The 288,358-nt window shown below is 41.7% G+C and overlaps 4 protein-coding genes across 4 annotated transcripts; 2 read left to right on the top strand and 2 right to left on the bottom strand.

Moving 5' to 3' along the window:
- Window positions 1–78,027: 78,027 nt before the first annotated feature.
- Window positions 78,028–104,748, bottom strand: LOC142216789 (uromodulin-like). The gene is made up of 18 exons (XM_075284820.1): window positions 104,731–104,748; window positions 100,822–100,863; window positions 98,772–98,793; window positions 98,550–98,705; window positions 97,974–98,212; window positions 96,622–96,744; window positions 95,927–96,104; window positions 94,412–94,554; window positions 94,309–94,318; window positions 91,909–92,691; window positions 90,622–90,726; window positions 88,577–88,779; window positions 87,469–87,620; window positions 86,866–87,117; window positions 84,707–84,869; window positions 82,189–82,270; window positions 78,141–78,198; window positions 78,028–78,094 (listed from the first exon to the last, which is right to left on the bottom strand). The coding sequence occupies exons 1-18, from the start codon at window positions 104,746–104,748 to the stop codon at window positions 78,028–78,030; spliced, it is 2,796 nt and encodes a 931-aa protein (XP_075140921.1).
- A 1,663-nt stretch (window positions 104,749–106,411) lies between these two features.
- Window positions 106,412–193,625, bottom strand: TMC5 (transmembrane channel like 5). Its single transcript, XM_075285541.1, has 22 exons — window positions 193,593–193,625; window positions 165,787–165,919; window positions 164,896–165,110; window positions 162,412–162,504; window positions 161,173–161,286; window positions 151,954–152,056; window positions 151,390–151,477; window positions 148,724–148,972; window positions 146,183–146,334; window positions 135,832–135,976; window positions 133,397–133,561; window positions 132,361–132,518; window positions 130,555–130,633; window positions 115,227–115,324; window positions 115,056–115,151; window positions 113,155–113,230; window positions 112,637–112,770; window positions 111,023–111,187; window positions 110,291–110,369; window positions 109,849–109,947; window positions 107,792–107,831; window positions 106,412–107,062 (listed from the first exon to the last, which is right to left on the bottom strand). The coding sequence occupies exons 2-22, from the start codon at window positions 165,852–165,854 to the stop codon at window positions 106,638–106,640; spliced, it is 2,841 nt and encodes a 946-aa protein (XP_075141642.1). The 5' UTR covers window positions 165,855–165,919; window positions 193,593–193,625; the 3' UTR covers window positions 106,412–106,637.
- An 11,829-nt stretch (window positions 193,626–205,454) lies between these two features.
- TMC7 (transmembrane channel like 7) lies at window positions 205,455–233,005 on the top strand. The gene is made up of 16 exons (XM_075284807.1): window positions 205,455–205,567; window positions 212,431–212,662; window positions 215,055–215,197; window positions 216,314–216,475; window positions 218,259–218,341; window positions 219,133–219,278; window positions 220,995–221,142; window positions 222,562–222,735; window positions 223,802–223,959; window positions 224,625–224,739; window positions 227,059–227,156; window positions 228,386–228,569; window positions 229,887–230,017; window positions 230,099–230,254; window positions 231,105–231,183; window positions 232,759–233,005. Exons 1-16 carry the CDS (start codon window positions 205,546–205,548, stop codon window positions 232,819–232,821), a joined length of 2,094 nt encoding a protein of 697 aa, XP_075140908.1. The 5' UTR covers window positions 205,455–205,545; the 3' UTR covers window positions 232,822–233,005.
- Window positions 233,006–263,259: 30,254 nt separating this feature from the next.
- On the top strand, window positions 263,260–270,396 carry COQ7 (coenzyme Q7, hydroxylase). Its single transcript, XM_075284801.1, has 6 exons — window positions 263,260–263,386; window positions 264,565–264,740; window positions 266,487–266,601; window positions 267,615–267,754; window positions 267,932–268,000; window positions 269,009–270,396. The coding sequence occupies exons 1-6, from the start codon at window positions 263,323–263,325 to the stop codon at window positions 269,084–269,086; spliced, it is 642 nt and encodes a 213-aa protein (XP_075140902.1). The 5' UTR covers window positions 263,260–263,322; the 3' UTR covers window positions 269,087–270,396.
- Window positions 270,397–288,358: the final 17,962 nt, after the last annotated feature.

The following is a 288,358-nucleotide window of genomic DNA, read 5'->3' as shown; positions in this document are numbered from 1 at the left end:
GTGGACCTTTGTGCAAAGCGCGGAACTAAGGGCCCGCCTGATGTTGAGTGACACGTGCTGGTGCAAGGCGGGGACGGCACACCGGGAGAAGTAGTGACGGCTAGGGACGGCATAGCGAGGTGCCGCAGTTGCCATCAGGTCCAGGAAGGCGGGAGTTTCAACAAGCCGGAACGCCAACATCTCCTGGGCCAGCAGTTTAGCGATGTTGGCGTTCAAGGCTTGCGCGTGTGGGTGGTTAGCAGTGTATTTCTGCCGCCGCTCCAATGTCTGAGAGATGGTGGGTTGTTGTAAAGAAACGCCTGATGGTGCCTTTGATGGTGCAGGAGAAGGAGATAAGACAGGACCAGGGGAGGATGAGGTAGAAGTCAACAAAGTGGCGGAGGCAGATGAAGTGGTGTCCTGGCTCGTCCTCTGGAGTGCATCGCCAGCACAGTCAGCAGTGGCAGTGGCAGAGGCAGAGGCAGAGGCAGTGGCAGTGGCGTGAACGGCAGTCGGCCTTTGTCCTGCCGTTGCTGCCTGCCACTGATTCCAGTGCTTGGATTCCAAATGACGGCGCATTGAAGTGGTGGACAGGTTGCTCTTCTCAGAGCCCCTAATCAATTTCGAGAGGCAAATTGTGCAGACAACACTATATCTGTCCTCGGCGCATTCCTTGAAAAAACTCCACACCTTCGAGAAACGTGCCCTCGAGGTGGGAGTTTTTCGGGGCTGGGTACGAACTGGAACATCTTGGGAGATTCCGGGTGTGGCCTGGCTTCGCCTAAGCTGCTGACCTCTGCCTCTGCCTCTAGCTACCCTTTTTGGTGCTGCACCTGCCTCAACATCCACACTACTTTCCCCGCTTGACATCCCCCCTGTCCAGGTCGGGTCAGTGTCCTCATCATCCACCACTTCCTCTTCCAACTCCTGTCTCATCTCCTCCTCCCGCACAATGCGCCGGTCAACTGGATGCCCTGACGGCAACTGCGTCACATCATCGTCGATGAGGGTGGGTTGCTGGTCATCCACCACCAAATCGAACGGAGATGGAGGAGACTCTAGTGTTTGAGCATCTGGATACAGATGCTCCTCTGTCAGGTTCGTGGAATCGTGACGTGGAGAGGCAGGTTGAGGGACAATGAAAGGAGCGGAGAACAGCTCTGGGGAGCAGGGACAGTTTGGGTTATTGTTCTGTAAAGCTTCGGAATTTTGGGAGGAAGGAAGACAAGACTGTTGGGTAATAGGAGGAGAGGAGGCAGAGTCTGACTGGCTGCTGGACAATGTGCTGTAAGCGTTCTCTGACAGCCATTGCAAGACCTGTTCCTGGTTCTCGGGCCTACTAAGGTTTGTACCCTGCAGTTTAGTTAATGTGGCAAGCAACCCTGGCACTGTGGAGTGGCGCAATGCTTGCTGCCCCACAGGAGTAGGCACGGGACGCCCTGTGGCTTCACTGCTACCTTGCTCCCCAGAACCATTCCCCCGACCTCGCCCACGGCCTCGTCCACGTCCCTTTCCGGGAGCCTTGCGCATTTTGAATTCCTAGTTAGAAATTGGCACTGTATACCAGTAGTAAAAATTGTGGGTGCACGTAACCCCAATATATTCTTTGAATTCCCAGTCAGACACTGGCACTATATGGCAGTAGCAAGAAATGAGGGTATTTGTATTCCCAATATACTCTTTGAATTCCCAGTCAGACAATGGCACTGTATACCAGTAGTAAAAATTGTGGGTGCACGTAACCCCAATATATTCTTTGAATTCCCAGTCAGAAACTGGCACTATATGGCAGTAGCAAGAAATGAGGGTATTTGTATTCCCAATATACTCTTTGAATTCCCAGTCAGACAATGGCACTGTATACCAGTAGTAAAAATTGTGGGTGCACGTAACCCCAATATATTCTTTGAATTCCCAGTCAGACACTGGCACTATATGGCAGTAGCAAGAAATGAGGGTATTTGTATTCCCAATATACTCTTTGAATTCCCAGTCAGACAATGGCACTGTATACCAGTAGTAAAAATTGTGGGTGCACGTAACCCCAATATATTCTTTGAATTCCCAGTCAGAAACTGGCACTATATGGCAGTAGCAAGAAATGAGGGTATTTGTATTCCCAATATACTCTTTGAATTCCCAGTCAGACAATGGCACTGTATACCAGTAGTAAAAATTGTGGGTGCACGTAACCCCAATATATTCTTTGAATTCCCAGTCAGACACTGGCACTATATGGCAGTAGCAAGAAATGAGGGTATTTGTATTCCCAATATACTCTTTGAATTCCCAGTCAGACAATGGCACTGTATACCAGTAGTAAAAATTGTGGGTGCACGTAACCCCAATATATTCTTTGAATTCCCAGTCAGAAACTGGCACTATATGGCAGTAGCAAGAAATGAGGGTATTTGTATTCCCAATATACTCTTTGAATTCCCAGTCAGACAATGGCACTGTATACCAGTAGTAAAAATTGTGGGTGCACGTAACCCCAATATATTCTTTGAATTCCCAGTCAGACACTGGCACTATATGGCAGTAGCAAGAAATGAGGGTATTTGTATTCCCAATATACTCTTTGAATTCCCAGTCAGACAATGGCACTGTATACCAGTAGTAAAAATTGTGGGTGCACGTAACCCCAATATATTCTTTGAATTCCCAGTCAGAAACTGGCACTATATGGCAGTAGCAAGAAATGAGGGTATTTGTATTCCCAATATACTCTTTGAATTCCCAGTCAGACAATGGCACTGTATACCAGTAGTAAAAATTGTGGGTGCACGTAACCCCAATATATTCTTTGAATTCCCAGTCAGACACTGGCACTATATGGCAGTAGCAAGAAATGAGGGTATTTGTATTCCCAATATACTCTTTGAATTCCCAGTCAGACAATGGCACTGTATACCAGTAGTAAAAATTGTGGGTGCACGTAACCCCAATATATTCTTTGAATTACCAGTCAGAAACTGGCACTATATGGCAGTAGCAAGAAATGAGGGTATTTATAACCCCAATATATTCTTTGAATTCCCAGTCAGACAATGGCACTGTATACCAGTAGTAAAAATTGTGGGTGCACGTAACCCCAATATATTCTTTGAATTACCAGTCAGAAACTGGCACTATATGGCAGTAGCAAGAAATGAGGGTATTTATAACCCCAATATATTCTTTGAATTCCCAGTCAGACAATGGCACTGTATACCAGTAGTAAAAATTGTGGGTGCACGTAACCCCAATATATTCTTTGAATTCCCAGTCAGAAACTGGCACTATATGGCAGTAGCAAGAAATGAGGGTATTTATAACCCCAATATATTCTTTGAATTCCCAGTCAGACAATGGCACTGTATACCAGTAGTAAAAATTGTGGGTGCACGTAACCCCAATATATTCTTTGAATTCCCAGTCAGAAACTGGCACTATATGGCAGTAGCAAGAAATGAGGGTATTTGTATTCCCAATATACTCTTTGAATTCCCAGTCAGACAATGGCACTGTATACCAGTAGTAAAAATTGTGGGTGCACGTAACCCCAATATATTCTTTGAATTCCCAGTCAGACACTGGCACTATATGGCAGTAGCAAGAAATGAGGGTATTTGTATTCCCAATATACTCTTTGAATTCCCAGTCAGACAATGGCACTGTATACCAGTAGTAAAAATTGTGGGTGCACGTAACCCCAATATATTCTTTGAATTCCCAGTCAGAAACTGGCACTATATGGCAGTAGCAAGAAATGAGGGTATTTGTATTCCCAATATACTCTTTGAATTCCCAGTCAGACAATGGCACTGTATACCAGTAGTAAAAATTGTGGGTGCACGTAACCCCAATATATTCTTTGAATTCCCAGTCAGACACTGGCACTATATGGCAGTAGCAAGAAATGAGGGTATTTGTATTCCCAATATACTCTTTGAATTCCCAGTCAGACAATGGCACTGTATACCAGTAGTAAAAATTGTGGGTGCACGTAACCCCAATATATTCTTTGAATTACCAGTCAGAAACTGGCACTATATGGCAGTAGCAAGAAATGAGGGTATTTATAACCCCAATATATTCTTTGAATTCCCAGTCAGACAATGGCACTGTATACCAGTAGTAAAAATTGTGGGTGCACGTAACCCCAATATATTCTTTGAATTCCCAGTCAGAAACTGGCACTATATGGCAGTAGCAAGAAATGAGGGTATTTATAACCCCAATATATTCTTTGAATTCCCAGTCAGACAATGGCACTGTATACCAGTAGTAAAAATTGTGGGTGCACGTAACCCCAATATATTCTTTGAATTCCCAGTCAGAAACTGGCACTATATGGCAGTAGCAAGAAATGAGGGTATTTGTATTCCCAATATACTCTTTGAATTCCCAGTCAGACAATGGCACTGTATACCAGTAGTAAAAATTGTGGGTGCACGTAACCCCAATATATTCTTTGAATTCCCAGTCAGACACTGGCACTATATGGCAGTAGCAAGAAATGAGGGTATTTGTATTCCCAATATACTCTTTGAATTCCCAGTCAGACAATGGCACTGTATACCAGTAGTAAAAATTGTGGGTGCACGTAACCCCAATATATTCTTTGAATTCCCAGTCAGAAACTGGCACTATATGGCAGTAGCAAGAAATGAGGGTATTTGTATTCCCAATATACTCTTTGAATTCCCAGTCAGACAATGGCACTGTATACCAGTAGTAAAAATTGTGGGTGCACGTAACCCCAATATATTCTTTGAATTCCCAGTCAGACACTGGCACTATATGGCAGTAGCAAGAAATGAGGGTATTTGTATTCCCAATATATTCTTTGAATTCCCAGTCAGACAATGGCACTGTATACCAGTAGTAAAAATTGTGGGTGCACGTAACCCCAATATATTCTTTGAATTACCAGTCAGAAACTGGCACTATATGGCAGTAGCAAGAAATGAGGGTATTTGTATTCCCAATATATTCTTTGAATTCCCAGTCAGACAATGGCACTGTATACCAGTAGTAAAAATTGTGGGTGTATATAGCCCCAATTCTATTGCTAGGGGACTTGCAGGGTATTTCTGGGGTGAAGGTGGGGGGGCACACCGTTGGAACGGGTATCGGGGTATATATCGGGTATACGGGAATACACTGACAGTGTATTCCATTCAGGATCCTGGGAAAGCTGGGTTGCGGCGATTGAGCCCGTCAGTGCCACGTTACACTGACAAGCTTCTCCCTGGAATTTAGCTCTTACAAGAGCTGTTGGTTGTCTTCTCCTTCCTATCCTAGCCTGTCCCTGCCTACCCAGAATCTAAGCCCTAGCTAGCTGGACGGAAACCTCCGTCCTCGGTGAATTGCAAGCTCAGAATGACGCGAAGCTGGGCGTCGCTGTTCTTTTAAATTAGAGGTCACATGTTTTCGGCAGCCAATGGGTTTTGCCTACTTTTTTCAACGTCACCGGTGTCGTAGTTCCTGTCCCACCTACCCAGCGCTGTTATTGGAGCAAAAAAGGCGCCAGGGAAGGTGGGAGGGGAATCGAGTAATGGCGCACTTTACCACGCGGTGTTCGATTCGATTCGAACATGCCGAACAGCCTAATATCCGATCGAACATGAGTTCGATAGAACACTGTTCGCTCATCTCTAATATATATATATATATATATATATATATATATATATACCCTTCTTAATAACAGATTATCCTTATAAATTTAAATGTTTTATATATACAGCGCCTACAAGTAGTATTCAACCCCCTGCCGATTTAGCAGGTTTGATAAGATGCAATAAGTTAGAGTCTTCAAACTTCAAACAAGAGCAGGATTTATTAACAGATGCATAAATCTTACAAACCAAAAAGTTATGTTGCTCAGTTAAATTTTAATAAATTTTAAACATAAAAGTGTGGGTCAATTATTATTCAACCCCTAGGTTTAATATTTTGTGGAATAACCCTTGTTTGCAATTACAGCTAATAATCGTCTTTTATAAGACCTGATCAGGCCGGCACAGGTCTCTGGAGTTATCTTGGCCCACTCCTCCATGCAGATCTTCTCCAAGTTATCTAGGTTCTTTGGGTGTCTCATGTGGACTTTAATCTTGAGCTCCTTCCACAAGTTTTCAATTGGGTTAAGGTCAGGAGACTGACTAGGCCACTGCAACACCTTGATTTTTTCCCTCTTGAACCAGGCCTTGGTTTTCTTGGCTGTGTGCTTTGGGTCGTTGTCTTGTTGGAAGATGAAATGACGACCCATCTTAAGATCCTTGATGGAGGAGCGGAGGTTCTTGGCCAAAACTCCAGGTAGGCCGTGCTATCCATCTTCCCATGGATGCGGACCAGATGGCCAGGCCCCTTGGCTGAGAAGCAGCCCCACAGCATGATGCTGCCACCATCATACTTGACTGTAGGGATGGTATTCTTGGGGTCGTATGCAGTGCCATCCAGTCTCCAAATGTCACGTGTGTGGTTGGCACCAAAGATCTCGATCTTGGTCTCATCAGACCAGAGAACCTTGAAAGAGTCTGTCTCAGAGTCCTCCAAGTGATCATGAGCAAACTGTAGACGAGCCTTGACATGACGCTTTGAAAGTAAAGGTACCTTACGGGCTTGTCTGGAACGGAGACCATTGTGGTGGAGTACGTTACTTATGGTATTGACTGAAACCAATGTCCCCACTGCCATGAGATCTTCCCAGAGCTCCTTCCTTGTTGTCCTTGGGTTAGCTTTGACTCTTTGGACAAGCCTGGCCTCGGCACGGGAGGAAACTTTCAAAGGCTGTCCAGGCTGTGGAAGGCTAACAGTAGTTCCATAAGCCTTCCACTTCTGGATGATGCTCTCAACAGTGGAGACGAGTAGGCCCAACTCCTTGGAAAGGGTTTTGTACCCCTTGCCAGCCTTGTGACCCTCCACGATCTTGTCTCTGATGGCCTTGGAATGCTCCTTTGTCTTTCCCATGTTGACCATGTATGAGTGCTGTTCACAAGTTTGGGGAGGGTCTTAAATAGTCAGAAAAGGCTGGAAAAAGAGATAATTAATCCAAACATGTGAAGCTCATTGTTCTTTGTGCCTGATCTACTTCTTAATACTTTAGGGGAACCAAACAGAATTCTGGTGGTTTGAGGGGTTGAATAATAAATGACCCTCTGAATAAACTTTTCACAATTTAAAAAAAAATTAAACAAAGAAATAACATTCTTTTTTGCTGCAGTGCATTTCACACTTCCAGACTGATCTACAGTCCAAATGTCACAATGCCAAGTTAATTCCAAATGTGTAAACCTGCTAAATCTGCAGGGGGTTGAATACTACTTGTAGGCACTGTATATATATAATATATATATATATATAAAATCAGAGCTATTTATAGGGAGTAACTATTAATAAGGTTGGGGGAACTATTATTAATAAGGGGCGCTAATAGGTCCCCTTATTTATTAATAATAGATCCTCCATATAAATAGCTCCTTTATTAAGTATATACTGTATTAGGCCCCTTTATTAATAATAGTTCTCCTCTCTCTCTCTCTTGTTACACTTGTAACTAGGACTCCCCTGATCCAGATCATCAGAGTAAAGTCTTGGTGCTGTGGATCCCGGAGCTCATTTGGAGTCGGGGGTCCTGGACATTTGCCCAGTTTGCCCCCGCTGACGCTAGCCCTGCTTCTATGCACTATTACATATTTTGCCCCTGGCATTGTTTTACCTGTCCTTTCTTTTCCCTGTCTTTCCTAACTGAACCCTTTTTTTGTTATGCTAAAAAAAAATCATTAACTATTGAAATGGCAAAAAAAAATTAATTCAATAATACATTTTCGACAAGTTTGAACAGATCTGAAATGGGAATGGCAATGCAGTGGCAATGGTGAGTTTCAAATTCGTGGCAATTTTCAGACATTTACGCCATATACCCCTAAGGGTCTGAGGTTGGACCTACGCTATATTAGCTCTAGAGCAGAACAGAACAGAATTGGTGCAATTGTTGTTTCTAGGTCATAAAATTCTCACTTCAGGTTTATTACATGCTACGATTCCTCAAACAAGGTTCAACAGCTTTAAGTAAATAGTTTTCTGTATTCTAACAATGTAAGGTGTCAATTATTGCTTCTTTACCTAGAATTATATAACTCTTATATGGCAGTGCTAAACTATAACAATACCCTAAATGCCAGTTTTAGATTTTAATACACTGCAAAAATTCCTTATGTTTGATTGTAATTCACACGTTGTCGATTGTGAAGGCCACATGTTCTCAGAACACACTTATATCCATTTCTTCTTTACTTACATATTGAATGAAACAGTTACAACTCATTAAAGGGGTCGTTCATGTTTATTTAAGGCCTAGCTTTAGGATATGTAATAAATATCTCATTGGTAAGGGGTCCCCACAGAGAATAGCTGTTTGGGGGTGGATTCATTCTTTGTACTATACAGTACATGGCACCGATAGCTCCATGATCTGTATAGTTGCTGAGCTCCATTACTAAAGCTCAGCTCCTACTGACTTCTTGTTGATATTGTATTCTCTCCACTTAGCTATAGACTGAGGTTCCTGGGGCCCAACAAATGAAATGTTTTGAAGGACCTATTCTCCATTAATACACAACATGGGCAAATGCTTAGGAACATTGTTGTAATCCATATTATATATCCATTGTTGTATATCATTAGTAAGATCTAATGGGATAGGTATGGATCAACTCACAAGCTATAGATACTAAGGGCCAGTGACTGGTTCTGCTGTATGTTTAGCTCCGTCCTGTATGTGATTGTTTGATGCTGAACTTTTTGAGCCTCTGCCAATTGGAGGATTATTTTATATGCTGTTGTACCATTCAGACCTTTTCTCAAATACATCATTGTGTTGGCAGTCTCTTCAATGCTTTAATTCCACTGTACAAACACACTCTTCACTTCCTAGTAATGGTATAAGATATGGAAGTTTCATGGTCTTCACTTTAATGAACAAAGATGCAATCCCATGCACCGCTACTACTAAGTACATGATGAATGTCTAGATGGTAATCAATGAAGTAGACACAAACAGATTCCTTGAATGATATGGAGCAACAAATGGAAGAAGGGGTAACAAGGGACAGAAGAAACAGAAATGTAACCATGTCTCTTTTGTGTGACTGCAGGTATGCAGTCCTGTACATAGAGATTCAGGTTAATCTTTGCAAGTTTTTACATTTCATGAGCACCTATACTCTTACCTTACCTCTATTTTGGTGAAGGGCTTCAATTTCTCATTAAATCAATTTAATACAACTTGTATAACAGAACCTTCCGTAAGCTAAAATCCATAACACAACCACTGGGTGTCCTCACATTATATAATTTAATTATAATTGAGTGAACCAGTTCATAATTTCCCAGGCTTGTAACTAGGGATGAGAAAACTGATTCAGATAGAACCAGGTTTGACCCAATTTTTTAAAAGTTTCAGGTTTGACCCAACCCAAAACTTTTGGAGTTTGTCACCCATAAAACAATATTATACACAGTATAACAAGTGGAGACATAGGGAGGTCAGTAAAATAACATATTTTTATGTTCACCTTGCCTCACCTCTTCTGGCCATCCAGCAATCCCCCTGTGTCCTCCTCTGGCTTCTGGTTGATATCATACACCTTGAGATCACAGGCCTCAGCCGACACATGGGTTATGCTGATGTCATTGTACTGGATTATGGTGTTGCACGTCCCAAGTGACCACTGAGGCCCAATAATAGATATTAGCTGTGACCCTGGGCTTTGTGATGACAGCGGAGCCTTGAAGAGGAACCATTGAATGCCAAAAGGATACCCAGGAGAGATGAGGCAAAGTGAGTATAACAATTTGTTATTTTTACTCACTCCCTCTGGACCTTTGCTTATTATACTCTGAGGTCTGAGTAGATGCCAGCTAAAATGATAGCACTTCTGGTCATGCTGAGCAAGTTCAGCCCAAAACCAAAGAGTGGGCTGAACCTCACGAACATTCATCAAAACAAATCTTATGAGGTTCAACCACCTCCAATTTTTACAAACCCAAGATTTTTGTGGTTTACCCTCCATGAATCATTTTTAAGCTCTGTAGTTTCTTCAAACACGAGTGTATAACAAGCAGAAGCCCATAGGAGGCTTGGAAAAAAAACACTGATACTCTTTTTTCCTCAACTCTGCATGGCTCCATTGCAGCGTGCAGTCCTTTTTATGCTCAGGTTTTGGAATCTTTTGGCCTCCTGGATGGTGTCACTGGCACCATAGTCAATGTAGAGACTGCTGATTGGGCCTCACTAGTCAGATGGAGAACATCAACTTGACATTGATGCACCCCTTGTGATCTCTACACAGGCCTCAGCAGTGACCCAGCATTAGTGATGTCATCCAGGAGGCCATAAAAGGCCAGAAGACAAGTGCAAGAGTGGACCAAATACTGTGACGGAGGACCAAAGAGGTGATGAAAGGAGTATACCAGTGTGGAGGGGGGGGGGGGGAGAATTTGCACCTCCTCAGACCTTTGCTTATTATATTTTGTATTCTGAATACTAGAGATTGGTGAGGAGAGGTGCAACAGCAGACAAATAAATTATTGGTCCTCCAACAACTACTGGTTTCACCTTCAACAGTTTTTAGAAATAAAATATATTTTTTTGTAACAGTTCATTGAGCAAAGTAAGAAATGGTTAAAAAAAATGAGAAATTTAAAAAGAAGGACTTTCACTTTTTTCTTGGAGCCATTTCTGGCATTAATAAGATTGAAATCACTGCTGAATCTAAAGGACCAAGAGGAGCATACCGAGTCTGTTCTCTTGGTAAAACATTTCTACAACTATGACACCATTTATATTGTAATGTGGATTTTTGGAGTAACATTAATATTTAAGAATCAAAAAGTACTTTAAATCCATTTGTGCCATTTATTTTTTTAAATTTTTATTTTTGTTACATTAACATTTCAGAACTGCAAAGATAACATTAAATAGTATTTAATTTATGTGCAAAGCAACAAGAATAAAAAAAAAAAATCAGCCGACAGCTCATAGAGGGGGTACAAATTCCCTCAGTTTTTTCTATCACTTCCTGATGGATGGGCGTCCAACTACCGGGACTCTCGCCAATCTTAAAATGAAGGAGTCACAATGCTAGCTAAGTTCTCTTAAACATATCTGTGTCCTTTTACAAGAGGTAGAATTGAGCGCAGTTTGCAATGATATGCAGTCACTTCTAGAGAATACATATTAGTAATCTCTGTCATTGCTCCATGCATTACATTTTCTGAACAGTACATCTCCATCAATTACAACGCAACCGTAACAAGGAGAACTGCAATGAGCATCAAAAGGTCCAGATACATTCTTTTCCCTAAAAAAAACAATTAAAATCATTAAACTTTGAATAACAAAATTAGAAAACTAAATTTAAACTACAACATTTCTAGAGAATAACATAAATGGTCAGATTAAAATTCCTTAAAGGGAGTCTGTCACCATAACCCAGCATATCAACCTAACCCCACAGAGAGATAGGGTAGGGTCATATGAATCAAACAGTGATTTCCCCTTGTGAATCGCTGCCTCTGTTCTTGAGATATCACTGTTTTTGTCAATATGCAGATGAGCTCTTTGGAGCAACCATAGAGTTGCCATTGCTCCAAAGAGGCGAGGGGAAATGCCCTCATTGATTATTTGCATATTGAGAAAAATCACTTTGGGAAAAGACCGTTTTTTCCAGGTAACTCTAACCTATCTATCTGTGGGGCTAGGTTGATATGTGTAAGTATATGATATGTATAATTGGTTTACAGAGAAAGAAAAACATCTTTCTTCTGTAAGCAGCACTACTGTACATCTGTCCATAAGTTGTCTAGTAGTGCAGTACAGTTTCATTGAAGTAAATCTGGTCTCCAATACTTTGACACTTTTTGGTGTTTTTTTTTGGATTCAACGCATAAAACTATGGGGCAGTTTCATAGACTGTACCAAGAGCTCTTTATTGTGATGTTCCAAAACTAAAAATTTCACCTTTTTAATTATTTTACACTACCGGTCAAAAGTTTAGGGTCACTTAGAAATTTCCTTATTTTTGAAAGGAAAGCACAGTTTTTAACATTAAATGAATTAGAAATCCCCTCTATACATTGTTAATGTGGTAAATGAATATTCTAGCTGCAAGTGTCTGGTTTTTAATGCAATATCGACATAGGTGTATAGGGGCCCATTTCCAGCAACCATCACTCCAGTGTTCTAATGGTACATTGTGTTTGCTAATTGTGTAAGAAGGCTAATGGATGTTTAGAAAACCCTTGTGCAAGTATGTTAGCACAGCTGAAAACAGTTTTGATGGTTATAGAAGCTATAAAACTAACCTTCCTTTGAGCTAGTTGAGAATCTGGAGCATTACATTTGTTAGTTTGATTAAACTCTCAAAATGGCCAGAAAAAGAGAACTTTCATGTGAAACTTGACAGTCTATTCTTGTTCTTAGAAATGAGGGCTATTCCATGCGAGAAATTGCCAAGAAACTGAAGAGTTCCTACAACAGTGTGTATTACTCCCTTTAGAGTACAGCACAAACAGGCTCTAACCAGAGTAGAAAGAGAAGTGGGAGGCCCCGCTGCACAACTGAGCAACAAGACAAGTACATTAGAGTCTCTAGTTTGAGAAATCAATGCCTCACAGGTCCTCAACTGTCAGTTTCATTAAATAGTACCCGCAAAATGCCAGTGTCAATGTCTACAGTGAAGAGGCGACTCCGGGATGCTGGACTTCAGGGCAGAGTGGCAAAGAAAAAGCCATATCTGAGCAATATGGGATATATGGGCAAAAGAACACAGACATTGGTCAGAGGAAGATTGGAAAAAGTGTTATGGACAGACGAATAGAAGTTTGAGGTGTTTGGATCACACAGAAGAACATTTGTGAGACACAGAACAACTGAAAAGATACTGGAAGAGCCTGACGCAATCTGTCAAGCATGGTGGAGGTAATGTGATGGTCTGGGGTTTCTTTGGTGCTGATAAAGTGGGAGATTTGTACAAGGTAAAAGGAATTTTGAATAAGGAAGGCTAGCACTCCATTTTGCAATGCCATGCAATACTCTGAGGACAGCGCTTGATTGGAGCCAATTTCATCCTACAACAGGACAATGACCCAAAGCCACCACCAAATTATGCAAGAACTATTTAGGGAAGAAGCCGGCAGCTGGTATTCTATCTGTAATGGAGTGGCCAGCGCAGTCACCAGATCTCAACCCCATTGAGCTGTTGTGGGAGCAGCTTGACCGTATGATACGCAAAAAGTGCCCATCAAGACACTCCAACTTCTGGAAGCATGGGGTGAAATTTCTCCAGATTACCTCAGCAAATTAACATGCCAAAGGTTTTGAATGCTGTAATTGCTGAAATTGGTGCATTGTTTGAAGGAGAAAATTATTATTTCAAATGAAAATAATTATTTCTAACCTTGTCAATGTCTTGGCTATATTTTCTATTAATTTTGCAACTAATTTGATAAATAAAAGTGTGCGTTTTCATGGAAAACACAAAATTGTCTGGGTGACCCTAAACTTTTGAACGGTAGTGTAGAATAAAGTGCCCCCAGGAACTGCCCTACAGTACTATGGGGCAGATTTATGAATATTGGTATTATCACAACCCCATATATAACTCGCACCCTCCTCCGGGCAGTGTACCTGGAGGGGAATTGTATACCACCCCTAGAATAAATGTTGATAAGTCTGGCGGGGTCGATGTCCACTCTCAACACAGCTCTCTTTTACAGAAATGGCACCAAAAGGGTTAGAGAAAATTTGTTTATATTATAAATATATAAATATATTTATTTATAGTTATGAATTTGATTAAATTTTAATTGTATGCAAATGTAAATGAGGTTATGTTCAAAGGAAACTCCTTCAAGGAATGGGCATGTTGAAGTATGACAATTATTCTTTCTACCAGTGATGGCCTATGGGAAAAAGTCTGGCTGCCAACACACTCGGGACGGATGGTTATTCCTGGTAGCGTTACAGAAAAGCTTCAAAGTCAAAGTATTTCTATAATACAGCACCCGATGGACCATAAGCCTTTATAGGTGCTATATTATGACTCCATACAAATCAGAATTTGTACAAAACCATAGTACATGCATTTCCTTGATGGCTATTATAGGACACCTTCTGTAAAATATACTATATGTCAGCACCATATTCATTATTACTAAATACATTGCACTTACCAGCACTGTTTTTTGGTGTGGTCAGTGTAGGAGTATCTTTGGCGGCAGGAACTGCAGTAACAAAATCAATCAGATATTACAATCATATTAATAATATGGCGGTAAAATAATAGAAAATAATATAATAATAGTTGACTATCTTGATATTACTAATTTCTCATACCGGTAGCCTTCACTATAGAAATTGTAGTTGGAATAGTGTCAGGTTCACCATCTGTGGGAACAAAACAATAAAATATTAGTTGGCTATCTTGATAATTTGCCAGTATTAACCCTTAGGTGCACTAGGATGTACAGTTACATCCTGGTGCGCTAAAAAAAACATGGCGGCCCCTCTGAACCAAAGCGGCCGCACTAGCTGCCGGGTTGGTGCTGTTTCCAATATCATGGACCTGGCAGCCCTGCCTGTGATCAGAGATGACTCTGATCACGGGCATTTTAACAACTCAGATGACGTGGTCAAATGAGACCACGGCATCTGAGTGGTTACTTTCGCTTTTTCTTTTCTTCTCTGTTATGGGATGCCAACCCCGCATATTGCAGTCTATGGCACAGGTGATCTAAGGATCACATGTTCAAGCCCCTGGGGTAAGGAGCTTAAAAAAGTTAAAAAAAGAAAAAATGTTTTTCCAAATATAAAAATTTTTTAAAAACCTAAATGTTTAAATCACTTCCTTTCCCTAGATTACATCTAAATATAAATAAATAAACGTTAACATAAACACATTAGGCTTCCCAAGTCCAAAAACACCAAAACTATTAAAATATAAAAACATTTGTCCTATACGGTAATCGGCATAGAAGGAAAAAGAATCAAAATGGCTGATTTGGTGTTTTTTCACTAAATTACCTCTTTAAAAAAATGGAATAAAAAGTGACCAAAACAGCATACATTCCCCATAGTGGTATCAATAAAAACGACATATTGTCTCGCAAAAAAAGACACCTTACATGGCTTCGTACATGGAAATATATACAAGTTACAGGGGTCAGAATATCGTGATTCAAAGAATTTTTCTTCAAACTTTTGAATTTTTGTAAAGTTATTAAAACATGAAAAAACTATATCAATTTGGTATCATTGTGATCATAACGACCTGCAGAATTAACCCTTTCGCTGCCAGGCACGTATGCTATACGTGCTCCCAAGGTGGCACTTCAGTAGCAGAGGACGTAGTTACTACATCCTCCCTATTAATGCCCATATCTCTGGACTGCATCAACATATCGTGATGCGTTAAAATGCATTTTAATGAAGAGACTCTCATCTTTAAAATGATACCAGGGACTTGATGATTTAACTTACAGTCTTGGAACGATTCACTGTTGAAAACACTATTTGGCATTGAGATCCAACTGCAGATTTTAATTCCCGACAGAGTTTCAACAGTGAATTGCTCCAAAACTGTACATCCAATCATCCAATATCATTTTAAAGATGAGATTCTTATCTTTAAAATGCAATTGAAAGCATCAAGATATGTTGATGCAGTCCAAAGATATAGAGCTCCAAAGTGCCCCCCCCCCTCCTGTCTAAACAAGCAATTTGCGATCTATAACAGGAAAGGGAGAGGGACACGAGCAGTTCAGAAGAGAGAGAGACAGACTCTGTACATACCCTGTATGTGACAGCAGGAGGGGGGTGGCAGGGACTCTATTGTCCCTATTAACCCTTCTCCTGCCAATCAGAGCGTATACTATACATTTGTCTCTGATTGTCACACACAGTTATAATGTAATTCCCCCCTGAGCTTTACTAGTGGGGTATTCTTATGTTATGCCTCCTGAACAAAACCAGGAAGTTTATTGGCGCTGTGACCCAGACGTTTACCATTGTCCAGGTCGCAGCGCCAAAAAAAAAAAAAGTCGTACCAAACACTTACACAACATATACATAAAGTCGCAAATAAAGTTTACATTTCACCCAATCCCTGTCCTGTCTATACCTGAGCTTTCTACAGTAAAATACGTCTCTAGTGATGTCCGTTACACACTAAATTAATAGTAATAACGATTATCACTAGAGATGAACGTATAGATTGCTAAAATTTTTATAGGAGGATGGAAAATAACATTTTTATGTAAAGTCCTATTTAATTTGCATGCACAAAATGGGATGGTGCATTTCTGCGATTTTGGCGATTCTTTAACACCCGCCCCTGTAAATATATACATGTGTGGTATGTATGAACTCCTCACATATTGCAGTTTTATGGACAGTACATTATGTTTGCAGAAAGGGATTTCTTGAGCCGCACTTTAGTGGCAAATTTGAATTTTTGTGCAATTTTTGCTAGCAATCTCTGTTTGCGGCAAAGTTGAATGAAGGTGGTTGTATATATAAACTATTAATTTGTGTTTTTATATACGGTATGCTGTGTACTCTGAAAAAAGTTAGATTTTGGTATCAGTCACAGTTTGCTAGGTGCAGTATAGCTTTTTAACATATTAGTGAACAACAGCAAAATCCTGCTTGTCTTCTGTATTCGTGTTTTTGGGAGTCCGAGCTCTTGTTGTAGTTGATGTTTGCGGTAGATATAGTATATTTACACATTGTATACACCATAAGCTATTATTTTAAAAGTATTTTGCATATGAATTTGAGATTGAACATGAGTTTTAGGTGCAAATATGTGTTTTAGCGTATTTTTTCAAAAAATTATTTGTGTTGGTCGCAAAGTTGCATGAAGGTGGATGTTGCTATCGATGACCCATTAAGACATTTGTAATCTTCAGGTTGTCTACTTTCAAAAAATATATAGGGTTTAGGGGTTCACTTACTTTTCATGGTGTGTAATCCCTAACATTTCCAGCTTCAAAGCAGATTTTTGTTCCTTCCAGTTCTAGCGATTTTCTGAAGACACGTGCATGCAGGTTCAGGCCATAGTGATATGTATGAACTCTGCACATGTTGAACTCTTATTTTTAGGAGGTTTGATGCATTTAATTTTTTTGTGTGGTTTCCGCTTTTAACAACTAATATACATTTATTTGCATTTTTTCATAAATCATTCACTTTAAATCAAAATTGCATGAAGGTGCCTGTTCGTATACAGTACCAAGTGGCATTCTGACAATGCTGCAGGTGTCTACTTTAAGAAAATATATAGGTATGGGGGGGTTGGATGCTTTTTTAATGTTGCAATTTAGGTTTGATTTGTCCATCTCAAAACTGTGAAAATTGCTCTGGCTACTGGAGGTGCAAAATTTCCAGAGACCCTTGGCAGCGAAAAGGTTAACCTAATACAGCATTTTTACCGGAAGCTGTAGCAACAACACCCATAAGAAAACAGCAGTACTGCATTTTTTTCTCAATTCCACCTCATTCTGAATTTTTTTTTCCTACTTCCCGGTACATTGTACAAAATAATAAATGGTACCATTTTGAAGTACAACTTGTCATGCAAAAATCAAACCCTCATTGGATAGACAGAAAAAATGAGACAGTTATGGCTTTTGGAAGGTAGGGAGTAAGAACGGGAAAAAAAAAAGAAAAATGTCTGCATCTCCTAAGGGTTAAAAGGTTTGAACATGAACATAACCATACATACCGGTAGTGTTCTCTGCAGGAATTTTAGCAGTAGTTGGAATGTTGCCAGGATCACCTTCTGTGGGAACAAAACAATATAATATTAGTTGACTACCTTAATAATGTATCGCTATTAATCCAGATAATAGCAGAGGTAGTAGAGTAAAATGTAATAGAATTAGATCCAAACCATGTCATTTCAAGGGGATTAGCACAATATAGAAGCTTCATTGTATTCACAGGTATGCCCTATACTTGTGGATGTTATAGTAAATAATTGAGTTCCCAATGAAATAACAATTCGGGAGCTTCTTTTCCGAGAACTCTACTTTGTGCCGTTCCTCTGTCTCTCCAACTGGAAATCGTTTTATTATTCCCCTTTTCAAAGAAATGTACCCCTACATATCTTGGTACTGGCAGCACTGACTGTCAACTAAATCAAAATACTCCTTTAGGCCACGGCCCCATATGGTGTAAACACAGCAGTTTGCCCGTGGCGGAAACGCAGCGTTTTACATTCGCAGCAAAGTGGAAGAGATTCTAGCGAATTCCATCCCCGCTTTGCAATAAAATACATGCAGTGTACACGCTGCCATTGCCAAAACCGTTGTGATTTTGGAATTTGTAGCATATCAATTATACTTACAGAAATGCTGGTAGTTTTCCTATAGCTATCATTGAAGCAGAATGTCCGCCAAGGAAACTTCTGCAGAATTTCTATGCAAAGTGCTGAGGGAAGAACCGCGATGTGTTACCGCTGAGGTTTTTCCCATAGCACTTTTTTTCTGCAGGTTACTATGAGGGGCCTTAAGCCCTAAGGTGAACTATTGAAGTTATTTTTCTTGGACCCTGCAGTTATATATGCTGGTATTAATTTGTGTATTGGGAGCCGATCTTGTGAGGGCTTAGCACTGATTCTGTAAACCGACTTTTATCTATGATTCTAGACTTTTGTGATTTCTTTTTAGTTAAGAACCTTTATTTATGATTTTTTTATTACAACTGTTGATATATTTTTTCGGAGGGGACTGGCTATATATTTATATTGTTATGTATAGATATTTAATCTATATATACATCACTAAAAGACAGCAGCTTACATCTGTGAATTTGTTCCCTTGTCTGAGAGGTCGCATGTGTGAGAGGTCATAGTGAGCTTTTTAAAGTGGTTGGCCACTTTCAGACCAATATTGAGATACAAATGTTATGGTTTGTATAATAAAAAGTTGTACAATTTTGCAATATACTTTCTGTATCAATTCCTCACGGTTTTCTAGATCTCTGCTTGCTGTCATTCATTCTGTTACCTGTAGTGGCTAAAAGCCTGACCATGGTCATGTGATTTATAGTCCATGGTCATGTGATTTACGGTCCATGGTCATGTGATGTACACACAGGTGCACAGCTCGTTACAGTCACAGCACAATAATCAGACATCTGCCTGGTAATGAGCTGTGCACCTGTGTGCTCATCACATGACCATGGACCGTAAATCACATGACCATGGTCAGAGTTTTATCCTCTAGAAGTAACAGAATGAATCACAACAAGCCGAAATCTAGAAAACCGTGAGGAATTGATACAGAAAGTATATTGGAAAATTGTATATCTTTTTATTGTACAAACAATAACATTTGTTTCTCAATATTGGTCTGAAAGTGGCCAATCCCTTTAAGTTCACATTTAGAACCAGTCACAGTAGCTACCCTTACAAAAATGGGACAAATTTATTTTTGAATCTAGGCCAGTTTTCTGGAGTAGAAAAGTTGTAAAAGGACCTTTTTGAATGCAAAACTTTTTAAATTGTTTCTGACAAAGCAAATGGAGCTTTGTCAGAAGGGGACAGACCTTTATGCCCTAGGAAATTTACCATATTTCATGGCAGAAAACTGGCATGAATAACAGCTGACATCTAGGAGCTGTTGTAGAATTCAGATTCTGCTAAGCAAACTTTTTGCCTCTTAATAATTCTGGCATGTCTTAGGCTTAACATCGATGCATGCCCTGTCTTCATGAATTGACCTCTGTGACTGGTGAAAACTAGTCTTAGTAAATGCAGATCACTCATGTTGAAATACAGTATCTCCTTAGAAACTGATAGGATGTCACCCTAATATACGGAAGGTTAAATGTACAGTCCATTGTTAGTCTGTGAGGAGTAAGTTCAAGAAATCTGACTGTTCACAACAATGGCCAACACAATAAAACCTAAAAACCTCAATGTGTCTGTAAGTACATAAATTATAATAACTGAATTTTCGGAAGTTTTTCTAACTTCTGATTCACCAGTATATTTCTAATAATACATTTTTAGTGGAAATCCTCTGTAAAATGAACCAAGTTTCTATATATTAAAGTGTGTAAATTTATGTAACTACTGTAAAGCTGTTGATTTGAATATTGTATCTATGTCTGTCACTAGTAGGTGGTGTATTAAATTTTACCTCGAAGATTAAAGGGTCCAAGGGTAATAACGCCAGCCTGTGGTTCAGCACTGCGGCCATTTGAGAAGGGACAAACCTAGAACACAAAAATATTTAGTATGTGGCAACTGGCAAAAAGTCCAATTATGATAAGAGATGATAAATATGAGATAGATAGACAGACAGACAGATAGATACGATAGATAGATAGATAGATAGATAGATAGATAGATAGATAGATAGATAGGACAGACAGAGATAGATAGATAGATAGATAGATAGATAGATAGATACGACAGACAGAGATAGATAGATAGATAGATAGATAGATAGATACGACAGACAGAGATAGATAGATAGATAGATAGATAGATAGATAGATAGATAGATAGATACGACAGACAGACAGACAGACTGATAGATAGATAGATAGATAGATAGATAGATAGATAGATAGATAGATAGATAGATAGATAGATACGATAGACAGAGAGACAGAGAGACAGACAGACACAGATAGATAGATAGATAGATAGATAGATAGATAGATAGATAGATAGATAGATAGATATGATAGACAGACAGAAAGACAGAGAGACAGATAGATAGATAGATAGATAGATAGATAGATAGATAGATAGATAGATAGATAGATAGATAGAATAGACGGACGGATGACTTTCTTTTAATGTCACAGTATTTTTAGTGAAATATGCAAAGTACAGTATGCCTAACTTACCGGTTCACAAGGATCAGATTTACTGCAAAGATGAACTCGGCAATGCAAATAAACATATGTGTGACGGTTGAACTGAAACACTTCGAAAGAGAACCTCCCTTCTTTTGATATTCCGTTTCTATAAATTTCTACAGTTCCATCGTTTTCATTTGGGCAGCTGTTCAAAATGGAATAAATGAAGGACATAAAAAAAATGAATGCATCTATCCATCCAGCTAGACAATAAAACTTTAGAACAGCACAGTTTATCAACTCTCTAGATTTGGGTGAAAGTCTCAAGCATCAGGTAGTAAACAAAGAGATAGGCAGCCCTCCAAAAATATTAAATGAAAAAAAGGAAAATGACCCAACTTACACTTGCATTAATGCCGTAATACTGACCACATAATGCTAGCACATTGTGGTCTTACAAGCATTGTGTCAGTGTCAAAGAGCTTATTATACTTCCAAGGCTAAGGCCCCATCTTGTGGTAAATGCAGCTTTTTTGTTGTAGATTTTATTGTGTTTTTTTTGAGCCAAAGCCAAGAGTGGATTGAGTAAAAGGAAGAAACATATATAGGAGAACTTCCTATATATTTCATATTCCTTTTGTAGACATTTTTGGCTCAAAAAACTACAGCAAGTTCTGCAACAAAAAAGCTGTGTCTCCACAACGAGGGGCCTCAGCCTAAATGAACATCAATGACAGTTTCTTTAGTCTAACTTACCTGTTAACAATAAGTCCATAATTTGTTGGATCTTGAGTGTTATTTGTTGGAGTTGCAAAGCAACTTCGCAAGACTAGGTTAAACTGATTCGTATCTCCTCGAGAAATAAAAACTCCAACAAACAACCTTGTTCTGGTATATATCTTAAGTACACCATCATCATAAGGTTCTTGATAGTCTTGGTCTTTAAAAACAGCCATAGCTACCTCAAATGTCCCAACACCTGGAAGGTCAATTTGAATTGTTCTGTAAAAAAAAAAGAAAAATACAGAGGAATTACACAAAACATTGAACAGCCATCAATCTCTGAAACATCTCATTTACAATTTGTTCTGATTTCTCTATTTAATGTCTATCAGAATCGAGAAGTCATTGTAAAAGGTATTGTGAGAGGTATTGCTATTGGCCTAATGAGTGTTTGGCCGACAGATATCCAAGATATGTCACATTGTGACCGGTGAAAGTCCTGCCAATGAGTCACAGAAAAAAGAGGCTGCAACATTCTGTGTCGCTGGTCGGTCAGTCTCTGACTGTTTAGGTGCCGCAACGCTACAAGTATTAGCATAGTCTGACTGCTATAATGTCTCATGTTAACGTCAAAGGATCTTTATGAAGACACCATTTCTATAATATGTTTTTAAAGAGGATCTCCATCAAGACATCATCAGTAAATATCCTGAAGGCCTAAGTAGGACAACTGTTACCCTTACGTGTGCATTAGGATTAGAGATGAGCGAACACTAAAATGTCCGAGGTTCAAAATCCGATTCGAACAGCCGCACACTGTTCGACTGTTCGAATGGATTTCGTTCCCCATTATAGTCTATGGGGGGAAATGCTCGTTTCAGGGGTAGGCAACATTCGATAAAATCATACTTACCAAGTCCATGAGTGACGGTCGGGCTGGATTCTTCTTGAAGTCTTCTCCCGGTGCAGGGTCCCCGCGTCCTCTTCCGGGTGGAATTCACTCTGCCTAGGCATCCGGCCTAGGCAGAGCCGACTGCGCATGCGCAGTCGGCTCTGCCTAGGCCGGATGCCTAGGCAGAGTGAATTCCACCTGGAAGAAGACGCGGGGACGCAGCGCGGAGAAGACTTCGGAAAGGTAAGAGAAGAACCAGCGTTGAGTGGCAGAATGTATAGCATTCTGCCACTCAACGCTGGTTTTGCATCGAACCTTAAACTCCGAACAGCTAGTAGTGTTCGATCGAGTACAAGTATTTCGAATACCGTAGTATTTGATCGAACACCTACTCGATCGAACACTACTCGTTCATCTCTAACTAGGATGTGTCCTCCTTTAGCCTTCCTTTTGACTGGACATGACCACACGTGTCTCGTGAGATAGTTTGCATTTGAAGACCATAAAGTTTTGTGAAATTGTATCATAATAATAATATTTTATTGAAGTCACAAAGTTTATCTAGAGATTGATAAAGTTAAACTTCCGTACGTCTGTATGCTTATCTGTGAATGCAGCTTTTAGGGCTTTTTTTAGAAAGTCAAAATATTGTCTTGATTTGGTTTCACAAGAAATTGGAATCCAAAATTTCAAATTTGGCATCAACCAAATGGAGCGGAGAGATAGAACAAAGATTTCTCTCTCAATTACTTTACTAGTATTTACATTTTATAGACAGTCCATTATTTTAAACTTGAATCATGCAATGTGTGATGTTACCTTTTCCCTGTTGGTGGCGCTGTTGTAGAATGTAAACGGTCACTAACTTTTCAGACAGCATAGTCTTATTTAATAAAGCATGGGATTCTAAACGATAATGTTCTTTATTTTAGAATTTTCTGTCTAAAAAACCTATTTAGGGACGTAAACACCACGATTTACCCGCTGCAGAAACGCCATGGGTAAAATCGCAGTGTTTTACGGTCAGGGCAAAGTGCATGGGATTCTAGTGAATCCTATGTCCACTTTGCAGAAAAATATGGATGTGGACATGCCGCAATTTCCAAAACCAGTGCTGTTTTGGAAATCTTAGCATGTCAATTATACCTACGAAAACGCCATTGGTTTCAACATAGGTATAATTGTAACAGAAAGTTTGTAGAGGAAAACTCTGTGACCTGCGGAAAGAACCACAATTTGTTGCCGCCGCGGTTTTTCCTACAATGCTTTTTTGCTGTGGGATGTCCCGTGGGGCCTTAGTCTTAAGGTTCCAACCACTAGGTGTCTCATTCCTTCTTAATTTGTTGTTCCCTTTTTCCGTTACTAGGACAAGTCCATATTACCACACATTATATGTGAGAGAATTGCGTCTATAGAGTTTTTGGGACTAGATAGTGACTTAGCCTTTGGTATTAGTAGAAAGAGAAATTATTAAAATTTGTTAAAAAAAAATAAAAAATCTTACAAACCTAATGAGTGGTTTCAGGGTTTTCTGAAGAGAAACATTTAGGTCCAGGGGATAAGCGCAGGAGACATTAATATAATATTCTTTTCTGTAGATGATTAGAGAAGGGCTCCGAGCCAAATAAATAGAGTTTCTATAGATGGCGTGTGTGGTGTTCGTCTGAAAAAAATATGAAGGTTAATGAATATTATAATATAAGATATCATAGTGTAAACTAAACACATTGGCGGAAGTTCATTATTCAATCTATTTTCTGGCCCTTTCCTTCGAGGCATGCTGGGACGGGGATGTCTCAGCCCAACACTTACAGTCATTGTGGTTCCACATTGGCCAACTCCAAGAGGCCATCCTATTGCCACAGTGTTTCCATCATCGCCTAAATTACGGCAGTTCGCTTGGTTGAGTTGTATATTTGGAATATCAATCAAAGCATCTGTAAGGTCATTTTTATGGAACGTGACGTTAATATAGGATGCACCACACTGAAGACTTGGACAGATATTTTCAGGGTCTAAGATAAAATACACAAAACATACCCATCATTGTATGAGTGAATATTTGCACAATACCACATACAGTATGTCACTATCTTGAAGATCTTTGCTTGCTGTTACAGAATGAAAACCCTCCTGTTTACTTTCAGAAGCTAAGACCAGACCTGTACAGCTTATACAGGTGTGTGGCCATATATACTATATCAGATCTCCTATTTCTACTTATGCTCTGTCACCAGAAAAAGACAAGATTTCATGATATAAAGCACTGACAGCAAATTGTGGGAGGCTGAAACACAAAATAAGACAAAAGGAGAAAGAACATTCACTATCCAATGATTAAGACTAAAGGGATTTTTTTTTAATTTTTGGTCCATAACTATCTGATTGCCAACAGATGGTCGATGTACAGATCAGTTCTGAAATGGCAGGTGCTGTTACTTTAATGGAGAGGAGCTGCACTGCCAGTGCACGGTCCTGCTACATGTTGTGTATGGTATGGAGTCTGGACTTATCCCTGAACTACTGATCCAAACTGATCCATTGCGGTTTTGGAAATTGCAGCATGTCAATTATCAATTATAACTATGGAAACACCAGCGGTTTTCCTATAGGTATAATGGAAGCAAACTGCCTCTGCATTGAATAGTATTGCTTCCTCCGCTATTCCGTGCAGAGATTAAAAAAAAAAAGTATGTTGATATATTCTGGTCTGATATACGTAAAAAAAAAAAAAGGCCTATATTAGGTCAATGAATCCTGATGGATAAGCTCCAAATACATTATTCAGTGTGATTCCACATGACTATTGGAGCCAGAAATGTAACTATTCAGAGATAACGTGACGCAAATGTCAATAACAGCTATTTGATGGCTGTTTTTGTAACAACAGTTACACGGCTGCTTTTGGAATACATTCATTAAAATGGGGCTGTCTGGTCCATCAAAAAATAAGACATGTCCTATTTTTGTTTGCTTTTATACAGTAGATCCTAGAATAGACTCAAGTCTATGAAAATCGCTGCCCCACGGATCACAAAAAACAGACTGTTGCATCTGACTGTTGCACTTTTTCACTACATAAGTGTACATGGAGCCCAACAGCTATCTTTAACAGGTATTTACAGTGGCTATTATTACAGCTAGATGTTACCTTTAATGGCCACCGCTCCGAGGCCAATTGATATATCTTCCCCAGGAAAGTCAGTAGTAGGAGCTCCAGTACAGACCTATACAAGCAGAGTAGAGTTTGTAAGGCATGCAGTACAGCTTCAGAGACATTTATGTACAGTGTTACAGGAATTGTATGAGTTGATAAAAAGAAAAGGTTTGGGGGTCAACCTCAACCTTTGCAATCGACTAAAACATGCGCCATGCTGCTAAACGAACTGTCTAGGTTGTTATGTCTTTATTGTAGTTACCAAAAAACATATAGAATCTATAATTTAGGGCCCACGTACATGAATGACAAACAGACATTTTTTAATGTCTGTCATTTTTAGAACATTGGCTGTCAATGGGTACACACACATGTTCAGGGGTGAACCTTCCTTTTTCGCCGCCCGAGGCAGACGACAGAAAGCCGCCCCCCCCCCCTGGGAGGAGGGGGCGGAGAGGAGGGGGCGTGGCTTAGTGGCGTTCGCAGGCAGAGAGCAGGCAGGGAGAGGATCTGCTCTCTGCCTGAGTGTGAGGGGAGGCCGCTGGAGCAGCGCTGCATCCACAGGTTCTCCCCAATCCACCGCTCGGTGCTAAGCCAGTCCAGGACAGCTTGTCCTGGACTTACTTAGGTAAGCAAAAATGCCGCCCTCCCTGGGGCCCTGGCATAGCGCCGCCTGAAGCGGTCACTTCAGGTCACCCCATGGGAGGTGCGGCACTGCACATGTCCATTTTTGTAATAACATCTATTTTTGTCATTTTTCCAGCCTGACAAGTCTATGGGTCAGTTTTTAATGTCCGTTTTTTGGGTAATGTAAAACATATTAAAAACAGATGAGTGGGTTGGGTCAAAAAAAATTAGACCAATGAAGTTCATCTGTTTTTTAAGAGATGGCAAACTGATTTATAACGAATGATAAAATGAACACGGACAGATAACAGATGAAAAATATGTCGCACATGGATGGAAGATGGAGATTAAAAACTGACAGTTTCATCCATTTTGTAAAGTCTTTTTCACTACATGGAGCCTTACTGTAATTTCTTTTATATTGAAGTACAAAACCGTATTGAATTTTTTGCCATATAATTTGTTTAAAAATCCTAATATGTAACCCCAGACATCTGAAAGGTCAGCCTGCCTGTCTTTATCCTCTATATCTTTTCAGAAACCAATAATATGTTTTATTGCACCCTTCAGGCGACAGTTGCTAGATTTTTTTATGGTTTCTATCTCTTTATTGTATATCCAATAACAGTCTGTGGACAATAAACTGAAACTTACCGGGACACAGGGGCCTGATACATAGTCACAAAGGTGCACCTGACAGTGGAGATAGATGGAACTGTATCCCCCAATGAACCTGAAGGCTTGCACTGAGAATTGGCCATAGCTGGCAATACCATTGGCAGCAACATGAATGGTATTGTCATTCACATTCTTACATCTGTAATAAAAAATATTTCATCATGTTTTTTGGAAAGGGCTAAATGTGAAAAATACATAGCCTGTAACATCAATTGTACATCAACAGTCTAACAATATACAAAAAATAAAAGATAAAAAGCCAGCAAAACTAGGAGGCAGCTGGTGCCACACTCCCTTTAAGGCTAATTTCAGCAATTCCACAGCAGTTTTTTTTCTGCAATGTGTGGAAGGTGGTTAGCCAGAATCCAATCTATTTTGCAGGTAGTGTAAAATGTGGAGGGGGAGGGGGTTCTGCTGCATTTCAAGTGAGGCCGAAACACCGCGTTTTCAAAATGCAGTTTGTTGAAGTGAAAGGATCCAAATTAGCTAATTGCTGAGGGACCTGGATGTAAGACCACACCAATATGATATTAATTAACTATTCTTAGGATAGATCATCAGTATTTTTAGCCTCGAAGATCCCTTTAAGTTACTCGATTCATCAGTGATCTGGACCTAGTTACAGATTTTGCCCAGGAGCACATGTTGACAAGGCATGCTGGTGTAAGGTAATGGAAGCTACCACCTTCTACAAGGATGGCCTTAGGGGAAGACTATTGGGGCTTAGGGGGTTCTCACTCACTCACAATAGGCTATGGTTATGTTCACATCTGCACTAGAGTCTCTGTTGGAAATCTGCATAGAGGACTTTGAATTTAAAAATGATGGACACCCTACAGACCCTATTACAATCAATAGGGTCTGACAGGCTTCATATATGTAAGCACTTTTAGCGGTCCACCTTTCTATTGTTCGGGTCCCCAATAGGGTTGAGCGATCAGGATCGGAAAAGATCGGATTCCGATCGGCGATTGAGCAAATTTCACGATCGCGATCAGGATCGAGATCGGCTGGAAAATGATCGGAAATCGGATTTTAAAATCGATCTTGAAATCTCAAGATCGGCTCAACTCTAGTCCCCAATGAACCTAAACACTGGAGAGCCAGGGGCAGTGTGAATCTAGCGTAAGCCTAGATTAACAAAATTGTGGTAGAAAATGGCCATGAAAAGGGTACATTTTTAATGGTCATTTTGCAGTTAACCCCTTCCTGCTAGAGGAATTTTTTTATTTTTTTTGATTCAATTTTTGTTTTTGACTCCCTGCCTTCCAATCCCCCAAAATTTTATTGATTTCTTTGTTTTTCACACAGCCATATGAGGGCTTAATGTTTGTGGAACAAATTGTTCTTCATAATGCTACCACTTATTATTATGTACAATATACTGGGAAGCTGGAAAAAAAAATCTGAATCAGGAGGAATTGGAGAAAAAATATGACTTTCCTAAATGTTTTATTTCGGTGTTCATCTATATTCCATGTTTCGGTATGATTCCAGGAATACTAAATTGTATATAGTTTTATTTATATTTTGACCCCTTAACAAAAATCTAAAACTTTGCAAAAATAATTTTTTTCTAAAAGTCACCATATTCTGACACCTGTAACTTTTTATACTTCCGTGTACGGGAATGTATAAGGCATCTTGCTTTTGCGGGGCCAGGTCTACTTTTTAGTTCTACCATTTTGGGGAATGTCTATTGCTTCGAACACTTTTTATTCAAATTTTTATCAAGGACAGCGATAAAGCGTTGGTTTGACACTTTTGATTTTTTTTCCACAACGATGTTAACTGTATGGAAGAAAAAAATTTATTAAGTTTATAGGCCAGGCAATTTCAGACACAGGGATACCTAATGTGTATTTGTTTCACAGTAATGTTTTACTTTTATGTGTAATCTAGGGAAAGGTAAGTTATTTTAACGTTAAGGCCGGGGCCCCAATTGGCATAAATGCCACAGTTTGCCGGTGGTGGAAACGTTGCGGAATAAAATGCGGTGTTTTATAATCACAGCAAAGATTCTAGTGAATCCCATCCCCACTTTGCATTAAAATACGCATTTTTAGAATTTGCAGCATGTCAATGTAATGCTGGTGGTTTCCCTATAGGTATAATTGAAGCAGAAAGTCTGCAGAGGAAATCTCTGCAAACTTTCTGTCAAAAATGCTGTGGGGTTTATTATCGTGCCTGCCTTCCCAATTGCTGTGTATACAGCGCTCAATGAGCTCTGTATGCACAGCTATGGGCACCGCCATGATGCGGCTCCCCTCTGACCCTACGGTCATGTGTTCACCAGGATCAGAGTCTGTTGGAGCTGCTGAGTCCCAGGACCCAGATCAGCTCTACAGTTATGGGCAGGAGGCTGTAGTCCTCCTCTAACTGAAGCTAAATGTACCTGCCCCAGTTACAGTGGAAATCAGTCTCCCCCACAAAAAAAGTGATCAGATGTTCCCAAATGTGACCCAATGTTAAAAAAAAAAAAAAAAAAAAATGAATAGAAAAGTAAAAAAAAAAAAAAAAGTAAATAAAATAATGAAAAAATAAATAAAATAATATGACAATAACACAACCTTATTACAGGTTCTAGCATAATCCGCAGCAACACCGTACAAAATAAAAATTACCGTAACAGAGAGGAAAAACTATTTTAAAAAGTTTTTTAGTAGCACTTGGTGCTATTAAATTTTAAAAAATGAAATGTGAAAAGCAGACATGTTTTCGCTCCCCTTTTCTTTTTAGTTTCCCAGAAATAATAAAAAATTAAAACACATGTAAAAATAAAAACAACATAAAAATAAAGCCTTGTGCATCACCGAAAAAAGACATAGAAATTAGTTGAATAAAAATTTTATAGCCCTCAAAATGGAACATTCGAAAAATCCAAAAATGTGTCTGGTCCTGAACCACAAATTGGCCCAGTACTGAAGTGGTTACTAAGGCCTGGTTCATATCTGCATTCAGTAATTTGTTCGGGGAGTCTGCATGGGGTCGCCCTGGAATGGAATACTCAATGCATTGGCAAGCGGTGAGCTTATGAAAGCACATGGACCCCATAGACTATAATTATATAAGACTATAATTTTGATGGATTCCGCATCAAAATCTGCTGCCAAAAAACTGCGTGTGAATTAAGCCTTAGAGTGTTCCTTATCTTTGTATGAAATTACAACTATAACATAATATACTGAAGAATAATAATAATAATAATAATAATAATAATAATAATAATAATAATAATAATGCCAAAAATATCACCAGTCATAGAATCACTTACCTATTTCTTATCATGTAATACTTCAGAGTGTCATCGAAATTTGAATTTGGAGTTGCAAAACAATTCTTTAGCACCAAATGGAAACGATTTGTATCTCCTTCACTGATAAAGGCGGCAACATAAAGCATGTCATTAGTCGTCAGTGTATCTCCATACTGACGGGGAATCGTATATGCGGGGTCTTTGTACAGAGCCATCTTCACTACAAATTCACCACTTCCTGTAATGTTGATTTTGGTTGTACTATATGAAATAGCAATAAAAGAAATTAGATTCTTAAAGCACAAATAAAATAGTACAAATACAAGGCAAATTATTAAAGGGCATAATCAGAAAAAAGCATATTATATAAAACCAAAATTTCACTATAGAAAGATTTTTTTCATTTTCTCAAATATAGCTGCTCACAGAAGTTTTTGCCAAAATATACAACAATAAACTCTTCACTTTTATTCTTCAGATATACATCTGACCAATGGGAGTAAAGTTAGCTGCAGCTCACATGACTCTACAAAGATGCTAAATGCTAGATGTTTCCAAAACGCCTTGAGGGAATTGGAGGCCCAGTTTAGGTTGGCCATCTGTTACTTGAAAGTTATCAATTTAATAAGGGATTATTTTGCATATATTTGCAAATATAAATATTAAAAAATATTGCAGAGCTTTAAAGATTTCCTCTAACCATCTTAGTCATTATGGGTATGACCATATATGCAGGGACTGCAAACGAGTGCAAGGCCCCGGCCTACCAGTGTCCGGAGATGATTCTCAGCCTGCACTGTCAACAAGCAGAAACCGATCCCGCGATCGACCTATACGTCTTTCGCGATCGACCGCTAGATCGCGATCGACGTATTGGGCACCCCTGCCCTAGAGTATAATAATTTACTGCAAATCATGTCGCACCAAAAAAACAATAATTTGGAATATTCGGGACAATCAGGCTCGTTGCAAGCTGATTTGTTCTGTACTAATATGAAGCCTGTACTCTCTGTCAACCACAGCCTTAATATGGCCTAGCATATAACTATCTGCACTGATATTTAGAATATTAGTATAATAATTATTATTACTATTCTTAGAACATAATTAATGTTATAAAATGATCTTTATGAAATATAACATCAATGAGCAGTGAGGCGTATTATGGACTTCAAGCATCTATAGCATCAACAAGTGAAACACTGGCACATATGTAACATATATAAAAAAAATTATAATACGGTATTTACTTAAAGAAATATTCTACTATAATATTAAATATGAAAAATGTGAAATGCAAACCTCAGTATTGGTTTTAAAACAGTCCCCAGAGAAACATCCATGTCTAGAGGATAAGTACAAGAAATGTTGAATACATAGGCTTCCCTAATAATTACTGCACTCGGACTATTCAACACGAAAATATCATTTCTGTATATTGCGTGAGTCGCGTTTACCTGTAAAACAATAGTGTTTTTGTCAAACATACCATATTATATTTATTTATAATAAAATCCCATCACAACCCAATAAACCGCATTCTAAGTCATCTGCGTTATGATGTAGCAATACAACGGTATAAACATAAACCATAATACAGATCTGGCTAGATTTTACCACCATGTGACAAACCAGCCTAGATTTGCCAAATATCAATATTCCTAATCTTTTAGTTTCAAGGTTAATGAGCTAATGAATTGGTGGGGAAAAAAAACCTAATGCTATAAAATAATCGCTAAATTATAAGAAATTCTGCAAACCACAAGTTCTGTAACTTAAAGGGAATCTGTTACCTAAGCCAGTGTATCTACTCAGCAGTACAGACAGATAAGTTAGGTTTTCCTCTTGTGGTTGGTGCCTCCATTGCCGAGAAATTTTTGTCAACCCTTTTTTGTCAAAATTCAAGTCAACCCCTTAGAGCAACAAGGACATTGGCACTTACCTCCTTGGAACAATGGCTATGTCCCTGTTGCTCCATAAAGTCATTTTCATGTTGACAAAAACAGCGATGCCTCAGCAATGGAGGAACTGATACACAAGGGAAAAAAAACTGCTTGATTCCAGTTCATAGTTTTTTGCTATGAGCGTATACGCGGCGTTTACAGGCGCATTTTTTGCTCACGTAAACGTTTACACAAGCAAAAAACGTGGCCATAAATGCCACATATACGCTCATAGTAAAAAAAAAACGCCGCGTAAACGCGACATAAACACTACCCTCGCATTTCTACGCCAGTAAAAATAAGCAGACATTGAGCCCGGCGTTACTCCGTGTGAAGGCTCCCTTAGGTTGATACGCTGGTTCTTGATGACAGACTCCCATTAAGTGGGATTCATTCACCATCTATTGCACCCTGGAGAAATAATACTTCATATTTTGGTGGTCAGCCCCTATCTGAATATACATTGGAAGCCTATCCTTAGGAAAGATCAACAATTGAAATGTCAATGTCTAATGCATAGATCCATGTCTAATGCTGATAATCACGCTTAAAATTAAAAAAAAAAAAAAAAGCATATGATTAAAAAAATATTCCAAATGGTTGCAAGATAAATCATGTAGTCATTGTCCTGGCTTAATACCAGCATTTTTGATCCAGCCCCCTTGTTCTGCTATTCATCAGGGTCAGCCTCCCGCTGAATCAGCGCCGCACCTCTAATGAGGCAAGGTGAGGCGCCCGCCTTGGGCAGCGCACGGGAGGGGGGCGGCAATTTTTTTTTAACTTTTTTTTCTTTGAATCAGCACAAGGAGAGTGGCAGCTGGTTCAGATGTCTACGTAGGCGTCATAACACCGCCTACGCTGACACGTAGACGTCTGACTGCTGAGAGAAGATGATCACGCAGACAGCAGGAGCAGCAGCAGCGAGATCGGTAAGTATAATAACATTTTTTTTGTTTTATAATAGGCTTCGACCTGCTGGAGTATCTCCAGCAGGTAGAGGCCTATTTACCAACCTCCCCGAACCTGCTCACTGCCGCCCCCGTTTCCCCTTGTACTATAGGCCGCGGAGGCCGGCAGTGAATAGGCCCAGGCCAGGCCGCGATCCCACTGCCGCTATTATTATACTCGGGGGTCTTTTCAGATTGGAGCCCCAGGGGAGGTGAGGGAACATAATAAACAGTGTTACTTACTTCTCCGGGATCCGGTATTAATCCTAGCAGGCTTTGGGCCTATATGGTAATTTGACAGACGTCAAGTGGTCTGGGATATTACCATACAGGCCCAAAGCCTACTAGTATTAATGAGGACCTTTCATGGGTTTGGGCACAGGCAGTTTTATATACCAATGGAAAGCCGACAGTGCGCTGAATTTCACGGTGCCGGTACCGTAGCTCTTCATAGTCAGAAGGGCGTTCCTGACAGTCTGTCAGGAACGTCCTTCTTCCCAGTAGTGCCTATGGCGCTGTACAGTGTGAGCGGGGAGGAACGCCCCCTCCCCTCCTGATAATACTCGTCTATGGACAAGTACTGTGAGGAGAGGGAGGGGGTGTTCCCAGGTGTGAACCTACTCCTTTCGCCGCCCGAGGCGAACTACAGAAAGCCGCCCCCCCCCCCGGGAGGAGGGGGCTGGGAAAAGGGGCGTGGCGGAGCGAAGGAGGCGGGGCTTAGTGCCGTTCGCAGGCAGAGAGCAGGCACGGAGAAGACCTGCTCTCTGCCTGAGCATGAGGGGAGGCTGCTGGAGCAGCGCTGCTACAGTGGCCTCTCCAAACCATGGCTTGTCCTGGACTGGCTTAGATAATCAAAAATGCCGCTCTCCCTGGGGCCCTGACATAGCGCCGCCTGAAGCATTTGCTTCAGGTCGCCTCATGGGAGGTGCGGCGCTGGGTGTTCCTCCTTGCTCACACAGTACATTGCTATAGGCGCTGCTGGGAAGAAGGACATTCCTGACACTGTCAGGAACGCCCTTCTGACTGAGAAGAGCTACGGTACCAGCACGGATAGCTCCTCACCCGGAGCACAGATCATGAAAGCCGACAGTGCGCTGAATTCAGCGCACTGTCGGCTTTCCAGCGGTATATAAAACTGCCTTTGCCCAAACCCATGCCCAACATCGGATCCCGGAAAGGTGAGTAACAGTGTTTATTATGTTCCTCTCCCCTGGGGCTCCGATTATTATACTAGGGGGTCAAGGGAGAGGGAGAAGTGAGGAGATGTCTATGTTTCAAACTTTACAGAGTCAACTCACAGCTGGAAGAAGTGGTCATGGCGGTCCAAAAGGAAGACCAGAAATGTGGGAGACGTCTCCTGTGAGTATTACTGCGTTGTATTTATTGTAATGTCCCCCTCCCCCCCGCTTTCTGAGGCGGACGTTCAGAAGTTGAACAACACCCCCCCTTCCTCTGACTCAATCTGGGGGGGGCATCTTTCGATTGTATGCCTCAGGCAGTAGAGAGGCTAGGTTCACCACTACGCTAAATATACACCGAAAGCCTATCCTTAGGTAAGGTTATTAAGTTTAAGGCTAGGACTACCCCTTTAGGGGGCTTTCATGCTTAGGTTGTTTCGTCCATCCTTCTGATCTTTTGTAGAAACAAAAGAACGGACTAAGGGTGTGTTCACATGATGTAAAATTGAGCGTGATCTGGCACGTATACGGCGTGTCAGAGTTTGAGCGCTCAAAAAGATCCCATTGAATTCAATGGGAGTTACGAGCATATACGCCGCGTTATTTTGCGCCTGTGATTTTGCGGCCGCACACGGAGTTTGCGCTCGCTCATTCTGAACCTTACACGCTTTCAGAATGAGCGGCGTAAAAAACAGATCACATTGACTTGAATGGGTGCCGTCATACGCACGCTCCCCATTGAAATCAATGAGAGGCTTTTTTACCTATTGCTTTCAATGTGATACACATGTATCCTATTGAAAGCAATAGGTAAAAAAGCCTCCCATTGATTTCAATGGGGAGCGCGCATATGCCGGCACCCATTCAAGTCAACGTGATCTGTTTTTTATGCCGCTCACTCTGAAGGAGTTTTACGTTCAGAATGAGCGAGCATAAACTCCGTGTGCAGGCTCCCTTATAGTTTTTTTCTAATAAATACATGCAAAAAGAAAAAGAAGAACATCTGTCGGATTCCAAATGGAAGAAAGATAAAACAAATGGTCATTGTTCTAAATTTATACAGGTATTGTGTGCACCCGGAGATTGGACAGACAACTAATGTACGTCACATACCATATATCCTCATTCCAAGTAACTACATATTACTACTTACTGTGACAGTCGTCCCACAATATCGTACATCAGTTTGGGTCTGAATAAATACAGTGTCACCAATAACTTCACCCTTACATGAGGGGTATCTCAAATGGATGTTTTCAAAGTCCAAATTCCGCCTTATTAGCTCTTCCTTTTGAAAAGTGACAATTATGTTTTTGGGGCCGCACTGGAGGTTTGGAGAAAGGTCATTTGAGAGTCCTCTGGCCTCAATTTCTAAAAAGAAATACATTTTGACAAATTTAGCAAAATTAAATACTGAGTATAAAGCTGGAGGGGCAGTTTTGAGCAGCAATTTTTAGTCTACAGAAATGACAAACTCATTTTCTGCTTCTTTTCATTTCTGACCCCTTCCAGAAGACAAATCGATTATGTAAATTAACGCCTTTAATTATCAAGTGGAAGGATTATATGGTAAAAATGTTAATATATAAGACGTAAAATTATCTAGAAAGAAGAAATGTGACAAGTTACAATATGTAATTTTTTCTATTTTCTTTAGGAGTAAGAGATTACAGAGTAGGTGGCATGGGTTTGGCCTCAGATTACCATGTTTTTCTAGCAATAAACTTGCTTTTTTATGATTTTGATATCAAACATTTAAATTTTATTTATTAAAAATGGCATTTAACCAAATAAGTATTTCTAAGGATATACTAACTTTTATCACTCTTTACATGTCAAAAAATAGACTAGAGTTTATCTCATCTGAGGGCGGGTTCACACTTGCGCCCAATCTCCGCTTCTGCTTGAGAAACTGGACAAGAGACGGTAACCCGTCATTCAGTGTCCGCCCGTGAGCGTCTTCTGGTCTGCACAGTGAAACCGGGGTTTTTTTTAACCGGACACAAAGTAAGACATGCAGGACTTTGTGTCCGGTTAAAAAAAACGGTTTCACCGCAGAGAAGCAGAAGACGCTCACTGGTGGACACTTTGCAAACCCATTCAAATGAATGGGTTTGAAAACTGACTGCCAGTTTCCGTCTCCTGTCCAGTTTCTCGGGCAGAAGACAGAAACCTGTGGAGACAGGCGCAGGTGTGAACTCGCTGACACTCTTTTTTACAAAAATATTTAAAGATTACTGCAGAGGGTAATTTTACCCCCCCTCTCATTCACACAATTGAGTTTTATGAGTGAAACTTGGATTGTGTTTGCTGGGTGAATTTTTGACAGATGAAACTCGGTCGTGTGAATGCGGGGTTACAATAACATGAACAATGACAATAGGTGAAAAAGTGTTACATGTGGATACAAGTACTTAGTACTCCAAAGTATAAGGGCTTATTCACACAATTGCTTTTTACAGATGTGGTCTGGGCATTTTCTCTATAGAAAGGACACACACACACAAATATGTTGCTGAATTTTCATCTGGGTAATTCAGAAAAGCGTTTGCCCGATGTCGGCTGATTGTTGCTGTGACATATCTACAGGAACCATTTTAGGTTTATAGCCTACAGTGCAGGACATTTTGCACTGTGGGTTTTGGCAGTAGTATGCAGCAGGTATTTGGAGAAACGTCAGCCCCTATAGTGCTTACTGCCAGCTAGATTGCAACTACTAACGGATGTCAGTGCGCCCCATGTGACCCCAGCCTCAGCTTACTGGACACATTTTCTGAACTGACCATGACTTGGCTGAACAGAATTCACAGCCTCATAGATCCTTATGAAGTGATGTGTTTAGTTTATCCAAGCAATAGTCAGTCCAGGAAATGCAGCAGTCACACATACCATGTTTCCCAGCCCAAACATGGCCATCTGATTCAACCTTATCGAGGAGATAATAAGACCACAGGCCAAAAAAATAAATAAATTAGGAACAACTACATTTAATAACACAGCTCTCATCCCCCCCCAAAAAAAAAAAAGTAATAAAAACAAAGTATATAAAAAGTTCTAGAAAATTGTAAAAAACTTGACATGACACACATCATACTGACACAATCATTACAACCCAGGAAAAAAATTCACATAATATTCAAACCATGTCTAGACTATGTTCACACTAGCGCTCAGTCTCCATTCAGGTAATTTGTCCTCCATTGCGCTTTAAGGGTGCGTTCACACAATGTAAAATGGAGCGTGATCTGGCACATATACGGTATGTCAGAGTTTGCGCGCTCAAAAAGATCCCATTACGGGCGCAAAATAACGCGGAGTATACGCTTGTAACTCCCATTGAAATCAATGGGATCTTTTTGAGTGCGCAAACTCTGACACGCCGTATACGTGCCAGATCACGCTCCATTTTACATCATGTGAACGCACCCTAAAAGTGCAGAGAGGAATCCTGCCAGCAAGAAACACGCAGAACCCATTGGTCCAAGGGGTCCACGGGTTACTGCGGGTAACCGCACTTTAAGTGGATTGGATTTCCATTTGTTGGGTCCCCAAGTGGACCTGAAGAATGGAAAATCAATGGCTAGTGTGAGTCTAAGCAATCAGGCCTTTTTCCCCTCCCTCCTTCTCAAAGCATTAATAAAAGTCAACCAATATAAGTACTGCAGAATGGTGCCAAAGAAACAAACAACCTATACAATCTGTTTCACCAACAAACCCTATAACACTAATCTGTTGTGGCTTGTGGGATCTGGAATGCAGTAAAGCAAAAAAATTTTTCCTTCAGCAAATCATGTCTCTCTCAGAAAAGCTTAAAACCATAAAACGTTATTCACATTTGGTAACACCAAAATCATATGATCCATATTATTGCTATTTAGAGATGAGTGAATTGTATTCGAAACTCTAGTTTTGAATACCTCGCTCCATAGGAATGAATGGAAGGCGATGCTTAACCCCTTGGTGTTCGGCCACTTCCATTCATTCCTATGAGAGTGAAGTATTCGAAACTAGAGTTTCGAATACTATTCGCTCATCTCTATTGCTATTCTTTCTTATTCTTCCTCATAAAAAATAATAAACGATAACAAGTTATATGATTTATGGATGCAAATATTTTTGGTTTTTGGATAAATCATTCAGGAAGAAAAGAGATGTATCCTGAAGGTCCAATATACTAAGGCTGGGGCCCCATGTAGCGTAAACACCATGATTTGGCCGCGGTGAAAACGCCTCGGCAAAAACCCCAGTGTTTTACAGTAGCTGCAAAGTTGATGAGCTTCTGGCGAATCCCATCCACGCATTGCAGAAAAATGTTCATATTGGAAATGCTACGATTTCAAAAACACTGGCTTTTTTTTCTGTAAATCACAGCATGTCAATTATACCTTCGACTCTCAGCCTGCGCTGTGAACAAGCACTCTGGACACTGGCAGGCCGGGCAGCAGCAGCTCGGGGGATGATGTGCTCCCCCCTCCTATGGATGGAGGGAGCCGGGGTGCTGCTTCTTCACAGCACAGGCTGAGAGTCATCTCCGGACACTGGCAGGCGGGGCTGCTGCAGCCCCAACCTGCCAGTGTCCAGAAATAACTCTCAGCCTGCGCTGTGAACAAGCAGACAGCGGGGATCCCTGGGCATCCACAGAACATCACTGTCTCCTGCTCTCACGCTCCGCGCCGACCCCGCCCACAAGCCGGGTCCCGCCCGCAGGCCCGCCCTTGCCCCGCCCTTGCCCCGCCCCGACACAAGAAGTGGGTAGTAGATCTTTTGCCTTGCCTTGGTCAGTTTAGGAAGTAACTCACATGCTGAAAAAGTGTGAGCACCCCTGATATAGACGACCTTTTCCACTTAGCCATATCCATTGCCATGATGTGGATGACCTTGAAGGACATATGGGTATCTTTTCTCAATGTACAGACTATAGAAGGGCGCACTGTAGGTACAGTAATTATATTTATAAAAATTAAAAGCAAGCACACATTTTATTGTACCTTTTTGTGGCTCACAATAAAAATGACATGAAAAGCTACAAGAACCACCGACCGCTTCACTGCATTCCAGAACCCAGAAACTACAAAAGAATAGCCTTGTAGGATTTTTTTGTGAGTGTTTTTGTAGCTTTTTTATTGTTAACATGTGGTTTTTCAGTCTAGGAAAAATCTTCGAAAGAAAATTGCCATACCTAGAGCCTGCTGGCAAAAATGGTACAAATACCCAAATGCACCAAAAACACCACAAGTGCACTGTAGTGTCCTTCATTATTCCTCTTTCTTTACAAACATCTATCAAGTGCCAAACAAATCCATCCTAAACAAAGTAAAACTATGCTAAAAATATTACACACTTCACAAAACCATTATGTGTTAAAGCATCCAAACAAATCGATACCAAGCACAAGAATTTCAAACTTTTGATTTAGATTTCTTTTTCAATTATTGATACTTTGGCAATTATTAACTTTTGGGAAAATGTCAAATATGGAGATGAAATGGCGATCCAGGAATGTCAGTAACTGAGCACTATCTGGTATAATCCCAACGTCATTGCAAACAAAGGCCACTGAGAAGGTCGGCATGATGTTAAAGGGAGCGCCCTCTATTGGTTTGCTTGACTGAGACTCTGTTTTCCTAATTACATCATGGAAGATAGACTTGTACATCCTCAGTCAGCGCCCTCTAGTGGTGTGCATGACTGAGGCACTGACATCCTAATTACATCATGGAAGTCAGATTTGCATATTCTTCCCATGTAACTGAGCACTGTAACACACTATGCTATTAGGTTGCTGGTCTATGATGAGTATATAGCGAGTCACTTATGTGAATATCGTAGAGCAATGTGGCACACTGCGGTGATAGTGTAGCATACTGGTCGTCAGTTCAATGAATCCTGCATATGTGTATCAAGTCAGGAACGGGGGTTTTACCTAACATGGAACTTTTGGCATTTGCCTCGAATGGGGTTTTGTTTTCTGGATCAATACAGTAGCATAAAAGGTTGGACTTGGTAGAGCTGTGTCTTTTTCAACCTTATCAACTATATAACTATGTATATTACATACATAATACATTTCTTTATGTGTATCATATATATACACTGTCTTCCAATAAGTATTTGGACACCCATGCAAATGAAGATATCTGCGGTCATGATGTATGTCACGCCTTCATCCATTAAATAGGAAACAGCATTGGCATTAGTCACATGCAAGATGCCGCAAAGTGCAGAGTTGTCTGATTTCAAGAAAGGGGTAATTGTCAGGTACCACAGAAATGGTTTATCCTTAAGGGACATACTGTAGCAAGCGAACTGAATTACCCAAAATCGACAGTGGCCTATGTGATTATGAAGTGGAAGGTGAACGGTGATTGTCGGAATGTGACCCCCGAAACTTGGAGATACTAGAGACCGATGGGTGCTGACCAGAGAAATTCGGAAGAACCGCACCCAACCGATGGCTTACATACACCAGGAGTTTCAACAGGGAGTATTGTGTCGATCAATACCATCCATAAGGAGGCATTTGCTGAGTTCTACCAACTATTGTATATGAATAAATGATGTTTTCTATTCTACCCCAGGTGTCCAAATACTTATTGGTAGACAGTATATATATATATATATATATATATATATATATATATATATATATATACACATATTATTATACAATATATTTATGTGCATTTGCTAATTGATATTAACCAAAATATGTTATTTTACTTACTGTTTTCATAACTTGGGAAACCAAGAACCAGTTGCGAGAATGCAAAAATGATTGCTAAAAGAAAACTTAGCTTCTCCATTGTAGAGTTTTCTGAGCTACAAAAAAGAAATAGAAACATAACTGCAACACATGCCAAAGATACCGTGATTTTACCAAGTTATCAAAAATATCTAAGTATTTGGCTACCGTAACACTAAATACAATCATCGTCTTACCTACTACTTCTCAGACTTTCAAAGTGACTGTGAATTCTGTTAGCAAACTTCGAAAAATATATAGTGTGCTCTTGTTTTTTTTATTGCCCTGTTAACATGTAATCATGGGCAACGAGCATCAATAAATCTATAAAGGGCAAAATACATAATTAGCAGAAAGATTTATGTTTGGATACCATATAAACATCATATGCTGTACTAAAAACTTTCAGCACAAACAGCACACCCTTATGTTATATATAGAATGGATTTCCCCCCTAGTCTGTATAATTCCTTCCAAGAAGTCAAGTTGTATTCTTGTCCAATTGTAAATAAATAACTTTTCTTGGATCATTAAATTGGCATTTGCCAAAACCATTAGAATAGACATGAACATATATATAACTTTTGGGAACTAAAGGGTTTCACGTTAAGTTTCTCACAGTACCACCCAGTAGCATTGGTAGGGTATTAAAAGCTCATGGCAATAAGCCCAAAAGGCCCATAAACAGTCATTTGGGGTATAGATGATATTATACAACCTCTGAGAACCTCTATATGATAACTCAATATTACCTATACACCATGACCACATAATCTATATTTACCGCAAAGTGTTGTAGAACTAATATGGAATTATCATTCAGTAACATACCAATACTACACAAGCACTCGGAATATAGAGACTTGAGAAGTGAAGTCTTCTCCAACTGAGCCATTCACTTACCATTGTCTCTTTATTTGGCATAGTCTGCCATGATGACTTTTCCTAGCACAACTCGTATCTTTGGTTTATCTCTTTTTAGCACATCAATTTATTAAAATTCTCTTGTTTGTAGAGCACTAAAATATTCTGCAGCCATGACTCACTAGCCCCAGTATGCCTCGCAATCTAAAATCTCTATGTGAATGTCTTCACAATTTTGGTGAAAATCGTAGTACCCGGAGGAAACCCATAGAAATGTTTCTCCACCCTGTTAAGAAAATTCACAATCTGCTGTAACCTCTAGCAGTGTCCTAATGCTGCAAAAATAATACCGCATATAGTGCCCAGGATATAATAACGGCAACCAGATACAGTATGTACACCACATAGTAAAAGTACAAGTGCTCCCTTAGTTCTCCCCCTTCCAGAATAATAGTGGCCCATTTGTCACTCACTCAGTAAGAGTATGTTCACATGGCATAATTTGGTGCTAACTTTGAGGTGGACTCTGAAATTCCCAAATTATGGCTGAAAATACAAGCGTCCTGCCTGATCCTGCAGCAGATTCTACAACTGATTCAGCCACAGGACCCACGTGGCCAAGCATCTTCAGGGATTAGCCCCATTATGTGAGGATAATCCATGAGTAAAAAAAGCCATAGTGGAAAGCCAAAAGTCTGGAAAGCACAGAAGAATTTGCGGTGGAAGTTTGCCTCAAATTCCTGTTCACTTTCTGCCATGTGAACATACCCTAATCATAGCACCTTTGTGCCCATTGTTATGCCCATAGCATTGGTGTTCCCTGTGATCTTGCATTGAAACTTTTGCTCTTACTGCCCTGTTTGTTCTGCACACAGTATTAGCGCTTACTTGATTCTCCACACAGTAATAGTGCCTACTTGATTTCCCACACAGTAATAGTGCCTACTTGATGCCCCACACAGTAATAGCGCCCACTTTATTCCCACAAAGTAATAGTGCCTACTTGATTCTCCACACAGTAATAGTGCCTACTTGATTCTCCACTCAGTAATAGTGCCTATTTGATTCCCCACACAGTAATAGTGCCCACTTGATTCTCCACACAGTAATAGTGCCTACTTGATTCCCCACACAGTAATAGCGCCCACTTGATGACCCACACAGTAATAGTGCCTACTTGATTCTCCACTCAGTAATAGTGCCTATTTGATTCCCCACACAGTAATAGTGCCCACTTGATTCTCCACACAGTAACAGTGCCCACTTGATGACCCACACAGTAATAGTGCCTACTTGATTCTCCACACAGTAATAGTGCCTACTTGATGCCCCACACAGTAATAGCGCCCACTTTATTCCCACACAGTAATAGTGCTTACTTGATGCCCCACACTGTAATAGTGCCTACTTGACTCCCCACACAGTAATAGTACTTACTTGATGCCTACTTTATGCCCTACACAGTAATAGGGCTCACTTGATGAACCACACAGTAATAGTGCCTACTTGATTCTCCACACAGTAATAGTGCCTACTTGATTCTGCACACAGTAATAGTGTCTACTTGATGCCCCACACAGTAATAGTGCCCACTTTATGCCCTACACGGTAATAGGGCTCACTTGATGAACCACACAGTAATAGTGTCTACTTGATGCCCCATACAGTAATAGGGCTCACTTGATGAACCACACAGTAATAGTGCCTACTTGATGCCCCACACAGTAATAGTGCTTACTTGATACCCCATACATTAATAGTACCTACTTGATGCCCACACAGTAATAGCAGCCCTTACACAGTAGCAATGCCCTCTTAGCACCCCTTGCATAATAATAACACTCCCTCACTTCAAAATTAAAGTCATATTTTTTTCATATTTTTGAGACCAAGAACTATGCCGAAGGGACCTTTTTTGGTATTTTCATACAATTGAAAAAAAATCATATTTTTGGGATTTTTCCCTTCCCTTCCCATTGTGCTTATGTTAATATATTCAGTACAGAGTCATAATAGCTCTTGACTAAGGGAATGCAATTCTACAGAAGTGTTTTGAAAATGGAGCTAAAAAAAACATTTATTTGGTGTTATATTTAGTATAACTTAGTGTTGGATGGAAACTTTTACTAACTAGGTATGCCGCATACTGGCTATAAACCGCATATAGATTTATTGTACAGTATATTCAATAACAGCTGAGCTAAATTTACTGGGAAGGTCAAATGAAATGACCTAGACACAATTCTTTACATAGCTTTGATCACTAAAGTTGTACAGATGTATCCGCCCATGACTTAGCTCTAGAATCCAATTTATCAGGAAATTTTATATTCAAAACGACATTGTGACATCCTTGCAAAACCCTTGAAAGGCTGCAACATCCACCGGGTGGTCACACAGACACCCATAGGATGATAGCATATCGCGTTGTATTATGATATCACTTTGTGATATCCTCAGTAAGGCCGTGATCACACAGGATGGAAATTTCGTGATTTTTCCGCGGCGGAAACATCACGGGAAAAATCGTGGTGTTTTACAGTACAGGAAAAGTGGATGGGATTCTAACGAATCCCATGCCCACTTTGTGGTAAAAACTACCATGCAGACACTCCGCAATTTCCAAAGCCGGTGCGGTTTTGGAAAATGCAGCATGACAATTATACCTATGGAGAATCAGCCCCTGGTGACTGCGGCAGGGTTCCAAGGGTTTTACAAGTGTTAAAACAGCTGACGAAAAGGAAGTATAGTTACAAAAGTTATTTTCAGATGATGTTATTGTCTTTGTCAGTTTATTGTCTTGATCATATGACATGAAAGCAATCTATAAATGACATTAAACTGCTTTAGTTTTTGATCATTCACTCTGACCCACAGGCATAATTTAATTATAACGTCTGGTCAAGTCCACATCTAGTCACGTATACACCATTACATCATTACACTGTGTATTACTGCAAGTATCCTATAAAAATCATATTATTTATGTATCTAGAATAATCCAGAATGAATCAAAATGGAATTTATGAACCCACATGTACGTGATAAATGAAATGTAACTTTCAAGAGTTCCCAAGCACGAAAGAAACAATAACAATACGCTGAAAAAAAAACTGATGAATCCAGCAATCCGTAATTTTTCGCACATTTCTATGTAAGGAGCGGTCTAAGGGTAAGTTCACATGTAGGAAAATGCAGTGGAATTTGACACACAATCTGCATCAAATTCTGTGTGAAATCTCCCATTCATTTCAATATGAGGCAGTAGTGGATTTTTTATGCTAGCTAATTTTTTCAGCTATCGGACAAAAAAACCATCCTGCTCATTCTTCAGGTAGATGCCAGAAATCTATTGAAATGAATGGGAGGCTGAAAATACAGTCCTATGAAAAAGTTTGGGCACCCCTATTAATCTTAATCATTTTTAGTTCTAAATATTTTGGTGTTTGCAGCAGCCATTTCAGTTTGATATATCTAATAACTGATGGACACAGTAATATTTCAGGATTGAAATGAGGTTTATTGTACTAACAGAAAATGTGCAATATGTATTAAACCAAAATTTGACCGGTGCAAAAGTATGGGCAACTCAACAGAAAAGTGACATTAATATTTAGTAGAGCCTCCTTTTGTAAAGATAACAGCCTCTAGTCGCCTCCTGTAGCTTTTAATCAGTCCCTGTATCCTGGGTGAAGGTATTTTGGACCATTCCTCTTTACAAAACAATTCAAGTTCAGTTAAGTTTGATGGTCGCCGAGCATGGACAGCCCGCTCTCAAATGATCTGAAAACAAAGATTGTTCAACATAGTTGTTCAGGGGAAGGATACAAAAAGTTGTCTCAGAGATTTAACCTGTCAGTTTCCACTGTGAGGAACATAGTAAGGAAATGGAAGACCACAGGGACAGTTCTTGTTAAGCGCAGAAGTGGCAGGCCAAGAAAAATATCAGAAAGGCAGAGAAGAAGAATGGTGAGAATAGTCAAGGACAATCCACAGACCACCTCCAAAGAGCTGCAGCATCATCTTGCTGCAGATGGTGTCACTGTGCATCGGTCAACAATACAGCGCACTTTGCACAAGGAGAAGCTGTATGGGAAAGTGATGAGAAAGAAGCCATTTCTGCAAGCACACCACAAAGAGTCGCCTGAGGTATGAAAAAGCACATTTGGACAAGCCAGCTTCATTTTGGAAGAAGGTCCTGTGGACTGATGAAACAAAGATTGAGTTGTTTGGTCATACAAAAAGGCGTGGTGCATGGCGTCCAAAAAAAACAGCATTCCAAGAAAAACACTTGCTACCCACTGTAAAATTTGGTGGAGGTTCCATCATGCTTTGGGGCTGTGTGGCCAATGCCGGCACCGGGAATCTTGTTAACGTTGAGTGTCGCATGGATTCCACTCAGTATCAGCAGATTCTTGAGAATAATGTTCAAGAATCAGTGACGAAGTTGAAGTTACGCTGGGGATGGATATTTCAGCAAGACAATGAACCAAAACACCGCTCCAAATCAACTCAGGCATTCACGCAGAGGAACAATTACAATGTTCTGGAATGGCCATCCCAGTCCCCAGACCTGAATATCATTGAACATCTGAGGGAAGATTTGAAGCGGGCTGTCCATGCTTGGCGACCATCAAACTTAACTGAACTTGAGTTGTTTTGTAAAGAGGAATGGTCCAAAATACCTTCATCCAGGATCCAGGAACTGATTAAAAGCTACAGGAAGCGACTAGAGGCAAAAGGAGGATCTACTAAATATTGATGTCACTTTTCTGTTGAGGTGCCCATACTTTTGCATCGGTCAAATTTTGGTTTAATACATATTGCACATTTTCTGTTAGTACAATAAACCTCATTTCAATCCTGAAATATTACTGTGTCCATCAGTTATTAGATATATCAAACTGAAATGGCTGTTGCAAACACCAAAATATTTAGAACTAAAAATGATTAAGATTAATAGGGGTGCCCAAACTTTTTCATAGGACTGTACCACCTTTGGCCAGGGCCCCACGGGATGGAAATGCTACAATTTGCCGGTGGCGGAAACACCACCGGAAAAATCATGGCATTTTACAGTAATGGCAAAGCGGAGGGAATTTTAGTGAATCCATGCTCACTTTGCGGTAAAAACCATGATGCGGACATGCTGCGGTTTCCAAAACCGGCGCAGTTTTGAAAATCACAGAATGTCAATTATACCTACGGAAAAGCTGGCGGTTTCCCCATAGGTATAATTGTAACAGAAAGTTCACAGAGGAAAACTCTGTAAACTTGTCTAAAGACTACGGGGAGAACCACGATGCATTGCGTTTTTTCCCACACCGTTTTATTATGACTTATTATTATTATTAGACTTTCCATTTGTCAAATTCCACCAGAAAATCTGCTCGCAAAATTTTAAACTGGGCCCTGCCCAAAAAAAGTATGGGGGGCAACTTCATTAATAAGCCACCAATTAATTTGAGGATGCTGGACAACAGATTTAGATATCACCCAACTTATGCATCCACTGCATGAGAAGCTCCTGTTTACTGCCTAAAAAGTAAGTCATTGCTCATCTATTTCAGGTGCATGAAACTTAATTTATTCCTTTTAAATTAATATCTAAAGTTTTAATGATTTCCTATGAATATCTACTTTGCAGAATACAACTCAGTTGCAGAAGAGTCTGCCCTACTCCATACTAAATCAAAGTATATACATTACGCTAGATTCACACTAGATTTCGGCTTTTAGTTCTTTGGGTCTGCTTGGGGACTTGAAAAACAGAAACCGAAAGACTATAGACAATAATGGGGTCTGCCGGGGTTCCACCAGGCTTCTGCCTGAAAAATTCAGAGAGCAACGTCCTACTTGCAGGACTTTTCTCTCCTTTTTTCCAAGTGTATTTGGGGATGGAATGAGTTTTTTACAGTGTTTAAAATTGCACGTGATCACCATATCATCAAATGGACATAAATGTCCCCCAAGTTATTGAACATGTGAGTCTACTTCAAATCTTTTTGTTTTTGGCAAATTATTATTTAGTTAGTCCTGCTCACATACATCATGTTTTAACAAAATGTAAGCTTGTATTAACATTCTTAAAAAATTTTCATGGGGACCCCTCTCTACCATATTTAACTGCATAAACATTCAGAGTTGAAGTATTTTGTTCCATTAATATTTTGGTGTTTTGTTGTTATTTTTCTTCTTTAATGCAGGTTAATTCACAACCATACTTGCGGGACAAGTCTGTTGAGTCATATGCAGACAGGCATGCCAGGCTAGATGTGTACCAAGGCCTGTATCCTGAGGGATGACATTGATGCAAAAGAGAAGAATCGCACTGGTGAGTCAAATTTTTGATACATTTTTGGAAAAAAAAATTCTACAGGCTTAATTTGTATAAATTGTAAACAATTTATAATAACATTATATTGCTTTGACCAAGATATCAAAAGCCGGGGAAGAGTGTACGGGACCGGTTAATGAACGACATCCATAAGGCTGAGTTTTCACTATCATCCAGTCCAGCTGTTGGGCTCTTGCTACTGTATGACCAGAACACTTTCCACCAGGGAATGAATCTGAAGGACCCCATCCCTGGATAACCAACAGACAACTGGAAGTTGAATCCAAAGCTATGTCCTTTATCAGGAGGATCCAGAGCAGTGACAAAATAGACTTATTTGGTCATGTGATCTCATTCTGCAGATGAGTCCAAGTCCAATACCAAGGAATCTTTATGTCTCTTGTCTATATGGTGGTGGCAGATTTCAGGTCTGTTCCCAGTCTCCTGGAAATGAGTCAGGTAATTTTCTATTTCTGGCAGGCTATTAGTTCCATATCAACAACAAACCCATTGCCACCACCACCAGGATGACTATCACAAATGGTTCAGTCTGTGTCCACACAGACAGACCCAATTTTTGGAGCTACCGTCCATCCCATCTCCCTATGCCTCCTCCTACTGCTGGTTCCCAATTTTATTCCTCATTTTTCCCTCACCAACCTTATCCTCATCCCTCCTGAAGCCAAACTCCACCACATACAATTGGCTCACTAGACCCCCAGATTCTCCTTTTTATTATATTAATCTTTAAAATTTTTATCATAATTTACAGTGGGGAAAAAAAGTATTTAGTCAACCACCAGTTGAGCAAGTTCTCCCACTTAAAAAGATGAGAAAGGCCTGTAATTGACATCATAGGTAGACCTCAACTACGAGAGACAAAATGAGAAAACAAATCCAGAAAATCACATTGATTTGGAAAGAATTTATTTGCAAATTATGGTGGAAAAGAAGTATTTGGTCAATAACAAAAGTTCATCTAAATACTTTATATACTTTGTTATATATCCTTTGTTGGCAATGACCGAGGTCAAATGCTTTCTGTAAATCTTCACAAGGTTGGCACACACCGTTGCTGGTACAGTCCTATGAAAAAGTTTGGGCACCCCTATTAATCTTAATCATTTTTAGTTCTAAATATTTTGGTGTTTGCAACAGCCATTTCAGTTTGATATATGTAATAACTGATGGACACAGTAATATTTCAGGATTGAAATGAGGTTTATTGTACTAACAGAAAATGTGCAATATGCATTAAAACAAAATTTGACTGGTGCAAAAGTATGGGCACCTCAACAGAAAAGTGACATTAATGTTTAGTAGAGCCTCCTTTTGCCTCTAGTCGCTTCCTGTAGCTTTTAATCAGTTCCTGGATCCTGGATGAAGGTATTTTGGACCATTCCTCTTTACAAAACAACTCAAGTTCAGTTAAGTTTGATGGTCGCCGAGCATGGACAGCCCGCTTCAAATCATCCCACAGATGTTCAATGATATTCAGGTCTGGGGACTGGGATGGCCATTCCAGAACATTGTAATTGTTCCTCTGCGTGAATGCCTGAGTTGATTTGGAGCGGTGTTTTGGTTCATTGTCTTGCTGAAATATCCATCCCCAGCGTAACTTCAACTTCGTCACTGATTCTTGAACATTATTCTCAAGAATCTGCTGATACTGAGTGGAATCCATGCGACCCTCAACTTTAACAAGATTCCCGATGCCGGCATTGGCCACACAGCCCCAAAGCATGATGGAACCTCCACCAAATTTTACAGTGGGTAGCAAGTGTTTTTCTTGGAATGCTGTTTTTTTTGGACGCCATGCACCACGCCTTTTTGTATGACCAAACAACTCAATCTTTGTTTCATCAGTCCACAGGACCTTCTTCCAAAATGAAGCTGGCTTGTCCAAATGTGCTTTTTCATACCTCAGGCGACTCTTTGTGGTGTGCTTGCAGAAATGGCTTCTTTCTCATCACTCTCCCATACAGCTTCTCCTTGTGCAAAGTGCGCTGTATTGTTGACCGATGCACAGTGACACCATCTGCAGCAAGATGATGCTGCAGCTCTTTGGAGGTGGTCTGTGGATTGTCCTTGACTGTTCTCACCATTCTTCTTCTCTGCCTTTCTGATATTTTTCTTGGCCTGCCACTTCTGCGCTTAACAAGAACTGTCCCTGTGGTCTTCCATTTCCTTACTATGTTCCTCACAGTGGAAACTGACAGGTTAAATCTCTGAGACAACTTTTTGTATCCTTCCCCTGAACAACTATGTTGAACAATCTTTGTTTTCAGATCATTTGAGAGCGGGCTGTCCATGCTCGGCGACCATCAAACTTAACTGAACTTGAATTGTTTTGTGAAGAGGAATTGTAAGGATTGGAGTCAGGGTCAGGCAGGCAAAGTGACACAGCTGGGAAAGCAACACTGTGCAACTAATGACAAAAGGGGTCGCAGGCCCTGCAGCTATAACTATGCTGTAATATCTGAGATGAGGCAGACCAATGCACTTCCTAATTGAAGTGCACCTACCATGGCTCCTAACCTTCTATCCGGCGGCTAGGATAAGGGAAGAGGAGGCCCTGAAAGTCCTAGGGACTGGAGTCACGGGGTCACACCTAAACAGAAAGCACAGTGTAAATGCAATGCAAAACAAAAGGCTAAACAGCATGGAACCAGGGAGGACCACAAGTCCCAGCAAGACACAGAAGAGAAAGCGAGGTCAGACGAGCAAGAGGTCGAGCCACGAGATATAAAAAGGTACCAAATCAAAAGACAAGGGATAGTCAAAAATACAAGCCGGGTATACAAACCAAGAAACAGACAGGGAATCAGACTGAGCAGGGGAACCAGGAAACACAAAGTGAATGGCTGGCAAGGATCCATGCCTGGGTGGGGATTAAATAACAGCAAAAAAACACACCTGATGGCTAACGGCATGGAGACTGAAAGCAAGGATAAGATTAACCCTTAATGACCTAAGCACACCCAATAGAACTCCTAACACGTCTCCCAGGGAGACGGCGCGCAGCAAGGAGACCGCGGCGACTCCGTATCCTGACAGGAATGGTCCACAATCCCTTCATCCAGGATCCAGGAACTGATTAAAAGCTACAGGAAGCGACTAGAGGTTGTTATCTTTGCAAAAGGAGGATCTACTAAACATTAATGTCACTTTTCTGTTGAGGTGCCCATACTTTTGCACTGGTCAAATTTTGGTTTAATGCATATTGCACATTTTCTGTTAGTACAATAAACCTCATTTCAATCCTGAAATATTACAGTGTCCATCAGTTATTAGATAGATCAAACTGAAATGGCTGCTGCAAACACCAAAATATTTAGAACTAAAAATGATTAAGATTAATAGAGGGGCCCAAACTTTTTCATAGGACTGTATGTTGGCCCATTCCGCCATGCAGATCTCCTCTAGAGCAGTGATGTTGAGGTCTGCCTATGATGTCAATTACAGACCGACCTTATCTTTTGAAGTGGGAGAACTTGCACAATTGGGGGCTGACTAAATACTTTTTTCTCCAACGTCTTCATGTTTTAGGACAGAGCAGGAAGGCTTTATTGTAGGTTGTAGGGGGGGTGTACTGTGGTACATAAGGTTGGGAGGAGAGGGATTTGTAATTGTATTGTATTAAATATTATTATGTTATATTATTGTATTAATTATTGTATTGTATTAATTTTTATTTTATTTTTCTAAATATAGATTGATAGATAGATAGATAGATAGATAGATAGATAGATAGATAGATAGATAGATAAATAAATATTCAGATTCTAAATACTTGTAAATTTGTACATTTTACAATTTATATACTACTAGCTGGTACCCGCGACTTCGTCTGCGGTGATTGTAGCAGTGGGTATATACAGGTGCGGGTAAGGTTTTCGTACTGTGTATAAGGTATGGGATATGAAATGTAAGTTTGTATCTTGTTTTTGCTGTAATTCAGAGAATACGTGAGACTTTTGTGTTGAAGGTAATTTGTATTTGCGCTGCTATACGGTGTTGTGAGAAACTTTACATAGTGACTTTGGGACAGAAGTATTTGAAGTTAACCCTTTCCCGTCGATGGCATTTTTTGATTTTCGTTTTTGACTCCCCTCCTTCTAAACCCCATAACTTTTTTATTTCTCCGCTCCCAGAGCCATATGAGGTCTTAATTTTTCCTGGGACAAATTTTTCTTCATGATGCCACCATTATTTATTGTATATAGCTGGTACCCGCGACTTCGTCTGCGGTGATTGTAGAAGTGGGTATATACAGGCGCGGATAAGGTTTTCGTACTGTGTATAAGGTATGGGATATGAAATGTAACTTTGTATCTTGTTGTTGCTGTAATTCTGAGAGCACATGAGACTTTTGTGTTGGATGTAATTTGTATTTCAGCTGCTATACGGTGTTGTTATAGTGTCTTTGGGACAGAGGTATTTCAAGTGAATATACTTGGATATACGATATGATATGATTTTTTTTTTTCCGCCAGTACATGTAAGTTTTGGGCACAGGATACTCTTCAGCAAGCAACATAAAGTCTGGCCCTGTGCATGACAGTCTAGTAACTCCATGCGCTTCTTATTAATAGCAATAAACCCCATCATGTCCCTCACATTAACCCTTGTGTAAGAGTTACTGATATGAGAGAGACTTGGAGGTAATAATTAAGTATCTTCATTATTGAGGTCTTTTATTATTACCTCCATATGTCTCACATAGTAGTAACCTTTATATGAAGCACACAGGGGTTAATATGAGGGACATGATGGGGTTTATTCCTATAGATTGTAAGCTCTTTTGAGCAGGGCCCTCAGTCCCATTGTGTGAAATGACGTTCTTTGTTATGTATGTCTGTATCTGAACCCTATAAATTGTACAGTGCTGCGGAATATGTTGGCGCTATATAAATAAAATGTATTATTATTAATGTGAGGCACCTGGAGTTACTAAGACTAAACTAATAACCCCAAATGCCGGACATTAATGAGAACAGTAATCCTATGTACCTTTGTGTTTTTCAGTGTCACTTTGCTAGCAGCTTCCTCTTCTCCTCGGGGAATGTTAGCAGGATGCAGACCACTATAGCAGGCACAGACCTGAGTGATTAAGCTCCACCCCCTGGGTTTCCTGCACCCCTCTCAAAGGGGAGTGTCCTTATGCTTGAGCTCTAGCAGCCCACTGAAGAGACTCGGACTGCATTTAACTCTTGCAGGTCCTGTGCTGCTGGTGTGCCAGTGAAATATGGCAGGAGTGCCACTCTTGGCATGCTGACCTCTGCTGTAGAGGGTAATATGAATTTTGTGGCTTGCTATGGTCCAAAGTGTGTGAGATTGCAGAGATAGTGATATGAGTTTGGGTTTTGTGGGGGTCCTGGGAAAAACGTATGTGCGCTATTGTGATGAAAAGTAGCCTATTGCGCAATGGAGTGTAGGGACTATGTTTGTGGAAAATTTCAGCTTGCTATGGTCCAAAGTGTGTGAGATTGCAGAGATGGTGGTGTGAGTTTGGGTTTTGTGGGGGTCCTGGCACAAACGTATGTGCGCTATTGTGACGAAAAGTAGCCTATTGCGCAATGGGGTGTATTAACTATGTTTGTGGAAAATTTCAGCCAAATCGGTCGAGCGGGTTTTGCGTGATTGACTAACAAACATCCGAACACACAAAGCCACAAACATCCAAACTCACAAACTTTCACATTTATAATATTAATAGGATTATCCAAAATGTGCCAAGCACAGAAGACACCATGACGAGTCTTCTGTGATATAGGCCCCATGTGAAGTCAAAAGAGGATAAGCAGTTTGTGTTACTCATAACTTCCAAAGAGTCAATGGTAGAAGATCTCATGACTGCTAAAATAGAAAACAGATAGTGGTCGTGAGCTGTTCTGACACTGGCACAATTGAAGTAAACGTGTCCCAAAAATTTTCTACTTTCGGGAATAACTTGTTGATCACTCGTCCTTCATATACAATAAAAATGGATAAATGTTCACACAGTCCAACGATCTGTGTTTATGAAGATCACTGAGTCCACCACAGTTCACAAAGTTATTCAATGCCTATACTAATCTGTTTGTTTTTGAAAAAATAAATCCAACAAAAATTTATATCAAAATAAGATTTTATTTGTGAGTGAAATAAATTCTGTGTGAGTGAAAAGAAATATTTCATTTTTATTTGTCCAAAACAAAAAAATATGAAAAAAAAATTGTGACAAAGCCCATTGCTCAAAATGAAAAAGGATAAATGCACATATGGAAGGTTACAGGGGCTCCAGTGACAGGTCAATAGCTATGCCAGGTGGCTGCTGCAAACTCCAAGATGTGCCAGGTACGTGGATGGCAGGTGGGCTGCATGCCATGAGGAAGACCATCAATACTGGTTAGGCTGCTCTTCACTGACACTGGAAATATTGCCAATGTACGACACCTTCAGGAGTCATGAAATAGTCAGTTATGGCAACTTCCACCTGTACAGCTAAGTTGTACCAAAGTTCCATTTCGCAGATGGTTTTCCAAAAGCCACCTGTGGCTCCACTTCCATTTCGAGGCTGTCAAGGCCCTAACATAGTTGTGAAGTACACAGGCAGTTTTAATGACAATGTTAACCATGTCAGCATCCAGTGCACAGGTGAAAGTCATCATCTTACTAGCCATGATCCTGAAGGTGTACTCCATGAAGCACCATGCCTGACCCAGTCTCATGTTGAGGGTTCTCTTTCGAGCACCCAGTCCCCTCTGTGGGTATGGATGCAGCAGGTTTGTCATCACTAGAAATACCTCACCCGATACCATAATGAAGGGAGCTGGGTGCGTGATACCCGTAAGTGGCCTTGGAGGAGGTAGATTCCCCTGGTCTAACATAACTCATTGCCCAAAAGTCGATGACAGTGAACCTGAATGCTGTAATTGCTACACACGTACAGTACATGCTTCCCGTCAATGGTGCCTATGCAGTTGAGGAAAGCTTGTTGCTATTGCAAGCAATCTCCAGGATTGGATTGGGCATCGACACAAGCTGCAAGTGCTGCAAAATCATGTTGCATGTGCTCCTTGCAATTCCAGAAATGGTGGTTTAACCAACCCAGAAGAGGTGCTTGGATGCATAACTCCCCATATTTGCCAAAAATCTTCAAGAGGAAGAGAAAACAAAATTTAGTAAACATGTAAAGACATATTTTCACATCTGTGATTATCAAAAAAAAATCAAAAAAATCCTTATAAACAGTTTAATAAGGCATCATGCACACATCCCTATTTAAGTCTGTGAGGGCTTAATTTTTGTGGGACAAATTTTTATTATACTGTACAATGTACTGGGAAGCTGGAAAAAAATTCTCTTTTACATTGAACGTTTATTATTGGACCTGATCATACACCGGCGTCTTTCTTGCAAATTTATAAAAAATAGTTCAAATGTAAAAAAACAAACACTTGTTAATTTTACCAACAAACAAAAATTGGCATACCTGCGGCAATATCCTTTGGCGGTGTATAATATTTATTATGTTTGTCAGAAAGACCATTTCGCTCCTCATGAATTTGATGTGCTCCTGATCCAGTTTTTGACCCAACTTATCCAGTTTTAACAAGTACATTAAGCCTGAAAATGGATATTAAAAACTGGCCCATAGACTTGGATTGGGTCTGTAAGGTCAGAATAATGGACATGTTATGTTCTTTAACGGCCATTCTTTTTATTGACCTATTCTATCAATGTTGTAAAAAACTGAAGGGAAACAAATGTTTAAAAAAATGGCGGTCACATGTTTGTTTTTCATTTGAGGCTTAAAGAGGACCTTTCATGGGTTTGGGCACAGGCAGTTTTATATACTGCTGGAAAACCGACAGTGCGCTGAATTCAGCGCATTCTCTATGGACGAGTACTGTGAGAAGAGGGAGGGGACGTTCCTCCCCGCTCACACTGTACAGCGCTATTGGTGCTGCTGTGAAGAAGGACGTACCTGGCAGACTGTCAGGAACGCTCTTCTGACTGTGAAGAGCTACAGTACTGGGACCGATAGCTCTTCACCAGGGCACAGATCGTGAAAGCCGACTGTGCGCTGAATTCAGTGCACTGTTGGCTTTCCAGCAGTATATAGAACTGCCTGTGCCCAAACCCATGAAAGGTCCTCTTTAAGCGAATAATGTGAGCTATACATATGATCATTATTTTAGGTAGGTCATGTCCTATTTTTGTCCAAAGACCACATTGAGTGGTATGGTCGTTTTACTGACGACACCCTGATAGTATGGTCAGGTAGTCAGGAAATGGTATCTGAATTTATGGGTTATCTCAATGATAACCCATATAATTTACGATTTACGCACCAAATGGAGTTGCGAAGTATAAATTTTCTTGACATAACACTCACGGGGGATGTTTCATGGGGCAGGGTGTCAGTCAACGCCTATCGTAAAGAGATGTCAGGTAACACTCTGCTTCATGCCAGTAGTTCTCACCCCAGGCACACTGTTAAGTCTTTACCAGTGGGTGAATTCACCAGAATAAGAAGAGCCTGTTCGGAGAGTGGGGTATATGAAAAACAAGCCAAGGAGGTGTATAAAAGATTAAAACAACGGGGTTATCCCTCTTGGATGATTGACAGAGGAAGAAATGCGTTGGCCAATAAGGATAGGAAAAGCTTATTGTATGAGCAAAAGCAACCGGCTAACAAGAAAGGGGTTTATTTCACAACTAAATATAGTGACAATTACCAAGAAGTTATTAGAATAATACGCAATAATTTACCTCTCCTAAGCCAGGATGACAAATTGCATTCTATAATATCGGAGGGTTGCAATTTTGTAGCTAGACGTGGACAGACCCTGGGAAATTATTTATCACCCAGCATGTATGTAGCTATGGATACAAGGAAGAGTGACACCTGGCTACACTTGAAAGGATTTTTCAGGTGTGGTCTCAATAGGTGTCAGGTCTGCAAATATGCTATCAAAAGCACTTTTTTTATGAATGCGGGAGGCACACAAAGATATAGTATCAAAAGTTTTTGCAACTGTTCAACTGATCATGTTATTTACATGATTAGTTGTAACATTTGCAGGCTTGATTATGTCGGGTGCACAACCAGACAGGCGAAAATTAGGATCTCAGAACATCTCCAGAGTATCAGGAACCCAAATTCATCTAAGACCACAGGAGTGTCAAAACACTTCCTTATGGAACATGGAGGGGATTTATCCTCCTTCACGTATAAAATCATAGAAAAAGTGGAAAGACCCTTGAGAGGTGGCAATTGGGACCATAAGGTCAAAATAAGAGAGGCCTTTTGGATCCTGAACTTGGGGGTTCGACACCCGACTGGATTAAATCGTAGAAACGATCTTGCTTATATATATTAGAGTGTACTTTAATATTATCTCTCTAGTATGTTTGACATATATATCTTTGTTCTGTGCTGCATAGATATTCTATCCATATGTGTATACATCGAGTGACATCGGTGAGAGGTAGAGAGTCAGACTTTTGCTACATTTATGTCAATCAATATTTAGACAGAATACACACGATTCGTTATTATGGGATTCGAACACATAACATTTCACCAGCAGCGTTAGTATCATCGGGGGGCACTTTTAAAATTACCATCACAATATAGATAGCGAATGATGAGATTATTTTCGCATTTTGAGTAAATTTTTTTTTTTTTTTTTTTTTTTTTTGACTGCAATAACCTCATGCCTCATACATTACATGCCGAGCAATAGAATTTTTTGGCCTCAGTGGGTTTATATTGAAAGACTTTAACTATCATAAGTGATACTCACCTTGTTTGGTTGGAGGAGGAATCCTTGGTTGAGTAATGTTCTGATTGCAGTCAGTTAAATATAAATTAAATATGGAATACAGAAGTATACTTGTTATGCGATACAGGATATGAGTATGTTTGAACAGCATGGACATTTATCTATAGTCATGTTGAGATGGTTTGCATACTGGTTTTTCATCCCGTGATGTCATACAATGAAATAGAGTTTGCGGAATTTGAATTGTCCATCGTCGGCTTCCGTCCGATCTCCGTGTGCAGGGAGATCCTGGAGATCAGGTTTGTCCTTTGCCAATATACGAGTATAGAGCTTTAAATCAAGATATCCTGATGGGTGGCACATAGAGAATGCACAGGTGGGTAACAATTGGGATATTGATTCATGCATTATTGCACAACATCTGAGAGGATCTTGTGTGTGTACAATTTTTGTCTTGGTTGTCACTCTATTTGCTACGACTCTTATGAGAGCTACAAGTAACTTGGTGAGTTATATTTGCATATATTATGTTCAATGTTCTCAATTTTGTGTTGTTTTATTTGTTTTTAAATGTCATCTTGTGTATGTGTTTCAAATGATACGGGTTTCATTTCCTTCTCATGGTTTTGCATTTCCGGGACACTTCACGTGTTCACAATCATGGGAAGGGTATATATAGCAACTGAGGGGAAAAGTAAGTTAGGCTACGACTAAGGGGACGTGCCTGTCCTTGAAACGCGTCAGCTGGCTTTTCATTGGGAACATGGAGTTGATTTATCAGTAACCATGCCTGTAACATGTACTGGAATATTACCGATGTATCAATAAACGCTACGTTTTACTAAAAAGGGACTCAAGGAGTGGAGCTGGAAATTTTTTTATTTTTTCACTTTTCCATGTCCTATTTTTGTCCAATTTCACAGACCCCTTCATTCACCTAAGTGTATATGGGATCTGTGAATACAGGTGTTCCTTGAGTGCAAGCCAACTCTGAAAAATGGATGTTTTTCACGGCCTTTTTGCACCTCAGTTGTTCGAATGATATTTCATGAGCCAGCAGTTTCTTTTAACCAGAACTGGTCACAATTGATGGCTAAGTTGTGTATCTGTCCAGTATCCATAAAAACTCTGTGTCCTTCTCAAGGAGACATACAAAGCAGTCTTCATAAGATCTAGGAGATCAATTTTCTTATCATGCTGCAAAAAAGTGTAAAAGAGTTAAAAAAAAACCCCAGATATAATAGTTATAGAAGGCCTAAAAGGGTAAATGGAGTAGTCATGTTTTATATGTAATTTAATGGTACAAAAGTTCTTCCTCATGATTTCTCAAGATTACTTTATTGTTACTGTATACTATCTTTAGTAATGTCATACTTCAGAACCTCAAACCACAAGCACAGTAGGACACATTTACATTGCACTGAATTGCTCTTTATCCCTTTTTATCCCTCCATTTTTTGCAGCTTTATTCATTATAGCCCAGTGTAAAAATAGTCACGATTATATGTGGTCAAGTTCACATGTAGTGACGTTTACAGTACTGATGTAAAGGTGGAGACCTTACCAGCATTTCGGTCAATGAGAAATGTGACAAATGTAATTGTCAAAGGGAAAAAACAGGTCCCCAGTGGTTGGAATATCTACAGCCATGTACTGGGGGTAAGGGAGGGTTCATTAATAGAGATGAGCGAACACTGTTCGGATCAGCCGATCTGAACAGCACGCACCCATAGAAATGAATGGAAGCACCTGTGACGCCGGCCGGCCGCCTGCAAAGTCAGCGTCACAGGTGCTTCCATTCATTTCCATGGGAGTGTGCTGTTCGGATCGGCTGATCCGAACAGTATTCGCTCATCTCTATTCATTAATAGTCAGTTTATCTGTAGGTAGCTTACAGATGTGTCCTCCCTTTACGTCCCTCTTGGTTGGACACGTCCAGGTACCTATGCCGCAAGATGAGTAGCTGTCAGGGCAATATTAAAGGTAATCTGTTACCAGAACTCACCATTTCAACCCAGCCCCAAAGATAGATAGGTTAGGGTAAACTAACCTAAGGAGGACGTTCTTGCTTATCTGCAATGGCAGTTCAAAGAGTTCATTGATACGCTAGGTTCACACCTGCGTTTGGGGTCTCCGTTCTATGGTTTCCGTCTTCTGCATGCCAGAAGACGGAAACCATAGACCGGGTCCGGCCGTGAGCGGCGGTGAGCGTTTTAGGCTCTCCGCCGCGAAACCGGATTTTTTTATCCGGACACAGAGTACTGCATGTCCGACTCTGTGTCCGGATTATAAAACCCGGTTTCGCGGCGGAGAGCGCAAAACGCTCACCGCCGCTCACGGCCGGACAGCTTTCTCAACCATTCAAATGAATGGGTGAGAAAGTCTCCTGCAGGCTTCCGTCTCCTGCCTGTGTTTTAGGCAGGAAACGGAAACCTAAGTACGGAGTGCCGGGCCGCAGATGTGAACGAGCCCATATTTTGACAAAAACAGAAACATCTTGGCAACAGAGACACTGATTCACAACACCATCTGAATCAGGTGACCTTTACCTATCTATCTGTAGGGCTGGGTTGGTATTCTGCGTTCTGCTGACATACTCCCTTTAAGGGTTTGGCTAGCTTGTTGTAATATTGTATTAAAATGGTTTCATGACAAATTGGAGTCCTTAACTTCAAACTAAGCTAAGGTCGGACACCGGATTTAAGATTTCGTATTATCACATCATGTTCTGAAATGGTTAAAAAAATAAAATAAAAATCCTCAGAGTGCCTAAGGGTAGTGGACACCGTAAGTAAGATGATAGCAGATTTATTCACGATATAGGTGTATAAGAGCAGTGTATCATAGTACCAATGTAGGTACACGTAGGTATTAGAGATCAGCGAGTACTGTTTGGATCAGCCGATCCGAACAGCACGCACGCATTGAAATGAATGCAAGCACCTGGTACTTCCGCTTTGACGTCGGCCGGCCACTTAACCCCCCGTGTGCCGGCTACGTCCATTCATTTCAATGCGTGCGTGCTGTTCGGATCGGCTGATCCGAACAGTACTCGCTCATCTCTAGTAGGTATGAATCCAAGTACCTCCCTTCATATATATTTGGGGTATATTTTCTTGCCAATGTCTTCCACCTACAATGTAGAATTTAAGTTTCCTTTCCAACTATGTAAACTCATCAAATCAAATGTATCTCCTTCTTTTTTATTCTTCATCTGATATAGGACATAGAGGGTGTTTTTCCTTTAAGGCTAGGGCAACATGGTGACTTTGGCCGCGACTCCCATAGTACAATTATGATTGAATGAGTGAATGAATTCGCATTGCGACCCAGAGGGGCCACTATTTCTAGTTGCAAGAAAGTTGACTTTTGGTTTGATATTTTTTGCAGCAGTCACAATGCATCTCCATTTAGTAACATAAGTGAAGGCGACACAGCAATCTTTTGGTTGCACAACGAGTCCCGGCCGAAGTCACGGTGTGGCCCTAGCCTATTTATAGAGACATTTTTTAATTCTATAGATCCATCTATTTATAATCTTCACATAAATCCAATCTCATTTGTCTATTACTTTGCAGATAATACAACAAATCCCCTCTAGGTATTGCATAGTCTTATTGCAGAGTCTTCTATTATGTTACTGATACATTCTGGTTTGGCGGTTTGCTGATTTATTGATTTTATACCTTTTTTCAATAGTAAGCCTCTCAGTCTCCGTTCATTCCATTTTCCTCCAGAGGCAGATTTTCTTTGATTGATAGATACAGTATATTAACCTATAAACTGACAGATCAAAGTTTCTTCTCAGATATGTCCTTCAACCGTATTGCGGTTTTTCCTAGGCTCAATGTGTTTTTTGTTTTGTTTGCACATAAGTTGCTAGAGAAATGGGATGCATTAGTTGTACTTGTAAATCTAAATTTATGAACATACTACACTCATATATTCATTCTATAATGCAACTAGCTAACGAAACTATAGTGTATGATCTTATATCGGGAAATGAGACCCTTCCCTTACTCTCTCACACCTATTTCTCATTCTTTGCAAATGGCAGATAACAATTCTTGGGGTTTTCCTCTTCCATATATATCTCTGGATTATACCTTCCTACAGTTTTATGGCTTTGTGCTTTACCAGACACGGTAGCATCTGCATGCAGTATAACAGCTTGGGGAAGCCACTCACCTTTATACTACTCCAACCAAAGAACAATGCACAAGACAGTTGTTATATATAGTACAGTACATATATACAGTAAGGATGGGCTCATATCCGCAAAGGAGTCTTGGTTGGAGACTCTGTTGCTGAAACCATTGATTTCAGTTTTAAAAATGGTTGACCCCTTTATAGTCAATGTGACCCGCTGATGTCCAAGGAAAACTGCTGCTTTTGCAGTCCAGGTCTCTGTGGTTCATGTTCCCCGGCGGACCCAAATGATGGAGATCCTAGCGCTAGTGTGAACTTAGTAAAATATGCTGTAATGACAGGTATCACAGTCATGTCCAGGGTCTATGGGTATTGTGGGGAACCACTCCGGTAGATGCTCGGTAGCAGTGCAGGAAACAGGGACACAGACACTGGATTGCACACAAGTTCAGGCTTTATTCACTTGCAGTGCTTTAATTGCCTTTGCAAAGGCATAAATGTACAAAACAAAACCCTTCTCGGCTGAGAACTAAACTAAACACAAACAAACTTTTCCCTGTCTATACAGAAGCCTGGCTACCAGACTCCCACCTTGGCAACAACAACAGGTGGCACAGTACCTGCTTTGTATGTTCAGTCTGAACAAGTCAGCTCTGTCAGTGTGGTGCCACACTTCCCAGTCTTCCCACACAGACTATTATCAGGCCTTGATTAGTCAGCTGACCTCCCTGGTGTGGGTCTTTACCAAACACCCTTTAGCTGCCTGGTTGGGGCATACCTGTCTTCCCAGACCACACTCTTCACTCTCTCACAGTATATAGTGTCTTGCAAAAGTATTCACACCCATTGAACTTTTTCATGTTTTGTCACTTTACAACCACAAACTTAAATGTATTTTATTGAGATTTTAAGTGATAGATCAACACAAAGTAGTAGATAATTGTGAAGAGGAATGAATATAATACATGGTTTTCAAAATTTTAATCAAATAAAAATTTGAAAAGTGCAAAAGTTTTAAGCCCACTATATCAATATTTGTAGAATCACCTTTTACTGCAATTACAGCCGCAAGACTTTTTGGGAATGTCTCTACCAGCTTTGCACATCTAGAGACTGAGATTTTTGCCCATTTTTCTTTGTAAAATAGTTCAAGCTCAGTCAGATTGGGTGGAAAGCGTCTGTGAACAGCAATTTTCATTGCATGCCACAGATGATCAATGAGATTTAGGTCTGGACTTTGACTGGGCCATTCTGACACATGAATACTCTTTCATCTAAACCATTGCACTGTAGCTCTGTGTTAGGACAGTGCGGCAGGTGCGGCCAAGGGATCGGGTCAAAGCCCCTTCCTCTATCTTAGTGTCTTGCTGGTTGTCACCTCCTCCTCGTTTGCTGGCAGTCCAGCATAGCAGGGGCTAATTCCTGTACAGCCGGAGGGCGTGGTCGGTCTTTTGACTGACAGAGGTGTCAACCAATGAGCACTCGGCTTAGGCAGCTTTGCTGGCTGATTGGGACCGCCCTTCCTCCATTTAAGGAGGCAGGTTTCTCAACCCACTACAATAGCCTAATTTCAAAAAACATTTATTTGGGTGCAGCTAGTGGTGTTTTAGCTGCACTAGTGTCTTGCCTGTTTGAACCTGCAGTCAGTGTGTGTGAGTCCTGCCTTTTATGTTTGTGGAAGTGGGTCTCCCTTCCCCAATGTATTATTCCTTTCCCTGTTTGTATGCCTCGATAATAGGCATTAGCAGGTAGCTGCTGTAGGGTGTTGCTCAGTGAAGCAACTGAGGTCACACAGTCTGAGTCTAGCACAGGAGTGTTGGCTAGACTCTGGTTACTCTAGCGGCTGATCTGTGCTGCAGAGGCCGCCTCTGTAAGTTTACAGAGAAACACCCAGATGGTAGTGTAGCCCGGCAGTGACGTTAACTGTTGGGCATTGTTCACACCAGGATAGCTCTGCGGTTCACAGCTCAGTTGGGCTCCGCAGGTTATTGTTTATTTTATTTTTTTTAGTTAACCTGCTGATCATAACAGTAGGCTAGGGCCAGAGCCCTGTCACATAATGGATTTGCACACACATTTAGCGAATCTTGTGAACAGCCTGAACATTCGCCTGGGCGTGGTGGAATGTCAGTTGCAGCAATCTCCACCAGCTGCCTCCACTAACCTTTCCACTCTGTCTCAGGGCTTAGTTCAGGCTATGGCTCATTTAGTGGCTAGTCTGCCGACCCCTGCGGCTTCACCATGTCTGCTCTTGCCTCACGGGAGGGCATCTTTGAATCATCCGTTGCCCCACCAGTTGCAGGGTCCACAGAACCCATGGACACCTTTCGGGCTTCCTCTTCTGGTGGCAGCAGGAGAAGAAAAGCAAGGGAGGTGGTCTTTTACCACTGCAACAGGCCAGGGCATATTTCCCCTCAATGTTCGAGTCCCACCGAGAGGCAAGCTTGCCAAGTGTTCATCGGGGGGGGGGGAGACTACTTGGCACACTAAAACCCCTTTCCCATATCCCATATATATTACCCCTCAAGCTGGGGAATGGTTGGGTTAACACTAAAGCATTTGTAGACTTTGGGACCATGGGGACTTTCATATCAGAAAAATTTGCCCACAAGAATGGCATTCCCAAGAGAGCTCTTGAGACCCCCATTGACATTACGGTGCTCGACAGTTCCCAGCTCCAGTCGTAGATCCAGTTCATGAATTCTACAGAGTGGGGCACTTTTACATTATGGAGGGCTTAGCAGATGCAGTGTTGTTAGGTCTCCCCTGGTTACGGCGGCACTCCCCAGTCATAGACTGGAGGCAGGGGGAGATCATTAGGTGGAGTCCGGAGTGCCAGGAGAGATGTAAGGTACCCATACCGCCAGCTACCTCTCCAATGATACCTCCGGAAGTGGAGGGTTTGCATCCACAGTATGCAGGGTTTGCAAGCATCTTTTCTAGGAAATTTACTGAGACTCTGCCAGAGCACAGACCATGCAATTTCGCTATTGACCTGTTGCCAGGGGCAACACCGCCTCGGGGCAGGGTTTACCCTATCTCCCTTCCCAAGACTCAGGCTGTATGTTTAGGGTGATTGTCTTGTTGGTAGGTTAATTTCCCTCCTAGTCTCAAGTCTTTTGCAGCCTCCAACAGATTTTTTTCCTGGAATGCCCTGTATTTAGCTCCATCCATCTTCACTCTCCTTACTCAACCTGTCAGGTTAGGTGGATGGCCATGTCTTGGTTGGTTTGCAGTTGTAGAATACTTTTTCCATTTTTGGATGATGTATTGAACAGTGTTCCTTGTGATGCTAAAAGATTTGGATATGTTTTTATAACCTAACCCTGCTTTAAACTTCACCACAACTTAATCTCTCTGACCTGTCTGGTCAGTTCCTTGGTCTTCATGATGCTGTTTGTTCACTAGTGGTCTCTAACAACCACTGAGGCCTTCACAGAATGGGTATATTTATACTGAGGATAAATTACACACAACTGGACTCTATTAACGAATTAAGTGGCTTCTGAAGGCAATTGTGTGCACTGGATTTTGGGGGGGTATCAGAGTACAGGGGGCTGACTGCTTTTGCACGTCACACTTTTCAGATTTTTATTTGATTAAAACTTTTAAAACCATGTACCATTTTTGTTCCAATTCACAATTATCTGCTACTTTGTGTTGGTTTATCACTTAAAATCTCAATAAAATATACTTAAGTTTGTGGTTGTAAGGTGACAAAATGTGAAAAAGTTCAAGGACTATGAATACTTTTGCAAGCCACTGTAGATCATATGACACAGTATTCCTATGAGTGTATTCCCTCCCCTCTCGTCTTTTGCTGCCACAGCCAGTTTTTATCATGATAAACAAGTGATGGTTAACTGACTGATCTGACAGCAGAAGTTTTCCTGATTTCCGTTGTTACAGCAGAACAAGGGCCGCATAACCATAGCCATTTGGCCACCTCATTAGAAGGACAGGGATGACGGTTGAAGGGCTCCCAATTCTGGAGGTAGGTGTGTGCCCTAGAAGTGAAGCCCATACCTATTTGATATTGATGGCACAGTTATATCCAGGTTTGAGCTCCTATTATCCCTATTGTAGTATGATTTCCACTTTGACGCAAGCAAACGCATTTTGTACACACAGTCATGATAGGTAAGCTTCACTGTAATAATATTCTTCACTTTAACTAACCTAATGTAACTCAGCTTGTACATTTCCTTTTGTAAATATTCAAGGCTGATCATTACTGGAGACCTATATGTAGTTATCAGTGCCTGGAGTTGTCCTATTGTGGCACTTTTGTATCAGATTGTCAATACATTTATGGAAATCCTTTTCTTGCTATTACGTCAGGTCTGTTCTTCAACTATGAAGAGGTTAGAAGGGTCCTATGGCTTTTTTCATGATGTCCAAATGTAGGGATCTTAACCAATCAGTAATCTGCGGGCGGATCTGGGAGCGTTCTTGTAATGCTAAGGATATTCAAGCTTTCCTGTATACTGCATATCTAAGGCTAGTTTCATTCCACGGCCCTGAATGCTTGCATGTACATTCAAGATGTATACAACTGTATCTATTGATGGCATGAAGTTCTTGGTTCCTGTAGTGGAAGTTTTGGGGGCTACACCATAGTAGAGTATAATACAGTTCTTTCAGATATTATTACTCCCCAGCCTGATATTACCAGAGAATAAGATATGAGGTGAAGATTTCTCATGGATTATATCAGTTCACATTGAAGATACACACATACCAAAATTCTTCATTTGGTCAATTATAAGGGTTTACAATTCCAGATTAGTGAGAATCAAATACCCAGCACCCTCACTGAACAGCTGTTCTCAGTAGCTGATACACAGAGAATGGAGCAGGAAGCAGGCAGCACTTAAATAGGAACTGAACTCAATCCAGCCACTATACAGTGGACAGCAGTCTGCTTTCTGCTCCATTTCTATGTATTAGCAGCTGAGAACAGCTGATCAGTAGGGGTGCTTAGAATAGGTCAGCAATTATTTTTGAAATTGAAAACCTCTTCAACATAAAGAACTTTGGTGGGCATCTATCTTCAATGTAAACTAAAGTGGTATGAGATCCTGAAGGCACCACCACAGCACCTTTGATCCCCTGGTGATTTGGAGGTGGTCAGTGATATTCTCTGAGAGTATCACCGAAGATCTGCCCTTGTATTTGGTGGTTGTAAAGATTGGTTGAATCAGCCGCAGAATGCATAAGTAGATCGAGCAGAACCCTTCTTTATTCAGCATCCTGCAAAAATGAAGATTCTATCACTATCTCCCATTGAAAACAAAATTAGTGATTATTTTGAGGTGGAAATTTCTTTGTCTGAACATGCCCTAACATGCCGTAGCTGAACATTAAGTCAATACAGGTTTTCACGCCAGAATATTTCCATTCTCTGACAACATGCAGGTATCACGAACAATGTGAAAGAGGATATTCTGCAAACCTGGAAAACCGCTTTAATATACAGTATATGTATTGTTTCACAAAGACTATACAGCTTCTAGCAGCACAAGCTATCAGTAACCTAGCATTTTATTCCAGTTTGTACCATTTTCATGAACTAACTGAGACTGATAAATCTTCCAGGGAATAAGTGCAGGCCACATTGATATTAAGTAATTCTCGATAGATAATCGCATCTGGATCAGGTGGCAGGAAGATGGTGTTCGTATATGTGACATGTGTCTCTGATGTCTGCAATGAAGAGTAAGAATAAATAATGTTATATTAATATTACTAAATATGGTTTCTATTTCTAAATGAAATAGGGACATTAAAAGGTTTTCCAGGATTCTGATACTGATTACTATCCCTAGGATAGGCCATCAATGACAGACCAGTGACGGAACTGACACCTGGCACCACAACCAGCGATGCCTCTGTCTTCTTCTGGAACGCCTCTCCCTGCTTCTTCTTCCATCCTGGGTTTCAATCTTCTAGGTATGCGCAGTCAGCTCTGCCATCAGGCCTCAGGCAGAGGCGATTGTGCTTGCCCGTGTCCACATGAAAATGGCCGCTTAAACAGTAAGCCGGTGTAAGCGGCCATTTTCTTGTGGTCGCCTACACAGTAAGCCGGTCTTAGTGGCCATTTTCTTGCGGCCGTGGGCATGCACAGTCGGCTCTGCCCGAGACCCAATGGCAGAGCCGACTGCGCAGGCCTAGAAGATTGAAACCCCGGACAGAAGAAGACGCAGGGAGAGGCGTTCCAGAAGAAGATGGAGGAGTCGCTGGAGATTACTGTCGCAGCATTGGGGACACCCCCAGTGCTGTTTGAACGCTGAGGACACCCCCAGTGCTGCAAGAGAACTCATTTACATGCCAAAGAAAACCCAGATTTCTACTGAATGGCGGCATGGAGAACACATCTAAAGGTAGGAGAAGAAAAGCCTTTCTTAAGGCTATTCCTACGTGTTAGTCAGAAAAAAGGGTATCCAATGATAGGATCCCTTTAAGAAGATCAACTACAGCTCCATCCCCCATAGGCCCCATACGAGTTACATGGTCTGCCATCTTGTTAGGTTACATATGCATATTCTGTAAGCTTTCAGTCATGGTTCAGTGTCTGCACAGAACTGTATAAGCCAAAAAAAAGTGGACATGGTAAATCAGTCACTCAGTGTTAGGACACCACCAGTAATCCCATGGCAATAAACGGAGTTGCAGTGAGACAGAGTGACCATCACTTCATTAAGAAGGGGGCACAATGGACCACCAGTCTTGTGAGCAGTGTGAGTTACTCCTCCTGGGCACTTCCTCCTGGATACCAATGTACAACTTACCCCTATTCTGTGGATAGAGGATAAGTTGTATCCATAGGCAAACTACTTTGAAATCTAAGAGAGGTTCTAGTGCAGCTTTACTGTACCTTAGTGATGATCTGTACAAGCACAATATGACATAGATGAACAATATACTGTATATATATATATATATATATATATATATATATATATATATATATATTCCGCAGTGTTGTAGATTACTTACAGTGAGCACAGTCCCGCACACTCCTTCACCAGGGGTCATAGTGATATACACAATGCCATCCATGTTCAGAAATCCCCGGCATCTTCTGTCTAACAGGTGGATGTTTTCTATGTCCACTTTCAAAGCCTGGAGCTCATTTACAAGTAGAGCTACTTTTATTTCTGAACTTCCACATTCAATTTTTGGGCAAACACCTTGATTAATAATGAATGAATAGATACATTTAGTATCAAAGTAGTCAGGGGAAATTCGTGCCTGATCTGTAGGTAGCACGGTATAGGGCAGAGGTAGCTGAGCAGATTCATATATAGTTTATAGGAAAAGGTACTGCATAGCACATCTTGTGTTTTATTAGGTTAGTGCTTGGAGTCCAGTGGGTGGTCCTAGTTAGTGGTGACAGCCCTTTATCTATAACTGTGTATACAGAGTAGCTGACAGTGATGGAGTAGGGGGTTCTAAGCCCAGAATAAGATGATTTGCTGTAAAACTACCAAAACTTTTCCCACAAAATTATACATCAATCTGCTAAACTCCCACTGCCCTATAACATGATACCTGGAAACTGGGTTGTATGTACAACTTGCAAGGTTCCCTTTAAGAGAGCTAAAGAAAATGCATGCAGATCAAATCATGAGGGGGAATCACACTAACGTTACTAATGTCCGTTGCTGTCTTCCAACTGTTGTTAATATTAGTGTCAATGGTAACAGACACAGAATCAGTCTGTGACCATTCTTTGTGTCAGTTTAATGTCTGTTACTGTCACCTTTTGATGGAAGACAGCAACGGACATTAGTAATAGTAATGTGAACAACCAATTACTGTATATTGTATTAACAAAATAATATGATAGACTGTGTGTGAACCTATGTAAAAGCAGAAATAACACAACGCAAAATAAATAGATGTAACTATAGGAGTACCAGAAGAAGTACTCCTATCTGCCTACCACGTTTTGTGCTGAAATGTAATACAGTAGCTGTACAACAGCTGTTCAAGGAGGTGTAAGTGTCTGCCATCCTGTGAGTTGTATTATATGTATTATTTTCATCATTTTGATAAATCTGTTACAATTTATAAGCCAAATATGTTGTTTTCACTTTGGAAAGTTCCATGTTATGACCCTATTGATACTATAAATGTACCCCAATATTTTCAAAAAGTTCAGAAAAATGTGTAAGTTTATAAATGACGTTACCTGCTGGATCACACTGAGCGCTCCTGTCTGTAGGTAACAGGATCTTATTGCTGTTCACTAAAGATGAGATTAGTTTTCATTATTATGAATACATTTCAGAAATCAAATCCATACAGTAATACTAAGAATGCATATCATACCAGAAGAGCAGGAAATCTATGGGAGAGCATTACATTATATCTGGTTATCCCAAGCAACACACAACTGATACCTTTCTTCAGTGCTATCCTAGCAACTAAGCTAAGTTGTATCAAACCCCCTCATTGCCCCCATCAGCATGATCAGGGGGTGCCAGTGTGTTGTCATGGGTCTGCCATTGCGAAGCATTTGTGATGCCCACCATAATACACTGCAAATGCAATACATTAGTATTGCAACATATTATCATAGTCTTGCAGTGTATTATCATAGATTGCAGTCTAGGCCCTTAGTAGGAACTAAAAAAATTTAAAAAAAATAAAGTAAAATAAAAATAAAAACGTTTGTAAAAAAAAACACTTGTTAAAATTTTTTTAAAAAATACATATTTGGTATTGTCATGTATTTAATGAGTAACACCAGTGGCGTAACTACCGCTGAGGCAGCAGAGGCAGCTGCCACAGGGCCCAACACGTCAAGGGGCCTGGGCCCCCGACGTGTCAATTTGAATTTTTTTTTTTAACTTCTGCAAGAATGGGACTCTTACAGCGGAGATGCCGAAGCTCGCTATTACATACCCGGCATCCGGACCCTCCGAGTCAGAGGCAGAGTACTGGAAAGCGCTTTCCAGTACTCTGCCAGAAGCGTGACGAGCATGACCTGCCCCGGTGTCTGTATGCTGCGTCGGAGGGTCCGGTGCCGGGTATGTAATAGCGAGCTTCGGCATCTCCGCTGTAAGAGTTAAAAGCGGAGATGCCCTGGCCTCAGGAGATGTCCTCTCCCCCCCCCCCCCAAAAAAAAAGGATCAAGTTAGCCCCCGGCCCCCCGAGCCCCGACGAGCTTGCAGGAGCCGACCTGTTCAGATGACAGCCGGGATCCTAATGAAGGCTCCCAGGCCTGTCATTGCTATATTACTATTGCGGCTGGTCTCTATGACCATCCGCAATAGTAATGTATAGAATCTCCCATAGACAACAATACACTTGTATTGCCGTCTATGGGACTTGCAATCAAATGATTGCAGGTTCAAGTCCTTGGGGGGGAGGGGGGGAGTTTAAAATAAATAAAGGTACTTTTCAGTTATCGGGCCACTGAGAGACATAATACTGTGAGCAGGTGCCACTAAGGGACATAATACTGTGTGCAGGGGCCACTATGGGGGATAACACTGTGTGCAGGGGCCACTAATGGACATAATACTGTGTGCAGGGGCCACTAATGGACATAATACTGTCTGCAGGGGTCACTAAGGGACAGCGCGCAGGAATGCGGAGGAAGGAGTCGGTTGAGGTCTTCGGTGTCGGTCGGGGGGGGGGCCCCATGTCAAAAGTTCACCACGGGGCCCCACCATTCCTAGTTACGCCACTGAGTAACACTTTATTTATCCCGCTTGGTGAACATTGTAAAAATCGCCACAAAAGCAATGGGGAATATGCTGGATTTTATGCATCTCCCCATAGGAAGTTAATAAACTCTAATCAATAAGTTATAGGCACCCGAAAATAATGTAATTGAAAAATACAAGACATCTTACAAAACATCAAGCACTCAAACAGCTAGCTTCACAGAAAAATAAGGTTATTTCTTTCAGAATCCTGAAGGTGAAAACTAGCTGTGCCTATAAGAGGTTACATTGTCACTTTGCACTACAAAAGTCATTGAAAAGTCAAATGAAAGTTCTCAAGATCTACTGTATATGTTACAGTGTGTCAACATGTGATATACAAAAAATCCAGAAGAAGTAATTCAACTGTACGTCAAAAACATGAATATACTGAAAAGATAAAAACTAAACACATAGAAAGACAAAAAACAAGATTAGGAGGAAAAAAAGACCTTACAAATTACAATGCAAAGACAAGATAGATGAAAATAACTGCGCAGGAAGATAGAACCGTATACATATAGTGGAAGAAAAACTACGGTTCTCAAAAACATACTGCATAATGTAGAGATATGGCAGCTATGGTGTCAGTGTAACACGTTAGTGTGCAGGATACGGCTCTCCAGCTGATGTAAAACTACAACTATCAGCGTGTCCTATAACATGAACAGCTTGTCTGAGTATACTAGTAACTGCATATACTAGGAGTAGTATTTCCACAACGCTGGTGGCAGATACCTGTTGTAATAGAACAAAGTTTCATCTTCCTCAACTCATCTAAATATAATAGCGTTTTTTTACATAGGACTGCATGTTAACAACAACATATTGCACTTGACTTGCATCTTAACTTGCTAAAGTCTAAACAATGAATCCTTAAAGAGGTCAATGACAAATTTAACTCTGCTACACCTGTATGCCTATAGGTAGAAGTCACGTAGGTCACTCACCTCGGACAGCCAAGCTGGTGTTTCCACATGATGCCAGGAAGGTGATAATAAGTAGATATAAGATGAGTTGCATTGTGAACGTCTTCCTGCAAGAAATATGTTTATTCTTTTAGATATGGGTTCAAAATTAACAGGCAGAGAGTAAAACTAATATATGCTGTGAACATTAAAAAATCACAAGTAAATAAAGTAAGGAAAATAAAACAATGTTCTCAATTATTACAACCATCAGCAGAAAACAATAATATAGTACCCAGAGCCGCTATATAGTGCCCAAACATATATGTACTGTAGGAAACTTTAACTTGCAACAGCTGCAATTGCATATTTAACACATAAAATGTCAAGTTAAAGTTTACTTCATCTGTAAAACCACCGCACTATACCTTGATCAAGTGACAGATCAATAAAAACACCCAATAAGTGTTCACACACCGGCTCTCTAAGTCTATCAATGCTGACATAGTAACTGGTGGAGTCCTCCGGTGAGGCCCCATGGTGGGCGAGGCCCACTGCCCAGCCATAAGCCTTACCTCTTATTTCACATACAATATATCTAGATTTACTTCATATCATACCTTGAACATGATCTCCACAAGTATGTGCGACCTGTTATTCAGCTCTGATACATTATACGGCTTTCGGGTTGGTTTACAATGTTGTTTGCACAATATGAGGCTGCACAGGATTGTTCTGACTGAGATCAATGCACTTCATAGTACTAGGCAAAATGTCAGTAAATGCAAAAAATGTACAGTAAATGAGAAATCATAAAACTGTATGTGAATGAAAAAAGATGTTTTGTGCCCTGTCCTGTAAAGATTTATAAATACAGCTTCAATCTCTGGATTACAGCTTTCTGGAATGTCACATTATGGGGAGGATTTAAGAAACCGCCTGCAAGAGAAACTATGCAAAATATTGCAGTAAAAAGGAAAACCTCTGCCAGTAATGACCCTTATTGTCAGACAGAAACCCTATAGGCTCTAAGACCACACGTAGAGAAACACAGCAAAAGAACACAGCAGATAAAACATGCAGGGGAGACACAGTGTAAAGAACAAAAACACTGAGACAATCCATTTTGAGGGCAGCAAAAAAAAGACTTGGTACAGAATTTTTCACTGTTTTTCTACTGTGCTTTTCAATTTCACCTTCCCCACCCGAGTTTTGGGTTATATTCACCTTTCCTCCTTGCAGCATCTGGCACTCTCCCTGGGTCCTCTTCCAGCCTCTTCCAGCTTTCTGGGAGACCACATGCTGCGCCCTGGGGAAGAACCTAAAAGTTTAGAAAATTTTACCTGGTTCACTCATCACCAGTGACGTGACTAGTGACATGGACCCCGATTCCCCTGCCCCCCCCCCCCCCCCGACGCTGAAGACCTCGACCAACTGAGCAGCGCCGCACCTCTAATGAGGCGAGGTGAGGCGCCCGGTAGGGAGCGGCAGCCCGGGCGATTTTTTTTTTTTTTTTTTTCTTTGAACTAGTGCAAGGAGAGCAGCAGCTCTCCTTGCGCTGGTTCAGACGTCTACGTTATCACGCCGCCTACGCTGATACGTAGACGTCTGTCTGCCGAGAGAAGAGGATCGCTGGAGGCAGCGGAAAGAGCAGCAGCGCGATCGGTAAGTATAATAACATTTTTTTGTTTTATAATAGGCTGCTAACTATTGGAGTATCTCCAGCAGGTAGTGGCCTATTTACCAACCTCCCCGGACTAGCTCACTGCCCCCCCCCCCATGCTTCCCCTTGTACTATAGGCTGCGGAGGCCGGCAGTGTATAGGCTCGGACCAGGCCGCGATCCCACTGACGCTATTGTTATACTCGGGGGGGTCTTTTCAGATCCGATGTTAATCCTAGCAGGCTTTGGGCCTATATGGTAATGCCCAGACATCACATGGTCTGGGATATTACCATATAGGCCCAAAACCTGCTAGGATTAAAGAGGACCTTTCATGGGTTTGGGCACAGGCAGTTCTATATACTGCTGGAAAGCTGACAGTGCGCTGAATTCAGCGCACTGTCGGCTTTCACGATCTGTGCCCTGGGTGAAGAGCTATCGGTACCAGTACCGTAGCTCTTCACAGTCAGAAGAGCGTTCCTGACAGTCTGTCATGAATGTCCTTCATCCCAGCAGCGCCTATTGGCGATTGGTGAAATTTCCCCATTGTGGGACTATTAAAGGATTATCTTATCTTATCTTATCTTATAAGTAGAAGATCGGCAGTAGATGCAGGGCTGCAGATGCTTCTTGTAAAAGCTTCCGCACACAGCAGCTTCCTGTTCCGCCCCTCCCCCTCCTCAGTATCGGAGTGTGAAGGGAGACATCCTGTGCGATGTATCTGCTCTCTTCACTGCAAGACAGAGCTGCACAGCCACATGTAAGTATATTTTTGGATAAAATATGTATAGATGTGTATATGTGTTTACATTATGTGTCTTATATACTGTGTGAGTCCTGTATGTGTGTAGATAGGTGTGTGTATATGTTGTATATGAATATATGAGTGTGAGTAGATGTATATATGTGTAAGTATATACAGCATATCAATGTCTATCTATCTATCTATCTATCTATCTATCTATCTATCTATCTATCTATCTCCTATCTATCTATTATACTATGTGGAGGGGCCACTATGGGATATTATACTATCAAGTGGCCATATTTTTCCCTACTACAGAATAAAGTTAATATGTTATTTATACTGCACAGCCAAAGAAATACTGAATTTCTTGTTTGTTTCCATTCTATAACCCCATACAAAAATTAATAAACAAATTACAGTATATGTTCATACAAGACCCAGAAAGCTCAAACTTGGATTATATTCATACGTTTAACCAAATCTGCAGCTTTATAGCACAATTGTGCACATTTCTGATGAATGTTGCAGCAAAATACTTAGAAATGTGTAGTTTGATGCGTAATAGACACTGTAGCTTTTCCTTAAAGGGATTCCACCACTAAAGCAACATTTTTTCTAATTACCACATCGGAATAGCCTTAAGAAAGGCTATTCGTCTCTTACCTTTAGACGTGGTCTCCGCAGCGCCATTCCTTAGAAATACCGGTTTTAACCGGTATGCAAATGAGCTCTCCGCAGCAATGAGGGCGGGCCCCAGCACTCAAACAGCGTCCCCACTGCTGCCTGAGAGCTCACTCCAACAACGTCTCCATCTTCAGCTGCAACCCCACCTCTTCTGTCTTCCGTCTTGGTCCAACCTCCGACGCCTGCGCAATACACTCCTGTACTAAACTACAAGAGCAAGAGCAGCCTCCCAAAAATGGCCGCCGGCATTTAGCAGTAGAATCCCTTTAAAAAGATACAATGGTATCATTTCTCATGATGAATTTCTTTAATAATTTAATGGAATGTTAACCCATTTTATATTATAGTTTGTTACCATTTTTATCCAGTTCTGCAAGTTTGCTTATATGCTATGTGTGTGTATGTTCCCAATGCTCATTTCTGTATTCGGAGCAGCAACGTTCCTAGAAACCTGCACTTTGCTGTCACCTTTTGGTCACAATGAAAACTGCAGGTATTCATTTTTTATAGTAAATAAAAATGCCATGTTTTGGAAGATATCTCCCTATAGAATAATGCAGAAGGAAGAGCAGGGTACTGGATTCCTAGATTATCTATTCATTTTAAAAAAAAACATGCATTAATCTACAGGGAGCTAGCTACCTTCCAGTAGGTGGCACTTTACTGTCAGGGGGGCGTGATACTACATGTGGAGGCATTGAGGTGGAGGCCATGATACTACATGTGGAGGCATTGAGGTGGAGACCATGATACTACATGTGGAGGCATTGAGGTGGAGGCCATGATACTACATGTGGAGGCATTGAGGTGGAGACCATGATACTACATGTGGAGGCATCGAGGTGGAGGTCATGATACTACATGTGGATGCACCAAGGTGGAGGCCATGATACTACATGTGGAGGCATTGAGGTGGAGGCCATGATACTACATGTGGAGGCATCGAGGTGGAGGTCATGATACTACATGTGGAGGTATTGAGGTGGAGGCCATGATACTACATGTGGATGCACCAAGGTGGAGGCCATGATACTACATGTGGAGGCATTGAGGTGGAGGCCATGATACTACATGTGGAGGCATCGAGGTGGAGGTCATGATACTACATGTGGAGGCGATGAGGTGGAGGCCATGATACTACATGTGGAGGCACTGAGATGGAGACCATGATACTACATGTGGAGGCACTGAGATGGAGGCAATGATACTACATGTGGAGGCACCGAGGTGGAGGCCATGATACTACATGTGCAGACATTGAGGTGGAGGCCATGATACTACATGTGCAGACATTGAGGTGGAGGCCATGATACTACATGTGGATGCACCGAGGTGGAGGCCATGATACTACATGTGGAGGCATTGCGGTGGAGGCCATGATACTACATGTGGAGGCATCGAGGTGGAGGTCATGATACTACATGTGGAGGCGATGAGGTGGAGGCCATGATACTACATGTGGAGGCACTGAGATGGAGACCATGATACTACATGTGGAGGCACTGAGATGGAGGCAATGATACTACATGTGGAGGTATTGAGGTGGAGGCCATGATACTACATGTGGAGGCACCGAGGAGGAGGCCGTGATACTACATGTGCAGACATTGAGGTGAAGGCCATGATACTACATGTGGAGGCACTGAGATGGAGACCATGATACTACATGTGGAGGCACTGAGATGGAGGCAATGATACTACATGTGGAGGCACCGAGGTGGAGGCCATGATACTACATGTGCAGACATTGAGGTGAAGGCCATGATACTACATGTGGATGCACCGAGGTGGAGGCCATGATACTACATGTGGAGGCACTGAGGTGGAGGCCATGATACTACATCTGGAGGCACCAAGGGGGCATTGTATAACTGCTGACACATTTTACAAACAAATCCTTATTTTATTAACATTTCTAAGACACTTTGGGGGTACTTGGTTGGGACGTTTTCACAAGGAGGTACTTCAGTTGGAAAGGTTGACAAACATGTCTAAAGGACATCACACTGGCTGCACTGAGCCATTTCATTGATGTGAATAATAGATATAATACATATATAAGATATTCTTGTATCTTTATTATAATACATTTGCTCTGATGTACACATTTTAAATAGTATCATTATTATAGCCAGTCAATACATGCAATATACATAGCAGTGTATCATCAGTATACACAAATCAGCTAGATTCTAAGAACCAGATGAGTAATCCAGAGGAATATCAGTGGTGTCATCAGTGGCCATGAAATATGTGTTCCTAAAAACAGAAAAAAGATGGAATAAAGGACAATTACTACACTTACAGCCATGGGACATGGAAAGCATCATCTAGCATACATGGCATGTCATATGGAGCATAGACTGTAAGAATTAGTACAAAACACTAAATATAAACTTACTGAGAGCAAGTGACAATGGGGAAAGATCTGCAGAAGAGAAAAACACAAAAAAGCAGGTACAGAAAACATAATGAGAGCGAATATCATGTCAAATCTGAAAAGAACTTCATAGCATTCCAATATAAGTCAATGGGGTCCATCAGGCACCCTTTATATTCACTACTCAAACAAAATTACTGCTTCCATTATCAAGCTGATGTAATGTGAATAAAGCTTTACCCATATGGGTCAATTGTAAATATGAACTTCCTACAAAAATATAATGCCCAAGTGACCATAAAGCAAGGCACGTACCAACTCCTGTAAGTAATAAGTAGGATCACATATACTTTGATATTGGCCCAATATTGTATCATGTATATAAGATACATAAGATATACAATGTTGTCTGCTAAGACTGGAAACATGGAGTCAGTAAAAGGTATCTCCCAAGAGCCAAGTGGACTGAAGCCCGCAAACCATCTACTTGTAGTTATAAGTAGAGATGAGCGAACAGTGTTCTATCGAACACATGTTCGATCGGATATCAGGGTGTTCGCCATGTTCGAATCGAATCGAACACCGCGTGGTAAAGTGCGCCAAAATTCGATTCCCCTCCCACCTTCCCTGGCGCCTTTTTTGCACCAATAACAGCGCAGGGGAGGTGGGACAGGAACTACGACACCGGGGGCATTGAAAAAAATTGGAAAAAGTCATTGGCTGCCGAAATCAGGTGACCTCCATTTTAGACGAATAGTGGATTTCAAATCCGGGTCATATGAGAATGTGAACTTTGTGACTATGAGACAGGGATAGCTGTACAGGCAGGGATAGCTAGGGATAACCTTTATTTAGGGGGGAATGTTATTAAAAATAACTTTTTGGGGCTCTATCGGGTGTGTAATTGTGATTTTTGTGAGATAAACTTTTTCCCATAGGGATGCATTGGCCAGCGCTGATTGGCCGAATTCCGTACTCTGGACAATCAGTGCTGGCCAATGCATTCTATTAGCTTGATGAAGCAGAGTGTGCACAAGGGTTCAAGCGCACCCTCAGCTCTGATGTAGCAGAGCCGAGGCTGCACAAGGGTTCAAGCGCACCCTCGGCTCTGATGTAGGAGAGTCGAGGGTGCACTTGAACCCTTGTGCACCCTCGGCTCTGCTACATCAGAGCCGAGGGTGCGCTTGAACCCTTGTGCAGCCTCGGCTCTGCTACATCAGAGCCGAGGGTGCGCTTGAACCCTTGTGCACACTCTGCTTCATCAAGCTAATAGAATGCATTGGCCAGCGCTGATTGGCCAATGCATTCTATTAGCCCGATGAAGTAGAGCTGAATGCGATGAAGTAGAGCTGAATGTGTGTGCTAAGCACACACATTCAGCTCTACTTCATCGGGCTAATAGAATGCATTGGCCAGCGCTGATTGGCCAGAGTACGGAATTCGGCCAATCAGCGCTGGCTCTGCTGGAGGAGGCGGAGTCTAAGATCGCTCCACACCAGTCTCCATTCAGGTCCGACCTTAGACTCCGCCTCCTCCAGCAGAGCCAGCGCTGATTGGCCGAATTCCGTACTCTGGCCAATCAGCACTGGCTAATGCATTGTATTGGCGTGATGAAGCAGTGCTGAATGTGTGTGCTTAGCACACACATTCAGCTCTACTTCATCGGGCTAATAGAATGCATTGGCCAATCAGCGCTGGCCAATGCATTCTATTAGCGTGAACTGAGTTTGCACAGGGGTTCTAGTGCACCCTCGGCTCTGCTACATCAGATTGCTACATCTGATGTAGCAGTGCCGAGTGTGCATCAGATGTGTAGTTGAGCAAAACTGACTCAGCACTGCTAAGTCTCTGCATTCGCATAGGAATGCATTGGCCAGCCTTCGGCCAATCAGCGCTGGCTCTGCCGGAGGAGGCGGAGTCTAAGGTCGGACCTGAATGGAGACTGGTGTGGAGCGATCTTAGACTCCGCCTCCTCCAGCAGAGCCAGCGCTGATTGGTCGAGTTCCGTACTCTGGCCAATCAGCACTGGCCAATGCATTTCTATGGGGAAAAGTTAGCTTGCGAAAATCGCAAACTGACAGGGATTTCCATGAAATAAAGTGACTTTTATGCCCCCAGACATGCTTCCCCTGCTGTCCCAGTGTCATTCCAGGGTGTTTGTATCATTTCCTGGGGTGTCATAGTGGACTTGGTGACCCTCCAGACACGAATTTGGGTTTCCCCCTTAACGAGTTTATGTTCCCCATAGACTATAATGGGGTTCGAAACCCATTCGAACACTCGAACAGTGAGCGGCTGTTCGAATCGAATTTCGAACCTCGAACATTTTAGTGTTCGCTCATCTCTAGTTATAAGTCAATTATGTCTGTGGTCACTTTTACTCTCAGATAAACATCCAAATGTATTAGGAGAACATTACTTGGCAAAATTATGTGCTATATGTCCCACCGCTACTGTACATCTTTTGGCCAAGTGGAGAACATCATTGTGCTTCCCCTGAGACCAGATTTAATGAATATGGATATCTATTAGAGATGAGCGAGTAGTGAAATATTCGAGATTCGTTTTGAGTAGAGCCTCAATATTCGACTACTCAATTGAATATCGAATCCCATTATAGTCTATGGGAAAAAATGCTCGTTTCAGGGGAAACCACTATTCGACTAAAGGAGAGTCACCAAGTCCATGAGTAGCAGGAGGAGAGTGATTAGGAGGAGCGCTGTGCAGTTGCGCTGATAAAAAGTCAGCTCCCTCGTAACCGCAAGCTTCCAGCTCTCCCGACTAGCAAAGACGAGTCTGCGGCAAATCAACGCTGGTTCTGCAGCAGGCTCGTCCTTTCTAGTCGGGAGAGCTGGCAGCTTGCTGTTACGAGGGAGCTGACTTTTTCTCATAGGAATTAATTGACCAGCGTTGATTGGCCAGTGGACAACATTCGGCCAATCAACGCTGGTCCTGCCAGAGGCTCGTCTGTGAGGAGGCGGAGTCTAAGATCGGACCACAGCAGTCTCCATTGTGGTCCGATTTTAGACTCCGCCTCCTCACAGACAAGCCTCCGGCAGAACCAGCGTTGATTGACCGAATGCTGTACACTGGCCAATCAACACTGGTCAATGCATTCCTATGAGAAAAAGTCAGCTCACTCGTAACAGCAAGCTGCCAGCTCTCCTGACTAGAAAGGACGAGCCTGCTGCAGAACCAGTGTTGATTTGCCGAATGCTATACATAGCATTCGGTAAATCAACGCTGGTTCTGAATCGAATCTTTACTGCGAATAGCAAGTGGTATTCGATCGAATACTACTCGCTCATCTCTAATATCTATCAATCTATGTAAAGCAGAGGCATTACTCCAATGTATTAAAAAAGAGGACTATTATAGTCCAAAACACTTCAACATTTCAGACTTAAGGCTTGACAAATGGTCTCTTGTAAACAGAAATGTTGCACTTCTGGGGTAATAAAGATCCTCTTATTAAACACGTTGGAGTACTGCCTCTTTGTTGGTATATACTTCTTTGCTTCTTACATCTTTGCACTGACCTTGAACTATCTATCTATCTACAAAAACAATTGTACAGAGCAGAACCAAAAAAAGACCTGACCTGCAAGTTCCAAGTGATCAGGCATATGATTGCATGTAGATAATATAACAAGCAAACAGCACTCCAAAAATAAATATATAAAGGTGAGGATTTATTCCACAGCAACGTTTCAGTCCCAGAAGTGCAGGACCTTTCTCGCTTGAGAAAGGTCTTGCCCTTCTGGGGCTAAAACATTGCTATGGAATAAATCCTCACCTTTTTTTATTTAATTTTGGAGTGCTGTTCGTTTGTTGTATTATCTATCTATCTATCTATCTATCTATCTCCTATCTATCTATTTATCTATCTATCTATCTATCCCCAAAATAAATTTCAGCTCCCTAATCCCTACTCCTATGTCATCCTGATGAAGTATGAGTTGTGTGAATTTACCATTGCAAATGATAGGCCCAATCTCTAGAACAAACACTTTGTCATCATGAAGAGTTCTTCGAAACTGTGGTCCAGAACAGATCTGTAAAAATCAACACAAAGAAACTGGACAAATGTTTTACATAACAATTCACACTAATAAATCTATATTTATAGAATTTTCAGACATATTGAAGACATTGTCTATATCCTTTAATATTAAAGGGTTTGTCCAGGCAAAAATGGACACCTAAATTATTTTTTTTAATTCAGCCAGGGGTGCTGAAAAAAAAAAATCATACTCACCTTTCCCTGATGCTCCGGTGACTCTTTGCCTGGTGTGGTCCTGCATCTCCGATGTTGTCTTCTGGCGGAAGCAGGGCTGATTTAACCATAGAGACAACAGTGCAGCCATACTGGGCCCTGGGGACCTCTTAGCCACCCTTGATCAAGCGGGACAGTCCCACATTTTGGGTGCTGTTCCAGGCGGCAGTGATTTCAACTCTGTGTCCTTAGGACCACCCTAGGAGGACACTGAAGCACCTGGAAGGGTCAATATGATTTTTTTTTCACCTCCCCCCACCTAGAATTTCTTGCCTACTCAACCCCTTTAAGCCTACCCTTGAGCTGCTATGACTAGAAGAAACCCCAGTTGGTCATGTAATCTAATGCAAGGACCAGCCAAGTCTGCCAGAATAAAATACACTGTTTGAAGCTACTCTACTCTCTGGCTATTAGAGGAGATGATAGGGACTCCATGCAGGGCCGGCTCCAGGTTTTTATGGGCCCTTGGGCGACAGAGCCTCAGTGGGCCCCCTTGTAAAGGAGGCGGGGGGAGTCGAGACACTGTGCGTCGTAGATGAAGCAAGTGACGTCATGCAGGAGTGTGGCGTCACCAACGCCATACCTCCCAACTTTTAAAGAGAAGAAAGAGGAGCAAAATGTGCGGCGCGCTTTGCGCGCCGCGGCAAATTTGGCTCCACCCACTTTTGTTGATTCCACCCATTCTCATTCATTTATCATGTGCTCCCACACAGTACAATCCTCCTACAGTCACCCGTAAATTATATGTCCCCCCTCCATCTCTCCCCCAGTTTCATATACACCCTTCCTTTGCCCCCAGTTTCATGTCCCCCCCTCCATCTCTGTCCCCAGTTTCATCACGTTCTCCCCCTTCATCTGCCCACAGTTTCATGTCCCCCATCTCTGCCCCAGTGTCATGCTGTTCCACCCCCACATCTGCCCCAGTGTCATGCTGTTCCCCCCTCCCCTTCATTTGCCCCCCAGTTTCATTGGGCCCCCTCCATCTTTGTCCCCAGTTTCATGCCGTTCTCTCCCCACCACCTTCATGTTCCCCAGTGTCATGCCGTTCCCCCCCTCCCCTTCATTTGCCCCCCAGTTTCATGGGCCCCCTTCATTATGTTCCACCTTTATATTTAATACAAAACAAACACTTATACTCACCTTCCATCACTCACCTTCCATCGATCCCCCGACGCTCCTCTCTCCAGTCACATACGCGATTAAAGCAGGAGCTGTGAGTTCAGCTCCTGCTTAGCTGCGGCCCGGCTTGCGTGTGTAGGCGTGATGACGTCATCGCGCCTACACACGCAAACCGGGCCGGAGCTAAGCAGGAGCTGTGAGTTCAGCTCCTGCTTAGCTGCGGCCCGGCTTGCGTGTGTATGCGTGATGACGTCATCGCGCCTTCACACGCAAGCCGGGCCGGAGCTTTAAAGTAGGAGCTGAACTCACAGCTCCTGCTTTAATCGCGTATGTATTCCAGCTCATCGGCGGACGGACGCCAATGAGCTGAAATCTTGACAGGCAAGTGCCGGGGGGCCCCCATAGGCTCTGTGGGCCCCGGCACTTGCCCGACTATGCCGTGCGCTGACGCCGGCCCTGACTCCATGTCTATGATGTCCATATTACAATGTATCAGGTACCAAGACATTCTAGGACCTGTTGGCCAAAGGATCCTTTTATCTCAAGTGAAAGGTTTCATATAGTATAAGTACCTGAAAAGAGCAGTAATACTACAGAACCCAAAGGTTGCCATTTAAAGAGGACCTTTTACCAACTACACCAATTCAAGTTCTTACCATCTGTTATTAGGCACTACTCCACTTCTTCCTTTTCTCTCTTCCCCACCATTCCTGAGCAACAAGCACAGTTAGTTTTGGTGCCTTATGTGTTATTTAATCTCGGTAATGCCAGAAGGGCAATGTCAGACAGGGGGCATGATTCAGAGCTCCGATCAGAGGCAACCAGTGCCAGAGCTCAGAATCACACCCCTTGTCTGCTCCTGCCTGACCCCGCCCTCCTGACAGTGCAGAGACTAAATAGTGTATCAAGTATCAAAACTAACAGCATTTATTACACAGGATTGGTGGGGACTAGAGAAAAAATTCCAACTGTGCCAGAATCAATGGAGCAGCACCTAACAGGTGCTAAAAAATGGAGTTGGTGTCGATGGTGAAAGGTCCTCTTTAATAGCTTTCATGCCATATAAATGTTTTTCCCAACTATAGACCAGCCTCACCGGTTTACACATTTGTCTCTTGGGGTCACAGAGGCTTATTTCACAATGTAAGTATACTAGGTTATGTTCTCCAACAAACTTGAACATCTGCAGAGAGAAACGCCCTCGCAAGGAGACTCCATTTTCCAGCACCTTGATGCTAGCATCTTCTTTATTAGGACATCTAAAAGAAATAGAATCGGCTAAGAAGTTTTGTAATTGTTATAGTTTTTCATCTGAAAAGATAAACAAAGTTTATTTCATAACATGGAAATGTGGATATATACTGTGTGATTATATTGATACTATCATAGATGGATCAAGAACCTGAAAAGGGTAAAACTGGACACTGTGTAAAGGACTGGGAGGTATCAAAAGATGGATTTAGTGAAGATGGATAAAAATAATATAAAAAAGGACCTGGAGGTTTTTATCTATGTTATACATATGTTATATGTTATATGTTCTAATGTGGTCAAAAAGACTTGAAGTGTGCCAATACTTTATCTCTTTGCTAGATGTATAGGTGCTCTAGTGCTTATGTAGCAATGTAGACCTTTTAATCTATTGTTGGGTGTCCTAGAAATTGTATCCGCACAGATCAGGGAGTGATAACATTACATTGCAATATGCTATCACCTTCTCTGTTGGGAAGCATAAAGTTACCATAGGACTCCATGCAAACGTCTGAGTGTGGGGGCGTCCCATGGTCCATTCTGATGAAGAAAAAAACACAGGTCCTATCTAACTCCGTTTCATTGGAACAGAGTAGAATGGAAGCCCCCTTAGAGGTGAGTACATCAGGAAATTCACTTGAATGACACTCAATGCAGCCAGATCTTGGAGTCATGTCCATCAAGTCTAACTTACAGCATTTATCCAGAGGAAGGCAAAAAAGACCACCATTTCACTACATTAGTGAGAAAATGCCTTCCCGATTCTAAATTTGGGAATCGGAATAAATTCATAGATTAGCCCTTTAGCTCTAAAAATCAATTTTCTACAATTTATTGTTAGATTAATCATAACCTTTATTTATTTATTTTTATTAGATAACCATGTAGCCCTGATATGGTATCTGCCATTACTACGTCATTCCATAGTTTTACTACTCTGACTGTAAATAACACTTTCCTATATACCGTATTTTTCGGACTATAAGACGCACCGGACCATAAGACACACTAAGATTTTAGAGGAGGAAAATAGGGGAAAAAAAAAATTTAAGCAAAAAAAATTGGTAAAATATTTAATAACCTAATAATATAATATTTCACCAATGTAAATAGAACCGGGGGCTTTCGGACACAGGGATACCAAATGTGTATGTGTTTCAACAGTAATGCTTTTGTTTTTTATGTATTCTAGGGATATGGGGGTGATTTGAACATATATATATATATATATATATATATATACATATATATAATCTCATCCATGGATGGAAAGAGACACCCTGCAGTGAAGCTATGCAAGAAGAGAATAAGGGGCGGGCCAGACGGGTGAAGGAGGTGTGGTTTTCTAAGAAAACTTGAAAACACGCCTCTTTCACCCATCTGGCTCGTCCCTCCTTCACTGCCTCTCAGATCTTGCTCCTGCAATGAAGCCACACAGGCAGGGAAGTAGGGGCGGGCCAGACGGGTGAAGGAGGCGTGGTTTCAAGCTTGCCGAGAAAACCACGCCCCCTCCTCCCGTTTGGCCCGCCCCTCCTTCCCTGTCTGTGTGGCTTCATTGCAGGAGCCAGATCTGAGAGGCAGTGAAGGAGGGGCGGGCCAGACGGGAGAAGGAGGCGTGGTTTTCTCGGCAAGCTTGAAACCACGCTTCCTTCACCTGTCTGGCCCACCCCTACTTCCCTGCCTCTCATATCTCGCTCCTGCAAACACGCGACACAGACAGGGAAGGAGGGGCAGAGCAGGCAGGCACCGTGCTGCTCTCCTTTTGATTCTCATAGACAGGACACAGACGCTGCACACGCTGCATTCGGACTATAAGACGCACACACATTTTCCTCCCATATTGGGAGGAAAAAAAGTGCGTCTTATAGTCCGAAAAATACGGTAGATATCTAAACCCCCTTTCCTCCACCCAGAATGTCCCCTGGTCATTTGTTTACTTCTTACACAGAATAACGTATGCCCAGACTAGGATGCGTTTCTTCATTTGATCTATGGATTCCTCACCTTTGCTTGATGATGTAATATTTTATAGGATCACCTAAATATTTTCCCGGTGTGGCATAACAATTCTTCATCACTGTGACATACTGAGAGGAAGATGAATTAAGACCCTCCAGAAAGACTTCCGCATACAGTGTTGAGGATGTTGACAGCACCACCTCCTTAGCTTCATGTTTGTATTGATAACTTTGGTCCTTATACACCGCCATATGTGCCTTGAACTCCCCTGCGCCCGTGATATGGAAAGACATGGAGCTGTAATATAATAATATACAATTACTGTAAATGTATCTATATGTCAGATTCAGTGGCTTGCAACAGTATTCATATACCTTGAATCACAAACGTAAATGTATTTTACGTTTGATAGAACAACTCATAGTAGCACATAATGGTGAAGTGGAAGGAAAATGATACATGGTTTTCAAAATTCTAATCAAATAAAAGTATTCAGCTCCCTGTACTCTGATACGTCAAAATAAAATCCAGTGCACACAATTGCCTTCAGAAGTCATTCAGTTAGTTAATAGAGTTCAATTTAGCCTCAGTATTAATACACCTGTTCTGTGAAGGCCTCAGTGGTTTGTATGAACTGTAAAAACTGACCTTAAGACAGGATGCACAGATGTCTTAATAGTAACATCCAGTGGATATGCACAAGAGAAATTTAGCTGAAGTTCTGCGTTCCTGACAATTATTTTATTTGGTTCCAGCTGCACATACATGGTATTCCAGTATATGGCATGTGTCCCGTTGCTCTGTAGAAAACAAGGTTTTTGCATTAGTTTCTTAGTGCATCTTCTTATAAGAAAAAAGGGATCTAATTACAGAAAATTGGAAGCCACCAAATAGCTCCTTCTAGTGTTAGTGTTTCCTTATGATCAGGTGAAGCAGCATGGAGGATTGCAGACACAAGAACACTAATCCGTGGCACCTCCAACATTATGGCGTGGACAGACTGTGTTGTAACCACAAGAACCCAACGCATGGCCGCCATCATTCAATAACTAATGGTCAGGCATTTCTGAAGGTATACCTCAGTGTTATGTGCAGAAATGCCTGCCCATTGGGTTCAATTGCCTGAAGTTGCTATATTGCCCAACTTGCTGCACTGCTTGGCTTAAGGCTATATTCACATGACTGAGTTTCACCCGTGAAACTCGGTCCATGCTTTTATAGAATTTACCTGTGTGATCTTCACACCTAGCATGATATGGTACCTGGAGTCCCTGCCTCCTAGTTACATACTCTCCTGTACTGTAAGCGAGAGAAATAACATACACTTACTAATCATAATGGTAGGGGGTGGAAGGGCCACAGTAAATGCAATGTTTGTGAATAGAAAATAATGACATAAATGTATTGATGATGATGATGATTAATTCACATTTTTATAATGTAATATGTATTGCGGCTTATATTCATATGTTTCATTTATATGTTCCCACTTATTTATACTATTAAGTGTACTTTACACTGCAGTATGTGTGTAGTTTGCATTGTATTTTCACAATATATATCTGTATTTACATCGATTTCTGCTTGTGCGCCGGCTCATTACATCTCTATTGGTCTCGCCAATAGCGTAACTAGGAATGGCTGGGCCCCAAGGCGAACATTTGACCCCAGAGTCAAATAAATTTAAATAAATGTGCTGCTTTGGTACTAGATAGATAGACAAATAGAAAGATAAAAATATGTGTATTTTCCTTACATATTGTTGAGCTTTACACTTTCTATCTTGAAGTGGAGAGACAAGGAATATCTTGCTAGTGTTATCTCGGGCTCGGATTCCTAGGCATCGATCATCTGAGAAGTGAATATTCTTGGCATTTAAACTTTTCAGTTGACATGTTCTGAATGACATTTCCATATTGTCTGTGTTGCACTGTAATTTAAGATCCAAGTCTTCCAAACCTAAGAAGATGTGACAAAAGTGAGAAAGTTTACCAAATTAAATTCATATTTCAATCATACGAGTAGGCAACGTTGGTCAACGTACAGGACCTCTGAATCTGGACCTGCTATACCACCATGAAGCAAAGGATTGCAGCACAGTAGTAATAGGGACAAGGATGACCCTTTTTGATCATTAAAGTTGGCCATATACATTATTGTAATTCTAGTGGTGTAACTAGTAAAGACTGGGCCTCTCAAGGCTCCCATGTGTGATTAGAAGGGAATTGAGAACTATTGTGTGATTAGGTTTGTCTGTTGCAGCTTTTCAAAGTTATTGGAATAGCTCAGTTAAAAACCAAACAGTGTCACAATGGACTAGCTGTCTACCAATAGTTTAAAGGGGTTTCCAGGCAAATGACCTGTCCATTGGAGAGTCGTCATTATCTGATCGGCAGAGGTCCAACACCCAGAACCCCCACCTATCATCTTTTCTCAGCATGAAGAAAAGAGTCGGACCGCTTTGTTCTCTATGTAGTTTCTGTGCTGAGTTACTGCAGCTCAGTTCCCATTCACTTGTTAGGAGCTAATCTGCAGTAACTCAGCACAGCATGGAAAGCACAGCTATCTGCCACTGTAATCCATATAGAAGCTGGTGAGAATTGATGATTGAGGGGATCCCAGTTGTCAAATCTCCACCAATCTGATATTGATAACCTATCCTATCCATAAAAAGGACCTTTCACCGATACCAATTCAAGTTCTTAGAATTAGCATTTGGAATTTTCTTTTTAGCCTCCACCATTCCTGAGAGATAAGTGCAGGTAGTCTTGATGCCTTAAGTGTTATTTAAGCTTTGCAATGTCAAAGGGTAGTGTCAGGCAGGGAGTGTGATACAGAGCTCCAATCAGAGGCAGCCAGGGTCAGAGCTCAGAATTACACTCCTTGTCTACTCCTGCCTGACACCCCCCCTCCTGACAATACAGAGACTAAATAGTTTATCAGGCACCAAAACTAACAGCATCAACTGCTCAGGAATGGTGGAGGCTAGTGAGAAAATTCCAACTGCTCCAGAATCAGCGGAGCGGAGCGTATTAATTGATGTAAAGAGCTTAAAGAGGAGTCTACCAGCTGGAAAATCTGTATTAGGCTAATGGAGCTGCAATGCAGAATAAGAAAGGAGTCTTTGGAAACTGTAGAAGCTACCCTACAAGGTACTGTCATTAGTTAGATAACGATTTTCCTAGCGACAGATTCCCTTTAACTCATTGGAGGTAATGAAAGATCATCTTTAACAGCTTTAGGACTACGTACTATGATTATAGTGGTTGTAAGTAACCTTTCATCACCCCTAGAACTCCAGTTCTTAACATCTGTCCCACTGATTCCAGTGCAGTTGGAGAAAATGGCCGCTTGCACAGTATTGGAAACAGCCATTTTCTCGTGGCCTGAGGGCATGCGCAGACTGCTCCGCCCGAGGCCTCAGAAGTTACAACCCACCGCAGGAAGAATAATAGGAAGATGACGCTGCTGCTGAAGAAGAGGAGGCAGCGCTGGAGAGAGCTCTCTCGCAGAATTGGGGACACTCCCATAGCTGTCTGAGCGCTGGGGCCCACCCCCACTGCTGTGAGAGTGCTCATTAGCATACCGACAAGAACAGGGATTGTAGGTGAACGGCGGCGCTGAGAAAAGCAGGAGACGAATAGCCTTTCTTAAAGCTATTCCGACGTGGTACTTAGAAAAAAATCATGTCTGAGTGATAGGATCCCTTTAACATACAAACTAGCTTGCATCCTTAAGGGGTCAAAGGGCTATCCTAATAAAAACTTATCATTGCATTATAAAACTTTTTTTTTTACTTACGTTGAACATCCCGGCCATCTTTGCAGAAGCAACCTTCAGCTCCATTCACATTTTTACATTCCTCATCCTTTGCACATGAGCATGAGTTATTTGTAGAGGATGGATCTAATGTCAAATCATATAAGGCAGAGAAAGTCTTCATTACACGCTAGGAAACCATGTAAATATAATATTGATGAGACTTTTAATAAAGTGTATTACTCTAGAATAAAGCGATATTTATACAGCAGAGCTGTGGGACCAGAGACAGATGTGCACAGTCTCTATAGCTTTATAGTACATAGTCAGTAACACTATGTGCTTCCATATAGAACCTCTTTGGACAACCTGAGACTGGAATTTGTAAACCATCACTGCCCTGGACCACCAGGAATATTACTACTGATTATTTCATGGCTCTAGACCTCCGGGGACTTCACCATTATCCCTTTCACTATTTGGAGATTGAATGGTGGTATTTTTTGGCAGAAGATGGCAATTTTGCGTTAAAAATATATAGAAGTGTTATGGTATGGGGTATGCTATAGGGTAGTTTTATTTGTATATGGTATGGGGTTTAATACTAAGCCATCGTATTTAATTAGTTGACTATTATTTTGTGGACATTGTACGGATTTATTATTATTTGGCATTGAATTGTGAAAGTATAAAAATTGGGGCATAATGTCGGGTACCTATGGCAAATATGGTTTATTTATCCAATGTAACTAAAGCTATTTTGCGAGTCTTTATGAAAAATGTCCTGCTCTTTTGTGTTAGCAAAACACTTTGGCCTGGTTTACATCTGCGTTCGGTATTCCATTCGGGGGAGTCCGCATGGGAAACACCCACCCCCCAGTGGAATACCGAACACATTAGTAAGCGGTGAGCTTATGAAAGTACGCTGACCCCATAGACTATAATGGGGTCCGTGTGTTTTCTGCACGATGTCCGCACAAGTCATGTGGAGAGGAAAGTAATGTATGAAGTACTTTTGTCTCCACATGTTCTGTGCGGACAGCACGTGGAAAAGACACAGACCCCATTATAGTCTATGGCGTCCGTGTGCTCTCATAAGCTCACCGCTTGTCAATGCGTTCGGTAGTCCGTTCGGGGAGTCCCTATGCGAACCCCCCGAATGGAATACCAAATGCAGATGTGAACCAAACCTTATGCAAACTGTAGTTACAGGCTACAAACAAACCTTGTGTTGTTGAATCATGTAACCAGCGGTGGTCACACTTTTACAATATCTTGTCACACATATTTCTGTTTATCACAATGAAATGTAATATTCTAACTTATTACCTGTACAATAAGCTGCTGGACAAGTGGGTGTTCCATGAAATTTATATACATGATATCCATCTGGACAGGCTTTGACTTGTACAGTACTTGACCATTTGCAGCAGTTTCCATCCCTATGAGCACATGCTGTAAGGGTAACAATACCTTGGCCTGGTATAGGATGTGTGCCATTTAGCCAAATTGATGCTTCACTGCCACATTTATTTTCAGGCACGCAGCTTTCTACAAGTCGAATTCCTCCGTTCCCAGTAAATCGGTACCATCCAGGCGTTTTCTCGTCGCAGTTGTTCCCATGTGACATGAGGGTGCTTCTCCAAGGCTCATGGAGGATAGTATAACTAGAGCATGGATCAGAACAACTATAGGAACCTTTTTCATTCAGACATTCTAGATCATGGTGACATAGACCTATTGCACATTCATCATCTTTACAATGAGATTTGTCTCCAGTGAAATTTGCCTTACATGAACAAGACGAATCCTCCTTGTTATTTGAGCAATTAGAGAGAGATTGACAATAGTAGAAAGCATCAGAACATTCATCAATATCAACACATTTATTCTGTGTATTTTTGGTGTATCCTTTTGGGCACTGACATACGTATGAACCAAGTGTGTTTACACAGATATCAGGACAGACATTAGACCACGTATAGGCACATTCATCAACGTCAGAGCATGAGAAGCCATCACCTATGAAGCCTTCATTGCATGAACATTCTTTCATGTCCAAATATTCTTCACATACAGCATTAGAGTGACATCTAGAGCAGTCTTCTGTATCTGCGGGGGAAAAAATCTTAGCAAATCAGGAAATTTTAAGGTATACACAGGTATGAAAAGAATTATATCTCTAATGCAATGCTTAACGCCTACCACCAATTACAAAACAAATGATTAGTAGGGATGAATATAGGAAACTTTGTCATATCTTTTATTAAAGAAATCTGTTTCCTTCTCCACTTAATAGACTAATGTCCTCCACCTTATTTTTTCTTATTTTTAATCTGACACACAGAAGTCTATGGAGAAAAGAGGGGAGGTTGAGCTTTCTCCTATCTAGTTAATGTATTTATTGCCATATTCTGTACAGTGGCAGAGTCTTAGGGCCCCTTCACATGGCGTAAGCGCTCGGCTCATTCCGAGCCATACACGCGAGCGCTTCTAAACACTTCCCATTCACTTCAATGGGAGCGCGCGTAAAGCCGGCTTTACAAGCGCTCCCATTCAAGTGAATGGGAAGTGTTTAGAAGCGCTCACATGTACGGCTCGGAATGAGCTGAGCGCTTACGCCGTGTGAAGGGGCCAAAAAATATGACAGGGTAATGGTTTTAATGTTATTCTATGAATCAGTGGGATTATAGTACAACTCTATAATTTATTTTTTTTTGCATAGTTAGAAAAATTTTGGGGGACTTTGATCACTAATGCAATGCAAATTGCAATTTACCAGCATTTCTACTATAGGCTGCCTAGAGCAATGCCATTCCAGGCGCCGCTGGTCCTCCCCAAAATGGCAGTGCCCATGTGCCACTGGGAATATTGCATCTTAGTCAGCTTTGACTGAGGTGCTGGGGGCCTTAATGTCCACGGCATTAGTGACAGGTCTTTGCTCAACTTCTCAGCAGCTGCCATATTTAAATACCTGACATCCGCAGTAATAGTAAGGCAGATGTCAGGAAAGGGTTACAGTGTAAATATAATTTTTTTTTTTTTTTTCATAAATCAATAGTGAGAGTGAAGGGAACAAACTTTCCAATATACATCTCTAAAGAAAAGTGTCTATCCTTAAGGATTATTTAAGGAGTTGAGGAAGCGGCAGAGAAGGAGAGAAATGAGACAGTGTCAGCAGGCCAAGAAGTAAAGAACCAGGCCATTATCTTAATATACTATATTACACAATTAGTTGTCCTCATCTGCTCTACAGATGTATGAACAAATACATACAATTATATTTACACCTTACAATATTTTATGGATAAGGACTTACAAATTATGTTTATTTTTTTGTTAATTTTTATATGTAAAATAGTAAAAGGGGTTTAGTGAATTTTAATGTTTTTTTTAATAATTTTACAAGCTTATTTTTACTTTTGTAGATTAAGGTTTGCACCTAACTGTTCATACATGATTGGTTGTTCGTTCTTCTATTATCACATATTATACTTGTATTGCTCTATATTTTCTAAATACCAAACTTCCATTCCATTTTGCCTTAGCTAAAGACTAAGGTTCTCTTGCTTGTCAAGATGGTTCTCAGTTGAGATGGCTTTACATACACAATTCTGTCAATATTCAATTGTGATAGCATTGACAGCAGTCAGTCAGATGTGACAATGGACCTTTAAGAGGAAGAAGTCTGGTGACAATCAATACTGGTATTTCAGGGATGGCACTTACATGATATGTTCTTCACTAAAGAAACAAGAAAAAAACAAGAATAAGATAAATATGAAAACATTTCATGGTTAAATTCCCCATTTTAGTAATAACTGAGGTGTACTGTACCTTTAAATCCTTCTACACGTATGGCATAATGCCCATTTCCTTGGACATGAAGCTTCCAAGATCCTACTACAGGATTCTCCACAATATACATAGATCCCCAGGGCTCAGATATTATTGTTTTAGGTTTTATTTCAGAATCTAGAATAGAAAACAGTAGTTACAATCAGAGGTGTAATTAAAAGCTGCTGGGCCACAATGCAAAATCGGAAACAGGGCCTACACTGACTGTGTGCTATGTATAATACTGGTGTCTTATTATTCTATAATGAGGCTTTTCAGCATCCTCAGCCTCCAGGGCCCTGTAGCGACTGCTACCTCTACACTGCTATAGTTATTATTGATGAGCGAAAAGCACACACCCATAGCGATGAATGGAGCCGGCCAGCTCGCAGATGGGGCCGGCATCCTGCCGCTTAACCCCCTGCATGCCGGCTGCGTCCATTCATTCCTATGGGTGCATGCTATTCGAAACTGCCATTTCAAATAGTACTCGCTTATTAGTTATACCTCTGGTGATAAAGCATATCATATGCTTTTTATACTGATCAGAGAGGTCTAACCCTGGTACCCTTATGATTAGTTGAGATCTATGACCGCTTCAGAGAGTTGAAAACTGATGATCCCAGGAGTCAGAACCCTACTGATCTCATATTGTTGGCCTATTCTAAGGATAAGCCACCAGTATCAGATTGTGTTAATGTGAATATTTGATACTTTGTAGTATTTCTTAGGCCGGTTTCACATGGAGTATTCTGGCTCGTCATTTGGTACGTAGACGCCACGGGAGGATTTGCGGGCCGTATACGCTCCCATTGTTTTCAATGGGAGCCGGTACTGTACACGCGGCGCTATTTTGCAGCCATGATTTTGTGGCGGCTGCAAAATAGTGCCGCGTGTACGGTACCGGCTCCCATTGAAAACAATGGGAGCGTATACGGCCCGCAAATCCTCCCACGGCGTCTACGTACCAAATGACGAGCCAGAATACTCCGTGTGAACCCGGCCTTACTAGGAAAATATAGCATAGTCTCCATCTTAGTCTGCTTGTAGCCTGTTCAGAAACCTGCATTGATAGTAAAGGGATGATAATAATTGTTTTATTCTTTTTCTATCAATTGCTATTTTTTAAAGAGGACCTTTCACCATCTCCACCAACTCAAACTCTTAGCATCTGTGAAAAAGTGACAGGCAAAAATCTAGACTCCAGATATATCAGCCCCAGTTTTCTGACATATGTGTGGTCCAGGGCGGATCTGGAGTAGGCCAAGTGTTGATCCTTGGCTCATCCTTGGCTGCAGAGCCTGCATTGCAGTGCAGTTCCATGGGGTGAAAGGAGGTGTATGGTTTTACCCTGTAACTCTGAGTCTGGTGAGACTATATTGCGCTTGTTTTGTTCGTGTGGCTGGAAGTAAGCCACATGTATAGTTAGGTTATCCATTCTGTTTTGCTAGTGGCTCAGACGAGCAGAAAGACAGCAGGATCCAGTATCACCACACATTTGTATGCTTACCATATGGGTTTATCACTACTAAGGAGAGAATCATCCCATCTGTGGTCAGTATCAACGCAGTATAGTTATCTGCCAATGAGAAGCTGACAGACTGATTTCCCGCATCGTAATCCGCAGAGAATAGTCGGATTGAACTGTTAACTGGTCTTGATAAAGCGAATTCCAAATAGTAGAAAACCTTTAAATTGTATAAAAAAATAATTATAAATGAATCCAAATAAAACCATTCCTGAGCAATAAGTGCTGTTAGTTTTGGCATTGCTTGCTATTTAGTCTCTGTAATGTCAGAAGAACAGTGTCAGGCAGGAGCAGACAGGGGGTGCTATTCTGTGCTCTGACACTGGCTGCCTCTTATAGGAGATCTGAATCACATCCCTCACCCAAACTGACCTTCTGAGGAAAGGCACAAAAGGTGTATAAAGTGTTATATCGAAATATGTACAGTTACCAACATGCTGGAAATGCTGAATAATCTGTCCTATTTGTCGTCTGCTGTCATATGCAAACAATATACCTACTATGAATATCATCCATGGTGACCACCATGTCTAATGGTCACTTGACCACATTTTGCAGTGAATTTTGAACAGTATGCATAATGTGTTACAGCCATGTACAAATATTGTATATGCTACACCACTAGACATAATGATCACCAACATGTTACAGAAAGTGACACTCTCAATGGTAAATACCTTGTTTAGTTTTGATAGAGTGACGTCAAATACATGTCCAAAACTCAAGGAGGCGATATCTCTGTAAATGAGGTATTTACGGTCTGTTCTACCAGCGCATAAGCCAGTTATCAGAAAAAAGATCTGTGAACAATAATGAGACATGGCTTACTAGTACACAATCCATTCATTAGTAGTAAAAGTAGACTAATAACCATCTGTAATGTTAATGGATGCTTTTGTATAATATGCTACACATTTACAATGTCTCTCTTCCACTGCAGTAGTAGTGGACTCCTTTACAGTAGATGCCACCCCAGGGGAGGTGACTAAAAATAAATACTTATACTCACCTCTCCTGGGCTTCTGACAGTCAAAAGCATGCTCTTTGGGTCTCTTCCAGGTCATATGGGGTGCGCCAGCATAATGATGTCAATGCTCTCCATGTAACTGCTGAGGCCTAATCACAGGCCCCAGAAGTAACACCAGGGGCGTCACCTCAGTGGCAGGCAGAAGAGGACTGAAAAAGATGCTGAAGAAAACCAAACAGAGCAAGGATGCTCAGGAGAGGAGAGGGAAAGGGAGTTTAAGTGTTATTTTTTTAAACCCCTGGGCCTCTAATATTATACTCTGGGGCCTGAGGAGACCTCACAGTATAATAATAGCACCGAAGCGGAGGGCTGAACCTCATGAATATTTGTTAAATTTGTGGTTCTCCTGATGTGGCTCTAGGGGAACTTTTTATACTGTGCGGGGGCCACTGTGGGGCAAATTATACTATTCGGGGGCCATTATTACATTCACCTATAGAAAGTTTTATTCCATTCCAACAATTTTGTGGTGCATTAGTTTTTTGTCAATGACTGTACATAAAATTACACAAATGTATACTTTATGTGTACTCTACAGTAATGGTGGGGGGCTCCTGTACTGCCCACACAATGGATGTCATATGCGCTAATTAATGGATGGAATAATGGAGGAATACACCATATAACTGGTAGGAGGAGAAGAATCTGATTCCAATAGTTAACCTATTCAACGTCATGTTGAAATCTTTGCTATTGATCACTTGCCCTGACAACATGATCACCAGTACTAACTTCACTATGGTGAATGCCAGTGAGCTGAGAAAGCTACCTAGAACTGTAGAAAGGAGTTTTCCAGGCTACAAGTATTGACGACCTCTCCTAAGGTTCCCTATGATAACAGTTACTAATAGTCATTGGTTAGAGAACTACCTTTAATATTTTGCCCTATGTATCCTTACACCCGATTATACTTAGGACATCAAGTACAATTCAGTCATTACATCAAGTACATTATTATTATATATATCAGTATTTTCAGGTCAGTCTGATTTATCCACTTACTTTAGATTGTGTCGTGTTTATCAGAGAATATACATCTTTCTTCAAGTCTTCATTATTATAATCTTTTGCAGATGCATCAGTTAAGACCAGAATGAATGAGTTATTTGGGGATTTCTCTAAAGCAAATTTTAGACCCGTAATGACCATTTCTGGGCAATCCCCGCCACTTTGTACTGTGAGATTATTGAAGAAACTGTCAAATTCACTTATGGAATATGTACTCCGTGCTGGTCCTATTTCTGGAGAAAGAGAAGGTTAGTGTTTTTCTATTTTCCTACCTATATCAAATCAAATCTTCTTTTTTTGGGTCCAGCTACAACCCACTATACTTTATAGGCACTGCAAGCAGTTGTGCCATACAGGGATGTCTGTATGGTACGTACATGCTGGGACACTATAAGTCTTAGTTCTGTTTTATCATGTAATAGATGTTGTATCTCTGATTATTGTCATACCCATTCACACATCCATGAACTGAAAATAAATGATTCCACACCATGGCCACTGTTTTTGCCTGATTCTAACCAAACTCATACAAGTTGTAGATAACCATAGAATATTAAAATACTGTCATACGTGGATCATTGTACTCCACCATTGTATATTTTCGGATTCCACAAGGGAATCGTGCTGACACTTGATGCAGAAGCCAGTCATTGACCAGCTTCAGCTGCCGTAGATCATCACGCATTGAACCGGTTGTGTCGACCAGATATGTCAAAGAAGACGACTCTGTCAAATAAGGAGAAATGTATATTATGAAAAATGCAACGGTTATAGAGAAGTGTCCGTCATTACCTATTCTTTTCACTGGATATGTCTAGATATGTATCTTATAAATTATCATGATCACAACATGATGAGCTAACTATCCTGTATGTTTTCAGGTTATTCTCAGTGTGTCATAATATTGTGGTGAATTGGTTCAATTAGAAATTGGAGACCTTAAGAAAACTGGAGCTCGGTTAAAGTGTATGTCCAGCCCGCTCTTTGTTCTTTGGGATGTGTTGTCCCCTTTAGCTGTTTGTTCTTCCTGCTTATGTCTATTACTTTGTTGTATTTAAAACCTTTAATAAAAATTGATTACACCTAAAGTGTATGTCCAATGATAAAACCACTTTTGATGAATTAATAATTTAGTATTAAAGAAATACTCCTTCTCCACCTATTAGGTTGCTCTACTTCGTATTTCCTTCACCAAGGTTCTTATCTCTATAACTTCTGTACCCTTCTTTAGCCTTAAACACAAATGTGTATGGAGAGGTAGAGGAAGGCTACTATTACTTAGGTAACTGAATCATTGCCTCATTCTATAAAGTGAAGTCTAGTCTTGAAAGACAGCAGTGTCAAGAGAGTTCTTTCAGTGCAGTAGGGTTTAGCAGCTGCATTTTATGTGTCTTTCCTGTAGCTTTCTCCTTTTCCTCCTCTCTCCATAGACTTCTATGTAAAATGTAACAACCTGATAAACGTAGAAGGAAGCATATTTCTTTCACCTGATATAATGCAAAGGCAATGACCTATTAAAACATCTCATGGGCCCTAACCATAAGGACGAACTAGATTGCTGCTCACTATTCCCTTGCTTAGACAGAATTGTCAGTTTCTAAACCTAGCACCATTTTGTATTGCGCTGCTTCCTAATTACTGATTTACAAGCAAATCAATTGCATCCTTAGTGTATCCTGTACCCACAGTTATTGCCGGTCATTACAAAGCATTCATTTGGCAAATTTCAGTAGGATAATGGCTACCCACACAGCAAGGATTTCCCAGGATTGTCTCTACCAGATTGCAACACTTCCTTGCTCTACCTGCTCTCCAGATTTATTGCCAATTGAACATTTATTGGACTAGCTGGCAAACCAGCTTCACTAACCTATAAATGTGCAGTATGCACAGGTCCAGCTCCAATATTTGTAGGCAAAAGTGTCATAGGATATCATACAGAACCTGTACAACTCCATCCCCAACCATATCTTATCTAGTATTCAGGATAGAGGTGGCCTAGGACAGGGTCCTAGAGCCTTTCTTCAATTGTATAGGTTTCCCCCCCCAAAAAAAAAAACTTTCACGCTAATAACGTAATCACCATTACATGCACATTGAGAAAGTTTCATTCAGTTTCAACAACTCCTTCTTGGTGCATTATTTTTTGTCAATTGAAGTAGATGCCACCTTTATTTCTGAGCCATATACATGACATTGTGACCAGTGAAGGCTCTGTTTTTGCAGTAGTTGTAAGACATAGATGTAAAGGGAACCGGTCAGCAGAGTTTTAGTGCCAAAACCAACTTCAGTACCTGGCAGTGCTTCTGGCTTCTATCACTAGGTTGGCACCCCTGTGGCTTTATGCAAACAATTTGCATAAAGAAGAAAAAAAAAAAAAATATATATATATATATATATATATATATATATATATATATATATATATATATATTTTAATGGGGACGCACCTCCTTCTATTGTAATTGGTGTCAGTACCCAAAATCTGCTATGTTCCCTTTAACTCAGTTCTAGCATCTTCAATGTTCAGTCTTGGCTTTGAAGTCAATATATAGACTTTCATATTGTGCTAAACATCAGAGTATATTTGTTATTTTTCTTTCAGGAGGGTATCCCTAGTTTTATAGTAACTTTATGAGCTCCTGACTAATCTGAGGATTATTCTTGGATAGAAGGAACTGCTGTTTTTATTATTGTCATCTAGCAGCCAATTATACACTAGCTTCCAGCCCTTATCCCATTAGACCGGACACATGTTTTCCATACCGTAGTATTCTCCATGATATAATCTTTATTTTTATTATTTATTATTATTAATCTTTATTATTACATTTCTTTGTACCTGTTTCTGATGCACATCTGCTTTTTTCTGTTGGGAGCACACCTGCAGACAGAACAGAATGTTTATGGTAACATCATTGCATGTTATGTATCATTTTTGGTTACATGTTATGTAAATAAAGCTACCCTAAGGTCTGGTACACAAGTGAGTTCAATAATCCGTTCGGGGACTCCACATGGGAACCCCCCCCCCCCCCCCCCCCCGAACGGAATACCGAACGCACTGGCAAGCGGAGAGCTTATTGACAAGCAGTGAGCAGTGAGAGCACATGGACCCCATAGACTATAATGACATCCATGTGCTTTCTGTGCAGTGTCCGCAAGGAACGTGCAGAGAGAAAGTGCTTCATGATCTACTTTCATGTCCGCATGACTCGTGCAGACACCGCACGCAAAGCACACTGACCCTATTATAATCTATGGGGTCCATGTGCTCTCACTGCTCACTGCTTGTCAATGCGTTCAGTATTCTGTTCAGGCAGACTCACTGAATGGGATTACCGAACGCATATATTTCCATACTGAAGATTTTTCTCGTTCACCAGTTTCAGTTTTAAGATGACGGACGCAATGACAAACCCCTTTACAGTCAATGGGGTCTGTCAGACTCTGCATGCTACCGCTATTGTAATGGTCTGACTCTCCATTGCTCTAGTCCTTTAATGGACCAGGACAACCAGGATAGATAGATAGATAGATAGATAGATAGATAGATAGATAGAATAAAAGAAGAGCCGTACTCAACATACACTGAAAAAGGTAGTGTACCTCTGCTTTAACCAGAGATATCTCAAAATCTAGTTAAAGCCATGTTAACTGGTTGCAGTGTCCCTGAACATGATCTATGTGGGCTGAACAGTAATGTGCTTTGCTCAAGCCCCAAGTTCTGCTTGTTCGTAACTGTAGGGGGCTAAGAGAAGCTCTGGGATTAGTGCGGGAATATTGTATACAGATGGGTGAATAAAGTACACAGCCTTTTGCACTTTATCGGTAGCGCTGCCCTTCTTTTATTATTTATTGTTGCTCTTTTTGCCTGGATTTTAGCCATGGACACAGAAAACAGTGGATAGTGTGGTTGGTTAATTCTACTTTTTAGATAGATAGATAGATAGATAGATAGATAGATAGATAGATAGATAGATAGATAGATAGATAGGAGATAGATCGATAGATGATAGATAGATAGATAGATAGATAGATAGATAGATAGATAGATAGATAGACAACTGTTTTACACAATTTTGATACTTACTATTATCTGTGGAGCGGCAAAATTTCACTTCATAGCAAAGCAACAGCAAGATGAACGGGTGCAAATGCCGAAACATATCCTCTATAAGCTTGATATACAGCCTAACACTGAAGTAAATAGAGTTTAATACATTTTTCCACATTTCTGACTCCACAACATTCCTAAGATCTATTTTGCATAAATGTTAAATTATTATTTCAATCTTAAATTAATGAATATATAGCCATAGTATCAAACAAAGAGGGAATATACCAGAGGGTGATGCTTTGTAGCTTTTATTCAAATAAAGGGGTATTTCCATTCATCAATGTCAGATCTGTAACCTCCAACAATCTTATGAATTTGCCTTCATATAAAAGTCTTGGAATATCTTATTTGACTCTTAGTGACTTCAGTGAATCTTTATTTTTTATTAGAAGACTAAATTGTCTGTCAATATAACAGGACTGTGGAGTCAGTGGGCAAAATCACCAACTCCAACTCCTCCATTTTCTAAGAATTCAACTCCCAAATCTTGCTCTGACTCCTTCATATATGGCCAGGGTTAGTCAGAAGCAGTGAAGATCCTCTAATTCTTGACAAATGTAATAACTGAATTCCTATGAAAGTACCTATATAACAAACTATACATTGAATTCATTATACACTATTAATAACTATATAATATAATTAAAATAATTAATCATTTTATTCTCAATCCAGAGTTAGTAATGTTTTTTCCGACTCTACCCGTAATTAGTCCCAACTCCAACTCTATGACTCCAGAACCCTGCATTATACTCTGTTGCAATGCTTTATACCTGCACTACAAACATTCATATTTACGTTGGCATCTTCGTATACGTAGAAGCTCATAAGGAAGTGAAACATAGAACAGATTTATTATATATCCGTAGTATACACATGCAGCAGGTCATGTAGGTGCCATACTATTAGGTGCCCAAATATCAGCACTATGCATTGGTCAAGTAACACTTTCACATAGTTGCCTATATCACAATGCTATGTCTACATAAAGAAGTAATACAATAATTATAACGTTCCCCTTGTTCCAGGTCATCTGTGACATCCCTCCAGCACAGGTTGATGTGCTCTATATAGCCACAAATATTTGTAAGGCAACCATAGAAAACAAAAGCATAAGATATAATATATTCTCTAAGACATGGCAGCTTTACAATACTATAATGCAAACTCTACTGTACCTTAAACAGAAAGTCTGTTGTGCTATTGATGAGATTTCTTCTCCTTTCTACATATATGCTGCTACTTGGTGATATTGGTTTAGAAGTTTTGGCATGTATTAATACAGAATTTGGGACCTCCTCACTGTTGGCCAGGTGGAGTCCTGTCCCCACATGCACTTACAATGGCTATTGTGAGTTATACATTATTAAGGACAATATTAAAGCACTTAATATTGTCAATACAATATAGGAGATGAGATGTAACGTAGTCTGCATTATACTCATGATATCATTTATATAGCTGGGACATGAATGCTTCGATAAAACAAAGACCTGCATTCTAATGGCCTAAGTGCTCATTAACAGGTGGCCTATAGACAAGCAGTAAGCAGATGTGTAATATCATCTATTATAAGGTACGATTAACTCTGTGTTTACCTAGGATGGTAAATAATTTTAGCGGATAAGGGAAATGCAGTTTCATGCACTTATATACTGCAATATTGATGTGTAATAAATATTTTAAATACATATTAATTATTACTAATTATAATTCAATTCTATTTTTAAATTCCAAAGTTAAACAAAATATTCCTGCGGTATATAAGATAATCCTTTAATAGTCCCACAGTGGGGAAATTTCAGTATGTTATAGCAGCATAGTAATACAGGTACAGGATAATAAAACAGTAATATATTACAGAAGCAGACGCACATATGCTGAGAAAAAGAAGATATACCAGGAGTCTGTAGCAGCTAAGTAAGAGAAGAAGGAAGACTTCAGGGTCATTTAGTTCTCTGTGAGGAGTGATCTTCGCTTGGTCTGATGTAGATTATACCGCCTGATCGCGGTTGGGAGGAAGGGCCTACGATAGCGACAGTGGCGTAACTACTGCCGTAGCAGCAGAGGCAGCTGCCAGAGGGCCCGGGACATTAGGGGGCCCTGTGACAGCCGCTACCACTGCGTTTGTTTTTTTGTTTTTTTTTAATAGGCTGTGGCTGTGAAATTCTGATTGCAAATCCAGCTTTAAATTAAAATGATTATTTGAATTAGTTTTCCGGCGAACTATACAAAAATGGCGCTTGGACATGCACAGTACTGCTCTGAATGGAGCAGCAAGGAACATGCCTGAAATTTGAACTGCAAGAGCATGATCTGGGTGGGGAGGAGGACAGACGGAGCAAAAGCAGTGGAACGGCATTATGAAAGGTATGATGTGGGGGGGTGTTCGGAAACCCAGGGTGCTCCGTGGGGTTCATTGGCATAAACAATTATAGTGATTTATAATGAAATAGTGGGGCCTTTTGAAAATGTAACGGTAGCAGTAGAATAGACTTTTTACAGGCCAGTCAGGCATGTGTTTAGTTAAAAATGAGTTTTCCCAATGAGAGACTTCCTTTAAGTATCCAGGAGGTGTGGTATGTTTTATCCATAGCTACCGCACGCTCTCTATTAGACAAAAGTACTTACCTGTTCAGTTGTATCCATCACTACTTTGATCTCATATGTGTGTAGTTTTTATTCACACATTTAACACATTTTATCCTATCTTATTTATTAAAGGTTACGTTTTTGGTAGTACAATGTAGGCCCCTATGCCAGCAACACAACCCAGAATATTGTCAAAAGCACATATACCAGGTTTCCAAGTCAGTGAATAGTTACAATATCGAACACAATCTATGGACAGATGTGCCACTGTTTTTGAAAGATAGCTTCTATTTTTTGTCTAACCTTAGACAATCCCTTTAAGTGAAAGCCATGTGTTGAATGCCAGGTAATTTGACTCCTCCCATGTTAACCCCTTGGTGACATCAAACCTAATAGTATGTCACAGTTGCCTATGCCTTATGGCAAACTGATGTACTGAGTTGGCGGCTACCGGAGGAGGTGTTAGCTGTAACTTGCAGTATCTGCTGAGCTCCAGTTGCGGTTTCTGAAAGTATAGTGCCGCAATCTGAGTCCCACATGGCATGTACCAATATCAATTAATGGAAGCCAAGGATCTGATCAGTGTTTCCAGGGACCACATAGCTGGTTGATCCTGCAGATACAAGAGAAAATCAGCCTATGCCACGGTATAGGTCTATTGAAATGTATACCACTGAACCAGCGTTCTTCAAGTCCCCAAGTGGGACAACAATGTAATGTAAAAAAAAATTAGAGACATGCTTCCATAATGTACACTGTATACAGTAAGTAGAGGAGAATCTGCTCCCTAATGTCTTCTCTCTCAGTTAGAAACAGCCCCCAAGACAAAACATACATACAGATGTAATACTTTGTAGTCATGTGAATAAAGAATTTGGGCTAGAATAGATAGAAATTTCCCTGTTAGCTTCAGCATCAGTCTAAGCTTCTGTATCCTTCAGCTCCTTCTCACTCCTCCCCCTTTGCTGTATAATCTGAGGTGAGCTGTGGTCCATCTTGATGAGAGGACTATTGCAGTGACTGAAGGACCTTTTGGTTATCTGATGTGCGCTCTAAGGGTATGTTGCGGAAACCTTTTCCGTCATGTGAACATGCCGCGCTACTCGCCACGAATGCCGATGCAGCATCTTGCTCCTGTGTAGGCTCAAATGAATGGGCCTACACTGGAGCGTGTCTGGAGCCACTGAATCCGCTGCCAAAACACTCCGTGTGAACATACCCTAAAGGTCTACCAAGTACATGAACATAAAGACTCTGCAGATGGAAGGCTCCTGCAAACATTGGTGTACAAGGGTAAGTCAAAAATTCTCTGTACAGAAGTGCTGGCCTTGAGGCTTGACTTCTGCATCCTGCAGTTCTGGCAGACATCTGCCTAAGGACCCCAGGCTCAACCCACCTTATGAGTCATGTGCCCCTGGGGTCTTCACTGCAGATTACACTTTACATTATAAAGAGCAGACTTATCCACAAAATACTTTACAAATTTCCAGATGACCCAGGAAGACATAGGGAAACAACTAACATATGTACAGAGAAGAAGTATGCAATACATGTATGAGAGAAAACAAGAATATACCACGGTCAAAACTGAGATGATTTATGTTTAATAAATAATATAGTAATCTTAAAAATTTTGTCACATTTAATGTATATTATAAACATTTTTTATATCTTGCTATTTTGGAACTGTGCAGCATAAAATCTATATTTTATTCTCAAGTATATACAATATATCAATTAACTTCATTGAACATACAGTACTGTTCTCCATTTTAAGGTTGTAAACTAATCGTACATGTATAACCGTACATGTATGTATATATGTACATGTAAAGTTTAAGGATTTGGTGGTCAGGTTTGTCATCTTGGTGAGTTTTAATATTACATTGGATGACAAGTCTTTTACATAAGTCTTAAGACTGTTGGCGTCTTTGTACAGTAAGGATCTACAGATCCAGTTCTGCCTGTTGTCTTGCTCTCATAGCCAATGCCAAGGCGTCTGTTCTTGACTGACTCCTAGGCTCTTGTTCTTCATAACTAGCCACTTGTCTTACATCTGATTGACTTCTGTAACTTAATGGAAGTTGTCTCTCATAGTCTTGAGATTGTTCTTCATTGTACTGTGGTTGTGGTTGCTCATATTCATCCTGTTGCCTCGGCCTTTCCTCCATCTCCATGGCATCTTTGTTTTCTTCTCTGTGTCTTGCTTGCTGTTCCTCATACTCAGCCTGTTGCCTTGCCATCATAATCATTGCCATTGTATTTGAATGTTCAGAGTTATCATTAAATTCACCTCTTTCCACCATTTCTTGTCTAGCCCTCATAGCAGACTCCAAGGCACTGGAGTGACGAGATCTTTGTGCTCTGGGCTCTGTAAGGACATAAAAAGTCTCCTGAAGAACTGAGTTATGAAAACTGCAGAACAAACAGATAGTTTATTGCCAAGGCTTTCTGAAACTGACATTGCACAGGTCAACTTGCCAGCTTGCATTTCTGAATGTAATATCCCCCTTTTAATGTGATATCGACATAGTCTTAATATGAATGACCATCTGTCTTTTGCCAAAACAGCATATTATGCTATGGCACTACAGGAAATACTCACTACTGCCAACTACTGGCTGAGGCATATCACCTGTGACTGGCTGAGTGGGCATTTCCAGTCTGCTACCATCGGTGAGTAATATTAAAGAAGTTCAATGGAAGCTGCCTATATATGTCTGCAGTATACCCCCTGATTGGTGGCTATACTAAAAAAAGTAGCTTTCAATGTCTAAATATATGAAATTCTGTCATCATGACATTGCGTCAGCAAAACTCAGCATGTCAACCATTTGGGGAAAACACCAATTGATTCAGGAGACCCTAACCTATCTATCTGTGGGGCTAGATTGATACTGTATGCTGGACTCTAGTGATAGATTCACTTTAAAACAGTTTCTGCTCACTAGAAAGGGTGTGCCAATTGTGATGTCATCTCAGTCAAATGTGAATATGCCCCACATTTATTATTGGTGATAACCATGAATTCTGGAGACCCAATGACTACGGTCAAAAAAACCAAAATGTATACATTATTGCAAATAGAATTGTTCCTTACCGTGACCCATTTGCTCATCTACACTTCTATGAGACAGAACCTAAAATATTCAAAGGAGAATGATAGTAAGTAGGAGAATTATAAAGCAGATATGAACGAAAATAGAAGAAAGTTTTAGACCTCATAACCTGCTATAAATGGAAGAATAATTCAGCATTGCCAGGATTTCCAGCATAAGAATTCCTACCTAATATGACCAAATGTTTAAAGGGTTGTCACAAGAGTCTGTTGCAGAATCTCAATGTACTCACCTCTACTTCTCTCGGCACCTGCGCATGTACCCTGAAGCCGAGGTGTACTCTATCAGCTTCAGCGTATGACTGCACAGGTGCTGGCAGAACAAAGGCTGAGTAGGTATAAAAGTGTTTTTAGGGTTAGGAGTAGGCCATATGGGACACTAAACACTGCTCCATAAGGACCTGCGGGTGGTTTAGTCTTTCAAATAGCCCTGACAAGTTCCCTTTAAATTTAGATAATTTATAAAAGTATAGATTTCTCTGCATGGGAGCAGCAGATGACTGTAACAGTGTGGAGTTCCCTACAATGATGGGTGCTTAGTTTACTATGGATTATCCTGGGTACAGACCTCCTTTAATAGGTTGGAAGTAGAGATGAGCAAACAGCATTCAATCGAATTGGTATTCGATTGAATATCAAGCTGCTTGAGATATTCGATTCCATTCGAATGCCACACGGCAAACGCACTAAAAATTTGGATCCCCTCCCACCTTCCCTGGTGCTTTTTTTGCACCAATAACTGTGCAGGGGAGGTGAGACAGGAACTACGATAACGTAGGCATTGAAAAAAAATCGGAAAAAGTAATTGGCTGGCTAAATCAGATGACCTCCACTTTATACGAATGGTGGATTTCAGACTCGGTTCATATGAGACTGTGAACTATGTGACTAAGAGACAGGGATAGATGTAGTGGCTGGTTTAGCTAGGAATTAGCTTTATTAGGGTAGGAATGTTATTCAAACAGCTCTTTGGGGCTCAATCTCATCGGGATCCCTGTCAGCTTGCGTTATGCAGGAGCTGACTTTTTCTCATAGGAATGCATTGACCAGCATTGATTGGCCGAATGCCATACAATGTACAGCATTTGGCCAATCTATACTGGTTCTGCCGGAGTAGGCGGAGTCTAAGATCGGTCTACAACAGTCTCCATTGTTGTCTCAGGTATAGCAGAGTTGACACAGCTCTGCTACACCAGAGATGCAGCAGAGCTGGCCGTGCACTGAGCTCTGCTACACCTGAGATGCAGCAGAGCTGGCCGTGCGCTGGGCTCTGCTGCACCTGAGATGTAGCAGTGCTGTGTGCTCAACGCTGCTACATCTCAGATGTGGCAGCGTTGAGCGCACAACACTGCTACATCTCAGGTGTAGCAGAGCTTAGCGCACGCCAGCTCTGCTGCATCTCAGGTGTAGCAGGGCTGTGTCAACTCTGCTATACCTGAGATCGGACCACAATGGAGACTGCTGTGGACCGATCTTAGACTCCGTCTCCTCACAGACAAGCCTCCAGAAGAACCAGCGTTGATTGGCCGAATGCTGTACTCTGTATGGCATTCGGCCAATCAACGCTGGTCAATGCATTCCTATGGGAAAAAGTCAGCTCCTACATTATTAGGGGTGTAATTCAGGGACTTGGGGATGTTAGATGCCCCCAGACTTGCTTTCCCTGCTGTCCCAGTTGCATTCCAGAGGTGTTGTCCTCATTTGCTGAGGTGTCATAATGGACTTGGTGACTCTCCTGAGTCGAAGTGTGGCTTCCCCTGAAACGAAGCTTTTTTCCCCATAGACTATAATGGGGTTCGATATTCGTTCGAATAGTCGAATATTGAGGGGCTATTCGAAATGAATATCGAATATTTCACTGTTCGCTCATCTCTAGTTAGAAGATACTGTAAGTATCTGATTGATATGGGTTCAACCTCTGATGAAGTTTAAGTTTTTGGTGCCACCGAATATATTTTATTTTTTCTTGTAATGGAGAGGAAAGTTATAGGGATACATATTTGTCAACAATATTTTTGTAAAATAAGTCACATTCTAACCTCTCTTTGTGACATTCCATGCGGTGCACCACGATTTCCTCCAGTTATTTTCTGTGATTTCCGAAGTTCATCAAGCAAAAATGATTTATCTTTGCCTTCCTGAAAAAGTAATAATACTAATATTTATGATGGTTCATAGGTAGTTAGATGTTAGATGGATCAGGAAGCAGACAGCGCTGTTCTCTGTGAAGTGGTAAAACACAGTTACTACAGCTCAGCTCCCATTCACTTGAATAGAAGCTTAGCTAGTGACTCAGTCCAGCCATTACACATAGAACAGAGCTGCCTGATTCCTGCTCCATTTTTATATTACTGCTGTTAAGAACAATCTATTGGTGGAAAATATTGACTTATCTAGTACTGATGATAAAACCCCTTTAATGTTATGATTATGATGGATAGTGAACACAGCTCAGTTTGCTGATATATTGTATACACTTACATTAGCGATTTGTGTGAGCAGCAGCTTCACCATAACCTTCCGTCCTTGGACAATTTGCCAGTAAAGATATGAAATAATTCTAAAGCAAAATGGAAAATGATTAGTGAGATGTCACATAAAATTCATATAGTACAGTATATAAAAACCCTGCTGTGCTTGGTATTGCAGATCAGTCCCATTCTGTTTTAATGGGGCTGAGCTGTACACAGGCCACATGATGAATGAACACGACATCACCAGCCTGTGATGCAGAATAGTCAGTCACCAGAACGCCACTCCAGCTTTAATCAGCTGATCTGTGCGGGTTCCAGGTGTTGGACCCCAGCAATCGGATGTTGAGGACCTACAAAGACTGAGAGGTTTAAACACTGTATCCTCAGTGCTCTGTGAATAAGAGCTTATTATGTTGGCTTACCTCTCCTGGACATCCGATCATTATACTAGGGGGTCTGAAAAGAACCCCGAGTATAATAATAGTGTTTGTGGGGCCCGCAGTGTCACTTACTGATCCTGGCCCCTGCCAGGATCAGTAAGTAAATAGGGCCCGTTACCGTCTGGAGTAACTCCAGCCAGTAGCAATGCAGCGGTAGCGGCTGTTGCCGGGCCCCTAATGTCCCAGGCCCTGTGGCAGCTGCTACCACTGCTACCCCAGTAGTTACGCCCTTGACCAATACACAGTTATATGAAACAGAATCTTGCTGATGCTATAACATTTACACATATTATACTTACAAAACAATCAGTGTAAGAATGTAAAAGAAGAGGACACTTTCAACCAGGTTCTGGTAAATCCAGACAACCCATTGTACACCCTTAATAGAAGCGATCCAGTCATCAACTGAAGTGTAAGGTGTAGGCAGAGTCCGGAAAGGTCCACATGACACCGAAGGTGTCCGTCTAAAATCAGAAACAAGAAGTTTTAGAGAAGCCTTCAGCTAAACATAACATAGAAGCCTGACTGTAAAAGAAGTCTAAGTCTTACTAGTAACACTTTATATCATATTATTTCATCCCATTGTTTACACAATATTATCTAGGTCCCAGCCTGGTATCTGATCTCAGAATGGGTGACTTGACTCACTACTCTCTGAAGGGGAGGGGGGCTCAGTTCTTAGGATCATGCTTGCTCTCAGAGCTGTTATCTCCTGATCTTATGTCCCAAGCAATAAGGTCAATTAATTGCAATCTGCTGAGAAGGGATCAGACAATGGACTTACTCAGTGCCTGTTATCTCTTTGTGTAAACACTGAGATAAGTGTTCAGATTACTGTAAGTCCACTGTCCACTGCAACCCACCAGCTTGCTGAAGAATACAAAAAGTGAGAAGAAGAGACAACAGACAAACTGCTTAGGAGAGGTACAGTACATGGGAAAACTCCATTATTAACTTGTGTACCCCAATAAGCTGAAAGCTCTCTACAGTCCTGATACACATCTGCTGTCAACATCTGCAAACAGAATCATGCTCTCCGTTCACCAATGAACTTAGCACTCTTATACTCTATAATTTGCTCCATGGCATCTTCTCATTCTGGTCTGTAGAATGTCTCCCATTCTGTACCCACTTTGTGTAACAGCTACATGTACTCCTTATCACCAGCTTTAAGCATGTCTATAAAAGCTAGAGTATATATAATATCCATTTAAAGGGGTTGTATTTAGAGATGAACGAACACTGAACAGGATACATTAATTAAGCAGTGAGTGCCTGATCGCTGGAGGCTCTGCTGGTGAGACCCTCCATTTATGAGAACACAGATCTTTTTCCCCCATTTGTAAGGAGAAACATCAGGGTATTTTCACTCTTTTCCATTCACAGAGATAGCTGAGTAGTGGGCTTGGTGACTTTTGTCAGTACCATAGACTTTGAATGGAGCGATGATCACTCTGTTCACACTGAGGATACACTGTGGATAGGTGGTAAGTATCACAACCCCTTTACACTGTGTATACTAAGATCTCCCAGAGTATAAAGGACTGAAAACTGCTGGGCAACTGCAGAATAAAATAGCTGGGAGAAGCATTCTGAGAAGAGTCCTGTCTACAAGGGCCGCTGACAGATCACAATGCTTCTCCCAAGTATTGTATATAAAAAAACAAAAAACTTGAGTCTTCAGTAGTTGATATACCTGAGGAAGGGATCAGAGTTATCCCGAAAGCTTGTAATCTGTCATCATTATGAGTTAGCCATCAAAAAAGGTATCAACTACTGAAGACTCTCAAGTTTTTTGTTTTTTATATTTCATACCCACTGGCTAACATGGTACAAAATGGTAACGTTTTCCTTACACCCAAGTATTGTAGTGCAGCAACTTTAATTATTGCTGTTTTTGGTATATGGGTTACCTCCACCAAGTGACTCCAACGACACAAAGAACTCCAGCAAAGGATGGGAAAAACAAGAGGAAAATGAAGACTGTGGTCATCTGGGAGGCTCGCCAGGCTCTCCGAGGGGGAATGCAATTCATCATCAAACTCACCTAAATATTAATCAAATAAACATATTTGTCCAGGCCTCAATACAGTGACCTCTGGTTTAGTTGCCCATTTCTTAGCCAATTCCCCTAGAATTTTAGCTTTTATGTTTATTGTGTTTCTTATAGACTTAAAAGTTTAGCTGAAGACTTTTAACAGCAATTTGTTTACTGAGACCCGTATTGAGTGAGAAAACAAGTACCCGTCCCTTATGCCGTATATGTTTATGTACATGTCAACTATGCAGTTTTTTCTTTATTTCTTAGCTGTATTTTCTTGTAAAGCTATAAAGATTACGGACTGTAATACCACAATAGTGGTTGTCTTTGTCATTGAAATAGACTTAAAATAGATTTAAAAAAAAAAATAGATGAAATAAAATGGATTACCTTTTTCACATAAAATATTATGAAAAGTTTGATCATTTGAATTATTGGTAGCAAAGGGGAGAAGAAGATTCCAATCCTGTAATAAAGTAATATAGATATCAGGACTGACTTCATTATCTAGAGGTTTATCATATTATTCCTTATGCATTTACTGAACATCATGGCCTCTACATGTCCTACAACTTTCACCATGTCGATAGTTACACAACAGTTGCCCATACACATAAGGCTGGGTTCACATCTGCATCAGAGTCTCCATTAGGAGATTCCATTGCAGTGTTCACATGAAATCGCCATACGAAAAAGTCCTGGACGTGCAGTTTTTTTGTCTGGCACTTAAAGGTGCCCTTAAAGGCCCTCAATATTACATCTGAGAGGTCCAACACCTGTGACCCCTGCTGATCACTGGTACCCAGGCAGTGTGGGAGCTCTGTACTGCTCATTCGCCATACAAACTGTATTGGCAAGTGTAAGTACAACAGCGCTGCCCCATTGAATTCTATAGGACAGCACTTCTACATTTACACTCTCCGATACAGTTTCAGCTCTCTTGCACTGGCTCAATACTGGTAATCTGCAGGTTTCCCAGGTGTCAGACCTCCACAAATCTAATATTGAGGACCTATCACAAGGAAAGGCTATCAATTATAGAAAGCAGATAACCACAATAATGTATAAAACAATGGACACCTGATAGACCTGGGGTTTAACAGGTTTCATATGTGCTATTTTGGCTGACCGCTCATCTATTGTTCTGGTCCTTTGATGGACCAAAAGAACAGACAGACTGACATTTGTGTGAACCTAGTGTAAGTTTGTTGTTTGAGGCAGGGATCACCCCTATCCTTCCCAAAAGTATGTATACTTGGCCAGTTTGTTTAAGCAAAAATAGCTAGACACGTCTGGCAACAGCTTACGTGCCAGCGCAACAAAGGATCAGACATTTTGAGATCCCAAACTCTCAATCCTTGTTTTTTCAGACCTCGAAGGTTAATTTATCGTTTTTAGGACTCCATACAGTTTAGACCCTAGATAGATAAGATAATCCTTTACCAGTCCCACCATGGGGAAATTCCGTGCATAGATAATACAGTATTATATTACAAGAAAAGAATGTTAATCTAACATCCACTAGGACCACCACTGATCACATGAACTAGATCCCCAAATCCCTCTGTTGGATTGGAATTCCAGTTACATATTATGTGACCTGCAGCTCTATATATCTCTATGATACTGCGGAAGAGAAGCTGAACATAGCTCTCGGATACCTTGGATAGTCCCACAGTGATAAAAAGAGTGCAGGATCATACAGTATATCTTTCCTCTACATCGATACTGCAATGAAAGTGCATTACATTGTGCCCATTGAAATCAGTAGTTTAAAGGAACTGTCTGACTTTTAGTTCATGCAGGTAGACCATGCAGCTGTTATGTGGCCTGTGGGAGAAGAGAACCCAGTGCTGATTTGCTCTACTTCACTGCAATCTCCTGCATCCACCACTAGGTGGAGCACAATCGAAAGAGATTTTTTAAAACAATCTTTGAATCACTAGTTGCTGTATTAATTCCTATGTACTGAGCTCCCCCTACCGTAATATCAGCTGCCAGCAGCAGGGTTTATCACTCATAGTTCTATCAAGGATATTTATCAATGTCTACTATATACCAAAGGTGTAAATAAATACATTAAAATATGGGGTCTGATTTGTTGAAACCAAAATCTTTGGCGCACAGCCAAAAAATTTACAATTTCGTTTGCTGCCTCATACGCACACTCTTTTTCCAGTAAAATGGATTTCACTATTATGACATCTCTGATTGACTTCTGTGTAAAACATTACACAGATACAAGCAGAGGGAGCCAGGGAATATTTAACATAAAGTAAATGGTTACGTACCAGGCCAATGTCTGTGCATAAATCAAATCCAAAACGTTTCTTGCAATGTCAAATTCTGGAGCCCCTAAGGTTTTACAGCAGTGCATCCCAATAATCCTACAAAATAATATCTCCATATGTAAACCTGCAATATCATTGCAGAACAACACAGTATAATGATACATGACCTACCTTCTCAGAAATTCTCCAAAGAAGGAACCAACCAACACAAAGAGAAAATCGATGACAACCAGACGATAGATGTCTTGTCCAATATAAGATTCCCAGCACTGCAGAATAAATTGGGGTCTCTTATTGCGAATGTACATAAGATATAACTGAGCAAATCTGAATCCTACAAACCTCAAGTTTCGAATAGAACCACAAGCATGAAATCCTATGTATTAATTCTTTTTAGTTGACTACTGAGATTACTGATCTAATGTTTTTGGGGGGTGGTTTGCTGGCATCTCTGCTCACTTGCTTTGACAATTCTACTACCATAGGGCACTTGTGCGGGCAGTTTAAGAGCCAAACTGAGTGTGCACAAGAACATTCAAATATTGCCCAGGCTAATCAACTGTGTCCCTTGGTTATTTAAGGCACCTTCCTTTACAGAAAGGTGCCTGAGCTATGAGGTTCCTAGCCTATTAGTGTTCTGTGAGGAGGTTTCACTACTGTGTACTCTCATCACCCATGTCTTGAATTCTTCATGTTTACCTGACAGTGAACCTGTTCTACCTGTCCTAACTGAAAAAAAAGGACCCCAAAAATGACACATGAAATCCATAATAAAAATACAGATCTTTATTTAAACATTAGGTATAAAAAATATAAATAAAAAGAATTAAAATGGTAAAAGTTCGCATAGCAAAAGGTGCTGAGAAACTGGACAGGAGATGGAAACTGGCAGTCAGTTTTCAAACCCATTCACTTGAACTGGTTTGCAAAGTGACCGCCCGTGAGCGTCTTGTGCCTCTCCACGGCTAAATCGTTTTTTTTTTAACTGGCCACAAAGTCCTGCATGCCCCACTTTGTGCCTGGTTAAAAAAAAATTGGTTTTTCCGCAGAGACCCGAAGACACTCACAGGCGGACACTGACTGTCGGGTTTCCGTTTCATGTCCAGTTTTTCGGGCAGAAGATGGAAGCCCACAAAGCGGAGACCAAGCACAGGTGGGAACCTGCCCATAGCCTTCTCTGTGCACCCGGAAGTGTCTGTGATCACTGTCTGCTATTCTCTATGTGTATGAGAGCAGGGAGATGAGTCATCAGCACAACAGACTCTGCTGTACATACACATAGAGAATAGCAGAGAGAGGGTACACGATGAGACTTCCGGTGCACAGAGAAGGCTAATTAGCACATGAGTAAAAACGGCTTATTCAAAAACTACTGAGGCAATTTATATACAAAAGGTATGTGTGGAATAGCCTAAAGGCTATGCAAGTATGTGCTTAGCTAAAATGACTTTTCCCAATGATAGAGCCCCTTTAAGACAGTCTTTTGGTATTATAAAAAAGATATACAGCATGCCAAAAATTGAACATGAATAGGTTCATGTATACGACTGCAGATACAATGTATTCACTTGGGTAGTTATTTTATCAGTGAGATCATCCTGACCTGTAGAAACTTTAGGTCACACAAGTATTGTTTAAAACAATGGAAAGCGTAGAAGCTGTTATTACTAGAGATGAGCGAACACTAAAATGTTCGAGGTTCGAAATTCGATTCGAACAGCCGCTCAATGTTCGTGTGTTCGAACGGGTTTCGAACCCCATTATAGTCTATGGGGAACAGATACTCGTTAAGGGGGAAACCCAAATCCGTGTCTGGAGGGTCACCAAGTCCACTATGACACCCCAGGAAATGATGCCAACACCTCTGGAATGACACTGGGACAGCAGGGGAAGCATGCCTGGGGGCATCTAACACACCAAAGACCCTCTATTACCCCAACATCACTGCCTAACAACTACACACTTTCCACATTCAAAAAAACCTCTATCAAAGTGGGAAAATACCTGGAAACCTTCTTTACTCCCCAAATGGATGGACACAAACCCCAATTTAAGCTCAACAAACAGTAACAACCACCCCTTTAAATCACGTTCCCCATGACAACCACAAATGGAATAGGCAATGGGAATTCCAAAAGCCCTCACCCTTAACTGTCATTTTGAGTGTGTGTGTGTGTGTGTGTGTGTGTGTGTGTGTGTGTGTGATGTGGTAAGACCTTCCAAAATTCACTTTTCTAGCCCTTAACATGAGCCCTTCCAAACAAAGTTACATGACCTTAAGCTGAGCTACCAGCAGAGATTGAGGCCCTTGGCATGAGTAGAGCCTTGCACCAGCAGTGTTTTTGGCACTTAGGGTGAGTTGAGCCTTGTACCAGCGTGTGTCCCTTAACATCAGGCGGGCCCTAAGTTCTGCGCTTTGCACAAAAGTTCCACATTAACTAGGCTGAATGGTACAAAGATTAGTAGGCCCGAGAACCAGGAACAGGTCTTGCAATGGCTGTCGGATAACGCTTAAAGCACATTGTCCACCAGCCAGTCAGCCTCTACCTCCTCTTACCCAACAGTCTTGTCCTCCTTCCACCCAAAATTCCCAATCTTCTCAGAACAATAACCCCAACTGTCCCTGCTCCCCAGAGCTGTTCTCCCTTCCTTTGACTGTACCGCAACCTTCCCCTCCATTTCGCGATTCCACGGACCTAACAGACGAGTATCTGTGTCCAGATGCTCAAACACTAGAGTCTCCTCCATTCCATCTCCGGTCGATTTGGTGGCGGATGACCAGCAACCCACCCTCATCGACGACGATGAGACGCAGTTGCTGTCAGGGCAGCCAGTTGACATGCGCATTGTGCAGGAGGAGGAGGCGAGACAGGAGTTGGAAGAGGAGGTGGTGGACGACGAGGACACCGACCCCACCTGGACAAGGCAGATGTCAAGCTGGGAAAGTAGTGTGGATGTTGAGGCAGGTGCAGCACCAAAAAGGGTAGCTAGAGGCAGAGACATGTCCAGAGGCAGAGGTCAGCTGCTTTGCCGAAGCCAGGCCAGACCCGGAATGTCCGAAGATGTTCCCTTTTGTACCCAGCCCAGAAAAACTCCCCCATCGAGGGCATGTTTCTTGAAGGTGTAGAGTTTTTTCAAGGAATGCGCCGAGGACAGATATAGTGTCGTCTACACAATTTGCCTCTCGAAATCGAGTAGGGGCCCTGAGAAGAGCAACCTGTCCACCACTTCAATGCACCGTCATTTGGAATCCAAGCAATGGAATCAGTGGCAGGCAGCAACGGCAGGACAAACGTCGCCCGCCGTTCATGCCACTGCCTCTGCTCACAGTGCTGGCGATGCACTCCAGAGGACGAGCCAGGACATCACTTCATCTGCCTCCGCCACTTTGTTGACTTCTCCCTCATCCTCCCCTGTTTCTGTCTTATCTCCTTCTCCTGCACCATCAAAGGCACCATCAGGCGCTTCTTTACAACAACCCACCATCTCTCAGACATTGGAGCGCCGGCAGAAATACACCGCTAACCACCCACCCACGCAAGCCTAGAACGCCAACATCGCTAAACTGCTGGCCCAGGAGAGGTTGGCGTTCCGGCTTGTTGAAACTCCCGCCTTCCCGGACCTGATGGCAACTGTGGCACCTCACTATGCCGTCCCTAGCCGTCTCAACTTCTCCCGGTGTGGCGTCCCCGCCTTGCACCAGCACGTGTCACTCAACATCAGGTGGGCCCTTAGTTCCGCGCTTTGCTGCAAGGTCCACTTGACCACCGACACTTGGACAAGCGCCTGTGGTCAGGGATGCTGCAGTGCTTATCTTTAATGACAGGCAGGGTGAATGTGGTGGAGTCTGTTCCCCGGGTGCAAACTGGGGTGGCCTATCTCCTCTCCCAGGCCAAAATTCATGGCAGGAGTAGACTGAAACCCTACGACGCTGCAACCTCCACCACAGCTACTAGCGGCAAACGCTAAAACACTGGTGTGGGGAGACGTCAGCAGGCGGTGCTGAAGCTCATCAGCTTGGGGGACAGACAGCACAGTGCCTCCGAGGTCAGGGATGCCATCCTGGCTGAGATGGCATTTTTTTTTCCCTGCTACACCTGGGGCCTGGCATTTTTACGCCTGTGATAATGGCTGGAACCTGGTAGCGGCTCTGGAGCTTGCCAGCCTCCAACACGTTCCATGTTTGGCCCACGTCTAACCTAGTGGTGCAAAGTTTTTTAAAAACATACCCAAATGTACCGAAGCTACTGTTGAAAATGCGGCGCTTGTGCGCCCACTTTTGCAAGTGCACAGGAGTCGCTGCTAGCCTAAAAACACTCTAGCAAGGCCTACATCTGTCCAAACACAGGCTGTTGTCCGTCATTCACACACGCTGAAACCCTACAATACCATATCTTGAGCAGGGTGTGTGAGCTGCACAGACCTTTGATGGAGTTCCATCTACAAAACCCAAGGGTTCCTCAAAGTCAGCAACCAAAGTTTCTGCACCATGAGTTTCCAGGGGTGGCAGAGTTATGGCTAGGGGAAGAGGCATGGATAGGGATGATGTCTAGGGGCAAAAGCAGTGTGGATGTGGAGGCAAGCTAAGCAGGAAAAACTGGGGGTACAAGCTAAGGCATGGACTGGGGTGATGTCTAGGGGCAAAAGCAGTGTGGATGTGGAGGCAAGCTAAGCAGGAAAAACTGGGGGTACAAGCTAAGGCATGGACTGGGGTGATGTCTAGGGGCAAAAGCAGTGTGGATGTGGAGGCAAGCTAAGCAGGAAAAACTGGGGGTACAAGCTAAGGCATGGACTGGGGTGATGTCTAGGGGCAAAAGCAGTGTGGATGTGGAGGCAAGCTAAGCAGGAAAAACTGGGGGTACAAGCTAAGGCATGGACTGGGGTGATGTCTAGGGGCAAAAGCAGTGTGGATGTGGAGGCAAGCTAAGCAGGAAAAACTGGGGGTACAAGCTAAGGCATGGACTGGGGTGATGTCTAGGGGCAAAAGCAGTGTGGATGTGGAGGCAAGCAAAGCAGGGAAAATGGTGGCTAGAGGCAAAGGGATGTCCATAGGCAGCAAGGGCAAAGATGCAAAACTCTCCCGTTTCAAGAATTTTCCTGACTTGTTTCCCCACAAAACATTCCTGGGAGGAGGGCTGAAACACCACCCTCCTCCTCCTCCGCTGTTAGATTTACCCCAGCTACGAGCTGAAAACGCTGCAACACTGGTGTGGGGAGACGTCAGCAGGCTGGGCTGAAGCTCATCAGCTTGGGAGACGGACAGCACACTGCCTCTGAGGTCAGGGATGCCATCCTGGATGAGATGGCAATTTGTTTATCCCCGCTGCCCCTGGGGCCAGGTTTTTTAGCTTGTTGGAGGGCTCTGGAGCTTGCCAGCCTCCAACACGTTCCATGCCTGGCCCACATGTTCAATGTAGTGGTGCAATGATTTTTAAAAACATACCCCAAATTAGCTGAGCTAAGGGTGAAAGTGCGGCACTTGGACACCCACTTTCCCAAGTCTACAGTACCTGGAGCTAGCCGCAATACACTCCAGCAAGGCCTACATCTGCCTGAAGCACCTACTGTTGTGCGAGGTCACCACACGCTCTAACCCTAGATACCGTATGTTCAGCAGGGTGTGTGAGCAGCAGAGACCTTTGATGGAGTACCAGCTACAAAACCCAAGGGTTCCTCAGAGTCAGCTCCCTCACTTTCTGCACCATGAGTTTCCATGGGTGGCAGACTTATGGCTAGAGGCACAGGCATGGATAGGGGTGATGTGTAGGGGCAAAAGCAGTGTGGATGTGGAGGCAAGCTAAGCAGCAAAAACTGGGGGTACAAGCAGCCGGTGACATCATCACTGACAAGCACAGCTGTCTGTCAGCTGACAGGCTGACTTTCACCAAAATGAACAGACAATGGATAGACTCATCATATACATGTCAGTTACATGACAAATTTAGTGCAATTTGCAAGTCCAAGATGGTTTGGAGATCTGCGGAGAGGAATCTCACCACCTCTTGCGGGTGCCATCATTTGGAAGGCAAGCCCTGGGCTCAGTGGGTGAGAGCAAGCGCAGGATAATCGTCGTTTGGCCTGGCTGCCACTGCCTCTTCCACTGTTGACAGGGCTGGCGCTGCAGTCCAGACCAGGAGCCAGGACACCTCCACATCTGCCTCTGACACTTTGGGGAGTTCACCCTTATCCTCACCTTTTCCTGCCATTTCTCCTTTTGCCCGCGCCATCATGCGCCTCTTCCCAGCAACTCCCCATCTCCCAAGCCTTTCATTTCATGCTAAAGTACAGCGCAACCCACCCACATGCCCAAGGCTTCAACGGCCTCATCTCAAGAAATCTGGCCCAGGAGATGTTGGAATCCCGGCTGGGGGACACTCTGCCCTTTTTGGGCAGAGTGTCTACTGCGCCACCGCACTGTGCCGTCCACACCAGCACTTTCCCCCAAACATGAGGCGGTCCCTAAATTCAGTGCTTAGCCCTAAAGTTCCATGTGACCAGTTACGAATGGACAAGTGCATGCGGACAGGGACGCTACCTTTCAATTTGGGCACAGTGGTTGAATGTAGTTGAGGCGTGGACCGGGTCGCAAAATGTGGTGGCCTGACTTGTCTCCCCACACAACATTCCTGGGAGGAGGGCTGAAACACCACCCTCCTCCGCTGTTAAATTGACCCCAGCTACGAGCTGGAAACGCTGCAACACTGGTGTGGGGAGACGTCAGCGGGCCGTGCTGAAGCTCATCAGCTTGGGGGCCAGACAGCACACTGCCTACAAAGTGAGTCATGCCATCCTCGATGAGACGGCAATGTGGTTTTTGCCACTGCACCTGGGCCCAGGCATGTTGTCATGTGTGATAATGGCCGTAACCTGGGATTGGCTCTGTAGCTTGGCAGCCTGCAACATATTCCATGCCTGGGCCACGTTTTTAACTCATTGCTGCTAATCTTTTGAAAAAGGTACCCCAATGTTCCTGAGCTACTGGTGAAAGTGTGGCGCTTGTGCGGATAGTTTTTAAAGTGTATAGTTGCCGCTGCTAGCCTCTATGCACTCCTACAACGCCTGTACCTGCTGGAACAACGGCTGTTGTGCGACGTCTCCACACTGCTGGCACTAAACATATCATGTGTTGAGCAGAGTGTGTGAGCAGCACAGACCTTTGATGTAGTTCCAACTCCAAAACCCTCGGGTTCGTCAAAGTCAACTCCCTCAGTTGCTCAACCATGAGTGGCCATGGGTGGCAGACTTATGTGAAATCCCATCCCATCCATTGCACTGGACACGAAACATTAGCATGCGCTCAGCACAACTTCGGATATGGCAGATGCGTTAAGCAGGGTGCAGGGTACAACACAGACCAGGCCCGAGCACCAGGAACAGGTGTTAGAAATACTGCAGCATCTGCCATTTCCTTCCAATTTTGGGGTTTTGGACCCGCCACCGACTTGTCTGGACCTAAGTGGGGATCATGAGACACAGTTGCCATCAAGGCAAGCTGTGGTCATGTGCGGTTTGCAGTAAGGGGGCAGTGCGCAATTGGAAGAGGAGTTGGTGGATGACGAGGCCACCGACCCCACATGGACAGGGGTGATGTCTAGGGGCTAAAGCAGTGTAGATGTAGAGGGAAGCTAAATCAACAAAAAACCTGGGTAGAAGCAAAGGCATAAACTGGGGTGATGTTTAGGGGTGAAAGCAGAGTAGATGTGGAGGGAAGCTAAGCAGCAAAAACAGTGGGTAGAAGCAAAGGCATGCAAAACTCTACCCTGTTGGAAGACTTATTCCTAGGTCTGGAACACGTTAATGGCCCCCCTGGACAAATTACTGCCACTCAGGGGCCTAGTGTCACCAGGAGGGACAAGTATAGGCGCATGTTGTGGGAATACCTGGCCGACACCAGCTCTGTCCTCTCCGATCCCTCTGTGCTCTACAGCCTAAACTTATTTTCTCATCTTTTTTTCTGAACTGCACATCTCTTGCCTGCTTCCTTTGGGATCTTAGAAATGGTGGTCCACTTCCACAGATGGTAACTTCAATAGACAGTGTAACGGGAGTAGCTGAGGGATCGCTGTCTTAACCACTTTTTGGCACAAAATTAACTTCCAAAGCCAAATATGGTGCAAGTATATGATGCAAGGACACCTACACACCTATCTCTGACACATTGGGGAGTTCACCCTCATGCGCCCTTTTGGCCTGCACCATCATGCGCCTCTTCCCAGCCACTCCACATTTCCCAAGCTTTTCATTGCAGGCAGAAGTACAATACAACCCACCCCCATGCCCAAGCCTGTAACAGCCTCATCGATAAACTGCTGGCCCTGGAGATGTTGGTGTTTGTTTATGCTTCTGGAGACCCAGGCCTTCCGTCAGCAGATGGCAGCTGGGGCACCTCCCTATGCTGGGCCTAGCCGTTACTACTTCTCTTGGTGTGCTGTCTCTGCCTTGCGCCTGCATGTGTCCCATAACATCAGTCGGGCCCAGAGCTCTGCGCTTTGCTGCAAGGTCCACTTGACCACCGACACATGGACAAGCGCCTGTGGTCAGGGATGCTGCAGTGCTTATCTTTAATGACAGGCAGGGTGAATGTGGTGGAGTCTGTTCCCCGGGTGCAAACTGGGGTGGCCTATCTCCTCTCCCAGGCCAAAATTCATGGCAGGAGTAGACTGAAACCCTACGAAGCTGCAACCTCCACCCCAGCTACTAGCGGAAAACACTGTAACACTGGCATGGGGAGATGTCAGTAGGCCGTGCTGAAACTGATCAGCTTGGGGGACAGACAGCACAGTGCCTCCGAGGTCAGGGATGCCATCCTGGCTGAGATGGCATTTTTTTTTCCCTGCTACACCTGGGGCCTGGCATTTTTGCGCCTGTGATAATGGCTGGAACCTGGTAGCAGATCTGGAGCTTGCCAGACTCAAACACGGTCCACGCATGGCCCACGTTTTCCAACTTGTTGGTGCCATGTTTCTTTGAAACCTACACCATTGTGCCTGATATACAGGTCAAAGTGGGGCCATTTTCGTAAGTGAGAACTAGCCTCTGCTAGGCAGAAAACATTCAGAGCACACTCCTCTCATCTTCGCACCGTTGGCTGGCGGAGGAAGACGAGGGGGTTGGAGTGGCATCTGATGTCCCTATCCCACACGAGGCTAGAGGGTGCACTTCAGTGCATCCCATTGCTTCACCACAAATGGTGTGAAGGGGAGTGGAAAATGGAGGAAATGGAGAGTGACCCTTACAGTTGGGGCCAGCAAAGGCATGCCAAGTAACACACTGGCACACATGGCTGACTTCATCTTGGGTTGCTTTTCAACACATATTTCACATCATGAAGAACAAATAATACTGGATTTTTTCAAGCCTCGAACCCCGGTCTAGGTCTAATGTCTGTTCCTTTCTTATATTAGGGGAGAGGGAAAAAAAATGACTTCAGTGATACGTTTAGCGTACATAGACTGACTATTAATGTGTATCCCACTTAGTGTTGTTAGGGTTACACACCGTCACAACCTGGCTAAAGCTTCTATAGCTGTTAATAAAGTCAACATAACTTTACGGTATCCAAAAAGACAGCTGGTACCGACAGAGAGCAAGACAAATGTCACCCAAAGCTGTGAGCTCTGAACACCCACAGTGACTTTGGCGTCATCATCATTATAAGGGAGCGGGTGGTAATAAATAACTTGGCAGTGCCTAAAACCCAAAAAGCTTATACAACTATATTTACATTAAGATACACAAATGAAACTTTTCAGTAGCATGTCATGAGACAAGCTGATAAGCTCTTCCTTTGTGCAGTGCTATTTGAAAGTTAAACGCTGCCTTTATTTTAATTCTGGAGAAGGTGCAGACATTAGATTTAGAACATGTTGTCTTCATTGTCCAAATCCTCTATATAGGTAACGTGTTTTTCGGGCCGAGCTGTCTGGGAACGAGCTGGTGCAGCACTGACAACCTGGGTGAATATGGCAAGAGCCTGAGATGTAGGGTGAATGAATCCCCAAATTATTTGTGGAATTCCCAGTGAGACAATGGCACTGTATACCAGTATTAAAAATTGTGGGTGCACATAACCCCCATATATTCTTTGAATTCCCAGTCAGACAATGGCACTGTATACCAGTATTAAAAATTGTGGGTGCACATAACCCCCATATATTCTTTGAATTCCCAGTCAGACAATGGCACTATATACCAGTAGTAAAAATTGTGGGTGCACATAACCCCAATATATTCTTTGAATTCCCAATCAGACAATGGCACTGTATACCAGTATTAAAAATTGTGGGTGCACATAACCCCCATATATTCTTTGAATTCCCAGTCAGACAATGGCACTATATACCAGTAGTAAAAATTGTGGGTGCACATAACCCCAATATATTCTTTGAATTCCCAGTCAGACAATGGCACTGTATACCAGTATTAAAAATTGTGGGTGCACATAACCCCAATATATTCTTTGAATTCCCAGTCAGACAATGGCACTGTATACCAGTATTAAAAATTGTGGGTGCACATAACCCCCATATATTCTTTGAATTCCCAGTCAGACAATGGCACTGTATACCAGTATTAAAAATTGTGGGTGCACATAACCCCCATATATTCTTTGAATTCCCAGTCAGACAATGGCACTGTATACCAGTATTAAAAATTGTGGGTGCACATAACCCCCATATATTCTTTGAATTCCCAGTCAGACAATGGAACTGTATAGCAGTATTAAAAATTGTGGGTGCACGTAACCCCCATATATTCTTTGAATTCCCAGTCAGACAATGGCACTGTATACCAGTAGTAAAAATTGTGGGTGCACATAACCCCAATATATTCTTTGAATTCCCAGTCAGACAATGGCACTGTATACCAGTATTAAAAATTGTGGGTGCACATAACCCCCATATATTCTTTGAATTCCCAGTCAGACAATGGCACTATATACCAGTAGTAAAAATTGTGGGTGCACATAACCCCAATATATTCTTTGAATTCCCAGTCAGACAATGGCACTGTATACCAGTAGTAAAAATTGTGGGTGCACATAACCCCCATATATTCTTTGAATTCCCAGTGAGACAAAGGAACTGTATAGCAGTATTAAAAATTGTGGGTGCACGTAACCCCCATATATTCTTTGAATTCCCAGTCAGACAATGGCACTATATACCAGTATTAAAAATTGTGGGTGCACATAACCCCCATATATTCTTTGAATTCCCAGTCAGACAATGGAACTGTATAGCAGTATTAAAAATTTGGGTGCACGTAACCCCCATATATTCTTTGAATTCCCAGTCAGACAATGGCACTGTATACCAGTATTAAAAATTGTGGGTGCACATAACCCCCATATATTCTTTGAATTCCCAGTGAGACAATGGAACTGTATAGCAGTATTAAAAATTGTGGGTGCACGTAACCCCCATATATTCTTTGAATTCCCAGTCAGACAATGGCACTGTATACCAGTAGTAAAAATTGTGGGTGCACGTAACCCCCATATATTCTTTGAATTCCCAGTCAGACAATGGCACTATATACCAGTATTAAAAATTGTGGGTGCACATAACCCCCATATATTCTTTGAATTCCCAGTCAGACAATGGCACTGTATACCAGTAGTAAAAATTGTGGGTGCACATAACCCCCATATATTCTTTGAATTCCCAGTGAGACAATGGCACTGTATACCAGTAGTAAAAATTGTGGGTGCACGTAACCCCCATATATTCTTTGAATTCCCAGTCAGACAATGGCACTGTATACCAGTATTAAAAATTGTGGGTGCACATAACCCCCATATATTCTTTGAATTCCCAGTGAGACAAAGGAACTGTATAGCAGTATTAAAAATTGTGGGTGCACGTAACCCCCATATATTCTTTGAATTCCCAGTGAGACAAAGGAACTGTATAGCAGTATTAAAAATTGTGGGTGCACGTAACCCCCATATATTCTTTGAATTCCCAGTCAGACAATGGCACTGTATACCAGTAGTAAAAATTGTGGGTGCACATAACCCCAATATATTCTTTGAATTCCCAGTCAGACAATGGCACTGTATACCAGTATTAAAAATTGTGGGTGCACATAACCCCCATATATTCTTTGAATTCCCAGTCAGACAATGGCACTGTATACCAGTATTAAAAATTGTGGGTGCACATAACCCCCATATATTCTTTGAATTCCCAGTCAGACAATGGCACTATATACCAGTAGTAAAAATTGTGGGTGCACATAACCCCAATATATTCTTTGAATTCCCAGTCAGACAATGGCACTGTATACCAGTATTAAAAATTGTGGGTGCACATAACCCCCATATATTCTTTGAATTCCCAGTCAGACAATGGCACTATATACCAGTAGTAAAAATTGTGGGTGCACATAACCCCAATATATTCTTTGAATTCCCAGTGAGACAATGGCACTGTATACCAGTATTAAAAATTGTGGGTGCACATAACCCCCATATATTCTTTGAATTCCCAGTCAGACAATGGCACTGTATACCAGTATTAAAAATTGTGGGTGCACATAACCCCCATATATTCTTTGAATTCCCAGTCAGACAATGGCACTGTATAGCAGTATTAAAAATTGTGGGTGCACGTAACCCCCATATATTCTTTGAATTCCCAGTCAGACAATGGCACTGTATACCAGTATTAAAAATTGTGGGTGCACATAACCCCCATATATTCTTTGAATTCCCAGTGAGACAATGGAACTGTATAGCAGTATTAAAAATTGTGGGTGCACGTAACCCCCATATATTCTTTGAATTCCCAGTCAGACAATGGCACTATATACCAGTAGTAAAAATTGTGGGTGCACGTAACCCCCATATATTCTTTGAATTCCCAGTCAGACAATGGCACTATATACCAGTATTAAAAATTGTGGGTGCACATAACCCCCATATATTCTTTGAATTCCCAGTCAGACAATGGCACTGTATACCAGTAGTAAAAATTGTGGGTGCACATAACCCCCATATATTCTTTGAATTCCCAGTGAGACAATGGCACTGTATACCAGTAGTAAAAATTGTGGGTGCACGTAACCCCCATATATTCTTTGAATTCCCAGTCAGACAATGGCATTGTATACCAGTATTAAAAATTGTGGGTGCACATAACCCCCATATATTCTTTGAATTCCCAGTGAGACAAAGGAACTGTATAGCAGTATTAAAAATTGTGGGTGCACGTAACCCCCATATATTCTTTGAATTCCCAGTCAGACAATGGCACTGTATAGCAGTATTAAAAATTGTGGGTGCACGTAACCCCCATATATTCTTTGAATTCCCAGTCAGACAATGGCACTGTATACCAGTAGTAAAAATTGTGGGTGCACGTAACCCCCATATATTCTTTGAATTCCCAGTCAGACAATGGCACTATATACCAGTATTAAAAATTGTGGGTGCACATAACCCCCATATATTCTTTGAATTCCCAGTCAGACAATGGCACTGTATACCAGTAGTAAAAATTGTGGGTGCACATAACCCCCATATATTCTTTGAATTCCCAGTGAGACAATGGAACTGTATAGCAGTATTAAAAATTGTGGGTGCACGTAACCCCCATATATTCTTTGAATTCCCAGTCAGACAATGGCACTGTATACCAGTATTAAAAATTGTGGGTGCACATAACCCCCATATATTCTTTGAATTCCCAGTGAGACAATGGCACTGTATAGCAGTAGCAAAAATTGTGGGTGCACGTCACCCCAATATATTCTTTGAATTCCCAGTCAGACAATGGCACTATATACCAGTAGCAAAAATTGTGGGTGTATATAGCCCCAATTCTATTGCTAGGGGACTTGCAGGGTATTTCTGAGGTGAAGGTGGGGGGGGCACACCGTTGGAACGGGGATTTGGGGTGTATATATGGGGTATACGGGAATACACTGTCAGTGTGTTCCATTCAGGATCCTGGGAAAGCTGGGTTGCGGCGATTGAGCCCGTCAGTGCCACGTTACACTGACAAGCTTCTCCCTGGAATTGAAGTTATATGTAAGCCCAATATATTCTTTGAATTCCCAGTGAGACAATGGCACTATATGGCAGTAGCAAAAATAGTGGGTGTATATAGCCCCAATCCTATTGCTAGGGGACTTGCAGGGTATTTCTGGGGTGAAGGTGGGGGGGCACACCGTTGGAACGGGTATCGGGGGTATATATCGGGTATACGGGAATACACTGACAGTGTATTCCATTCAGGATCCTGGGAAAGCTGGGTTGCGGCGATTGAGCCCGTCAGTGCCACGTTACACTGACAAGCTTCTCCCTGGAATTTAGCTCTTATAAGAGCTGTTGGTTGTCTTCTCCTTCCTATCCTAGCCTGTCCCTGCCTACCCAGAATCTAACCCCTAGCTAACTGGACGGAAACCTCCGTCCTCGGTGAATTGCAAGCTCAGAATGACGCGAAGCTGGGCGGCGCTGTTCTTTTAAATTAGAGGTCACATGTTTTCGGCAGCCAATGGGTTTTGCCTACTTTTTTCAACGTCACCGGTGTCGTAGTTCCTGTCCCACCTACCCTGTGCTGTTATTGGAGCAAAAAAGGCGCCAGGGAAGGTGGGAGGGGAATCGAGTAATGGCGCACTTTACCACGCGGTGTTCGATTCGATTCGAACATGCCGAACAGCCTAATATCCGATCGAACATGAGTTCGATAGAACACTGTTCGCTCATCTCTAGTTATTACACACAATAAAGGAGCACAGCCCTGCAATAACACTCATATAGCTGGCTATATCACTACTTTGTTATCTCCATTTCTTACTCTGAGTCATTAAGATCTGTTCCTTCTTTAAAAAGAACACATGATCCAGAATTGTTATTTTAAGTTAGTTAGCTGCTTTAAGAGCATGTTGTCTTTGATAAGTTGGAAAAGTTACAAACAACTTTTCAGAAATGAATAGTACAGGTGAATATGAGAAACTATGTATTATATTTTATTATCCTCCTCCCCTTATTAATTTGTTGTCCTGCTCCTTATCTTCAATCCACCTGCTTGTTTATATTACTGTATATTCCTTTCCGTATACAGCCTCACAAATAGCAATCTATGTAGAAGGGAGGGAGTAGGGTTCTCCTGTCAACCGGCTAATTGATTTATTGCCTCATTCTGTGGACTCCTAGCATCTTATCTACAAACCTAGCAGCGTAAAAAGTAAGCAATAGCAGTGTAACAGCAGCAATTTGAGTGTCTTTTTGATCCCTCCCCTTATAGACTAAAATGGAGAAATTCACTTCATGAAAAGTTGTTTATAACTGGAGGTAATGTATGCTTTAAGACAAAACGGTTGTTACAGTCATAGGAATAAGTCATGAATAAATAAGACCCAGAATATCCCTTTAAAAGCACAGAACAATTACAACTGAAACAATCAAGCATTTATATTCACATTTACTACACAGATGTAAAGACATCTTACCAATGTAATTGGCGTAACATCACATCTAATAAAGACTTACCACTTGGTCGCCCTCTGCAATTTGCTGCAGCCAGTAGTAACACAAAATGCCGACAATTGAAAATTTCAGCAGCACATTTCTGTGAAACATAATACATAGATAGTTTGTTTACATTCTTTTTTACTTATTGTGCAGACAATTTCAAAGAAAATTCAAGCCGTATTGTGCAAAAAAACACTGATGACATCCCACTTATTTCGCCCATAGTCAAATAAACATGGTAATTAAAGGGGTTTTCAGCTGATAGATCATCAATATGGAATTTAAGGGGTCCAACACCCAGACCCTATACAGATCAGCTGTTCTGGTAGCCTCCAGGTGCCGGAAGCTGGCCCAGTAGATTGTTAACGTATTCAGATGTGTCTTTTTGGGCTTATTTGTGTAGACAATGTGAAAAAATTTGTATTTTCACATGCTCTATACATTTTTGAAAAGTGGGTAGGAAAGTGGACATAGATAGCCTTTCTAGCTGTCTGTATCCCAGACTTATCAAATGCAACTTTTTTAAGAGTTGCAAAAATTATCACAAGTTCACTCCAATCGGCGGTCAGGTGACCACTCCAGGGACACTTTGTGATAATCCAGTGAAGATCCGTTTCACCGCTTACAAAATGGAACATCATCATTACTCTTCCCCTTCCCCTATCCCCTGCAATACTTACCAATCCTTCCTGTGTCCAGGATGGCTCCTCCCCGTTTTCCTGTGTTCTTGTAGTGGGCAGAATAGGTTAGCTAGGGAGACGGGTGGAAAGGGGGAAGGGTGGGAGGAGCTAGTAATGGACGGGATCACTATTCTAAAGAGAGACAGGGAGGGGGGCTGAGTGAGAGGGAACTAGTGCAGCAGCTACAGCAGGAAGATAACACCATGTAAACAAAACATAGGATGCTAGCAGCAACCAGAGACACCTAGAAATCACTCCAAACCCTGCTACAACTATATGTTTGCTCTTAACTCATTTCTAGCACTAACAGACCTTTATAAAAAAATATTTCTGCCCATAAAACTCCTTTAAAGGGGCTCTATCAGCAAAATTTTTCTGTATGAGCCCCACATATGTGTGAATAGCCTTTAAAAGGCTATTCAGGCACCGCTAACCTTATTTTAAACCCTTGTCCCGTTTTAAAATAAAACTATAAAAACATATATGTAAATCATACCTGAAAGTGCACGGTGGGCAGTGATTCACGATCCAACATCATCTTCTGACACGCCTACCTCTTCTTTCTTCTTGCAGCAACGCCCTCTGGTCCTGGCTCTTCCACGCCTTCAGCGTCCTCTTCTACCAGCATGATGGCTTCAAATCCCGCACCTGCGTAGTAGTGCTTCCCTCCGGAGCGCTACTGCACAGGCTTCGCTGCCATTTTTAGCAATGTCAGTTCACGAACGTACTGCGTATGCGCAGTACGCTCGTGAAGTTGTAAGGGAAACTGAGCATCCTGAGCGCCGAAGCCTGCGCAGCAGGCGCGGGAGTTGAAGCCATCATGCCCGAAGAATAGGACGCTGAAGGCGTGGAAGAGCCAGGACCAGAAGATGATGTTGGATCATGCACGACGGCCCACCATGCACATTCAGGTATGATTTACATATATGTTTTTATAGTTTTATTTTAAAATGGGACGGGGGTTTAAAATAAGATTAGCGGTGCCTGTAAACATCTTCTCAGCACATCCTGTAACATGATGCATGCAAATTGGACTGTATTTTCACAGTGGCAAGTTTTTGGCAACTGTGATTTAGTATCCTTATTTTCCCTTACAGTTCAACATTTTTGGTACTTTAATGTACCAATGTACTGTTAGTCTTACCTTATAATCAGTACATAGACCTGGTGCTGTGGGTACTTGAATTTCTCCACCAGTCCAAACATAGAGTAGACCAGAGGCAAGATAAGGTTAATGAAGGAGACCACCACAGGAACTTGTAATGTTGCTGCTTGCTTAGTTAAGTCACTCCAGTCTGGCCTCTGTAATCAATAAGGGAATAGATCGGGCATATTGAATGACATATTTACGTTATATGAGTATGTAATACCTTGCAGGGAATCTGTCACCAGAACGCCGCCCCATAAACACTTTGGAGCAATGAGGTTGTCGCTGCTTACCTCTCTGGAGCAATGACAACGCTCTTGTTGCTCTAAAGAGGTTATTTGCAGATTGACAAAAAAAAGGCTATATCTTTACAATGGCAAAAGCTCTATTTGATTCAGGTGACTCTATCTGTGGGGCTGGGTTCTGTTGACAGACTCCCTTTAATAGTTAATAGACAGAAGCATTTACATATGGTATATTGTATCATTTGTATGCCAGAAATTGAAGTACAAAATTAGAAAATGTTGGCACAATGCTGATTTTTCTACAAAATTTTGACTCTTTGCCAATTTTGTACCTTGCATGGCATGATTGTTAAAGTGGGTTTTTAGGGGGGCATGACTTTTCAGAAGGGGAGTGGCTTCAGCTGCTCCATAGATTTAATATAATTAGAATAATTTACATTCTGGTACCTGGAGGGCAGAACACAAGCCTCTAAATATATTAGGTGCATACCGGCACAGAGAAGGAAATGCCAGTCTCGACTGCTGTACTGTTATTTTCATCTCAACCCCATCCAGAGCATGCTAACTTCCATCCAAAGCACGCTCACTGCCATCCAGAGCACGCTCACTCCCATCCAGAGAACGCTCACTCCCATCCAGAGCACGCTCACTCCCATCCAGAGGACACTCACCCCCATCCAGAGGACGCTCACCCCCATCCAGAGCACGCTCACCCCCTTCCAGAGCACGCTGACCCCATACCTCCTCATACATACAAATACTGTTACATGCAGATGTTTGTGGTTTACCTGTTCTGCTTTTGAAACTCTAACACAAAGGTAGTATACCCCAGCACAGCAGGCAACTGCCAGCCCTGAAGAGACGATCCAGGCAGCCACATGAATGCTAAATCGAGCTAACTTCTCACCAAAGGAAAGTTTTAATTTTTTAATTAATGTTTCTGCCAGAGTTTCCTAAAATAAAGAAAAAAATGAAATAGAAAAGTGAACAATACAGAGAATAGACAACATTGTTCCTTAGTAATAAATTGTAACTATACAAATATCAAACATATTTTTCACAAACATTACAAAATTTGAGCATCAAAACATTGTACATCAAAAATATATATGGACTCGCGTATGTTCGTCTGGCACAGGTTCTTCAGAAAGCACTCGACAAAAAAGTCGTACAAGCCTGATTTTTCCTCTTGTGATTTCAGTTAAAAATATCAGGCATCCAAAAGGCCCCCAACGTATCCAATTGAAGTTAATGGGGTCCCTCAGGTTCTGTTCGTGTCTGCTATTTTTGCAGTCTGTTTTTCCAAAACCTAGTGTAAATGTGAACCTAACCTAAGTAACATTGCATCGAGTTGGGCAAAGCGTAATGCATAAGGTCTTGTGCATGAGGCCTAATACTCTAATGTGTTCTTATGTGGCAGAGGGACATACTTTGGGATTTAAATCTCTTATTCACTCACTTCATTTTGTTAATGGACAAAAAAAAACCAAAAACACTATTAACACTTTTTCTGAACGTATTCTTACTTTGCAGCATTTCCCCCCTGACTAAAACTTTTACACATTACTGTAAGTGCAGCATCACTGGGCACATGCACATTGAAAATGGCTTGCACTGTCCTTAGCTTTATCTGTACAATGTCACATGTGCCTGATGTCACAGGTTTCCCTAGTAATGTCTACCTCCCTTACTATATGCTGCCAGCTTTACCAGTGACATCTTTAGACACCCCAGCTGCTGGTGGTTTAGGCCTGGTTCACATCTGTGTTCGAAATTCCGTTCGGGGAGTCCACTTGTTTAACGGAATACTGAAGGCATTAAAAAGCGGTGAACAATGAAAGCACACGAACCCCATAGACCATAATGGGGTCCGTGTGTTTTCCACACGAATCATGCGGAAGTGGTTCTTGAAGTACTTTTCTCTCCACATGACTCGTGTGGACACTGCGCAGAAAACAAACGGACCCCATTATAGTCTATGGTCTCCGTGTGCTTTCATTGCTCACCGCTTTTTAATGTGTTCGGTATTCCGTTGGAGGGGTCACCAAGCGGATTCCCCAAACGGAATACCGAATGCAGATGTCAACCAGGCCTCGGAGTTACCAAACCTAGTAATAGGTTCCCTAACAGTAGCAGAAGGGGCATCATCAGGCACAACTTAGGTTCTGGATCAGTCACTGCCACTTTCTTTTCCATGAAAACACAAGTTGTCCTGACACGTCTAATTCATTTCCCTTGGGATGTCATGAGGATTATTATCTCAGATCATTTAGGTCATTAACCAGATGTCAGCAACAATTAAAGGGATTTTGTCAGCAATGATGACTATGCAAAACTGCTGACGGTGCTAAGTAGGAGATTGGAGAGCTGTATACTTGGATGTATGTTGTTCGTAGCAGGATGACTATAAAAAGCAAACTTGCAATCCAGGACTGTAGATTCTGCAAATGTTCTGAGGGTGGTCCTTCACCCTGGACTCCTCCCTGCTTTCTGCATTGAGCTGCTCCACAGCGCCTCCTCTCTGAGCAGGCTCCTATTAGATATTACAGCTTTTACTAATAGCAGAAGGTAAGGGCAGTGCAGCAGCTTAGAGCAGAGCACTTCAAAGCAAGGATACCCTTCTGAGAACTTGCGGGACCTGCATTAAAAATTAGTAGTAGCAAGACTGTGAAAAAAGAAACTTCATGGATGCAGAGAGTTCGCTCACACCTAGACCCTAAAGCTGGCTCATCAAGTGTATCATCCTAAAATAAGAAGCCCACTACTATAAACAATACATTATAAATTGGGGCCTTGTAAAGATACTGCATTGGGTCCCAGATGTTTCATGTTACGCCTCTGTGACCAGTAAACCCAGTCTAATATTTCCATGTTGATTATGAATTTATTTTTCCATCACTCTTCATTTCCTATATTTCACGTGTTTTCCATCAATACACTACACAATACAGCACAGTACGCTGCTACACTGTTTCTATGGGAGGATCTACAGTATTTGATCTTTTCTGTTCCTTGACAAGTCAGGACTGGTTTAAAGGAAATGTTCAGGCACTGCGCCCCTTTAATACTGTACAGTACATAATTCATTCCTTACTGCATCGGCATCTCAGTGGACGTTTTTATAGAAACCAGTTTTTCTTGTTTATCCTAGAAAGTCTATACAGCAGAAGTGAATGGCAGCCAGTCCTGTATCTGACAATGGCAGACAATAGCTGCTTCTTACCTTTATGTGTGTGCTCAGATGTGTTCTCTTCAATTTCACGGCCTTCTCATTATTAATACTAAAGTCCCAACTGCACAGAAGTTTCGCAGCATTGCCCGTAAACGAAGCAGGGTTAATAAAGTTATTTCGAAATGACTTTGCCATGCTGAGAAGATATGAGAAAAGAGAAATTAGTTCTGCCAAAAAACTTACATGGGGCCCTTTGGCACTTGGATCACACTCAGATGACATCCGAGTGCCTTTCGTGTTTTGTTCATTCTTATGGGGGGGTTCAGCGGAGCCCCACTCGGATGGCACCCTCAGTTGAGTGCATGTAGCCTTTGTGCATGTACCTCATGCACAGCTGTGTTTGAATCATTTTATGCACTTGAAAAAGGGACAGTAGTTCCCGAAACGCGTAGTGTCTGTTTTCTGAATGAAGAGTGAATCTGCTTTTGACCATACGAAGTATGACGTGTATCTGTGTAAGTGCGTGTTTTATCCTGCCATTCCCACGGGTTTCCTACCCTGATGTGCTGATGTGCCTATATCATATGATGTCCATTCCCCCCCCCCCCCATCTGCTCTTTATCCTTATGAGGACTGTTTCTAACAGCTGTGCTTGGACCAGGTAACACAATCCATGCAATGCCTGCACTTTCAGCCTGACTGCAGCTCAGTTGAACTGAATTCATAGCATTATAGAGGTCTATATTGTCGTGAGTTCAGTTCAGCCAAGCAGGTCAGGAAATGCCATCAGTACCCTTACAAATTCTCCTGACCCAAATGCAGAAGCCATAGCTAGACTAAACTGAAATACTTTTCTTTGAACATTTGGTAAACCAGAACATTTGATATTTTAGCACTTATCGGGTCCCACTGTTATAGCACATATAAGAGCAGCAGGCTCTGGGCGATTGGGCACATCAGATGGCTGGTTCCACACAATACACCTAGATGTGGCTATAGACACATTCATTTCCGTGGTCCACCAGTGCTTTCACTTTCCAGACAAAGCGCCTGGGGGCTGGATACAGGTATAGGCACATCCTGGTCCATTGTATGGCACCACCCTAGTATTTGCTGGACAATAAGGGTCCATTCACACAGAGTTTCCATGTGCAGGTTCTGATGCTGAATATGCATCAGAATCCGCGCGGGAAAAAAGCCTCCCATTGACTTCAATGGGTTCCTTTTTCCACTTGCGAATTTCCACTTTCCCAAATTACACCTCAGATTCCACGCACGGAAACTCCGTGTGACTGGACCATTACATCGCCTCTATCTAATCTGCATATCATTATTAATAAAATATTGGTTTATTTTCTCACATGAGCTCTTCTGTTAAGATTCGTATCATTGTTGTTTTAGTTTTAAAGCTTTAAGTAAGCCTTTCATCTTCTTTTAAATCTTTGTTTTATTGCATTAGTTTCTATTACTGCTGCAAAAATTCTCAAACAAACCACCTGAGCTTCCGTTACTAAATAACGTTACTTCCTCATACTTTCCTCCAAACCTACCAAACCTCACCATGTCTTCCCATATAATAAGAAAGATTCCAGGACATGTACTTTACACTTTGTTTTCAATGACATCTCGCAGAGTACTGAAGAAGTTACTATTTAAGATCAGATCAATGGGACATTATAAAGAACAGAAAGGGTCAGTTCACACGGCGTTTTTTGCAGGCAGATTTTGACGCGGAATCCGCCTCAAAATCTGCCTGGAAAAAGGCCTTTCATTTATTTCAATGGGAGGCCCTTGCTTTTTTTCCCGCTAGCGATTTTTTTCAGTTAGCAGAAAACGTGGGACCTCAGCCGTAAAGGGCTTTTTCAGTTGAACAAGTTATGCCCTATCCGTAGGCTAAAGGATCATTTGAAGATCAATGGGAGTTCGACCACTCAAACCCCACTGATCAAGAGAATGAGGAACATTTGTCATTTCAAAGGGAATGCCAGAGATAGCTGTGCACTGTACTTCAGCTATCTCTGGCACTCCTATTGAAATGAATAGGGGATAAGTTGTTTTGTGGGAAAGTCTCTTTAAGGCGAGGGCTCTACGTGGCATAAATGCTGAGGTTTGGCCGTGTTGGAAAAGACGACGAAAAAAACGCTGCATGTTACAGTCACTGCAAAGTGGATGGGATTCTAGAAATAGCCCATATACTCTATCAGTGTTTTACTTACTGAAATCACAGGTGGCCCTGACCTGGACTGCAGCTAAACAGACACTGTGTGGCAGCTCCCTAAAGGCCCTTAAAGGGGTATTCCCATGTCCCTTGCTCACCAGTCTTCGCTGCTGCAAAGACTTCTTTCTTCCTGGTTTTCGATGTCAATTGGTGGGCGGGGTTTCATATGCAAAGCCATACTGTCTGACTACCTCCAGTTTAGCTCCACCCCCAAATTATTGTGTAGCTCCGCCCATCACATAGCGTGATCCTATGGGACGACTGAAGGGCCTGTGATGTCATCAAAGGCCCTATAAAACTTGGATTTAGCTTGTTCTATATAGAGTCGGCTAAATCCTAGTGGGCTAAGGGACCAGGTCCTTCTATCCACTAGCTTTTAGCCTGCTCTATATAAGAAAGCTAAATCCTAGTGAGCAGAGGGACCAGGTCCTTTAGTCCACTAGGATTTAGACTGTTTTATATAAGAAAGCAGCACTCATTTCCCCCCTCCTTTATCTGAGAGCAGGAAGCTAGGTCACACGTGTGGTGCAGACACAGGAACAGCTACAGACACAGGCTCGCTCCAGTGCACTTAGCCCCTCCTCCCTCCCACCTGAGAGCAGGCAGCAACTCGGGAAATGAGCAGATAATCCCAAGGGCCATAGAAACGCAGTGTTAACAATTAAGTGAATAAATTAAGATAGTGGCCAAACAAAGCAGTTTTGCTGAAGCAGTGTATTTAGGAAAAGTCTTAAATCCACATTAACAAGCAGTATAGATAGGATCCTTGTTATGGGACAACCCCTTTAACATATATGGCCTTATGTTTGATAAGGTATGTTTACAGTCATTTAAAGACATCTTTGAACATACGATCACGCTATGTTATTTGCCCTAACACAGGGCTATACCCAGGGGTGAACCTGCTCCTTTCGCCGCCCGAGCGAAGTGCAGAAAGCCGCCCCCCCCCCGCCGGGAGGGGGCGGAGCGGGGGTGTGGCTTAGTGGAGGGGCGTAGCATCTCGAAAGGGGGCGGGGCTTAACGCCGTTCGACTGCCTGCGCTCTGCCTGAGCGTGAGGGGAGGCTGCTGGAGCAGCGCTGCTCCTGTGGCCTCCCCAAACCACCGCTCCGTTCTAAGCCAGTCCAGGACAGCCTGTCCTGGACTGGCTTAGGTTATCAAAAATGCCGCCCTCCCTGAGGCCCTGGCATAGTGCCACCTGAAGCGCTCGCTTCAGGTTGCCTCATGGGAGGTGCGGCACTCTATACCTACACAGTTAAGTAACTGAGGTATTGTAAGGGGAACAAATATCTGCTGGGCTATACTATGTACAGAGGATGCACTGAGTTACTAGAAATGCATTATGTGTAATGTGCACCTACAGTAAGTCCAATCCAATACTGCTATGCAACAATCACATGACTTGTAAAGTTAATTGAAATTGTACAATTCAAACACGCATAAGTCAAATCCTGTGTGTATACAATTAAAGGGGTTGTCCAGTTTAAGCAAATAAATGATATTAATTCTGTGATGAGAAGGTCTACAATTTTCCAATATAATTTCAGTATAAATTCCTTGTGGTTTTCTAGATCTCTGCCTGCTGTCACTCATTGTTTACTTCCACTGAATAAGAAGGAGTCCATGATCATGTGATATACAGTCCATGTTCATGTGATATACAGTCCATGGTCAAGTGATGGACACATCGGTGCACAGCTCGTTACGGTTATTGCACAGTAATCAGACATTTGTCTTGTACCGAGCTGTGCACCTGTGTGTCCATCGCATGACCATGGACTGATTTTTCTAATGACTGACAGCAAACAGAGTTCTAGAAAACTGCAAGGAATTGATACACAAAGTACAGCAGAAACTGGATTTTTCTCATCATAAACACAATACCATTCATTTGCTGAAAACCAGACAAACCCTTTAACAAAAAGTCATTGACACTGGTGAGTATTGTGGTCTTTTTTTAGGTTTCACCTTCCCTGGCCTCTTTGTCCAGTACTAAAATATCATTGACAACCCCTTTAAAGAAATGTAGAACACAGCTAATAGAAATAACTTGCTACCCAAATAAATTTTTTTGTTATATTGTATTGTATAATGTGATAATGTTATACTTTTGGTTAATACCATTAGACATATAGTAAAACAAACTGTTACAATGTAGAGGATGCAGGTCATGTCATTATTAGTAAATGATGTATTTCAAGGATCATTAGGTCACCTTAAGCCCTTAAAGTCAGGTCTTATTACACAAAGACTCTGCTAATTTCCCCGAACAATCATCATTTTAGCAGGATGTACACAAAGCTTAGGTACTAAACACACATTGTTATCTAAAACTGCACTGGAAGTCATCTTCCTGCCATGTCTATAGCAGGTTACAGTAGTTATAGTGCACAAAATCTGTAATTTTGTTACTAATAGGGCAAGTAAGAAAAGTCAGGCTCAGTTCACATCTGCATTCAGGTTTCCGTTCGAGGAGTCCGCTTGGAGACCCCTAAGCCTAACGGAAGCCTAATCTGCATAAAAAAGCGGTTAACTAAAGAAACCCGTGGACCCCATAGACTATAATGAGGTCCATGTGGTTTCTGCTCGGTTTCCGCACAAAAAATGCAGAGAGAGAAGTGCTGCTTGCAGGATTTTTCTCTCCACATTTTTCAAGTGGAGAGGGGAATGGAATGGCCCAAAAGCCGATGTGAACCAAGCCTCAGGGAAGGTAAGAATACAATTCATTAGATTAGATAAAAAGCTGAATAATTGAATAGAACAAGCACTAGTATACACGTGTATGTGCACAATATACAGTAATAAGCAAAAGTTTTAGGGTCAGTTCACACGTGAAAACCGCCTAGCTTATTTGTGCGAGGTAAAAAACCTCGAGGAGTTTTTTTGACGCTGTTTTTTGCATTCCACGCGGTTTTTGACGAGGTTTTTGACGCGGTTTTCGCTAGCGGTTTTCGCTAGGGTTTTTTTTTCCTATATGTGCTATAGAAACTGCAGGCGAAAACCGCGCGGTTTTGTGTGCAAAAAACCGTGCGGTTTTTTACCGCGCGGTTTTCACCTCCCATTCACTTCTATGCAATTCTTCAGGCGTTTTCCGCCTGAAGAAAGGTCATGTCGCTTCTTCAGGCGGAAAACGCTAGGAGGAAAAAAAAAGCTAGTGGTCTACATAGACCACCATGTTAAAGGAGAGGTTTTTGAAGCGAATTCCGCTGTCAAAAACCTCCCCTTTGCCCACGTGTGAACTAGCCCTAAGGCAGGTTTGGAAAAATGCTGCATTATAACAATGCTTTCAGAAATAGAAGTGTTAATAGTTTATTTTTGTCAATTAACACAATGAAGTGAAGGAACAAAAGAGAAATATAAATCCCATCAATAATTGAGAATCACCTTTGGAGGAGGAGCCCTGGAAGTGATGATATGGCCCCCACAGAGCCCTGATCTCAACATCATCCAATCTGTCTGGGATTACATGAAGAGACCGAAGGATTAAATCAGTGCAGAAGATCTCCAAGATATTTGGAACAACCTCCGTGCTGATTTCCTTCAAAACTGCCTGTAAGTGTGCTGAGAAGAATTGATGGAAGGCAAAGGACGGTCACACCAAATATTCATGGGATTTAGATTTCTCTTTTCTTCATTCACTTCTTTTCGTTAACTACCAAAATTTAACTATTAACACTTTAAATTCTGAAAGCATTCTTACTTACAGCATTTTTTCCATACTTGCCTAAGACGTTTGCATAGTCCCTATATAAAGAGAGGTGAGAGATCAGGCCAGATAAAGACCTGTATGAGAAAATAGACCCTAAGGGCACGTTGACATGTCAGAACTTAAATCTGTCATGTATATCTGCAGCAGAAATCTGACATTGCACACCTTTGTGACATTGATGTGGATGGATGTTCAGTGGGTAAGCAGCAGATCTGCGGAAGATAAATGAGGATTATCCCCAGGGGTGAACCTTCCCCTTTCGCCGCCCGAGGCGAACGTCAGAAAGCCGCCCCCCTCCCCTTCCCGGGAGGAGGGGTCGCGGCGGAGCGGAGGGGGTGGAGCTTAGTGAAGGGGCGGGGCTTAGAACCGTTTGCAGGCATAGAGCAGGCACAGAGATGACCTGCTCTCTGCCTGAGCGTGAGGGGAGGCTGCTGGAGCAGCGCTGCTCCTGTGGCCTCCCCAAACCACCGCTCGGTGCTAAGCCAGTCCAGGACAGCTTGTCCTGGACTGACTTAGGTAATCAAAAATGCCGCCCTCCCTGAGGCCCTGGCATAGCGCCGCCTGAAGCGCTCGCTTCAGGTTGCCTCATGGGAGGTGCGGCGCTGATTATCCCCATTGTCTTTCCAAGGGACTGCTCCATGTTTTATTATCTGAAATAAATAGCATGCCACATATTTCCACATTTTGCGAAATTCCAGTCTTGTGCATGGATTGTGAATTGTCGTCAGATTTGGCATGGATTTTGGGATAGTATCAGCACTAAATCCCAGTATAGCTCTACTGCACATGTACAGACAGAATAGGGTTAAAAAAGTAGGCAGTAAACATAACCAGGAACAATAGGGATTGGTGGAAACAGGAGTGAAGGGATAATAATAAAGGCTAGAGGTGAATATTGGTTCTTTTCTTCTTTTTTTTTAAGCCATTCTGAGTCTTTTCAACTGTTTTAAATTGGTACTCTGTCTCCTTAAGACAAAATAAGGTGACACAGTGCCCCTCAAAATGGTATAGTACCCCCTCGGACCAACCTCTGTGGTTAAGTGAACTATGTGCCAGATGTACTTTAACCCCTTCAAGTGAATGACCACCAAAATATCGATATCAGGAAGCAAACTATTTAGAGCTGCAGGTTATTTATTACCCAGAGAACTTATGTCAATTACAGGCAGTGACATAATTTTACAACGCCTTCAAGTACTATGATCATTCTTGATGTAGATACAGCTCGGATACTGCTTACAGGCTGTACTAATCTTAATCTTCTTGTAAGTATAAATCTATTTTAATAACTTATTAACAAGATGTTATAAAGTCCTCAACATTGTAAACTGAGCAACACATTAGTTACAATATTGTTTCCTCATGTAATATCTTCTGATATTCTCTTTCTGTTTCTGAGTTATATTGGCCCAAAATACTTCTATTGAAGTCAATAAGGATGTAGAAACTAATGTAAGTGGAGACTTGGACTCTGAGGTGTAATTTGGAGTACATGGTTCCCAATGCCAAAGAGGTAACAGGGCCCCCCACTTACCGTTCTACCAATAATAATGGTGTCTTCTTATGCCGTAGAGAGGCCTTTGAGCTCATAAGTCCCCGAGGGCCCAGTAGTGACTGCTACATGTGCCCCCTAACTGAGTGGGGGCCATCACTCAATTAGAGATGATGTGGAGAGAGCTCCCTTCATAAAGTATAGGTAGGGCGGGGGGATACCATCACTCAGTTATATCTGCACTACTACTATAGTTTATTAAGGGAGTTTTCTCCATATAGAAAACTAAGTTTATAGATATGGAATTACCTCCCTAACTGTGTACGTATTATATACAGTCCCCAAATAGTGATCCCCACAGGTAATAGCCTCCCCCTACACAGGTAATATTATTAACTTTATCGGCACTATAACTGTAATAGTTCCCTAAAAGTGCACTTAGCCTTGTGACTCTAATACTGATCATATGTCTTAAGGATAGATTATTAATATAATTTGTCTGAAAACTCCTTTAGTCTGACCATACAAATTAGAGTAATGGTGATCTCATCTGCTGATTTAAGCAGGATTAGTCATCCATGTAATGTATATGTATATCCCAACTTTCACCTGACAGCAGATATTGGGAGAAACAAACAGGAGTGTGGAGTCAGTAGGCTAAACTACTAGTCAGTAACCTAGACTCTGACTCCTACCCTAACTCTGACTCCTTCATAAATGTCCAACAGTCATGGCCAATCAGCTGAAGTTATTCATTCAAAATCTAGTAAATGACTTCCTATAAAAGGTAAACATGCAACAAACTATACATAGAATTAATTATACAATATTAATAATTGTATAGTGTAACTAAAATGATTAATCATTTTATTTTGAAGCCGGATTCAGTAACTTTTTATCAGACTCCAACCCCATAAACACACATACTTGGGGAAGCTATGCATGTGTATGGCAAATCAGGTGAAATAGCTTTCTGAAGAGTGAGTGTTTATCTATCTAATGTCTATGGGCAGCCATTGCCCACAATACCCGAGATTTTTAATGAAAATCTACAGTTGTGGTCTCCTTGCTGTAAATGGCTTTGTACAGTGAACAATAGATTACATTGCATGGCACGTATAGATAACATGGTGAATGCAAATAGACAGCGCTGGCAGTAAAAGTGAATGCAAATGTAATTGCTTGCAGTTACTGGTTTATGTAAAACAATATTTGTATATGATTGCAACATATATTGTTACAGAAGAAACATTAACGCAAACTCATCACATTGAAAATGCAGTGCAATCTACAAGTACTGTGGGTGCAATCTTCAGATGGCCACAAGAGGAGCTGAGCAGATTAATATATAGTTTTATAGGAAAAAGATTCAATATAACCTGTCGTTTATCCATTGGAATCTCTGCTCCTTCTATGTCCAGTGTGCGGTTCTACATAGTAAATGCGTTAAATATCTTGTATGTCTCTGTTTGTACCCTGGCATAATGTATGTTTCAAGATCAATTGAATGAGAACTTCCAGGTCTCTCAGCAGCATGTGACGCTGTAGACCATCAACTCCTCACTATGCTGCACTCCACTGGCCTCTAATATACCGCTTTTGGTTTTCTTCCTATCTTTCTGACCATTAGTGTACCACTTGCTGGTGCTATTTATTCTCCTCTTCCCCTTGCTGCTAGGGTTCCTCAGGGCTCAGTCATAGGATCCCCCCCCCCCCTTTGGCCAAACCATCAGCAGATTTGGCTTTCTGTACCATCTTTATGCTGATGACCTCTTCCCATGACATCACTCCCTACACTGCTGCAGAACACCAGTGACTTTCTCTCTGCTGTCTCTAACATCATGTCTTCTCTTTATCTGATACTCAAACTTTCAAAAACTGAACTTCTTGCGTTCCCTCCATCTACTAACCGACCAAACCCTGATGTCTCCATTTCTGTCTGTGGCCTTACTATTACACCAAGGCATTGTGCCCACTGTCTGGGGGTTGTATTTGACTTGGATCTCACCTTCACCCCACATATTCAAACACTTGTATGCTTTTGTTACCTGCACCTCAAAAACATCTCTAGAATTCGATCTTTTCTCACTTTGAAAACATCAAAAGCCTTCACTTTTGTTCTGATTTTCTCTTGTCTTGACTATTGCAATTCTATTTTAATTGAGCTTCCTCTTACTATACGTTCCCCATTGCAATCTGTCCTGAATGCAGCCACCAGACTCATCTCTCTGTCAATCCGGTACACAGACGCATCTACCTTGTGCCAGTCACTGCACTGGTTGCCCATCCATCACAGAATCCAATATAAACTTATCACCCATAAATCCATCCATAGTGCTGCACCTCCCTACATCTTCACCATCCTCCCAATCTACCCCCTGACCATCCTCTCCATTCTGCCAATGACTTTAGACTTGTTTCCTCTGATATCTGAACATCCCACTCCGTCTCCAAGACTTTTCTTGAGCTACACCGGTGCTCTGGAACACCGATACCCAACTACAGCAGCTTCAAAACTACCCTAAAATGACATTTGTTTAGGCAGGCTTATGACATGACCTGATCACATTGTTCTACAACTCTGCACACAACACTAACATTTCTTATCCTAAGCTATCCTTCCTACTCTAGGAACCTGACTCCTCCATCTAGATGTTACCCTGCACTCCACACACTTAGTATCTGTATATTCACAGATACCAGCTAGTGACAGGCTCATACAGTTTCCATTATAAGACATTTAGTACAATGGTCCAGCCATCTTTTAATAAACAAGCTCTCTTGCCTTTTGTATTTCCTTATATCCTCATAGATTGTAAGCTCTTGGGAGCATGGCCCTCACTCCTATTGTTTTGATATGTTAATTGCTTTGCACATTGTAATGTCTAATACCGTCTATTCCCTTACCTTTTAAATTCTATGTTTGGGCTATATAAAGTTATTATTAATATTATTATTAGTATTACGATTGGTAGGTCATATTACCTGAAGAGTAGGATGAGGAAACAGGTTGCCAGGTACAATCCAATGGTAAATATATATGCTAACTGCATGTTATATGGTGCTAGACTGGCATCTTTTCTGATGGTACTATTTGTATAATATCCATAGTACAGAACTGTGTTTTCAAAGTAGCCCTAAAGAAAAAAAAAAAAAACAAGTACTTGAGATACTTACAACTTTGTAAAGGAATGCAAAGATAATAAAAAGCAGCTAAGGTGTGTTCACATCCGTGTCATTTAATCCGTTTTTTTTTTTTTTAGTCCATCTTTTATCTGACAACAATGGATCCCGAGGGACCGCACTGACTGTCACGGTGTCAGTCAGGTATCCAATATTTTTTCACTGTCATCACCGGATGAATATGTTGGGCTTGCAAGACTGTCTCATCTGTAATTTTTGACAAACTCTGTGCCAACAGACTATAACACAGATGTGAACATAGCCTTACAGATGTGGAGATACCACATATATATTATATATAAATAAATATATCACCCATATATATTTATATACTTCTTCAAATAGAACACACTCTGTCCTATATAACTTGTTTAGTCGCTGAAATGGCCCAGTTTCACTCCTTGTTGCATGGTCCCAGTAGTGGGGCTTCTTCTGTAAGCTCTGTTGTTCCCAACACATGCAGTGAGCTTATAACTTAGTGATGGTTATGCAATGAAGGGGCTGCTGGTCAGGTTCAGTTTGCTAGCCAAGCCAAGTCCCACCCAAGACAAGTTCAGGATCCCCTGTAGAATGGTTTCTGTTGCTAGGTTCCACTGTGTCTGTTTTCTGGATATGCTTTGTAACTGTTGACAATGCAAAGTTTTGTTTCTTTCGCAAAGTGTATACAGTCAAAATGCTGGTTGCACCTAGGTGTTGTACCAAGGGTGCAGCATGCCCTGTGGGATGACCCCTTGCCAGCTGCAACATGACATCTGGAGTCAAGCCAGGGCAAAGTTGTGCTATATGAGAGCAGCCTTGCGCCTTTTTGGAGCAGTCAAAGTGGTGAATCCATTTGGTTGATTGGTCTAGAATGTCCAGAAAAGTAGCTACTTCATCAAGAGAGACAGGGGTCTAAGTTGTGAGTGTTGCAGGGTGCACACTAGTGACAGAAATTATGTAAGCTGAGTCCCAACTGACTGCAGTTAAAAGGGCTATGCTATGAATATATGTGTCCTCTATCCAGGGCAGAGGATACATTACTGGGGGTGGGGATCTGACCACTGAGAACCTCACAGTGCACTGCTAATTCAGGGGCCAGGAAGGCAGCTTATTTCCTTGTGGACATAGACACAACTCTGCAACTTTTCACTTCAGTGAGCAGGACTTAGCTACTGATGGCGCTCCCACTGAGGTGAAAGGGATCAGGGGTTTGTCTATGTCAGATGCTTTCACCATGTCTGCTAAAACAACCCTCGTTCTTGGCATCATCGAAAGTCTTAGCGGTCAGTAATGTATCCTCTATCCATGAATGGAGAATAGATATTTTTCATGGCATAACCCTTTAATGGTTTACGTGTGGCTCATCCTGTGTGTACTCAACGCTTGTCTTGTCAACTGCCATCATAAAAAGTATAGTTCAGTTCTAGTATTAAAGAGGATCTGGTGGTTTTCTTTTTGACATGACACTACAACTGCATCAGCCTGTATAGGTGTAACAGAACCTCTTTGCCTGTGTTTGCTTGCTTGCAGAAGAAGCTCCACTTCCAGGAGCACACAAGTAATGTGCCATCTGTACAGTTTTTACAAGTACAGTATAAGAGCAAGTTACATTCATTTACATTTGTAGGCCACTGAAGGATTTTGTATTGTCAGTAGGGATGAGCCGATCTTGAGATTTCAGGATCGTTTTTAAAATCCGATTTCCAATCATTTTCCATTCGAACCCAATCCCGATCCAAATTCCGATCCTAATGCAAGTCAATGGGATTTTTTTTAATGATCAAAAATCGGATTTTAAAAACAATCCTATTCACTACACAGCATGGAGTCCAAAAATCCCCCGGCTATCTAGTCCCCTAACTGTCTGTTTACCTGCAAAGATCCACTGCCATTCCTCGTTCTTCTCGCTCCTCTTCTCTCTCATTCACATGCCTTCAGAGCGCCGTGCGGGGCGGGACTTGTTGTGGCTTAGGAGAGTGTGGGCGGGTACAAGGCAGGGACATGTGAGTGCATCACTCACGTCTCCCCTCCCAGTACCTGCCCACACTCTCCTAAGCCACAAGCCCTGCCTTCTCCCAGCATCTCTAACACTAGCCTAGGGAGGCGGGGGCGTGCACGGCACTCTGAAGGCATGTGAATGAGAGAGAAGAGGAGTGAGAAGAACGGGGAGCGACAGCGGCAGCAGATCTGTGCAGGTAAGTTGAGTGATCAGGATCGGAATTCCGTTACCAATCTTTTTTAGGCAGGATCAGAACCCGATCGCAATCGTGAAATTTACTTGATTACCGATCAGGATCTGATCTTTTCTGATCCCAATCACGCAACCCTAATTGTCACCCTTTACCTATATCTCCCAATACTTACTGCTCCTGTAAGAAGTTCGAGACCAGTGAATGAAGAGTTGTTCGGTGGCATGTCAACAAACTGGGGGACAGTTATAAAACTGAAGTTCACCACAAATGAGAAGATGTTGAACATTAGCAGCCACTTGATAAAATTGAAATAAGAAAGAATACTTGTTCCAAATTTCCCTCCTATGACTTTTAAGGTGCCATGCCAAAGCCGAAGTTTCTCCAATGTGTCTGATGCCACCTGTTTGGATCTTCGGAAAGACTAATGAGATAGAATTTTAAAAAAAGATGTTAATAAAAATAGTACAATTGTGGTAACTCAAATTCTACAACTTTAATTCTATACCTTACTATCCATGGTTTAAGAGAGAAACGGTCTTTATTACTAAAACGCCATGCATAATTCATTATCATTTTAGTTACACCTAAAACAGTATCGGTACAGAAGAGCTTCACACTTGGGTATGCGTTAACCAATCACCGTTTTATTCAGTAAAGAATGTGTACTCATTCTTTACTGAATAAAACGGTGATTGGTTAACGCATACCCAAGTGTGAAGCTCTTCTTTACCTATACCGAAAGGGGTGGGACCCTAGCTTCATCTCACGGGATCAGCACTTGTATCCCTATAAATACCTAAAACAGTATCAATACAGTGTAATGTGCTACATCCAGTAGTACTTAATGCAATATATTAACAGACATTAAAGGTAGTCACCAGAACCCAGCATATGAACCCAGCCCCAAAGATACATGGGTTAGGGAGCAACAAGGGTGTTGCCGTTGCTCCAAAGAGGTAAGCAGCAATGCCCTCCATTGCTCCAAAGAGCTCATTTGCATACTGACTAAAACAGCAATATCTCAGCATCGGAGGTAGTGATTCAAGGGGAAAACACTGTTTGTTTGTTGACCCTAACCTAGCTGTCCATGGGATGATTTGATATGCTGGATTTTGATGACAGACATCACTTATACAATTTAGTATACAAAAGCAAATACATTTATACATGTTTAGTATGCTTGGATTCCGGCATCTCCATTTAAACTCACTAAGTATAAAGAAGTGCCCAGTATATATAGAAAAAAAGAAAGAAGAAGGTTTACTCAATGGAAAAAAATGAAAAAAGAAAAGAATATATAACTAGAGATGAGCAAACAGTATTCGAAACAGCCGTTTCGAATAGCACGCTCCCATAGAAATGAATGGAAGCGGCTGGCACACAGACTTTGCCGGCAGCCGTCCGCTTAACCCCCCCCCCCCACGTGCCGGATACGTCCATTCATTTCTATGGGAGCGTGCTATTCGCAATGGCTGTTTCGAATATTGTTCGCTCATCTCTATTATCACAATATATCACAGATATGCTCGCAACCGAACTGGTTGTCTAAAGGTGAGCACAACCCAAATATTCCTTATTGTGAGTTTTTCCTTTATGAAATTGGCACATATATAAAACGTATATATTTATTAATCATAAAAATACATAACTGGACAAAGTACAAAAAATTATATATGCAAAAGTAATAGGGGTAAGACCTGAAGAGTCATAAGTACTAGTAATACCTAAATAAGTGTGGGAGCAGGTAGTTACATTAATAAAACCGCCAAATGTGAACAAAGTCTAACAAAGCCATGACAGACGTGCTATAATCCCTACTCAACACCTGGATAAAAGGGAATACTGCCTAAACAGTTTAACGTATACCATAAGTGAAAGGAGAGAAATAAGCAAATGTAGAGACCTATGACAGTAAATGTAACTACAATACCATACCAGCTATACCACACTACCAGCAGTTACTTAGACATGCTAAGCATCATAGCATCATTACATCATGACACTCGGTGTACCCATGTCATGGCTAAGGCCCTAAACCCCTGAATCTGGGCGCATGTGCATGACGTCACCAGGAGAGCGATGGACACCATGTGGAGACCCAAAAGAGGTAACGAAAGGGGAGTATGAATGTTTTTTATGTTTATTATTTTTTTACACCTTTCCTGGACCTCCACTTATTATACTTCGGGGTATCATAAGAGACCCCAGAGTATAATAATGTCACTTTCACTTTGATATAACTTTGGCTATGTTTGCCTTAGAAACCTAGAAATTGGATAGCTAGGTTCTAGGAGCCATGAGAGTGTTCTACACCATGTCCTACACAAAATGAATCTTGGACTCGAACCGCTGAACCCAAAGCTAAATGAATCCTGAGAGGTTTCCCCATCTCTAGTTAAAATGTATTGACTTGAAGGACCACAAACAAGAAAAATTCAAGCAGTGTTGACCAACCACATGATCTTTTAAAACAGGTTTGGAACTGGTCACATTGAAATCAAATGTAAGCCAAGGGAAAATGGCAACCACTCTAGATACTGCCCTTTTACACTCTGATTTAAGTATTATTAAGTGCAGTACTAACACACTGTACCAGGGTCTTCATCAGGGCTGAATTATTGCTACTAATAAACAAGTCATTTGTTTAGGACCCTCGCACGACGCTCACAATTACTGCTATTGGTCTTATTATTATTATGAAATGTCTTAAAGGGTATGTCCACTTTGGCAGCCTTTTTAGTAAATAACCATAGAAATGTAGCAAGAAGAAGGGAAAATATGAAAAAGAAAGTAACACTGATGACCAACTTTCCACATATATATAAATATTCCACCTACTAAGTTAATACTACGCAGACATCCACCGCAACAGTCCATTTGTGAGACATCTTTTGAAGATTTCTGTTTTAGCTTCAAAACTCTGTTTCTGTGGAGAGTCATATAATTCTGTAAATCATTATATAATCCTAAGAATCATAAGCAATGGCTGGTGATGGTTTTACCTGGGTTTTTCAATAATGACCATTTAAGTATTATTCTGCAAATTGCTGCAGTGAGCTACTGAACTGCAAAGAGTGGTTCTAGCTCTAGAGGACCACAGATGACCACGGATCTATTCAGGGAAATAATCAGGAGCCGTTCCCCTTGTGATACAAAGATCCCCAGCATTAGCTATTCTCACCTCTAGTTATACAAAGTGTACAAAATGTATGAGAATTGTCAGAGTTGGTCCTCCCAGGGAACTCAAACTCTTCTACAGCAAACAAGCTGGGCTGGGATGGGCATATTATATCCCTTATGTAATAATAATAATAATGATAATAATAATAAATCAATAATTTAGAAGCATACAAAATAATAACATGAATCCTCTGTTATAAAGTGTATTACCAACATTATTACCTAAGGTTGCGTTTCTCACTCAGACATACTGGAATCTTCTGGATTTCCTTGTCTATATCATTCGCAGACATTTCCACAAGTTTTGTTATCATTTCTTCATGTTCTAATTAGATTTTATATAAATAAAAAATACTTAACATCAATGAAAAAACATGCATAAAATATAAATAAAGTAACTAAATTGATGAAACACAATTTGTAACATTAAAGAGGTTTTCTGGGCTCATAAGATCAAAGAACTCTCCTTTGGATAGGTCACCTCACCAGTTCAAGATTGTCAGGGGTCTAACAGCCCAGGCCTCCGCCAATCAGCTGTTAGAAGAGATCGCAGAGTTTAGACAAGATCTGAAAACCAAGCACAGCGCTGTACATTGTATTGGTATTGCTTGGTATTGCAGCTCTGCCTCATACCCTTGAATGGGACTGCAAATAGGTCATGCGTTCGATGAACGTAACATCACATGGCCTGTGAACAAAAGCACTACAGAGCACCACCGGGAATCCTGGGTGTCAGAAACCCACCAATCTTTGATATTATAGGTGCAGAAAACCCACTTAGGCTGGGGCCCCACATGGCAGAAAAAAAAACGCTGCACAGTCCCTGCAAAGTGGATGGGATTCTAGCGAATCCCATCCACACAATGCGGAAAAATACATGCAGTGGATATGCTACGATTTACAAAAGTGTTGTGGTTTTGGAAATCCCAGCCTGTCAATTATACCTACACAAATACCAACGGTTTCCCGATAGGTATAAAGGAAACCTCTGCGAACTTTCTCTGAAAAGCGCTGCAGGAAAAATTTCGATGCGTTGTCGATTTTTGCTGCATACCCACTATGTGGGGTTTTAGCCTTAAAGGGATTGTTTGTCCGCAAATCAATTTTTCATATGGATGACCTATCCACAGCCAAATGAACATTTGTAAATCCAATCTATGTAATGTGTATGGCCAGCTTAAGCCCTGATGCTTTTGTTCCATACACTTCACAAATTACCACCCTTGGATGTACTGATGGTATTAAATCACAAATAAATATTTAAACAAAAAAATGTGACCTGCTAAAATATTGCTTCTATTTATTTAGGGTACGTAACCCTCTTCTTAGATAGTGATATTAAAAATGTAGCGCCTGGCTAAAGATATAAATAAAATGGCTAAATACAGTACACTTTAGAGGGATACATTTTAGTTCACTCCTCCAAGCTCTGATTCTTTCTGTATAGCCACAATAAACTAAACATATACAGATTGTAGGGAAAAGAGGTAATAATTGTTTCCTCCCTCTATGAACTTCCCCTATATCTTACTGTCAATCTGTATATATCACACTGCTTATGACGTCCGCAGTGTTGGTATACCTATATAAGTACACAGACTAGGAATTTTTACAGATACACCTGTAAATACGGGGAGTTATACAGATCTATCGTCGGAACGAGGATATGTTGACTACACTCCATTCCACACAATCATGTCTTAGCTCCTTACCCAGTATTCAGTGTTCTGTTACCACCATCCCTCTGTTAAGTCAGTGTCTTAGTCTGATAGGGTCGGTCATTGGTAGCTATATATCCAGCTAACTTGCATTGGGAGTCTATGCTCTGTTGCGTCCACCTAAAGTATTCTATCCTCCTTTTTAACCCTACGCGTTTCGCCTATGTGTCAAGGCTCATCAGGGGTTTCTATGGTGGATATATCATTTGCAAGTTCTCATCTCTCCCTAGAGTCTAGGGCAAACAGGCGACCACCGTCTAGTGACGCCGCACTGATGCCCTGTTCGGTATTGAATGACCGCAGTCGCGGCTGTCTCTGCAGCGCTTGATATAGCCTAGCGCTATAGAACAATGCCTCCCACTGGGCGGGGTTTTGATCTCGCTTCTACTCCAATCACGCGATGCCACCGCACTGCTCTGTGTTAGAAGCTACACGTCATGATCCGCCCTCCCCCAGTGGAGGCGTGGTTGTCGGAGAATACGGCGGCTGTTTAAAAAGAGGCAATAAGATTACGGTAAGTACTCTGTTATGATCGGCTGTCCAAACATTAGAGAACCCTTCTCTAAAGGATCCTACAGTAGTATTATGTCTTTTATGTACATCTTAATGGAGAATCCATATATATCCCATATGTACTCGATGTATTATAACCACCCATTACTTATCAAGGATCCCATATCCATAATACTTTGTTTCTCATATGTATCGACATCTCCCTATAGATATTTTACATATACTGGTATCCAATGCATGTTTTTGAGTGTTTATTAGTTCATCCTGAACATAACAGGGTTGTTGATTACGCCTGATGCATATGTACTCCATTTTAACATTTGGAATCCCGTGCTAAACATATCTTCAACATCACTCCAAAATGATGTCCACCAACTCTTATTCATCCTGCATAGATTTCAATCTGTTATAGTTAGCATATGTTAATAAAGAAACTCCATTCTTTGTTGCATTTTGATTTAATATCTAATTGTATTATATTTTAATAAACACCTACATGCAACCTGATTGCGGTTTTTGTTGCGTTTTTATTGAGTCTTGTTCTATACCTATAGGAAACACGACTATCTCTATGTTGTTATACTATTATAAAGTGTCTATCCTTTCTATATCTAATTTATATAGATACTCCTCTAATATACATTATCTATTATGGTTACCTTATAAAAACTAAGGGTATCCAGATATAGGTGATTAATATGGTTTTGTATTATGGGGACTCTAAATGATTCCATTATTGATGTCTCATATAGACGTATTCCTGAACTTTTGAAATCACCAGTTCCAGTCCTGGTTTTTTTTTTCTTGTGGCTCTAAATCCTAATTGATCTTACTACTAGTATTTTTGAAATCACCAGTTCCAGTCCTGGTTTTTTTTTGTGTTACATGTGGATCTATATCTTCATTGATGTTACTACTACTACATAGATCACATCAAAAAAGAATGGAAAGATAATTCTTCATTTAGGCCGTTTGGATTCAGTGTGTTCAAACGATAAATCCAACGGCTTTCCTGCTGAAGTATCCTTCTTTCATAATTGCCACCTCTTGGTGACGGCTCTACTTTTTCCAGTACCAAGAAACGAATGCTTCCCGGTTCTCCCAGATGGTAAGTATTTACATGATTGGCAACTGGAGTATCCGATTTCCTATTTATGTCACCAATATGTTCAAGAATACGTCGCCTCAATTCTCTATTGGTTTTTCCTACATACTGTTTTGTACAGATACAAGTCATTAGGTACACCACACCTTTTGTTTTGCAATTAGCCAGACATCTGACCGGAAACGACTTATCCAAAAATTCATTCCTATATGTTCTGTTTAGGTCTATGTAATCACACGCTCTACAGGTACCACATCTTTTGGTTCCCTTGCTTCCACTCCTACCCAGCCATGTTTCATTCCTCACTGGTACATAGTGGCTATGCACCAGTTGGTCCTTAAGATTTTTACCTCTCCTGAATGTAATTTGAGGTTGTGTGCCTATACATTCCCCCACATCTGGATCTAGGCCTAAGATATTCCAATATTTTTTCAAAATTGCCCAGATCTGACTATTTGCACAATCATATGTGCCAATTATTCGAGTCTGTTCCATCTCATCTCTTTTACGTGGTACTAGGAGAGATGTTCTTTCCTGTGTTCTGGCATAATGATATGCCTGTTTCAGAATGTCATCAGGGTAACCCCTTTCTCTGAATCTTTGTCTAAGGTCATCGGATGCTCTTTTAAATTCCATCTGTGTTGAGCAATTTCGACGCATTCTTAAATATTGTCCCTTTGGTATGCCTCTACGCAGAGGTGGGGGATGCCAACTGGACCACTTCAGAAGGCTGTTTGTGGACGTTTTCTTTCTGTGTACTTTCGTAGATAGGCGACCATCCGATCCCTTGGTGATTAAAAGATCAAGAAAAGCAAGTGATGTTTCGTGTATTTCAAAGGTAAAAAATAAACCAAAATCATTTTCATTCAAAATGGCTACCAGTTCTTTAAATCGTTCTGCTGTATCCTGCCATAGTATGAAGATATCATCTATAAAGCGTAACCAGACTAAAGCTGCGCCCACTCGCGACTCCAAATGTTCCGAGAACACCACGGACCTCTCCCACCAGCCCAGGTAGAGATTTGCGTGAGATGGCGCACAAGGGCTGCCCATCGCAACTCCCCTGAGCTGGCGGAAGAACTTCTGATTAAACATGAAGAAATTGTGCTCCAACACAAAACGTAGGAGGGCGATGGTAAACTGACTGTGGCCGGTGTACTGATTGCCTCGCATGCCGAGGAACCCCTCCACAGCACTACATCCTTTGTCGTGTGGGATTGAACTATATAGGGCCTCGACATCGAGACTAGCCAACAATGTACCCGGCTCACAGACAATGCCCTCCAGTTTGAGGAGCACGTCCGTGGTGTCCCGGACATATGATGGTAATTGGGCCACGAATGGGCGCAGGATCTGGTCACAATACATGCTTGCGTGGTGTGTCAGGCTATCAATGCCTGACACTATTGGTCTCGCTTTTAGGGGGGTTGTCCCCTTGTGAACTTTAGGAACTGTATAGAAAGTCGCTACCTGTGGTGCATTTGGTAGAAGGAAGTCAAATTCTGCCTGTGTAATGTACTCCCTCTCTTTTGCTTCCTGGAGAATTATTTTTAATTCTCTCAAATATTCTTTCATCGGGTTTGCCGGTAATCTCATATATCCTGATGTATCACATAAGATGCTCTCACACATCTTCACGTAGTCCTGTGAACCGGGTACATTGTTGGCTAGTCTCGATGTCGAGGCCCTATATAGTTCAATCCCACACGACAAAGGATGTAGTGCTGTGGAGGGGTTCCTCGGCATGCGAGGCAATCAGTACACCGGCCACAGTCAGTTTACCATCGCCCTCCTACGTTTTGTGTTGGAGCACAATTTCTTCATGTTTAATCAGAAGTTCTTCCGCCAGCTCAGGGGAGTTGCGATGGGCAGCCCTTGTGCGCCATCTTACGCAAATCTCTACCTGGGCTGGTGGGAGAGGTCCGTGGTGTTCTCGGAACATTTGGAGTCGCGAGTGGGCGCAGCTTTAGTCTGGTTACGCTTTATAGATGATATCTTCATACTATGGCAGGATACAGCAGAACGATTTAAAGAACTGGTAGCCATTTTGAATGAAAATGATTTTGGTTTATTTTTTACCTTTGAAATACACGAAACATCACTTGCTTTTCTTGATCTTTTAATCACCAAGGGACCGGATGGTCGCCTATCTACGAAAGTACACAGAAAGAAAACATCCACAAACAGCCTTCTGAAGTGGTCCAGTTGGCATCCCCCACCTCTGCGTAGAGGCATACCAAAGGGAAAATATTTAAGAATGCGTCGAAATTGCTCAACACAGATGGAATTTAAAAGAGCATCCGATGACCTTAGACAAAGATTCAGAGAAAGGGGTTACCCTCATGACATTCTGAAACAGGCATATCATTATGCCAGAACACAGGAAAGAACATCTCTCCTAGTACCACGTAAAAGAGATGAGATGGAACAGACTCGAATAATTGGCACATATGATTGTGCAAATAGTCAGATCTGGGCAATTTTGAAAAAATATTGGAATATCTTAGGCCTAGATCCAGATGTGGGGGAATGTATAGGCACACAACCTCAAATTACATTCAGGAGAGGTAAAAATCTTAAGGACCAACTGGTGCATAGCCACTATGTACCAGTGAGGAATGAAACATGGCTGGGTAGGAGTGGAAGCAAGGGAACCAAAAGATGTGGTACCTGTAGAGCGTGTGATTACATAGACCTAAACAGAACATATAGGAATGAATTTTTGGATAAGTCGTTTCCGGTCAGATGTCTGGCTAATTGCAAAACAAAAGGTGTGGTGTACCTAATGACTTGTATCTGTACAAAACAGTATGTAGGAAAAACCAATAGAGAATTGAGGCGACGTATTCTTGAACATATTGGTGACATAAATAGGAAATCGGATACTCCAGTTGCCAATCATGTAAATACTTACCATCTGGGAGAACCGGGAAGCATTCGTTTCTTGGTACTGGAAAAAGTAGAGCCGTCACCAAGAGGTGGCAATTATGAAAGAAGGATACTTCAGCAGGAAAGCCGTTGGATTTATCGTTTGAACACACTGAATCCAAACGGCCTAAATGAAGAATTATCTTTCCATTCTTTTTTGATGTGATCTATGTAGTAGTAGTAACATCAATGAAGATATAGATCCACATGTAACACAAAAAAAAACCAGGACTGGAACTGGTGATTTCAAAAATACTAGTAGTAAGATCAATTAGGATTTAGAGCCACAAGAAAAAAAAAACCAGGACTGGAACTGCTGATTTCAAAAGTTCAGGAATACGTCTATATGAGACATCAATAATGGAATCATTTAGAGTCCCCATAATACAAAACCATATTAATCACCTATATCTGGATACCCTTAGTTTTTATAAGGTAACCATAATAGATAATGTATATTAGAGGAGTATCTATATAAATTAGATATAGAAAGGATAGACACTTTATAATAGTATAACAACATAGAGATAGTCGTGTTTCCTATAGGTATAGAACAAGACTCAATAAAAACGCAACAAAAACCGCAATCAGGTTGCATGTAGGTGTTTATTAAAATATAATACAATTAGATATTAAATCAAAATGCAACAAAGAATGGAGTTTCTTTATTAACATATGCTAACTATAACAGATTGAAATCTATGCAGGATGAATAAGAGTTGGTGGACATCATTTTGGAGTGATGTTGAAGATATGTTTAGCACGGGATTCCAAATGTTAAAATGGAGTACATATGCATCAGGCGTAATCAACAACCCTGTTATGTTCAGGATGAACTAATAAACACTCAAAAACATGCATTGGATACCAGTATATGTAAAATATCTATAGGGAGATGTCGATACATATGAGAAACAAAGTATTATGGATATGGGATCCTTGATAAGTAATGGGTGGTTATAATACATCGAGTACATATGGGATATATATGGATTCTCCATTAAGATGTACATAAAAGACATAATACTACTGTAGGATCCTTTAGAGAAGGGTTCTCTAATGTTTGGACAGCCGATCATAACAGAGTACTTACCGTAATCTTATTGCCTCTTTTTAAACAGCCGCCGTATTCTCCGACAACCACGCCTCCACTGGGGGAGGGCGGATCATGACGTGTAGCTTCTAACACAGAGCAGTGCGGTGGCATCGCGTGATTGGAGTAGAAGCGAGATCAAAACCCCGCCCAGTGGGAGGCATTGTTCTATAGCGCTAGGCTATATCAAGCGCTGCAGAGACAGCCGCGACTGCGGTCATTCAATACCGAACAGGGCATCAGTGCGGCGTCACTAGACGGTGGTCGCCTGTTTGCCCTAGACTCTAGGGAGAGATGAGAACTTGCAAATGATATATCCACCATAGAAACCCCTGATGAGCCTTGACACATAGGCGAAACGCGTAGGGTTAAAAAGGAGGATAGAATACTTTAGGTGGACGCAACAGAGCATAGACTCCCAATGCAAGTTAGCTGGATATATAGCTACCAATGACCGACCCTATCGGACTAAGACACTGACTTAACAGAGGGATGGTGGTAACAGAACACTGAATACTGGGTAAGGAGCTAAGACATGATTGTGTGGAATGGAGTGTAGTCAACATATCCTCGTTCCGACGATAGATCTGTATAACTCCCCGTATTTACAGGTGTATCTGTAAAAATCCCTAATCTGTGTACTTATATAGGTATACCAACACTGCGGACGTCATAAGCAGTGTGATATATACAGATTGACAGTAAGATATAGGGGAAGTTCATAGAGGGAGGAAACAATTATTACCTCTTTTCCCTACAATCTGTATATGTTTAGTTTATTGTGGCTATACAGAAAGAATCAGAGCTTGGAGGAGTGAACTAAAATGTATCCCTCTAAAGTGTACTGTATTTAGCCATTTTATTTATATCTTTAGCCAGGCGCTACATTTTTAATATCACTATCTAAGAAGAGGGTTACGTACCCTAAATAAATAGAAGCAATATTTTAGCAGGTCACATTTTTTTGTTTAAATATTTTGTTCCATACACCATCATAACCTCCGGTAAGTTATTTACGATGGCCAGCATGGTTTTCCTCTGTATTATCTCTGTAAATGACCACCACAGGGATTTTTCACTTTCAGAACAATGCTCTGTGTTGGTCAGGAAAAGGAGAGCTACAGCAATATTACATTATTTCCTTTTCATAACCTGAAAATAGTCAAAACAGGAAGAATCCCACTGAGATGTACGGTATGTTATCAGGCTACATACAGGCTAGCGATAGGTGCAAGAATAAGAACTACTTGCCTTGGACAAATGTAATGAAATACATCAGTATAGAATATGGCTGTTGTTATAACGCTTTCATAAGCTGGCCATATGTTGTTATGAAAGGGTTAATAGCATCAAGTGTATTGATTATAAATACTTCAATAGCAAGCATTGCATTACATCACACAGCACTGATAAGGAGTGAGATTACTGGGTTTTCCATTCATTTATAGTTGCTCATACATCATTCGGTGTATTCCCAAGAGCGATTCATAAAAAACTATTCTTTAAGGCTATGTCCCCACATTGCAGAATCCCAGTGTTTTACAGTACCAGCAAAGTGTAAAAGATTTTGGTTAGTCTCAGCTACACACTGGGAAAAAAAACCTGGAGAAAAGCAAATGTAAAAAAAAAAAAAAGAACGTGTACATACCTTCTCCTACATGTGAAAGCTTCCATAAGAACTGCACCATTTTTAAAAAAAAAAAAAAACACTGCTTGATTAACCCCACCTTGGGCTTGCATGATACTTTTAGGACAATTGGTCCTTTTTTTCTCTAAAATTTATTGGTGAGTCTTATTTCTGCAAACAACATTGTAGTCAGATATTTGCTGGAGCTTCTTATAACCCCATCACACCCAACAATAAAAATACCATAAACTAAAAAGATGTATGTAAAGGAAACTGACCATGTCACTTCAGAAAGCACCAAGGCCCCTTCCCTCAGCTGACTACTGGGGGATCCAGGAGTCGGACCCTCACTAATCTGATATGGATAGCCTATCCTAAATCCTGTATTATTACATATCCTTGGTGACCAGCACCATTTCCGTTATTCACACAAGTTTATCCGGCCATAACTACTCACCTTTTTTATTGCTATATTCTATCTGCCTCTCCAGCGAGGGGTCTACTGAGATGGTTGTAAGCCTCTGTGCTTGTGCTGGAACCACAGACTGTCGCATTGACCGTCTCCTTAGAACTACGTAAGATACAAAAATGTCATTAAAAGTGTGTCTTAAATAAAATTTTTGATATAAACTATAACAAATGAATACATTGTCTACCAATAAGTATTTGGACACCTGTGGTAGAATAGAAAAACAACATTTAATCATATACAATAGTTGGTAGAGCCTCCACAAGAGGCAAATACAGCCTTAACCCTCCGCGGCATGCTTTCCTCAAGTCCTTGTATGACGGCTAGTGGTATTTTATACCATTCGGCTTGGAGAAGACAGGTAAGTTCTTTCACCGATTTTGGACGGTTGCAGTTTTGGGGGTCTGCCGACTCAGGGCATGTTCCTACAATCACCGTTCACCTTCCACTTCGTAATCACATAGGCCACAGTCGATTTTGGGTAATTCAGTTCGCTTGCTTTGTCCCTTAAGGATCGACCTTTTCTGTGGTAGCCCACAATTACCCCTTTCTCAAAATCGGACAACTTTGCACTTTGTGGCATCTTGTATGCGACTAATGCCCATGCTGTTTCCTACAGTGGAAGGCATGACCTACATCACGACCACAGATATCTTCATTTGCATGGGTGTCCAAATACTTATTGGTAGACAGTGTTTTGCAACTTGTTCCTCACAATACAGGAAATCTTTGATAAAACAGGACCCTTCATGTAGCTATGCTTTTCTCATTTAATTTTTTTTATATTGAGTAACATTTAAAAGCAGAAAATTTGGCAGAAATAAGCAGCTAAGGGGGTATTCTTATTACTGACTTCTCAGGCATTTCCACATGTCCCATCACTGTTTTTGTAACTCCCTTTAGATACAAGTGGAGAAAGCTGTGCACCTAAGGAAACTCGCGGACCCCATAGAATATAATGAGGTCTGTGTGGTTGTTGCACAAAACATATGGAGAGAAAAGTGCTGCTTGCAGAACTTTTCTCTCCACATGTTTCATCCGGAAACCACACGGATCCCATTATAGTCTATTGGGTCCGCAGGTTTCCTAGGTAACCATTTTTTATTTGTATAAGTTTCCGATCAGGGGATCCCAAAGCAGACTTCCGAATGGAAACCTGAACGCAGATGTGAACCAGGCCTTAGACAGTAAAAGTAAATCAGGTCCACTGTAGATCTGTAAACATACCCCCTTCTGAAACATCAATTGCACTGTCTGCATCTTGGTCTGGGTCGAGGTGAGAAGACCTATAATCCACATCTGGTTCAAATGAAGGGTTAACTAGGAAATAAAATTACATTATTGTAAAACGCCCTTCAGGACAATACAACATTGTGGCAATTTCTATATACTATAATATATAATATATACTATACTCATAATATACCCTAACAGGTCATATTTTATACACAAATATATGAAATGGGCCATGAGCATCACACGGTGAAATTTTTTTCTGTTTTTAGGTGTTAAGTCATTGTTCCATTTTCTCATTGAACAATGACTGTGAAAAAAAATTATGACTAATGGCCATGCAATGGCTGTTTTTGAAACAGCTATCACAGGGCTATTATATAACCCGTGTATCTCAATGGGTCTATTCACATGGCTCTATCTTAGTTCATTATGACGGTCAAAGATAATGCTGTGAAAACACAGCCCTGTAAATATGCAAATTGGGGCAGATTTATTATGCCTTGTACACCAGTTTTCTTTAAAAAATCTGATCTATACAGTGCCTACAAGTAGTATTCAACCCCCTGCAGATTTAGCAGGTTTGATAAGATGCAAATAAGTTAGAGCCTTCAAACTTCAAACAAGAGCAGGATTTATTAACAGATGCATAAATCTTACAAACCAAAAAGTTATGTTGCTCAGTTAAATTTTAATAAATTTTAAACATAAAAGTGTGGGTCAATTATTATTCAACCCCTAGGTTTAATATTTTGTGGAATAACCCTTGTTTGCAATTACAGCTAATAATCGTCTTTTATAAGACCTGATCAGGCCGGCACAGTTCTCTGGAGTTATCTTGGACCACTCCTCCATGCAGATCTTCTCCAAGTTATCTAGGTTCTTTGGGTGTCTCATGTGGACTTTAATCTTGAGCTCCTTCCACAAGTTTTCAATTGGGTTAAGGTCAGGAGACTGACTAGGCTACTGCAACACCTTGATTTTTTCCCTCTTGAACCAGGCCTTGGTTTTCTTGGCTGTGTGCTTTGGGTCGTTGTCTTGTTGGAAGATGAAATGACGACCCATCTTAAGATCCTTGATGGAGGAGTGGAGGTTCTTGGCCAAAATCTCCAGGTAGGCAGTGCTATCCATCTTCCCATGGATGCGGACCAGATGGCCAGGCCCCTTGGCTGAGAAGCAGCCCCACAGCATGATGCTGCCACCACCATGCTTGACTGTAGGGATGGTATTCTTGGGGTCGTATGCAGTGCCATCCAGTCTCCAAACGTCACGTGTGTGGTTGGCACCAAAGATCTCGATCTTGGTCTCATCAGACCAGAGAACCTTGAACCAGTCTGTCTCAGAGTCCTCCAAGTGATCATGAGCAAACTGTAGACGAGCCTTGACATGACGCTTTGAAAGTAAAGGTACCTTACTGGCTCATCTGGAACGGAGACCATTGCGGTGGAGTACGTTACTTATGGTATTGACTGAAACCAATGTCTCCACTGCCATGAGATCTTCCCGGAGCTCCTTCCTTGTTGTCCTTGGGTTAGCCTTGACTCTTCGGACAAGCCTGGCCTCGGCACGGGAGGAAACTGTCAAAGGCTGTCCAGGCCGTGGAAGGCTAACAGTAGTTCCATAAGCCTTCCACTTCCGGATGATGCTCCCAACAGTGGAGGCAGGTAGGCCCAACTCCTTGGAAAGGGTTTTGTACTCCTTGCCAGCCTTGTGACCCTCCACGATCTTGTCTCTGATGGCCTTGGAATGCTCCTTTGTCTTTCCCATGTTGACCATGTATGAGTGCTGTTCACAAGTTTGGGGAGGGTCTTAAATAGTCAGAAAAGGCTGGAAAAAGAGATAATTAATCCAAACATGTGAAGCTCATTGTTCTTTGTGCCTGAACTACTTCTTAATACTTTAGGGGAACCAAACAGAATTCTGGTGGTTTGAGGGGTTGAATAATAAATGACTCTCTGAATAAACTTTTCACAATTTAAAAAAAAAATTAAACAAAGAAATAACATTCTTTTTTGCTGCAGTGCATTTCACACTTCCAGGCTGATCTACAGTCCAAATGTCACAATGCCAAGTTACTTCTGAATGTGTAAACCTGCTAAATCTGCAGGGGGTTGAATACTACTTGTAGGCACTGTAAGTCTTGTACGTTAAGATGTTTTTAAATATTCTTCACCAGCTCCTTTTACCCAAAAATGGGTTGGGGTAAGGGCAAGCAGGGGCAGGTTACACGCTGGTGAACATTTTCCCCAAGACACACACACCGGTGGAGCGTGAGAAGGCATGTGTCTCGTCATAAATGAGGCGCACCCTACACCAGCTTCGAGGCAATGAAGGCCGGTGTGAGGAATACTAGACTTCATAAATATGCCCCACTGAAATCAATATTTCATGTGAATAAGCCCTAACAGTTGTTTTTATCTGCAGTCTAAATTATGATAATGAAATCCTGGGAATCAGTAAGAAAGGTTTTGTACTTACAGCGCCCAATGTTGTATGGCTCATCTACTGATGGAGGGTATCTTGGGATCTCTAGATTATAATCCATGTCTAACTGTACATCATTCACTGGCATCCTGGTCCCTGTTGGTCCTTGACTCCCCCTCCAGTCTCCCCTTTGCACTGGATAACCAACATCATCATCGTCATCTTCATATGGATTGTTGTGGAAGGATGACTGCTGCCTGAATGAAGGCCTGTTTGTGGATCATTTTATGTTACTAAATCACATAAAATCCCATCAGTTCCAGATTTAGCTCAAAAAAACATATACATAGTTGCCAACTGTCAAAAACTTTCCACAAAACTGTCCCTAATTTCCAGCAACAGTCCTAGCAAATTTAAGCAGTCCCATCCCGGAAAAGGGAGCAGCTAACTAAACCTTGTCCCAAAGTAGGCCCAGTTGGTTTAGTGGCATAGATCAGGGAGTGTCCAGGGAAGGCTTGCCCAGGTTAGACCCGCGGTGGGACTCAAACATCCCTATTTTACCAACTGCAAAGTAAGTAAGCATATAAATAGTGTATGTCAACTGTGATAGAGAGTATTAAGGGAGCGGTTAATCTGGCGTAAATTATGGGAGACCTGTAGGATTTGTCTGATTTGTGATAAGGTGCAGACCTGGTAATAAATCAGATGAATCATCTGCTATTGAAAGGGACATCAAGACTGGCATACAATACGCCAGTCTAGATGAATTCCCCCGCCTGGCGGACTGTGCATGAGATAAGAGACTTATATTCTGTGAGATAAGAAAAGCACATTCTGAGTACAGACACTAATGGATATATTGACCATGTTTCATGTTGGTGTGATAGAAGAAGCTAGAAATATGAGAAAGAAAATAAAATCATTCATAAAATAATGTCGTCATACCCCCGGTTAATCTGCAGAGTTTCGGAGTCATGGTAAGCAGGGTTGTAGACGCCATCGTTGTACGCCATGATGAGGTCACTTTCTATGTTCTGCACTTCTGAAATCACCTTTAAACATTCACTTCCATGTTAATCTGAAAAAAGTATTAAAATAGTGTTAAGTCAAATCAGATAAACTACAGGATAATACCACAAGTGGATCCACATCATTTTAGATAGGGACCTGAACTTGTCAAAATTGTACCCACCTAGTCATACAGATTTTTTTCCATATCTCACCAACATTATCACAAAATGTTGTGTGTTGTGTAAAGTTATAAAATATCATAATATTATAATTGGGAGATTAGTGTAGTGTTAGTGATGCTAACTAGTAACTAGTCAGGGATAGGGTTCAGGTTGGTGGGTAAGGCCGCACGTAGAGGAAGCAAAAACGCTATACTTTACAATGCCAGCTAAGTGAACTAAACTAAAAAACTGAATTAAAATCTATTCAGTTTCCAGGTCAATGGGATAATACTGAACTATGTTCAAAGACTATTGGCGTAAACCTATGTGGATATGGTAATTTTTTATTTCTTTTTAAGTCTAGTATTTTAAAATGTAGGTAGGCCAAAGCAACAACTCCGCTCCTCCACTCCCACAACCCAACTCCATCTCCAAATGCTGATTCAACTTGTTCATAAATAGCTGACAGCTTGGGATTTCGACTCCTCTCCCTGGGAATCTAGTTTAGTGGATGTTTTGTTTTAGTGGTAGGACTGCCGAGGTCAAGTCTTCCCTTTACAGTGACGTGCTTATGCAGAGGCAGAAAGTTTTCAGGATAGGCAGTGCAATCATGAGAGCCCGCCAACCAGGAACCTGTCTGTGCAGCTAACACTGGATGGAATCTGGTTAGATAGGTGAAATGTGTCTGCCTCCCTTACCATGACAAAAAAAGCCAGTATTACTCTCGTGTATTACTCTCGTGTATTATTCTCGTGTAAGCTGTACAACTGGCAAATCCTCAAATGCAATAAATCCAAAGCTGCAGGATTTATTGAGCACAACCACCAGGAAATTTTTTAAAAAAATCCAAATCTCTCATATATCAAAATGTATTGCCGTACAACAAGTTTTGGAGGCTGATTTGGTACCCTTGGAATGAGTTGTAACTTGCAAACTATTCATACCCCTTGAACTTTTTCACATTTTGTCACCTGACAACCACAAACTTAAATATATTTTATTTAGATTTTCATTGATTTAATTATGAAGTGGAACGAAAATGATCCATGATTTCCAAAATTTTAATCAAATAGAAATCTGAAAAGTGTGATGTGCAAAAGTATTCAGCCCCCTAGATCCATACTTTGTAGAGTCACCTTTCGCTGCAATTACACCTGCAAGTCTTTTGGGGTATGTCTACCAGTTTTGGCTATCTAGAGACTGAGATTTTGCCTATTCATCTTTTCAAAATAGTTCAAGCTCAGCCAGATTGGAAGGAGACGTCTGTGAACAGCAATTTTCATATCTTGCCACAGATGCTCAATGGAATTTAGGTCTGGACTTTGACTCGGCCATTCTAACCCAAGAATATTCTTTCATCTAAACCATCCCACTGTAGCTCCGGCCGTATGTTTAGGGTCATTGTCTTGCTGAAATGTGAATCTTCTTCCCAGTCTCAAGTATTTTGCAGCCTTCAACAGGTTTTCTTCCAGGATTGCCGTGTATTTAGCTCCATCCATCTTCCCATCAACTCTGACAAACTTCCATATTCCTGCTGAAGAAAAGCCTTCCACAGCCTGATGCTGCCACCACCATGTATCCCAATCCCCATTCTGGTGTGTTTAGGGTGATGAGCAGTGTTACTTTTCTACACACTTTGCCTTTAAGCCAAAAAAGTTCAACTTTGGTCTCATCCAATCAGAGCTCCTCATTCCATATGTTTGCTGTGTCCTCTATATGGTTTGTGGGAAACTTCAAATGTCACTTCTTATGTCTTTCTTTCAACAATGGTTTTCTTCTTGCCACTCTTTCAAGAAGACTAGATTTATGGAGTGCACAACTTATAGTTGTCCTGTTGACCGATTCTCCCACCTGAGCTGAGGATTTCTGCAGCTCCTCCAGAGTGACCATGGGCTTCTTGGCTCCCTCTCTGACCAGTGATCTCCATACTTGATATGTTAGTTTAGGTGGACAGCCATGTCCTCGTAGGTTTGCAGTTGTAGAATACTTTTTCTGTTTTTAGGTGATGGATTGAACAGTGCTCCTTGGGACACTCAAAGCTTGGGATATGTTTTCATAACCTAACCCTGCTTTAAACTTCTCCACAACTTCATCTCTGACCTGTTTGGCGAGTTCCTTGGTCTTCAAGATGCAGTTTGTTCACTAGTGTTCTCTAACAAACCACTGAAGCCTTCGCAGAACAGGTGTATTTATATTGAGACCACATTACACACAGCTGGACTCTATTAACTAATTAAGTGACTTCTGAAGGCAACTGTGTGCACTGGATCTGATTTAGGGGTCTCAAAGTACAGTGGGCTGAATACTTTTGCACATCACACTTTTCATATTTTTATTTGATTAAAATTTGGAAAATCATGTATCATTTTCCTTCCACTTCACAATTATCTGCTACTTTGTGTTGGTCTATCACAAATGCCAATAAAATACATTTTAGTTTGTGGTTGTAAATTTGCCATTGTAAATTTGATGATCTAGGTGACTTGAATTGTACTGGTGGTTGCATCCATCAAATCATGCATTGTTAGATCAACTGCTTGTTTGGGGGAGATCTCCTCTCCAGGTCTACAGGTTGGAGCAGCAGCTGCTTGAATTGGTTGAAGGACTGGGTTTAAGAACAACTACCCTATGTCCTAGTTACAAATACCTTTTACTAGACAAAATATTGATTGTGTAGTACACATTGATGCATATGACTGGTTTCCATTTGAGAAAAATGCAAGGACAAGCAAGAAGTTTCCAAGTTCTGACCTGTCACATAACAGGAAACAGAGAGTCAGCGCGGTGCTTTACCAGGAAACAAAAAAACTCTTATTTGTTTGAACAGGTGTCTTGGCTACAATATTAACCCCACATACAATTAGTCACTGACGTCTGTAGTTAGTCACATTAACCAGCTACTTTACTACTCTGACAGAACAGTCTGCTGAACTTGTACTCAACCTGGATACGTTTGATGGTAACAAGAGATTCAGTCATTCTTCAGGAGGTGACTGTATAGAAACACAGTTTTAGGTTGGCTTTATGTAATTTCCGGGGAACTTAGGGTGGTCTTACACGACCGTAGTTTAAGACCGCAAATGGTCCGCAATTGAGAGTTTTCAATTTGCGGACACATTATACTCAATGTGGCCTCTTACACCACCGGATATTTTGTCCGTGGTGTGCTGGGCCGCAACCGAGGTCCACACTTTTTAGAACATGTCCGTAATGGACGCAATTCACGGCACTGCACGGACTCACCCATAGAACTCTATGGGCGAGTGCGGCAGTTTACGGGCATCTGCGGAGTGTATGTTGATGATCAGCAACTAGTGTTGCTGATCAGCAACATGCGGACCATAAAAGCATTACGGTCGGGTAAGACCAGCCTTAACCGCATAATACATGAACAAACCGGATCTGTCAAAAATGGGAGACACCCTTTGCATTGACTATCTTCTCTTGATAACATAGGTGGCTCCTGTATTTGGGACTCAATTTCGGACATTTATATACCCTAACAGGATATATGTGAGGAGGTTGTCCTGATAAAACAATCAATCAATCAATCAATCAATCAATCAATCAATCATTAAAGTAGTACTGGTTACAGAATTGCTGGAGATCTGACTGCTGAGACCACAGCAATAGTGAGAATGAGGCCCAGATGTCCATCAGCATCTTCCCTGTGAATATAGTGTCAGTGTGCTTGCATGACCAGGGCTCCATGGGTGGTTGTGATCCCAGATTACGGGCCCAGAAGCCCAATAGAAGTGAACTGAGTGCTAGTCTTTCAAGCGCACTGATACTTCATTACCAGGGAGGATTTATGGGGACTTTTGGGCCCCTGTTTGTTGGAGGTCCCAGGAGTCGGACTCCCAGCAATCTCACACTTATTTGTGGCTGTAATGGCAAAACGCCTTTAAGGCTGGAGACATATAGGCAGTAATCACAGTGGGTTAGGTTCTACAAACCTAGTCATCTATAGTAGCAGCAATGTACATAAGACGTAAACAAATCTGATCCACATGATGCGGGTTTAGAACCCACAGTGCTAAGCGACCTGCGACGTGTCAGTTATTGCTGCGGGATTTAATCTGTGGCTTTAAACCTTTGCAATGCCGCCTTCTTGCACCTTCTGATTTTGGCAGGGGACATTTCTTTATCTTTTTCCACAGTGGCTGCTATAGTATTACAAGGCTATTCAAGAGAATTGCTGTGAAGTCCATTTATTGAGAATTATTACATAGATGGATCCATTTCGCTGCAGGAAGAGCCATTGCTTGTTATTCAATCTCAGCTCAGACTCACAAATGAGCGGCCCAATAGGGAATGTCACATTATGACATTAATATGTTGTAACCAATAACCGACAAGGATTGCTTTTGTGACTTTTCTATAACATTGTACTTTCCCATTAACATGGTGAAACAACAATGCCTGGATATGCTTCACTGAAAAGTAGAAATATGACCCACTGCAGATAAAATCTGATACGGGTCGCACTATTGCCACAAACCATTATTCTCCTATCACTTCCTCTTGGCAATAATGTTTTTAGCAAGGGCATATTGTTCGAGAATGTAAATTTACCTGAACCTTTGTGTTTTCTGTAATCGCACACGAAAGGAAGGCTATTTATCAGTATATTACTAAATGTAGATCATGTGACATGAAAGATTTCCAACAACCAGAAGACATGCCATACTCAGGATGCCACAGATGGGCTACTAATAATGGGCTATAACTTTTTTAATATGCCACCTACATAATAAAATGTATGACTATGTACTTAATAGTAAATTACTGGGTAAGACTGCCAATGAAAAAGACTTAGGGATTTTGGTGGACAGCAAGCTTACCTTTAATGACCAGTGTCAGGCAGCTGCTGCCAAGGCAAATAAAATTATGGGATGATCAAAAGAGATATAGATTCTCATGACAAGGACATAGTTATGCCTCTATACAAATCACTGGTACGGCCACACTTAGAATATTGTGCACAATTTTGGGCCCTGATATACAAGAAAGACATAAGTGAACTTGAAAAAGTGCAAAGACGGGAATGGGTGGACTGGAGTACAATGATAGATTAACAAACTTGGGGATATTCAGCTTAGAGAAAAGACGTCTACGGGGAGATCTAATAACAATGTACAAATACATGAAGGGACAATACAAAGAACTTTCTAAGGATCTTTTTACTCCTAGACCAGTGACAGTAACAAGAGGACACCCTCTACGTCTGGAGGAGAGAAGGTTTCACCAGAAACATAGAAGGGGATTCTTCACAGTAAGAACAGCGAGGCTCTGGAACTCTCAGCCCCAGGAAGTGGTGATGGCGGATTCACTGAACAAGTTCAAAGAGGGCTGGGATGCCTTTCTTGAAGAGAATAATATAACAGGTTATGGACTCTAGATTTTAAGGACTCGCTGATCCAGGGTTTTTATACTGACTGCCAGATTTGGAGTCGGGAAGGAATTTTTTCCCCTGAAATAGGGCAATTGTCATGAGCCTCATGGGGTTTTTTCCTTCCCCTGGATCAAGACTGTAGGGATTGTAGGGTTATAGGTTGGACTTGATGGACTAATGTCTTTATCCAACCTCATCTACTATGTAACTATGTACATCATTACATACTAGTATTCTATCACTCAGGGCTACATCATGTAACTATGAAAACCTGTGCCTCAGTTATGCCATTATTCACATGGCAGTGATTCACAAATGTGTACAGACCAAAACTCGGACAGCACACAGACCCATTGCCAGTATACGGTACCATACACACATCAATTCATTCACCCAGACGGTAGGTGTGTGAAGCAAACTGCAGCATGTCCTATTCTAGTCTGATTCTCCAGACAAGTTTAGCACGTCAGTGTACAGTCTGGGATCTGCTTGGTCCGCACACTGAGAATACAAGCAGTACACTCATTTGTATTATCTGAGGGCTAGCAGATGTTTAGAAAAAATGCCAGTGTGAATAAGCCTTTACCTTATCTCTGTCCTGGTTTGCTCTTTAGATACAACTTACTTCCAACTCCAGGTCTGAATTTGGTATTTATTGATACCTAACTACTCGGCCATCAGACTATGATTCTAGAGGTTTGCCGACCATGAATTCCTACTTTGTGATACAACAGTGTAAAGCAAGCCTGAAGGTTTTACAACGGCCTAAAGCCCAGCCCAATGACCCAGGCAGGTTACCTTGGTAAAGATGGCTGCCTCCAGGAAACCATCTAAAAGAAAAACTTGTAGCAACCAATCATATTGCAGCTTTTACTTTCAAGAGTACAATAAAAAAAAAAAAAGAAGCTGAGCTGTGATTGGTTGCTAGGGGTACACAGGGCAGATTTAGTTTTAGGTAAATCCTAAATCTCCCCTAATGTTTCAGGGGAGATCAAGGGAGTACGACTGCCCAGACACATGATAACAAAATGTAGATTGATCTGTTTAATACGTATTTTGTAAAATTTCGAATTGTGTGTCAATAAAGTTTTACTCAATAAGTAAAATCTAAGCAGAAGTCAACAAAGTCTTTTGTATGTCTGTGTCTTGGATTGTCAAAACCAAACTAAAATACCCTGTTATATTATAATATAGTCTTTTGGTGTGGCCGTCTGGAGCCTGATGTTCCAGGGAGCTCTATCGCCACCCAAATCTCACCAACTTTAATTAGTGTATTGCACTTAAAAGTGGCCAGCAAAACTTATGACGCAATTGTGTCTGTGCCAAAATTGCCAAAAGATGTTCTAACATACAATACTGCAGGAATCGTGTTTAAAAATGATGTGAATATGATCATCATAAGTTTTCAATATTTCCTGCTACCTAGTCAGAGGCTTTGTACAAAAGAACCTGATCATGTATGGCCTCCTTAGGTCCCATGCACACAAGGAACTCTAGGATGGAAAATCCTATCCGAATATCGGCTGGAATTCCTGCCCTGGACTCAGTCACAGCTTTACTGTCCATACTTGAAGTAGTCCATACTTGAAGTAGTCCATACTTGAAGTAGTCCATACTTGTAATTCTATGTGTATCCTATCAATTAAAGGTAACCTCCCTACAGTACTCACAGACAGTACAAAGAATGTACTAGCACCCTATGGTCGGGGCACAGTTAGGGCTAGTTCACACATAGTTACTTAGTCTGGATTTTGACACGGGAAGCTGTGTCAGAATCTGGACCAAAATGCACCTGCCGCGGCTTCTGACAGTCGCGGCTTTCCGCTCCGGATTCGACCCAAATTAATGGGGCTGGAGGGCTTGCCTTGACGCGGATGCCATGGCAGTTTCTGCTGCGGAATCCGCGTCAAGATAGGGCAGGTCGCTTCTTTTTTCCATGTACAGTATTTTATCCAAAAAATAAAAGACCAGCCCCCATTGAATTCAATGGGAGGCGTTTTGGTTATTTTTAAACGGATTCCGGGTCAAAATCCAGACCAAATAACTACGTGAGAACTAGCCCTAAGTATAATCACAGTGGTCTAATTACTACATACTCAGCTAATTCACTGTGATGTACAACAGCAGCATTATAGATGATATGGGGCTAAGGGCTTGTTCACATCTGCGCCCAGTCTCCGTTCTTCAGGTTTCTATTTCCTGCACAAAACAAAGCAGGAGACGGAAACCTGCCGGCATTTTTCAAACACATTCATTTGAATGAGTTTGAAAAGTGTCCGGCCGTGAGCGCTGGTAAGTGGTTTATGCTCTCCGCGGCGAAACCGTTTTTTTTTTTAACCGGACACAGAGTCGGACATGCAGTACTCTGTGTCCGGTTTTAAAAAAAACGGTTTCGTCGCAGAGAGCTCAAAACGCTCACCGGCACTCACGGAAACCTAATACGTAGTACTAAACGCTGGTGTGAACCCAACGTAAGACATGGCAGTTTTGCGTGCAACTCTCATTCTGTGACCAAAGATCACTGGGTCACCTCACAATTCCTTCACTCCCATTGAGACCCCAAGAGGGCTATGACCATTGCTCAACTTTTTTGTAACTTGCAGTTGTGGCATTCTGGCATTCCCAGGATTGCAATGTGATTCCATTCACTAACATGAATGAAGCAGTTACAAGGATCAAGAGAAGAACTCGGAACCACTAAGACTCCCAGCTGCTCTGGGAAGGTGATTTATTGCACTTGATAAAGGGCCTAAGTGCCTGAAACACGTCATGCCTTAATAAACATATCGTTATCCAATTGGGTGAGCGCTTCTCCTTGCCAAACCTTCTGAAGATTTTGGTCCCAGTCTGTTGGAGTTACAAGGATGACCCAGCAATCTTTGGTCGCATGATGTCGAGTCATGGCCAAAATTGCTATGTGGCTGTAGCCTTAATCTTATCCATAGGCTACCGGTTTTACTAGTGGCTTTCACAACTAGAGATCCCACAGCTGGATCATTAAAGAAATATTCCCATCTGGAATAATTGTTGTATATCTACAGGATACAAGTCCAAAGGATACAAGTTTCACTTCAGGAAACCACAACTATTTACAGTGAGCCGGTAGTTGGCGGACCCCCATTTTCAGAAATAAGTGTTCCTATCCCCTAACCACTGGATAGGAGATATGTGTCTAATAACTAGGTCCCCTAGTGATCAGGAGGACGGGGGACTGGAAGTCTACCTAAAGCCTCCTTGTGAATGATGCGCCTGCGTGCATGGAGTGCCTTGCACAGCGCCGCACCCTCCATGATACGACCTGAAGCGACCGCTTTAGGCACCCTTGCGTGACTGTAATCTGCAGTGCCCACAGCCCAATGGAGCGCTGGTAAATTAGACAGTGGCACTTAATTCACAAGGAGGTTTTGGGAAGGGCTTTCAGCTCATCCTCGGTGTCAATTAGTGTCCACAACGGCACAACTCCTTTAAGGGTGTATTACACGGTCAGATCTTGGCGTTATACAAGCTAAATAAATAAATGAATTAGAATAATTCCCAACTTTACAGACATTGTCGATTACTGACCCATATAGGGATCATAATCTACATCCTCTATCAGTTTGCCTTTGGAGTATGGGAGAAAACCTACACAAACATGGTGAGAACATACAAACACCATGCAGATGTTGTTCTTGGTCAGATTCAAACCTAAGACTCCAGCACTGCAAGGCAACAGTGCTAACCACTGAGCCACCAGGCTGCCTGAGAAACATATTGATCAGCGCTCTTTTGTATGGCCTCATTACACAGGCCAATGCAACCTGAATGGGGAGGAATGATCCGGTCTTCTCCCATTCGGCTGTATGGATTATCAGCAGCAGATCCCTCTTTATACAGAGCGATGTGCTCCTGATAATCTGCATTTAGATCAGCAGCACTATTAGACAGGGCTATACTCTGCAATGAGCGTTCCTCGGAGACTTTCATGTTTCCTGTAAATAGCAGTAGTGGATAGGTCTTGCCTTTCTATTTACCAAGTAAATGAAAAATGAGCTTGAGCGATATTCAGAGACCTAAGTAAATATTAGCTAAAACCTATGGAATCTATGAAGATACAGTTCTGAACAGCTGTCAACATAAGAGGAATTATCAAGGTAAATATGAATTACGGGCTGTATAATATTCATGAGCCTCATAGTCAGTGTGCTATAAATAAAATCTGTAATATTGAATGGTGCACTGACTTTGACTTCTTTTGTCCTTCTCAGAAGTAGAAAGTTTTCTACTTTATCACCATAATCTTGTGGTTTTCATGTGACAGTAGGTTGGATAAACAAAATGATGGTGGTTTATATAGTGATAGGTTTTTTCCTTGTTTTCTTAAGACCCAAAGCATTAATACAGTAGGTCTTTAGAAATACGTCTTTATTGCTGGACATACACTTGCGTCATGCATTTTTACAGTATTGTAGTAAACAGGAATACATCAATGTCCATTAACAATATGCTGTAGTCAAAACAACCACTACAGAGGTTCAAAAGTGCACAGTATACTATATATATACTGTATATATACTATGTTACATTGTGTTACTATTTCCACTATTGATTTATTCACTATTGGTTTACAAGGAACATTTGTTCAAAGTCTCCGATGTAAAATTCTACAACAGATAACACAAGTAAAGGCATTTCTTCATCAGAACTATCCTTTTCCATATTCTCCATTAGGATACATGGTATAATTTTTTGGAGGGGAATATCTTCCTTCCTCCATTCTGGGATCATTCCTCTATCAGCTAGAGCAGGGAACCGATGGAAAAAAACAGAGAGGGCAGCCTTGGCCCAACATATTCATTATAACTCACAAAAGTCTTGCACACAAAAAAACTGGCGTACATGTTTACACATTCTATGTTTTAGACACTTTTTAAACCGTTTCTGTACCTTGTCTGGTGGGTGGGGCTTGCTGAAAAGGAGGCAGGGCTTAATATGCAGTTTGATACTGTAACCAGTGGAGAGAAAAGTCCTTCTTGCAGGCAGATGGAGTCTCCTACAGAGATTCACTCAATGCTGCAAGTTCCTCATCACTAGTCTTAATGCTCAGAAGGACCTGTCACCATTTCTAACATGTCATAAATAGCTGCATTCATCATGAAATAACAGTTCTGAGCATCTTTTCCTATGGTCCTGTATTGCACTGGACCTTTCTAATTCCTTCTCAAAATTCAGGAATAAATTGAAAATTGGGCATTACCATATTACTTGGGGCGAACTTTTGATATAGGCCCTCCCGACCGACGCTGAAGGCCTCGACCAACTGACCCCTAATGCCGTGCCCTCCCTTTCTGCGCACACTATAATATCCTATATTGGCCCCAGTACACAGTATTATGTCCCCAAACTGGCCCCAGTACACAGTATTATGTCCCCATACTGGCCCCAGTACACAGTATTATGTCCCCATACTGGCCCCAGTACACAGTATTATGTCCCCATACTGGCCCCAGTACACAGTATTATGTCCCCATACTGGCCCCAGTACACAGTATTATGTCCCCATACTGGCCCCAGTACACACTATTATGTTCCCATATTGGCCCCAGTACACAGAATTATGTCCCCATACTGGCCCCAGTACACACTATTATGTTCCCATATTGGCCCCAGTATACAGTATTATGTCCCCATACTGGCCCCAGTATACAGTATTATGTCCCCATACTGGCCCCAGTACACAGTATTATGTTCCCATACTGCTCCAGTACACAGTATTATGTCCCCATACTGGCCCCAGTACACAGTATTATGTTCCCATACTGCTCCAGTACACAGTATTATGTCCCCATACTGGCCCCAGTACACACTATTATGTTCCCATATTGGCCCCAGTACACAGTATTATGTCCCCATACTGGCCCCAGTACACAGTATTATGTCCCCATACTGGCCCCAGTACACAGTATTATGTCCCCATACTGGCCCCAGTACACAGTATTATGTCCCCATACTGGCCCCAGTATACAGTATTATGTCCCCATACTGGCCCCAGTACACAGTATTATGTCCCCATACTGGCCCCAGTACACACTATTATGTTCCCATATTGGCCCCAGTATACAGTATTATGTCCCCATACTGGCCCCAGTATACAGTATTATGTCCCCATACTGGCCCCAGTACACAGTATTATGTTCCCATACTGGCCCCAGTACACAGTATTATGTCCCCAAACTGGCCCCAGTATACAGTATTATGTCCCCATACTGCCCCCAGTACACAGTATTATGTCCCCATACTGGCCCTAGTACACAGTATTATGTCCCCATGGTAGCCCCAGTACACAGTATTATGTCCCATTGTGGACACACATGAACAATTATTATACTCTGGGGTCTTTTCAGACCCCAGAGTAAAATAATTGGAGACCCAGATGGATACAAACAACAAACTACTCTTACTTACCTATCTCCCGACTCCCCTGCATTCTCCGTCGCTGTCGGCCATCTTCCGGGACGTCATGTGACCGGGGCCCTGTGTCGCGGGTCATATGACGTCATGCAAGTAGGCTAAAGCCTGCCCGGAGCCTGGAGAGGTAAGTAACACAGTTTTTTTTATGTTATCTTACCTATCCCTGGCCTCCGATCATTATACTCGAGGATCCGAAAAGACCCCTAAATGCATCCATTCATTCCTATGGGACCTAGCTAACATTGTTAGTTTTTCCCAGTAGCAAAGCATTGTGGGAAATAACCTCCGACCTCGATCCCGCCTAAAAAGATTGGGACCGGAATTCCGATCGTGATCGTGAAATTTACTCGATCGCTGATCGGAATCCGATCTTTTCCAATCCCGATCGCTCAACCCTACTTATCAACCATCACAAAGACACTGAAAAACCATAACGGAAGCCAGAAATCATAAGTGATAGAACACAGCAGCAGCATTCACTTAGTGATAACATCATGATAGTTACTATCACAATAACATGCACAAACAGAATAAAAAAAATAAATCTATTTTTATGGACTGTCCAGGAATTTACAGACATGGCCTTTGAATAGGAGTAGTGCAGTTCCTGGAGGAGGGGGGGGGGAATATTCAATAACACAGAACCCCCTTTAAAGTGTTCTCCAAGAATTAGACATTGACGTCCTATCCTTAGGATAAAGAATAATATAAACTCCCAATATATATCAAAAATAGAACAATCCTATTAATATTATAAATGTGAAAGTTTGTGAGTTTGGATGTTTGTGGGTTTGTGTGTTTGGATGTTTGTTCCTCAATCACGCAAAACCCGCTCGACCGATTTGGCTGAAATTTTCCACAAACATAGTCACTACACTCGATTGCGCAATAGGCTACTTTTCGTCACAACAGCGCACATACGTTTGTGCCAGGACCCCCACAAAACCCAAACTCACACCACCATCTCTGCAATCTCACACACTTTGGACCATAGCAAGCCACAAAATTCATATTGCCTTCTACAGCCTCGCCCCTAACCCCACACAATCTCATATACATATACTTTACCACTTTGCCCCTCCCCTTAACAATACTCCAGGAGGCTCTCTTTAACGCTCCGGAGCAGCCATGTTTGCCGACCCCCACCGCTCTGACAATCCGCGACACCGCCCACCCATGTCAATACCCCTAGGAAGTCTAATAAATGCAAAAAAAAGTTTAAAAAAAAGGAAAAAAAAAAAAATAAAAACAAATAAAAAGGATTAAAAATTCAAATCACCCCCCTTTCCCTAGAACACATATAAAAGTAGTTAAAAACTGTGAAACACATACATGTTAGGTATCCCCGCGTCCGAAATCGCCCGCTCTACAAAGCTATACAAATATTTTTCCTGTTCGGTAAACGCCATAGCGGGAAAAATGGTCAAAAGTGCCAAACCGCCGTTTTTTCACTCTTTTGATTCTGATAAAAATTTGAATAAAAAGTGATCAAAGCAATAAAATTTCCCGAAAATGGTAGAACTAAAAAGTACACCCAACCCCGCAAAAAAAGACGCCCTATACATCCCCGTACACGGACGTATAAAAAAATTACGGCTGTCGGAATATGACGACTTTTCAAAAAAAATGTTTGAACACAGTTTTGGATTTTTTTAAGGGGTCAAAATGTAAATAAAACCATATAAATTTGGTATCCCCGGAATCGTAACGAAACACAGAATACAGGGGACATGTCATTTTGGTTGCACAGTGAACGCCGTAAAACCAAAGCCCCTAAGAAAGTCGCAGAAATGCATTTTTTTTGTCAAATCCACCCTATTCAGAATTTTTTCCCTGCTTCCCAGTACATTATATAGAATAATTAATGGTGGCATCATGAAGAAAAATTTGTCCCAAGAAAAATTAAGACCTCATATGACTCTGGGAGCGGAGAAATAAAAAAGTTATGGGGTTTAGAAGGAGGGGAGTCAAAAATGAAAAACCAAAATCAAAAAATGCCATCGACGGGAAGGGGTTAACTTCAAATACCTCTGTCCCAAAGTCACTATGTAACGTTTCTCACAACACCGTATAGCAGCTCAAATACAAATTACATCCAACACAAAAGTCTCACGTATTCTCTGAATTACGGCAAAAACAAGATACAAAGTTACATTTCAAATCCCATACCTTATACACAGTACGAAAACCTTACCCACACCTGTATATACCCACTGCTACAATCACCGCAGACGAAGTCGCGGGTACCAGCTAGTATTTTATAAATGGAGGAAGCTTTATCAACAAAACACTGAGTTTCTTATCCCTTGGGATTGCTACTCTGTACTGGATTTATCATAGCTACATGTATGATTTCTCTATTCCATCTTTGCTCAATATGTATCTTTGATATAATATTAGATGAGTGTGTCTCTATAGACAATTGTTATCTCTGTACTGGCTGCGATCCAGCTTATTTATTGTACACACTTTGGGGTCACATTATGTGTATTACTCATTCTTATTGTATTAAGATTTATCCCCACATTTAGTGTTATTTATGGAGTTACTTCTCCATAAATTACTTGTGGTTGATGTTTTCCTTCTTGTATACATATCTTTCGGGGATTATCCATACATTGTAACTAGCAGCATAGTGTGTTAGATGTCTATTTATATGCATTGTAGCTATTCCCAGTGTATATGCCAAGTTGGGGGTCGTTCTTTACAAGGCCTATGTCACGTTTTTAACCATGTAATATTCCATTTACAAAATATAGTTCTATTTTTGATATATATTTGGAGTCTATATTATTCTTTGTGACCATCTTTTTCTCTTAGGATAGTACTACGATGTTTTATGTGGTCAGTAGTTTGATATAAAGGTTCTTTTTTTTTGTATCTCTATGCTTAGGATAAGTCATCATTATCAGATCAGTGGTGGTCCCAACCCCAGCACCCCACTGGTTAGCTGATATCACCTGTCTCCAGCAGCATATCTAGACAGTGTAAACTGAATAGTGGCTAAACCACATTAACCATGGCCACTGTACAGTGTACAGAGTCATCTGCTTCCAGCTATCTACACCATGAAGTTCCAGCATTGGTTGCAACTGATACCAGCAGATTGGTGGGGGTGTTGGTTGTCAGACCCCCAAGATCTGATATAGGATAGGTCAACAATATCTAACCGATTGACAATCTTTTCAACTACCATATGTCGAATAAGCAACCATATGTATATTGGTAATAGCTAAAAAATATCTTATGGCATCTCTGAGCAGCCAAAACGATTTTGTAGTTCAAAGCCCCCACATACAGCAATGCCTACAATAAGCAAATCATTTGTCTAGAGTTGGGTGCATAACCTGTGACCCATGATGCCATTCTGTATGGGCACATTCAGGATGGATTTTAACATAAATAGAGGCTAAAATGGGTGTTTATATAGAACCTGTCAATGGGCACTTACCGTAGCACCCCCTTGTAACTAAATGACCACAACTCCTTCAATAACACATGGACCAATATACTGTACGTATCACCTACTGCTAAACATAAGGCTTATTTTAGTAACAGTGAATTCATCGTAGGAATGTAAATATCAATGCACTTGGAGAAATAGAAGCCATCAATGCCTGTTATTGTGTACAAAAGCAAACATAACCTTTATCTGGCTGAAAATGCATTCATCTTGTATTTACCAATGAAATGCTATTATGTGACAGATTACAGGAACTCGCTGCAGTCATCTATACATTGATAGAGAGGATTCCCAGTAGTATGCAAAAATACCCATACAGATAAAAGATATTATTATCTCTATGTTATAAGTTACATAGAGCGGTGCAAACATCAGATTGGATAACAGCAGCACTAGGACTACATGAAAACATATGCGGTAACCACACACATTTTTTAGTCTCTTATGAAGAATAATATACACCCTAGTTAAACATTATCTAAGGGTTCGTGTCACGATGACAATTCCAAGTGATCACGGAAAGTGCAGCTTTAGAAACCCCAGTGCCCTACCAACTCTACCCAATAGTAAAGGAGGTACCAATAAATGTCAAGCTATCCAGTACATGGAGGGAGAGGACAACAGATCAAGGGATATTTTGGCTTGAGCAGCGGGTCCCCTCATTGAAGCCATATGCCGTCATATCATGAAACGGGTTGACTGACTTGACCTTATGAGACAATCCCTTTAGGACTAGTATAAGTGACCTTGGACTTTTGTGAACTACAAGGAAGTCAGAGAAACCCATTAGTGTTTGTTACGGTATATACTGTATTTCCTGACAGACACATATTTACACAGAATATTGACATTGAAAAACTACTAAATCAAGTTTAACTGCATTTACAGCCAATATCCTACTTCAGGCTCCAATTCCTTCAGGCCACAGTCTTCATAGACAGACATAGGAACTAAGCAATGAGCTGTATTATAGATTCCTGACACTCTAGACCTGCTTTACCTGCCCTTCTGCCATTCTGAGCGGATGCTGGATGATAGGACTGGACAACGCAGCTCCAAGTAATATTTCAGCAGGGAGACACAGATTCACATGGGAAAACATAGGTTAAGGTCACCTGAATGAAAGGGTTTTGTAAATGTGAAATGCTGCCTCCATTGCCGATATATTGTTCCTTTTGTCAATGTGCAAATGAAAATTGCTCCAAAGAGACCATTTGCATATTGACAAAAACAGTGATATCTCAGCAACAGGATCACAAGGGGAAAACACAGATTCGGGAGACCCTACCCTGTCTGAAAATGAAAATGGCTGTCGCTGACATATGCCTCATATCTTACAGATTGTGTAGTTCAATTGAAAGTTCTCAAATGTGTCCTTAAAGTTATAATAAAATCTTGTCTACGCCAGACTTCTTACATTATCATAAGGTACAGCTCTTAGCTCATGCTTTCAATTTCTAAGTAGTGGCGGGGGGGGGGGGGGGAAGGATCACCTTGGCTTCCTTTATATAGGTTCCATAGAGATGTAAGTACGCTACTATTGTTCCTACTTTCTTTTAAGGTTCTTGAAGAGGGATGGACACACTCTACCTCTCCATATACAAGACCCATGTTCTTTAACCCACTATTCCCAATGTGTATGTCCAAACATACATTTTTTGGACTTCACTTGGAGACTAATCCACAAATTCCTCATGTTTTGGACACACTGAAGCCATTGAGAAAATCATATGGTTCTACCGTAGTACCTGGGGATGCATGGCATGCCTTTGGACATGTTAGGAACTTCCCTCTTCTAGGTTGGCTCTCACTCTTTTTGAAACTCACTGTACCTGGGCTAAGAAACCAAGACATCACTATTGTATGAAATTCTACAGGGAGACGGAATCTGATTATCCTTCCTATCTATGTGGCAGAATGGCAAAGAGGCCTGTTCTCTTACACAAAATTTTTTTCTATCCTGAAACAAATGTTCAAATTCTAACCCACTGGCCCAGAGCCGCCATTAAATTACAAGAAATTTCTCCTGAGGTGTCAGATTTGTGCTGGGTGTGCAGTCTTCATGCTCCATATATAGAAGGATTATCCACCCATGAAAAATAGAAGAGATTATAGGTTTTACTCCTGTAAATATTTGATTTATACTTTTATTAAAAAATTGTCCAGAACTGTCCCTTCTGTCCATGATCCCAAGCCCCACATTCACCACCCAAAAAAAGGTCTTCTATGACACTTCCCTATGGCCATGACACTAATCATCCATCATCTATAGAGAACCAGGCCTCCTGTCTCCTGCATGTGCCCAATGGGCCTGAATTGGGGTTTTCTTAACTAATAAACATAAACTGTGTCCTACCTACATCTCCATCTGGGATCTGGGACTAAGTTCTGGAGTTTTACTGCATTCTAAATGTGGCTAGATTTAGGTACAACACCTTGAGTTGTGAAAATAATTATTATATATAGAAATACTAGCTGGTACCCGCGACTTCGTCTGCGGTGATTGTAGAAGTGGGTATATACAGGCGCGGGTAAGGTTTTCGTAGTGTGTATAAGGTATGGGATATGAAATGTAACTGTGTATCTTGTTTTTGCCGTAATTCAGAGAATACATGAGACTTTTGTGTTGAAGTTAATTTGTATTTGAGCTGATATATGGTGTTGTGAGAAACTTTACATAGTGACTTTGGGACAGAAGTATTTGAAGTTAACCCTTTCCCGCCGATGGCATTTTTTAATTTTCGTGTTTGACTCCCCTCCTTCAAAACCCCGTAACTTTTTGATTTCTCCGCTCCCAGAGCCATATGAGGTCTTAATTTTTCCTAGGACAAATTTTTCTTCATGATGCCACCATTATTTATTCTATATAATGTACTGGGAAGCAGGGAAAAAATTCAGAATGGGGTGGATTTGAAGAAAAAATGCATTTCTGCGACTTTCTTACGGGCTTTGGTTTTACGGCGTTCACTGTGCAACCAAAATGACATGTCCCCTGTATTCTGTGTTTCATTACGATTCTGGGGATACCAAATTTATATGGTTTTATTTACATTTTGACCCCTTAAAAAAAAATCCAAGACTGTGTTAAAAATTGTTTTTTTGAAAAGTCGCCATATTCCAACAGCCGTAACTTTTTTATACGTGCGTGTACGGGGACGTATAGGGAGTCTTTTTTTGCGGGACCGGGTGTACTTTGTAGTTCTACCATTTTTGGGAAATGTTATTGCTTTGATAACTTTTTATTAAAATTTTTATCAGAATCAAAACAGTGAAAAAACGGCAGTGTGGCACTTTGGACCATTTTTCCCGCTACGGCGTTTACCGAAGAGGAAAAATATTTGTATAGCTTTGTAGAGCGGGTGATTTCGGACGTGGGGATACCTAACATGTATGTGTTTCAGGGAAGGGGGGTGATTTGAATTTTTAATCCTTTTTTTTTTATATATATATATATATATATATATATATATATATATATATTTTACTTTTTTTAAACTTTTTTTTTTGCATTTATTAGACCGCCTAGGGGTATTGACATGGGTGGGCGGTGTCGCAGATTGTCAGAGCGGTGGGGTTCGGCAAACATGGCTGCTCCGGAGCGTTAAAGAGAGCCTCCTGGAGTATCGTTAAGGGGAGGGGCAAAGTGGTAAAGTATATGTAAATGTGATTGTGTGGGGTTAGGGGCTAGGCTGTAGAGGGCAATATGAATTTTGTGGCTTGCTATGGTCCAAAGTGTGTGAGATTGCAGAGATGGTGGTGTGAGTTTGGGTTTTGTGGGGTCCTGGCACAAACGTATGTGCGCCATTGTGACGAAAAGTAGCCTATTGTTTAATTGGGTGTATTAACTATGTTTGTGGAAAATTTCAGCCAAATCGGTGGAGCGGTTTTTCCGTGATTGAGGAACAAACATCCGAACATACAAACATCCAAACACACAAACACACAAACCCACAAACTTTAATATTAATAGGATATTCTTTTTCTCTTTTTCCTTTTGCTCATGAGTCTCTCTCCTTTTATTTCTTGCCTGTATGCACAATAGACACCAGGGCAGATAAACTAATACTGTGCCGTTTAGACCAGGGGTGTCCAATACTTCGATCGCAATCTACCGGTCGATCGCAAAGGACGTATGGGTCAATCGCGGGATGCAGCCAGGGATCCCCGGTGTCTGCTTGTTCACAGTCCATCTTAGGAATGGAGGGAGCCGGGGTGCTGCTTGTTCACAGCGCAGGCTGAGAGTCATCTCCAGACACTGGCAGGATATTTACCCCTCTAGTATATTTATTAGATTTTAATGTCTTTATTATATCATCTGGTTTGGTGGATAAATTTTCTATTATGAACTGACAGGGTCCTGTGTAATGTGCAAGGTTTTAGTTAAAAATAAAAAAAACTTAGAGGTTTGTCCACATGTGACGTATAGTAGCTATGCATTCGGCCAGCCTGTGGAATGTACTTCTCATGTGCCAGCTTCTACTATGTAGGAAATGTGACCTCATTTATGTTTTGTTTTTGCATGTTGTTATACTTTAATGAGATGTATCCAGTTCCACAATTGTTTGCCACTAAAGCAGCAGAAAGGGGTATAAATTATACATGCATGGATCCAATGCCATTACACAAGTTGCCTGTATTTGTAAATGTTCTTGTGTTAACCACAGATTAGAAACGTAAATTAAAATGAATAAAAATGTAAGTTTCGGCAAATGTATGCATTATACTGTAGCATTATACTTATAAGAGTTTATACTGTATCTTTCATGTAAATAGCACTAGATGTGCAGTATATGGCATGTTATAATGCTATATAATGTGATAATATATGGAGACATTAGGATATAATGGGTCAGTGTGCTAGCCATGAAAAACACACTGACACAGAACACGCAGGTGAATGGAGGGATAGGCCGGTTTAAATAATGGGAACTGCCCCTGATTTTGAGGAAGATCCCACCCAAAATCAGCAGCAGATTCTGCTTTCTGATTCTGCCTCCCTCTGTATTCATTGGAGCGGGACGCTGTAAAAATAGACACTCTGCTCAATCTTGCTGCTGATTCTGTGGCTGATTCAACTGTAGAGTCTGTGGCTCGAGCCACGATTTAGGTCCATTCATCTGGGACTAGTCAGCAGCAGAAAGCCAATGCTCTGCTTGAGCATTTCACCATGAGGAGTGGGGCAGAAAATGATGAGGAATCTGAGATAGAAGTCCATGTCAAATTCCTCTTCATTTTCTACCAAAGAGGTGAAAGATAGGGAAAAAATTATTTTTAAAATAGGCTTGGCGAGGTGAAAAGAAAAAAATAACAAAAAAACATACACACCTGTCCCTGCTTCTCTTTGTGTCCTTCCAGAGAGGTCTTTCCTTCTGCTGGGCTATCTTCTCAAAGTGAAACTATCCGCCAGCTGTGACATACTGGATCCCTTCTGCTGAAGCCTCATGAAGAGTTCCCGGGACGTCACAAGTAGTGATGTCCCGTCCCCTTCTCTGACACCACTGATTGGCTTCAGTAGTCATGTGTGGCGGGGACTTCCAACATAAGCTAACAGTGGACCATCTGGAAAGGTCATTTTTTTTTCACCTCCCCTGGCCTATTTAAAATATTTTTAAAAACTGCCTAGAAAACCCCTTTAAGGCTAAGGCCCCACTTTGCGGAAATGCAGCTTTTTTGTTGCAGATTTGGTTGCAATTTCTTAAGCCAAAGCCAAGAATGGCTACAAAAGGAATGGGAAATATAGAGGAAGCTCTTATACTTCTACCTTCTGCTCAATCCACTCCTGGCCTTGACTCAAAAAAATGCAACAAAATCTGCATCAAAAAATTCTGCTTTTCCGCAACATGGAGCTTTAGCCTAAGGGTATATTCATATGGCAGAAATGGAAGTGGAATTTAAGGTGCACTTCGACATCAAATTCCTTTTCCATTTCCACCCCTCTGGCTTCCCGGAGAAGAAAAGTCAAAGCAGATCTTCGGCTTTCCCCTGCTGGTTACATAGTAACATATTAGATAAGGTTGAATAAAGTCCATGAAGTCTAACCTATAAACGTATGAGGCTGATCCAGGGGAAGGCAAAAAATTCCCATGGGTAAAAAATCCAATGACTGTGATAAAAACTTTTTCCTTCTAGATGTATAGGATGCCCCCTTATCACAGTTACAGGACTTGGTATAAACAGGCCATTCTAAAGATCTCTGTACATCATAACCAGGTCACCCCTAAGTCATCTGCTTTCCAAACTGAACAACCCTAAGTTTGATAAACCTGTCTTTTAGAGATAAGCGAGTATATTCGATCGAATACCTCCCCTGCATAGTTATTGGTGTAAAAAAAGCGTCAGGGAAGGTGGGAGGGAATTGAATTTTTCCCGCATTTACCGTGCGGTATTCGACCGAGTACACCAATGACTATGCAGGGGAGGTATTCCATCAAATACTACCATTCCATCGAATACTACTTGCTCATCTCTACTGTGTTAGTCTAATCCACCCATCCCCTTAGTTACCTTGATCGCCCTTTTCTGCTCCTGCACCAGTTGAGCTATATTCTTCTTATATACAGGTGCCTAAAACAATATCCTTGTTGTGAACATCTATTCCTCTATTAATGTAGCCCATGATTTTATTTGTTTTTATGTAGCTTATAGAGAGGATTTGGAATATATACATCACCAACCATTACTATTTTTTATAGACTGATACATTTTTCACAAATATAGTATATATTATCTCTATATATTACAACATGTTTATTCCCCCAGAATCTCATCTGGTTGTCTTCTCCCATAGCTGTGTGTAAGCATAGAAATTTTATTACCTCCAGCAAGTCCTACTGGTAATGTCAGTATTTAAGGAACCTAACAGCCTATGATTGTTTGACAGCACAAAACATATCTTTAAGCAGAATCTTAAGCACTGGAGTCTTAAAAACCTTTTTTCTGTGGATAACACGTCGGAATAGCCTTTAGAAATGCTATTCGTCTCTTACCTTTAGATGGGATCTCCGCCACGCCGTTCCTTAGAAATATCGTTTATTACCGGTATGTAAATTAGTTCTCTGGCAGCGATGGGGGCGAGACCCAGCGCTGAAAATGCGATGGGTGCGTCCCCACCGCTGCCCGAGAACAGGATCCTGCGCCGCCTCTATCTTCTGCTGGATCCTCCCCTTCTTTCTTCGGCGGCATCACCTCTGTCGGCTGACACTAGTAGAACCGACTGCGCAAGCGCGCAATTGCGGCCTCGGAACTATGGCCGCGCATGCGCAGTCGGCTCTACTAGTGTCCCACTGGCAGGAGCCAACTGCGTACGCATCCGACGTGACGCCAAAAAAGACGAAGAAGGAAGGGGAGGATCCAGCTGCAGATAGAGGCGTCGCTGGAGCCGGGTTTGCATTTCCTGCGCTGGGGGACGCCCCCATCGCTACCAGAGAACTAAATTACATACTGGTAAAAAAACGTTCTAAGGAACGGCGCGGCGGAGATCCCATCTAAAGGTAAGAGACAAATAGCCTTTCTAAAGGCTATTCCAACGTGTTATCCACAGAAAAAAGGTTTTTAATGGTAGAATCCCTTTAAATTCAATAGTAAATTAAGCAGGAGCAATCCGCGGACAGCTCCTGTTTCATCGTGGGTTTCAACAGTTGTGTCGCCACACGAAAGCCAATGGTGACAGAGACCAACAGAGGCCGGCACCTGTCATTTGCAAGAGACCACAAGGATTGGACCCTAGAGCAGTGGAGAAAGGTCATGTGGTCAGATGAATCACGTTTCACATTGTTCCAGAGTGATGGTCGTGTCCGGGTGCGACGAGAAGCACACGAAACACTGGAATGTGCTGGAAAGGAACCTGCGCTGTCACTCACCACCCCAAACGAATCTGCGTAATCTGGGCTCCATGATACTCGAGAATTAAATCAAAATCCCTGAGTCTACACTACAGAACATTATAGACTCCATGCCGAGACGGATGCGTGCTGTTATTCGTGCTCATGGTGGCCCAACTAAATATTAACACTCGCGACTTTTTTTTTGGCCAGGCAGTGTATATAGTAATATGAGTTCTGCATTGATTTTCAGAAACCATATATAGACATTGGTATGGGTCCTAGACATGGGTATATTTACGCTAGGTCCTTATTTGTGGAAGTGGTGAAGGCAGCGCAAAAGTAAAAAAAAGCCACAATTTTTTTATTTTTTTTGTCAAACCAACAATTTGCGAATAATGACAGGAGATAATAAGTTTTCCCCATTATCTACAACCACTGCCCTTCTTTGCCCTGTTATTTTGTTACGGAAAAAGGGTCCCCAATTCTGATGTTTGGTGCCCTTTGACTTCTATGTAAGAGTATGTTCACACGGAGTTTCTTGCAGGTGGATTTTGACGTGGAATCCGCCTCAAAATTCGCTTGCAAAAAAGACTCCCATTCCTTTGAAACAGTTCCATTCATTTCCACTAGCCGTTTTTTTCCACTAGTGGAAAAAAAGAAGCGAGATGCCCCATCTTCCCACGGACTCCGCGGATGAGACAGCCATGGCGTACGCGGCACGAGACTCCCTCCTGATTAGACCCATCCTAATCAGGAGTGGAATACCGCATCTGAATGCCGGTGCACTGCATCAGCATCCCATTGCGTCTATCCGCGAAGAGTTCACAAAGCAGAATTTCTTTTCCACCGTGTGAACATACCCTAAGCCCCTGTTCATGTATATACATTCTAAAGTTATTCTATGATATGACAACTATGTCAATCTTTACACAGTGCTAAATATTCGGTGTTGATAATAATACACATTAATTGATCTTTGGGCCATCCCCACATGAGAACGTCTATCCCAAGTCCAGAGTTCAATATGATTTTTATCATTTTTTATCATTTATAATTCATAAGGGCAAAGGTGCAAAGTAAACGACAATATGTGGTAATAGTTATCTAAATGATATCATAATACATCTATTACCATGACAATAAATAAGTCGCAAAACATAGCAGAGGTGCCAATGCCTGCACTAGTGCTAAGGATGAGCACCAGAGGCATAACATGAAACTACTGGGTGCCAATGTGACATTTTTGAAGGGCCCCCTAACTAAATTGTGCCATTTAGAATAGTAGTATATAAAACAGTGGGACCTTTGGGGCCTCCTCAGGGTCTAGGGACCATTAGACTGTTACTTCTGCACCACCTATAGCTATGCTCCTGATATGCACTAAATACATGCTCTATACAGCACCCAGAAATACCTCAAACTAATTTATATCTGATATCCCACGTCCTTATCTGAGCTTTGCACACTAGTAAATGTTGCTACACACATAAAATACACGTCTTCTTATCCTTATCAATGCATATGACCATCATAGACAAGTCACTACTCTGTGCAGAGCTGAAAGCCCCAAAAAAGACTTGTCATGTCCATATATTACATGGTCACCCAGTCATTACAATGTACGACCAGCACAACACTGTGTCTTCTCCCTTAAGGTCCTTCTACATAAGCCAGTGCCTGGCTGAATGAGCATTCCTATGAATGTTAGTTCCTGATCACTATGTACACGATAAGCCATAAATGAGCAAACACTGACTGGTTATAATCTTTACATGGACATTAATGGGTTATTTCAGGAATGATATACTGAAGATTTGTTCTTTGGTAAATCATCAATATCAGAACAGCGAGTGAGGGAACCCCCACAGATTAGCTAGTCCAAGTGGCAGCAGCGCTCGGGTAATAACTAACAAGTGCTGATACTTGTAAGGGTGCATTCACACAGAGGAAAATGGTGTGGAATGTCAGCGCTGATATTCCACACCAAATTCCTCACCATTTTCCTCCGTGTGTATGGACCCTTATGGGCAGAAAAGTAGCCTGTGCAAGGGCCCATTTTAAGCAGAAATGAGCACCAGTCGACCATATATCATGTTGATAGAGTTTGCTGAAGGACCTTTTTCCATTGGGCAATTGTTGGGGTTGAACAGCGCCCAAACAATCATTCATAGCTGTCGTCGTTTGTCTTGCGCTTATCCTGAGTTACATACAGCCCATGTTACAATGAAGAGCTGCATTAGCAAATCTGCCAGCTTCAGATCTGAAATCTCTCGCTATTCCTTGTTGCAAAGTCTACACAGTTGTTCTACTGATTTGCATTCTGGAGAGACTTCTCTTTACAGCAGGAACTGTACAGTAATGCCATTCAGGAAGAACTTATTGTGCTCTGAACTAAACATTTAGTGCGTCTGTACGCACAGGCCTTTTTTGCTGTGTGGTTGCATAGTGGTTTACACAAATTGCTGCAGTTTTACTTTGTGGCTTTTGGCTGCAGTACAGGTGAGTAACATAAGTCATAGGCTTTATTTATACTTTACTTGGACTTGCCAAGAGTCCAAAATCTGCTCGGTGAAACTACAACAATTTGTGATAAGTTTGTGATAACTAAAGTGTACATACAGTGCTAAGAGTGGGTGCACATTGCTGTTATTTAAAGGGGTTGTGCCATTAAGGACAATTCCCCAGCACTCAGGAGAGCAGGGAACTGAAAGTCCCCCTAAAGCCTCCTTGCGAAAGGAGCACCAGCGCATTTGAGTGGAAGGGCTCCATTTACTTCTGTGGGGCTGCTGAGACCATAATCTCTGCCAGTGCCCATTACCCATAGAAGTGAATTGTGCACTGGACACGCAAGCCCACTGGTGCGCTATGAACACGGAGGTTTTAGGAGGACCTGATTGCTGGGGGACCCAGTGGATGCAAGAGAAAGTCCTGTATGTAGTGCTGGAGTCCTAGGTGCAAATCCACCAATGACAACATCCACAAGGACTTTGTATGTTCTCCCTGTGTTTGTGTGGGTTTGCTCCGGGTACTCCGGTTTCTGCCCATACTCCAAATGCATACTGATAGGGAACTTAGATTGTGAGCCCTACTGGGTACACTGCTGACAAAATCTCTGTAAAATACTGCGGAATATGAGACGTTATACAAGTAAGAGAATAAAATATGATGGACAAAAGCGACAGACCGTAATAACGGTAGCAGGAACCTACCCCTTACAAAGTTTTTGTACAGGTTATATGCATCTGCTTGAACTCAGAGTATTATCATCCCTCTTACATTCACACATACTGTGTATAGTCAAGTTACTTTAATCCAGAATTAACAGGACAGGTGCCAGATCAGCAAACATTCTGTAGAAATAAACAAGGAATTCATGCAGAAGGATAAGGTTTTACATAGAATTTGTCCCTGAACAATCACACCATAGAATGACTTACAGGAAGTTTTTTTATACCACCCATTTACTGTATTTCTTGCTATATTAGGTGACGAGAGTGAAATATAACTGCGGCATCAATCTATGGACTGCAAATATTGTTCTATCACTAGAGGAGTGTAGCCCCGGTCTATCTGATCACAGGAGCCCACTCCTCTCTGTCCAAGCTTCTGTTTCTGGACTTTTCATGTTTTAGACTTTCTAGTATTTCAATGACAGAAGCAAATATTGAAAAGATAGAACTACTAAATTCTGGATAAATATGTCATTGTGTATGTAGTGTAAGTCTTATATATTATATGTACATGGTGCAACAGAGTACAGTATATACATATGCACACACACATAGCTACACCTCTTAAACTGTATATATATGATGTATGTCTAGCTATATAGAGGTATCAATTGTTCTATCTATATAAATAGATATACTACAAATGTATATGCAGTATAAATGTTACATATTAAATGTATACGGTGCAAATGACCAGTGGATTACAGTATATACATGTATAACTCCCCACATACACACATCTTAAACAGTTTATACATACAGATCTATCCAGATATATCAATGGTTATCTATACAGATATACCGTAAATGCAGTTTAAGTGTTGCATAACAGTTTGTATACTGCAGTTTTATATGCAGTATATGAGTTTACATTGTATATTACAAATGTATTTCTAACATGGTATCCGATACAGTATATACTCATACAGCATGTACCTACAAACAATATGGTGCACATGTTATACAGCAGTTATTGATATTATAATTCTTGTATGGCTTGAAGATAGATAGATAGATAGATAGATAGATAGATAGATAGATAGATAGATAGATAGATAGATAGATCGATAGGAGATAGATAGATAGATAGATAGATATTACAAATCAGCCACTCATACAACACAGTAGACATTGTATTGAGCACAAGTCTGACATGCCATATGCACACATGGATAGCTCTACATACAGTGCCCTTCTGTGTTACACCTCTGGCATTACCTGTAGTGACATTTGGACTCTTTCTCCTCCAAGGTTCAGGTATGCTTGTCTCCAGGAATGATCAAGAACTCTTTATGAGAGTATCGCAGATGTGCCGGAGGTGTGTGAGCTGTGACATAGGCTGCTCTCCTGCCCTCTGCTCTTCCTGGAGTCGTTCCCTGGGAGACGATCAGCTGCTCCCTGCCTGCTATGGAGGAATGTACAGGATGGTGACAGTATTGTCCTCCCTGACCAGACAACAGCTCTTTGTGCTAGACTCACATACAGGGGACAAACCAGGAAATTCTGCAAAAAATGTAATGAGCTCACATTGTGTGTGAGATAGCAGCTCCTCCATGTGTGGGCACCCCTCATCCATATCTAGTAACTGTACAACTCAGAGGTGTAGCTAACTGTTCACATACTAGGCGTTTTTTTGCAGGTCTGGACCAAATCTTTTATAAACCTGCTGTTTTTACACTAATCTTATTCTCCCATTGCCTCCTAGCAATTCACAGTCATATTCTTAACCACTTCGTGACTGGGCCATTTTCCTTGGTTCAGGAACAGACACATTTTCAGGTTTTTTATTTTATTTTAAATTTGATTTTTATTGAGGAAAAAACAAAAGGAAAATTTTCAATATATAAAACAGTAACAAACAAGAGAAAGTCAACATAGTTCCGAACAGTAAAATGTTGCATACAAGGTCAATGCTCCAGAACGCAAATTAGGTGTGAAGGCACCACAAATATAGTCAAGTATACAAAGTCCAGAAGATCGAGTATACATACGATTCTTAGATAACAGATACTGCGGTAGTACGGAAATAACAAAGGAAGACAGAAGTTCGGGAAAAGAAACAAGAGGGAAACACCAAAAGGGAGGGAGACGAGAAAAAAAAGGGGGGGGAGACGAAAGAGAGAAAAGGTAAGGATAACAGGACAGCAACAGAAGAAAACAGGAGAACCAAACATAATCAAAAACAGTATACCTGAGTACAATGCCGAAGATACATGAAGTACAACAAATATAGAAAATGAAGCCACCTGGAATCATGAAACAGAAGACAAGTTAGGGGGTTCCCGCGGGGTCAACCTGAGACCGCAAGGAAGAAGACGCTTTACTAGTTTCCATATACGAGATCCAAAGGGACCATTGGGTACGGAATTTGATGTAAGTATGATTTTTATTGGCCAGCATACGTTCCAGAATACACGCAAAATCAACATGATTTTTTCATACATGTGCATAGCTCCCAACCGTCCCAGATTCTGCAGGACAGTCACGGATTCAGGGTCATGTCCAGCAGTCCCAGTCAGGAGGTATGTCCTAGATTCAACTCATCTACGGCCAGAGAGAACTCAGATGAGTTGAATACAGTGGTGAAGCAAGAGCCTTCCACAGACAGCCCCGGCTTCATCACTGTGCCCCCTATGTGCTCCAGCTACAGGAGCTGTAGGTGCAATGTAATGACATCACTCACATTGCGCCTGCAGCTCCCTCAACACTGCAGGACAAGAGACCTGAGACAAAGCTGCAGGGGAGCAAGTTGTTAAACGTTGGCAGATGAAGAGGGACATTAAACTGTGTCGGCAGATGGAGGGGGACAATAAAGTGGGGAGGCATATGAGGGAGACATCAAACTGTGGGGGTATATAAACAGGGACATTAAACTGGGGGGGCATATGAGGGGGACATTAAACTTTGGGGACAGATAAAGGGGGCAATAAACTGTCGGGATAGATGGATGGGGAAAATAAATTGTGGGGGGGTTATGATGGTAACACTAAACTTTGGATATAGATAGAGGGAGCAATAAACTGCGGGGGCAGATGGAGGAGTTTTAAACCCGGGGGTAGCTGGAGGAGAACATTAAATGGGGGCAACTGGAGGAGGACATTAAACTGGGGGCAGTTGGATGGAGACATTAACCCCTTCCCTACATGACAGTTGATGGGTGTTTAAAGATGGTGGCTGCCATAACCGTCGAGTCTCTGCTGTTTCAACAGACCTGACGTTAATGCCCACGATCGGTGCCCACACTGATCACCGGCATTAACCCCTCTAGCATCTTGGTCAAAGATGACTGAGGTGCTATTTTACCGGTGGTGCATGACCATTTTGCCTGGGATAGCCGGTGTCCCGTTGCTATGACAGCAAGGAGTCCCAGGCCTGTCTTTCATTAATTTCTATTGCAGGCTACTATATCAATGCAACAGAAGATAATAATAATAATAATAATAATAATAATAATAATAATAATAATAATAATAATAAAGTAAAAAAAAATACGCCGTAAAAAATCAAATTGTCAAACAGTCATTTTTTCACTGTTTTGCTTCTGATAAAAATTTGAATAAAAAGTGATGAAAGCAAAAGCAATTCCCCAAAATGGTATATTTAAAAAATATACCTGCACCTGCAAAAAAAAGACGCCCTATACATCCTCGTACACAGAAGTGTAAAAAAGTTATGGGTGCCAGAATATGGCGACTTAAAAAAAAAAAAAAAAAAAAAAAATTTTGCACACTTGCAGATTTTTGTTAAGGGATTAAATTATAAATAAAGCCCTATAAATTTGATATACTCTGAATTGTTCCAAAACAGACTATAGGTGACATGGGTAAAAAATATGCAAATCTATTCTCCTGGATGGAATTAGGAGAACAGAGTGCACTCTGTACACCACCCTATAGAGGGCAGCATCCTTAACATCATGAACGACTCAGTTATAAAGTCTTTTAATCATGATGTGGATTTAATTGCCAAATCAGTATTTCTGTCCCAAAAGGAACAGATTCCCAGCTATGTAGGCACACACTCTCCCTGATGTGGACGAGTGTCCCCAAACCCTGGTCTATAGTCTCTCACTCTGCCAAATCAGTATCCCTACGCTATGCTGAGGATGGCCCAATAGGCTGAAACAGCACTGTCCATAGCTGGGAATTTGTTCCTTTTGGGACAGAAATACTGATTTGGCAATTAAATCTGTTAGGAATATTTAGGTTCATTACTTTCTATTTTTCTTACCTGGGGAGTTTTTGGCTGCGCAGTGTCTGGGGTGGCATCCTGGCGCTGCGGGGTTGTCCTGTCGTGAGTATTGGTGCACACCTTCTGACTTGCACGTGCGCACTGCTGGTAGGCAGCTTTATCTCCTGGTTGATTAGTCTGTCCTCCCATTTGCACCTGGGAGGAGTGGTCTCTACTCTGTATTTAAACCCATGCCTCCCATGGTTCTGTGCTGAGTGTCGCTTTTACAGAGCTAGGCCTTAGCAGGAGGAGTAGGTGGTGTTCTGGGATAGAGGAAGTTCCGTGGTTGGTTTTTGGGAGGTTTGGGTGAACGAGTTGGTTTGTGTGTTTTCCCTTCTGTGTTCACCAATCCTCCCTCTGTGTATAATTGACTGTGTGAGTGAATTGCCTTATCCTTTGATTTCTACTCAGTTTCCCTGTGTTTGTTTCCTAGTGTAAGGTTCCTTCCCAGATTGGCTTGGGGGAATCCTTTCCCACATTTTTCCTGTGTGCTGCTTGTGTTGTTAGTCAGTGCACACCCTTGTCAGTCCCTGTCAGTAGCAGCTTCACTTGTTCGTTAGGGGTGACCCCCTTTAGTCTCCAGTCCCTAGAGATCTTATAGGGCATTCCTTCTCCCACTTCCCTCTAGGCCTACGGTATCAGTGAGAGAGGAGCCGTCGGGGTCAGGCTTAGCCTGAGAACAGCCGACCCACACCCGTGAGGCAGGGACCGGGATAGCTAGTGGGAGTAGTGCAGGGCGAGATTCCCTACTGCTATCCCTTAGCCCCGTTGCAGCTACCTGGACTGACATAACAAAATCCACATCATGATTAAAAGACTTTATAACTGAGTCGTTCATGATGTTAAGGATGCTGCCCTCTATAGGGTAGTGTACAGAGTGCACTCTGTTCTTCTAATTCCATCCAGGAGAATAGATTTGCATATTTTTTACCCATAATCCCTAGCGGAGCAGGAATGACTTGTAAGTCTCCGTACTGCCTATGTAGGCAACACACTCTCCCTGATGTGGACGAGTGTCCCCAAACTATAGGTGACATGTCATCTTGGCTGCACAGTGAAAGCTGTAAAAAAGAAAGTCGCACAAATGCACTTTTTCTTCAAATCCACCACATTCTGAATTTTCTTCAGGCTACCCAGTACCTTTTACAGATTAATTAATGGTTGCATCACCTACAATTTGTCCTGTCCTACAAATATTAAGACCTCATATAGCTCTGAGAGTGGGAAAAATAAAAAAGTTCTCGAGTTTAGAAGGGAGGGGGAAGTCAAAAATGAAAATCAAAAAATGTCTCCGGTGGGAAGGGGTTAATGTCCCCTCTTGTTGCCCCCAGTTTATCCCTTTCACTGCCAAGAGTCTCTGGAAATTTTGCACCTCCGTTGGCCGAAGCAATTTTCACAGTTTTGAGATGGATAAATCAAACTACAGTAAATTGCAACATTAAAGGGGCTCTATCAGCAAAATCATGCTGATAGAGCCCCACATATGTGTGAATAGCCTTTAAAAAGGCTATTCAGGCACCGTAAATGTTATATTAAACTACCCCCCCGTTTTAAAATTATAACCTAAAAAAGAATGCGCTCTACATGTGTGTGCAGCCAAAATGACATGTCACCTATATTCTGTTTCGGAATGGCCCGTGGGGCCTTAGCCTGGAGCCGTAACTGCTGGGAGGACACCGGAGCATCGGGGGCAGGTAAGTATGATTTTTTTTTTATTTTTTTCAATGCCCCCAGCAGATTTAAAAGTTAAAAGGGTTGCCCATGTTTGCCTAGACAACCCCTTTAAACCACTCCATCTTAGATCCTTAGGGTAGGGAGTGTTAAGACGGGTGGCACAGATGCATACTTCTCCATGTTTCTGTGTAGTTCTATTCCTTTTGTTCACCACACTTTCTCTTTTTTTCTGTTTTGAGCTCTGTTGCCTAGTAATAAGGTATTTCTTACATGTTTTGTTACCTATTGTTTCAGTGTGTGTTTTACACGTACTTCCTGGCCTCAGCTTTTCTTTGTATTTTCTTCTTTTTCTTTTTACCCTGATAACGTCTTTTATGGCTGCTACACCTGGTTGTAACTTTTAGTTACATCGTTGGGTAGGTTTACATGGTGGATTCCGCCTCAAAATATCCAGCTGTCACTCATTTGAATTGGAGGCAGAAGCTTGTTTTCCCTCTACCCGAAAGTGTGACCACTACAACCCCAATAACTACATCATTGGGGTGTATACCAGGAGTTGTTTAGACTTTAACCTTGGTTAAACCAGCACCAATGATAAAACAGATTAGAGGAGCCACTTCTTGCATCAGCATAACTTTACCTTCTGATCCCCCATTGGGTTTTTACATCCGGAAGGTGGTTGCTTTGATCTGCAAGGACGTAGTGGTACGTCCAAGCAGATTTCAGCTGCTGCACAAAATCGTGCAGCTGCTGAAACAGGAATCCAACTGTAACTTCAGCTGGAGCTCCCAGAGAGAAGGCAGGGAAGGTTTATTACCTTCTCTGCCTTCCTGATCCCAGTGTATACAGCGATCAATGAGTGTTGTATACACTGCTCTATGGGAGCCGCCATGATGTGGCTCTCCTCTCTGACCCAGCGGTCACATGATCCACCGGGATCAGAGCCTGTTAGAGCTGTTGGGTCCTACAGGAAGGATAGCTATCGCCAGTCCTTCCTTCCAACCGCGACCAGGCTGTATAATCTACATCAGACCATGCGAAGATCACTCCGCACAGAAGACTAATAATGATTATGAAGTCTTCCTTCTTTCTTCTTCTGTTCCTTAGCTGCTATGGACAGCATATGTGTGCCTACTTCTGTAATATATTACTGTGTATTACCCTGTATCTGTATTACTATGCTGCTGTAACATACCTGTAACCCTGTAACAGTAGGGTAAATCATGCTGCTAGAGCCCCATATATGCGTGCATAGCCTTTAAAAAGGCTATTCAGGCACTGTAAAAGTTAAATTAAACTACCCCCCGTTTTAAAATAATAACTTAAAAAAGAATGTTCTCTACTTACGGAACGTGCACCCTGGGCGGGCATTCAGGGTGCGCCGTCTTCTTCTTCCCCACCTCTTCTTCCTCCGATGTCTTCGGGTCCCGTCCTCCTCCGGCGCTTGCTCGCGGACACTGATAAAAAAAAATAGCCCGGGCGCATGCGCAGTAGCACGCGGCTTCTACTACGGCTACTGCGCATGCGCCCGGGCTATTTTTTTTTATCAGTGTCCGCGAGCAAGCGCCGGAGGAGGACGGGATCCGAAGACATCGGAGGGAGAAGGGGCGGGGAAGAAGATGAAGACACACCCTGAATGCCCGCCCAGGGTGCACGTTCCGTAAGTAGAGAACATTCTTTTTTAAGTTATTATTTTAAAATGGGAGGTAGTTTAATTTAACTTTTACAGTGCCTGAATAGCCTTTTTAAAGGCTATGCACGCATATATGGGGCTCTAGCAGCATGATTTTGCTGATAGAGCCCCTTGAAATCTCAAGATCGGCTCAACCCTACCTGCAGCATATAACCAGTCTGGGGACAGTTTAGGGGGCTTACAAGTAATAAAGCCCACAATCAGAGTGGCTCTGGATTTCCACTGTACATTACAGCAGAGACACGGTAGTTATGGTGACTGCTCAACAGCAGAGCGGCAGCCATCATCTTTGCAAACTCGGCATTCGCTATAATAGCACAGCGGATTCTGGGATGGGTTCACGCCACCAGAGCACCCTGTCCTCGCAGCCCAGGGTCCACAGTATCGCCCTACTCCTGCCACTGCAGGAATCTGACGAAGGCAGGAGTGGGGCGATACATTCGGACTATAAGATGCACCCCGCATTTTCCGCCCAAATTTGAGGGGAAAAAAGTGCGTCTTATAGTCGGTATATACAAATTTAGTCTTATTTACATTTAAAAAGTTGTCCAAAAATGTAGTTAGGTTTTAAGGCTGACCTTCAGATGACCGAGGTGCAAAACGTTCATTTTTTACCGCTGTCTTGTACGCGAGGGGCACCCATTTTTACAGATTCCCCTATACATTTGAGTGTATGGAAGGATCCGTGAAATCTGACAAAAAATAGGACATGACAGTTATTTTAAAGTCAGTAACCTATAACAAAGCAAGGAACTGCCATAGTGAGGATAATAACAAAGAGAAAGCAGTCCCACTGATGTATAAAAAAAATCCCAGGGGCAAAACGCTCCTTGGCCATTGCAATGGTCCTTCCTCTTTTGGGATGGTAATTTAATATACACATGTTTTTTGCTTTATACTTCTGTGGTTTCTGTCTGAGTACTATGTACTTACTATTTATACCCAGTCTTTGAACTCCTCTAGTTCCCCCTTTCTCATTTTTTTACTATTCCGTATTGTGATTTTAAAGGGGCTCTATCAGCAAAATCATGCTGATAGAGCCCCACATATGCGTGAATAGCCTTTAAAAAGGCTATTCAGGCACCATAAATGTTATATTAAACTACCCCCCAGTTTTAAAATAAAACCCTAAAACAGAATGTTATCTACTTACCCATCGTGCACGGTGGGTGGGCATTCAGGGTGCGCCGTCTTCTTCAGCCACGCCTCCTTTTCCTGCAATGTCCTCGGGTCCCATCTTACTTGCGAACTGACATTGATAAAAAAATTGGCGTGGGCGCATGTGCAGTAGCCGTAGTAGAAGCAGCATGCTACTGCGCATGTGCCCACGCCATTTTTTTTATCATTGTCAGTTCGCGAGTAAGACGGGACCCGAGGACATCGCAGGAAGAGGAGGCGTGGCTGAAGAAGACGGCGGACCCTGAATACGCACCCACCGCGCACGATGGGTAAGTAGATCACATTCTGTTTTAGGGTTGTATTTTAAAACTGGGGGTAGTTTAATATAACATTTATGGTGCCTGAATAGCCTTTTTAAAGGCTATTCACGCATATGTGGGGCTCTATCAGCATGATTTTGCTGTTAGAGCCCCTTTAATAATAATTTAATAAAACTGTATTTTTATACAACAGTGAGACAGTTTTCTCTTGGTTATTATTATGACCTCTATTTTGACAGACCATTACAAAATTTAAAGTAAAGTCAATAGCCTCCATTCATTTTATCATGGCTGATTGTCCATGGATCCTTCATAGATCCAAGAAAAACAGCCAAAAACAGGACATGGCCTATTTTTTGATAAACCATTCACATAGTTGGTCAAAAAACAAACCTGTGAATCGCCCCATAGATTCTCATTGTTCTGAAAAAGGCTGCATGACATCAAAAATGAGATTTCAACAGCCATGTTTGAGTAGAGCTTTAGAGTGAAGCTGAAGCTTATTGGGGTTCTTTCTGGGCTGCACTGTTCATAAGAATCACACCCTGGAAGGCTTGATGTCTATGGCTACTCTATGTAGGACACAGTTTATTAGTGCACTATTTTTAGTGGTGTGCTTTGGTGGGCAATGTTTTATGGGACACCTTCTAGGAGTCAATAGTTGGGGGTTTCTCTTTTGGGCTTCTCTTCATTGCCACTGTATATTGGGGTACTTTCTGGAAGGCTTTGTTTATGTGTTTTTTTGTAAGGCCCTGTTTATTGAGTCACATTCTGGATCATATTATTTATTGAGGGACACCATTGACCCCTTCCCAGTGCATGGTATGACATTGTTTCAGGTTATGTTCAGATCTGTGCTGGGTGTCCTACCATTGTGAATCTGACAAAAGGCAATCAGATTTGACAAAAAAACGGACACAAATGCTTATGTAATGCAAAACATGATGCAGTGTTTTTGGCTGATAAGTTTTGTCCCCCCCCCCCCCCCATTGTCTTCAATTTGAGCATGCATCTTTAAGACAGAAAAACGGATTACAAAATGGATACAAAGAGATTACCATCTGTTTATGTACACCTTCCATAGACCTCAATGTTATAAAAGGCAGATACATTGCTGTCCATAGTGTATCTTTATTTTTTGGACAGAGCAAAAATGCTACAACTCAACTTTTGTCTCCATCCACATCCAAAAGAGCGGACTGATGGTAGACATCAAGGTTTTTTTTACTGACCCATTCTAAGGGCGGGTTCACATCTGCGCCCAGTCTCCTCTTTAGGCAATCTGGCCAGTTTCCGTCTTCTGCCCGAGAAACTGGACAGGAGACCACTGTTCCCAATAGCGTGCGCACGTGGGCGGCCGCTCACCTATTCCAGCCTCCCCGCTCAGCCAGAATTAATGCCCGCGCACTCAGGAGGTCAGGTAGCAACCAACGGATTGCTGTCTGTCCTCCTGAGCCCTGAGCATACCTCCCAACCGTCCCGATTTCCGCGGGACATTCACAATTTCGGTGACGTGTCCCACGGTCCCGGTTGGAGGGAGGCATGTCCCGATTTCAACTCAGATCTGCATCCGGCTAGTGGCTGTGTAGACGCGATGTGATGACGTCACATCGTGCCTACAATAGTATTAGCGAGACTACGGAGAGAGCGGTGGGGGAGCGATGAAAAGGTGAGTGTAATGTGTATACACATTGAGGTGGAACATGAAACTGGGGCAGATGAAGGGGGGTGACGGCATGAAACTGGGGGCAGAGATGGAGGGACATGAAACTGTGGGCAGAGATGGGGGACATGAATCTGGGGGCAGAAATGGAGGGACATGAATCTGTGGGCAGAGATGTGGGGACATGAATCTGGGGCAGAGATGGGGGGGGGACATGAATCTGGGGGCAGAGATGGGGGGACATAAGATAAGATAATCCTTTAATAGTCCCACATTGGGGAAATTTCAGCATGTTACAGCAGCAGATGGGGGACATGAATCTGGGGGAAGAGATGGGGGACATGAATCTGGGGGCAGAGATGGGGGGACATGAATCTGGGGCAGAGATGGAGGGACATGAATCTGGGGCAGAGATGGAGGGACATGAAACTGTGGGCAGATATGGGGGGACATGAATCTGGGGGCAGAGATGGGGGGACATGACTCTGGGGGTAGAGATGGGGGGACATGAATCTGGGGGCAGAGATGGGGGGACATGAATCTGGGGCAGAGATGGGGGGACATGAATCTGGGGGCAGAGATGGGGGGACATAAGATAAGATAATCCTTTAATAGTCCCACATTGGGGAAATTTCAGCATGTTACAGCAGCAGATGGGGACATGAATCTGGGGGAAGAGATGGGGGGACATGAATCTGGGGCAGAGATGGAGGGACATGAAACTGTGGGCAGATATGGGGGGACATGAATCTGGGGGCAGAGATGGGGGACATGAATCTGAGGGCAGAGATGGGGGAACATGAATCTGGGGGCAGAGATGGGGGAAATATGAATCTGGGGGCAGTGATGGGGGGACATGAATCTGGGGGAAGAGATGGGGAACATGAATCTGGGGGCAGAGATGGAGGGACATGAATCTGGGAGCAGAGATGGGGGGACATGAATCTGGGGGCAGAGATGGGGGGACATGAATCTGGGGGCAGAGATGGGGGGGACATGAATCTGGGGGCAGAGATGGAGGGGACATGAATCTGGGGCAGAGATGGAGGGGACATGAAACTGGGGGCAGAGATAGAGGGGGGACATGAAACTGGGGGCAGATGAAGGGTGTATATGAAACTGGGGGAGAGATAGAGGGGGGACATATCATTTACAGGTGACTGTAGGAGGATTATACTATGTGGGAGCACGTGAAAAATGAATGAGAATGAGCGGAGTCAACATAAAAGTGGGGAGAGCCAAATTTGCCACAGCGCGCTGCGCGAGCTGCACATTTTGTCCCTCTTTCTACTTTTTAAAAGTTGGGAAGTATGCCTGAGTGCCAAGTCGGCCTGTCACTTTCCTCAGCACCAATCATGCTGTATGTTACACTGAGTGTGAAGTAACATGCAGCATGATTGGCTGATCACCACAACCTAATCTGCATGTCATTACTACTGGTGGTACTGTTTGGCCATCAGGTCGCCCATCATTGACGGAGCCTTGCCCAGCTCACTAGCTGTTCCACTCAGCAGCTTCCAGGGCTTAGAGGGAACATTGCAGGAGGCGGAAACCCGGCAGTCAGCCTTCAAACCCATTCACTTGAATGGGTTTGCAAAGTATGCACCTGTGAGCATCTTGTGCTCTCCGCGGCGAAATGTTTTTTTTTCTAACCGGACGCAAAGTCCTGCATATCTGACTTTGTGTCCAGTTAAAAAAAAAAAAAAAAAACAGCTTTTCCGCAGAGAGGCACAAGATGCTCACAGGCGGACACTTTGCAAACCCATTCAAGTGAATGGGTTTGAAGACCGACTACCAGGTTTCCGTCTCCTGTCCCGTTTCTGAGGGGCAGAAGACATAAACCCGCTGGATTGCCTAAAGTGAACCCGCCCTAATCAGTTTTTATGATATTTTGACTGATAACAGAAACTGATTCCTTCCGGAGACCCCACTGCAGTACCGAAAAACTACCAGAGAGCAGGAGCTTTTCTGTGATTGTTTATAGGTGCGCTTTCTGGAATACATAGTTATAGTAAAACCAAAAAAACGCAATGTGTAAATGATGCTGTATTAGACTCTTGCTGCACTTTCTGTACAGTATAGTATGACTGCGGCTGTACAGTGCTATGACGCTGTTACTCATGCACTATACATGAAGGCGCTGTCCTGACACACAACCCCCTCACACCTCGCTGTGTCACATCCTCTCAGGTGCTCACTGCTCTACAGGGCCAGTCACGTGCTTTATACTCCGCGCTTCAAAACTCCTCCCCCTCCTGTGTACAACACCTGGACGAGGACACGCCCCCGGAGCCTTCCAACCAATCAGAAAATTCCCCAAACAAAAAACCCGCCTTAATGATCGTCATAGCAACAATGGTGAGAGGAGGGGGAGCAGAGCTCGGGAGGGGCTTCTGGGAGTTGTGCTGAGCCTGGCACAAGTTGTGGAGTCCGGGACGAGGTGCCCGTGTGGCAGACTAGAGCCCGGGCACAATGGCGTCAGAGACTGATAACGGTAGGTGACCCCGCCTCATATTCACTCATACACACTCGTTATGTGACGTCACACGGTGAATTAGCGTGACGTATGTAGGAGCGACACCTGCTTGTATATACAGTCTGTAAGCTACAATGGAGCAGTCCCCTGTCTATATATACTGTATACTGTGCTGGGGGTGGGGAGGCTCCAGGTAACAGGCGGCTCATACTTTGGAGTCATTGATTTCTTGCGCCCTATTCACACTGCAGCTTTATGGTTTTCTGTTTCTGCGTTATACAGAGAGGTTTCCATTATGGCCGCACTCATTTTAGGGAGATTATTTTACAGGGCTTCATGAATGATCTCCTGAACTCCAGTCTCATTACATTTGTATATCCTCTGGGGCCACAACCTCCTCTGGTATGAGGGCCACAGGGTTTTTTTTTTTTTGTTCCAGATTTTGACGCAGAATCCGGCGCGAAAAATGCTTTCCATTGACTTCAATGGGAGCCGTTCACTTCTTTTTTTCCGTTAGAGTTTTTTTGCTGCTCGTGGAAAAAAGACATGAGATGTCCTATCTTGTCATGGATTCCGGCGCAACGCTTTCTCCCGACTAGGCTCATTAATTTCCACCTAATCCGGAGCAGAATGCCGCGATTGGATGCTGGTGCACTGCACTGGCATCTAGTCGCAGCTAGGCGTTGTTTGGACTGGATTCTGAGGCGGCCTCCGTGTAAAAATCCTGACCAAAAAACCCTGTATGAACTCAGCTTAAGTACAGCGGAGCAAACAGCTGTTTGTGGTGTCATAACAGCTGGAGTGCCGAAGTTTGCGGATATCTATATGAGATGGGGGGCTTATCCTTTGGGAAAATGGCGGCCCCCGCTCCCCAATACACAGAACAGGAACTGTTTCCATTGTAAATTCTTAAAGACAGCTTACTAAGGGCTTGTTCACATCTGCGGCCCGGTCTCCGTACTTAGGTTTCCGTTTCCTGCCTAAAACACAGGCAGGATACGGAAACCTGCAGGAGACTTTCTCACCCATTCATTTGAATGGGTGAGAAAGCTGTCCGGCCGTGCGCGGCAGTGAGCGTTTTGCGCTCTCCGCCGCGAAACCGGGTTTTATAATCCGGACACAGAGTCGGACATGCAGTACTCTGTGTCCGGATAAAAAAATCCGGTTTCGCGGCGGAGAGCCTAAAACGCTCACCGCCGCGCACGGCCGGACCCGATCTATGGTTTCCGTCTTCTGCCATGCAGAAGACGGAAACCATAGTACGGACACATTGAACGCAGGTGTGAACCCAGCGTAATATGGATATTTTTGAAGTTCTGTACCATTTTGACTCTTTCTTAAACAAAGCCCTCTTGTTAGAGGAGTCTTCTGTCCATATGCCATTCTTTTACCAAAAATGGCTTCAGATGGTCAGGCATGTGATGAGATATCCATCAGCTTAGGGAGCGTTCACACTACCGTCGGTGTCCGACAGGTAGTGTCCGCTCCTAGTGTCCGCTCAAAATCTGGCACGGACACTAGGAGCGGACACTAGCTGTGTCCGTGACACCTGTCATTTATTTCAATGGGCATCGGGTGCGTTCTTTTGCACTCCGTGCCCTTCCTTCCCTGTCCGCAAGTGAAGATGTTCGACTTCTCAAGCGGACAGAAGAACCCTACATGTCGGGTTCTTCTGTCCGCTTGAGAAATCGGACATCTTCACTTGCGGACAGGGAAGGACAGGCACGGAGTGCAAAAGAACGCACCCGATGCCCATTTAAGTGAATGACAGGTGTCACGGACACAGCTAGTGTCCGCTCCTAATGTCCGTGCCAGATTTTGAGCGGACACTACTTGTCGGACACCGACGGTAGTGTGAACGCCCCCTTACTCCTTTGCTACATTCTGGAGCAAATTTATTAAGACTGGTATATCTTATGCCAGTCTTCATAAACTTCCCAACTGGTGCAAGGACCAAGAGATTTATGAAGTAGCTGTGGCCTCTACATAAATCTGTTCATGGTCCCAGCACAGAATGGAAACCTACGCCAGGTAGCAAACTGGCATGAGTCTTGGTATTCATTTGGGCCAAAGTGCCCTGGTCCCCGCCTCGCAATGCCCACATTCACATGATGTGGCGAATGGGGTTCGCATCAGGGCTTGAGGTACAAGAAGGGCTTTGTGGCAAACATACCCCTCACTATCATCGCTCTCCACCAGTTTTCTGGCATAGACAGACTTTATACCTGAGCTAGTTTCCAGGATGTCCAGAATCTACACAAACACAGAGGTGCAGAGTGTGTTGTAATGGAGGAATCTGGTGGATGTGCGCTATCACATGACCCTCCATCCAGGGCTGTGGAGTTGGTAGACCAAACTCTGACTCTGTTTGTTCACGTTGCAACTCCTTCATAAATGGCTGACAGTCATGGCCAGACAAAAGCAGTAAAGATCCTTTGAATCATTCAGGCCTGGTTCACATCTGCATTTGGGTCTCCATTCGGGGGTCCGCTTGGTGACCCCCCTGAAGGGAAACCTATCAACATAAAAAGCAGTTGCCTAAGGAAGCCAGTGAACTCCATATACTTTAATGGGGTCCGTGTGGTTTCCGCATGAAAAATGCTAAGTGCTGGACTTTTCTCTCCGCATATTTCATGTGGATAGGGGAACGGAATGGCCCGAATGCAGATGTGAGCTGGGCCTACAGTGTTGTCTGGGCTTGTGTTTTTTTTTTTTTTTTTTTTTTTTTGGGGGGGGGGGGGGGGCGGCATATTCTCTGGATAGGCCATAAATATCTGATCAATAGATGGCTGACATCTGGAGCGGTTATCTGTATGGAGCTGCTGACTTCATGGGAACTATGTTGCAGTGAGGGCGCTGGGCCTCTAGACAATGGACTGAGCTTTCTGCTTCAAGCCCCCTATTGTGTACTGAATGGGCGACGGAGGTGGTTCTATAGGGGGCTTACACCTGATCCTCAGCCCAATCCCTTGAAAAGCTTTGTATTAAGCTAAGATAACAATGGCTTTGTCATGGGATCACAACAAGGAACTAAAAACCAATATATTGACAAACCCAGAAGGAGCACAGCATGTTTGCATCACCACTCAAGTTGATGTAGAAAACACAATGAATGCTTTTTTTCCATCTTGCTTACTTTTGAAATGGAAGATAAAGGTCTGCATGATTTTTTTTTTTTTTTTTAATGAAATATTTATACAAATTGTTCATACTCGTGTGTCATGACTCAGCATGTAGACAAATGGATTAAGCAAATTCAACAGGTTTATTCAAAACCAATGTCCTATTAACCAGAATTACTTTATCAATGTGTGTCCTCACAGATCACAAAAGATTCTAAAAAAGTAGTAAACATCCAAACTGAATGGTCCACAACGCTGCCTAAACTCACAAGCAGCCCTCAATCTACAACCCCAATTCCAAACAAGTTAGGACACTGTAAAATGTAACGATAATAAGATTGCAATAAACTTGGAAATCTCTTATAACCATATTTTATTCACAATAGAACACAGAAGTTGAAAGTTAGACCTTTCTCCATTTCATTTGTAAAAATAATTGCCGTATATACTCGAGTATAAGCCAAATTTTTCAGCACAGTTTTTGTGCTATAAGGTATAAGGTCGGGGTAACCCTAAATACAAGTCCTATCGTGTGAATATTAGCTTAGAAAGGGTTTGTCTCCTTCTCATTGACCTCTGATCAGTATTCTGAGGAATCCTTCACATCCTGTCGGCAATTTTTGTGTGTCAATCATGACACTAACAGGATCTCATGTTTTACTGGAATTGTGTCCTACGGCACACTGTCTACATATGTACATGGGATGGGATGTACATTGAATGTCACTTAGCACAATATAGAACTGCAGGGGTAGAAGGGAGGGGAAATAAGTTTGGGTTTCCAAACTTTGTTTAGGTTTTTTGTTGCTTCTTACCCCCCTTTTGTAATAATACGCCCCCCCCGGGGCTTGAACCTGCGGTCGCTTGATTGCAAGTCCCATAGACGGCAATACAACTGTATTGCCGTCTATGGGACATTCTGTGTATTAGTATTACGGCTGGTCATAGAGACCAGCCGCAATACTAATGTATAGCCGTGACAGGCCGGGGAGCCTCATTAGGCTCCCGGCTGTCACCCGAACAGGTCGGCTCCTGCGATATCGCCGCGCAGGAGCCGGCCTGCAACGTCACAGGTACGGGGCCGGTGGGGACCGGCCCCGGGGGAGAAGAGGCCACCGATACTGACCCGGCATCCACTGTACTAGAGAGGCGGATGCCGGGGAGGGATAGACGCCGGGGCCTGAGACATCGCTGCCTGAAACCAGCGGCGGGGGGGGGGAGGGAGGAGCGGAATAGCAGCATCACTCCTCCCGCTGCTGGCTTCATGCAGGGCAGAGGAGCGCAGCGATGTTGCAGGCCCCGGCACCTGTAATGGCGTCTATCCCTTGCCGGCTTCCGCCTCTCTATTAGAGCGGATGCCAGGCGCCACATTCGGACTATAAGACGCACCCTTCTTTTCCCCCCAAATTTGGGGGGAAAAAAGTGCGTCTTATAGTCCGAAAAATACGGTAATAACATAGGAGAAATCTTCCTGGAAATTATTTCTCTAAGCGTTTAACAACTCTTGACTCACACCTGCCCCTTACAAAACCAACTTTGGGTGCATAGCGTAAAAATACATTAAAATGACGTTTTATGTTTTTGCACCTTTTTATACAAACCTCTGGAACATTTTTTATTTCTTTGATGTCATTGTTCTGTATAATTTTGGATCAGAAGACTCATGTGAACAGATTTTCTAGATGTGCCCACAACTGGCAAAAATGTGCCTAAATATTGTGTATTTTGTACACCGTTTTGGCTCAAACGTTTGACAAGTTGATGTGGTTTTCTAGGAAAAGGTCATAATATTATCTCCAAAAGTAAGTCAGCAAATAGGCGGTATATACGCAGACTAGACGGTGTACAGATGCTCCAGATTTATCCAGTATCAGTCACTGTCAGAGACTATTCTCAGTTTACACCATCCGACCATTAGTAAATGTGGCCATTATTTCACACTCACAATGGAATAGGGTTTAGCAGAAGGTCATATTTCTGTGTCAAGCCGGTCAACAATGCCAAGCACAATGTCATATTTTTCACAGCGTATCACTTTACTGTCACAGCTGTAACTGAAGCTACGCCATTCTGTTTCTAGCCTGTAGGTTTTTTTTCAATAAGTTGATTATTTTACATGATTTACTACATTAATTGTGTTCTGTCTGTTTGATAGCAATCTACCAGATGTTTAAAGGGATTGTCCACTTTTATAAAACTGATGGCCTTCAGATGGCCCACTCACTTTCTCTTATAGCCATCTTAGAGGGAGTCTGTCACCATGGTGTATCCTATTACACCAGCAGCACAGTTTGTTACCATCAGGTTAGCCTCACCTAGCTCTTTTCCCCGTGAATTTTCCTTCCTCTGTTGCCGAAATATACATTTATTACATAATATGCAATTGAGCAGCCTCGATCACCGAGGGTGCCGGCACAAACTGGAGAACATAGGGCCAGGAGTGAGTATGGAGGGCGTATTAGAGCAGTGGGGGCATAGCGATTTGGAATGACAAGAAGAAACTGCTACTGACTCCTATTGAAATATATGGGAGGGTTGCGACACGTTTTTAGATGCAGATTTCGCCTTAAAATTCGCCTGCAAAAAAGGCCATGATTAAAAACTTTTTGCTCATAAGCAATGACTGGTAAGGAGCAGTGACGATGCAGGAGGGGCGGTGACACTAATAGTAACTGTATGGAAGGTATTTCTTTTATTCTTTATGCTGAGCCAACAAAAACTAATTCTTAGAAATTGAAAAACCCCGTAGGAGTTAGAAAGTTGTCATAAAAAGAATTTCAATCTGTATATTGTATGCCTTCTGGACATGTAACTGCGTAGCTCAGCGCTCGCCACTAACTGCAATGTATTTTACCGTCTTCTCACAGGTTGGGACAAGTTTCTATTCATGTTATCACGCTCAGACTCCAACAGAGGATGTGGATCCCTAACAGTAGGGTCATGCTGGTGCTGTCTCTCGTAGTTCGGGTATTTCGAGGGACCCGAAGAATGGAGAGGCGGACCTCTATAACAGCAGTTACACACCAAGCCCAGCAGACCCCATTGATAATAATGGGGTTTGTTGGGTGGCGGTTGTTTTTAACTGTATCTGCTTTTCGGTGAATACAGACTGAGTCTCCGACGGAGAAGGCGATTGTTACAAGAGGAGTAAAATTAACAAAAGAACAAATGCCAGCAGAAAAATCCCACATGTCACCTGTTCCCATACCGCGGTGCTCATTCATTGCACCAGGTGTAGTTAGTGTAACGCTGTCCCATTGACATCTATAGGACAGTGCTGCAGTATCTACACTCTGACATACTTAGCACCTATGCTTCAGTCCTCCACTACTTCCAACACCAGTGACCCACTGGTGCATTGCGCTTCTTTGTTTATGACCCAGCAGCGCTGCCAATAGGTAATACATGTCACACAATTGACAGATCGTAGGATGTCAGAACATTGATGCTGGATCGCCTGAGAATTTAGCTAGCGGTGTTTTGTTTTGTTTTTTTTGTTTTGTTTTTTTAATTTTCCTTTATTTTTTTGGACTCTTGGTCTACAATGTTAATATCTGAGTAGAAACAAAGTGTTACTTTGTAGTAAAAAGTATTTATGGAAATTCTGTAATTTTGTGAGTGACAGAACCCTCATATAACACACAACCAGTTTGTTTGCATCTTGTATAGTGTACACTTTGTTTCTTGTTTGTGAACTGTTCCTACGCTTTATGGCTTCTAGTAGTATTTGGCAATGACATGGACCTTTTTATATTTCAGATGTTTTTCTCCCAGAAGGAAGCAGTGTGAATCAGCTCTTACAGGAGTTACCAAGTTACCAGACCCTGGTGCGGAGGAGACCATCGAATTATGGAACCATGGAATCAAGAAAAAGCACATGGCGGGCGCGATCACTGTCCCGAGGCCTCAGTCAGCAGGAGTCTGTGGAGGCCGACTTCACTACTATACCACGGGAGTGTGTTCTCAGTATGCAGGAAAAAAGAGAATTAAGGTAGTTATGGCTAATGCCTCTGGGTATGATCACAGGTGTGTGTCTACTATTAGCAAGGACTGGACAAAGAAGCCACTGTGCGTTACAATTTACTATGACGTTTACAAATATACTTTATAGGAGGTTGTTCGCATTTCATGGCTAATGATACAGTAACTAACTCGGGATAGTCTCTGTTGTGTATACCTGCGTAGGCTAATATCTACTGGCAAGGATTTAGGCAGTTCACAGTCTGTACTGGTTATTAAACCTTAGGGCTAGTTCACATGAGGACAAGGAGGTGGATTTTGACAGCAGATTTTGCCTCAAAATCCGCCTCCATGCAATGGTGGTCTATGTAGAGGGCTAGTGGTTTTTTTTTTTTTTTTTTTTTTTTTTCTCTAGCGTTTTTTTCCGCTAGGCGAAAAAAGAAGCCACATGACCTTTCTTCAGGCGTTTTCTGCCTGAAGAAAGCAATAGAAGTGAATGGGAAGCGAAAAACACGCGTTTTTTTCCACGTGGTTTTTTGCATAAAAATGCGTTGCTGTTTTTTGCAAAAAACTGCGCGGAAAAAAAATGCAACGCATTTTTTGCAGCCCATTCTCTTTACGGGATGGGGACTCCAGTGGACTGACAGATTTACAATCACTTGCGCCATAATTTGATGCATGTTGTAGTGTGAATGTGCGCCTGATCAGAACAGGCCTAGATTTCACATTCTAATGTAGGAACAGCTAATAAAGTGATCCTCTTAATTAATCTAGAGCAGTTTTCTGAGACATACTTTATAACTTATAACTGGTCTGTTAGGTAGTACCCCGACCAATAATGCACTTGGGGTGAATGAAGACCATCTATCATCTTATTTATGTGAGATCTTATCACTGCTTCTAATGTGAGGAGAACCCACACTCTATGATATGTAAATGATTTGTTCTTATGAGAACAGACTGTCTATTATTCCAAAGTGCCTTTGGTTCCAATTGTTTTCTAATTTGCAACTTTACTGTGAATGAGAACGTTGTGTCTGTTTCTTTGTGAAATCCATGAACACAGTAGAGACACATTTGCTGTAAAATCTGCCAGGCTTTTCTGAGTATAATGAGTATTATCTGACAGAATTGCAGGGGTGCCAATACTTTTGGCCAATTTATATATATTATTTTTTTTTTTTAAATGTATCAGTATGTCTTTGCAGTGTGGAAGGAAATCCACGCACACATGGGGAGAACATACAGACTTTTTGCAGATGTTATCCTTGGTGGGATTTGAACCCAGGACTCCAGTGCTGCAAGGCTGCAGTGCTAACCACTAAGCTCGTGTGTGTTTTTTTTGTTTTGTTTTGTTTTACCTGAAGGGACTATGTAAACATTCATAGGATCAGTCATGTGACTTCATTCAAACATCTGCTTATGTGTCCCATTCTTCTGAGTATTTTCTCTTGTATTATTTCTAGATAAGCTGGATGTCAAAAGGCAGTATAGTGATGGAACAGACAGCTAGAACTATTCATAAAAGAAGCTTGTTAGATGATATCTGCTGCTATATCTCACAGAAAGGTGATAATATAGGGAATATATAGTTGTTTTCAAGTTTATAGGATTTAGAGCAGGCTCTCTGAGTAAAAAGCAGAGTGAATCCTGACCAGACTCCTAGGAGAGACCGTGAGAGTCCTGCTTATCCCACCCACACAGGGAGAGCTGTCATTCACCATGTGGGGGAAGGGTCATCAGAACTCTCACTTTCTCTAGTAGAAGTCCTTTCAGGATTTATTCTTTTTTTTTTTTTTTTTTCTTCCTGTTGCAAATCTTATCAACCTACCTATCACAGAATAGAAAGTGTTACAGGTTTGTTTTAAAAGTGTCTCCGATTGGTACAATTCCCACTGATCCCCAGAATGAAGGTGCCACGGCCGTAGTTACGAGCGGTCTCTCCTCTGCTAAGTGTATCCTGCACCATTGTTCTCCTTGCAGGTAACAGCATGTGGCCAGGTTGAGCTGTGTATGAAAAGCCAGTGAAGAGGATGCAATAAAACATTTATCCTTTGTTTCTCAGGATTGGTGGGGTTCCCAGAGGTTGGGATCATAAATCATTGGGTTTCCAATGATTAAATGGAGAGATCTCCAGGTGAATGGGAGTGACACTGTGCAAGGACAAAGCCAATGAGACGTTGGTCCATTTGTCCATGAAATCGCCTCTGAACGATCATAGTGTTCTTGGCCTAACCTGGTCATGTGCTATAACATTGCACAATGAGAATGTCTCTAACACAAGTCTCACTATAACTTTTTGTTGATATTTGATCTGTCAAACCATTTTGTAGCATTTTTGGGGCTTCTGAATAATAATATATACCGATATACTCTTGTATGAAAATATCCCCTTATTTGTATTGATTTTTTTTTTTCTTTAGGTCTAAACAGTCTTCACAACGTACCACAGGCTTGAATCAGTTAAAAGTCAACACTAGAAATTTTAGCAGAAAAGTCCAACACAATACTTTTGCTTTCCTAAAAAATTTGTGGCTCTGGCGGTCCAATATTCATCATATTGAGGGTATGTATTTGATCACTAATAGGAGTGTTGTCTCTGTATTGTTGCTTCTAGTAAGTAAACACACAGGATGTTTCTCAAGTCTACATGTCCCACCCTAATAACTAAAAAACTGAACTAAAACAGCAAATTCGCTATAAAGCTGCACATCAAGGGTGCTCAGTGCTCTCTATAGGAAGGTCCTTGGCACACTGGCGTCATAACGGCACTGCTTACAAGGCGTTGCCCAGGATTTGCTCATTGCATTCTGTTACACTCCAGCCATTTTGGAATCATCCATGGCCTGTGTACCTGAGGCAAGAGGATAAACCACAGCTGGGCATAGGTTACCTTAGATTTTTTTTTTTTATATATATGACAGATCTTTTTGTTTTTCTGGAATCTACCTATAAGTGAAAGTCTAGAAAGCCTGCAGATATCGTTGTCAGATTATCACACTTGGTTTACTACTTTTGGTGCTAACGTAGATGGGCATGGAGAGCGCTGCGCGTATGGTGCCGCCTCTCCAGCCACAATGGTTGAGATAAAGGGGTTAGGAGACCCCTCCAATCTTCCTAGGATGTATGCCATAGATTTCTGTGACAGGAGTACCCATTTAGAAATAGTGAACTTGTACCATGGTCATAAGTGCTAGTCTGGGGTCATAAAATGCAGATTTTGCTGCATTTTTTAATGCGTGGATTCAAAAGGAAAGGGAGATATAAAGAAAACACTCATACTTCCCCATCCTGCAAAATCCTCTCCTCACATTGACCCAAAAAACTGCTATGAGGGAGATTTATGAACACTGAGGTGACATGAGAGGATGCCCCTCACTTATGACAAGGCGTACCCCTCCATTTAAATAAGGAGCATCTCCCGCCACGCTATATACCTGCACTAAAATGTACGCCAGTTTATTGTTGGCATTTACACCTAAATATGATGAGGACCTCGCCCATTGCACGCCCTTGCTGCGCCCTTTTTAGGAAAAGGGTGAGAGTTGTGTAATGGAGAGAAAAAGTAAAATTTTTGTTTTGTGCAATTCATGCCTTGTACAACAGAAAACTCTGCCCCAATGTTTGTCTGCAGCCTAAAGGGTTTTCCCTCCTCTAATAATCATTTTATGTTCATTTTCAGGTAAATTTGGTACAGGTATCGGGTCTTACTTCTCATTTCTAAGATTTGTGGTGCTACTGAATCTTGTCATTTTTCTTGTGATGTTCTGTTTTATAACCCTGCCACTTATCATCTCTAAACTGGACGTTTTCAACAGCACTAACATAGTTCCGTCCAGTCTTGGTAAGAAATCATTTTTTTTCCTATTTGATACATACTGTATATTAAAGCATACCTCCAGTTATAAACAACTTTTCATAAATGATTAGTGCATGTTTGTATAAGAAACTATGTAATATATCTTATATCTTCTCCACTTTTTAGGCTGAGTTAATTTCTACATATTAATCTATGAAGAGAGGAGGGGGTAGGATAAAGGTGCTAGAAAACCTACTCGAATAAATGCTGCTGCTACACTCAGCTACTCTATGCTCCTGCTCCACCCCTCCCTTCACCATAGAGGTCATTGTACAAGTCTGAATAATGTAAACAAGCAGTCAGATTGAAGATAAGGAGTAGAAACTAAAGTTAATACACAGAGAAGGAAACCGATCTCCTTAAGATATATTACATTTAATTAAAGGAGCTCTCCAGGTTTAGGTTAAAACTGCTTGGTATACTACGGTGTTTGACAACATCGTTCATAAGTGACATAATATCTAGAACCGACCCACAGAATCGGTGGTACCCCCATCGATCTCGGGAACATAGGTCCCTTGTCCCCTCACATTAATACAGCAGTCTGATCTTTTTGGGACTGTCTAATGGTTTTTAGAGATGAATGGAGTGACAGAGATCTTGTGTATCCTTTTCATACAGGGATAGAGTGATCATATATTTACCACATGTTCTGTGGATAGGTTTAAAGCATACCTCCACTTCTAAAACAACTTTTCATAAATGAATAGTACAGGTGAATATAAGAAACTTTTGTAATTATATATTGTCAAAGGAAAATGGTTCTATTTCCATGTATCAAGTGGAGTTGCTTTTTACATAGAAATGTATGGAGAGTGGACAGGGCAGGAGGAGGCGTCTACAAAGAAAAATATATGCTGCTACATGGACTGAGAGAGTTATTCTGACATTGCTATATCTTTTAAGATAAAAGTCTTCCAGTGAACAGAATGAGGCAGTAAATCAATGAACAGCTTCCTCCTCCCCCCTCCATAGTCTTCTATGTGTGAAGATCCTGTATAAATAAATAGACTGAGTGAAGTTAAGGAGGATAACATATTTTTAATAAGATATATTAGAAATGTACTTATTCATTTATGAAATGTGGTTTAATAATTGAAGTTCTGGTTTAGGTCCCAAGTACTCAGGGCAATCTGTGAATTGACTGGATTTTCCAGCCCAAACCCAGTCAGGTGATTGGGATTCCTTGCATCATACTGAGCTTATCCCTGTCTGCGCACGACTCCATCTATGGCAGGAACCCCTAGCATCTTAGTCCCCTGACTTGATTTGTGCTGGGCAATCCGGCCGATATATGGACAGGATTACCCTCTGTGCATGGGGCCCAAAATAACTTATTTTAAGAATGAAATTCTCTATTATTTGTGCATTGTGTATATTGACTTAATTCTGGAGAACATGTTCAAAGATGTGGTCACACAGCATGTACTGTTGGCGACTAATCCACTATGATATATATATATATATTACAAGCATAAGATGAACAGGATGTCTGCAGAATGGCACAAGTCCTCCACTGTAACCCCAGTTGATCAGAGAGTACAAAGTGACCTGTAGCGTGGCGGTGTATACTGTGGGTTTTCCCAGCAGCTTTCATCCTTTTGCAAGTACAGGAAGATTCACTGCAACTGTAGCAGAAATGCTGCTGCACAAGTGGCTTTCCGAAATACACCATGTTAAATTTCTGTGATGGAAATTGATCGACATTTACCATATGTGATTCCTAGTATGAAACTGCAAAAAAATGTTTTCTTTTCTCCATTTACAGAGTCTGACTGTTCAAAATACTCACTACCTAGCCCAATACTGAAATATTTCTACACTAATATCGTAGACCTGCTCTCTGGAACGGTATGTGCCACATTTTGGTTATTGGAACACTTTCATCTTTAATGCATTACGTTAAAAAAAAACTTCAATAAGAACAGGATACAGTACTCGAGTTACTATCATTCTGCGTGGTTAGTTGGTTTTCTAGGACCTGCTGTCCAGGATTTACAAAAATTTGTCCAAATGCAGGGAGCGAATTATTTAGTTTTTTCCTGCTTGCTTTCTGCAACAAAGAGGGGCCATGACTGCAGCAGCCGATCACTCATTGGCGATACTGGCATGCATGATGTGACCATTCCAAGAAATAAGCAGAGACAAATGGGCACCAGGAGACTGAAAAGATGAGGTTTTTTCTCACACTAATACCCTCTGAGAATATCTGACTTGGAGAACTTGCAGTCTTCCATGTCAGATCAGGTTCCAGATTGTAGTACCAAAGTGGATATCGCCACTTCAGTGCTAGTTGTTTCAGTCAGTCCAAGAGTGTCGCTCTTCTATAGCTTTGATTGTTTGGCCTTCTCTTAGATTGGTGGAGGTTCAAGCGATTGAACCGGTCTCTAACATCACCTATCCAGGGAACTGGTTATCATTTTTTAGGCCAAAATATTCCTTTTATTTAGTCTTTAATGAATCAAGTTATCACTTAATTAAATTAGTAAGCCTCCTAATATCATCGATCAATGCTAGAGCTGGAAAAATATTATACCTATTATGTATAGTAAAGAGAAAATGTAGAAAAGCGACAACTGCAATATCCAACTTCAAATGATAGACAGTAATAATTAAATCCTGACACTGTTCCTTTCTTTTAGGGTTTTCTTGAGATGACTTATCTGTTCTATGGATTCTACACCATAGACTCTGTCACCGTGTACAATTTTAATTATAGTCTACCGCTAGCCTATGTATTGGTCACAATCGTCTACCTGCTCTTAAGCATTTTCTGGATTGTGAAAAGGTAAAGTTATTCCATTTTTAATTGTGAGTTTTTGTGTATAAGTCTTACTTCATGAATGATTGCACCCCCTTATGTTAGCAGACAGTAAGGTGTATAGAGAATAATGTGATTTGTAGGGAAGAAGTAGATAGAGACTTGGGCTGGGTTCACAATTGTGTTCGATCGCTGTTCAGAGATTCTATCCCCCATTCTGCTTGAAACATGCATGCAGGACTTTTCTCTCTGCATTTTTCAGGTGGAAACCATGGGGTCTGCGGGTTTTCATGGGTAAGCGTTATGTAAGCAGATTGGGTATCTGTTTTTCAGCTCCCCAAACGGATATGAAGACCAGAAACCCGAGCAGATGTGTGAACCTAGCATCACCAGTATCTAATTACTACTAGGATGACGAAAAATGTGGCTGCAAATAAAAAAATGCTTATTTATGATGGATAAAATATTGTATGGGACCCCCGCCAATCACAAGAACGGGGATCCTGAGCCCCTTTGTGAGTGGTGCAGCAGTTGCATTTGCTGTATGGAACTGCCGTAGAGAAAGACAAGTTCAGTTCTCTGCAATCTCCATCAGTCCCATGAGTTAAATGTAGTTGCAACACATGTCTGAAAGCCACTCAGTTCAATATTGGGATACAAGACCCCTGTTCCAGTAATTGATAAGGGTTCCGTGGTTGCACCACCACCCATCAGACTCTTTATGACCTGTCCTGTGAACAGGTCATAAGTTGTTATAGTGGTCCAACCCCTTTAACACCTGTAAAATTACATTTAGGACATGTTCACATTTATCGCATGTGCTGCGGACTTTCCGTCCAGATTCGTGAGTAGAAAATCTGGATTTTAAATCTGCGATGTGATTATTTATTTTTTAAATAAACCTCTTCATCTTCACTTGTACTCTGATAAGCTAAAACTTTTCCTAAATCTCTAATCCCTAAAACAGAAAAATTACACATGACACTTTTATACATTTACATTAACAGTTATAATAAAATATATATGTGTGTATATATATATATATATATATATATATATATATATATATATATAGTATATTTAGACATCTACAATTTTCCTTATGCATCCCCCTTGTACAGAAATTTAAAAAAAAGTTCTGGGTGTCAGAATGTGGTAACTTTTTTTTCAATGTTTTGTATTTTTGTTAAGGGGCTAAATTGTAAATAAAACTATATAAATTTTGTATCCCCGGAATTGTGCCGAAACATAGAAGGCAGATGTCAAAGCTCGTAAGAAAGTCGCACCTTTTCTCCAATGCTACCCCATTCAGTGAATGGAAAAATAAAAATGTTATGGGGGTTTGGAGGGGGGGTGGTTCGGGGAGTCAAAAACTAAAATCGAAATATGTCACTGGTACGAAGGGGTTAATATTGGTCTAAAAGTGGCCAACCCCTTTAAGTTTGCTGGCTGTGGATAGGCCAGTCAGTTTCTTCTTCTTCTTCTTCCCGTCCTTCTGTTCTTGGCTGTATTTTAGTAATGTAATGTTGAGTGCTGTGGATTATAATGCATGTGTCTCTCCTGGCCACTGGTCTGTTTAGAGATTTCTCAGCCTGGGCTTTGCGGCCATAGTACAATCCCATGAGATAGACTCTTGTTGCACGTGAGGCTTGGAGTGTGGCGTTTGCGATAGACAATCTATGATCCATCACCCTGCTACATGTCATTTGTGCCCTTATTGTCTTTACATTTTGTTTTTATCAGGGCAGTCGAAGGCTTTAAACACAACCTTGTGCATGATGAACAGAGGTTTCAGACTTTCTGTAATAAAATATTTGCCGGCTGGGATTTCTGTATTAAAGACCAATATTATGCTCGTCTGAAGCACAGCAGTCTACTTTATGAGTTGCAGGTAGGTTACCGGAAGCCATAGTGTCTCTTTTGTTTTCTATGCCATGCAAATGATGGTTGGAGTGTGTGTAAGCAGTGGACGGTGCTTGTATCTCCATCACTGCATGCATACACACAGGTGACCCTGCACATGTGCTGAGCGCAGTCAGATGTTGTCCAGCTTGGGTACAGAAGGAGTTCTCTGCCGTCCACTTTGACAAAACTGATTCATGGACAGTAGGGGTGTACAGGTGCCTGAGCTATGGGTGCACCTGACACTTATGTTGGGTGCAATCTATACATATGCAATTAAAGAGATTTTCCCACAAGCGTTACCATATTTAAACTTGTAGACCATTAAAAGTTAAACATTTGTAAACAAAAAAAAAAGTGCACTTCGGGTGCCTATAGCACATGCTCCACTGGCCATCTTTATTCTATTCCTACATAAGCGGCTGTCTTAGCATACGCTGTAGGCTCAACCCAGACCCGAAGTGGCCAAGCCTACAGCGCATGCGCGGGTTTTCGAAGCTGCTGAAGACACAGTTTGGCTGCTTATGCATTGAAAACGATGACCAGGATGGCTCATCTGCATGAAGGGGGTGTGATGCAACAGTCCAAGAGGTGGCATTCAGGGTATGACGATGCTGTGCTCGGAGTACAAGGGGAGTGACCCCCCTGTGCTCCCTGAAATTCATTTACATATATGGGAAAATCGATTTATTTAAAAAAAAAAAAAAAAAAAAAAAACGTGGTGTGCAGGGCAGAAACAGTGGTAGGACAAGAATAGCTTTTCTAATGGTTATTCCTATGTGTTAGTGTTAGACTCTACCAGTGATAGACTCCCCTTAAAGATTTTTTTGTAACCATCTTAGTGGTGACAATCTTTTGTATTGATCGCTTTGCAATGGACTCGAGCATGAATGTGGAATTTTCTATGATCTGGGACTTGGCAGAAGCCCAGCCATTATCTTCTCATGCGTGTAGTGTCCTTGCCTGGCCTATAAGCAATAAGGAAATCATGGCTGGATTTCTGATAAGTCCCAGGCTATAGAAAGTTCCTGCTTTCATAATCTTATCCATTGGCAAACCTTCAAGACAAACGACTCTCCACACTAAGATGGTTAGAGAAAACCCTTAAGCCTGACTTTTTAGGCCATGTAGTTGCTGTTTACCTGGCATCTAAGGATTTAAATGACCAGGAGTGGAGGTTTCTTACCAGCAATAAGAAATTCAGCTTCTGGGCCTTTTGTAAAGGCCAATTTGAGAAGGCCTTTATGGTTATTTATGGGTTAAGCCAGTTTGTAGACTTCTATGGTTCAGTAAATATTAGCTGTTTGCTTAGCAGGAGTTCTAGATCTGTGTAAGTTCCTTCCAAGGAAATGTTTATCTAAGCTAAATGTTTGATGAAACTCTTATTGTATTGTTTTTTTCTTCACAGACTGATTTGGCGGAGGAAAGACTGCGGCACAAGAAGCAGAAGAGAACAAGGGGAGAAACCATCAGAATCTATACCTTCAGAATGTTCCTGAACGTTATTGTCATTGCAGTTTTAGGTTGCTGCTTCTATGCAGTCTACCGAGCTACAGTCTATTCACAAGAGTATAACAATAATGTGAGTATCCATCCACAAGCTCCAGCGCTCAAGTCCGGTTAATAATGAGGAATAGGAAGGCTCTTACTCTTGGCTCATTCATGTTGTCCCTGTACTTATTACATAAGACTCGTTCATGTGCTATGCTGTTCAATTTTCAATTTGGTACATCCATATTAAATGTGATGGAAGTCGATAGTAGTGTAGTAAAACATTTTATACATTTGCTTGCTCCATTGCTTGTATATAAATAATTATCTGCTTTCTAATATTGATGGCATGTCCTTAGGATATTAGCTATGCAAGGGTCTCATACCCAGGACCCCTGCATATCAGCGGCTCCTAGTAATTTGTTTGTGAGTTTTTTTTATTTTTCTGTTAACCCCTTCCCGACATCTGCCGTAATAGTATGGCGCTGCTGGGAAGGACTTCCCGCAAACCTCCGTAGTACTACAGCGGCTGCATGGTGCGCACACAGAATCTGTGTGCGCACCATGCCCTGCGACTGTCAGCCGTATGTTACGGCTGACAATGCCCTGTAACACCCGCGGTCGGAACCGGGTCCGATCGCGGGTGTTAACCCCTGAGATGCCGGTGGTCAAACATGAAGTACAATGTGTTACGAAAAAACAATCTCCAAATCACTTTGGTAAGTTAAAGCATTTCAAAGTTATTGCCACATAAAGTGACACGTCAGTTTTGAAAAATCGAGCTTGGTCAGGAAGCCAAAAAGTGCCATCTGTGGGAAGGGGTTAAACTCTTTATTTATTTTTATTTAAAGGAGGGGGGGCAAAAGAAGAGGAGGGGACAGGGAGCGACATCCACTCCAAGCATCTCCATTCAGGATTGAGATATTTATGGATTTATAAAGTTTCAAGTCCTTGTAGACAAGCCACTGAACTCTGATTGCGGGGATTGGTGCTAGGTCTTCGCTGTAGAATACAGCGGAGACCCTCTTGCTATGGCAGCCGCATTGCAGAAGAGTGCCCACCATCTTTAAAGACCCAGCATCCGCTGTACTATTGGGAAGACCTTAACACATCTAGTTCGTTTTTTTTTTTTTTGTTTGTTTTTTTTTTTACCATAGGCGAATGCTCAGAAAGATGACCGGTTGAGTCTGGTGGTGGAGTATCTTCCGTCTATTGTAATCACCATTGCCAACTTTATCACTCCGATCATCTTTGAAATCATAGTACGATTTGAAGATTATTCCCCAGCCTTTGAGATCCGCTTTACTCTTATAAGGTAGGGAAACCTCTTGCTGTTATGATGTAGAACACCAGTACGCCCCTTGTCACCATGGCATTGCATCGGTGCCCCACAATCACATTATGGGGGGGACGCTTTAGATGCCACCATCATTATTGATGTTTTCACTGCTTACAACTGTTAGAGGAGGATTCCAGCCATGTGTCACAGCTGACATCCTCTCCCGATGGCTCCTTCTCAGTTCCTGAGCCGGTGGCATCTATCTGACGTACTATTTAATTCCCACTGCTGACATAATAGTTCGTCATGGGTTCAGTCTTTAAATACCCAGTTGATGTACATCTGATAATCGCCTATGATACAGTCACACATGATACAAGAACTCAGTGACATCCTGACTTGTTCGCTGACTTCTTCTATAGGATATGACCTATAGATCTTTTTTCATTGGGGTTCGATCCTTTGAGTGATGGGGTTGCAGGACTGTTTTAGTGCACTTTCAGAGTTTTCCCCTGCACAATACTCCCAGCCACCCCCTTTTCACGTCGCAGTAATATACCATCACTTTATGAGTTGGAAAAACCCCTTTAAGATGAGACTCTTACGTGTCTTCGGATTTAGTGTCAGAGAATATACAAGTCACGTTTTTTTTATGCACGATTAAAAAACTAAAGTAAGTTCCTTGATCCTGGTTTTTTCAGGTGTGTGTTTGTCCGGTTGGCCAGCATTGCTGTACTGCTCGTCTCTTTATGGACTAAAATTACTTCCTGCAACGGGACTTGTGCGCTTTGTGGATACAACTATGCAGCTTATCCAGTGAGTTATCCTTGAACTGTATATTGTGCTGTACGGTTAAAGGGGTTTTCCATATATATATATCTTAGGTGCCAGTTACTCTCTGTGTGGTCGAGGGGGTTTATTGACACACAGCTGTCACATCCTCACTGGTCACATAATGAAAGCCTGTGCCATGAATGTCTTGGAGAACCACTTTAGATTTTCTATATTGCTCTGATATACTTTGTGACGCATATATTCAACAAGCTGGATAAAATAACGCAAGCAGCCGTATGTTGCATTCCATCACTTTTAATGGCCACTTTTTTCTCATTCACATAGCTTATATTGCTGTTGATAAATTTTATTACTTGTGCTGTTCAAAAAATCTGTTTGTTTTAGGGGCATGATATGTCAGACCTGACAGAACACCAACAGGCTATTGTTGATTGCACCTGGCAGGGGTGTCTGTAACCCAAGCTGATGGGTGTGTTCTACTGTTTCTATGATCACATCTAAGTATGCAAAGACTGGCACATTGCAGACGTAAGCAGCTGTGGTCAAAAGTCAAAGTTTGACTTTGGTTTGGATATTGCAGCAGCACCACCATTAGTATCTCCTTTGTGCAGTGCACACCTGATGGTTTCCAGTGATACTGGTGCCTCCAAAACAGGGTCTGGCTGTGGATTAGATATAAAAACATATATATATAATATTTTATAGCACTGTTGGGTCTGGAAAATCCCTTTAAACTTGTATTCAACTCTACAGTAAATAATGGTGCCGTAGATTTGTGTTTTATGGGTACAATTGAATAGAGTGCTTTTCTGTCCCTTGCACCTAGCTTGGACACTTGACCATATCTGTATCTGATGTTTTTGCCAGTCGCTGCATACTAAGGTATGATCACAAACACCGCAGACCTGGACACACCCAACAAAAATGAGTCTGATGGAGCACTGTGGAGTTTGACGTATCACATATCTAAAGCAAATGAACAGGGTTTTTTTTTTTTTTTTTTTAAAGAACATCACAGGTACCAAAGTTTATGAATAGCAATTTAAACATTCACGGTGATGATATGTACGTATCAGGAATAGTTCAACTTAACTATGTAAAAATATGGGAGTTCACATCAAGCTGTCCAACCCCTGGTTCACATCTGCATCGGACACTCCGCTTGGAATCTCTGTTGTCGTGACTGCTAAAAATAACCAGATGAAAAAGTCTTACAAGTCTGACTTTTTGGTCCGGCAGCTTCAGTTAAAAACAGCAGACACCTGACAGACTTTATTGTCAATGTGGTCTGTTGGTCACTGTTGGTGTTCTCTGTTTTAGCGGTCTGCATGTCCATTGTTCTGGTCCTCCAACGGATACAGCTGGCATACATATTGTTCACTTTCTAATTAGACAAAATAGGTTGATTTTCCTCCCCCTCCCTCTGGTTCTGTTACACCTTCTGTTCGTCCCACCCCCCTTTTGTGTCCTGTACATTCGCCCTGTCCTGTCCTCCCCCCTTCTTGCCCCCTGATTTGATGCCTTTTTTTATTTTTCTGCCCTTGATTTCTCTGCTGGGGTTTTTCCCCGGTTCTGTACCTTGTCCCTCGGCCCTGCGTGGTCGCATTGTTTGTTCCTAGAATGTTCTTTCCCCTCCCTGCTGTTTTGTTACATTGGATGTTTGTTTTCTTTAATTGCAAAAACCTTAATAAAATCTGATTACACCTAATTAGACAAAATAATTCTGTGATCTGTCACCCAGACCTTTTTGACATCAAGTACCCAGATGGCCTATTTATCTTCTGAGACTGGATTAGTGAACCTTGGCTCTTCAGCTGTCGTAAAACTACAACTCCCAGCATGCATACTTACTCTGCTGTTCTTGGACCTCCCATGGAATTGAATGGAGCATGTTGGGAGTTGTAGTTTCTCAGCAGCTGGAGAGCCAAAGATTCCCTACCCCTGTTCTAAGATGTCATTTATGTGCTGAATTGCATCTGTGTGAAGTCAAGTTCTCGGATGTCTGACTCTTGTTAGTATCCTCCTAGGGACCTTCACATGAACCTGATTGGGTCAAGAAATCCATTCAGTAGTCTGTCACTGAACTCCCAGTATCCTGGTGATTTATGATTCCTTGAGTACTATGATGCCCTGAAGTCCATTCTTACAAACCTTAGTCGAGCTGAGAAGGCAGGCATTTTTCCAGTCTGATCACATTTATGTAAGGGCCATTTTTTAGGAGAATGCCTTTTCTTATATATTCTTTTTTCTTCCAATTTTGGCAGGTTTTTAGATGTGTTAGCATTACTGTTATAAACTTTCTTATTACTTGATCTTTGCTGATTTTCTCTTTTTATACAGTGTTGGGAAACCAGGGTTGGACAAGAAATGTACAAGCTGATGATCTTTGACTTTTTAATCATTTTGGCAGTGACCATATGTGTAGAGTTTCCAAGAAAGTAAGCTGCTTTAGTTTTGTTTTTCCTGCTGATTTTATACCTTGGCTAGCTGTCTGACAAATTCTTAGTTGGGTGTGCATGTATTTTAGTGGGGAAACTGGAATGAGCTGTTGCCATAGGAGACTGGCTGAAGCGTATTTCCTGCAGGAACAAAGCATCTGATCTATTGAAATGGAACCAGCCCCATCCTCCATTCCCCTAACATTTTTCATCAGAAGATAGACCCCCATATAGATTAGATAGTTGGCTGGCCCCAACAGTTTACATCCAAGTCTCTGTTCACACCTGTGTCCGATGTCATGTCTGAGTACACCTGGGTCAAACACCTAGGAGGATTTGTTGGTCGCTGCCTGTGTCCATCATGTGAAGGATTTTTCACATTATGGCTGAGGCCCCACATTGCGGAAACGCAGCTTTTTTGGTTGCAGATTTTGCTGTGTTTTTTTTTTTTTTTTTTTAGCCAAAGTCAGGAGTGGATTGAACAGAAGGTAGAAGTATAAGTACTTCCTATATATTTCCCATTCCTTTTGTAGCCATCTTTGGCTCAAAAAACCGCAGCAAAATCTGCAACCAAAAAAGCTGCGTTTCCGCAACGCGGGGCCTCAGCCTATAAGCTGAAACCACAGATGTGTAAAGAGCCTTGTGTAGACATCATTCAGCATATGGACTAGGTGAAGACAAGATGGCCTCAATAGTGTTATGAGAGTCCAGAACTTATCAGCCACTAGAAAAAAAAGTGGCCTCAGCACGTTGACTATTTTGCCCTTTGATCTAATAGCAAAAGGGTTTCTAGATTGCATCTTACCAACACCACAAAAATGTTATCATCTAGTCCTGCTTTTTCAGCAGACAAAAGACTCAGGAGAAAGATGCCTGCAAAATATCATTGGGTGAATGTGTCATACATGTTAGTGTTAGAGATGAGCGAACACTATTCAGAACAGCCATTCCAAATAGCACGCTCCCATAGAAATGAATGGAAGCGGCAGACACGTAGACTTTGCCGGCGGCCAGTCGCTTAACCCCCCGCGTGCCGGCTACGTCCATTCATTTCTATGGGAGCGTGCTATTCGAAACGGCTGTTACGAATAGTGTTCGCTCATCTCTAGTTAGTGTCTGTAAATCATAGAAAGGGACAAATTAGGAAGTGTCACAACCTATAAACTGAAGAAAACCTTGGAGGTGTCTTGTGTTCTATAGATTCCTTACTGGCGTTCTCTATTTTCTAGGCTGCTGACGACATACTTATCATGGAAACCAATTCAGTGGTGGGGTCAGCAGGAATTTGAGATCCCTCAGAATGTCCTGGAGCTTGTGTATGGACAAACAATCTGCTGGATCGGAGCTTTCTATTCGCCTCTTCTTCCAGCTATAGCAACTATAAAATATTTCATTATATTTTATATTAAAAGGGTAAATGAACAAAACCTAAACCATATGGAGCATGAGGGTTACATACAATATACCATAAAGAGGAATGTCTGGTGTGGAAGAATTTTACATACCCCTTTACAGAATTAGTAAAAAGTAATGCATAGAGAGTTCTACTGAATAGTAAGGACCCAAATTGGAGAATGACTGCAAACAGTGTTTTAGATTTTCAGACTATTTTTTTTTTGGGCTTGACCAAATTCCTTTGAGTGAACATCTCCTTATTCTGTGCAGAGGTAGCTTAATATGTGGTACAGCTTCTTTAATAGAAGGGTTTACTTTGTTTGGGATATTCATCTCTTGGTGTGGGGGGAGCTGAGATCCAGTCCCCAAAATGATCAGTTGTACAGTGCCAGAAGCAGAAAGCTCCATCCCTTGTAGAGTGGCCATGCGCTGTCACAGCAGTTCAGCGCTCATTGAAGTCAGCGAGAGCTGATCTGTAGTGAAGGGGCCTCATCACTAAGTAGGGAATGGCCAGAAGCGGCTTCGTACAGCTGATCAGTCTAGGTGCTGGCTCTCAGCTTCCCAACAATCATGTATTTATGGCCAGAAGCTTAGATCATACATAGTTTAAACCTGGACACCGGCTTTAAAGTGTTGAGCAGGTACAAAGAGATTCTCTTATTTTGGAGGACCTGCATTGCACAATAGCCTATTGATTTTAATATGCGCTGTGTGAGGTGGACAGCAGGGAAATTAAACACTTGCTGCCAGGTTTCCCAACAGTTATTGGGTGAATATGTCGGGTCCAGCAAGTAAGGATTTTCCAAATGGGCATCTCATTTTGTTTCTCTCATGATGGGTCAGTAGGGGTGTTAATCATAGTTTGGATGTGTCCCAGATTACAGAGGTCCCAGCAGAGAGTGATCACTGAGTGGAAACGTATGTCTTAAGCAGACGACTTATTTTAGGCTGGGTCCCCACGTGGTGTAATTGCCACAGTTTGACCGCGGCGTAAACACAGCAGAAAAAAAACATAACATTTTAAAGTAACAGCAAAGTAAAAGAAATTCTAGCGAATCCCATTCCCAATTTGTGGGAAAATCTGAGTAGCAGACATGCTGCGATTTACAAAACCATTGCGGTTTTGGAAATCGCAGCATGTCAATTATACCTACACAGATTCTGGTGAGGAAACTTCTGCGAACTTTCTGTGGAAAGCGCTGAGTGAAATATCGCATTGCCGCCGCGGTTTTTCTGGCAGCGCTTTATTGCTGCGGGACGTCACGTGGGGCCTTAAGCTGTTACTAATATTGTTTTGTATTATTATTCACATCCCTCTATCCTCTTCACTTGCAGATTACTTTGATGGAAAACTGCCGACCACCAACTAGACCTTTCCGAGCTTCCAGTTCCAATTTCTTTTTCCTGGTGATATTACTGATCGGCCTTATCCTGGCCTGTATTCCTGTGGGTGTGGGAATAGCACAGTAAGTAGTAGCCTGCAGTAGACATTCACACCTACATAGACATGGTGGCAACAGAATTTCTGCATTTATTTTAACCTGTAGGATACCGGCTTCTAAAGCGTGTGGCCCCTTCATCAACTACAATACCTCCTGGCAAATTATACCAATGACTGTGGAGAAGTTTCCGCAAGGCCTGCAGAAGACCATCTATGTCATTACATCAGAGTCTTTTGCAGTGCCGTTTTTCATCCTGTCATGGTGAGTTTTTTTGAAGTTTCCTATATTGTGTTTTACTTTAGCATAACTGAAGCATCATTTCGGAATGGTGCAGATTCGGGCTAGGGCTACATAGCGAGTTAGGGAATGACTCCCATTGCGTAAGCAAAGATCACCGGGTCACTCTCCAACTCCTTCACCAATTTAAGTGACTACATTTGCTTTGTGATCCCGAGGGTGCTGAGACCTCGACTTCTAGATGTAAAAAACTTCAGCTTTATTTTTTTGGCAACCAGTGCAGTCACAGCACCCTTGAGGACGCAGTAATAACTTCATTCGCTTACATTAATGAAGAATCTTTGGTCATGAGGGGGGGGGGGAGTTGTGGCCATGTAACACTTCTTGATGGAGAAAACTTTACTATTAACACTTAAGGATTTTTCCACAAGCAGACACAAGTTTCTAAATTTTTCGATCTCACAAATTCCATTCAGTATTTCAGATTCTCAGTCAGTTATTCTGCTCTATTTCTCGACCTGGGGGCCTGTTGCTAAAGCCAGGACATTGGCTTCACACAGCTTAGCATGAGTTAGCCTCCAAATCACACTGACAGGTAATGGCCAAAAGCGCGGCCTGATTCTGCAGTTTACAACAATCCATTACAAACGACACTGTCACATTAATGGTTAAATGATTTCTTATTGTCACTCTCCTAAGACCATGTTCCCTTACATCTCTATGGACCAAATATCACAGTACCATAGTCATAGTAATGACCATAAGATAGTGGCAGAGAAGAGGAGGAATTCAGATGGTACTGTAAGAGTGTGAGGAAAATCTTGTCTTCTATAATATTTCCTGTAAGTAATCTAATTGTGTTCTTTCTCTGCAGTTTGGTCATGTTTTACTTCATTGCGTTGGCTGGTGCCCATAAAAAAGTGGTGGAGCAGTTGCAGGAACAGCTGGCTGTGGTAAGTATTAGATAACAAAGTTGGTTTGGAGGGTTTACATGTAAACATCACAAGTGAAATGATAATGTCGTAACCTTATTGGAGTCTGATAGATGATATGTCTACTAGCCTGTCACCAGAAACCAAGATTTCAACCCTGCCCAATAGATAGTTAGATTTGGGCAGTTGCCATGCACATACCTTGCATCTGAGTCTGGGTGTGGTTGTCAGCCACCATTTAGGTGGTTGGGTATAGTGTTTGCCATGTGCATTTCCTCCCAGATTCTTGTATCCTGATTGTGTACTTGTCCAGTTTGCGATCCGTTATTTTTAGTTCTACAGAGTCTAATATGTTTTATGTATATACTAAAATCTATAGTTCCACTGAGTTTTATGTTAGGAACTGTTTGGGCTAGTTCACACGGGGTCCCACGTGAACGCATTCTGTCTTGACTGCCGCGACGGGATACCGATGCAGTGCACTGGCATCCCGTCGTGGCTTTCTGCTCCGGATTAGGCCCAAATGAATAGGCCTAGTCCGGAGGGTGGTGTCATGAGGCGGACGCCGCGGCTGAATCAGCTGTGGAATCGGCATGAAAACAGAGCAGCTCGCTTCTTTTTTCCGCGAGCGGGAACAAACCGCTCACAAAAAAAGGAAATGGAAAAAGGAAATGACGGGGTCCCATTGATTTCTATGGGAGGCGGCAGGATTTTGATGCGGATTCCACGTCAAAATCCTGACCATTTTGCCCCCATGTAAACAAGCCCTTTGTTTGCTGTGATGTTGTAATGTCCTGGCCACACTGTTGGGACAGATGGGGACAGTTCACATGGATAATCCAACAACTCACACAAAATACATAGTTATTAATCTTGGGAGTATAAAGGCTGCCCGGACCTGGCTTCTGGGTCGCTCTCCATCCTCCTTCCTTTCCCATATCCCACATTAGTCTTTACTATAGTCACCGGGCCCGCATTACAAGTAAACTATCCAGAGACCATATGCTGTTTCAGATCTAATGACCCAGGGTCAGAATCTGCTTTGAAACCCTCAGGTTCAACATCTAAAAACCCTGAAGCAAGTTAGTTGAAAACAAGACTCCGTGGAGATGTTACCAGTTGGAGATTAACAGATTTTTGCTCCTTTCTATGAAATCCTGCGCTGAAATCCACATTTTGTTCCCTCTGTATTCTTTCCTATTATTAGCAACAGGAATCCTTACTGTATCTGCATTTCAAACACTTATGTGAAAGGTATTATATAAGCTACAATTCTGCTTATGGCATATGAAAGATAAGATTCTTGCACCAAGAACGTACTGGGACCTTTATTAATGTCAGAGATATCTTTAGTTGAAAATATACTCCAATTGAGTATATCCCAAATCCGTCAATCCCGACTGTATTCTCAACTTCTGATTTCTCTGAAAATAATAAAGGAAGAACTACCATGTATGACATGAAAAGTTTTGTTACACTTTAGTGCTGACAACGGTGAAGTCTAAAAAGACGAAACCTCTGATAGATTCCATGTTACTTCTGTGTGCAGGCCTTTATACAATTTATCTAAATTGTTGTCTGTTCTTGGTCTTTTAGGCAAGCAGAGACAGAATGTTCCTAATCCGACGCCTGGCAGAAGCTCACAGCAGCCATTTCTAACTGCATTATGGGGCATGAACCCAACAAAACTGTTACTACTGGTACAAGAGGCCACAGTGGCCAAATGTTATGTAAGAATGCACTTTATAAACTACAGGACAAAGTGTGTATTACCAGCTAGCAGCCAAATTATCGAGGGGTATACATTTTACTTACTTTAAGCATCAAAACCACATTCAGTTCTGTATATAACATGATCTTTTATTTATTTCGTAAAATATAAGTTTTATTGTTCCCTGGTGGTAAGTTGATGACATGGTGTCCTGCTGTAATGTAGGGTGGTACCCAGCAGCTCCTGTTCAGTTAACACCACGCCAGGTAATACGAAGCATTGAAGGGGTTGTCCAATTTAGTTTTTTTATGGACTATTCTCAGGATAGTGGCTCCATACAGATGATCAGTCCAAGGGCTGAATGTTGGCTCGCTATCGATCATGTATTTATGGCCTATCCCGAGTTTGGACCATAAAAAGAGATAAACCTGGACAACCCCTTTAAGATCTTATGTAAATCAGTGGTCTGCTGGTAATACACAGATATGACGGCTCCTTTAGAGCAAGAGACAGTCTTTGTAGTCTTACTTAGCTCTAATAAATTACAGTCCTGAAAGCAGGACCCCAAGTATACTATATTTTAATGAATTTATAAAGAAATATTTTAATTGCTGGTTCTTTGTAACATTGTTTGTAAGATACTTCATGGCTACTAGGCTAATAATAGCACCCGGTAGCCTACAAACATATCTTAGTGGTTGCAGATAGGCTTAGCAGGTCAATTATGGCTTTACCAGCAGCAGGCAATGTACTGCACACAAAGTGGGCCAGGAACGCAGTGTATGTGCGTGATTTCTAGATCCTGATACTGTGCAATGGTAGAGGGTCAGGAGAGCCAGAATACTTGCCATTATTGGGGGGCTCTTGGTGCACTTGTGAGCTCATGTGCATTCCAGATATACGTTCACTTATTCTGCACTGTAAGCCCACCGGTGACCACAAAGTTATGTTAGCCATGCCCATTGCTGCTATTCGCCTAGTAGTCTCCTGCCTTCTTGGTCTGACAGATTTCCTTTAAAGAGGATATTTCATGTTATCTTTGAGCTGCACTTTTCACTAAATATTGAGGCTGCATTTCTAAGTATTATTGTATTAATTTTGTGAGATTATATGGAGTCATAGACTCACTGGCTATAAAATGCAGCTGCTAGTCATCAGGTTCACACTGAGGAATTTTAGGAAGTCTTGGAAAGCTGATTAACCTCAAACACCACGGGGCTAGTCAGTGTAGATCTTGTGCCGCAGGTTCTGCATCTGAATCTTCTGCAGAATCTGTAACAAGATCAAGCAAGATGCTTCTTTGTTTGAAAAATAAAAAATTAGCATGCTGGAAAAAGCGTACAGATTCGACCCAGAATATCAAGCTGATTTTGAGGCAGAATCTATTTCAAAATCCTCTCCAGATTCCTCTGTGTGCACCAGCCCTTAAAGTCCTGCTGCTGCTAATTCAATGCACTTTGCTCAGTTTTTTTTAAAGGGAGCATTCACACAGAGTTTCTGTGCCCTGATTCTAATGCGAAACTCGTGTCAGAATCCGCGCGGAAATAAAGCCTCCCATTGACTTCAATAGGTTCCATTTTCTGCGTGGAACTCCTTGAACTCAATGGGGAAAAAAAAGCCTCTCATTGATTTCAGTGGGTTCCTCATGGAAAACGGAATCCATTGAAGTCAATGGAAGGCTTTTTTAGCGTCAGAATCCACGCCAAAATACTCTGTGTGAATGCCCCCAAAGACATAGCTACTGCTGCAAGTATCTAGTTCTCCATTTGTAACACTTGGTCCATGTGAGGTTTGATTTTAAACAGTTTCTCTGTCTTTGAGATGAACAAGATTATCTACTGGGTCTCAAGAGCAAGGAAGGTTGAGAAGACAAGTGTCCCAGGATCTCTTCAGTGTCCCCCTTCTCCTTCGCACAGTCTTGTAGTAGGCTACGACAACGGGATTCCTGCTGTGGCCTGTGTGCAGTATAATGAAATATTGTAAAGCCAGTTTCTTCCCACTTTGACTGTTATCCAGTTGAAGGTAGAGCAGGAGCAGATTAAGGGGATTTATTACAGATTTTGGCCTGGAGTAAGTGCCAATTGACAATCTAGCATAATCCGCTTGTATAAAAAGCCTTTAGCCCTGTGTTCTCTGCAGGACTTCTACAAGATTGTGTCAGGATCATGAAAATGCTGCCAGCTGACAAAATGTGAGAGTCACACAATTTCTTATTTACTTCTAGTATTTTATTTAGTTTAGTGTTCCTTTAAGGTCCTTTAACAACTTGGGTGTATTTTTTTTTTTTTTTTTTTTGTAAGTGATTGAATTAACACTGCCTGATTTGTTCATGTCTGTGCATGTGTCTACTAGCCAAGTTGCAATGACCTGCTCACAATGTAGATTGTTATGGTAAGTTCACACAGAGGAATTTGGGGCTGATTCCACCTCGCAATCAAAACCAAATTCTTTGCGGAATCTGCCACACATGGTATTCAATGGGAGCCATAGGCTGTATTCACACTGAGTAACGCTGGCGTTTTTTGTGCTTATTTTTGCACATAGCGCCGCGTTAACGCTGGGCAACGCCACCGCAAAATAGCGCGGCGCTACGCGGCGTTAACGCAGCGCTATGTGCAAAAATAAGCACAAAAAACGCCAGCGTTACTCAGTGTGAAGCAGGACACTGACAACATAAGAGCCTTTTCATACTTTGAGGTGGACATCTACCTTGGATTCTTCTTTATCTTCTGTCTCTCAGCAGCAGCCTTGACTTTCCGTATCTGTTCAGCCCCAGGTGAATGGGCTCAACTATCAGGATGTCTGGAGCGGCAGAATTAGCAGAACATATTTTTTACGCCTATTCAGCATTCTGCTCTGATCATTGCCTCCCAATGAATACAATAGGAGGCAAAAGATCAGTGGCAGCTGAGCAGGGCCTAAATATCCTGCTCGATCTTGATGTGAATTACGTGGCTGATTCTGCCGCAGAACCTGTAATACAAGACACTCTGTTTAAAGGGGCTCTATCAGCAGATATACTGTTTATGAGCTATTAGTTTGTAAAAAGACACTCCCCCCCCCCCCCTCCCGTTTTTGTTGATTACCTTGGTAATCGATATGTAAATGAGCTTGATTGTGCACGGTGGGCATGTAGATGTTCTCTATGGGAAAATGTCGCTGGAGCGTGCACCGGAGGGAGCGCTACTGCGCATGCTTTCATTAGAAACCGCCGTGAATAAGAAGGAGGAGGGGGGTTTGGAGGTAGCAGTGGGCGTGCAGAAGCTATGATGCTAAGGGGTGCACAACACGCCCATGTGCATGATCAAGCTACTGACGTAACTAGCATTGACTGGGAATATTCATTTCTATCTAAATTACAGAGAAATATACATTTATGTAGATTTGTCAATGCACTTTATGTAGTGTATGCTGTGTTATTTTTCTCTGTTTCTGTATATGTAATACCTTTAGGATTTTTACAATAGAGCAGCACAGTGCAAGAGCCAATTTGCACAGAATAATTGAACACTGGAAGCTAAGAGTAAGAAGCCATTATTGCAGTTTTCCTAAGTGTGGGGGTTCTCTTAAAGTACTGGTGTTGTAGTTTACTATTTTTCTTGTAGTTTTTTTTTTTGTTTTTTTGTAGCTGTTACTTGACACTAAAATGTATAGGGGAAATAAAAACTCAGGTCTGTCTGCCAAAGAACATTTATTGTTCAGGTCAAATGAATAAAATATATTTGATATTGTCCTTGTTGTTTCTTATGAAAGTGATATTAAACCAACATGAAATAGAATACAAAGTAAGACTGACAGATCCCAATAAAATGGCGTCTAGAACAATTATAAGACACTTGTTATTTCTATCATTCATTACTAACACACACACAAAGTACCTGGACGTTTGATCCATTTTGTCTCTTATCTTACTTGGTCACTAAATTTTTAACATACTATTCATCGTCTAATAGTACAAGTCAATGTAACAAATTTTATAATCTACACTGAATAACCAGTTTATGCATTGGAGTGTGTCCATTGATTGTGCATTGGATTTCCTTTGGCAGCAATTCAATGCGCATACTCATGTATCATCCCGGAAGAGTTCATTGATTCGTTGCTTGCACCAAATTCATCCATATGCTGCAACAGAAGTCTGGATTCCAGGAGATATTCTTCCACTGGTCTTTGATGGTGATCGCTCTCTTCTGACCACTGGAGGCTTCTGTTTTAGTTTTGCTTGGATAGTAATGGCGCTCGCACTGGTCATCTCCTGTTACAGACCATCCACATGAAGGATTGTTGAGTTACAGTGGGGCAAAAAAGTATTTAGTCAGTCACCAATAGTGCAAGTTCCACCACTTAAAAAGATGAGCGGCGTCTGTAATTTACATCATAGGTAGACCTCAACTATGAGAGACAAAATGAGAAAACAAATCCAGAAAATCACATTGTCTGATTTTGTAAGAATTTATTTGCAAATTATGGTGGAAAATAAGTATTTGGTCACCTACAAACAATCAAGATTTCTGGCTCTCACAGACCTGTAACTTCTTCTTTAAGAGTCTCCTCTTTCCTCCACTCATTACCTGTAGTAATGGCACCTGTTTAAACTTGTTATCAGTATAAAAAGACACCTGTGCACACCCTCAAACAGTCAGACTCCAAACTCCACTATGGTGAAGACCAAAGAGCTGTCAAAGGACACCAGAAACAAAATTGTAGCCCTGCACCAGGCTGGGAAGACTGAATCTGCAATAGGCAACCAGCTTGGATTGAAGAAATCAACTGTGGGAGCAATAATTAGAAAATGGAAGACATACAAGACCACTGATAATCTCCCTCGATCTGGGGCTCCACGCAAAATCTCACCCCATGGGGTCAAAATGATCACAAGAACGGTGAGCAAAAATCCCAGAACCACGCGGGGGGACCTAGTGAATGAACTGCAGAGAGCTGGGACCAATGTAACAAAGCCTACCATCAGTAACACACTACACCGCCAGGGACTCAGATCCTGCAGTGCCAGACGTGTCCCACTGCTTAAGCCAGTACATGTCCAGGCCCGTCTGAAGTTTGCTAGAGAGCATTTGGATGATCCAGAAGAGTATTGGGAGAATGTCCTATGGTCTGATGAAACCAAACTGGAACTGTTTGGTAGAAACACAACTTTTTGTGTTTGGAGGAAAAAGAATACTGAGTTGCATCCATCAAACACCATACCTACTGTAAAGCATGGGGGTGGAAACATCATGCTTTGGGGCTGTTTCTCTGCAAAGGGGCCAGGACGACTGATCCGGGTACATAAAAGAATGAATGGGGCCATGTATCGTGAGATTTTGAGTGCAAACCTCCTTCCATCAGCAAGGGCATTGAAGATGAAACGTGGCTGGGTCTTTCAACATGACAATGATCCAAAGCACACCGCCAGGGCAACGAAGGAGTGGCTTTGTAAGAAGCATTTCAAGGTCCTGGAGTGGCCTAGCCAGTCTCCAGATCTCAACCCTATAGAAAACCTTTGGAGGGAGTTGAAAGTCCGTGTTGCCAAGCGACAGCCCTAAAACATCACTGCTCTAGAGGAGATCTGCATGGAGGAATGGGCCAACATACCAACAACAGTGTGTGCCAACCTTGTGAAGACTTACAGAAAACGTTTGACCTCTGTCATTGCCAACAAAGGATATATAACAAAGTATTGAGATGAAATTTTGTTACTGACCAAATACTTATTTTCCACCATAATTTGCAAATAAATTCTTACAAAATCAGACAATGTGATTTTCTGGATTTGTTTTCTCATTTTGTCTCTCATAGTTGAGGTCTACCTATGATGTAAATTACAGACGCCTCTCATCTTTTTAAGTGGTGGAACGTGCACTATTGGTGACTGACTAAATACTTTTTTGCCCCACTGTATGTATTTGAACATCAGCGATGTACTTTCCAGCAGTTTGCTTGACACTGCTCCTCCTGTTCATCATAACAATTGTTGACCTCTGACCCCTTATGTTGAATTGTTTTGGTTCACAGGATTCCCTTTGTGATTGTCTTTTTTATATACTCAACACTGTTTCTTGCAGCAAAAAAAATGTGGTGGAAATGCATCATGTTATTTCCCACAGGGGTTATCATTGAGTTTTTGCAGAGGTTACCTCTGCCGACTTTCTGCCCTTATTATACCTATATGTAAAACTCCAGCATATAAGCAGTGATTTACATGCTGCGACTTTCCAAAAAACAAGTGTTATCAGAAATGCAGCTTTTCTGCTGCGGACTGTTTTCTTTAATGTGTGGATGGGATTATCCAAAGCTTGCTCACTTTATTTTTTTTTCTGCCCTCTGGGGTCACTAACATACAAAGAAGCTCCAATAATATAGATATAGAGATAGATAGATTTGCCATTCCTTTTAAGGCCACTCCTGACAGCTCAAAAAACTGAAACCACGGCAAAAGAAGCAGCTTTTCTTCAACATTTGGACTTAGGCTAACTTCATACAATGGCAAATGCAGAGGAATGGGACACAGACTTCCATCTCCGTTTCCTCTTCATTTTTCGCTTTCAGCGGTTGATAAGGCCCAAATGAACACCTAATCATCAGGCAGTTTGTAGCTGCAGCAAGATGGAGCAGGACACTTATTCTTTACTATCCTGCACCGATCTCTGCCTCACATTGAATATAATGGGAGGCAGAATCTACCACTGATTTGGGGGCATAATCAACCTCACTCAGCAGCAGATTCCGCTGTATGAACATGCCCTAAGGCTCTTTTCCAACCCCCTCCCCTTTTTTCCTAAATGTACAGTCACTCTGAAATCTCACCTGAATCCGTCTTGCTCTAAACTGTAGCTCACCAAGATAAGATAAGATAATCCTTTAATAGTCCCACAATGGGGAAATTTCAGTGATACAGTTTGATAGATGGTACAGTAGTATATAACAAGAGAGAAAACACATACAAGCTCATGACAGATAGAGAAATCCTAGGAATCATAGCAACTAAAACGAAAGAAACACAGACACACTGTCTATGAAGGGAGTGCTGTGAGCAGGATCTTGGTTAGAGTGGAGAAAGACAAAATGGATGTTTCTGGGGCTTAAAGGGAACCTGTCACATACAATGCTGTTCAGTCTGTAGGCAGTTTGTTACAGAACAAGAGGAGCTGAGCAGATAATCTAGTGTTTTCTGGGAAAGATTCTGTATAACCTGTCATTTATGCATTGAGATGTCAAGGAGACGACAGTCCTATCAGTGATTGATTGGATTTCTCACCATAGGGCAGATATAGATAAAAGTTATACTGAATATGTTCATATATCTGTTACTTTTTATAACATTTTATATCTGTCTCCTGCACTTTTCTCTGGACTTTGCTTTCAAAAGTAACCAATGGTATTTCAGTAAAATGTTTTAAGAATATTTCTGCTACTATGGTACATTATTTAGAGCTGTCGCCAACCTGAGGAGCTATTCCAGGTGTCTGAGAGCCTCCGAAATCACTGGTTGGGGGACAGTGACCCAAAACTAATAATGTGACCTCTCTAGTCATAGTTGAGTGGCCCATTCGCAGGTCAGCCCTACTACATGTATCACTAAATAGACTGCTCATGGTGTAGTAGTGAATAATGAAAATCACTAAAAGTTATTTACTATGGGTATAGTCAGGGCAAAGACTAAATGGCTTCAAAAGATTCAGTATATAGTCACACAATTCTCATCTCTCCCATAGAAATAATAGGAGGAAACCACAAACAGCAATGTTCTGAAGGATTGTATGGTTCTAGCTTTACCTAGGCTTAGTCTTTCACAACCTCTGACCTCTACTTGTATGATGTCACATAATAAGAAATTTGCAGTAAAACTACTGACGTTGGCACACAGACATCAATTTTCTAAAAATGCTTTTATTTAGAGTACACACAGTAGTAATACAAAAATACTCCGCTTTACTATAGTAATTTATCAATATTAAGAGAATTGCCCATTTTATGTTATGTATGTTAATGACGCTTATTGATGCTTTTACGTATATTTCCTTATTTAAAGTTGGGTCCATTTTCTACATTTTTGATGTGACGTCCCCTTGCTTAAAAAACCTTATGTCCTATCCAGACAGCAATCCTATCCCTTAGATGACAAGTCATTCACCATTCTCCATAGTAACACATTGTGCACAGAAAACTAGCACAGGCACATTGATGGAAGCTGAATGTCATTCCTTATTCCACTGTCTACCAATAAGTATTTGGACACCTGGGGTAGAATAGAAAAACCACAATTATTCATATACAATAGTTGGTAGAACCCAGCAGATGCCTCCTTACGGATGGTATTGAGCGACACAGTACTCCTGGATGGGATGCCTGTTGAAACTCCTGGTGTATGTGAGCCATGGGTTGGGTGCAGTTTCTCTGGCCAGCTCCCATCGGTCTCTAGTATCTCCCAGTTTCGGGGTCTGCCGACTTGGGACACACTCCGACAATCACCATTCACCTTCCACTTTGTAATCACATAGGCCACTGTCGATTTTGGGTAATTCAGTTTGCTTGCTATGTCCCTTAAGGATCGACCATTTCTGTGGTGCCTGACAATTACCCCTTTCTCGAAATCGGACAACTCTGCACTGTGACATCTTGCATGTGATTAATGCCAATGCTGTTTCTTATTTAACGGCGGAAGATCATGACGTACATCATGACTACAAATACTGTATCTTCATTTGCATGGGTGTCCAAATACTTATTGGTTGACAGTGTATTTGCCCCTCAACCTACAGCCATCTTATTGAAAGGAACGCTGCCCTGATGGGACAAAAAGCTGGCCAGGCAATCTGATGTGCCTTCAGAAATATAGAAAATGCTACACAACTTCAAAAAAGTGTATATTCTATAAGTTTTATTTTCATCATAACTTATATAAGCAGCCCCTTTAGGCTAGGGCCTCGACGTTACGAAAACACAGCTTTTTTTGTGTTTGTTTTTTTTGTTTTTTTTTTTCAACAAAGCCAGGACTAGATTGAGCAGACGTTAGAAGTATAAGAGCTTTCTATATATTTCCCATTCCATTTGTAGCCATTCTTGGCTTTGGCTCAAAAAACCACAACAAAATCTGCAACCAAAACAGCTGCGTGTCCGCAACGTGGGGCCTCAGCTTTAAAGTGGATTGTAATGTGAGAATTAATAGAGATACTATACGTTATGTACCCAGAGACATTAAAACATAGGCAAACAAATAAAACTCCTTCCTATAATTCACCTATTTACAAATTTACATCATTTTACTTGCCCTGAACTTCCCTAAGTGCAATGTCCAAAACCGTCTTGGAGTTACTATCTGGAATTTCCTCTTCTGCCCCTTTGTTGAGAAGTATCTTTATTGTTTTTGGATTTCCTTTTTGTTCAGCGTAATGTAAAGCCGTCTTGCCAAACTTGTCCTGCTGGTCTATGTTCACCATTCCAATATTCGTGTCCAAAAGTACCTATTATTATACAGTACAGAAAACATAGGCTGTTCAGATACAGTTCATATTATTGTATTCCAGCACAGTGGATTCCTCCTAGACCCTAAATAATGCCTTATCATGGTTTATTACAATAGTCTATGCTTTCTCTTGCCACAAGATTGAATCTCTACAGGGTTTTGGATCAAGGCCTCATGCAGACAGATGTGTGTACAGAGCCTGAAGAGGGGCACATACAGTCTTCTGTACTGGTCACAGATTGCTGGAAGTATGATGATATGCTCAATAGTTTCAGGTGCTATACAAGAACTGCCACATTCATGGTGGTTGGATATACACCGTTTACCAATTGGAGGTATGTCCTAGTGATATAAATTCCCTATAAGAATTAAAATTCTTTAGTACCTGACAAATACTTGGATTTTCCTGTGCAGCCGCATGATGTAAAAGTGTTTTCCCTTCTTCATCTGTAACGCTAAAACCAATTACAAATCATATAATAGTTTAGCATTGTCAAAATACAATTTATTGTTTCAATTGTTTCACTAGATTTTGTAACACAGTACAACCGCAAAGGGAATGTATTGCCTTTTTTCTTTTTTTGTTTAACCACTTCTGTTCAGGACAGGACTCATTTTTGGGCTTTTTCGCTTTTTTGAGGACTATAAAAAAAATTTCGTTTAGGTTGTTTAAATAATTTTTGCATCATTTGGTGACAAATATGGATTTATGTTTCTGTTTTTATTTTTGCATGTTTTTTTTCTTTTTTTATATATACAAGAAATTTTTTTAAAAAAAGAAAGAAGTGTCTATTTTTCACATTTAAAAAAAAAAAAAAAGTGCTACTTACAAACTATTTATGGCCGGGGACCCCATGTAGAGTAAATTCCATGATTTGGCAAAAACCGCAGTGTTATATATATTACCAACAAAGTAGATGGGATTCTGGCTTATCCCATCTACACACTATAGAAAAAAATCTGCAACAGGAATGCTGCGAATTCACACACACTTGCGGGTTTTTTAAAATAATTTTTTATTTAAAACTTAGTGGATCTGAAATGCATAATTTGGCACTAATGAAGCTACTCAGTATGGGGGACATGCAACTCTGCCATAAGATAACCAAAGGGCCTAAGCTATAACGTTCGCGAGTCAACTAAATCGGCTAAGCAAAAGAGGACTAGTTCTAGACCAAGGGAAAACCATGGTGGAAGATAACCCCTCCGGGAGCAGCGGGCTGTACAGGAAAAAAGATCAAGGAATTCTGGGAAGTGAGAGGGCACAATCTGGCATAGGTTACACAGATAGCCCTAGTAAAGCGAATCAGCAGACTGGGCAGGGAAGACCAAGTCAACAGGAGAACATTAGCCCCAATTACAGGAGGAATCTAGCCCCCCTAACCAGAGCTGCAGAACTGAACTTGGGTCCTCTTGGACCCAGCAGCTCTTACAGTTCCTGACCCATGTCATGTGCCTTCTCTATAGGAGCTTCGACTGTAGTTACAGTTCTGCAGCTGCACGATTTTGTGCATCTACTAAATACTGCAAAGATATACAAGTAAGTACCTGTAGAGTTAAGAGCAGACTGCCTGGGTATATAAAGTCTATGGGCGGTCTGGAATTGGGTAATTAATTCCCCTTTTCCCCCATCCTTCAATTCATATTCCCCCATACTTCAATTCCCACCTCAGGCGGCAGAAAACCGTGAATCAGCCTTGGAGATTATTTGCTTTTATTTTTTGTTTTATAAAGGGTATGTATTCTGCATTACTCATGAGCTATTGCATTTTATATGTAGCAAAATAGGGTATTATACCTGGGTAAGAAGAAATGGGACTGGCACAAAATTCTAAGAGTTCTATCATCGCCATTTTGTATTGCCTCTAATGAGCGCTGAAAAATATCATCAGTGCAAGATTCCACCCGTCTCTGCCTACGAATTTGGTGCTTGGATTTGTTCTAGAATAAAGAAGAAGAAAAATTCTTAGACTAAGCGATTTCAGATTAATAGAGATCTGAGACTGGTATGGAGGCAAAAGCTATACTGGAATGGCTTAAAGAGGACCTTTCATCACTTGGGGCACATGCGGTTTTATATACTGCTAGAAAGCTGACAGTGCGCTGAATTCAGCACACTGTTGGCTTTTACAATCTGTGCCCTAGGTGAAGAGCTATTATTGCCAGTACTGTAGCTCTTCACCGTCACAAGGGCGTTCCTGTCCAGTCAGGAACGCCCTTCCTCACAGTAGCGTCTATAGCGCTGTACTGTGAGAGTGGTGAAGAACACCTCCTCCCACTTCTCACAGTACTCACATAGACGAGTACTGGGGGTCGTTCCTCACCGCTCTCACAGTACAGCGCTGTAGACGCTACTGTGAGGAAGGGCGTTCCTGACTGGAAAGGAACACCATTATGACAGTGAGGAGCTACGGTACTGGCACTGATAGCTCTTCACCTGGGGCACAGATCGTGAAAACCGACAGTGCGCTGAATTCAGCGCACTGTCAGATTTCTAGCGGTATATAAAACTGCATGTGCCTCCAAGTGATGTAAGGTCCTCTTTAAGATGAAACATTTAAATATCTTAGAATGATCTAGTCAAAGCCCAGGCCTTAAAGTGTACCTACAGTTATAACCAGCTCTTCATAAATTAATATTATAGGTGAAAATAATAAACTTTGTACTGTATCTTATTAATGAAATATGTTGTCTTCACTTTTCAGGCTGAGATACTAAATTCGTATCAGTGCAGAGGAGAGGGGTAGGATGAGCCTTCTAGAAGAGACATTCAAATAATTGCTGATGAAATCTGCTACACTGAGCTCTGATAACACTGCTGGGTTTGTAGATAAGAGGCTACCAGTGCACAGAATGAGGCAATAAATCAATTAACCAGCTCTCCATAGAGCTCTGTGTGCAAACAAGCAGATTGAAAATAAAGGCAGAATAGCTTATAAAGTGGTAAAGGAAACAGATTTCCTTAAGATATATTACAAAGTTTCTTATAGTCACATGTACTATTCATTTTTGAAAAGTTGTTTATAATTGAATGTACACTTTAATCCAATTGAGAATCTGTGGCATGACTTGAAGACCACCGGACATCAACAAAGCCCATCTAACTAGAAGACGTTGGAGCAGTTTTGTTTATAAGAATGGTCAAAACTTCTAATGTCTAGTTGTGCTAGAATAAAAGAGACCTACTCCAAGAGACTTGCATCTACTGTATAATTGCAGAAAAGGTGGATCCACCAAATAGTTACTTTCAGGGGTGAATGCTCATGCAATGCTTATTGTATCTATTAGATACCCGAGCATCAAGATATTGATCATATCAGTATAGCCACATCACATACCATCACATCAGCATTATGTTCTTCATTGTTATATTCTGGTCTTTCATATACAATATCAGATCTGAAAGAGGAATCTGAATCATCATCTGACAGACTTAGATCCAAGGATGTATCTGAAAAGATGTATTCCTCATCTAGTGTAGAGTCAGTCTCGTAGCTGCTGAGGTCTTCACATGAACAGCTATACATAGATGTCCTTTTGGCTTCACAATCCAGCTTAGAGCACAGCCTGTCACTGAGGTGTGGAAGATCTCCATGAACTCCATTGCCATCATTGTTATCTGCTCCATGCTGAAATTTTTTCCCCTCAGTTTTCTCACTGCTGGAGAACAGATGAGAGTCAAGTGAAGCAGAAGTCACGTTATTCCCAGCATCTGAAAGAATTTCTTGTAATAAAGCAAGTTCTGAAGATCCTTTTTCAAAACTGGGATATTTTTTGTTTTCACCAGGACACTGCAACCCAATGTTCACACGTTCAGAAGATACTCTTACGATTTTTGACTTTTCACCAGTAGTATCATGTTGTGTATATCCTTTACTACATCCATTCACTTGAACAATGAGTGACGATTCTTTGGTTTCAACAGCAAAGAACACATAGCTGGCTGGACTACTTGCTCTTCTGTATTTCGGAGAGACTGTTTTATTCTGCGTTGTCAGATCTCTGTCTGACCTTGTATTATTAGATGTAGCATCATCTCTGTTGTTTTCACCAAGCAGAGGTTGATCTCTGCTGTTGCCTGACCTTACTGTGTTGGAGTGGTCTTCCACCATTGAAGAGCCAGGAACACCCTGAGGTCTTCTCTGTGATGAACCATACTTTCTTATCAATGTTCTTGTATTTTGTGATGTATTTCCTTCATCTCTTTTTGACTGGGTTAACATTTTGTTATTTGTCTTAAGCTTTAAATCTAAATCATTGCTCTTCTCTTCCTTATCTTGTGTGCGTGAAAGCTCCAGTTTCTCAGAAGATACCATGCAAGAAGCATTCTTCTTCTTTCGTGGTTTAGTTGTGGTTGACCTACACTTATTTTTTCTCATCTGACCATTTTTGGTATCTGAAAATACAGAAGAACCCATTAGAATATAACATACCTTGTATACAGGAACTGAATGCCCTGGATTCTCAAATTATTAACATGGAGATTCTGGGATAGGACAAGTGGTTGTCCCTTTATGGACATTTATTCCCTATTCACAGGACAGGGCATAAGTGTCTGATAACTGGTTGCGCCATCTCCAGGATCATTGTTATGGATAAATGTCCATAACGGGACAGCACCTTTAAATATGTGCCACAAATATGCAAACATATAGAAAGAGTTAAAAAACACTAATCACAAATTGTTTCATTTGCAGAAGAAAGGGCATTCCTCAGTACTTGCCATTGATCTTCAAAATATATTTGTCAATTGGTGAATAGACCTTAAAAGGTCACTAACTTTTTGGACAACTTAGTGTCATTTAGTAGAGCACATAGAACAAAATGTAATGCACTTTATTTAAAAACTAGCTGGTACCCGCGACTTCGTCTGCGGTGATTGTAGTAGTGGGTATCTACAGGCGCGGGTAAGGTTTTCGTACTGTGTATAAGGTATGGGATATAAAATGTAACTGTGTATCTTGTTTTTGCTGTAATTCTGAGAGCACATGAGACTTTTGTGTTGAATGTAATTTGTATTTCAGCCGCTATACGGTGTTGGTATAAACAGTACATAGTGTCTTTGGGACAGAGGTATTTCAGGTTAAAATACTTCAATATACGACATTGTATGAGTTATTTTGCGCCAGTACATGTAAGTTTTGGGCACAGGATACCCTTGAGCAAGCAACATAAAGTCTGGCCCTGTGCATGACAGTTTAGTAACTCCATGTGCCTCTTATTAATAGCAATTAACCCCATCATGTCCCTCACATTAACCCCTGTGTAAGAGTTACTGATAGAGATGAGCAAGTACTGTTGGGATCAGCGGATCCGAACAGCACGCTCGCATAGAAAAGAAAGGACGTAGCCGGCACGCGGGGGGTTAAGCGCGCCGGCTACGTCCAAGCGGAAGTACCAGGTGCATCCATTCATTTCTATGGAGCGTGCTGTTCGGATCGGCTGATCCCAACAGTACACGCTCATCTCTAGTTGCTGATATGTGAGAGACTTGGAGGTAATAATTAAGTATCTTCATTACTGAGGTCTTTTATTAGTCCCTCCATATGTCTCACATATTAGTAATCTTTATATGAGGCACACAGGGGTTAATATGAGGGACATGATGGGGTTTATTCCTATTAATGTGAGGCACATGGAGTTACTAACACTAAACTAATAACCCCAAATGGCTGACATTAATGAGAATAGGAAGTAAAGGAAGGGAGCTGTGTGTTTCTTACTTTCAGTTTGCTAGCAGCTTCGGCAGGAGCTATCACTATAGCAGGCAGGCAGAGACTTGAGGGATTAAGCTCCACCCCCTGGGTTTCCTGCACATCTCGCAAAGGGGAGTGTCCTTATGCCTCAGCTCTAGCAGAGCACTGAAGAGACTCGGACTTCATTTAACTCTTGCAGGTCCTGTGCTGCTGGTGTGCCAGTGAAATATGGCAGGAGTGCCACTCTTGGCACGTGTGCCAGGGGTTGCTGACCTCTGCTGTAGGGGGTAATCTGAATTTTGTGGCTTGCTATGGTCCAAAGTGTGTGAGATTGCAGAGATAGTGAGGTGAGTTTGGGTTTTGTGGGAGTCCTGGGAAAAACGTATGTGCGCTATTGTGACAAAAAGTAGCCTATTGCGCAATCGAGTGTAGGGACTATGTTTGTGGAAAATTTCAGCCAAATCGGGGTCCAAAGTGTGTGAGATTGCAGAGATAGTGATGTGAGTTTGGATTTTGTGGGGGTCCTGGGAAAAACGTATGTGCGCTATTGTGACAAAAAGTAGCCTATTGCGCAATCGAGTGTAGTGACTATGTTTGTGGAAAATTTCAGCCAAATCGGTGGAGCGGTTTTTGCGTGATTGACCGCCAAACATCCGAACATCCAAAGTCACAAACTCACAAACATTTCACATTTATAATATTAATAGGATGTAGCTGAAAAACCTAGCTAATTTGATGTTCACTCCCTATTACTAGAGAAGTTCCGTCCTTAGTTACCTTCTAAATCATGACGGGTTCACAGTGAGTGGAGGAAGGAGGGGTTAGTTTCTCTTCATACAGTGAATAGAGATGAAGGGCTAGTCTCTCCACACAGCCTTAACATGTCTGCACACAGCTTTGCCTGTATATTGCACAAACAGGATTTTGCAGCTGCTACAATGTAAGCAGCATTTACTATTTACGTCTATATACATCTATATACTTGTGACTAGCTAATTGTGTTATTACTGGTGGGATATTAGTGATAGACAGCAAGCAACTCTTCTTATTTTTTGTGTCTGAGATTTTTTTGCTGCAACATAACCTGGATTTGCAGCCTAGCCTTCTATACTAAGTTCTCTTAGGAGTTTCTCAGCTATTTGGGTGCATTCACACTGAGTATACGCTTTTACGTTCAGAATCAGCGCATACAAAGCAGATCCCATTCATTGCAATGGGAGCTGGCATACGTGCGCTCCCCATAGAAATGAATGGGCTGCTTTTTTGCCCTATTGCTTTCAATGTAATACGCACGTATCACATTGAAACCAATAGGGGAAAAAGCAGCCCATTCATTTCAATGGGGAGCGCATGTACGCTAGCTCCCATAGAAATGAATGGGATCTGCTTTGTACCCGCTCATGTGTGAATGCACCCTAAGGGTGCATTCACACTACGGAACGCCAGTGTGTATCACAGCCGTACACGCCGGCGTTACAGCAGGGCTGCCGGACACTTCCCATTCATTTCTATGGGAGCCGGCATGCGAGCGCTCCCCATAGAAATGAATGGACTGCTTTTTTCCATTCATTTCTATGGGGAGCGCTCGCATGCCAGCTCCCATAGAAATGAATGGGAAGTGTCCGGCAGCCCTGCTGTAACGCCAGCGTGTACGGCTCTGATACACGCTGGCGTTCCGTAGTGTGAATGCACCCTTAGTTTGCTATTTTACAGTTACTCCTGGCAGAATTACATGTACAGAACCAAGTGGAAGTAATACTGGATGATGAAGGGGCAGACTGCTTTATTGTGCATGCCCCCTGCCACAGCAAGAAATGCAAAATGTGCAACAGTCATAATAGGGCTACTGGTAGAGGAAAAGCTGACAGGACACCAAATATGATGACTTATACAGCCAGAGAGCAGACTGCCCAGCAAGACCCTGCAGATATTTCAACTTTTGATGAAAACACAGGTACATAATATTGAAAGCTAAATGTCTCCATGGCTAGACAAAAATAAATCTTGCTTTAATACAGAGGTATTCGCTGTTAGTAATTACTTCTAGTAATATTACTCTGCTGCACAGGGACACAATGTGACGGCACACAATAGAGATAGCCTTTTGGGGATAGTGTGTTTGGTCAAATGGCTTCCAAACAGGTTGTACACCCCTTCGTGTTTCCAATAAAAATTGGCAGATACTGAAATCATTCCTTTGTGGGGTCTCCGACTACCATTACAATCATCAAACATGTAGTTTGTGGGTGCAGATGAAGAAGATGAGGGAGCACTTCGAAAAAGTTAAATAGCTGAGATCGCCATTATTGACTAGCCAAGCTGTCAATCAATGTCATGCTCCTATGGGATTGCTTCTAGGCCTGTGCGATCAATGTGATGTAACTGTACATCTAGGTGTTTCAATGACACCAGCTCCTGTACATACAGTCATATCAAGCTGTGTCATTGATAAAAAGAAACATTAGATAATATATTTCCTTTAAACCAATGGGACCAAAAATGTAAGAGCTCCAAATTCATCACCATATAATAGAAAAGTATGTGAGAAAGATTCTGTAAATGATGATAGTCACATACCTGGGCAAAATCATTTATTACATCTAGTGTTTCACTTGAACTGCTTTTCTCCTCAGACTAAAAGGCTGGCCATCTCTTTCACATTACTACTGGTTACCTGGAAGGGAATTGCAATAGGAGCAATTCCCCAGTAGCTGCTGGTGAACCCTGGGGGAAGGGGCACGACAAGACAGTGAGCCCTAAGCTGAACCTACCGCTGCCCCTACCTGCTTGCCTCACTGCCTTAGGCGGCAGAGGACAACTGGTCGACAAGCCCTTCCTATATATAAGTGACAACACACAATGCAGACAAGACAGACAACTATAAAAGTAGGTCAGGTAGCCAAGGGTCCGGTAACAGGCAAGCGATGCAGTACAAAAATGTAATCCAAGAGAATAGTCACAAGGGAAGCCAAGGGTCAGAGGTCAGTAATACAATAATAGCAGAAAGAGGAGCTTAGCAGGGACAAAGTCTAAGGACAGAGACACAATGGCCAGCAAGCATGTGTGGGCTAATGGCCTGTATATAGGAAGCCAAAGACCCGCCCTAGGCTTGATTGAAAGACAGGCTGTCAATCACACAGGGAAGGCTAGAATTAACTATTAGATGAATCTAGGGAAACAAGGTGCAGGAGATGTGCGTGGTGGAAATTCAATTACAGAGATAGGTAATAGAGCAGTGTTCACACAATGAAATGAAAAACTCTCAGCAAAAATCAAACTGTATATGCCTCCTGCACCACAGCATGCGAGTGGGGGGTGGTGCAGAGACCCGTACAGGCAGAGACGTTACATTACCTCTGTCCTTTGCTGTAGGTGCTCTTCTGACTGTAGGAACACGTCCTGTTACTCGTGCCTTGGTCATCTTACATGAGGAGAGCCAAGTGTTATATGGAAACAGATACTTTTTTATCCCCGTTTTCACAATAACCATCTCACAATACCAAATGTAGGCTGGTAGAAATATATATAAATGCCTAGGTTAGTATACAACTGAGGCTACATCAATATATTGATTATCATTATCACACTATATATTCAATGTTCAATTATCACAAGACTGAACAACAAGGTTATGGCTGGTTCCAATTGTGTTTTTCATGAAAATGGTTCATGGGTCTACAATATATAGTATATGTCATATACAGATATATTCACAATTCTAAAGAATATAGTGCAATGATGTGTTGCTCTATTCTCTATAAAGCATACAAGCGAGACCCAATTGTTGGAATTCATCATTCCCTCTACACCAGTTTTCTTTACTAGAAGTATGATACTGAGGCTCATGTCTGGCACAGGGCCCTTATAATTCTATGCACAGTTAACTGATCACAAGTGTGAATATTGTTTCTCTCTACAAGACTGGGCGACCTGCAGTAAGTTATACACACTGCTGTGCCAAGTTCATGAGGCATTCATAGAAGAATGTACTGTGCACAATGCATGGTGGCCTCCACCAGACCTAACAATGTGCAACTTTTATCTGTGGGGTTATCTTAAAGGAAGAGTTTATGAACATATTCTACAGACATTGCAAATTGAGATTCATGTCCAGGATATGAAAGGTGTGCTATTACAGGAGGTGTTGCTGGCTATGTAAGGCCACTGGCAGAATCCACACGAGGGAACGGTTTCTGTTTTTCCATGGTCCACCATCAAGAATAAATATAGATAAGCTGGTGTGATTGTGTAGACTTACCTTTATCTTTTTTGTCAATTCCTATAGATACATTAGTCAGTTCTCCAACATCCCTTGCCTTGACATGAAAAATGAAAGCCTTGAAAAGATAACAATAAATGTGACAATAGAAAATCTGCATACCCATGACGGAGGTGCCCAAATGATCCCCAATTACATTCACTTTGCCAACTTTCTACATTCACTATATAACTCTCTTTCATACAGGATGATGAAGTGACTAGTGACAGCAATCCTATAATATCTCTGCTTGTCTAAATAATAGTTGCCAGCAAAATTCAGGAGAATTTAGCTCCTCCCCTGACCTGGCCCAACCGACAACCCTAATGGGAAGATCTAACCCATTTTGGGGGATAATTTAGCCAAATGCTGCCGCTTGGTTGGACACACCCCTTCATGCCCATTTCCTAGATGTATTGGCAACTACGATCTAAAATGGTGAAATAGTTAAAGCATATCTAAACTTTGAACAACGTTTGACTTTCTTGCAGCATTTATTAGCTATTATTGATACATTTTATAACATACTTTAACAACAAATTTTGGCTCCATCTGTGAAATCCTGCACTGAGATTCACTTTCTGCCCCTTTTGTATTCTTTACCATTTCTCTTTTGTTAGATGAAATCTCCACACTGCTTCTCACTGTGTTTTGGTGGATGGACTCATGTATAATGCAGGGAAGCTGAGGCTGGAAGAGAAGTTGCTTCAAACAGACATATCCCAGGCAATTTAAAAACTAGCAGTTTGGTGAAAGATGAGATTTTCAGCTTTCATATGACACCAAGATCGAAGTACCTACTAGTATTATATCAGCACGAGATTGGGAGCAGCTGCACATAAAATATACCAATCTCAACTGATCTCTTGTAGGGGATTGTAGGGTTATAGGTTGGACTTGATGGACTGATGTCTTCATCCAACCTCATCTACTATGTAACTATGTAACTATGAAATGATAAAGATACAGAACTGCAATATATTGGTGTCATATGAAAGCTGACACCAATATACAGTGCAGATTATAGCTAGAAACAAGGAAATTGGATTTCAGAGAGGGATTTCACAGAAAGGAGACATTTATTAATCAGGTATATTACAGCATTTATTAGTGTCAAAAATGTTGCCAGAAAATTAAAAGTTGCTCAGAAGTTTAGATATGTTTAGGGTAATGAAAATACTGACGTTGAAATTCAGGCTGGTCTAATCTGATCATAAGTGATAAAATATCTCTTTAAAGCTGGCTGGAGGTCAGAGGGATTCAGTTCTGGAAATAGGGGACTGTAAAGTGGATTCCAGGTACTAGGAGTTCCTTATATATCTTATTAATTGTTAATTTCTTACTGTAAGACGAGTACTTTCCTTACATCCTTACCTGGCCAGCACTGGATGTAATTGTGTTAGCCAGTGAATTCTGAAGGGAGACTCTATTTGTTCTGCTCCTTTCTCCATAAAGTTGTATATACATGGATGGTGTAGCTTCTTGAAAGTTGGTTGTGGTGTGGACAGCAATTTCATAATCTATGTTCTCACTTGCTTGCATCTGCAGTATACAGAGATTGTAAATGTATCCATGGCTGCAAATCCCAATAGTGACACTGTAAATCCTCAACCACTAAGCAATGAACGCCAACTGGCATACACTAGTATTCTGGCTTTGTGTAACAAATCCTACATGCCAACAGTGACTGCAAGATTTCTTTACACCACAGAAACAAATATCTACTTGTTATTCACCAGCTGATAGTGCTATAGTAACATTACAATAAGTACAGCTAGTTTCCATATTTGTTGCTGTTTACAACCCTGATCATACAGTAGATAGATAGATAGATAGATAGATAGCAGCACTCAATGATGACATGCGGTAGGTGTCAGCAACGGCAGCCTGATCCAAGGTTGTAGTTATGCCAAAAAATAAAAATAAATGGCAGCACTCCAGTGAATATCCATTGAAAAAAATTGTAAGGATAGCTCTTAAAGGGGTTCCCCTGTCCTATCAGCTGTTTGAAGAGGATACAGCATTGCACTGCAGCCTCTTCAGTATAACTTACCAAGCACAGCGCCGTATATTTGTGCAGTGGCTGTGCTTGGTATAATGGCTAAGCCCATTCATTTGAAGGGAATGATGACATCACATAGCCTGTCAAGCAGAAGCAGCACTCAGGGGGGAATGCCACTGCCACTTCAAACAGTTCACGGGGGTCCAAAGTGTTAGACCCCAACAATTGGTGACCTATCCCAAGAATAAGTCATCAGTTAAAAAGATCCCAGAAAACCACTGATATAGGTTAATAAACCTTTGCATTTTTTTCACTGTATTTTTGTTGGAGAGCTGCAATTTTTATCATTTTAAATAGATATTGGTGAAAGTGGTTATTTGCTTTATACCTAGATACCTTGTTTGGACATTGGTTAATCTTCCTAATTCCCTAATACACATGTTCACTCTGCTTTCCTGAGTGTGCATGTGTTCTCGATATGAAGAGGGGATAAAAATACTGCAAGACACCCCTTAAGAACAAAAGGATAAGGCATATTGAATTTCAAGATGCTCAACCCTTCGATATCTGTCAACGTAGAAGAATCAGTACATCTGCAGAAATCAGCAGATTCGCCTAAGATTCATGTAATGTGTAAGGCCAGATTCATGTTGAAACATCCACATTAGACAGATGTACTACAATACATTATTCAAGGATGGCAGTGACTTACTATTTGATTATTCGGTAAGCCCAGATTCCCACTATGACCATAGTAGGTATGGCTGTCTTCATCCAGACATGATGATTCTATACTGGGAGAAGATTCTTCACAAGCAGTTGGAATATTCAGACACACTGTGGAAAGTGATCTCCTCCCAGCTGCTTTAGAACGGGAGTCTTTTATTAAGAAGAGGAATACATTACTGTATCTTAGGTTCTTTATATCATGTTTCCATTTTTTTTCTCTAGGAATACTCACTTTTCTGTTGATGAAGAAGTTTTAAATCATGTTCTGAAGTCTAAAGTAATAAAAAATGTTATTATATATTAGCTAGGGCACCATGATTTAGGGATTCTTACGTTTAGTGGAACAAATTTACCTCACTGTATACCTGACAGCCACTACTCCACTCTCTTCAGTGGTAGCAGGTGGTACAATCATAGTATGTACAGACGTTCAGGTAGATTGACGCCTGTGCACTCTGACAACAATCAGACGGGTGGTCAGCCAACCAATCATCCATCAGATCCCTCAACCAACAATCAGACAGGTGGTGAGCCAACCAATCATCTATCAGATTGTTCAGTCAACAATCAGACGAGTGGTCAGCTAACCAATCATCTATCAGATCACTCAGCCAACAATCAGACAGGTGGGCAGCCAACCAATCATCTATCAGATCGCTCTATCTGAAATAGATCTGCCTTAGCATCTGTCCCAGTTATGGTGTTCTTATTTCTAGTGCTATCTAGATAGTGATATCTAGAGTGATAGTTTTGGACCTCTTGGCATCCTAATCCCTTACCTGTGTTCAATCCCACTCCTTGATTCTCCCTCAGCTACCAATTGTGTTTTGAACCTGGATTATCCCAACTATTCTTTGCCTGCTGACTGGACACTTGTGCTTGTTTGGATTTGATATCTGATTCTTATATTTAATAAATTAAACACCTGGCTCTGAGAATAACTTCAAGATTATACGTAGAGATGAGTGAACCAGTTTGGAAACAACCAGATTCATCCAGAATTTTCCAAAAGTTTATGGTTCCTACTAACCCAAAGCTTCTGAGATTCACCACCCATCTTCAGACCACGGAGTATAATAAGTGGAGGAACACAGGAAGTGCAGAAACATAATATATACACTTGTACATACTTTGCCTCACCTCTCTATGGCTCCCTTATTTTCACCTCCTGTCAAATGCCCTAAGGGACTGCTGAGGCCTGTGATAAAGCCTCAGCATCACATCATGATGTTTTAATGCAAGGGTCATGACATAGGAATAAACTACATAACCACTATGATCCAATCACAGGTCTTAGTGGTCCCTTGGGCTTGTGATGCCACTCAAGAAGCTGGAAGAGGATGCTGAGTGAATGCCAGATGCCACAAGGTAGCCCAGGAAAGGTGAGTTAAAGTGAATACAAGTGTTTATTATGTTTCCGCACCTTCCCTGAACCTTCACTTATTATGTTCTGGGGTCTAAAAAGACCCCAAAGTATAATAATAGCACATCCGGTACAAACCTCACAAACACTCACAAAACAAATCCTGCAAGGTTAGCCCATCTTTAGTTATATCTCATAAATCTTCTATAGTGGTGTCTGCCTGTCTATAGTGTCTCTGTAGACATCACCTGAGAACTGTATCTTACGACAAGTGGAACTAGATATGCAGCAGCTAGTGGTCCACTGCAGGACCACCACTGGGAAAGTAATGCCTACGGATCTCAATGGGCTGTGTAGGTAACACATGGATATGTTAGGTCCATAGATAAAGAACCTGAGAGGTTGACTTCCACACAACCATTGCAAACCTACCTGTGCCCCTACTATCATCTGGAAATTTCATAATATGGTATCTGAATAAACCCATGAAGGACCCTGCTACTTACAGTGGCCACAATCAGATTTGCAGCAGATGAAATGAGCCTTCTGAATTCTCCTTGTGATACGACTTGCCTGGAGCTCCGGACAATACCTACAGAGTGGACTTTCCAGTCACTAGAAAACAAGCACAGATTTTGTTTTCTACAGCTATACCACCACTGAACATGTAGATTCCTCTGTACATTGCAATAGTGCCTGCAGCTATCTAACCAGCCTATCACACTGGTTGACCTGCCTGATCTTGTTCCTTGCTATTCCTTATGGCGTATAGATGAATGTCAGCATATATTCATCTCTACATGAGCAGCCAATCTTTTACTTTAGGACATAACATTAAAGGGAATCTGTCACCAGAATCCAGCATATCAACCTAGCCCTGCAGATAGATAGGTTAGGTTCACCTGAATCTCACAGGGGCATATTGATGAAGATTGGCGTTACTCATAGCCAGTTATGAGATGCCAGGGGGGCCAGATTTCTGACGTATATAATAGTAAATCTGCCCAGGCTAATGCCCCTGCTCCCTGCCCCTTTGGCAAAGGCAGCACAGATTTAAGAAAAAAAAAATTACAAAAGAAAACTGGCCTACAAAGTATAATAATTCTGTCCCATAGTGTTTTCCCCTTGTGAACTGGTACCTCCATTGCCAACATATTGCTGTTTCAGTCAATAGGCAAATGAGCCCTTTGGAAGTATCTGACTGTTGCCCATTACTCAAGAGAGGTAGTGGCAACACCCCCATTGCTCCAAAGAGCTCATTTGCATATTTACATATTGAACACAACAATATCTTGCCAATAGAAGCAAGGGGAAAACGCTGATTCCAGTGACCCTAACCTATCTATCTACATGGCTATTATGCTGGGTTCTGGTGATGGACTCCCTTGTACATCAGCTAAAACTATCTAATGTGTATGCGCGTCTCTCAACTGCAGAAGTCAAGGGAAAGCTGCAGTATTCATTTCACAGCTGGCTAGCGTGAATGTACAAAAAGCCTCACTGTATAACATGCATTCAGATATAGGTTTTTATCTAGATGGAATAATTACCTGCATTTCCAGTTTATGCCTCTGAGAAAAACATAATTAGTAGCCAAACGCTCCTATAAAGATAGATAATAAAATCTGTAAAAATGTGACAAGGAAAATAAAAAGCTTAAAGAGGACCTTTCACCACTTTTGGGCACATGCAGTGTTATATACTGCTGGAAAGCTGACAGTGCGCTGAATTCTGCCGGCTTTCCCGACCTGCATGTGCCCAAAAGTGGTGAAAGGTCCTCTTTAAAGGGATTCTGTCATTAGATTTAGGCAAATTTGCCTAACGACTGTGTATGGAGCACGATGTGGCGTTCCCCCTGTGCTCCGAGCACAGCACCGTCATATCCAGTATCCCGTAGACATTTGTCTCTCAATATTGGTTTGAAAGTGGCCAACCCCTTTAACTTTTTCAGCAACAGATTTCAGATTTCGTGCTACAATGGCTCTTCCTTGAGATCTGACCAGCTGGGCTTCACTTCACTCCCTACATGCGCCCTTGAGCTTTGGACGCCCATAAACCTATTACCAATTTATCGATTGTCCTTCTTTGGACTACTTATGGTTGGTGCTAAGCACTTCCTATTGGGAATCTAGTGTAGCCATCACACTTGGGTAACCTCAGTCACTAAAACTTTCCATCACATCAAGCTCAATTTACTGTCTACTTATCTATATGACAGGTCCCATTATCCTACTAATATTATAAATGTGAAAGATTGTGTGTTTGGATGTTTGAGACTCCCCAACACGTGACCCTAGCCTTACATAAGGTGATGAAACAGTGCAGATTTCAGATACACTGTGGCTGGCTCTGCTTTGCCAGTATGCTACAGACAGCTGAACTGTGGCTTGTAACACTAAGCACTGGCAATCTGCTGAGATCAGCTGTCATATCTAGTTCCACGAGGCCTGCAAACCTAAAAACCTAATATGGTGAGTGACGGGGGTAAATCCTTTTATATAGCACAGCCTCCAGAACTGTGGTATATAGATCCTGTGCTACCATTTACATTGGAATCCCCTAAAGATCACTATATGAAGAACATGATGTGTGGCTTTTACATACAGGGATGGTGAATGAGGACATATCCTCCCTGATTCTTCTCTGTACTTGTTGCTTGTGATCCCGATTTATTTCCACCTTCTTCTTCCATCCTGCTGCAGTGTAGGATCTGAGGGAGGCTTCTAATTTATTATCCAGAAAGTATTCCTTCAGTCTCTGAGGCTGATGGCGAGTATGTCGTCCTGCAGACTGAATTATAATGGATCTATCAGCTACTCTGACTTAGAATATACTTCATATTATATTTCACTTCTTATATTTTCTTCTTGAAGTAACAATTTCAGATTAGCTTTTTTTAGGACTATGCATTTTGCTTTTCTTCATGGAAATGTACAAATAAATAGACAACTGGGTGTTACTATTCCCCTGGCCAATAGGCTGCATCCCTACTCAGTCAGATGCAGTCAGCACTGATGGGATGGCACCAGAGTCTACAGACACTGGGGGGGCAGTGGTACCCAATCTATTTGCAAATTCCCATGAGAAATAACAAAGGAATAACACAATGTAGAGATCTAAAGATAATTGTGCAAATACTGCTTTTCAGCATTTTTTTTCTGTTTAACTGAAAAAGTCCCATCTAACACAATTCCCATACCTACCTGATATATTCTGTGTTTTCCACTTGAGTCTTTTTGATTCACAGATAAATCGAATCCAGCTTCTCTTCTCTCTACATCAAAATAATATTTTCTGCAAACAAAATCATTTCTATATTTACTATGTGAAGACGAGCAATAATGTCATATCTAACAAGAAATACAAAGTAGAAATAATCACATATATCTTGTATCTGTATGTTATGATTATGTGATTATTGTCATTATTTGTTGTTTTGTTCAATAAATAATATAATTTTTATAATTATATATGTGTGGAATTGGGTTAAGTGATGGTGTTCGGAAAAGATTGGATTTTGATCAAGAAAATTTCACGATCACAATCGGAATTACGAACACAATCTTTTTAGGTGGGATCGAGATCAGTGATTATTTCCCACAATGCTTTGCTACTGGCCAAGCATTATGGAAAAAGCTAACAATGTTAGCCTTCACACTGAGTATACGCTCCACTCATTCTGAGCAGAGTGTATACTCAGTGTGAAGGCTCCGCTGCAGTTCCATAGGAATGAATAGAAGAAGCCGGCACACAGCCTTAACCCCCTGCGCGCCGGCTGCATCCATTCATTCTAATGGGAGACTAGCTAACATCTCTAGTAGCTACTTAACAGCAGAGATGGCTGGTCCGGTGCCCGCTGTTCTCGTTCTTCTTCACCTTGCTGCCCCGCCTCCCAGGTTAATGTTAAAGAGCTAGAAAGAAGGCGGGGCTTGTGGCTTAGGAGAGTGTGGGCGGGTACTGGACGGGGAGACGTGAGGTCTCCCCTCCCAGTACCCGCCCACACTCTCCTAACCCGTCCACACTCTCCTAACCTGGGAGGCAGGGGGCAGCGAGGTGAAGAAGAACGAGAACACCGGGCACCGGACCAGCCATCTCTGCAGGTAAGTGGACACCAGGGAGGACTAAGTAGCCAGAGGATTTAAAAAAATCCTCTGGCTACTTAGTGATTTAAAAAAATCACTACACAGTGTGGATTCTAACAATTAAAGTGTTCAATTGTTAGATTCCATGCTGTATAGTGAATAGGATTGTTTTTAAAATCCGATCTCTGATTAGTAAAAAAAAATCCCATTGACTTGCATTGGGATCGGAATTGGGATCGAGATCGGGTTCGAATGAAAAATGATCGGAAATCAGATTTCAAAATCGATCCTGAAAAGTCAAGATCGGCTCAACCCTAGTGTGGAATTATTTTGTTATATACTGTATTTTATGAGACTGGCTTCCACTAGATGAGTTTTAGTCTGATTGTGTTCCCCAGGGTCATCACTACACATGTCCCTCTTGTTCCCCCAATGACACACCCCGAATGTTTTCCAGCTATAATGGGATGTATTACATACTAGGGCTGAACCATTATGTCCAAATTCAAAATCACAATATATTGAACATTTTATCTCAATTACATTAATGTACGATTATTTTAGGTCACACATACTCTATTTATATACCATAATATGCCTCTGACTTTTGGTTTCATTTATTCCCATATTAGCAATCCTGACTGGATATCATACAGTGGGTGATATACCCTTTAGCCAATGGCAGTTTGATCTAGATAGAATGTCATGGATGTAAAATAGTTAAAATAATTAATGTCAGCAAATTTCACATCGATTAATTGGACCAAATTCCTATTTTGGTTATTATGTGATTAATAGTCCAGCCCTAGTACATGCTGTACCTGATGAAACATACAGTATTTATATCAGTGATATTTCATTGATTTATGGACCTGTTGTAGTCTTCATACAGTATAGAGACTGTATGAGCTGCATAGATTTCCTGTGATAGATTTTCGGTTCCACTGTGTATATTATGTGTAATGTCCAACTTATTTACTCCCTGCTCTCAGGTTTTCTAAGTGTTTGGCAGATGCACTTTTGTGTCACCCCGTTCATTAAGGGCCCTGCCATTGACAGTCAGCCACTGCTACCTTCTTTGTAGTGGCTATTGTGAATGAGAATTCTAGACTCTTCTTTAGCAATGAATCCAGGTTCTGTCTGGGATTTGACAATGGTCCTACAGTGATACAAGGGATACTAACAGCTCAGCTTTTCTCTCTAACAGTTTCAGAATAAAACTGGCGGACCCCACTATAGTCTATGGGGTCCATAGTGTGAACCTGCCATCAGCGATATATGCAGGACATCCTGCAGCCACATGTGTTGCCTCTTTCCCATGTGTTTGCCATTTTTCTGCCAGATAATGCTCACTAACACACCGCAAGGGATTCTCAGGAATGTGTCCACCAAATTGTAACACCAACCAACGCAGGATCTACAATATGCCTCCATGCCCAATTGTATCTCTTCTTTTATCTAGGTAAAAAATATGCAAATCTATCCTCCAGCATGTAATTAGGAGAACAGTGCCTCTGTATGCCGCCCTCTAGGACAGCCCCCTTAACATCATGTATGACTCAGTTAAAAAGCCTACTGACATGATGCGGAGTTTATTGCCAAATTAGTATTTCTATTCCAAAAGGAACAGATTCTCAGATTCTTTTATCTAGGCTAGAGACACCCACCAGGGCTGTCACTCCTTATTGTGTGATATATTTTCTTACATTGTAATGTCTAATATTGTTTGTTCGTGTACACCCTGATTTGTAAACTGCTGCAAAATAATTTTGCGCTTTATAAACAATATTATTATTAATAACAGAGCCTCCTCTCAATTTTACAGTGTCCCCCAATAAACTTCTCATTTAATATTGTTCTCACTTATATTTATCAACATTAAATTCACATATAGAAAGCTTCATTCCATTCAAACAACTCCTTCTTGGTGCATTTTTGTCAATGAGTGTATATTATAAATGTGTATGTGTCTATCTATCTATAGATATATGAAAAATCTATCTATCTATCTATCTATCTATCTATCTATCTATCTATCGATCTATCTATCATCTATCTATCCATCAACATATGAAAAATCTATCTATCTATAATCTATCTATCTATCAATCATCTATCTAGCTATTATCTATCAACATATGAAAAATCTATCTATCTATCTATCTATCTATCTATCTATCTATCTATCTATCTATCTATCTATCTATCTAACAGATCTATCTATCTATCTATCTATCTATCTATCTATCTATCTATCTATCTATCTATCTATCTATCTATCTATCTATCTAACAGATCGATCTATCTATCTATCTATCTATCTATCTATCTATCTATCTATCTATCTATCTATCTATCTATCTATCTATCTATCTATCCATCCATCCATCCATCCATCCGACTATCTTATATCTAATTATCTCTCTCTCTATCTATCTATCTCTCTATCTATATATCTAATCCTATAAAATCGTCATATAACAAAGCCCCCACTCACAGCCTTGCCGCCACGGCCGGTATAATGACACTGCTCGGCACTTTGCAGTCCATGCTCCTCGCTCGCTTCCTCCAGTCTCCTTCAGATGGATGTTGTGCGTTGCTATAGCAACCCAGGGTGTGGACCATGTTGGCAAGTTGATATCATCAGCAAGGTAAAGAAGCTGTATATTCAACAAAATGGCGCCTGTAGTGCAGACATACGTATGTAGCATTCTTTTATCTCTAGAGTTTAGAAGGCAGGGAGACGCTTTGGCCGTATCCTAGCAGCACCCTCTAGGTGAGTGACGTCAAACAAGTGCGACCAATATTATGACAGTGACAGGGCTTTGAAAAAGAAGGTCGAAGTTAGAAAGTAAGATGGAGAAGGCAGCGGGGATACTGAGGCTCCGACGGCTGTACTGTGGTGTATGGACGCGGCCAGGTAACCATGTGTCTATGTATAGTGTGCCATGTAACTCCTCTGTGTGCTGTCTCTGCACCGGCTCTATTATGGACACGTGCTGCCCCCACCTTTCATCTGTGTTCTTCTAGATCAGCGCCCGTAGACCAAACGTTGCCAGAGGCTGAAGTTATAAAGTACAGTGTAATAATAACAGTAATAACATAGATTTTAGCTACTACAATGCTATTACTGCTATATTTGGGCAAAACCTGGATACAACTAACATATTGTTACCATTTACAGAAAAATGTTAAACTTAAAGGGTTATTCCTGGGCTATGGCATCACTTTCTGATGGTGGGATTCTGCCCCCTGTCCCCCACCACCCCCCTGGTGTCTCACTGCATCCCCCTTATTCTATGGCTTGGTGGGTGTAGAGGGTCAGACCCCACTGATCATATAACATGATGACACATGCTAGCAGTAAGTCATCACTTTATCACATGAAGGCTTATTTTCAGGACAAGCACTATTCACGTTAATGGTAGTGTTTTGGTCTACTCTTACCCCAATAATCAGATGTACGCAATGGGGAAAGCTGCATTAAAGCATATACATCAAAGCATATATTACCTAATGAATGGGTGTACCAAGCCCTGGCACATGAAAGGGCACTAAAGTAGGGGACTACTGGGTATGTCAACAGGGGTTGTTATTTTAATATATCCCTTCAATAGGATCCCATCTTCATTTCTGACTGTTACTTGTATTGCACTTGGATTCTGAAGCTATCAAACAATTAATAAAGATAAAAAATTCAGCAAATATCCATAAAACTTAACTTTTAATGATCCTCAAAACAAATTCACATCCAAATCCTCTTAGTCATAAGGTGGATATTCGCTTGGAGCTGGAATTGTTTTTTTTTTTTAATTGTTTGATAACTCCTAATCGCTGTCTCCGAATCAAAGACACTTTTCTGTGCTCCAAGCAACGTCCAACATGTGGCTTCCTGTTCTTTCTTTTTGTTCTACCTTTTCTTTAGACTGTGCTATTTTGCTGTTTCCTGCTCCAACCTCATTACAATCCGATTAATAGGAAATCTATCATATTGGATATAGCTCTAATGTTTATATAAGATGGTATGGTACATATGTACAGTATATACTTTCTAAAATCTGCTCATATATTTTTCTTGTATTTTCTTCTCATGAACAGCCATAGTCACTGTTGGCTCTGTCAGACATTATAGGTCCGAGCTTTACACAGATGAAGAAAAAGCCTTATTGGATCGAATAATACGTGTGGACCATGCCGGAGAATTTGGAGCAGACCGTATTTATGCTGGACAGATGGCTGTTCTGGGCAGATCGTCCGTAGGACCCGTTATTCAGGTTACTAAATACAAACATTCACAATGCCTTCTATTTCTGGATGTTTTAATACTCTGATGACACTTTATAACCAATACCATTCTTACTAGCTGCAGTTATGTACATGACAAATATGGAAACCTGTCTTTATAGGGTAGAGATACTCTTGTTTCAAGATACAGGCTGAAATTCTGTTCTGATTTGTGCTAAGTATTGTCATAGCCATGCACATCAATACCCACACTTATACATGTATATTAGTCACTATTGAAATGAGTTGGCACATATACATTAACATATATCGTAATTTGGGACAAGACTGTGTGATAAAATTGAACTTGACAGAGATCATTGATAGCTAAGCATACAAGAGTGTCTACGTTTTTATATACACTATAACCACCATGCATAATAAATAGGTTCTCTTTAAGCAACCATCAGGTCGATTTGAGACACTAAACCATCCACAGGTTAATATAGACCTGGGGTTTAGTGTCACAAATCGCAATGTAATAAATCCATCCGTGCCCACAATTAGAAAAAAAAACAAAAAAACCTTTATACTTTCTTAGAAAAAGGTCCAATGAGTCTCATTAGACTCCTCTCTGTTGCTGCCGGCATCTGCTCAGTTCTTGGCTGTACACCATGGCTTCACTACGAAAGTGCTGGAGGCACGGGGCATGCACATTGAAGCTGAGGTGTACTTCTCTGACTTCAGTGAAGAACTGCGACGGGCAGGGAACTTCAGTTGGGTAAGTATAAGGCTAAGACCCCCCGTTTTATTGCACATTTTGCTCAAGTTTTTGTTGGGGTTTTTTTGAGCCAAAGCCAAGAATGGCTACAAAAGGTATGGGAAAGCTCTCATACTTCTACCTTCTGCTCAATTCACTCCTGGGTTTGACTCAAAAAAACCCGCACCAAAATCTGCAACGAAAAAAGCTGCATTTCTGCAACGTGGGTCGTCAGCCTAAAGCTTTTTTATTTTTATTGAAGGCACGAATGGTTTTATTACAGGGTGATTTGGGACACTACATCCCCAGTCCATAAGGACCTGTGCCTGGTTTAGTTTCCCAAATTGATCTGACAAGTTTCTTTTAAGGCACTAATATATCTTATTATCTCCACTTTTCAGCAGAGTTACTTTCTACATTTCAGTCTATGAATAGGGGAGGGGAATGAAGAAACTGCTGGAAAACACACACTAATTGCTGCTGTTACAGTCTGCTATTCTGTTTTTTGTTTTTGTTTTTTTTTACTGCTAAGTTTGTAGATAAGAGGCTACCAGTACACAGAATAAGGCAATAAATCAGTTAACCAGCCCATCAGCAGCCCCATCCTCAACCCCTCCCTGGTCCATACAGCTCTGTGTGTGAGGCTGAATATGGAGACCAATCTAATATAAACAAGCAGTCAGAGTGAAGATAAGAAGGAGGAGCACAAATTAATAAATGATGAAGGAAACAGGTCTCCTTAATAAAGATATATTGTAAAGTTTTTTTATATTAATTTTAATTATTTATATAATATTTATAATAATTAACTATTATGAAAAGTTATTTATACCCAAATTGAACAATTTAAAATGTTCTGTAGTTTGTGTATAGAGCTCTGATGAATGAATACATATAACAGTCTGTTGTTCTTGAATCTAGACTCTTGCAATAAGTTAGTCATCTTTTTGCAAAATTCTTATTGTAAAAGTAGACTAAGTATCCAAAGGTTTCAGCAGTGTTGGTATAACATACAATTGTGTCTCTGTGGTTGCAGCGTATGTGGGATCAGGAGAAGGATCATCTTAAAAGGTTTAATGAGTTAATGGTTTCGAACAGAGTGCGGCCGACGGCGCTGCTGCCCTTCTGGAACGTGGCGGGATTTGCTTTGGGTGAGTTCTTTTGCACCTTTAGAAGACACTAGTGTAGCCCCATCTTCAGGCTGCTGTTCAGCTTCAGGTGCCCGGTGTCCCGCTCAGAGTGTTTGACATGTCTTTCTCTATTTATGTGTAAAGAAAGACCGGCCAATCCAGCTGAGCTAAGGAAGTGCATATGAAGTGATTGGAAGGGGTGCAGCCTCAGGATTTGAGCCTGTGTCTTTAAGCAGTCATAGCTCAGCACAGAACATGCCTAAAAGCTTCAAAGAAGCCCTGAAGGGGGTTTCACTATGCCAATATTGGTGACTTTATCCTAAATTTTACAGATGTGCATCACTACTGATTTACTGTTGTACAGCCATCCGCACCATTGTCCCCAGTGTCTATACAGCATCCTGATCCCAACATGGCCACTGTTGGAAGGGCACGTGCTTAAACATATAGCACCGATTGCTCAGGAATATTAGGGTTAGGATAGAAATTCCAGCTGCAGAGTTAGCCATGTTGTGCCTATTGAAGAATACATAGAGGAGGACTTTGTGAAAGCTTCCCTTTAAAGTGTTTCTAGAATGATGCCAAGTTGCCATTGGGGGCATATATAATACACATCATGTCAATACTTTGCCAGCAGCTGTGGGATACCAGCTTTACAGATGGATTATTACAGGGACTCCTAAGCTAAAATGTTTTATCTATTGAATAAATGAATAATTTATATACAAGACATGTTCCATCTCACAGCGCTGAGAAGCCTGGACAGCACAGTAGTTGTACTCGCACATTACCACGCCATTCCGATCATAAGAGAATGACTGCTATACTAGTGATCAGTAATGGCGGATGCCAGATTCTAGTCATATGTCCCCTTACTATTTATAGCAACTTTTTCTTAGTTTGGAACTTTTTGAAGAAGAATTTCAGAAACAGAATATATGATCAGGAAAACTGGTCTTTATCCTAAAGGCTGATTCTTGGGGTTTGTAAATTGGGACTAACCAACTTATATGATGAATCTCTTATTTTCTCAGGGTTTGGGACTGCTCTCCTGGGGAGGAAAGGTGCAATGGCCTGTACTGTGGCTGTAGAGGAGACCATATCTAATCATTACAACAATCAGATCAGAGCGCTGATGGAGATAGATCCAGAAAAGCACAAGGAATTACTACAGGTATTCATACAAACATAGACATAAGGGCAGAAACCAAAGCATTTCAGGTTTTCCTGGGAAAAAAAAGCCAAAAAACAATTTGCTTATGTTTGTTCTCTGCTATAGTTGCCTTCTGGGTGAAGTATGCCATCATACGCCCCTATATTATATGGTAACATATATACCTTTTATCTATAGACAATAAAGAAATTTCGGGATGATGAGATGGAGCATCACGATACAGGACTGGAACATGATGCAGAACTGGTAAGAGAATCTGTACACACTAGACCTGAAATATTTCCTAGAATTTTTTCTAATTTAGGCCCTGTGCACATTTCCCAAAAGCTTCAGGTTTGGAGTTTGTTTTTGTTTTTTTGACTGATGCATCCTGAAATAAACGGCTACAGATTTGTTTCCAGAAAAAAAGAATAGACCCTCTGATGGAAAGCAGCTTTCAGTCTTAGCTCCACCATTGACTTTAACAGTATGGAAGATGCAAACGAAAGGCTTTGTCTAATTGGCCTCCCTGGTATTCACCATTTAACTCCCATTTGGAAGTCTGTACTTCACTGCAGGGAGACCACCAGGTTGTTATCTCTTGCAGTGGTTCTTGTCTGTGTGACAGCTGACCAGGCAGGCTAGATGTTATTGTGTGAAACACCAAGGGGTCAGAAAGTAGTGGAGTCTGAATACTGGCCAAGGTCTGGGCTTGAAGTGTAATTGCGAGGTCAGATAACAGGGAAAGATTGTACAGAGCAAGAAAAGAGGCAGTAAGTTAGGGCTGGCAGCACAGGCTCAGTGATCACAAATAGGCAAGTATCAATAGAAAGCTATAGGCAGCTTACATGTACTGGGACTCTAGCAGGCTTGGAACCTATTGCCCAGGCAGGGAGTGACTGGGAAAGCATTTGTTTAGATGTACCAACTGGCAGAGATTGGATGGGGAAATGATACAAGAAGATGGACTTGGTGGAGGTGAAAGGTCCTAGTTCAATTTAGCTGAGCTGCAATATCACATGACCCATGGTACTGTTTTTTAAAAATGTCCATTTTTCTTTTTTAAGTTAAAAGAACTCTTTTTACTGGATAGACTTCTATGTAGAAGTCTAGGAAAGCTGAATATAAACCCACATGAAGTCTGCAAGTGCGGCCTCATTGGTTGTCATTCTGCTTTCCTAGAGACATGAACCTAATTACGTACCTTTTATGTGACTTTTTAATGTTCCAATGAAGTACCTATTTGAAGTAGTAAATCTGTTGTCTTGTCTGCAGGCTCCAGCTTATTTCCTGCTAAAGAACGCCATACAAGTGGGATGTCGAGCTGCAGTCTACTTGTCAGAACGCATATAAAGAAGGGGCATTCTTTTAAAATGCAGGAAAATGTAATGAGAATTGTCACTTAAAACATTGTAAAATACTTTTCTAATGTTTTTGTGAGATGAGACAACTATCTTACAATTTTGAGAATTTGGAGTGTTTTATAAGTGGCCACTAGGTGGCGGTGTGGATTACAGGTCTGATGACCTTGTAGTGTCAGTGTAATGATATCGAAAATACTTATTAAAGTGATTCTTTACCTCTATAACATGGAGGAGGCCATGTAATGAACAGAGACAGTGCTCAAAATATAGTCTCTCATGTCTCTAGGAACCAGAAATAACAGCGGAATAGTTTTCAATCTGAACGTGTTTAATCCCTATGATGACATTAAAAGTTCTTGCTTTTAATTTTTTTTTTTATTTGCCATTATTACTGTAGCGTATGTAACATCTTGCAAGATTGCAGCCTAAAAAGCATGAATATAGGTCAAATTTAGTATGTGAGTGTGAGAGCAAACTGAACATGTCACAGGGAATGCATGCAAACACAGGAAGAACCTGCAAATTTTATTTTATGCAGATATTTGCCATAGACAGGCTCTGAAACATCGGTGCTATCCAGTAAGCTGCCATTGAGATTTTCATTTCAGGCTTCTCTTATCTTCACAAGCGGCTTTTGTCACAAGTAACAGATACTGTGTTACAACAATAATGGATGCTGTTGCACTGTGTAATAGTGTCACATTGTGACCCCTTTTTTTCTAGCATGGGTTCCTGTGTAAACAGGAGGTCTCTCTCTGCAGGTACTATTGAGAGCTACTGTGTGACCTCTGATTCTTCAAAGTCATCTCATGTAATCTGCTCCCTTGATTAATATGCCCCCATTACTCTACCCAGTGTTATCACAGTTGGTGCTGCTTTACAAGGGCCTTCTAAGATTTTTGGTGATCTCATTTTCTAACCCTAAGGTCCTGGAAGGTGCATTTTTAGCATTAGCTCTGCAGTGTTTTGCAGAAACGGGAACAAGAAATGTCTACATCTTCTAGACGTGGGTAGAGACGCTGAACATGGGTGACTGCATTTAATCTACTTTGTTTTCTTTGCATAAATTAAAAGCAGCGAAGTTAAATCAACCAGTGTCTAGATCGTTCCTTCTTCTGCTGAAGATGCCCTGGTATCTTCATCTTTCCTGCAATACTAATCCTTCTTGATGGTCCATGGTGCAGCTGAAGCCAGCTGCAGGGTTGCCTGCTTGTAGCTCATCTTTAGGGTAAGTTTACATGGTGGAAAGTGAAATAGAATTTTAGCTATACTTTTGCCTCTAATTCCTCTCCAGTTTACACCCCTCTGGTTCTGTGTCGCGGCTTTTACTTGCTGTTTAGGCCCTAACTGTCTCATGGCGCAGGTTCTGCAGCTGAATCAGCCCTACAGCAAGATTTAGCAGGATGCTTATTTTTTTCAATGACCTGCTTCAGTCTCCGCCTTCTGTTGAATATTTAATTTGATTTTTTTTTTTTGCAAATAAATGTTGTTGCACACACCAATTTGTGGTGAAAGGAATAAGTGATTTATTTTACAATACAATAAACGCCATTGACACAAGGCAAAATATAGATTCTGGACGATAGAATAGGCTAGATCAATTGAGATTTGACGTTTCGGTAGATCAGAAGTGATCTAGTGTGGATTAAGAAGCAGTGGAGTGTCAAGGCATATATTTAATTTGATGCGGAATTTGCTTCAAAATCCGTGCCAAATTGTGTCATGCAAACATAACCCGAAAGGGATTTTTCCATCTCATAAAGTGAAAGTCTGTCATTAGGATATTCTATCACTTTTTGATTTGATGAGTTCAACCTCTGGGAATTCCACTAATCCTGAGAATGAAGCAAGCCCAGTGTTGGTTAGCATTAGGAGTCTCTGCACAGCCTCCAGCCACCTACCTGGGCAAGCAACTGCATTATGGCCCCATTCAACGTAAAGTGGTTATTAATAGAGATGAGCGAACACTAAAATGTTCGAGGTTCGAAATTCGATTCGAACAGCCGCTCACTGTTCGAGTGTTCGAATGGGTTTCGAACCCCATTATAGTCTATGGGGAACATAAACTCGTTAAGGGGGAAACCCAAATTCGTGTCTGGAGGGTCACCAAGTCCACTATGACACCCCAGGAAATGATACCAACACCCTGGAATGACACTGGGACAGCAGGGGAAGCATGTCTGGGGGCATAAAAGTCACTTTATTTCATGGAAATCCCTGTCAGTTTGCGATTTTTGCAAGCTAACTTTTCCCCATAGAAATGCATTGGCCAGTGCTGATTGGCCAGAGTACGGAACTCGACCAATCAGCGCTGGCTCTGCTGGAGGAGGCGGAGTCTAAGATCGCTCCACACCAGTCTCCATTCAGGTCCGACCTTAGACTCCGCCTCCTCCGGCAGAGCCAGCGCTGATTGGCCGAAGGCTGGCCAATGCATTCCTATGCGAATGCAGAGACTTAGCAGTGCTGAGTCAGTTTTGCTCAACTACATATCTGATGCACACTCGGCACTGCTACATCAGATGTAGCAATCTGATGTAGCAGAGCCGAGGGTGCACTAGAACCCCTGTGCAAACTCAGTTCACGCTAATAGAATGCATTGGCCAGCGCTGATTGGCCAATGCATTCTATTAGCCCGATGAAGTAGAGCTGAATGTGTGTGCTAAGCACACTCATTCAGCACTGCTTCATCACGCCAATACAATGCATTAGCCAGTGCTGATTGGCCAGAGTACGGAATTCGGCCAATCAGCGCTGGCCAATGCATTCTATTAGCCCGATGAAGTAGAGCTGAATGTGTGTGCTAAGCACACACATTCAGCACTGCTTCATCACGCCAATACAATGCATTAGCCAGTGCTGATTGGCCAGAGTACGGAATTCGGCCAATCAGCGCTGGCCAATGCATTCTATTAGCCCGATGAAGTAGAGCTGAATGTGTGTGCTAAGCACACACATTCAGCACTGCTTCATCACGCCAATACAATGCATTAGCCAGTGCTGATTGGCCAGAGTACGGAATTCGGCCAATCAGCGCTGGCCAATGCATTCTATTAGCCCGATGAAGTAGAGCTGAATGTGTGTGCTAAGCACACACATTCAGCACTGCTTCATCACGCCAATACAATGCATTAGCCAGTGCTGATTGGCCAGAGTACGGAATTCGGCCAATCAGCGCTGGCTCTGCTGGAGGAGGCGGAGTCTAAGGTCGGACCTGAATGGAGACTGGTGTGGAGCGATCTTAGACTCCGCCTCCTCCAGCAGAGCCAGCGCTGATTGGCCGAATTCCGTACTCTGGCCAATCAGCGCTGGCCAATGCATTCTATTAGCCCGATGAAGTAGAGCTGAATGTGTGTGCTAAGCACACACATTCAGCACTGCTTCATCACGCCAATACAATGCATTAGCCAGTGCTGATTAGCCAGAGTACGGAATTCGGCCAATCAGCGCTGGCCAATGCATTCTATTAGCCCGATGAAGCAGAGCTGAATGTGTGTGCTAAGCACACACATTCAGCACTGCTTCATCACGCCAATACAATGCATTAGCCAGTGCTGATTGGCCAGAGTACGGAATTCAGCCAATCAGCGCTGGCCAATGCATTCTATTAGCCCGATGAAGTAGAGCTGAATGTGTGTGCTAAGCACACACATTCAGCACTGCTTCATCACGCCAATACAATGCATTAGCCAGTGCTGATTGGCCAGAGTACGAAATTCGGCCAATCAGCGCTGGCTCTGCTGGAGGAGGCGGAGTCTAAGATCGCTCCACACCAGTCTCCATTCAGGTCCGACCTTAGACTCCGCCTCCTCCAGCAGAGCCAGCGCTGATTGGCCAGAGTACGGAATTCGGCCAATCAGCACTGGCTAATGCATTGTATTGGCGTGATGAAGCAGTGCTGAATGTGTGTGCTTAGCACACACATTCAGCTCTACTTCATCGGGCTAATAGAATGCATTGGCCAGCGCTGATTGGCCGAATTCCGTACTCTGGCCAATCAGCACTGGCTAATGCATTGTATTGGCGTGATGAAGCAGTGCTGAATGAGTGTGCTTAGCACACACATTCAGCTCTACTTCATCGGGCTAATAGAATGCATTGGCCAATCAGCGCTGGCCAATGCATTCTATTAGCGTGAACTGAGTTTGCACAGGGGTTCTAGTGCACCCTCGGCTCTGCTACATCAGATTGCTACATCTGATGTAGCAGTGCCGAGTGTGCATCAGATGTGTAGTTGAGCAAAACTGACTCAGCACTGCTAAGTCTCTGCATTCGCATAGGAATGCATTGGCCAGCCTTCGGCCAATCAGCGCTGGCTCTGCCGGAGGAGGCGGAGTCTAAGGTCGGACCTGAATGGAGACTGGTGTGGAGCGATCTTAGACTCCGCCTCCTCCAGCAGAGCCAGCGCTGATTGGTCGAGTTCCGTACTCTGGCCAATCAGCGCTGGCCAATGCATTCTATTAGCCCGATGAAGTAGAGCTGAATGTGTGTGCTTAGCACACACATTCAGCTCTACTTCATCAGGCTAATAGAATACATTGGCCAATCAGCGCTGGCCAATGCATTCTATTAGCTTGATGAAGCAGAGTGTGCACAAGGGTTCAAGCGCACCCTCGGCTCTGATGTAGCAGAGCCGAGGCTGCACAAGGGTTCAAGCGCACCCTCGGCTCTGATGTAGCAGAGCCGAGGGTGCACAAGGGTTCAAGTGCACCCTCGACTCTCCTACATCAGAGCCGAGGGTGCGCTTGAACCCTTGTGCAGCCTCGGCTCTGCTACATCAGAGCCGAGGGTGCGCTTGAACCCTTGTGCACACTCTGCTTCATCAAGCTAATAGAATGCATTGGCCAGCACTGATTGGCCAGAGTACGGAATTCGGCCAATCAGCGCTGGCCAATGCATCCCTATGGGAAAAAGTTTATCTCACAAAAATCACAATTACACACCCGATAGAGCCCCAAAAAGTTATTTTTAATAACATTCCCCCCTAAATAAAGGTTATCCCTAGCTATCCCTGCCTGTACAGCTATCCCTGTCTCATAGTCACAAAGTTCACATTCTCATATGACCCGGATTTGAAATCCACTATTCGTCTAAAATGGAGGTCACCTGATTTCGGCAGCCAATGACTTTTTCCAATTTTTTTCAATGCCCCCGGTGTCGTAGTTCCTGTCCCACCTCCCCTGCGCTGTTATTGGTGCAAAAAAGGCGCCAGGGAAGGTGGGAGGGGAATCGAATTTTGGCGCACTTTACCACGCGGTGTTCGATTCGATTCGAACATAGCGAACACCCTGATATCCGATCGAACATGTGTTCGATAGAACACTGTTCGCTCATCTCTAGTTATTAAGTGTCTAATATTGATGGCCTGTCCTTAGAATAGGCCATCAATATTAGATCTGCAAGGCTCCTACACCCAGGACTTCTGCATATCAGCTGGTTTTCGGAGCTGTGCTGCTGGCTCACCGTATGATTTGTAGGGGAAGGTTTTAATACTGAAGAGCTGTCCCATTCTATCCGCTTCTACAAATTATATAGCATGTAAGCAGCTTCTGGCATGTAAAATTCACTGGGAGCTGCATGGTTCCAAAACAGCAGATCTGTAAGTGTCTTGGCTGCTGGACCCTCATAGATCTAATAGTGTTGACCTATGATAGGCCATAAATATTAGAAACTGGATATCCCACTTTAGGCTAGACAAGGCCCCAACCGATTATAAACTGATGGCATATTTATATCATATTTACATTATAAGTTTGGAAAACCACTTTCACCAGGTGTGCATAGCTCCTTCTGTTCTCTAGCATTGAGACACAATGAGAAGAGTGTACTAAACTAGGTAAACTAGTTTTCTATGCTCAATTGTAGGTCTGTACCATATTTGTACCAAAAATAGCACCTTTTCCACCCCACGGACCAGAAACGCCGCGATTTGCCCGCAGCGGAGATGCTGCCGGAAAAATCACGGCGTTGTACAGTGCAGGCAAAGTGGATGGGATTCGCATGAATCCCCATCTCCACTTTGCGGAAAAGATCGCAGCGCGGATACGCTGCAATTTGCAAAGTCGTTGCGGCTTTGCAAATCGCAGCATGTCAATTATATCTACGGAAACGCCGGATATAATGCCGGATATAATGTATAGATATAATGTTAAGAGAAAGTCCGCAGAAGAAAACTCTGAACTTTCTCTTAAAAGCGCTGCGGAAAGAACCACAATGCGTTCATGCAGCGGTTCTTCCCGCAGCGCTTCAGTGCTGCGAAGACGGCCCATATGGCCTTAGCCTTAGGGTAGATTGTGTGCATGTCCATCATGTCCCAATGAATTTATTATAATTTACACCTAGAATTTGGCCTACATTTATAACAGTAATCTTTGCCAGTGATTTCCGAATCTAGCGCAGCAGTATTCTGAGATGTATCCTGTATTCCTCGTAATAATTTTGGAGCATCTCACACCGGCACATTCAGTGAATAAGACTGGTGTTATGCATGCTAGTTTTAATATATGCACCCCAATGTGTCTCTATATCTGCTAGACCAGTAGACATTTTTAAACTTCCTTCGTCCTGGAGTTTTGATACGCTCTACCTAGAGGTAGCTGGCTGGTTCCATCCCTGAGTCACATGATTGGGACCAGCAACACCCAGCTCACCAGGCCGCTCTGCCTTGTCTCCCATTTTCACCACTAGTTACCTGTGCCGTGGGTGATGACAGACTATAGTAAAGCAAACGCCCAAAGCACAGGTAACAAGTAGTGAAAACAGAAGAGCAAGGAGGAGGGGGTAACCCAGGAACTAGGTGAGGGTCCAATCACATTACCTGGAGGAAGGAAGTATAAGAAGAGTCCCTGGAGAACCCTTTTTAAGGCTCCTTTACCTGCCCCTATTATAAGATCAATTGTTGGCTGCAAAGGATTATCCAACAGACACTGCCTATGGGGTCAGCCTGTGTAAAATGGCCTATAGTGTTACCTATAATACTCAATTCAGTTCCATCTATCATCTCCCCAGTGCAGTTCAGAATGTCAAAGAAGTATCTCATGTACTCACTGTAAATGCTATATAACGTTATATAGCTGTGGCCATGTATGGGGACCCTCTGACATAGCCCTGTAATAGACTGACCTGGGATTGCACTATATGAGAATACAGCTGACACAGATTTAGGATATTTCTGGCCAATGTCATCCTTCTTATAACTTCCACATGTTAAACATGCTTGTTTGTACTTGTATATGTTTTATTCTTTCCCTAGATTAAGTATTAACTTTCCGCTAAGTTTTTTTTTGGGGGGGGCACGCTCTGTAGCCTGAAATGTCATATACATTGACTATTAACTTAGTCCTTAGGAAGTGGAAAAAATAGTTATATGATCACAACTCTTGGAAGGGGCACAGACTATGAATGGCAATAAAATGATACAGTGCACTGTAATATTTGCCTCTTTATTCCACAAAGGTGACCTGATAGGGTGTGATAAGTAGAACCCCCCCCCCCCCCCCCTAGAAATGGCTGAGTAGTTTCATCAGTTGAAGATGTCAGAAAATCCTCCTCGATCCATGCTTGATTCATTGTCACAAGTGCAAGTTTTTCACACTTTTGGTGGACACCACCTGCCACACTGACTTCCCTCTTTGGCATTACACGGGAGGATGGACAACACAGAACATCCACGGGAAACCGGGCCAATTCCTGCTGCTTATCTAATCTGATGTCCCAGAAGTCAATGGGATCAGGGCTCAGCCTCAGGACATCTGTTGGAGTATGAGCATGGTCTAGGTATGAGGGACCCTGGTTGTGTAGACCATGCCTATCTATTCGTTGTCATCATCATCATCACACACATTACAAAATAAATTTGGATTTGATTCTGAGAATTCTGATTGATGCAAATGCTGCAGAGAGCGGAACAGTCACTGACACAAACAGCCTGTGCATCATTGCTGGCTGGTCTAACAGGGTACTGGAGAGATAAAAACAGGGTGGCACTCAGTCTATTATCCTATCTCTTTTAATAAATTTATGAAATCCAATTAAATCCTCAAGCTGCATTATCTGTGTATGATCCTGTCTCTCTCAATCTGACTGTCTGAGCATGTGTGACCACTAGTACTGGACACATTAGGTGGATGGCACCAGAGGGAATAACATAGTGCCGTAACAAATATCTATCAGAGGTATGAAGATGGAGGGCTATTTTTAATAATAAGAAAAAAAAACTATTCCAAGCGAAAGCTTATTATGTTTGTAATCTTGACAAAATTAATGTAAGGGGGCAAAATCCCAGACAAACACAAGAGCACCTCCAACGTATGGTACCCTGGTACCGCAATCTACTCATTCCCAACAATCAAAAAGGAAAGAAATGTGATATTATTAGAGATCACGAGAATTCTACCAAGTGGTATAATGGATTGTTCCCATTATATGTGGAAAGAGCTGGAGGGAATACAACGGTGACAGAATGCTTGGTTGACATTTATGTCTTTAGTACATCCCTGTGCTGTGTCCACATCAGGAGCATTAGTGTTTGAGAGACATCTTAATGACTTCCTGGAATGTTCTGCGCCACCCGGAAATATCTTATACTAAGTATGTTTGTAAATAGACTGTTCCTGTTTTAAGCTGCTGAAGCACATGAGTTATCGGACTGGAAGCTTCTCCGACCGCTCAAATTAGGCTCAGGGCTAAAATGGAAATGAGCTGCCCAACAGCAACATAGATTTCCACATGTGCAATGTAATCAGTACTTTACATGGTCATCATGACCTAGAATATGTGGTACAGGAAAGGGTGCCTGGTACAAAGGGTCAGGGCTAGATTTTAGAGAATTGGCCAGTGTGATATTGTCCTAAACTGTAGAAAAAAATACTTGACTGTACAGCGCTCTGCTATCTTAGGTAAGGTTTTAGATCCATGGAGGATTGGCCCTGTCTTTGTAACATATAGGGGACGTTCACACTACTGCTGCTGTCCACCCCGAGGTTTCCGTCCTAAACCCCAGGGAAGCTGAACAGAGGATGGCTTGCCAACAGTCAGCTTTAAAACCCATTCATTTGAATGTAACTGCCAATCTCCTTTTGACTTGGAAGCCATTTTTTTTACACGGACACAAAGTCCTGCTTGTACAACTTTGTGTCTGTGTAAAAAAATAAAAACAGTTTCCAGGCGGAGAGGCTGCATATGGACACCGGCGGTCACTTTTAAAAAACCCATTCAAATGAATGTGTTTTAAAGCTGACTGGTGGCAAGCAGTCCCCTGTCCAGTGTCCCTGGGGTTTAGGACAGAAACCCCAGGGCGGACAGCAGTGGTAGTGTGAACGCACCCTTACACTGTTACTTACCTCTACTGGCCCCAGACTGCTTCAAGTCTACTTGGTGACTCCACAGACGTCACATGGGCTGGGCTTGTGCCCTTATGTGTCGTGATGCAAGCCCCGGCTCAAGTGACGTTTCTTCCATCATTGAACATGGCCGATGTCAGCAGGCAGTGCGCCGGAGCCAAGGAGAGGTAAGTAACAGTAATTTTTGTGTGTCTATTCCCTGAGGTCTCTGATTATTATACTCTGGGGTCTTCAGGGAAAGGTCATGGGGGGTGTTTTCACTAGGGGGGCCAGATCCAAAGTTCGCCATGGGGCCCCACCATTCCTAGTTACGCCACTGATTTTCATACTTGCATTCTGATTCTACAAATTCTGAATTCAGTGGGCATTCCCTGTGAAGCATGTTCTCTCTCCCAATGCTTTAGTGGGTGGTCCTGTGTTCTTTTCTGACATGGCAGTGGAAACTTGTGTGAGAAAATTACCATATCTAGAATATGGAATTCAATTTTGGACTCTACATTCTGAAAAAGGATATAAGATAGGGCGAATGGGTGCAAATGGGGCAAGTAGATTATTAAATGGGATGAGAGGGCTCTCTTATAATTTAGGCCTGTTCATGAGTGGTGAACCTGAAAATTTGGGCGAAATCCAGTTCATTCATCTGTAGTCAGGGATCTATTAAACGGTGACCTGCTTTGACCCTGACACCTCTGAAGTCCCTGTGAGCAGGTTAGTGAGAAGCAAACTGCAATGGTTGGAATACATGACTACAGGACCAGCCTACACAAAGGTTTTGTATGGATCTAAACATAGATCTAAATAGGAGTTGTATACATAAAAACCGTAGGATAGTTATAGTAGATTTAGTTTTGCTAAAGTATACACACCCTTTTAATCTGGACATTGAATGCTATTTGACCATTCCTGTTGACTCCTGGCGATGGCTCGAAGAAATCAGACAGGTGAATGCTTTTGCTTAGTATAATACTCATGGACTTCTGAGATAAAGTTGTAAAATATCCACTTAAAGGTATCAGCACCTCCAGTCTGCCTGTTTATCGACATGACCAATGCTGCACTTAGCACTTTGTAGTGGATTCTGCAATGAGAAACATTTAACATATTGTCAAGCCTTTCAGTAGAGGTGAAAAGCCCGATATCAAAGTTGAAAGTCAGATTATCATAGCGATGACAGCTTTACAGCGTCAGCCACATTCGCAGGCAACTTACATGTGATGATGAAGCCATTGCACTTGTTACTGTATTTTAGCTTAACCCCCGCTGCCTTCACATACGCAGCCTGTACAATTTCTAAAATAGACTCCCTTGAAGTGATCATTATAATGGCAGAAGAATGTGCCAGTTGTCTGCCCATTTGTTTACAATGCTGGGGACCCGGCTGCCAAGCATCAAACACATTCACGGTATAAGTTGAAGATTACCTGGATTGCGCAAAAGATTTACAAAGACCACTTTGATGTGAATGTATCTATTACAGCAGATGTATCAGCAAGCGATGGTTCGTATGGTACAAAGGAACGTTCCTTTTATGTTTTATATAGGTACAAAGCTGCTGTGGAATAATACTTTCATCTTTCTCACTATCTGAAATGTGTTTATATAGACATGGTTTTGTTAAACCTATTAAAAATCCTAATAATAGGGTTATAAACATTATTTATAGGGTATGCCCATCTATTTAAGAGTCTGTACATAAATGGTATGTAGTCAAACATTGACCTATATTATAGTACAGAGCTGTATTCATAGTTCTGCTGGTCATTATAGGAGACGGTCAACAACCTTCTTGTCAGGCTTAGCTTACAATAGAACAGTTATGTTTTCTTTCTCCAGATAATGGTAGTAAAACTAATGACTGTAGACCAGACAGAGACCCTAAAGAATATGGAGAATGTCTGAATCACAAATACCAAAGCCTTCACAACCAGCTTAAAGTGGCATGAATGCCATCATGGAAATTTGCATTGCTCTATGGCGCCAAACACAGGTAGCCGAGGCCAAAACCGAAGCCCTTGGACCCTCAGGATTCATCTGTAACATTCTGAACGGTCACTGTGGAGAGCTTTATAGATAGTCTGCCATCTGAAACCATCATATGATAGTGTGAACCCAGAGGGGTTCCACACGGGGAGTGAACATGTCCATGTATACCCTCAGCTTAGGTATACCGATATTATTACTATACAGTGACCACATAGTGGAAGATATCAGCTCTACACAGGGCTCTGCAGACGATATAGGTGAATACAAGGCAATAGCATTTAGTCACTTACAGGTGAAGCTTCTGACTAATTGTTCACATTTCCATTCCATTTCTCCTCCATCTGCCATGACCACTTATTTCAATCTATGTAAAGTTTGCAGCACAGACATCTTTGGCAACTTACTTTTCCAGGCACCTGACCCACATTGTCCTCACCTGCACACCCATCCTGCTGCGACCCCCAATTATAAAATATACAATATAACCCCCATAATGAATAATACCCCAAAGTGCATCTTTAAATAACTTCCCTGTGTACCCCCTGTTAATAGTGCCCCGTATTAATAATGCCCCAGGTGTTTTCTAAATAAAAGTTTAAAAAAAGGTAAAAAAAATTAGTGGGGTTACAATACCCGGGACCGTGGTATCTGTGTAAGCGCTGTGACCGCTTCTCTGTTCATTCTGTTTATATTTTATCATACATCTCATAGCGGCCATGTAATGTAACTACAGCCTGGTCCTATACACGTCTATGTGACAAGACTGTAATTACATCACACGGTCACTATAAACAGACAGCGTGTGATGTACATATGGCCCCTTCATACAGCAGGTCAGTGGGGAGTCACTGATCTCCTAAATAATAATAAATAAGACAAAAAACTCCTTAAGGCCATGGCTGCACATGGTACAAACGCCGTGGTTTGGCCATGGTGTAAACACTGTGGGAAAAAACGCAGTGTTTTGCAGTTAATGTACAGTTTTAGCGAATCCTATCCACACATTTCAGAAAAATAAATAATGAACACTGCAATTTCCAAAACTATTGCGGTTTTGAAAATCACATGTCAATAATACCTATGGAATCGCTGGTGGTTTCCCTATAGGTGTAATGAAAGCAGAAAGTCCTAAGAGGGAAACCTCTGCTGACTTTCTGAGAACAGCACTATGGGAAACACCGTGGTGTGTTACTACTGCATTTTTTCCTGCAGCACCTTTTGGCTGCTGCACGCTACATGGGACCTTAGCCTTATAGGGGTTGTCCATGCTAAACTTTCAAAGTTAAATCTGCTGCGGGCAGTGAGAAAATATATATATATATATATATATATATATATATATATATATATATATATATATATATATCCCCCAGTCCTCCACAGGCCAGTTCCTGTCTTGTGTCATATCAATGACTGTACACAGCTACAATGATGTCTGTTATCTCTCTGCTCTAACACTGCCCGCTCCTTCCAGCGGTCTGACAAGTAAAACAGTCACATTGGACAGCATAGAATATCATGTTACAAAATATAGAACATTGAATTATTTGTTTAATCCATATATTGCCCCTCCATTGGTGCCTGAATACTGAGCCCATTAGGAGATAAATATTGCGTTGTCCTGCGGTGACTCCAGTCTTAAGACATTGTGACATTACTACTGTACCTCTAGATCCAGGAGGTGTTTACATTTTGTGACTTGACCTTTATAGTTATGTTGGGGAGGAAGGAGTATGATCTAATGATTTTGGCGAGCCACCCCATCGCGGTTATTGAAGCTGGAGGTTTCAATTCATTTGTCAGTTTTAAGATCTCCTAGTAAATACCAACAGCTGCATTCTGTCAAGATCCCGTAAGCCAAGGAAGAATTAATGGCTTTGAGGCAGTCACGCAGATGCTGGCGGTAAACTCCTGCAAATGGCATTGACATTGCTACAGGTTGATGAGCGCTTGTTCTCAGCAGAGCAAAATGAATAAAAACTGACTTGCTTAACTATTCACTGGCCAAGGCAGAATATTTACAGTCATAACTTGAAACTTCTGGGCCCTGATGCTAAACCTGTAACAGTGACCACTTACCATGTTGCATTTATAATAATAGTGTCTTTTTATGCAACAGTCACCACTAGGGGGAGCATACTGCATACAGATTTAATACCTTCATTTCAATCCCTGTAAAGTGAAATAAAATGAACACAGAATTTTAGACTCAAAATGGAATAAGTAATACTTGTGCCCCAACGAGTCTCACTTAAGCATGTTTGTCTCCATGATTACATTTATGCAAAATTATTAAAACTAAAGTACAGAGTTGTGTGGTCGCTTACCTGCCATCAGCCAATAGCTTTTAGAGGGGGTTTCTGGGAGCATGGTATTAATGCCCTCACCTTGGGATAGACCATTAGTATTAGATTTTTTTAACGGTCGACACCCAGAACCCCCACCAATCAGTTGTTTGAAGGAATTGTACCACTTGGGTGAGCTACTCTTTATTTTTTAAGGCTGTAACATCACATCTATTGGTCACATGGCCATACCACAGTTTAGTCCCATTAAAAATAAATGGGATTGAGCTACAGTACCAATTGTAGCCACTATACAATGTAAGGCACTATGCTTGGTAAGCAGTGAAGAGACCACAGCACTTCAGCTGATCTGTGGGGATTCCAGGTGTTGGACCCCTAGTGATCTGATATTGATGACCTGTCCTGAGGAAATATGATCAATGTCACAGTCTCGGGAGAAGTCCTTTAAGATTTAATATTTCCATGCATAACATCACCAAATACATCTAATTTATGTAAGGTTTAGTGTAGATACAGTGTATGATGCCTACAGTGCTTTTTACAGTTGTGGTAGAGCTAAGATTGACACAATGGTGGAAGTTTACATCACTTGTCCTATAGGTCCATGGTTATACTAATACTGTGTAAACAATGGGAGAAATAAATTCACATAGCAGGCAAACAAAACAGATTTCTAAAGCAATATATTTAGGAAAAGTCTTCAATTTACATAAGCTACCAGTATAGATAGGATCCTTGAGATGGGACATCCCCTTTAATGTTCAGCTTGAAAGAAGTAAAATTGTGTGTTTTGCTTTAAGAGTTTTCTGTTGCTTTGTTACATGTCCTATACATTATGTAAATTCCATATTGTCATGAACCTTATATGCTGTAAAGGTTTGGGGGCCTCTGCATGCGGTGTTGCCAGACCCTACCGGTAATGCAGGGGGAGGTGCTGGATGTCGGCATGAGCCCACACAGAACCCAACACTGTTGAGGTGTTTTGACCGCTATGATATAAAATTGGCTAGGAGGGCCCAAAAAAGTATTTTATAAAGTAGGGATTAGCATCAATAGGAAGAGGTCAGCTTGTGTGAGTGCAGCAGTCACCATGGAGTTTGTCGGAGGGCTGTGAATAGAGGCAGAGCAATGGGGAGGCTGTAGGGGAACAAGGCAGCATGGAACTGCTATGACGCTATTGGTGATCTCCTGGGAGAGATCAAAGGAACCAGAGTTCCTGAGGAATTCTTCACCAGGAGACCTTTGTGATGTTATGGGTAGTGAACTTGTAAGACCCGGTTTACATCTGCGTTTGGGTTTCCGTTCGAGGATTCCGCTTGGGGACCCACCCAAGTGGAAACCTATATGCATAGAAAAGCAGTTACCTGGGAAAACACACGGACCCCATAGCTTATAATGGGGTCCATGTGGTTTCTGCATGAAACATGCGGAGAGAAAAGTCCTGCAAGCAGCACTTTTCTCTCCACATGTTTCATACAGAAAACACACAGACCCCATTATAGTCTATGGGGTCTGCATTTTTTTCCCAGGTAACCGCTTTTCTATGCGTATAGGTTTCCTTTCGAAGGGTCCCCAAGCCAACTCCCTGAACAGAATCCCGAATACAGATGTGAATCGGTCCTGAGTTGTGAGAGAGACAAAAATTTATTTAGCCATAGCTAGACCAGCTATAGAGGTGCCAACTAGCTAGAGAGAGTGCCCTGAGGCCTAGTGAAAAGGCCTGACCATTCAAGTCCTGCAAAGTGAGTGGATTTAAACACAAATCGCAGAAAATCATGGGAGGAGAAAAAGTAATGTTACTATATGAAGTGTAAGAGGTATAGTAAAGGTCAGAGAAGTACTAATAACCTAATGTACTGTGATACACCCTATCAGTAGCAGTCACGCTAGCTCGTGATAAGTCACCTATTCATTTTCCTTTTTAATGTTCTCTTAAGTGTTTTTACTAATGAAAGTTAAGTTTTAGTTTACCTTTTCTCCTCCCATGACTTTCTGTGATTTGGGTTTGTACATGGTATGAGAAGGTGAAAGGCAGAGTGCTGGAGTCCCGCTATATCAGCCCCAGAATCCTGACTTATGTGTGGTCCAGGGCAAGTCTGGAGATTAAGTGAACGGCGTGACAGCAGATGCATTCCCAGCAAAACTAGATTCTAGCAACTAAGCAGTAGTTATATTACATATGGGCAGGTATACCTAGGTATACAGTTGTATATAGTGAGAGGTGGTAACTAAGGCTGGATGGTGAGTCAGGTCAACTTATAGCTAATCTTATGGCTCCCCAAAGTGACCACACTAAATGCTCAACTGAAATGCCATTTCTATCCTACGTACCGTAGGATAGCTGATGATAGATGATGGCTCATCAGGAGGATAAGTATTGCTAGAAAGACGATGTACTGCGGTAAAAACCTCACTTCCTGGGGTCTACACGAGTACTGGGGTCTACCATCAAGGCCCCAGGAAGTGCGGTTTTTACCACAGTACATCGTCTTTCTAGCAATACTTATCCTCCTGAGGAGCCATAGCAGTGAAACGCGTAGAGGAAGCTAACCATTACGATAGCAGGCAGGGTACCGTAGGATAGAAATGGCATTTCAGTTGAGCATTTAGTGTGGTCACTTAGGGGAGCCATAAGATTAGCTATAGGTTGACCTGACTCACCATCCAGCCTTAGTTACCACCTCTCACTATATACAACTGTATACCTAGGTATACCTGCCCATATGTAATATAACTACTGCTTAGTTGCTAGAATCTAGTTTTGCTGGGAATGCATCTGCTGTCACGCCGTTCACTTAATCTCCATTAACAAACACCATATTGGAAGGGAGTTATATAGAGAGGAACGGATGGTATCACCCAGCAACTTGTGGTGATTGTACCAATTACAGATTAGCATCGAATATTTGTTTTTATTCACTTTCTTTATTTTGGGAATGATCACTGGGTGTATATAGAGATTTTATTTTAACTGCATTTAATAAAAGTTAGGTTTTAGTATCTTATGTCCAAGATTGAGTACCCCTGTGTGACGACAGTGTCAGGACCACAGATCTCTTGGAAGATAAGCCAAGTGTTAGTCTCTCCACCTGCATTGTATTCTGCAACCAGGTTGATCTGGGTCCTTCGGGCTGTTACAAGTTGAGAGGTACTTAAAGAGACCTGACCGCTTTCTAATAAAGACTTAGACTGATCCACTCTGTGTCCCTGGACCATACTCCTGTTACACACAGTGTGATTCGATATACTCCATCCTCACAGCCATGGGTGGTTGGATAATCCATGAAAGGTAGTCACAAGGACCTACAGAGGCACAGACCAACATCTATACTGACTGGAACCCTGCAACAGTCACTTCGGGCCTAACTCGACTCTGATGAACCATTGCATTAAAGTATTGCATAATCCTTGGTCAATCAAATAAAAGTTACATATTCCACTGTAAAGGTTCTGTGTCATTCCACAAAGGAGCTCCCCCTGTAGGCTGACATAGCCAGATAATAATTCTATTTTTTCTGCTTCCCTATTGGTGCTATTAGTTTTCCTGATATGCCAATGAACTGTTTGGTGCAGCAAGGGCATCACCATTTCTCTTATTGCACCAAAGAGCTACCTCCATGCTATGATTGACAGGACCAGGCGCTATCAGTCATACAAAGGACCAAGGAAGGGATGGAGGGACTGGACATCAGGAGCATAGCTGTTTTGTGTGTGAATTCAACACTGCAAGGTAACAGTGCTATCCACTGAGCCACCAGGACAAAAAGCTAATATCTCAGCAATGGAGGCACCAATAGGAAAGCAGAATAAAATAGTTTTATTGATGTGAACCCCGGCTATCTGAATATGCTTATAGTTCAATAGGGACTGTTCTAGTGACAGACAGGGTACCAAACAGGAATTGTGAGTGATGGAGGACTTGTGCATTTGCTTCTTGCAGAATGGAATTACAGGAATGATTTTTATACCATCATTATAAATATTATTTTTTATTTCTATTTGTAACAAGGCTTGGCGTCCAGGAATGGCATGACATGTTATTTCCTAGCCATATATGAGTTATTTATTCATAGCTCAGAACGTCTATTACAATAAACTGAAGCCAAGGACAGATGACAGTAAACAAATAACAACAAGATGAGCTCAATGGTATAAGCACACATGGGCAACATGGCATGTCAAGAGGATGAGCACAATGTCTAAGACTTAATCACAAGCTTCAGGAGATGATAACCTCCTAGCAGCCTAGAAATATCACGCAAGAGCCATTAACACATGGGACTGCAACCTATACACACTGACAGGAATTTGCTAAGACTGGTGTTTCATACTCCAGTCTTGATACATTCTCCTGTTGACACTAGATGTGCCCAAAATTATTACAAGGTTCTGGCTTCATAATAATTCTGATATACCTCAGGAGGTCCTGTTGGCTAGAATTAAAATGAGAATTACCGTATTTTTCGGACTATAAGTTTGGGGGGAAAAGAAGGGCGCGTCTTATAGGCGTCTTATAGGCCGAATGTGGCGCCTGGCATCCGCTGTAATAGAGAGGTGGAAGCCGGCAAGTGATAGACGCCATTACAGGTGCCGGGGCCTGCGACATCGCTGCGCTCCTCTGTCCTGCATGAAGCCAGCAGCGGGAGGAGTGATGCTATTCCGCTCCTCCGTCCCCCCGCCGCTGGCTTCATGCAGGGCAGGGCAGCGATGTCTCAGGCCCCGGCGTCTATCCCTCCCCGGCATCCGCCTCTCTAGTACAGCGGATGCCGGGTCAGTATCCGTGGCCCCTTCTCCCCCGGGGCCGGTCCCCACCGGCCCCATACCTGTAAAGTTGCAGGCCGGCTCCTGCGCGGCGATATCGCAGGAGCCGACCTGTTCGGGTGACAGCCGGGAGCCTAATGAGGGCTCTCAGGCCTGTCACTGCTGTATTAGTATTGCAGCTGGTCTCTATGACCAGCCGTAATACTAATATACAGAATGTCCCATAGACGGCAATACAGTTGTATTGCCGTCTATGGGACTTGCAATCAAGTGACCGCAGGTTCAAGCCCCGGGTGGGTGGGGGAATAAAATAGTAAAAAAAAAAAAAAAGCTTTAAAAATATATAATAAAAATATGAAATAAATAAAAGTTCTAAATCACCTCCTGTCCCTAGAATATATATATAAAAGTAGAAAATCATATATCATAAACCACCGGTTTTTTTTTCAATAAAAGGTGATCTAAGCAATAGATATTCCCCAAAATGGTATAACTAAAAAATACTTCTGGACCCGCAAAAAAAACCCCACTCTATGCATCCCCGTACAGCTGCAGGGTCACCTGTCAATGTGGCCTTGCAGCTGTTGCAAAACTACAACTCCCATACATTAAATATTTTACCAGTTTTTGCTTCAAAATTTTTTTCCCCTATTTTCCTCCTCTAAAACCTAGGTGCGTCTTATAGTCCGAAAAATACGGTAAATGAGCAAAATAAAATACAGCCTTAACTTCAAGCAAAAGAATGTCAAACAAAAACCCTGCTCATCTGAGCACTAACTAAACAATAAAGTACTAATTGTACGTGTGGATTACTACCAACCACACGAATCAACAAAAATAGCACAATGCATTCTCACCAGAATCTCAGTGTGT

The sequence above is a fragment of the Leptodactylus fuscus genome, chromosome 8 (assembly GCF_031893055.1).
Source record: "Leptodactylus fuscus isolate aLepFus1 chromosome 8, aLepFus1.hap2, whole genome shotgun sequence".
Lineage (NCBI taxonomy): Eukaryota > Metazoa > Chordata > Amphibia > Anura > Leptodactylidae > Leptodactylus > Leptodactylus fuscus.
This window is presented reverse-complemented; position numbering and strand designations above follow the sequence as displayed.

Excerpts from the sequence above, each read along its gene's own strand:
- COQ7 (XM_075284801.1), top strand. The coding sequence starts at position 263,323 with ATGGAGAAGGCAGCGGGGATACTGAGGCTCCGACGGCTGTACTGTGGT. Across the intron at positions 263,387-264,564 it reads TGGTGTATGGACGCGGCCAG|CCATAGTCACTGTTGGCTCT; the intron begins GTAACCATGTGT and ends TCTCATGAACAG. Across the intron at positions 268,001-269,008 it reads TGGAACATGATGCAGAACTG|GCTCCAGCTTATTTCCTGCT; the intron begins GTAAGAGAATCT and ends TCTTGTCTGCAG.
- TMC5 (XM_075285541.1), bottom strand. The coding sequence starts at position 165,854 with ATGGCGTACAACGATGGCGTCTACAACCCTGCTTACCATGACTCCGAA. Across the intron at positions 133,562-135,831 it reads ATCTGAGCACACACATAAAG|GAAACTCTGGCAGAAACATT; the intron begins GTAAGAAGCAGC and ends TCTTTATTTTAG. Across the intron at positions 112,771-113,154 it reads TAATATTTTATGTGAAAAAG|GTGAGTTTGATGATGAATTG; the intron begins GTAATCCATTTT and ends ATTAATATTTAG.
- TMC7 (XM_075284807.1), top strand. The coding sequence starts at position 205,546 with ATGGCGTCAGAGACTGATAACG. Across the intron at positions 216,476-218,258 it reads CATAGTTCCGTCCAGTCTTG|AGTCTGACTGTTCAAAATAC; the intron begins GTAAGAAATCAT and ends CTCCATTTACAG. Across the intron at positions 231,184-232,758 it reads TGCAGGAACAGCTGGCTGTG|GCAAGCAGAGACAGAATGTT; the intron begins GTAAGTATTAGA and ends TTGGTCTTTTAG.
- LOC142216789 (XM_075284820.1), bottom strand. Across the intron at positions 98,213-98,549 it reads GGTGGAGTACAATGATCCAC|AAATAGGACCAGCACGGAGT; the intron begins GTATGACAGTAT and ends CTCTTTCTCCAG. Across the intron at positions 90,727-91,908 it reads TCCAGCAGCTTATTGTACAG|ATCCATCCTCTACAAATAAC; the intron begins GTAATAAGTTAG and ends ATTTGACATTAG.